The 225,444-nt window shown below is 39.7% G+C and overlaps 7 protein-coding genes across 7 annotated transcripts; 2 read left to right on the top strand and 5 right to left on the bottom strand.

Moving 5' to 3' along the window:
• Nucleotides 1–11,065: 11,065 nt before the first annotated feature.
• On the bottom strand, nt 11,066–115,541 carry LOC134538264 (fatty acid synthase-like). The gene is made up of 28 exons (XM_063379415.1): nt 115,430–115,541; nt 107,179–107,536; nt 105,218–105,370; nt 90,649–90,822; nt 88,022–88,222; nt 85,074–85,312; nt 80,231–80,476; nt 76,477–76,668; nt 74,307–74,435; nt 72,585–72,818; nt 69,779–69,968; nt 66,325–66,554; nt 60,641–60,945; nt 59,364–59,508; nt 55,657–55,773; nt 54,584–54,962; nt 52,157–52,485; nt 50,576–50,749; nt 47,627–47,923; nt 44,299–44,495; nt 40,679–40,844; nt 26,799–26,960; nt 24,744–24,920; nt 21,438–21,816; nt 19,058–19,238; nt 16,955–17,458; nt 15,978–16,269; nt 11,066–11,415 (listed from the first exon to the last, which is right to left on the bottom strand). The coding sequence occupies exons 2-28, from the start codon at nt 107,312–107,314 to the stop codon at nt 11,260–11,262; spliced, it is 6,084 nt and encodes a 2,027-aa protein (XP_063235485.1). The 5' UTR covers nt 107,315–107,536; nt 115,430–115,541; the 3' UTR covers nt 11,066–11,259.
• Nucleotides 115,542–121,704: 6,163 nt separating this feature from the next.
• LOC134538640 (histone H1, gonadal-like) lies at nt 121,705–126,998 on the bottom strand. Its single transcript, XM_063380076.1, has 2 exons — nt 126,837–126,998; nt 121,705–123,281 (listed from the first exon to the last, which is right to left on the bottom strand). Exon 2 carries the CDS (start codon nt 123,270–123,272, stop codon nt 122,550–122,552), a length of 723 nt encoding a protein of 240 aa, XP_063236146.1. The 5' UTR covers nt 123,273–123,281; nt 126,837–126,998; the 3' UTR covers nt 121,705–122,549.
• A 3,223-nt stretch (nt 126,999–130,221) lies between these two features.
• On the bottom strand, nt 130,222–155,382 carry LOC134538599 (uncharacterized). Its single transcript, XM_063380026.1, has 9 exons — nt 155,247–155,382; nt 150,655–150,804; nt 147,202–147,315; nt 143,823–143,988; nt 140,997–141,202; nt 139,326–139,539; nt 137,437–137,530; nt 134,238–134,405; nt 130,222–132,792 (listed from the first exon to the last, which is right to left on the bottom strand). Exons 1-9 carry the CDS (start codon nt 155,335–155,337, stop codon nt 132,637–132,639), a joined length of 1,359 nt encoding a protein of 452 aa, XP_063236096.1. The 5' UTR covers nt 155,338–155,382; the 3' UTR covers nt 130,222–132,636.
• Nucleotides 155,383–164,030: 8,648 nt separating this feature from the next.
• LOC134538598 (uncharacterized) lies at nt 164,031–167,206 on the bottom strand. The gene is made up of 2 exons (XM_063380025.1): nt 166,684–167,206; nt 164,031–166,592 (listed from the first exon to the last, which is right to left on the bottom strand). Exon 2 carries the CDS (start codon nt 165,861–165,863, stop codon nt 164,031–164,033), a length of 1,833 nt encoding a protein of 610 aa, XP_063236095.1. The 5' UTR covers nt 165,864–166,592; nt 166,684–167,206.
• Nucleotides 167,207–173,490: 6,284 nt separating this feature from the next.
• Nucleotides 173,491–200,027, top strand: LOC134538262 (protein disulfide-isomerase TMX3). The gene is given in 11 exon segments (XM_063379413.1): nt 173,491–173,684; nt 176,028–176,116; nt 178,634–178,797; nt 180,263–180,446; nt 184,465–184,609; nt 186,877–186,977; nt 186,979–187,073; nt 188,702–188,755; nt 189,835–190,027; nt 190,812–191,001; nt 193,467–200,027. Coding segments are annotated over 11 exon segments (1,281 nt in total). The 5' UTR covers nt 173,491–173,644; the 3' UTR covers nt 193,493–200,027.
• Nucleotides 200,028–200,622: 595 nt separating this feature from the next.
• LOC134538263 (programmed cell death protein 5) lies at nt 200,623–210,165 on the bottom strand. The gene is made up of 4 exons (XM_063379414.1): nt 210,007–210,165; nt 207,008–207,110; nt 202,599–202,762; nt 200,623–201,194 (listed from the first exon to the last, which is right to left on the bottom strand). The coding sequence occupies exons 1-4, from the start codon at nt 210,070–210,072 to the stop codon at nt 201,150–201,152; spliced, it is 378 nt and encodes a 125-aa protein (XP_063235484.1). The 5' UTR covers nt 210,073–210,165; the 3' UTR covers nt 200,623–201,149.
• Nucleotides 210,166–210,416: 251 nt separating this feature from the next.
• LOC134538260 (SRSF protein kinase 3) lies at nt 210,417–221,765 on the top strand. Its single transcript, XM_063379411.1, has 2 exons — nt 210,417–212,737; nt 220,453–221,765. Exon 1 carries the CDS (start codon nt 210,575–210,577, stop codon nt 212,417–212,419), a length of 1,845 nt encoding a protein of 614 aa, XP_063235481.1. The 5' UTR covers nt 210,417–210,574; the 3' UTR covers nt 212,420–212,737; nt 220,453–221,765.
• Nucleotides 221,766–225,444: the final 3,679 nt, after the last annotated feature.

Here is a 225,444-nt window from a genome sequence, read left to right as displayed (position 1 = left end):
CATACAGTTGTGGTATAATTAACTACATCCTGAAATCACGCACGTTTTCAGTATCAGCGTAAGAATGATAGATAAATGCATAGGCCTACTTGATTTGTAAGACGTAGTACATGCTGTGCAGAACGTACAGCTTGACTCACGGGAAGCATACAGTTCACAGGTATGAGAGTCTAACCCGAACAGTTCCGAAATTGTCCGAAGTTGGTCGATTGCTTGTGAAAAAACTCCATGTTGCAAGGACGTACATATTTTACAGTCATAGAGTACTTTTAAAAACGCTAACCTAACTGAACCAACCTTTCATTTAAGTTACGATAACCTAACGTAATCTAAACTAACCTACACCCCCCCCCCAAAAAAAAACTGTTTCTATGTGGACTTAATTCCTGTGAACTGTAGCAAATATTGTAGAAGACGATTAATTAAACTCAGCCCTGTCAAGGGGGTGCCTCCCATTTCAGGTTCAGATTTTATGTTCACTTATAGACTTGTTCATTTGTTTAACTTTCACGAAATGAAAAATATATACACCGCATACTTTTTGCATAATTAGCTGCCAAAGTTACATTATTAACGTTTTTGGGTTGTACAAATAAGGAAACTAATTTATTTCAGAACTTTTTTTTTTTTTTTTTTTTTTTTTTTATTAAGGTTTCACTGCAATTCCACTGGATACTTCATGATATGGTTTGCATTTCTATCACAAAAACTCATTTCAATGTTTCTTGGCTGTCAAAATCATAACAAATTTTAGAATTCTGAAATGCCAGGTAAAATTAATTATTATTTTCTGAAATATATTCAAACTATTTCTTGAAGTATCCAGTGGGATTGAAGTTAAACCTAAAAAGTTTCAGTTCTGCAATAAATTAAATTCTCCTTATTTGTACAACCCAAAAACGTTAAAAATGTAACTTTGGCAGCTAATTATGCAAAAAGTATGCGCTGTATATATTTTTAATTTCGTGAAATTTAAACAATTGAAAAAGTCTAAAAGTTTATCAGTGATTAATATAAATATAAAATCATGACATGAAATGGGAGACACCCCCTTAGACACTGCTTTTCTCTCAATTCTGGAAAAAAGTATTTTCTCACGTAGAAAATAATGCTAATGTGTATGTTTTTTTTTTTTTTTTGGAAAACTCTAAAGTTATGAAATAATTTATCCATGCTTACAATTTTGCAGTGATGCAAAAAAAATTTTGGTCAAAAACATGAACTTGATATTACATATTCTACCTATGTAACTGATGGATACGGGCAGTCCTCCTTGTGATAATATAGGGCAATTTTTAGAATAAATATGTTGGTAATTTCATAGAGCAGAAGTACTTCTCTAAAATCATAAATATTATTTTCAGATTATGCCTTGTTCTGTCTTGTTGTCTCCACTTGTATACTCCTCGGCCGTCTTTCTGGAAGTGACTGGAGTGTTTGTGACGCGTCGCGTCATCCCGGGCTGACCCGTCGCTCGAAGTATCCAGAACAGTGGCGCCTATTCGCGCCACTCCACGCGGTGGCCTCTGCAAGCCCGCGGAATTCCCAGACCACTAAGGGATAGATAACAGCGCCGAGGAAGGAGGGTGCGGGGGCAGGAAGTGGCGAGGCCGGGTATGCACCCGAAGGTATGCATGTGACGTCAGTGGCCGTGCAAGGCCACAAGGCCGCTCCGTTACCCAATGCGTGTCATGGCCGTGTCTCCCGTGTTCTTAATACTATTGAATACTGCTCCATATCATTAAAAAAAATTATTTATTGTGAACATTATGGATATAAATTTTGTTTATAACCTTTTCAAGTATGTTTTCAAGTTTATTTATTTCAGTGAAGTTAAGTTATACTTCTTTAAGTGCGTTATGTAAAAGTGACCAGAATGAATTTTTACGATTCGCGCGCAACATGCGACAAATGTTTACATACAATTAAATATTTTATATGTGCTTTTAAATCATATACTTTAGATATTTATATCGAATACTGGTCAAAAATATTACACACATTTATTTATTGTGAATATTAGTAATATAAATATTGTTTATTAACTTTTTCAAGTGTATTTATATAAGTGAGGTTACATTCCCGTATGCATAATTTATTTGCATTATAATTTATTATATTTTTATTTAATATATAATTTCAATTAAACAATTTTTATTTATCATTATTAATTAAAATTTAACTTGGTTATTTTACAAATAAAAAAAAATAATTTTGTACATGTGTTATAGTAATATTTAACACTGAGTATTAATTTAGATTTTTTTTTAAATTTGATTGGCTTAGTATTTTACTAACCGTATTTATAATATTACTCCCATCCTTTAATTAATTTCTATTAATTATTTGCATGCAAAATTAAAGTTAGCCTTTTATTATGCGAAGTAAGTATAACTGCAAATGCGCGTACAAAAGTAGGCACACCCATTTTTTTTTTTTTTTTAATGTGGTGTTTGGAAAGTCGTACATCAAGTAATGGGGAGGGGGCCAGACAAAACTGTTACCCTCCGGACTCTTGGTTTATCTCGACGGCCCAGTATATAATACTTAATATGTACCTACGGATATATACATGTTTATAGTATCACTAGCTTACGTACCTGCGTTTCCTAGGCTTTGCGCAGAGTGGAGAGGCTTCACTTATAGTAAAAGACATAATGATTTTTCCAAAATCTCAGTTAGACAGTTATTTTCTCTTATTTTGATCCTAATTAACCCGTGGAAAATTTCACCAAGTGCAAATAAAACTGTAGAGAGGCGTCGATTGTAATTTTCCACTCATTTTGAAAGTCAAGAATGACAGATTTCTTCAAGAAGTACCAAAATTCTGGTATCAGGGGTGGGAACGGAGGATGGGGGTGGTATTTCTTATATATATATATATCTTTATATATATATTTCTTGTGTACGTGTGTATGTCACTGAACTCCTCCTAGACGGCTGGACCGATTTTGATGAAATTTTTTGTGTGAGTTCACGGGGATTCGAGGATGGTTTAGATTCACAATTTGGTCCACTGGAAAATGTTTATTTAATTAATTTTTTATTTATAAATTGTTGATCTTTGAATTGTTTAGGTTTACAGTATATATATGTGTGTGTTGTGTATTTATTTGTGTTGTTGTTAATCTTTGGATGGATTTTATGAATTGCTGTTATTACAGTAAAATTAAAATAGAATTGGTTATTGAGATTATTATATTATTATTTATTGAAATAACATTTTAAAGTGTAATTAAAAATTGTGAGGTGCAGTATTGAAGTGAGTATTTTACATGATTTTTCGTGATTTTAATTATGTATACACGTGAATTCAATACCAATCAACTTAACCTCCAAATTTATATTGTCAGTTCTCATTTTATTCTACATATTAAAATGTAATAAAAAATATACATTGTGCAAAATATGTAAGGTGCAGTATCAAAGTGAGTATTTAACACAATTTTTCATTACTTTTAATTATGTATAGACGTGCATTCAATAACAATCAACTTAACCTACAATTTTAAATTGTTAGTTCTCATTTTATTCTATGCAACTTATGACGTATTGATGTCTCTTTGAAAATAAAAGTATAAGTTTGTAAAATAAATTATAACATTATAACATTTATAGTATCTTATAGTAATTATAGTAATTTCTGTTCAACCTGGCAGATGACGCTGCGATTAGATTAAGGGAAATTTCCTGTAAATTTTCGAATTTAAAACGTTTGAACAGAACAACGTCGGTTGGGTCCGCTAGTATATATATATAATTCTATGGGTATAAAGAATGTTCTAGAGGATTCTGAACTTTTGTTTCCGGTTTCTAGAACCTTCCGTATCAGGAAGTTTTTGACGTGATAACGTCTCATAAATCTATGAACGCCAGCTGCACTCACGAAAAAGTGTCACGTTCCGCTTGAGCCGAGCGTGCAAGAACCGGCCAACCACCGTGCGAGAAAATCTTCTATAATATCAAACTGGTTAAGGCGGGCTTTATAACTAATTGTTCGTGATTATATTTAAACAAATTATTAAAATTAAAATTGCAAAAACTGTAAATAATATTTGAAAATTTAAAAGTATGCAATTTTTCATCAATATTTTCTTATGAAGTTATCACGTAAACTTATCGTCCGTAAACCGACTTTACAGACAACTCCCCCCCCCCCCCTTTTTTTTTGATGGTCCAGAACAGTCAGGAATGTTCTAAAACATTTTCAAACATTCTGGAACAACCAGAAGACCCTTCTAAGGTCCAGAACCTTCTGGGACATTCTCGAACATCCTGGAAAATTATAGCTACCGTACCATACAACCCCCATAGGGTTGCGGAGTGTAACGGCATGCCTGGACAAGCCACGCTTTCATTTATCGTATGTATTGATTTTCTACTCTAGGCATATTTATTTAGGTTTTATGCATATGCATACTACATATACATATAATCGTCTAAATTGGTTACTCCAGAATTCGCTTTTACTAGACTTTGTTGACATTGACATTGTTTTCATCCGTGTTCCTTAATTATTTCTGACTTCGAAATCCTCCATGTAGATTAGATTTTCTATTTTAACTTGAAGTAGACTACTTTGAGAGTTTTGTTTGTTTCGCGAATTTCTTTTACCAAATCAGTAGCACATCATATTTTAACCAGGTGGAAAGCAAAAAATAAAAAAAAAATTGTATTTTATTGTTTAGTGTCTTAGTACAGCTAGAATATGCGATCATTTAAAATGGGACTACACGAGTAGAGTTCTCACTTTATTGAGACCAAGTGAAGCCTTCCTTCTCTTGCGATCTTGAGACAGCATTCTAATACCCACAAACACAGTAACTTCTTTTGAAACAAATAAAACAATAAATATTTGATTCTTGAATTATTATATACATTGTAATTTGGGCCATGTTGAATTCGGATAATTTTTGAGATTTTTTTATAGCTCAATCACTAGCTGCATCATGACATGAAATGAAGTATGTCGGTAAAAAAGCAAAACTACTATTATAATATATCATTTCAAATGGAAAACTAATGTTTGCTGATGAATTATTTAACATCTTATTTAAGGATCTCAAGTCAATTAAAAACTATCAGTATGCATCTGTCATAATTTGCAGAAGCTAATATGGATTCTGTATTTTAAAGATCGCAGGCTTTCGCGGCCATTGTTGAAGTTGCTTGGCTTCTGGTTTGTAGCCGCGTCCAAGGCGAATATATCACCGACGTTTCGGTCAACATTGCAGTCGCCATCATAACGTCGACCGAAACGTCAGTGATATATTCGCCTTGGACGCGGCTACAAACCAGAAGCCAGGCAACTTCTGTATTGTAGTCTGCTGCGGTATCGAAAGGTTATCGAAGTCACTGGAGCAAATGGTTTTCTTTGAAAAAGAATGCTAGACGTCATGAGTAGTACCAGAAATCGTTTGGTTGAAGAAATGCCTTAAAATGAACGACTCATACAACCTGTATGTATAGAATATTAACAAAAAAAAAGATATTTGTATTTCAAAAATGATCGTTTTATTTCTCTTAAAACCAACATAAAACTTAAGGCTGAAGAAAACCGTCCTTAGTGACTGAGAACATGGTTTTTAGTGAGAATAGATTAATTCATTTCAAATAAACATATCAAAATTGAAGTATGAATGTAACTATTTTTATTTTATGAGCGATGTGTTTTCGATTAAGAATAAAATTAATATATTGAAGTGCTAAAACGAATGAGTGTGCGCGTAGTCGAATATGAAACCATGAGTAGTTGTATATGTATGCATTGTTAAAGCCAGTTGATGTCATTTGTAACTAGTTGGAGCCATTTGATGCTGTTGGAGCTACGTGTGTAACCAATTGGAACCATTAGGAAACAGTTGAACAATGTTTGTAGCCAGTTGGAGTCATTTATAGTCGTGTGTGTAACCAGTTGGAGTCAGTTGGATTTAATTGGAAACATGTGTATAGTCTGTTAGAGCCAGTTGGAGTCAGCTGTAACCAGTTGGAGCCATTCGAAGGCATTTACATCAATGTGTGTAACCAGCTGGAACCAATTGGAACCAGTTCTATTTGATAGGAGCCACGTGAATAGTCAGTTAGAGTCGTTTGGAGCTATTGTGTAGCCTGGTGTCGTCAAATGTGTATCAATGTGTAGCTAAGTGTAGCCCAATGTGTACCCAAACGCCTGTATGTGGTCAAATGCTTGTAAGTGTAGCCTCGTGAAGCCAACTTAAACTTATGATGTTAGTTGCTTTGACTTCCAGATTCAAGAGCATATTATATAGTAATGACTGGGCAAGGTGTACTGTCATCAGCTCCAACGCAACTTACAGAAGACTTCAATGGAGGCAGTTTCATCAGCAAAACCGACTTCTATTCCTACAGTGACATCGTCAGCATTGATGTTAGTGAATCAATCTGCATCGACGATGACCACCAGTTAGTTGTTCACTGACATCTTCCGAGCATCGACGCCATCACTGCGGAAAATGTTTTTGACGTGACAATGTCTAATAAATCGATGAACGCCGGCTGCACGCACGAAAAAGTGTCCCGTTACGCACATTTTCCCGTTACGTTGTGTCCCGTTACGCTCATTGTACGCTTGCGCCGCATCTATCTCTCTTCCACTCGATGGAACAACCATCGATTTGACTTTTCCGAGGCACATTAAACTTGAAACACACCCATTAGTTTCCTACTTTTCCTATCATCGTCCTATCCTTAACAGAATAACACAGATTGGAAGAAGTTAAATAGCAAACACGTATAAACGTTATAGTTAAAATAATCTCTTCGTTAAAGTAATAAACATATTTTAATTGATGAGTGCAAATACAAGTAAATTTATCATTTAAATTGTAGATTTCATTTCACTCCTTCTTTGTATTCATATACAAAATAGTGATAATTCAATAAAAATGATTCAATTTTATTCCTAAAAGTATGCAATCATTTCATCAATGTTTTGTTATGACGTTGTCACGTTAAACTATCGTCCGTAAACCGACTTTACGGACAACCAATTTTTTTTTTCGAACAATAGTAACGCCCGGTGTCATGAGATGACAGAATGTGCCAAGAATCTGCATTGTATGAAATTCACCTGAAAGAAATCTTGCAAGCAGTTTTCTAGAAACAACAGCATAAAATCTCAGTACTATCTCATAACGTGACAAGAAAGTGCATCTTCCACCAAGTGACGGGATTTGGCTCAATCATGACTGGAGACATTTGGTAATGCGTCACTAATTGCAAAGAGCTGCGATACGTCGATGAAAACAAGTTCTAGGCATCCTTGTAACTTCTGCGGAAAGACATTTGCATTTTCACGAGATGCATCACAATACACGAGAAGAAATATGCGCTAAGAACTAATTACGCTTGGAATTTCGCTGTGTTAAAAGTCGTATGTGGCTAACACGGGCTGTTAATTTACATGAAGTTAGGAATTGTCAAGAGAGGGCATGCTCTGAAATAGTATGTGTCACTTCTTAACCTCGCCATCGCTATACTGTTCATCTCAAAACATTGCGGAAGTGCTTTTTGATAGCTTCAGATGATGGTTAATAAGTATGAGTCAGAATCTCCGTCGTTAAAAACATTCACTGTTTAAACAATTCATACACTGCACTTCAGCCGATGTTTTGGCGTCCAACCAATACGGCGGAACAATGCTTGTAAGGTTAAATGTGCAAAATTTCATCGAGATCAGAGTAAAACTGTAAAGGTTTTGTATGAGAAACAAACAAACGAAAACTTTTCTTCATGTATAATAAATTCTTGGTTTACATAGGATTATACCCACAACAGTACAGTAAATTAAATTGCCAAAACTATCAGACGTTACTGCTAGAGACCACACATTTTACTGAACAAGCAATATTAAAAGGGACAGGTAGCCATTTAGGTTATGCTAGGTTTTCAGACAGGACGAATCTTATAAGATATCCTGATAGGAAAAATCAATTTGTATCCGGTCTCAATGCATCGAGAACAATTGTATTATGTTTTAAGTTGAGATCATGGAGGTATTAGTCGATGGGGGGGGGGGGGGGGAAACTACTTCACACACTTAGCATGTAATCACACAGACGTGGCCACCTCCTGATAATTTGTGTAGGCATACGGGGAAATGCAAAGGCAAGGTTCGAACGCCTACTACGTACCAGCTAGCGTTTCGTTCCGCTCGGCAAGTTATGCTGAAGACTCGTGCGTGCACTGGCTCGAACAGAGGGTTGGATCCGCAGAAATCAGCCTCTGCACAGGGCCGGACTTAGGGGGAGGGCAACCGGGGCGAAAGCCCCGGGGCCTCCACAAACGGAGGGCCCCCACAAATCCTTTGATATTCTTTTTTCGCTGTTTTACCTTTACCTACAGCACTTTGTACATACATGATTATATTATTGTTAAATATTAACACAAATATTCATTAACACTAAAATTAAATTTCATATAATTCTTGTCTCCGATTATATTTATGTATGTTTTTTTAAATACTAAGAGAATCTACTTGATTTCACAATAAATGATTTATTAGAAAACTCGACTGAAAAAAATTGTTCATTTTATTTGGAAAATAATTTGGGGCCAGGGGGCCTCCGCTCCTCTGTTTCCCCGAGGCCTCAGACTTTTGAAATTGACAACGTTTCCGTAAAATTACTATAGTCAACATTTATATATATATATATAATATTAGTTTACAAATAAGTCACACAATGAATGCTTAGAGTGGAATACTGCTGTATTGATTATATTTTTTTCCGACATTCAATACATCACCACTTCACAAAACATACACAATATTTTTAACTTAATCAGTACAGTTGACAGTGTCTAAATCCGGCCCTACCTCTGCATTATCTCAACCATGGAGATAATAAGTATTGGTGTGCACAATCTTTGCCATGTTAATACCCTCACTCCCCCCTTTTATTTTATCTCTATCTGCATAGCAGAACAATTTGTGGTTATAATGAAGTTTTACGCTAGTTTCTTGCAGATGTGTTGGTATTACGTTTGTTTAGCTATATTCGCTTCATTGTGATATCTTGACGATTCTTCATAGCAAGTTCTTTTCAAGCTATTAACCACATTTATAGCATATTGTTCTTTATACAGCTACGATTTGTTTTGCTATCCATATGCTAACCAGTTGATTTAAAAACTTCAGAACAGACAACCATCGAATAATACCTCCATGATCTCAACTTAAAACATAATACAATTGTTCTCGATGCATTGAGACCGGATACAAATTGATTTTTCCTATCAGGATATCTTATAAGATTCGTCATGATGTCTGAAAACCTAGCATTACCTAAATGGCTACCTGTCCCTTTTAATATTGCTTGTTCAGTAAAATGTGTGGTCTCTAGCAGTAACGTCTGATAGTTTTGGCAACTTAATTTACTGTACTGTTTTGGGTATAATGCTATGTAAACCTAGAAGTTATTATACATGAAGAAAATTTTCATTTGTTTATTTCTCATACAAAACCTTTACAGTTTTACTTTGATCTCGATGAAATTTTGCACATTTAACCTTACAAGCAAGAGGAAGGTCACTTTCAAGAAAACAAACCCTTTAAATAATTATGACATTTCTTGCTGAAATTTTGCTTTTTTGATGATTTATTCGTCTCCTGGTAACAGCTATTGCATTGTGTTTGGTTTTTTTGTATTCGAAATGCAGCATTTACGTACCCACGAACATAAATATTAACGTAAAATTACAGATATTTGTACATTTGTACATTTACATGAAATCAACTGTATCACTACAAAATAGTGTTCGCAGTAATACTGCGTTCGGATTCTTACCCGACATTTATGCTTTATGTTGTCCCAGTACCTCCAATAGTTCAAGTTATATGATAACCGTTCCATGAATAGCTCTGCAGTATTAACTGCGCCCATTATAAGCATGACACAACGAAATAGTCACATTTTTGAATATTCGATTGTCTTTTTCATGGTTTAAAACAAAAATTATGCTTGAATGAAACATCAGTTAAAATATTAAATAATTCACCAACTTTCGTAAGAAATATTCAGTATTATCTGAAAAAAAAAAGTATTTCATATATGCAGAAATAACCATAGCCATGTGTTGTACAAAGCTACAATATCTTTCTTGTAGTATTACAAATTATTTCTGGGCAACTGGAAAGTACAGAATTTTTTTTTTTTCTGTGTAATGAGTTGTGCAAGAGTGTTCTTCCTGTAGACTTCTGTGGCGAAGCAAAGGTACTTCAGACACATAGGCTTGGATTTCACTTGTGATCCGCAGATGTGTCACAAGAGACGGTAAAACAGTGAACCAAACCAGGGATATTGGAGAAGGAATCAGCTATGGCTTCTTGCATTTGTAAAGAAATGTCCCAGCACTTGACTGGAAGTTATTTCTGGGTAAACATGGAAAACAGATATCAAGATGGCGTATCTGGTATCCGAGTCTGAGTCACCTATGACTCGAGTCCTAGTGTCTAATCACTTCGCTACATGCAAACCCACAAATTTAAGAATGGCATTATACATTAGGGATACTGTGGCAAAGAAACATTCGTGAAGTATGATTGATGATGTTCTCACTGAATTTTTAAATGGAGAATGTTTCCGTAAAATTACTATAGTCAACATTTCTTATATATATAATATTAGTTCACAAATAATTCACACAATGAATGCTTAGAGTGGAAGGGACGTCATAACTGCTGTATTAATTAATTATAATTTTTTTCCGACATTCAATATATCACAACTTCAAAAAACATACATATTATTTTTAACTGAATCAGTACAGTTGACAGTGTCTGAGTAGCAAGAACAAAGGGATCAAGAAGGAGCGAATAAATTGGGAATTTATTTAAGAATAAATACATAACAGGATTTTTATAACATTCCATTATTGTATATTTTAAGTTACATGATGAATTAATTTTCTACGAGAGCTAAGAACGAACATGTGATTTGTTGTCAAACCGTTATTGTAAATTAATTCATAATATTTAGTTATGCAAGTTCTTTTCTCATTTTTGTATAGAAAAATAATCAACATTGATTATAGGAAATATGAATGTCTTACCTATGCTTATTTTAACTTCCTATAACAGTATTACAATGTAATTACAATGTTTAATGTGATGTAATTTCTTCTTTTTGCTGTTCACTGCATATTTTTTGTTAATGCTGAGTTAAAACAAACAATTATTGGTTGAGATTGAAATAATATTTATTATAACAGATTATATTGTACCATTTATGTGTAGTTAGTTCATTGTGCACTAAGATTGTTAGAAACCTTATGGCTAACGTCATGAAACGAGTCGTTTAAACTTATAACTGGTGCTGTTTTCTTGAGACAATTTTTTTGAAGAATATCTTTGTGATTTCCATCCAGGGTGTTGACTTCAACTCGTGAATTGCAAACCTATAAAAATAAAAACACAGAACATTAATTTTAGGCTTTGTGTGAAAAAGCTTGTATCGTTATAACATTAAACATTCATCACAATAAGTATTTAATGGAGCCGTCTGGTCGGGGTGTATGTGTGTTAATGAGGCGGGATGATAAGTGCGTCGCTCGCTAGTATTTCTAGCGCGGTATAGCCTCTAATCGCAAGGCTCTTAACTGGCACGCAGTCTTCTCTTCGTCATGGGATAACTATGAAATTTGAGCGGTTACCTTGAACATTATATGGCAGAGAAATGAAAACAAAGGTGTAATGCAAGGTCCTTAAGTGCTTTCGAGGATCTGTACCGGTTGTTTTACGCCTTAAAATTACTCTGAAAACAATCGTTTTAGCCATTTTAACTCGTCTACAATCTTAATCCGAAATAAAATGTACTTTTCGGTCTTCAGCGAATTCTTAAATGCTTTTTGTAAGCAAACCCCACTGGGATATCTTTTTAGTTTTGGAATCGCGTTGCTTCCAAGGGGAGTTGCGGGGACGTTAAAAATCAAAATTTCCCGTTTTTCAAGTACATGTCCTACAGACTTTAAACTAGGCAGTGATTTTCCATGTATTATTACATAGTCAGCAACTGAGAACGTCATTTTTTTTCTTCAGAAAATTGGCTCCCAAGGTTTTTTTTAGATTTAATAAGTAAGTACTCAAAGTATAAATTTATCGTAGGTGTCCAGTGTTTTTTAAAAGTTATATACAAACTAACACATACTGCCCGTAACTGAAGAATTTCTATGCAAGCAATGTTAACAGCTCATTTTTATTTTTATCATGAGAGAACACGAACAGATTTTAATGATTCACACACGAAAGGGCTACATACAGGACTGTCCATGTCACTCAACTGATAGAGAAATAGAGAGTGTGCCGGAAATTAGGGATTTAGGCACGTTTTATTTAAAATTTTGTAATCTTAAATATTTTTGGAAATTTATTCTTTTTTTTCTCTTCTTATTTCTTTACGGCCAGGCCATCAGCCTCTGTTCTCAGAGGCGAGCTGATTTTTTTCCCAGCCTAATGCTAGGTTAGCAGTCTGGCTAATATTTCTCCTGCCTAGAGGCACATCGGAGGCCGGTAACTTAATTTCTCCGCATGACTACTTTTGCCTACAGCAGCTCGTGGAGCAGTGCTGAGCCCTGCTAACTCTGTCACGAATCGGTATAAGGTTCACTAGCGGCAAGACACGATGGGAGGATCCCGTGGGCCTTGCGTCCCACAGACTATGCATTTTTTGAAGCCATCCGCCCCCCCCCCTGCTTCCCCACCCTTTCTTCTCAGAACTGAAGCCAGGAGCGATAACCGCTTGTGAACTCCTGGGGACGGTAACCGAATTCAAGGCCATCTCAAGCTTGACAGCCGCAGATACGATTCTGGACTTTAACGACATCTAGCGACGGCGGTGGTCACTAACGCCACTTGTGGGCGTCGGCAGCGCCGACACTAGCGCTTTCGCGCGGAGGTAACGACAACCTTTCTCCCCCTTATGTCTCGGGCCGCTAGGTGGCAACACTGGTTACTCCATATACTCCTAGCATTGACACTCTCGTCGGCCACAAGTCGATTTATTAGTACTTCTTCTCGCCACCAAAAGATAGCGCCTCAGTCGCGCAGTCACTCCAGTAAGATCTGATATTTTTTTTTATGCCGGACACCTTCGGGTGGGCTTGGTAATTCGGCTCAGAGCCTAACCCCCCTCCCATTCTCTAGAAACCCCGTGCTTATTATATACTGATGATATCCCGCTCTGAAGGGACTTCGGTGCGCGCCTCCTGACTGACTGGTACAGTTTGTATCTGCGATCTTCGGCGAATCATTAGCATCGCATCTCGAATTATGTAGTCTTCTCAGACTATAGGGATGATGTCCCTATTTAAAAATTAAGATTAACCAGTCAGTAGTTTAGTTAAAAGTAGAGAAACTTGGTATTTTTTTTATTAAATCATGAAGACTTCTGTGTCTACCGCGAATCGTGGTTCGGGTTTTCCGAGACGAGACGCCCTCTCCTGAGCGCCAGGACCAACACCCTGTTTTGGTAAGTCTGGACGTCATCCCCCCTTTCATTTCCCTTTATTGGCCTTTTGCACCATTTAAGTATACTGTCTGGAAACAGGTGTACACAAACGTGTACTTGAATAAATTAATATTTTCTTTTAAAAATCCGTTTGAACTCTAATACAGAAATTAATAACAGGGTGCCAGAGGTATACCACATGTGAAAGTAAAAATAATATACTGAATAATTATTTTTATTAAATCAAACATATCAACATGAAGAACCTCGAGTCATTATGTCACAAAAAAAAACAAATATTAAATAGCTAATTTAGTCCAGTCTATGGGATTTCGTAGACAACCTGACTCTTAAATAAAATAAATAACAAGTATTTAAGTTCCTGAAAGTGTTCACAACGTAACAGTTATGTGGTTGCTCCGTCTTGCTCGAGAACTAGATTCCTAGCTTCTGGACCTCTGAACCTGTGTGTGATTAATTTGTAGTTTGCAATTAAATTAATGATTTTTGCCGAAAAGTTAATGTTCACGTAATTTCGTACAAGATTAAAATTTGTCCTGTTAATGTTTACTGGAGTTGACGGTAAAATTACGTTGGCGTCCCTACACAAGGACGATGCAGGCCATACCTTATCTCTGGATGATTATGATCGTCGAGAAAATCCGTCGCAACTCACGTAAATTGAATGCTTGGCATCTACATTCAATATCAGAGCATCTCTGAGAATTGCCCTGGATGTAGGCGCAATTTTCACAGTAATAACGCCGAAAATAACCTCGCCACGTATAAATATTCCCCGAGGGAATAAACTTCACCACGCACTAAATGGCATCATTTTCCACTATTTTTTCTCTTCTCTCTTGCTTGAATGTATTGTTACTTGAAATAGGCCAATCACGGCCGCGACACGTTAGCGTCCTTTTTACCTAGGCCAATAAAACGTCACTTTTACACAAGCATAGGCTTGTCGAAGCTGTTACAAAACCGTGTGCTTTATTTACATCGGCAGTTGTCATGACGACGCAGCACGAGCTGCGCGCGCCGCCATGCGAGAAACAAAACAAAACACTGCCGAAAGTCTGGGAAGCGGTATTAACCTCGAACGTATAACAATAACAAACAGTTTCAGTTAGTCTGATAATACAGTAGTATTACACAGGTCTGATACTTTGGAATTTGGACTTCTGTTTCAGACAGGGTTCCAAGTTTGGGGCAACCAAAATCCTCTGCCAGAACCTCTGGAGTCGGATCCTGGGCAGAATTCAAAATCTTTAGGCCTACTACCTCGATCACCATCTACCTACAGCCCTGGGTGATACCCGCATCATTCTATCATTTTCTTACGAACTCAAGAATAGTCTAACCCAGTTAAGACAGCGGACAGTTAAAGCAGTTTGAAGAGAGGAAACTTATATAATGTTTTGCAAGGACTATATGTACAACCTGTAAAGTTAGCGAGGTTAATTTCATTCATGTTTTTAAATATTGTAATTTTTGTTAAACATTCAGGGCCGGCCCGCTCGTAAATAAGTTCAAAGAATATAATATAATAAGTGTAATGGTGAGGAATTTAAGTAAGATCACTTATCCATGAAAAACAGTTGTTACAAGGAAAAATTTAATCTATAAAAAAGGAAAGAACAATGATTAATAAAATAAGGAAGTATATAGACGTAACTGTTGTTTTTATTTAGTTAATCTATAATAACGATCCTTTTTCTCCCAAGTGTTCGCAGGGAGTAACTAAATTATCTTGTTTACTCCTAGTGTCGCCTCTGATGTGGACTTTTGATAGCTATAAATTGTGGGCCCCAGTATTCAGAGTTTCCAAATCTTTTTACCTACTTATTTAATTATTCTTTAAGACACTTGGGGTATTACAAAATGGTAGCAAAGCGTGGTTTTGATCCACGGACCTCTGAGTTATGGGCCCAGCATGCTTCGATAGAAAGACACACAAAGATAGAAGAAATGGAGAAATATAGGGGGAGAGATGGAGGGATACAGTATAGAGAGATAGTGTTATATAGAGAGATATTGTTAGAGATATGGAGATATATATACAGGGAGAGATAGAGCGATATAAGGAGAGATAGAGAGATGTGTATAGGGAAGTATAGAGAGATAAGAAGATGATTTGTGTATATGTACCTACTTAAAACTAATTTTAAAAAAATTGAATGAGCAGAGACCTGAAAAATTCGCGGATTCATTTCGTGAAATGCTACAATTCAAATAATTATACCTCAGTGATGCTTCTGCCATTTGGTCCACTGTTAATCTGGAGTAATGAGGGCCAATTAGAGACTCTCACTCATGGAAGTGTCGAATCTCAGGCTACCCAGTCGAGACGACTCACAAGTCAGCAGCCAATGAACAGTTGGAATTTGCCCGAGTGTGTAGAGGATAGTGGAGTCTATCCTGGAGGTCACTGAACCCGCAAATTTTTCCGGTCTTTATGAATGGGGCATTGCAATGCATGCCGGGCAGTAGCTGGTAGTATATGAAATGCACCTTTGTGTCTGCGTTGTTCCGCGCGGCGCCCGAGGATTCACTCTCCCCGTCCACAGCGACGCACGAGACGACGGGGTGGGGTTGTCGCAGGAGCAGATCCAGCGCGCGGAGACAGCGCCTCGCCCGCCGAGGGGTCAGCCCCCCTCCGGAGCCGCTCCGCCCCCAGCGGACTGCGAGGGACGGCAGTCCGTCCTGCCGCCGTGCCTCGCACACGCGCGCCAGGACAGCGTCGGCCGTCCCGCGCGACACCGGAGAGATCGCCACAAAGTGGTCCATCCCGGGGCAGAGGATCCTGCACACAGCGCCAGCGGCGTGGGGTGGTGACAACCAGGGGCGCAACAACAGGGGGAGGGGGCAAGGGTATTTTGCCAGCACCCCCCCTTCTGAAACCTTGAAGTGGGTGCAAACGGGGGCAAAGAAAGTTGCTGCGTAATCAATTTTTAGATAATAAAACTGCTTAAATAGCACCATTTTTCCACCTTGAAATACAAATTTTCCCGGGAGAGGACCCCCAGACCCCCCTCCCCCACTTCAATAGGGGGGATAGATGATTCTTTATAAAAAGGTATATTCCCCCCCCTTTTTGGAAATTTAGTTTTTCTGCGACCATGGAGGAATATCAGAACAGAACCTTGGCTGCAATGCTGTTATGTGTATCCGTGCAAGGAACTAGAAATTAAAAAAAAATTATTACATTATTTTAATCTTTACTGTGTGCCGTTGATCAACATCAATTAAAGAAAAAAGAAACAATGAAATTATTGTTTGCCACGATTCACAATATATTTCTCTATACAAGCAAAATGTCTCATGTGGTATTTCAGAAAAATTTGTTCTAGGTCCGAGACCGCGACGTGACCGTGACCGTTTTTGTTTTGTTTTCCCCCGTCGCGGGTCCTTGGCTCGGCCCCGCGACCGCTGCGTCGCGACGCGGCTGTCGCCGCGACAACGTGGATGTTTTTTTTTCTTTCCCCCACCTGGACAATCTGTCGAGGTTCCTCGTCGCACCCGCTGCCGCCCCGTGAGCCGCCGAGAACTCGTTCTCGGTCAGGTCCTTGAACCTTGCGCCTCCGTCGCTCCTGGGGTCCGCCTCCAGGACGAATATCCCGCCGACGTCGCCCAGCTCTTTGGCGTCCTTCAGGAGCCGCGCGGCGCCCTCCACGTCGGAGCAGTCGTCGACGGGCGACGCCAGGACGGTGAGCCCCAGGTCCTTCCAGCGCCTCACGCCCAGCGGGGACTGCTGGCGACAACTCCTCGAGGCCAGAGCCACCCGGGTGGCCCCGCGGAGGAACAGCCAGTCGGCCAGCTGGAACCCCGCTCCCCCTACCCCGCCGTCGACCACCACGTACACCTTCCCCGGGTCCATGTACGTCCTCGGCGCGGCCGGGAAGGGCTCCTCCGACGGCGGGCCGGTTCTCTCCGGGTCCTCGCCCCGGATCTTCAGCAACACCTTGCCGATGTTCTCGCCGGCGGCCAAGTACCTGCGGGATCCGGGAGAAACGAACACGCTTTCAGTTCAGTGACATCGCGACCACACGAATATGCTACACTCAGGGCCGGATTTAGAGATCTGGAGGCCTCGGGGCAACAGAGGAGCGGAGGCCCCCTGGCCCCAAATTATTTTCCAAATAAAACGAACAATTTTTTTTAGTCGAGTTTTCCAATAAATAATTTTTTTGTGAAACCAAGTAGATTCTCTTAGTATTAAAAAAAACATACATAAATATAATCCGAGACAAGAATAATATGAAATTAAATTTTAGTGTTAATGAATATTTCTGTTAGTATTTAACAATAATATAATCATGTATGTACAAAGTACTGTAGGTAAAGGTAAAACAGCGAAAAAAGAATATCAAAGGATTTGAGGGGTGGCCCTCCGTTTGTGGAGGCCCCGGGACTTTCGCCCCGGTTGCCCTCCCCCAAATCCGGCCCTGGCTACACTGTTTGAGACTGCAGTAAATTTACGAACTTTTCAACGGAGAAACAACCTCAAATAACTGAATCTTCGTTCTAAACAAAGATAAACTAACACATGGACAAAAAAAATAGTGTTCTTCATAAGTTTTTGAATGATTTATTAATAAAACAAAAATATTATTTTGGATCTCAGTTTCCGAAAATATACGAAGTTAGCTGTAAATTTGCGAAGATCCCTGAATAATTTGTGACGAATGTTCTTTGTAAATTGAAGGTGCAAATTTTTAACAGGGTGGATCATCGACTAAAGGAAAATATTGAAAAAAAAATAACCAATGAATGTTCAATTATTTTGTATAATTTCTTTACATTTATTCCATTTTATGTAAGATTTATAAACAAATGTACATGCTGGTCATGTGTCTGAAAAAGCATATCGTACTAGTTAAAATTTTAATATTTTTTTGAGGGAGTTTCACCGGAATGCCGGTTTTAATGGGGAGATGGTATTCCATACTCCCGGTGAAAAATCCCCCCTTCCCCCTTTCTTAGTTACAGAAGTCCATCTAGTATCTGCCCTTGGTAAAATCTCATTGTAACTATCTTGATATAAAATAAAATACTTAATTTTTTTGTAAGTTATTACATCGCTCCTCGCCCCCAAAATGTGTGCGTGGAGTCCACGTGTGACAAAAGTGAAACTTCTTGCTTATCTTATATTATTAAGTATAGGAAACATAATTATCTTTGGCCTATGCCACAGATCAAAAAAAATATATATGTGCATGTATACGAGCGCTAAATCATACTATTGCGCAAGTATGCAAAGGTGCAAGTATTCAAGTGTGCAAGTATGCATTGTGCAAGTATGTAGGTGTACAAGTAAGCGAGCAGCAATCATGCAAGTGTTTAAGAGTGCGAGTGTGCGAGTATGAAAGTACTTGCGTCATTTCTAAATCTCCCCTGCCGTCTCCTCCTCTATCGGTACCCGCACCACGTACCTCAACTGTTCCCCTCTCGCGATCGGAATTTTCGTGACAACTCGAAAATTTGGATCCCCCTTCCCCCTCCCCCAAGAAAAGCAGTTTCGCTCGAAGGAAAGAGCCGGCGAACTGAGGGCCGGCTCGAAAGCGCGCGCGCGTGGAAGCAGTCCCGTCCACCTGAAAGCTCTCTCCGCCTCGCCGCGTGGGAAGACGGTCCTCGGGAGGGGACGGACGACCCCGCTCTTCAGCCCCTCGGCGAACAGCCGCGCCACCTCCCGCCTCCCGCGCTCGTCCAGGCCGAACAGCGGGTTCAGGTCGATGCCGTGGAACGTCGTATTCTTCAGGAACACAGACATGCCTGCGAACGAAAATAACATTTAAAAAACAACTTAACACATATCCATTTTTTTCTCTCGAGCGTACAGCAAACCGAAAGAAAGTTTTCTGAGACAAGTATACAACCCAACATAATTTTATATTTCAACATAACACGTTTCTTTGTCTTGTTTTGTTACAGTTGAGCTTTTTGTTTTTCTTTCTTTTCAGACCTACTTTATTGTCCTTTCGCCACATTGGCGAATTAAGTGGTCGTTAATTCAAGAATACCATCTGCTAACATAACATACTTAGACAGGGAATTAATTACAAATTTAAGACACATGTCACTAAAACATGGTTGAGGCATTTTTCATCAGTAATTTGTGTGCCGCCAACTAATATTTTGGCACAATTTTAAATTTGAATTTTTGAAAAAAATGTCACCAGTCATTCTTTTGCTGCAAGAACTTAAACTTGTTCCTCCTCCAGTGCACTTCTATTCAATCTTTGTCAGACCTGTCTCCCCAATGTTTCCCAGCCCTAGTAGATCCGATTTTTGCCGAGTCTTTTGCGAGTCAGACTGAGTATCCTTTTATTCCCGCCTTGGCGCACGAACGTCGTCTGTAATCCACCTCCGATCCGTGACGAGAACTGATATGTCCTGCAAGCTCTCAGGGCAGGCTATTTCTAAGACCTCGCCTGACGTGAGTCATTTTCATCAACGTACAGTCACGCCTCCGGGCTCAGTAGAGCCTCTTTCCCACTGCCACAGCAGTCTTCACACACACCCCTCCCCTAACCAAGTTTTCCTGGGAACACTGCCCAGAGCTTTGACCAGCCACTAACGCCAGACAGGGTCGGCCTGTCCCAAGGCCACGACACTAGTCCTAAAAAGTACATGCTTATGCCACCTAGTGGTTGTTTTGCGAATCACTTCCCCTGGGTGTTTGAACGTCCGCTAAACGCCTGCCCTTTGGCGTCTGTCGCAGTAAACAGTACCCCATAGTTCCTTCCCAGGCCACCAGAGCGCTGGCCCTGCCCGCTCCATAAGCCCCATGCTGCTAGCAGTCGCCTCGTGTGAGTCGACCTCTACTTGGTTCAGACACACCTCAATAGGTCGCGCTGACATCGGCCAGTAATCAACAACTTCGAGATATCGAAGTCAGGATTTCTCGACAAGCCCCTCGGTAATCTTCGGAACCTTTCGGTCTGGAAGACGAAGCCTCCCCCCTTTATTTTCTTTAACTTCGCTACGAGTCGCTGCCGCCCCAAACTTACTGTGCGCCGCGATTCTGGACTGACACTTCGTAGCTCTGTCATCAGGACGCCTCTCCGTTTTTCTTTTAAGATGTAATCAGCTAGACAAGGGATATGATTCCCACAACTGTAGTGATTAGCCTTTAGTCAATCCATGTAGCTCTACCTCGTAGGAGTAGTCATGTGTTATTCATCATAATTTATTAATTTTTTTTATCATGGAAATGTCCGCGACAACCGCGAGTTCGCGGCCTTAACATCCGGGCTGATTCTAGAAGCCATCTTCCTGTTTGGTGAGTTTTGACAACTTTTTCTCCCCGACCATCATCGTGATTAGAAGGCATTTTCTGCCTATTTTGACAACTGTCTGTGAATCAGTCCTGAACATATGTGTTTAGGATCTCTTCACAGACAGGGTACAAGAACCAGACACATTCCAAGGACCAGATCAGTTTCCAAGGGCCGGATGACTAAGGCCCTCTGACGTCCAGTCAGCTGTTCCACTTCGTCCTGCAATCGTCAAACCGCCAGCCCTTCAGTTTTGTTTTAACATTTTCGGGCTAGCATTGAACCACGACGTTGCACAGATCAGACAGCCAAAAATGTTCCTTTAGGACTTAAAAGATTCACCGTATTCTGGGACTGCGACTCCTTAACATGTTTATTGTTACGAATTTTATTTCAATTGTGTTAATGATCCATATAATTGTCTAATAAGGGCCGGCCCATTCTTTTAATAATGTGATTATAAATCCATGTTATATATATTTGTTAATAAACTTACAAAATATCATGTGAAAATAATCAAAAGTAAAATAAAAACAGAGGTAGTTACACTAGTTACCCCCAGTCATCAGGAGAGTGAATTGTAACAAAGTTATAACATAACTTGAGTTTACTCTGTTATGACTGAGGAATGTAACATTTGACATGAATATTTCGGTTCCATTTACATAAAAAAATATTTAAAAAAAGGGTGTACCCAGCGGTGTATTGTTGTCGATGTCCCCCTTGCCGATCTGGAGGAAGCGGCCGTGGTTGGCCAGGCAGCGCACGGACGCCAGCAGCTTGTCCTCGGCCAGCGAGTTGAGCACGAGGTCCACGCCCCTTCCCCGGGTCTCGTGCATGACGTGCTTCTCGAACGACACGTCCCTCGAGTTGAAGATGTGCCGGTCGCTGAGCTGCGGGAACCTGCGCTTGAGGAAGCTCCGCTTCTCCGCGCTGCCCACCGTGGTGTAGACGGTGAGGCCAGCGTCCAGGGCGATGGATATGGCGGCCTGCCCCACGCCGCCCGACCCCGCGTGCACCAGGAGCGACTCCCCGGGCTGCATGCGGCCGCGCACCACGAGGGCGTAGTAGCTCTGCGGGGCAGCGATCGCGACACACGTGCTCTTTCTTCAGCCTTCAGGAGCTGGGTGGGAACATGACATGCATGCTTTTCAAGCTTCAGGAGAGGATGTTCAAGCTAGGTGGGAACATGACATGTATGCTCTTCAAGATTCGGAAGAGTATTTACAAGCTGGGTGGGAACATGACATGTATGCTCTTCAAGCTTCACAAGAGGATGTTCAAGCTAGGTGGGAACATGACATACATGCTCTTCAAGATTCAGAACAGTATTTACAAGCTCTGTGGGAACATGGCACGTATGTTCTTCAAGATTCAGAAGAGTTCTGTGGGAACATAACCCAGACGCACTTGGAGCTATAAAAGAAGATGTAAAAGGTCTGTGGAACATGGCATAGAAGAACTTGTAACTATAGAAGGGGATGTAAAAATCTCTATGGTGACATAACATATACGCTCTTCAAGCTTCAGAATAGGATGTATAAGCTCTGTAAGGACATGAGATAGAAGTACTTGGAACTATAGAAAAGAAAGATATACAAAGGATGTTTCAGCCGTGAGGGAATATAACATATATGGTCTTCAAGCTTCATAATATGACGTATAAGCTCTGAGGGAACATAACATATATGTTCTTTAAGCTGCAGAAGATGACATAAAGAATGTGGAATCTAACATAGAAGAACTTGGAGCTATAGAAGGGGATATAAAAGCTCTATGGCAACATATCATCGCTTTAGAAGATGTTTAAGATCTGTGAAACATGACATACAAGCACTTGCAGTAACAAAAGAGGATGTAGGCAAAAGTTATGTGGGACATGACAAGGAAGAACTTTGAGCTATAGAAGGTAATGTGAAAGCTCTATGATATTTTTTCATCAAAAATTGTCATTGGAAATCTACCCGTGGAATGTTTACTAGCTATAAAACAGGAAATACTGTACTGGAAATGGAAACCGAGTGAAGCTACAAGCTCTGAGCGAAGTATTAACACTGGCAGCACAGTGACGCGACCTGATGGCCCAATTCAACAGAAGTCACGAATTAGGGTCTCCCCCCTTTTCTTTGATAACCCAGCGCTCTTAGCCGTGAGGCCCTGCCGCCCTGGGGCCCCCATGGGCGTGGATGCGGATCACGCCGCATACGCAACCAGGAAGAGCGTTAGAGCTTTTGGCTATGCAAAGTGACTGAGGCTACCCATCTCAGTTTATGCACCACCTCTGGCCCCCTACTCCACTCAGCTAACCAGCAAGTTGGATGCTCCCTTGCCCTCTGGAGTATCACTTCTGGCGCCTACCCCGGTCTCCCGCCTCACACTGGGACTCCTCAATCACCCAGCGAACCCGCGGTCCGGTGGAGGCCTACCCAACCTCTGCCAGCTGTCCAGGTTGGTTACCGGAGCTGTCCTCGTCGCTCACAACGTCAGTACTTCAATGGGCTAGGGAACCCTGATACCTGCCCCTAAAGCACTCGGGGCACCACTCCCAAGTACGAGTCCTACCTCACCAAGAATCCTGGGCCATAAGAAAACCTCAGCGGGGAACCATTCAAACATGATGGATTCTTCCCGTACTACGACCAACTTTTGGTCTCGTCGGCAGACTGTTCGCTGGTAGTTTGACCGGATCATCACGCTTCTGGGACGAACACCGCCAACCCCAGCTGGAAATGGCAATCACGGTGTCCGGGCAGGAAGCACCTGGTGGTTGCCTCAGTACCTCCACCGACTACAAGGCTAAAGGGGGAACCTCGCCGTGCAGTTTACAGCCCGTTTTTAGGCCCGGGCACCCGACACCGCAACCATCATACCCAGTCGAACTCCATTACCATGGGGCCTGATCCATTCACTATGGGGCCCTTTGGGACCGATGCACCGAGGCTCGGCCGTCGAACCCCCCAGAAAGGTTTCTATCGCATCTGCTGTTGCCCGCAGATTCAGCCCTTTCACCATTTCTGGTCTCATACATGCAATTGAGGATGCACTGTGGCAGAGTTTGACCCGACAGCGCCCTCTTTAGTTAGGGAGGTGCTATGACCAGCGGTTGGGGAAACCCCTCCCAACATAGTCACCACGATCCTCCCCCAACAGCGGTGCCAACGTGGAGGCAGAGGGTTGCCACTTGGTGTGGAGAGGCTATGTAATCGCATCACACACCCTTTCCGCGGACTTGGTGGTTCATGTCTCGGATACTAGAACCGGCAACAGTTCCGACACCTCAAACGACAATCACCTTCCTAGCGGTGTGTGGAAACCTTAGAGCAGGCAGAGGAGACCTCGGGGTTGCCTGAATCTCCTCACCGACAGCAAGGCTAAAGGGGAAACCTCGCCGTGCAGTTTACAGCCCGTTTTTAGGCCCGGGTGCCTGCTCTCCAGCGCCACTGCCAGAGAGGCCAAGTCCACTCCCGCCGGCCCAATTCAACAGCCGGATACATGAGGAAAAAAAAAAATATATCGATACACCAACAACTCGATATGTTCCAGTTGACAGAACGCGCCGAGCCATACTCTGCCGGATTATATAAACTTTCACTTTTCCTTACACATTTTGTTAATTAATATCACATACGTTTAATTCGGAAGACTTGTTCAACAATACATATAATGTGAAAGTTAAAAAAATAGATAAAATAAGAAATAAAAACATTAATAAAAATTAATGCATGCACTACTACTGAAATCCATAGCCATATTTTTTAACTGTGCACGAGAAAGCAATACAAGCTGAATACGAACCAAAAAAAAAAAAAAAAAAAGAATTCTTTAAAAGAAGAATCACAACGGACACGCGAACGAACATAATTTTTTTTTTCAGTGTCCATTGATACCAAGTACAGAGAACTGTATTTAATCCGGCATTATTTGGTTGAAGCAATTTCGAAGACGTGTTCGCGTGAAAGAAGGACGACGATGGTTCCGGGCGGGTTCCGGGGGGACGCACCAGGCAGTAGGCCGCAGGCACCGTGGCGGCCTCCTCGAGGCTCCAGTCGGCGGGCACCTCCCACAGCAGGGCCGGGTCCGCTAGCACCGTCGTGGCAAGCGCGCGCCCCGGGGCCAGCCCCATGACGCGGCGGTCGCCGGCGTCTCGGCCGGAGAACTCCAGCCCCAGCGAGCCGGCCTGCGACCACACGGAACAAACAAGGAGGGTAAATAAAATAAGCTGCGACTCTTACACAGTGGAAGCTGAAACCACGTTTCAAGCGACATGTGTCGCTGTCTGTTGGGGCGGGCCCATAACTACCAGCAAATTAAAAAACCAGAATAGAGGTTCTCAAGTTTTTTTTTAATTTCCTCAACTTTGTTTGAGTTAGCAAAGAGAGAAAAAAAAATACATTCCATGGAAGAGAAAAGATGATACATATTTACAAGTTACAAAAATTAAATGATACATTTCATACATTGCACTGGGCCCCTCCCAACAATAGAGTCCTAGGGGGACGGTCGTTTGTTGATGGTGATGGGATATTTACATACATGATACAAGTTAATACGTTTTTTTGGTTGTATTAAGTTATCTCCTTGGCGGCGCAGAACTAATTTAATCGATGCGAAAATACTTAATGCTGTTTTGTAATAAACCGTCATGTAATACATAAAGGAGTAGGAGGTGCAAAAACTCATTGTATTACGCACCACAAAATTAGTGGCTAACTAATTGAGAGTGAATTTTTCACTGGTTTGTTTGCCTGATAATAGCTTATACATTACTTCTCCTCATAAATTAACGTGGTTATGTCAGCAATATATTATGAAAACCGCCATCTAGCGGACGGGCCCATAACTACTTCAAAAAAACTAGGTCTCAGTCTCGGTAATTTTAGAGTTCCCCCCCCCCCCCCCCCCCCCCGCCCCGTGCCAGCAACACACCCTCCGCCGCGCGCGGCCGTAAGCCGGGTTCACGACATGCACCCCTTCCCGTCGAATACACTGTTTACAATCGTGCGCGTTTCAGCCCACGCACGACGGAAAGTGAAACTTCTTGTTTTCCAGGTACACACAGAGATAAACTATTTTAATTTCCCATCAAACTAACCACATTTAAAACTGGACCGATAATTACGAACTCAATTCACAAGATTCAATAACTGTTTTCAACACACAGATAAATAAATGGTAGATTCTTAACGAAAAAATAAAATGGCAGCGTTGATCGTCAGCCGTTACGAAAAAAATGAGGAGTAGACGAACACAAGCAGCGTTACGTGAATTCTGTAGCGTCACTGCTGCGTCATTTTCTACCTCTCCTCTGCCGTCTCGCCATTCCGGCCGTTAGAACTAGCACATAGCATGATACGCTAGGTACCTATCCTCCCTCCTCCTTGACTTAATGCGATCGTAATTTCCGTAACGCTCCAAATATGTTGCCCCCCCCCCCCCCCAGGTTAAAAAGAATCACTTCAAAAACACTTTAATTTAATAATGAAGAACTGTTCCACTTACGTAGCTGTATTTCAAATGTTACTCTATTGTTACAACTTACACTTTCTATTTCATACACGTCTCTATGGAGTAGGCTAATATTTGTGCTCCACGGTACGCTTGTCTCCAAGATTCCTATACATATCCTTTTGGCGTTACAGATTCAGTGAGTCAGTGATGAAAGTAAATATATATAATATATAAGACTAGGAGGTTGCAAGGCACCTGTTAAAAAATGATGAATATAACAAACACTTTAATTTAAAAAAAAAACACGGAATTTTTATTGAAAAATCAATTTTAAATATGAAATAATAAAAAATATTTCACAAAAAAATATATATATAAAGTGCTTCTGTGCTATTTACCAATAATTTTAGCAGTAAGAAATTAAGTAAACACAAAAGAAGAATTATAAGAATTCAAAAGGGCGTAACTACAGAAAAATTAATATTTAAAAACATATTTTGGGCATACAAACATATACCTATAGTACATAAAAGGCAAAAATTTCATATATTCATGTTCGGTTTTTGAACGGGGACATGGAGCGTCCAGTAAATAAAACAAGGCCCACCTGGCGGTCGTCTGCGGACGCCGCGCGCACGTCTTCGAGGCCCACGGGGGCGTAGTGCACGCTGCAGGGCCGCCCGTCTCCCCGCTCCCCCGGGGGGTCCTCCACCCAGCGCAGGCTCGACAGGTCGCCGCGCGCCTGCGCGTCCAGGTGCGCGTGCTCCGGCTGGAGCAGGAGAAGGGGGTGAAAGAAGAAAAACAAAAGAGCGACGATAAAGACTCGTCCCCACCCGCCATCTTGGGTTAGGTACGTGCATTTGGGGAAGCCTACAACTCACGTAGTTTCGGTTCCCTACCACGTTCGTGCAACTTCGGATTTCTCTCAAAAATTGAAATTAAAAAAAAAAAATATCGAAGGGTTATGTTAGGTTAGGTCAGTCACAACATGCGTGTTTTCATTGGAAACTTCTGATTTAGCGGCTGAAGTGGCGTTAATACCAAAACGCAAAAACTTCGGAAATTCTTGCAGGGAACCGAAACTACATGAGTTGTAGGCTTCCCCATGATTTGGGAAGCCTTCGTATCACAGACGAGAGAGCCACACCCGAAGTTCCCCGAAGGTTGCTTGGCAAATAACTTTTTAATATATGTAGCTATCCAGGGCTAAGAAACCGTTTACATGATTTCACAGTATCTTTAATGTAGCTATCCTAACAAAATCAACCGTCCACAAATGTTTTGAAGTATTTATAATGTAGCTAACCTAACCTAATTGACCATTAGTTATCATGAGTTATCCAAAATAAAAAAAAACCCTGAAGCTGCACGATCGAGCGTTTGGCTCTCTCGTCTGTGAAAAGAAGGCTTCCCACGTGATTTCCATGTTGTTATTATTTTCATTTCACTTCAAAGAAATAATTATTGTTTGAATTTTCTCTACTTACCAAAAGATTATTTTGAAAACCAGTTGCCAAGAAAGAGATTCTAACTTAGTACAACACATGGCTAAGGTTATGTTTCGTTATATGAAATACATTTTATCAATAAATAATGCGATTGTTACAAAAATTGGCGCATAATTTAATATTTTAATTGATGTTTTATTCATGCATTATTCTTTAAAAAAAAACTCATGTAAAAGCTAATCGAATCTATACTAATATTATAAAGCTGAAGAGTTTGTTTGTTTGTTTGAACGCTCTAATCTCAGGAACCACTGGTCCGATTTGAAAAATTCTTTCAATGTTGGATAGTACATTTATCAAGGAGGGCTATAGGCTATATTATAAGTAGTATATAATAGTATTTCCGAGATCAGGCCTCAGGCGGTGGTGGTGGTGTCGGAGTCCGCCATCTTGGATTTGTGACGTCACGGCGGCAAAAATTCCTCAAAAGTCCTCAAAAATGACTCAAAATGACTCAAAATTTCCCGTTTTAAGAAAAAAAATTCCCGTTTTCGAGGGAAAAATTCCCGTTTCGAGGGAAAATTTCCCGTTTTATTCCTCAAAAATCCCAGCGGCTAGAAATGTCCTGATAGAGGCTTAAGCATCCTTAACTCAAGCCTCAGTTAAGCCTCTATCAGGATGTGACCTTGACCTTTTACCTTGACCCCAACGGCCATCTTGGATCCACCATCTTAGATCCGCCATTGTGTTCTCGAACATTCCGTCGATGTGTTATCCGCCATTTTGAATTATGACGTCACCGTTGCAATTTTCGTTACGCTCGCCATCTTTAACTTTTTTATTATCCGATTTTAATGAAAATTTTTTTAAAAATTATAAAAAAATTCACTTAATAAAATTTTAAACAAAAATATCGAAAAAACATATATTTACGACACGGAGCTCGGAGTCCTCGGTTCGAACCCGGTGAGGGCAAAAAAAAATAAAAATGGTGACCGATCCTTCCCCTGTGGCGGGGTGCTGGCAGACTGACCCCCACCACTTATGTCAATGCACATATACCATCAGGTAGTATGACGTCATGTCCGCCATCTTGAAATTTGGACGCCATCTGGAAAATCTTTATTTATTATCCGATTTTAATGAAAAAAATTCCAAAATTCATCAAAAAATTAACGTATTTAAATTCTGTTTGATTATATCGATGTACGTCCTTGGTTCGATTCCCGACGAGAGTAAACAGTCGATCCTTCCTCCATGAAAGCTACCTAGACTGATCTATCACCACCAATACCAAGGTATATATCGTCAACTGGTATGACATCATGTCCGCCATCTTGTCTTCATCCACTGGAGACCACCATCTTGTTTTCGTGTGCTAGAGTGTGCCGATATCATGTAGTATAATTATCTGGTCACCACACCTTTGACCTTGACCTTGAACTTTGACCTTGACCTTGAACTTTGACCTTGAACTTGAACTTTGACCTTGAACTTGAACTTTGACCTTGACCTTGAAATTTGACCTTGACCTTGAAATTTGACCTTGACCTTGAAATTTGACCTTGACCTTGAACTTTTACCTTGACCTTGAACTTTGACCTTGACCTTGAAATTTGACCTTGACCTAGAAATTTGACCTTGACATTGAAATTTGATTTTGACCTTGAAATTTTACTTTGTCCTTGAAATTTGACTTTGTCCTTGATGTCCATCACAGATCCGTCATTTTATGTTCAGTACATGCTACCAGGAGCGACCACCTGCTGGAGTACACCATCTTGTGCGTGTACTCGTATTACCATCATGCTAGTTTTATTCTAACATGCTACAGTGTAGTAATCATTTATTACTGAGGTACCCACCACCTTAAAATTTGACCGCCATCTTGAAATCATGTAATTATTTAGCTAGAAATGCGGGAAAAATTCCAATAGTCTCCGAAAAAATCATTTATTAATTTACAAATCGAATCGATGGATCCCTGTCCACGGTTAGATTCTTGACCAGAGACAGTTGTAACTAATTATTAAATACATGTTAGGTTCTGTTTTCCATTACCTTTCGCGGAGTTTATTAATCATTCACTCTACGAAAATCAACTCAAGTCAATATACCGGACCAACGAATTAAATCAGTGCCGATTAGCCTATTATGAAAGTCTAATTTTTCAATAATCTGAATAACATATAAGCCGTTCATGTACAAAGCCACACATATAGATCAATTGCCTTCAGTCCATGAGACCGAGTCATGTCATTATCAGACGTATAGGCTAGTCATTTCAGGACCACATGACCTTCGTAATCCATCGTGACATTTTTATACATTCTAAAGGACCAAGTAACCTTGTAAAATATTTTAGTAACACCAAGAGGTGATAAACTAGTAAATATTCAATCACTACATTTTGTACTACGCGCAGTCAACAAAAAAGGAAGCACCAACAACGAAAAGACAGCAGCACCACCAACGAAAAGGCAGCACATTTGGAAGCACCGACAACGAAAAGGCAGCACATTTGGAAGCACCGTCATCGAAAAGGCAGCACATTTGGAAGCACCGACAACGAAAAGGCAGCACATTTGGAAGCACCGACAACGAAAAGGCAGCACATTTGGAAGCACCGACAACGAAAAGACAGCACATTTGGAAGCACCGACTACGAAAAGGCAGCACATTTGGAAGCACCGGCAACGAAAAGGCAGCACATTTGGAAGCACCGACTACGAAAAGGCAGCACATTTGGAAGCACCGACTACGAAAAGGCAGCACATTTGGAAGCACCGGCAACGAAAAGGCAGCACATTTGGAAGCACCGACAACGAAAAGGCAGCACATTTGGAAGCACCGACAACGAAAAGGCAGCACATTTGGAAGCACCGACAACGAAAAGGCAGCACATTTGGAAGCACCGACAACGAAAAGGCAGCACATTGGAAGCACCGACAACGAAAAGGCAGCACATTTGGAAGCACCGACAACGTAAAGGCAGCACATTTGGAAGCACCGACAACGAAAAGGCAGCACATTTGGAAGCACCGACAACGAAAAGGCAGCACATTTGGAAGCACCGACAACGAAAAGGCAGCACATTTGGAAGCACTGACAACGAAAAGGCAGCACATTTGGAAGCACCGACTACGAAAAGGCAGCACATTTGGAAGCACCGTCATCGAAAAGACAGCACATTTGGAAGCACCGACAACGAAAAGGCAGCACATTTGGAAGCACCGACAACGTAAAGGCAGCACATTTGGAAGCACCGACAACGAAAAGGCAGCACATTTGGAAGCACCGACAACGAAAAGGCAGCACATTTGGAAGCACCGACAACGAAAAGGCAGCACATTTGGAAGCACCGACAACAAAAAGGCAGCACATTTGGAAGCGCCGACAACGAAAAGGCAGCACATTTGGAAGCACCGACAACGAAAAGGCAGCACATTTGGAAGCACCGACAACGAAAAGGCAGCACATTTGGAAGCACCGACTACGAAAAGGCAGCACATTTGGAAGCACCGACAACGAAAAGGCAGCACATTTGGAAGCACCGACAACGAAAAGGCAGCACATTTGGAAGCACCGACAACGAAAAGGCAGCACATTTGGAAGCACCGACAACGAAAAGGCAGCACATTTGGAAGCACCGACAACGAAAAGGCAGCACATTTGGAAGCACTAACAACGAAAAGGCAGCACATTTGGAAGCACCGACAACGAAAAGGCAGCACATTGGAAGCACCGACAACGAAAAGGCAGCACATTTGAAAGCACCGCCAACGAAAAGGCAGCACATTTTGGATGCATCATCGAATAAGGAAGCACATTTGGAAGCTCCATCAACTAAAAAAGGCAAAAAGGAAGCACAAGTTACGAGATCTAAGTCTTAGTAAGAAATCATAATACAAGAAATAAAAACATTACATTCTTATAATTTAAATTATTTATTTTATTGCTTTACATTATACAAATGCAAGTAAAACAAGTCAATATTGTATGTAGCCAGCATTCCTCAGTTCCTTGAGTATGAAGGATATTTCTTTGATGCACGAATAGTTTCCTGCACAAAGCGAACCATGTAGAAGTCTTAGCCGGTCAACCAATATGTTTGGATCTTTCCATGATGTGTAATCATTCTCTTCTACCACCATCTTCCTTGCACCTTTATAATAAATATTATGATCTCTGGTGTCTTCCGTTTTACCACCAACCTCAGGATAACTTTCATGTTTGAGACGGTGATCATCACAAGCTTGATCAGATTTATTTAATATATCACGTCGTTTCCATCGTTTCGGTCTCAGGACACCGCCACATTCTTCGATCTTGGCAGCTTTAGGTGCTTCATCATAGTCTATGTCTTTTTCAACAGCCTCAGAGTCACTGTAACAATCACCGTAGAAGGAATCGTCTTCACCCAATTTACCATAATAATTCGATGTTGATGATGTTGAAGTGTCTTCATCGTCTTCGTGCTTCCTTTTTAGGAGTCCATCATTTTTACAAAGTAGGAAAGATCTACTTAAATTCGGCTGGAATATATTCTAACTTTTCACGTTAAGGATTCTTCCATTGTCTTCATTCTTCCGTAAATCATCAACCTTCTTCAATTTAAGTTCTTTGTCGAGATCGGAAGAGCCAAGAAAATTATTGTCGTAATGCAGATCACTCTTCCTTAGGCTAGTAGATTCATCGTTGTCCTCTAGCTTGTACTCAGGCTTGGCGCTACAAGTTCTGCCATGTCTTTTTAGACTCTCTCTCCGCGTAAACGACTTGCTACATCGAACACAACTTATCATATTGCGCAGTGGATTTTTAACACAGTCATTCTTCTCGTGTTGTCTTTTATTCTTTCTCAAGATAAACTCTTTACTGCAAAACTTACACCTATGTTCTTTCGATACAGCGTCAGATCCCAAGTCGGAATTCATATTAGTTACTGAGACTAATGCCAGATACCAATTGAGTGTTTTAAATTATATTCAATACTTAAATAGAAATTTTTTCATATTTCATCAGCGAGAATTAATATATCTCATGCAAAAGTACTTTATGCATGTAGTTCTGCTTTTCAACAACAGATGTCGCCACATGTTGCTTGCAGGTAAATAATATTTAGTTATTTTATGCGGGATGCGGGATGCTCACTAACGATCGCAAAAGAAGGATGGCTTCGTTAGACTCCAAGGAAAAGGAAGTTCGTCTTGCATGTTAGTGCTCCACAGATGTCTCATGGCGTAATATTAATTTGACTGAGTAATGATATTTGTTAATTCCACCTGATAAAAATATTGCAAGTTTTGATTTAGTAGCATAAATTATCGAATTAAATGTAACTCCAAATAAAATGACATGTCTCATTAGAACAAAAAAAATTCCTTGCAGAGAGCGGTTTCTCAGAATAGTCAGAAACACTTGAAGAAACCACAGGAATGATTGCAAGAACACGGGAAAAACCATCAAAATATTGTCAAGAATAATCAGGAGCACACTGAGAAAACCACTATAATATTAACAATAATAATCGGAAGCACACGGAGAAAACCATCATAATATTAACCAGATTAATCGGAAGCACACAGAGAAAACCACCACATGTTTTCTTTGATATCATAAAATTACAAGAAAAAATATTTAAAAATAAAAATAAATTAATAAAAAATTAAAAAAAATAAAAAAAATGCATAAATTTCTGGTTTGTACAAGAACTCTATCTTTGCTCAACAATGATAAGTTTACAAGCTAGCAGAAACTGTTTATGCATTTTTTTTATTTTTTTTAATTTTTTATTGATTTATTTTTATTTTTAAATATTTTTTCTTGTAATTTTATGATATCAAAGAAAACATGTGGTGGTTTTCTCTGTGTGCTTCCGATTAATCTGGTTAATATTATGATGGTTTTCTCCGTGTGCTTCCGATTATTATTGTTAATATTATAGTGGTTTTCTCAGTGTGCTCCTGATTATTCTTGACAATATTTTGATGGTTTTTCCCGTGTTCTTGCAATTATTCCTGTGGTTTCTTCAAGTGTTTCTGACTATTCTGAGAAACCGCTCTCTGCATGGAATTTTTTTTGTTCTAATGAGACATGTCATTTTATTTGGAGTTACATTTAATTCGATAATTTATGCTACTAAATCAAAACTTGCAATATTTTTATCAGGTGGAATTAACAAATATCATTACTCAGTCAAATTAATATTACGCCATGAGACATCTGTGGAGCACCAACATGCAAGACGAACTTCCTTTTCCTTGGAGTCTAACGAAGCCATCCTTCTTTTGCGATCGTTAGTGAGCATCCCGCATCCCGCATAAAATAACTAAATATTATTTACCTGCAAGCAACATGTGGCGACATCTGTTGTTGAAAAGCAGAACTACATGCATAAAGTACTTTTGCATGAGATATATTAATTCTCGCTGATGAAATATGAAAAAATTTCTATTTAAGTATTGAATATAATTTAAAACACTCAATTGGTATCTGGCATTAGTCTCAGTAACTAATATGAATTCCGACTTGGGATCTGACGCTGTATCGAAAGAACATAGGTGTAAGTTTTGCAGTAAAGAGTTTATCTTGAGAAAGAATAAAAGACAACACGAGAAGAATGACTGTGTTAAAAATCCACTGCGCAATATGATAAGTTGTGTTCGATGTAGCAAGTCGTTTACGCGGAGAGAGAGTCTAAAAAGACATGGCAGAACTTGTAGCGCCAAGCCTGCGTACAAGCTAGAGGACAACGATGAATCTACTAGCCTAAGGAAGAGTGATCTGCATTACGACAATAATTTTCTTGGCTCTTCCGATCTCGACAAAGAACTTAAATTGAAGAAGGTTGATGATTTACGGAAGAATGAAGACAATGGAAGAATCCTTAACGTGAAAAGTTAGAATATATTCCAGCCGAATTCAAGTAGATCTTTCCTACTTTGTAAAAATGATGGACTCCTAAAAAGGAAGCACGAAGACGATGAAGACACTTCAACATCATCAACATCGAATTATTATGGTAAATTGGGTGAAGACGATTCCTTCTACGGTGATTGTTACAGTGACTCTGAGGCTGTTGAAAAAGACATAGACTATGATGAAGCACCTAAAGCTGCCAAGATCGAAGAATGTGGCGGTGTCCTGAGACCGAAACGATGGAAACGACGTGATATATTAAATAAATCTGATCAAGCTTGTGATGATCACCGTCTCAAACATGAAAGTTACCCTGAGGTTGGTGGTAAAACGGAAGACACCAGAGATCATAATATTTATTATAAAGGTGCAAGGAAGATGGTGGTAGAAGAGAATGATTACACATCATGGAAAGATCCAAACATATTGGTTGACCGGCTAAGACTTCTACATGGTTCGCTTTGTGCAGGAAACTATTCGTGCATCAAAGAAATATCCTTCATACTCAAGGAACTGAGGAATGCTGGCTACATACAATATTGACTTGTTTTACTTGCATTTGTATAATGTAAAGCAATAAAATAAATAATTTAAATTATAAGAATGTAATGTTTTTATTTCTTGTATTATGATTTCTTACTAAGACTTAGATCTCGTAACTTGTGCTTCCTTTTTGCCTTTTTTAGTTGATGGAGCTTCCAAATGTGCTTCCTTATTCGATGATGCATCCAAAATGTGCTGCCTTTTCGTTGGCGGTGCTTTCAAATGTGCTGCCTTTTCGTTGTCGGTGCTTCTAATGTGCTGCCTTTTCGTTGTCGGTGCTTCCAAATGTGCTGCCTTTTCGTTGTCAGTGCTTCCAAATGTGCTGCCTTTTCGTTGTCGGTGCTTCCAAATGTGCTGCCTTTTCGTTGTCGGTGCTTCCAAATGTGCTGCCTTTTCGTAGTCGGTGCTTCCAAATGTGCTGCCTTTTCGTAGTCGGTGCTTCCAAATGTGCTGCCTTTTCGTTGTCGGTGCTTCCAAATGTGCTGCCTTTTCGTTGTCGGCGCTTCCAAATGTGCTGCCTTTTTGTTGTCGGTGCTTCCAAATGTGCTGCCTTTTCGTTGTCGGTGCTTCCAAATGTGCTGTCTTTTCGTTGTCGGTGCTTCCAAATGTGCTGCCTTTTCGTTGTCGGTGCTTCCAAATGTGCTGCCTTTACGTTGTCGGTGCTTCCAAATGTGCTGCCTTTTCGTTGTCGGTGCTTCCAAATGTGCTGTCTTTTCGATGACGGTGCTTCCAAATGTGCTGCCTTTTCGTAGTCGGTGCTTCCAAATGTGCTGCCTTTTCGTTGTCGGTGCTTGCAAATGTGCTGCCTTTTCGTTGTCGGTGCTTCCAAATGTGCTGCCTTTTCGTTGTCGGTGCTTCCAAATGTGCTGCCTTTTCGTTGTCGGTGGTTCCAAATGTGCTGCTTTTACGTTGTCGGTGCTTCCAAATGTGCTGCCTTTTCGTTTTCGGTGCTTCCAATGTGCTGCCTTTTCGTTGTCGGTGCTTCCAATGTGCTGCCTTTTCGTTGTCGGTGCTTCCAAATGTGCTGCCTTTTCGTTGTCGGTGCTTCCAAATGTGCTGCCTTTGCGTTGTCGGTGCTTCCAAATGTGCTGCCTTTTCGTTGTTGGTGCTTCCAAATGTGCTGCCTTTTCGTTGCCGGTGCTTCCAAATGTGCTGCCTTTTCGTTGTCGGTGCTTGCAAATGTGCTGCCTTTTCGTTGTCGGTGCTTCCAAATGTGCTGCCTTTTCGTTGTCGGTGCTTCCAAATGTGCTGCCTTTTCGTTGTCGGTGCTTCCAAATGTGCTGCCTTTACGTTGTCGGTGCTTCCAAATGTGCTGCCTTTTCGTTTTCGGTGCTTCCAATGTGCTGCCTTTTCGTTGTCGGTGCTTCCAATGTGCTGCCTTTTCGTTGTCGGTGCTTCCAAATGTGCTGCCTTTTCGTTGTCGGTGCTTCCAAATGTGCTGCCTTTTCGTTGTCGGTGCTTCCAAATGTGCTGCCTTTTCGTTGTCGGTGCTTCCAAATGTGCTGCCTTTTCGTTGCCGGTGCTTCCAAATGTGCTGCCTTTTCGTAGTCGGTGCTTCCAAATGTGCTGTCTTTTCGTTGTCGGTGCTTCCAAATGTGCTGCCTTTTCGTTGTCGGTGCTTCCAAATGTGCTGCCTTTTCGTTGTCGGTGCTTCCAAATGTGCTGCCTTTTCGATGACGGTGCTTCCAAATGTGCTGCCTTTTCGTTGTCGGTGCTTCCAAATGTGCTGCCTTTTCGTTGGTGGTGCTGCTGTCTTTTCGTTGTTGGTGCTTCCTTTTTTGTTGACTGCGCGTAGTACAAAATGTAGTGATTGAATATTTACTAGTTTATCACCTCTTGGTGTTACTAAAATATTTTACAAGGTTACTTGGTCCTTTAGAATGTATAAAAATGTCACGATGGATTACGAAGGTCATGTGGTCCTGAAATGACTAGCCTATACGTCTGATAATGACATGACTCGGTCTCATGGTCTGAAGGCAATTGATCTATATGTGTGGCTTTGTACATGAACGGCTTATATGTTATTCAGATTATTGAAAAATTAGACTTTCATAATAGGCTAATCGGCACTGATTTAATTCGTTGGTCCGGTATATTGACTTGAGTTGATTTTCGTAGAGTGAATGATTAATAAACTCCGCGAAAGGTAATGGAAAACAGAACCTAACATGTATTTAATAATTAGTTACAACTGTCTCTGGTCAAGAATCTAACCGTGGACAGGGATCCATCGATTCGATTTGTAAATTAATAAATGATTTTTTCGGAGACTATTGGAATTTTTCCCGCATTTCTAGCTAAATAATTACATGATTTCAAGATGGCGGTCAAATTTTAAGGTGGTGGGTACCTCAGTAATAAATGATTACTACACTGTAGCATGTTAGAATAAAACTAGCATGATGGTAATACGAGTACACGCACAAGATGGTGTACTCCAGCAGGTGGTCGCTCCTGGTAGCATGTACTGAACATAAAATGACGGATCTGTGATGGACATCAAGGACAAAGTCAAATTTCAAGGACAAAGTAAAATTTCAAGGTCAAAATCAAATTTCAATGTCAAGGTCAAATTTCTAGGTCAAGGTCAAATTTCAAGGTCAAGGTCAAATTTCAAGGTCAAGGTCAAAGTTCAAGGTCAAGGTCAAAGTTCAAGGTCAAGGTAAAAGTTCAAGGTCAAGGTCAAATTTCAAGGTCAAGGTCAAATTTCAAGGTCAAGGTCAAATTTCAAGGTCAAGGTCAAATTTCAAGGTCAAGGTCAAGGTCAAAGTTCAAGTTCAAGGTCAAAGTTCAAGTTCAAGGTCAAAGTTCAAGGTCAAGGTCAAAGTTCAAGGTCAAGGTCAAAGGTGTGGTGACCAGATAATTATACTACATGATATCGGCACACTCTAGCACACGAAAACAAGATGGTGGTCTCCAGTGGATGAAGACAAGATGGCGGACATGATGTCATACCAGTTGACGATATATACCTTGGTATTGGTGGTGATAGATCAGTCTAGGTAGCTTTCATGGAGGAAGGATCGACTGTTTACTCTCGTCGGGAATCGAACCAAGGACGTACATCGATATAATCAAACAGAATTTAAATACGTTAATTTTTTGATGAATTTTGGAATTTTTTTCATTAAAATCGGATAATAAATAAAGATTTTCCAGATGGCGTCCAAATTTCAAGATGGCGGACATGACGTCATACTACCTGATGGTATATGTGCATTGACATAAGTGGTGGGGGTCAGTCTGCCAGCACCCCGCCACAGGGGAAGGATCGGTCACCATTTTTATTTTTTTTTGCCCTCACCGGGTTCGAACCGAGGACTCCGAGCTCCGTGTCGTAAATATATGTTTTTTCGATATTTTTGTTTAAAATTTTATTAAGTGAATTTTTTTATAATTTTTAAAAAAATTTTCATTAAAATCGGATAATAAAAAAGTTAAAGATGGCGAGCGTAACGAAAATTGCAACGGTGACGTCATAATTCAAAATGGCGGATAACACATCGACGGAATGTTCGAGAACACAATGGCGGATCTAAGATGGTGGATCCAAGATGGCCGTTGGGGTCAAGGTAAAAGGTCAAGGTCACATCCTGATAGAGGCTTAACTGAGGCTTGAGTTAAGGATGCTTAAGCCTCTATCAGGACATTTCTAGCCGCTGGGATTTTTGAGAAATAAAACGGGAAATTTTCCCTCGAAACGGGAATTTTTCCCTCGAAAACGGGAATTTTTTTTCTTAAAACGGGAAATTTTGAGTCATTTTGAGTCATTTTTGAGGACTTTAGAGGAATTTTTGCCGCCGTGACGTCACAAATCCAAGATGGCGGACTCCGACACCACCACCACCGCCTGAGGCCTGATCTCGGAAATACTATTATATACTACTATTATATTATCAATAACATTAGGGATCCTTACTAAAAGTCCAATTTAGAATCAAATGCGTTGGAGGGAGTTAGATACAACATGCAGTACACGTACGAAGTGTGTGTTGACAATGCCGCAGGCGCTAGAAGTTATTTCCTATTGCCTATTAACATTGTTGCCACGCACTAGATGTCTTATCATTCTTAATTTTTCCATACAAGTAAAAAACACCCGTGTGATATTAACAACGAAGCAATCAGTACCCTCATAAGAGTTCAATTAGTATTTAAATACTTTTTATCACTTTAAATCGCAAACCTAAACTATTGTTTTTTTTTACTCTCTCTGTGTTTAATTTGTTTTTTATTGCCCTTTTTTTCAAGTATATTTATTTTACAGACTTGAAACTTCACAGTAATGTTCCTTATGTTACGCAGGATGACATTTTCCGAAAATTAGATCCCATGGGTGGTTAAAACCAGGCAACAGTGGGTACTTTGTCTGCATGAGAACAGGATTTTGCATTGTTCATGCCTTCTGCGTCTCCATGGCAACGGGCATCGCGCGGCAGTGGCGTACCCACAAGGAGGGGCATGTATAATGAGCGGCGCAAGAGTGATCTGCCTGTAGACTGCCGTAGCGAAGTACGGGTAGGTACATCAGTTGTACGTTACGTGCACGAGTCGGGAAACCATCGGTGCTATTCATTTTCTCTCCGGTACATTATACAGCATTGTAATAAATGTTCACTGAATTTTTTTTATTTACCAATAGTGTAAATGGGAGATGTGGCTTAATTTTTTTCCATTAGTATAACCGTGCGAAGCCGGGTCGGGCAGCTAGTATTTAATAATCGGACTTTTTTTTATTCAGGGAAAGGTTTACAGATAACTTTAAATATCGGAGGTGCTGGGACAACACAAAGCATAAATTCCCGGGAAGGAATCCGAACACACAATTTTTTTTTTTAGTGATAAAGTTATTTTCAAGTAAATATTCAAAAATTTACAAATACCTGTAATTTTACATGGATATTTCTGTACCACTTATAAAAATAAAGTTACCGTGTATTTTGGCCGGGCCATTCAGGTACACGTTTGCTGCCGCACTGGATGGTTGCGACTGGCATAGTGACAGTAGGAATAGTCATGTACCTACGTGAAATGAACCCAGCCAACCGCGAAACACACACAATGCTACAATGTTGTGGCACACAGATTGTCTGAAAATCTTTTCCGCGGAAAATACATGACCCCGCTGATCCCCCCCAATTATTTTCGTCTGATCCCCTAATTATGTGTCATTTGACCAATAGTCGCTTTTCCTACATTTAGGTCAAATGACTTTCGGTCTGTTGACTGCCGTTCTTATAGTTTTCGTGCAAATATTTATAAAAATTTGTAATTTTGTTAGTCTTAATTTTAAGTTTGAGACATTTAAACACTAAAATAAACTTAAAAAAAACACAGCTTCAACACATTATCGCCTTAATTTGTTATTTCCTTAGCAATGCACTGTGCAGTTTAAAGTGAATTTTTAAAATGTTTGCTAAACTGCCCACAGAAAAATTTAATATTTAGTCCCTTTTTTTTAGCGTATGTCTCATAAAAATAAATAAAATTAGAAAGAAAATGAAGTTGATCCAGTTTTATAATGTAATACCCCACCATAAATACTTAAATTTATAATTACAACGTCAGTAAATACCTGAGCATAACTGATTTCCTCGGAGATCTCCAATGCAATGTTGCGATAGCTACCCCAGCATCCTTTGCTGTAGATATTCATCAACAAATCCTTTTTCAACTGTGATTCGTACAGCGGGTTGGAGAGCGAAAATAATGGTGCTTCATTGTCTTGCACAAATACGCATCTGTAACAGTTTCATTGCATCAAAAGAAAATTATAAACACTAATGGCAGTGATAATGGTATATTATTTTTATGCTAGCAAAACAAAACTCGGAGTGAAAGCACGTAACAAAGTTAATGCTCAGCGCAAGTATCCGCTCTACCTTCTGGATCTGGGGTAGAGCGCCTGCCTTGTGACTTGTAGGACCCGGGTTCGCACCCCGGCTCCTCCAAGGCGGATTGCCCAGACAAAATGGTGGCATTTTCTCTGGTAGGCATACAATCCCTTGTTACAAGTCAGGCTACCAAAGAAACGGTGGGTGGAACAGAAAAAAACCTTCCAGGTGGCTTCCAAATTGAGAGCTCGTTCCTTTTCTTGGGCCATTCCGGGGGTTTCTCCGGGGGAACGGAGTTTTGCAAAAATATTTTTTGTAGTTTTGTAGCGTTTTAGTTTTTAGTAACTGTAGCATTATCATTCTACTATGTTATAAATAAAGCTCAAACAAACATTTAAAAAATATTTTAATTAAGTGTGCATCAGTCAGTGAGTGGTTGTGTGTTCAACCATTTATCAGTATATATTTTCTTGAAGTATTATTGATGGTTAAATTCTAGTCAGAAATCTTTGTTTTGTAGTATTTTAGCAGATTTTGACGAAAAAATATTTATAGGCACATGAATGTTATTCCTAAAAATATTATTTCTGAAAAACCACGTAGTTCTCAACCAGGAAGATCGTCTTTAACACACACATGTTTGTGTGTATATATATTAATTATCTTACAAATAGACGCTTTGCAGTCAAATTTGCAAATGCAATTTCATGGTATTAGATGTTCCGCAAAGTAGTAGTTTACCTCAACTACTCTTTAATATTTAAGAAATGTTATTCCAACTGTAATCGGAATTGATCAAAAAAAGATGCCGAAGAAAAAAAAAGGAAATATGTTTGTGAAACTATTCAGTAAGATATTTCAGATGTCCAGATCTGGTTTTCAAGTTAGCAAACTACGATGACATTTATTGTATAACATTTAAAAAACTAATTCAATTAATTAGAATTATCACATATTAAGAAATGACTTTAAACTTGGTCTCCACTTTTAATACCATTGAGTTATAGTGGATGCCAAGTTTTAATTTTCACCAAAATATAGATAATACTATAAGTTGCACTTATTAAATTTATAACTTTCTCTGCATCAATACCTGATTGTATATTTTGTTCTTCAAATCGATTAGCTATGAAGTTGAATATTGTGTCGTAATTTGGAATTAAATATCTAATTTTTTATTGTAATATAATTAAAAGTATGCTAAAAAATTTAAAATAATATTTTAAAATTTCAGGATTTTAAATTCATTTTAAATATGCTACATTCCTATATAAATTAAATTTGCTTGTTCTGTTTACTTGACGTTAAATCAGTGATACACATTTTATTATATACGTTTTATTACCATTTTTGATGCTTCATACATAATATCTCGGTTTGGATTAAGAATTTCAACTTGCAATTATAGAATTAGTGACATTTTTAAACCCATTAGTTATTTAAAACTTTTATAATCTACATACTATTTATTTTGTACACTCCATTTTAGTTTCTGTTTAAGATTTTTTGAAAACCAAAGTAACCAATTATAACCAATTAGTTAATATGAACTTTATCAATCTTTATTTATCTGTGTGCTTTGTCGTTTCGTGTTTTGTCGTAAAGTTATTGATATGTATCAGTGTATGTTTAGTGTTAATGTGTTTTTGGTTGTTATTCTATGTGCTTATATGGTACATATTTTTTATGTATGTGTCTTATAAGTGTTGTAAGGCACGAAAAACTGAATTTCAATTTGATCTGACAGATTTGAAGAAGCAGAATAATATGTTACGCATAGTAACATTTTTTTTATTTCCTAATTTCATCAAAGTTTATTTTTGAAAGTCTGCAAGCCTGTGCAAAGCCCACCAACATTCGATATACGAGCCTGTGTCTTCCCTAGAGCGCCTGTGCTGCTTTACCAGTGCCAACAAACTACACTACACAATAATATTTCCCTCGAATTTCAGAATCTTAAATATACATTTTGTAGACTTTAAATAATTTAATATGGACATTAAAAATCTTAATATCTGAGTTTTTTGTGTTATGTCACCCTAATAATGAAACCATTACATAAGAAAACCCTTGAATATATGCGTTGGATTTGCACTCATTAAATAATGATCTACAATTACTTCAAGTATTCCAGTGTGCGAAAATGTAAATTCTATGAAGCTAGTTACATTACGATTTTACGTGTAAGGCCGTTTTCCTCATTCCGTAGAATGTATAAGAAATTTTGGCAGAATTCTCCTTCGTGCATGGAAAACTACCATATGTATTTTTTTTTTAATCGTCGTTATAAGACTACAGTTCTGCTCCCTATAACCCATTTTTGGAAACATTTCTTTCTTCTCGTCCACAATCTAGACATTATTTGTAATTGCAACTATCACCGTCAGAAGCACTTTCTGTAGATAGAGGGTTGACAGCGCTACCTACCGAGTATTCTATACACTACTTCGAGGGCTATGCCGCTGTACTCTTTCCATAGTCTCGTCCTTTGAATGTATGGCAGATTTCCTTTATGGTACTTTTCCGCCTTTTTCGAAGAGGCCAGGAGGAATACTGACATTATGGTAGGTTTCCAGTATGGTAGTCTTCCGCGCCCCCCTCGATTGGTGCCGGATTACAGAATGTGTCAAACCAAAGAATGCCAGATTAAAAAATTTACTTAACGAAAATACAGTTGTCCAAAAAAAAGTCCCAGTGTCAATGTTATATTACAACAGAGTAAATTAGACTACTCACAACAAATCATACATCAAATTCAAGGTAAACTAACCTAGTTTTTTTTTTACAAATGTTCAATATGTGCATCTTTAGTTATATGGCTTAAAGTCCAATTCTTCCCACACTTTGGTTAACAAGCCCGGAGTAATGGAAGCAATAGCCTCTCAAATTCTTTGTCTGAACTCTGGCAAATCATTAGGTAGCGGCGGAACGTAGACACGATCTTTTATAAAGCCCCCGAGGAAAAAAAAAATCGCATGGCGTTTTATCAGGAGAACGTTGAGGCCATTGAGAAAAGAGCTCTGTGGTCTCGATCATTAAGAACAATCCAACGGTCAGGGACTACGACGTTCAACCACTCTCGTACAAAGAGATTCCACTGGGGAGGCGTTCCATCCCGTTGTGAAATAAAGTTTACAGGTTCACCCTCTTCTAATTGGGGAAATAGACATTCTTTCGCGCGGCAAGCGAGAAAACTACAAAGCAGTACTCGCACATGCGCTTATCTAAATCTGTTTGAGTTACTCTTTAATTGTGATCTTGAACCAACACACTACATATCTTACGGTTGATACTATTACAATTTTATAACTGGGGCATTCTTTCATGGACACGCTGTGCATACCGCACAAAGCAAACGTACCTGAGATTGTGTCCTCCTGGCTCCTTTGTGATGCAGTTCACGAGACCCACCACGCCACTCAGTCTCTCTCTCTGGCAGAGGAGTATGACCCTAGAGTCTTCGCCGTCGTATTTTTCGAGTCCACATTTCAACCTCTCCACCCAGTCGAAGTTTCTTTCGGTCATGTGTACCACAACAGCTGGTTTCAGATCTCTATGCTGAACATACAAATAAGAAATATATATATATATAATCAGTGTTTTAGGGTTAGAAAGTTTTTCAAACAATTTGAAAAAAAAAAACAAGTTTTTGCACTGCCATGCAGAAAAAAAATTATCTGTTTTTACAAAATACTTCCTTGGAATGTTTGTAATATTACAAGAAAGATGTTGTAACTTTGTAGACACGCGGCTATGGTTATTTTTGCATATAGGAAATACGTTTTTACGAGATAATACTGAGTATTTCTTACAAAAGTTAGCACATGATTTTTATTTTTATTGATGTTTCATTTAAGCATAAATTTTCCATTTTATTTGGTTGTATCATGATAATTATGTGCGCAGTAACACTATAAAGCTATTCAGGGAACAGTTTACAAATAACTTTAACCACTGGATATACTGGGACAAAACAAAGCATAAATGCCCGGGTAAGAATTCTAATACAATATTGCTACGAACAGTATTTGATAGTGATACAGTTTATTTTTCATGAAAATGTACAAATATCTGTGGTTTACAATCATAATATGCTTGTAAACCACAGATATTATATGTGTTCCATTAAAAAAATTTCAGTATGGTAGCAAAAGACTTATTTGAAAATCGTTTAGCGCAGAACTGAATTATTATGGGTAAAGAGCTTCAATTTGAAAGCTAAGCCTACGGCCTAATATAACTAATATAAAATACTATTGTTTTACACTTTGGCATACAAAGTTTTCTACAAGTTATTATTTAGATTGGCTGACTATAACTACGTAGTTTTGAGCTTTTTTCAGAAATATTAAACTCCGTTGATTAAATAACAAAAATAAGATTACGTCTTTATGACAGTATAAACCTAATTAGAGTAATACCGAGAACAAAGTTGAAGATTAAAAGTCTCAAGACTTTTTGAGTACCTATTGCAAGTAAATACTTTCAAAGTACACGTACTGTAAGAAATGGTTATCACATAGAAACAAAAATTACATCACAGAGAAGTTTTTTTAGCGTGGTGTCAGAGAGGGATCAAAAAATATGTTGTGGCCAGAACTAGAGACCAGTGAAGTGTTCCTGACGAAGAATTGTTAACAAATACTGAATGATGCGGACGAATGGATGGAATTTATTGACAACCAAGGATATGGAAGGAACAGAAATCTACCGATGATCTCGTCAATACATAAATATTACAACAAAAAAAAAGCTTAAACTATATTGGCTAAAAAGCCAAATGTCAAACTCGTTTTGTAAGAAACAGCAGACGTGAGTAGTATGGTTCTGGCAGTCCTGATTTTGTGGCCAGTCTGAGGATTGGGATTGTCGACCGCCATCTTGGATGTATAACGTGCCGGGCGCCATCTTGCATGACCTTTAACGTGAAAATTTCCCCTCAAAACGGGAATTCTTCCCCGGAAAAGGAAAATTTTATAAATAATTTAAGTAGTTTTTGGGGAAAATGGTAAATTGGAAGGTAGAGGTCATCCAATATGGCGGCTGTGACTTCACAAACCCAAGATGATGGTTACAATCACAATTCTCGGACCGGAACCGTCGTCAGTAGGTACCTCTAGAACCATACTCCTGACATATTGATTTAGGAATTTTTTTAAATACTTAGCTATGACATTTGCTGGCTACACTGTGAGTCATAGAGAAATCTCGATAATGGGCAAGAAAAAGATGACTATGCAAAACTGAAGAAATTAAGCCATAATTAGCCTATGTCAAAAGTTAAATGCATACCCCGCATAGCGACTCCCGTGGAAGGAATAATACTTAATATTTTCCACGGAATTCTCTTCGGGCGGTCTATGCGTTTAACTTTTGACATCAGCTGATTTTGGCTTATTTTCTGTGTGTTTGTGCATTAATTTTTTTCTCTCAAAGGAATAGCTAACAGTTCACAGGGATGAAAGCTACAACCACAACACGAACAGTTCCGAAGTTTACGAAAGTAAAAGTTTAGGTTAGGTTAGGTTACCTTAGGTTATCGTAACTAAAAAGAAAGTTTTGTTAGTTTAGATTAGGTTAGATCATCGTAACTAAAAAGAAAGTTTTGTTAGTTTAGGTTAGCATTATTTAAAATACTTTATGACAGTATGACAGTTTTTGACGTGACAACGTCTAATAAATTGATAACGCCGGCTGCACGCACGAAAAAGTGTCCCGTAACGCACATTGTCCCACTACGAATGTCCCACTACGGATGTATCCTGTTATGCTCATTGTACGCATGCGTGGTATCTCTCTTCCACTCGATTGGAACAACCATCGATTTGACTTTTCAATCATATTTTCGTCGTTTGAATTATTAATATTATGTAATTTAACGATCGTCCACCGATTTTCAGCACAATAGGTACGATTATTAATTTCCCGCCTTCCACTATAAGAAATAAATATGGCGGACTACATACGTTTTTAAAACTTCCACAACACAAAACAAAATTTTTATATTTATATATACAACATCTGAAACAATAGTTTCTAATATGGCCTCGTGGCCGTACGCTTAGCATCGCTGACTACCAATTAAAAGTTTGACGGATCAAATCCCGGCCACTGCAGTACTTTTGTTTTTGTACTTGTAAAAATAAATACGGCACGCGCGACACTACAAAAGTAATAAATATATTTGAATTAATAAATGCAAATAAAAGTAAATTTATCAATTAAATTGTAGATTTCATTTCACTTCTTCTTTGTATCCATACAAAATAGTGATAATTCAATAAAAATGATTCAATTTTATTCATAAAAGTATGCAGAGGTAGATTTTATAATACAAAACATAGAAAAATTTAAAAAAAAATTTTCCTCAAAGAATATAATATTATTAATGCCTAAATGGTTTGGTTGCAAAAACCTATTACGGCTCAGTCTCAGGCCGAATATATTTCATTTTCTTCTGGATAAATCATTTCATCAATGTTTTGTTATGACGTTGTCACCTTAAACTATCGTCCGTGAACCGACTTTACAGACAAATAATTTTTTTTTTTCCACGAGTGATCGGCAAACCTCGGAGAACTTCGGAACTGTTCGGGTGTGGCTCTCGATCTCTGTGAAACGCAGGCTTTCTCCGTTCGGAGAAGCCCACCTGACGTGTTGCCAGGCGGGACTACCGTCCGGAACCTTACCTTCCTGAGCAGGGAGTACACGTTGGGTCCGTCCCGCTGGACTGACAGGATGTGGAGGCCCGCTGCCTCGGCCAGACCCTCGTCCGGGGCGGACTGCTCCTCCAGCAGGACGAACGCCCCGTCGTCGACGGCTCCCGAGAGGTTCCCGAACCCCTCCGAGAGGAGACGGTACCGGGTTCCCGACGCCAACACGAGGTGGGCGCCTTTGGCGCCGGACCCTTCTTCCGCGGAGGAACCGCGCTTCGCGTCGTGCGCGGATCGTTCCTCCGGGTCGTGGCAGATCACCGTGCACTGCACCTGTCGACCGGACCGCGGGGGTTCACTGGGTGATTGAGGGGTCCCAGCGTGATGCGGGAGACTGGGGCAGGCGCCAGAAGTCATGATGACGACTCCAGAGGGCTAAGGGAGCAACCAACTTTCTGGTCAGCTGAGTCCTGGTTGCGTATGCGGCGTATCCGCATCCATGCCCAATGGGTGGCCCCCAGCCTTAAAATCCTATTAGGCATGAAGGGTGGGTTATCAAATGGGAGGAGAGATCCTCAAAACTTGCACCTGTCGACGCAGTTGAATTACAGCACACTGTCGAAGCCTCTGTGCTTCTATGCCTCTACGCCTCTATGCCGTGGTCCTCCTATGCTAGGAGCACACTCCGAGGGGTCCCCGCCCTGTTGACGAGTGGAAGTGCTGAGGCCTCGTCAGGGGCGTATGTGTGTTAGTGAGGCGGGATGATAAGCGCGACGCTCGCTGGTGCTTCTAGCGCGGTGTCTCCTCTGGACTGGCGCGCAGTCTTCTCGTCGTGCACAGGACAACTGTGAAATTTGAGCGGTGACCATAACATTATATTGCGGGGAAATGAAGATGAAGGTGTAATGCAAGTCCCTTAAGTGCTTTCAAGAATCTGTACCGGTTGTTTTACGCCTAAAAATTACTCTGAAAACATGCGTTTTAGCCATTTTTAACTCTTCTAAAAATGCAGTTTAAAAACTTAATCCGAAATCATGAGTACTTTTCGGCCCTCAGCGAACTCTTAAATGCTTTTCGTAAGTAGGCTCCTTTCTGATATCTCGAGTAGTTTTGAAATCGCGTTGTTTTTCCTGAAGCTCGGCGCACAGTGTGTGTGCCTGGGTAGGTGGAGCCCTTAAGCTCGGGTACTAGCCTGCTGAGCTAGTAGAGGTAGGATAGGCCTTAGCTGGATCACGAGCAACTGGGTGACCGAGGGGTCCCAGGGATGTGAGAAGTGTGGTTCCGTGACGGTTCCACTCAGATTCCACAGAGGGGGCTAGTAGCTCTGTAGGTGGTCTGGGGGTTCACGGCGGAGCTGGGGCCGAAGTTGGGAATGGGTCTCCTCAAACCTCTCGTCCTAGCCGCGCGCTCGCCAGTAACATGCCGCGATTGGAAATGGCGAATCTATTTCCCGGTTCTTGGAACCCATGTTGTTGGGCGCTGGTAACAGTGTCAGGCATGTAAAAGACCCATCTTTCTCCTAACCAGGATAACACCCTAACGGGATCACATGCCTGGGGGAGTATTGATGTATCCTATGAGGTGTGAACTTAAGTTACATGTCAAGCCTCTAATGCACACCGAAACGACACTGCATCACGCCAGTTAGCCTCTCTAACTGGCGGGGAACTTCACTCCCTCCGCCGGATTAGGTACACGTAACATTTTTAGCATTGCACTACCTGCCAGCTCACAACACAGGCCCGTGTGCCAAACTAATCCAAAAAGACACGCGCCCCCGCCTGTCGATTCAAATGATTCTGCACCGGTGTGGGGTGCGCCTGAATTGCAATGCACTGGGCGAGTTGTAGATAATTTGGATTCTGGCCTCGCCCACACTTTACTGCCCCGGATGGCAATATGATGAATCGGCGGGGGTTGACACAATTCAAAACGTAAATGGAAACATGACTGAAGATGCCCCGAATTTCGACGTGTGACATCTTTAGCTTCCGGTAAACGGCATTTGGTGGGAGTGATTTCATGAACGGAACGGAAGTAGAACGAAACGGAAATACGTAACCTAGGTGCTGCGCATCTGCTCACAAAGCAAAAGCAAAACTTTATAGTATTAACTGTTTAATGAATTTTAACAAGAAGGGCGGTATTTTAGTAAGATTCTTAGTTGAAAGTCATGTCCGAAACCGGGGTTTCGTGTTTTTTGAGTTTTTTTTTTTTTCCCCATGGCCGTTTTATTGTATAGTTTAAAATTTAGTCTCCAAGTGTAATGATTCGATAGTCTTCATAGCTGCTCCGTCAGCGAATTCTAGCGGCTTCTTCTTCCTGATAATTCATGACTTTATATTTAAATTGTGTCAACAACAAAAAAGCCTACCAGAGAGTTTTTGACTAAACTACCCTTTTAAAATATCAAAGAGTTTATAATTATAATCCAAAAACAATTTGGAACTGTATTTAGTAATAATTTGTGCTGGTTTAACATGAAGTCACAATTATGCAATTCTAATCCATGTTCACTCTTCATGTTCAAAGCCAGAAAACTGTTGAATGACTTACCAAAAAACTTTAAATTCAAACAAAAAATTATTTTGAGAATGTTTCTGCACTAGTGCGTCAATGAGACATAGATTAACAATTATAGTTAGTGTAAACACATTCTTTTTTAATGATTATTTATATGATAATATTATAAATATTTTTAATTGTTTACTGTGCATGTATGAAATACACGTATTTGTTGAAAATGTCATCTTGCTGATATGTCAATGGGTAGTAAACAAATAAAATAAATAAAATATAACACAAAAACATCTGCTAGGTTTTTAAAGTTTACAGGCAATGTTATTGTTTTAATATTAAAAAGAAAGAGGTTTTATTTTTCTGCAAGAATGCTTGTTAAACTTTCTAGAAAACAAATCCTTTCTATATATATTCGTAATGATACAATATAACGTGACTCAATAACCGTTAAATAAGTATACTTACATTTGACATTGGTTCTTCCTCCAAAATGCGAACCACTCTTTTGAATAAAGGTTTGATTGGTTTTATGTTGTTCATGAACTGCACTAAATTAATTTTGACTTTACTATGAATATTCTCAAGAACAATCTGTAGAAGCACACTCAACGCATGATCTTTCCCTTCACGAAATGTTACCTGAAAAATTAACAAAGGAATGGTTGTCAGATCATTGGTTGAAAAAAAATTATAATATACTGTGTTAACAATGTTGATATTTCAGAAATAGTAAAGGCACATGACGAAAATAAACGTTTTTGCTGCAATTTATTGTTGAATTCTAAGTAAATGAACGAGCATTCGAAGCTGAATTTAGTATATGATTAATTATATTTTTTTCTACGAAAGCATTTTTGAAATAAAATAGCAAAACTAATTACCATTAAATTTAAAGTAAATCTGGAGAAAACGTTTAATTTACAAAAGTCTTATAGTATCAATGATACGGCATAAAGTACAAAAACCCTGGAGATCAGGAAAATAAAAATAAAAGGAAATATGGTCAGAGCTCTAAATGTGAGGGAAAGGTGAAATAAGCCTGTTTGTTATCTTTAATTTAGATAAAATTTAAAAAAAAAAAATTGTATCTATGTTGAAATGTTTTAGGTAAATTTTACAGTGCAAACACATACATTCCTTATAATTTAAAAACCACTACTATAGCCCATTAATGTTTCAACATATATGTTCTACTCGGCATCTACCACTTCAATCTTTTGAAATCCAGATTGTTTTTCGTATGCAATGAAAAAAAAATGTTATATGGCACCTTCAAAATTTCTTTATCATTATAGATCTCCCCAAATATATCGCGTTCACAACAAGAAATATGTTTTATATCCAGTAAGTTACTTACTTTAGACAGAAAAATTTTGTTGCCTCTAAAGAAATATTTTAAAGGCAACAAAATTTATGCGCTTTCAACTCAAAACTTTTGATAGGGTCTATATTTACAAATATGTTTTTCAGAAACTGTATTTTCAGTATGTGATAAGGTACGAACCACCATATATTTCTTAAATAACTATTATTCACATAAATACAGAAATAAAAATTGCCAGTAAGAAAAGTATTTTATACGACTACAAATTACATATTTTGGTTAAGATATTTTTTTACAATGAATAAATAGGTTTATTATATTTTTTTTTCTTTTAGCAAATATATTGCAAGTGCTTATCAATAATTTGGATTTTTTTTCTGTTAGCTGCATTATAATTTTTTATTTCCTTTACTTATCAAAGCATAGCAATTTTTCTTAACTCTATTAGATCGTTTAGATTAAAGTGGATTTAGATTTTTTTTATTGCTCTGTATGCTCCTCAATTGCTGTGCATTGCAAAGTAATAAATAAGAATATTAAAGACAGGATTTCAGCCAAACACATTTCATTAAAATTAAAATTAAAATAAATTAATACAATTAAATATGAACCAACGCTTAATTTAAATATAAATTATAAAATTAAAATAAATATAAAATTAAAATAAATAAAATATAAAATTAGATTTAAATGAACGCTTAAAATAAACAGATTTTTTTTACCTCTTTCTGGCCGTAATTGATGTAGGGTACGAGGCAATATTTTTCCAGTTTAAGTTTTTCGGTACGTCCGTTTAGCATAGGCAGTGTGCTGGCCTCAACACCGTGTACTTCCACGCCACCAGCTTTGGTGACGCCAATGTTTCGGTACACGCGTACCGGAACTGGCGTTGCCTCGTCCGAGACGTTCTGCATGTTCGGGTTGATGACGATTTTCTGTATCGTTTTCGGCAACAGCAACTCTTGGGAATTCTTTTGCAGGACGTGAAATTGCAGCACTGTGTCTATGAAAGCAACCCAGTTGTTCTGCCAAGTCAACTGGCCATTTAAACCTGGAAAAATTGTCGATGTCGCACTGTTACGTGTGCACGAGTACAAACTAAACTACCATATTTTATCGCATATTGAATGGTAAAATGTTCGTGCAATAAACATGAGTATCAAAACAAACACATGGTGATACAGTGCAGTCTCGCATGAAAAAAAAAGTGATGTAACTGTTGAATAACTATTAATAAATACTTAAAGATATCAATAAAACATGCTTATAGAATTAATACGAAATATTTTTGATGTTTGGCATCTTAACTCTCGGTATACGGCATTTGGTAGGAGTAATTTCGTAATTGGAACGGGAATGTGTGACCACGGTGCTGCCATCTATGGTGGATGACGTGAACCAAAGTTCACACAGCCATAAGGGAAACTTTATAGTTTTTACTGTTTAATGGTTTTCTACAAGATGGGCAGTATTTTTTAATTAAAATCCTTGTCGAAAATCATGTCCAAAGCATGGGTTTAGTCTTTAATTTTGATCGTACAACCGACTTTTTTTTTACGTGATAACGTCTTATAAATCGATGAACGCCGGCTGCACGCACGAAAAAGGATGACTCATTCTCACTTTCCGCCTGAGCCGAGCGTGCAAGAACCGGCCAACCACCGTGCGAGAAAATCTTCTATAATATCAAACAGGTTAAGGCGGGTTTTTTTTAACTAATTGTTCGTGATTATATTTACACAAAATTATTTAAATAAAATTTTGCAAAAAAATTTATATAATTTTTGAAAATTAAAAAAATATGCAATTTTTTCTTCAATGTTTTCTTATGACGTTATCGCGTAAAAATATCGTCCGTAAACCGACTTTACAGACAACCCCCTTTTTTTTTAAGGATTAAGGGTTGGGGAGTGAGAGGGGTGATCATAGGACCGCCACTGAACTTACGAGAAGCCTAAGATGTACATCAAGTTCTGTCCCTGCCCGAACACGCCCGAATATTCACCTTCGGCCAACCTCGGGGATTTGTTTAATTTTTTGCGCAGGAAAAAATGAATTCAAATATTAAAAGTGGCCGGTTAGGTTCGCTACATTAAAAAACCCTATGGACGGTTAGTTAGGTTAGTATAGCTGAATTAAAATAAACAGAGAAATATAAATATATAGGTATAAATAAACCCGAGGTTGGCCGAAGGTGAATATTCGGGCGTGTTCGGGCAGGGACAGAACTTGACGTAGGCCTACATCTCAAGGTGGGTTTACGATTGAAAATTAAGAATTAAGACTTAAGACTTAGTCGTGTACTTACCATATGACTCTATGTAAACTAGTGGAATGGTTTATGATTGTCGTGTGTGAATTTTGACGGGTCGTGAGCGAACCATATGATGACTTAAGACTTAACAGAAATGGTTTTATTTTATATTTTTCGTTAAGACTAAAGGGAACCGGCCGATCACAACAAACCGGAACCTTTCAACCGGAAGTTTATGTCTTATTATTGGACCGAGCGAGGCAGTATTTTGGGTTAGAATTCGTACATTGGTCATTTGTAACCATCATCCATTTCGAAAAATAGATACCCCGTTTGTCAATAACCTATTTCAAACCTGCTTCTCCGTTTCGAACAATGGCCGACCGTGTGTTTTGTGCTGTGATTGTTTAGAATTAACGACTTCTGTGTCAATCATGAACTGGGAAAAATGTAGTTTTGACTCAATCGTGTGCTCGATGTTAAGTTATGATTCTTGAGGAAATCAATCGTAAACCCAGCTTTAGTTGTTATTTACGCGTTAGAGCGCAGCTCTGTCGCCCGCTGTCATTCCCCGCACCCCCCACCTATCATTCACTGCAGCTCAAGTTCGTTAAACGGGAGGGGGGAAGGGGTGTTTGAAGAGTTCGACACTTGTCCGCTAGGGGACCACCGCAAGTCGATGGCCCAAGAGATGGTGGCGATTGCGGCGGTGAATTAACCAACTACCTCAAAACCGTATTAGAAATTTTAACCTGGGCTGGCGACTTCTATACAGTATATATATTCAAAGATCAAACTGACAAGCCCCATATTCTGTGAACATACTGTTACAAAAATTGAATCTATTGGGTGCAAATAAATAATTTAAATAAATTAAATAAATAAATAAACTTACACCGGCTGTCGGCAGTCGCGATTCCTCTGAAGAGCCCTCCGTAGTCGTAGCCCCTGAGCCGCAGGTCCTCGTACACGTCTTCTCCGGCGAGGGACGGGCCGTCGCCCTCCTCGGAGACCTCGACGCACGGGAAGGAAGGGTCCAGCATCGCCCTGCACACGTCCTCGGGCGCGTGCACGCGTCCGGAAGCCGCCAGCGAGCCGGAGACGCACACCTCGAAGTTCCCCGAGCCGACGAACACCTTGACGGAGAAGGAGACGGCCCCTTCCTCCGGCAGGACGGTGGGCCGGTGGAAGCGCACCGTGTCGAACACGACGGCGAGGCTCTGGTGCTGGCTCTGCTGGCGTCTCGTCGAGGCGAACGTCTTCCACACCAGGTCCTGCGACACGGGGGGGGGGGGGGGGACTTCGTTGACGTGACGACGTCTAAATAAATCGATGAACGCAAGGGGCTGCACGCTCGAAAAAGTGTCCCGTTACGCTCATTGTCCCGTTACGCTCATTGTCCCGTTACGCTCATTGTCCCGTTACGCTCATTGTCCCGTTACGCTCATTGTCCCGTTACGCTCATTGAAAGCTTGCGCCGGCATCTATCTCTCTTCCTACTCGATTGGAACAAACCGTCGATTTGACTTTTTTTTTCGAGGCGCGTTGAAACTTGAAACACTCCCATTCGTTTCCCCACTTTTTTCCCTATCATCGTTCCATCCTCAACAGAATAACACAGATTGGAAGAAGTTAAAATAGCAAAACATGTATAAAGAGTTATAGTTAAAATAATATGTTCGTCAAAGAAATAAACATATTTGAATTAATGAGTGCAAATAAAAGTAAATTTATCAATTGAATTGTAGATTTCATTTCACTATTTCTTTGTATCCATACATGATTGTGATAATTCAATAAAAATGATTAAATTTTTATTCATGAAAGTATGCAATCATTTCATCAACGTTTTGTTATGACGTTGGTCGCGTTAAACTATCGTCCGTGAAACCGACTTTACAGACAACCAATTTTTTGTGTGTGTGTGTGTGTGTGTGTGTGTGCCTTGGAATACTTGGAATAGCTTACCAGATAAGCAGAAGCCGGGAACACGATGCGGCCGTCGATGCTGTGGCCGGTCAGGAACTGGTACTCCTCCTTCCTGACGTCTACGTCGAACACGCGCTCCCCGATGCAGGTCGTGTCCTGCCGGCAGACGAGAACATCAGTCGTCCTTCGAGTCCCGCGAGGGTCCACCCCCGGCCCTAACACGCGCCGGTCAAGTCCACGTTCCACAAGAAGAGCCTATGATCTTTGAATATATATACTGTATAGAAGTCGCGAGTGGATAGGATTTACTCTACGTTTTTCAGGAGCGTATGATCAGCAGCTTGGGAACTTCACCGCTGCAGTGCGCTGCCGTAACGCCCTGTATCGTCTTAGTTGTTATTTACACGTTAGAGCGCAGCACTGTCGCCCGCTGTCATTCCCCCGCTCCCCCCCACCAATCATTCACTGCAGCTCGAGGTCGTTCAGCGGGAGGGGGAAGGGGTGTTTGAAGAGTTCGACACTTGTCCGCTAAGGACCACCGCAAGTCGATGCCCTAGAGATGGTGGCGATTGCGGCGGTGAATTAACCAACTACCTCAAATCGTATTAGAAATTTTAACCTGGGCTGGCGACTTCTATACAGTATATATATGTATATTCAAAGCTATGATGTACATTCTGTATGGCACAGACCCGAACAAGCCCGAATATCTCTACCTTAGGGCAACTTCGTCAGTTTTTTTTGTTTTTTTGTTTATTACTTTAGAAAAAATTGTGGATGGTTTGGTTTACGTTAGGTTAGTACCTATAGCTACATTAAAAATACTGTCAAAATCATTTTAATGCCGACGTTGGCCGAAGGTAGATATTCGGGCTTGTTCGGGTCCGTGCAATACAGAAATTACATCGTAGACTTCCCAGGCCTCTTCAACGCCTTCGTGTAACTTCGGTGTTTTTGGAAGCTAAACTTCTTTGGGACGTTTTCGTGAAACAATTGATGCGAAACGTTTCTGACGCAAGGAAAGGCCGAGAATAGGTACCCGGCCAAAGACATGGGAAGAGAGCACTATGCTATATATGTTTCTGGGCTCGTTGTCGTGTTCTATTTGTGTAATAATTCAAACCCCACCCCAAAAAAGAAAAGAACCGACATAGAGAGACGAACGAAAGGACAAAACAGAATGTGTGCATGCGCTTATTTCAGAATATATATATTATATATATGTATATATATATCCTATACAGTCAGCTGTGAGTGCCTTGAATTTTGAATTTGCTACGAGCGCGTTCAAAAAAACAGCGTGGTGAGCGCTGTTGAGACCATTTCCCGCGTACATAGCGCTACGTGTTACGAATTTCATATTTTGTTCATAATTTTGGCGTGTTCCAAATGGTAGACTTGTTTCAAGAAACAGTAAAACGCACAGCTTTTCTTCATGGTTTGAGCATTTCAACAGCGAGAAACATATTGTTAATTAATCATCGTTAATAATTATTGATCCCCGGAGAAGTTATTTTAAAGTGAGTAAAAATTTAGTTAATTCATGTTTATTTAAAAAATGTCTTCTTTCTTTCTCTCTCTCTCTCTCTCTCTCTCTCTCTTTCTCTCTCTGACGTTTTACCCCTTACTATATACTTACGAGACGAGGTTTAAATTGCCAAAGAAGTTTCGCTTCTATCACGTGTACTGAGTTACACGCGCTCTATTTTTTTAAGTTGAAAAAAAGCGCGGGTTTAAGATGACCGTCCGGCTAGGTCGCCAATGGATGTTAACGCGCCAATTACTAACATCTCAAAAGTTATTTAAAGTGTCTGATTACAAATAGAATATAAGAACCACTGCCCTTGCCTATATACTTTCGATGGTTTTGTCTAATAAAGTGTATTGTTTTGACAGTGAAAAAGACTAAAACGGGAGTTTTCGTGGCATAAAACATTGTTACAAATGGAATAGGGAGGTGAAAGAAGCCCTTATATTCAATATTTCATCTTAAAGTTCCATACAGACGTTACCAACGCGAAGACTGCACGCCAGTCCGGAGCCTGAAGTGTAAAGGCGAAGTGCGCGTCTGATGCGCGAGCCAGTGTAGCCCTTAAGGTGGGTTTACGATTGAAAATTAAGAATTAAGAATTAAGACTTAGTCATGTACTTACCAGATGACTCTATGTAAACTAGTGGAATGGTTTATGACTGTCGTGTGTGAATTTTGACGGGTCGTGTGCGAACCATATGATGACTTAAGACTTAACAGAAATGGTTATATTTTATATTTTTCGTTAAGACTTAAGGGAAGCGACCAATCACAACAAACCGGAACCTTTCAGCCGGAAGTTTATGTCTTGGTATTGGACCGAGCGAGGCAGTATTTTTTGTTAGAATTCGTATATTTGTAATTACGAATTAATTTAGACATGAGTGAACATTCTTATGCAAGAGAATTTGACATTTCAGTAGAAGATGATGTAATGATAGAAGAAAAATAGATATCCCATTTGTCAATAACCTATTTCAAACCTGCTTCTCCATTTCGAACAATGGCCGACCATGTGTTTTGTGCTGTGATTGGTTGGAATTAACGACTTCTATGTCAATCATAAACTGGAAAATGAAGTTTTGCCTTAATCGTGTGCTCGATGTTAAGTTATAATTCTTAAGGAAATCAATCGTAAACCCAGCTTTAGCGCCCCCAAAGCTTTTAGAGCTCGTGCACGAAGCCAGGCAGCCACCTTAAATGCGCGACATGAAAGTATCAAAATGACGTAACAAATATAGCTAAGCCATTTAAAAAAAACGAGAAATAAAAATAAAGTTTAAAATTGCAGCCAAGTGTATTTTGTTACGTCACTCGATAACCCGTCGCTTCGCGAGCGGTTCTGATTTTCAACGTCCCTTGTCATCGTTGAGGCAAGCTGTTTGCAAGCACAGTAGTGAGTGACTCGCCCATAGTGAACTTTAAACAGTTAATTACATCTTAAGTTCAAAATAAAATTCCCGAAGTTACACGAAGGTAAGTATTCTTGATCGTTGAAAAGACTTTGTGACTCGTACAAAACTCGACGCGTGAAACCAAATCCGAAACCAGAGAAACTAATGGCGTTGCCTACGCGACCACAAAGACCTCCACATCGTCGCAAATTCTGCGTCAAAAAAAAAAAAAAGATGCTTGCTTTTAAGTAGCAGTTCCAAAGCGACAGCTAAGAGCACTCGTCCACGCTGCGGGTTCACATTGTGTTGAATACAAATTACGAAATTAAAAAAAATTTAGATGAAATTGTGATATTAAATGGATTTCGTAACCATTACTTGCTACAAAGGAAAGGTTTGATATAATATGAAAATTAAATAACGTAATTTTTTTTTTGCGCGAGTGGAATCATGTCCGGGAGAGGGTAGCCCAGTTAGTTAATTATTATAGTTTTAGTTATTAACAAATGTTTACACTGTTAGTGTGTCGTAACAATTTAAATGTATGTCCACAAATTAATCACACATTCTTAAGTCCACTTCTTACTCTCCACACTGGAGCTCGGCTCGACAGTAGCTCTATATATACTGCTTGTCCCTTACCGCTCACCAACTTAGCGCGGGCGCATCTGCTAGTACAAAATATAACGTGGCAGGTACCAATCATTGAAAACGAAAGGTTTTTTTTTTTTTTGAAAGGGGAAAAAATAAATATAATAATGATGACGGTAGTAATAATCGGGAAGGTCGCATGCGGAGGTCTGCTCTGCAGTCGCGCGTACGCTGATGTCGAACGTCGCCACTGTCCACTCCTCCGAGTGGTCCCAGTCCACCAGGGGGGCGATCATCGGGGTCCCCCGGGACACGGGGTAGCTGACCGCCGGGTGGAACGGAGCCAGGTCCGGCTGCAGCCCCGCGTTGAACATCCTGCGGACATTAAACAAAAAAAAAAATTCCGATGAATTACAAACAAAACAGTCTCCGTGGCACCTTTGAATATATATATATATATATATATATATATATATATATATATATATACTGTATAGAAGTCGCGAGTGGATAGGATTTACTCTACGTTTTTTCAGGAGCGTATAATGAGCAGCTTGGGAACTTCACCGCTGCAGTGCGCTGCCGTGACGCCCTGTATCGTCTTAGTTGTTATGTATACCTACGTTAGAGCGCAGCACTGTCGCCCGCTGTCATTCCCCCGCACCCCCCACCTATCATTCACTGCAGCTCAAGGTCGTTCAACGGGAGGGGGAAGGGGTGTTTGAAGAGTTCGACACTTGTCCGCTAGGGACCACCACAAGTCGATGCCCTAGAGATGGTGGCGATTGCGGCGGTGAATTGACCAACTACCTCAAACCATATTAGAAATTTTAACCTGGGCTGGCGACTTCTATATAGTATATATATTCAAAGGTGGCACACACTTCTACACCCCGGATGAAAAAGTGACCCCACCTACATATGTACCATGTTAGTGATCTATATTTTGTGTACCATCAGGATGTCCCAAAACTCAAAAGTAAACACGGGAACTGTGGATAGACCAATTAATCACGGTTTTGATTTATTAAAAAAAAAAATTATATTGTAGTTTTCGAGCTATATGCATTTTTTCTTTTTCAAAAGTGTTTTAATCCCCCACATTTAACAAAATTAATTAAATCTGTGACTTTAAACAGACTAAAGAGGATTCATTATGGGGTATGGTAATCTTTTTTTTACAAAAAAATTGTAGACAGTAATATTCCTCTTATTTGAAATTCCAGTAGTATCATAATTCAGCTTTGAGGGGTGGAAAATGTTGACGGTACGATAACTTTCTTCAGAATATCGTACAGGCAGTAACCTCCCTCTTGTCTCGCAGATGAAAGTGTGCAAAATTTCATCAATCTCGGAGTAAAACTGTAGAAGATTTGTATGAAGGGGGAAAAAAACACAGTGTGTGTGTGTGTGTGTGTTTGTAAAACACAGCAGAAACTATTATTAAGGTGTGTGTGTATGTTTTGGGGCACACGCAACTCAAAGAGATCGTCCGTCGTCCACTCACTTGCCGAAGCTGGCGAAGAGGAACTCCACGTTGTCCGGGTGCATCCTCCGCATGAGCCCGATGCTGGTGCAGCCCACGGGCAGCGACCTCCTGAGGATGGCCTGCAGGAGGCAGTGGCCCGCCACCTCGATGACCACCGAGTTGTCCGGGATGCGCGCGACGGCATCGGCGAACAGCACCGGCGACAGCAGGTTGTTCACGTGGTAGGCGGGCGACGAGAACTGCGCCTGGGGCGTGTGCCACAGCGACTCCCTGACGGAGGTGCTGACCCACATGGAGGACCTCTTCACCGGGTGGGGGATCACCTGGGAACGGGAACACCCCGCCACTCTCACAATACAAAGTCTTGAGGTGTTTGCCACAGCGACTCCCTGACGGAGGTGCTGACCCACATGGAGGACCTCTTCACCGGGTGGGGGATCACCTGGGAACGGGAACACCCCGCCACTCTCACAATACAAATTCTTGAGGTGTTTGCCACAGCGACTCCCTGACGGAGGTGCTGACCCACATGGAGGACCTCTTCACCGGGTGGGGGATCACCTGGGAACGGGAACACCCCGCCACTCTCACAATACAAATTCTTGAGGTGTTTGCCACAGCGACTCCCTGACGGAGGTGCTGACCCACATGGAGGACCTCTTCACCGGGTGGGGGATCACCTGGGAACGGGAACACCCCGCCACTCTCACAATACAAATTCTTGAGGTGTTTGCCACAGCGACTCCCTGACGGAGGTGCTGACCCACATGGAGGACCTCTTCACCGGGTGGGGGATCACCTGGGAACGGGAACACCCCGCCACTCTCACAATACAAATTCTTGAGGTGTTTGCCACAGCGACTCCCTGACGGAGGTGCTGACCCACATGGAGGACCTCTTCACCGGGTGGGGGATCACCTGGGAACGGGAACACCCCGCCACTCTCACAATACAAATTCTTGAGGTGTTTGCCACAGCGACTCCCTGACGGAGGTGCTGACCCACATGGAGGACCTCTTCACCGGGTGGGGGATCACCTGGGAACGGGAACACCCCGCCACTCTCACAATACAAATTCTTGAGGTGTTTGCCACAGCGACTCCCTGACGGAGGTGCTGACCCACATGGAGGACCTCTTCACCGGGTGGGGGATCACCTGGGAACGGGAACACCCCGCCACTCTCACAATACAAATTCTTGAGGTGTTTGCCACAGCGACTCCCTGACGGAGGTGCTGACCCACATGGAGGACCTCTTCACCGGGTGGGGGATCACCTGGGAACGGGAACACCCCGCCACTCTCACAATACAAATTCTTGAGGTGTTTGCCACAGCGACTCCCTGACGGAGGTGCTGACCCACATGGAGGACCTCTTCACCGGGTGGGGGATCACCTGGGAACGGGAACACCCCGCCACTCTCACAATACAAATTCTTGAGGTGTTTGCCACAGCGACTCCCTGACGGAGGTGCTGACCCACATGGAGGACCTCTTCACCGGGTGGGGGATCACCTGGGAACGGGAACACCCCGCCACTCTCACAATACAAATTCTTGAGGTGTTTGCCACAGCGACTCCCTGACGGAGGTGCTGACCCACATGGAGGACCTCTTCACCGGGTGGGGGATCACCTGGGAACGGGAACACCCCGCCACTCTCACAATACAAAGTCCTGAGGTGTTTGCCACAGCGACTCTCTGACGGAGGTGCTGACCCACATGGAGGACCTCTTCACCGGGTGGGGGATCACCTGGGAACGGGAACACCCCGCCACTCTCACAATACAAAGTCTTGAGGTGTTTGCCACAGCGACTCCCTGACGGAGGTGCTGACCCACATGGAGGACCTCTTCACCGGGTGGGGGATCACCTGGAACGGGAACACCCCGCCACTCTCACAATACAAAGTCTTGAGGTGTTTGCCACAGCGACTCCCTGACGGAGGTGCTGACCCACATGGAGGACCTCTTCACCGGGTGGGGGATCACCTGGGAACGGGAACAACCCGCCAGTCGCTCAATACAAGGTCCTGAGGTGTTTGCCACAGCGACTCCCTGACGGAGGTGCTGACCCACATGGAGGACCTCTTCACCGGGTGGGGGATCACCTGGGAACGGGAACAACCCGCCACTCGCTCAATACAAGGTCCTGAGGTGTTTGCCACAGCGACTCCCTGACGGAGGTGCTGACCCACATGGAGGACCTCTTCACCGGGTGGGGGATCACCTGGGAACGGGAACAACCCGCCAGTCGCTCAATACAAGATCCTGAGGTGTTTGCCACAGCGACTCTCTGATGAAGGTGCTGACCCACATGGAGGACTTTTTCACCGGGTGGGGGATCACCTGGGAATGGGAACACCCCGCCACTCTCACAATACAAAGTCTTGAGGTGTTTGCCACAGAGACTCTCTGACGGAGGTGCTGACCCACATGGAGGACCTCTTCACCGGGTGGGGGATCACCTGGGAACGGGAACACCCCGCCACTCGCACAATACAAAGTCCTGAGGTGTTTGCCACAGCGACTCTCTGATGAAGGTGCTGACCCACATGGAGGACTTTTTCACCGGGAGGGGGATCACCTGGGAATGGGAACACCCCGCCACTCTCACAATACAAAGTCTTGAGGTGTTTGCCACAGAGACTCTCTGACGGAGGTGCTGACCCACATGGAGGACCTCTTCACCGGGTGGGGGATCACCTGGGAACGGGAACACCCCGCCACTCGCACAATACAAAGTCCTGAGGTGTTTGCCACAGCGACTCTCTGATGAAGGTGCTGACCCACATGGAGGACTTTTTCACCGGGAGGGGGATCACCTGGGAATGGGAACACCCCGCCACTCTCACAATACAAAGTCTTGAGGTGTTTGCCACAGCGACTCCCTGATGGAGGTGCTGACCCACATGGAGGACCTCTTCACCGGGTGGGGGATCACCTGGGAACGGGAACACCCCGCCACTCGCACAATACAAAGTCCTGAGGTGTTTGCCACAGCGACTCTCTGATGAAGGTGCTGACCCACATGGAGGACTTTTTCACCGGGAGGGGGATCACCTGGGAATGGGAACACCCCGCCACTCTCACAATACAAAGTCTTGAGGTGTTTGCCACAGAGACTCTCTGACGGAGGTGCTGACCCACATGGAGGACCTCTTCACCGGGTGGGGGATCACCTGGGAACGGGAACACCCCGCCACTCGCACAATACAAAGTCCTGAGGTGTTTGCCACAGCGACTCTCTGATGAAGGTGCTGACCCACATGGAGGACTTTTTCACCGGGAAGGGGATCACCTGGGAATGGGAACACCCCGCCACTCTCACAATACAAAGTCTTGAGGTGTTTGCCACAGAGACTCTCTGACGGAGGTGCTGACCCACATGGAGGACCTCTTCACCGGGAGGGGGATCACCTGGGAATGGGAACACCCCGCCACTCGCACAATACAAAGTCTTGAGGTGTTTGTCACAGCGACTCTCTGACGAGGTGCTGACCCACATGGAGGACCTCTTCACCGGGAGGGGGATCACCTGGGAATGGGAACAACCCGCCACTCGCACAATACAAAGTCTTGAGGTGTTTGTCACAGCGACTCCCTGATGGAGGTGCTGACCCACATGGAGGACCTCTTCACCGGGAGGGGGATCACCTGGGAACGGGAACACCCCGCCACTCGCACAATACAAATTCCTGAGGTGTTTGCCACAGAGACTCTCTGACGGAGGTGCTGACCCATATGGAGGACCTCTTCACCGGGTGGGGGATCACCTGGGAACGGGAACACCCCGCCACTCGCACAATACAAAGTCCTGAGGTGTTTGCCACAGCGACTCCCTGACGGAGGTGCTGACCCACATGGAGGACCTCTTCACCGGGTGGGGGATCACCTGGAACGGGACAACCCCGCCACTCGCACAATACAAAGTCCTGAGGTGTTTGCCACAGCGACTCCCTGACGGAGGTGCTGACCCACATGGAGGACCTCTTCACCGGGTGGGGGATCACCTGGAACGGGACAACCCCGCCACTCGCACAATACAAAGTCCTGAGGTGTTTGCCACAGCGACTCCCTGACAGAGGTGCTGACCCACATGGAGGACCTCTTCACCAGGTGGGGGATCACCTGGAACGGGACAACCCCGCCACTCGCACAATACAAGGTCCTGAGGTGTTTGCCACAGCGACTCTCTGATGAAGGTGCTGACCCACATGGAGGACTTTTTCACCGGGAGGGGGATCACCTGGGAATGGGAACACCCGCTACTCACACAAAGTAAGGACGGATAAGTCCAAAGGTGTTTGCCACAGTGACTCACAGATACAGGTTCTCCTTGGCGGAGGTGATTATTTATATAAAGGACCTCTTCACCGGGTGGGGGATCACTTGGGAATGAGAGACACAATTCGCACAGCTCATAAAGGACAGAGAATACTCCACTGCTCCATTCCACTGATTCACAACTTTCATTATTTACTGCTGATCTCGTCTGCAAGGTGCTGAATTATGATTTTTCATTCTGACATTAACGAGCTTGAATTTACAACTATGGGTCAATGCAGACGATCCGAGTTGCATGATGAAGTTACATTGATTTTATCAACGTTGGCTTAATGCTTTAATAGATGTTAACAAATTTTAATTATTATGTTCTTTGAATGATTCTTGCAATGGAGAATATTGATTCAAATTGAATTGATGGGCATACGGCGTTACTAAAAGGCTGGAAAAATTTGCGGCTGCAATGACTTTTAGGATGGACTACAAAATACTATAAGAACTCGGACAAATAACACCTGTTCATTTGCTAATTACTTGCGAGTTCTGTTTACTGGGATAATTGTAATACGGTACTGCTTTTGTTCAGTTATTTTAATTGGCTCACAGTCCTTAAGACAAATTATAGCACAATCACAAAAACAGTTAAAAGGTCAACGTTTTTTATTTGTAGCCTTTAAAAAAATTAATCCGTGAATATTTCTGATCCCAAACCATTACTGGTTTACACTGTGTTTGTCTGTGATGTAGCTTTTTTTTCAGACATAATTCATCCCACGGAATTCTCTGTGCTGTCAACCATGTAACATTTGACATCGGCTGATATTGGTTTTTTCAATGTGTTTACGTATTCGTTTTTACTTTCCGTTTTTGTCAGAGTTTTTTTAAATGACAAGCAGTGTAAACCAGCAAGGCATATGCCCATGAAGTTATTTTGAATCATTATCAGTAGGAGTATGTATTTTTTTTTGCGAAAACGTTTTCTACACTAACTGAGAATTAAAACACTGTAGCACCATCTGTGTTTCATTGTTATTTGAGTTTCTTTCAGGTACGTGTCTACTGTTGGTATACGAATCACAGACATTCAGAGCGGAAGCAAACGCGTGCTAAATGGCCCGATCAATTAAAGGCAAGCAGATGGTTACTATTTACAATAAAGAAACCGCTGGCGTACGCATCTTGTTGCAGTATCATGAAGGTTCAGAAAAAAAAATACGTGGCCTTAATTATCAGTCTTTATAAATTTTCCTCTACCTTGGGGATGGACTATTATTCAGTACACCCAAATTCTAGTGATTGGTCTTGGGCTGAAATTGTTCGTTGGGCGAGGGTGTTTCACAAAGTTATTTTACAAACGGTCCCATCACTTAGGTCACTAGCACAACTGCCCGAATATACTCGAACCATGTCCAAACATACCTTGTCCAGATACTCCTTCAGCGACGGGGCTACTTTGGTGATGTAACGACTGTGGAACGATATTCCTGAACATTTGACCTCCTTGGCGAATATTCCTTCCTCCTCGAGTGATTGGACGAATTTTCTGACGTCATTGGCAGGACCCGATATCGTCACGTTGTCATTACTGTTGTGACAAGCAATGTCTATTTCTGGAGGTAATCTTGCCTTCACGCCTTCAATGGACAGTCCTAAAAATGGTTAAAAATGCATTTTCAATTATACACGTAGAGTAAGAAAGACTTCCTTCCTATATAATAACTATTTAATTTCAGGAATAATTATGATTGGTAACCAAAAAATATCACACCCAGAATTCGTAAATATAGATCAGTAGTATAATGCAGACTGTCCGAGTACAAGATTAAATTATGTTAATTTTTATTAACATTGGCTTAATGTATGATTATACATTTTATGTCATGATATAATTCTGCCATTTGGGGGCCGGTACTAGTAGTTCAGCGTTCAGTAAACCCCACTTTTGGTATTGGGTCTTGGGTTGAAATTCATCCTTGGACATGAGTGTGTTGGAATTAGTTTATAATCTGAAGCTGTGACATTTTTTGTAAATAAATTTTTATTTTGGTTTCTCTTGTCACAACTAATCTCATTTTATTTTGCAAACTATAAAAATGTACCGGTATTCTAAAGAATGACCACATTGGCAAAAATAATCAATAAAAGTATAATTCGATTAGGTGAATTGATCGAAGTTATTGTTATTTTTAAATCAATATTATTTTAGCTAAAAACAAAACAGCATACGTTTTAAAATGATACACTAATTAGGACGTTAATATTTTCGATTCGAAGGAAAATTACTGTTTCATAAATTTACTTTTAACTTTTCTTTATTTAAGCTTACATGTCCTGATAGTTATAGACACTTAATTTACACTTATTGTTTTATGAATAGTACAAATAAAAATTACTGAATAAAATCAAACATGCTATACGTTTGGAGATAATTATCTTTGCACGACTTATATATATTCATTGTCATTATCCATCATTTTACAAAATATTGTTTTTTTTTTTTAAGAAGTTGTCTGTGTTGCACCAATTTGAAATCTTACGTAAATTAAACATCTTTACAAATAACTTGCTAAGTTAACACAGTAATTTGTTTTACAGTGTGAGTAATCAAAGTTACCTGATTAAATATTTTTTCCCCATAAATCAATATATTTTTATGCTTAAGACTGAATTTATTTGTAATTGTTATTCACAGTAGGGTTATTTCGGATTGCATAACAAAAATTTGTAGTTACAGTATCTAATAGATTGTAGTTACAGTATATGATAGTTTGTTGTCACAGTATCTAATAGTTTGGTGCAAGGTAGGGAGTTTTAAATTTATGATAAGAATGAATTTATCTAAAAAAAAAAAAAAAAAAAAAAAACTACGACCTTTTTTAGTATTATTGTTTTTAAAATTCAGAATTGTAATTAATTTATCTATAACCTGGTTTTGGCTTGACGTTGAGTTCTGGGACATTCCGTATGTAATCTGTGTGTCCTCGAAGAAGACGGAATGAGTGCAGAGTACACACTTGAGAGGAAACTCCTCCCAGAGTAATTTAAGAAAACGTGACCAGTAACGACATCAGTTACAAAAAGACTTAAAATCAAGCTTATCTCTTCGGGATTCACTCCGAACCTCTCTCTCTCTTTCTCTCTCTCTCTCTCTCGCTCTCTCTCTCGCTCTCTCTCCAAACCCTCTCATTTAAGGGCCAGTTCTGTAAATTTAACACTATACCACGTTTTTAGTGTTTTGTTTTTGTCACAAATGTTTTCAAACAGAAATTCCCTAGTTGTTTGTTATGTCGCACAAGTGTGTGAAATTATAATCACTGCGCGACTTATGCAGCGGTTGTTTCACATTCTGTGAATATCTCTAAAAATATTTGCGACAGAACGACGCATGCAAGAGAGGTATAGTGTTAAATTTACAGAAATAGCACTTAGCTAAAAATAATGACGGTAAAATGAAGAAAAAAACATGGTGCATGTTACCCCATCCTAAGACCACAGTAGTGCATAATAGTAGATCCTGGGCCAGGGCTTAAGGTAAGGTGCCTGAGATGCCGACTACCTTGGATTGTGACATCATAGTAGCCATCTTGGATGATCTTGACCGTTGATCTTGACCATCCGCCATCTTGGAATTCACATTTTGAATTATGACGTTATCGTTGCACTTTTCGTTACGGCTGCCATTTAGAATGTGTATGACATCATCGTTGCAATTTTCATTACAGCCGCCACCATGAAAATCAGTAAATTTTAAGCCAGAGAATTGAAAAAAAAATAAAAATTACTCAATTGAAATTTTTTTAAGCTTTAATTACTCTTATGATTGACCAAAAATCGAACCAAGAATGAGAATCTATCGATTGAATCATTATAATTTTTGATGATTTAAAATTTTTTTTCCAAATTTCCAGGTCAAAAATTACAGTTTTTAAAAATGGTGGCAAAGATGGATGATAGCAGCTTGCTGGTGGTTGATAGACTATGAATTTAAGCAACTTTTGGGTTTTTTCACCGTATCTGATGAAATAAGTGTTTGTTTAAATTGAAATTATATTTTTTCTTCGAGAAAGGATCGAAACAAGCACCGTAATCAATCAAACCAATCCGTACGTTAATGACGGATTTTTGATGATTTTTGGAATTTTTTCCCGAATTTCTAGCTTAATAATTGCGGTTTTCCAATATGGCCGCCAAGATGGCAGACAAGAGGGTGGATGTCAAAGGAACTAGCCTAAATAACTCCGCGCTCTAGAGGGTAAACATTAAACTAATATGACAGCAGCGCTCTCTAGCAGACTAACAAGATGTCTAATCCAAGATGGTGGCCTCCAGGAAACGTAAACAATATGGCCGCCATTATATACTGGCTGACATAATATTTGTATTGAGGAAGGTAGTGGAGGGTCTGTCTGTCATATGTCACCATAGGGGGAGGATTAAATTTGATTTTAGGTCTCGCCATGTTCGAACACTGTGCCTTTTTTTATAAATTTTATCATTAAAATTTAATTATGTAATTTTTTGTATATTTAAAAAATTCTGATTTTTAGATTTAAAATTATGAATTTAAAGCTGGTGGTTGTAACGAAAATTGTAAGGATTACATCATAATGGCATATTCCAAGATGGCGGAAAATTCTAGAAAACAAAATGGAGGGAAAACAAAATAGCGGGCGTTATTTCATCCAAAATGGCCACCCGGGCCAAGGTCAAGGTCAACTATCAAGGACATTCATAATGGCCACCGTGACGTCACAATCCAAGATCGTGGTCGGCACCTCAGGCACCTTACCTCAAACCCTGGCGCAGGACCTACTATCATATACTACTGACCCCCCCAAAACATGAAGCACGTCTCGGGATACGTCACACCTACCGACAGCAGCCATCGCTCCCCGGGGCAAATTCGTTTCGAAAACACTTTTCCCTCGGAAGTAGGCGGCGAGCATGGTCTGCTCTAACGTCAGGGATCCGTCGGCGTATGCGCAGGCTATCTCTCCGGTAGAGTGGCCCACGATGCCGTCTGGCACGATGTCTAGCGTTCGCAAAACATCTACAAGCGCGATCTAAAAAAAACAAAAAAAAACAATGTGCGCTAGTCTTTCAGTTCTTGCCAGAGTTGTGTAACATCTAACCTCTGGAACGAGCAAAGTCACGTGTTCTCGTGTTGCAAATACATATGTAATACTAAACTCGGACATAAAATTTAACGATGATTTCTTTTAAAATATGCCTATTAATAAATACAATTAACGTGTTTTCAAACACTTGTCAAGTACCAGAGACGTCCCAAAATTTACCCTAAAAACATGGCTTCTTAATTCCTACTGGTTCGTGAAAAATAATAGTTTAAAGCTTACATTAAAATATCTGTGTTTTCAACAGTCATTGTTTACCTGCGATCGTGTATCTCTTTGTTTAGCACAACTGTAGTCAACTATGGAGAATTAAAAATACGCTAATTCTTCCGTTTCATATATTGAAGTTTATTCCTGGATCCTGATGGCCTGATCCTGTGGTACATTATGCTTGCTGTTTTAATTCATTCACTACATAGAAAGTTCATGATGACAAGATCCTGTTAGCTTGATCCTGTGGTTTATGACGCTTTCTTTTTAATTCAGTTAGTTGGAAGATTCTGTACATCAAAATATTGTAATATAAAAATTAATTATCATAATTTGAATAATTTTTTTTTCAACCTACATTCATATTTCGCAATTTCTTTTATGTGCAGGATCTTCCGACGTACTAAACTAAAACAGCAAGCATTATGTATCACAGTATCATCAAGTCAACAGGATCATGCCATCAGGATCAAGCCTTCAGGATCCAGGAATAAACTTGGATACATAAAACACCAGCCATATCAAACACAGAATATACGATGACTGTGATCAAAGAATTCCCTGGAAAGACTGCAAAATTCCATGTGTCTACTACTTCAGTGCACAGCACGTAGCCTATTCCTCACAGAAAAATAGACGTTAACAATTGCATTCAAATTTTTGGCTCCCATTAGACTCGTTTGTTACAACTTGACTCAAATAAATATTACATACCTACTTTAAATACAATTACTTATTCTAATAAAACATGACATATAAGCATTAAAAATTTCTTAAAATTGAAATACAGTCGTTATTTAAACGAATTTATTATTACCACAACACCTACACTGACTAAATTACTCCAAAAAAAAATTAAAAATCAAACGGGTGAACAATGAATATCGGTTAATTCGTGAATACATAAGTATTGTAATGTAAGCTGGAAACTATTATTTTTTCACAAACCAGTAGGAATTAAGAAACATTCCTTTGATTGTTAATTCAGGAACGTCTGTAGTATATGGAAAAAAATATATATTCCTATTTATCACGGGTAAACAATGAATAGCAGTGGCAGCGTAAAACCACATGATTTGTTATGTAAGACATAGAATTTTAATTTTTTCACAAACTAGTTTTAATTACGAAACCATTTCGTCGGAGTAAATTTAGGGACGTGTGTAGGTGTGAAAACCATGTTTTAACGATTTTTTTTCTTTCCGTTCCAAAAAGCCGCGACTTCCGATAATTACTCCAGATGTAAAGTTTACCCTTGGCATTGTGAACTTTAGTTCGCGCCATCAAAACAGATGACAGCACCATGGTTAACACATACGCCTTCTTTCCCATTCAAGAAATTACTGAGACCTAGTTTTTTGAAGAAGTATTGGGCCCATCCCCTAGATAGTAGTAGTAGCTATCATGATATATTACTAATATAACTGTATTGATCGTGAGAAGTAATGCATAAGCTATATTCAGGAAAACAAACCATTCAAAAATTATTTCACTTCATTTTGATAGCCACGTGTTTTGTGGCGTGGCATACCGGATATTTTGCATCTGCTACAAATTTATATAGAATATGCTTTTTTTTAATATTATTACAAAACAGCACTAACTGTTTCTCGCACAGGTGAAAGCTTTTCACCCGTCAAGTAGTTAAATTGACTTTACAAACTCAACACTTCCCATCCGAGTAATTTTTTGTTAGTAGTTATGGTACCACCCAACAGATAGCGCCACATGTCGCGCGCTTCAAACAGCGGTGATCAGTTTCGGGGTGCTGTCACAACTTAGAAACACGCAACTTAGAAACACATAACTTAAAAACACATACCTAAGATAGATTCTTCTAAGTTATGCCTGTTCTATGTTGTGTGTTTCTAAGTTATGGTAGTTCTAAGTTACGTGGTTCGGCTTTGTGTGTTTCTAAGTTACGTGTTTCTAAATTATGACAGATCAAAGTTGCGATAGTTCTAAGTAGTGATTTTCTACGTTACGACGTTTCTAAGTTGTGTGGTTCTGCGTTGCGTGTTCCTAAGTAACGTGTTTCTAAGTTATGACAGTTCTAAATTGTGAAAGTTATAAGTTATGACTTTCTACTTTACGACGTTTCTAAGTCACATGATTCTGCGTTGCGTGTTTCAAAGTTATGACATTTCTAAGTTGTGTGTTTCTAATTTGTGATAGTTCTACGTTGTGACTTTCTACGTTACAGCGTTTCTAAGTTGTGAGATCCTGCGTTGCGTGTTTCTAAGTTATGATCGTTCTAAGTTGTGTGTGGTTCCCATCAGTTTCCACTGCGACGGCAGTCACGCTTCCCTTCCGTTCCGTTCTCCGGGAACCGACCTGCATGGCTGCGTTCGCGACGAACGGGTTGACGATGTTGCCGTCGAAGGTCTCCTCGGAGCCGTTGACCACCACGTCCAGCAGGTCGACGCCTTCCGGCCGCAGCACGCCGGCGCACTTGCGCATGCTCTCGGCGAACACGGGCAGCCGCATCATGTCCTTGGCCATCCGCGGCCACTGCGAGCCCATGCCGGAGAACACGAACCACACGGGCCGCTTCTCCCCGGCGCAGGCCTGCGGGAAGCAGCGGGGGGGCAGACGTCACTGCGCGTGCGTCGCTTGCGGGCCACACGCTGTTTTATGCTTCTTTTCAGTTGAGTCAATGGTTTTAAGAGGCCACTCCAGTGTTTCAGGGGCACTACGCAACCCGCGTTAACCTCATAAGATTCAATGCTATTTTCATTTTGCTTATAACTTATTAACTAATATAGATTTCGAAATGATGCTTGCTTGATATGTAAGACAAACGATGCTCTTATCAAAGCCCCTTTCTTCAAAAACGTGCATAAATTATGGTTCAAACCTAGACAATACACTTATACTTATTAGTAAAGATTAGTATAAAACCATAATTTATGCACGTTTTTGAAGAAAGGGGCTTTGATAAGAGCATCGTTGTCTTACATATCAAGCAAGCATCATTTCAAAATCTATATTAGTTAATTAGTTACAAGAAAAATGAAAATAGCATTGCAACTTATGAGGTTAACGCGGGTTGCGTAGTGCCCCTGAAACACTGGAGTGGCCTCTTAAGAATGCGTTCTAACAAGTTATATATATATATATATGTATCTCTCGTTCTTCGCCCCTCTACCGTGCACCTCAGAGAGGCCGCTCCCCTCCCACCCATATATACATATATAATTATATACAGGGGCGCAACAACAGGGGGGGAGGGGGCAAGGTTATTTTGCCCCCCCCCCCTCCTCTGAAACCTTGAAGTGGGGGCAAACGGGGACAAAGAAAGTGCTGTGTAATCAATTTTTAGATAATAAAACTGCTTAAATAGCACCATTTTCCACCTTGAAATACAAATTTCCCCGGGGGAGGACCCCCGGACCCCCCGCTTCAATACGGGGGATCGATGATTCTTTATAAAATGGTAAATTGCCCCCCCTTTGGAAATTTAGTTGTTGCGCCCCTGATTATATATATATATGTATATATATATATATATATATATGTGTGTGTGTGTGTGTGTGTGTGTGTTATAAAAAACACGGAACATACATAACCAATTGGGTATGAAATACGTGATTTTGGTATCTAACACGTGTGCAAAAACCATCATTTAAAATACAGACTACTACGAAACAAAATTCCTGCCCGCTTTCATGCATGAGGCATATCGGTCTATAATTAGAAGGAAATGCACATTATTGTAGCGCTCTTAAGGGTTACAATGACCCTTCTCTTCTAGCCTTAAGTAGCTGAGTTGCTGTAATATTCTTATTCTCTCTTCACTTGGATATATATATGTATATATGAAATCCTGAACGAGAGGATACCGGAACCCAAGGACCTCCTCCCTAACTACGTCTTCTACCCTGAAGATATGGTGACTGCAATTTCGACCGAAACGTTTGGTGAAATATTCGCTTTCGATCGGTTAAAAACCCTACAAGGCAAGCAACTTCATTCATCATGTGTTCTTTTGTTGTTTTTTTTTTACTATATATTTCAGTACATGGCCATGAGCTCTATCGGAAAGGTAGACGTTACCGATATTTCTCTGGTGACCGTGTCGGCTCCGAGCAGGGTGAAGCCTCTGTAGAGATGACCTTGAATGTTGCGTCGGTGCAGGTCGTGGACGAGGCTGATGAACTCGTCGTCCACGGGCATCTGCTCCATCTGCGAAGGGCAAAAAAAAAAATAAAACTGATTTAAGTGCGGTTACGTACCAGCCAATTCGAAACTCTCCTCGAGTGACTACAAACGGTTCGTCCCAAGATTTAACTGGCCAGCTCTATTATCTCCACCTAGATGTGAACCCTGTACTGGGTATCCTGTGTATCATCGCTACGGAAGAGTGTTCGCAGTAATCCAGGGTTTAGATTCTTACCCAGGTATGTATCTATGCTTTGTGCTGTTCCAGTATCTACAATGGTTAGTTATTTGTAAACCGTTCCCTAAATATCTTTCAAGCATTAACTGCACATATTAATACGCATGATAAAAACAAAAATAAAAGTCAAACTGTCGAATATTCGATTATCATTAACATGGTTTGAACAATATTTATGGTTGAATTTAAAAAAAATAATTAAAATATAAAATAATGAACCGATTTCGGTAGAAAATATTCATGTTTTTATCTCGACAAACGTATTTTATATACGCAAAAGTAATCATAATACCATGTGTTGGGACAAATTTTACTATGTCTTTCATTGTAGTATTTGAACTATTTCTTGGCAAATGGTTTCTAAAGGATTCTGTTGTAAGAGTAGAGAAAAATTTGTTTTTATACAATAGGGGCAGGCATTTTTCGCGAAAAAAAAATCTGAACGCCTATTAGACTGCAACAAGTTATACCAGCAGTAGCGGTTTCTTCCTTGTGATTGGCGGCCGTCTGCGAGAGAAGTCGTTGCCTTTTTTTGACGGAACCACCCCGGGACGTGTTTGCTTCCGTATTGAAGTACTGTGATTGGTTGTACTGACAGTAGACATGTACCTGAAAGGAACTCACCCACACAGACAATGCTACAATGTTTTAACTTTCAGCCAGTCTCGGAATATTTTCGCGAAAAGTACATGCCCATATCTATATATATACTAGCTGCCCGACCCGGCTTCGCACGGCTATACTAATGGAAAAAAATAAAGCCACATCTCCCATTTACAGTAATGGTAAATAAAAAAAATTCAGTGAAAATTTATTACAATGCTGTATAATGTACCGATGGTTTCCCGACTCGTGCACGCAACGTACAACTGATGTACCCGTACTTCGCTACGGCAGTCTACATGCAGATCACTCTTGCGCCGCTCATTATACATGCCCCTCCTTGAGGGTACGCCACTGCCGCGCGATGCCCGTTGCCATGGAGACGCAGAAGGCATGAACATGCAAAATCCTGTTCTCATGCAGACAAAGTACCCACTGTTGCCTGGTTTTAACCACCCATGGGATCTAATTTTCGGAAAATGTCATCCTGCGTAACATAAGGAACATTACTGTGAAGTTTCAAGTCTGTAAAATATATATATACTTGAAAAAAAAAGGGCAATTTTTGATATTTAAAGTACTTGCAAAATTTCAACGATGATGAGGACTGCACTAACAATGAAATAGCCGTTGCCATAGAGACGAATGAAGCATCAACAAAGCAACAGCCGTTGCCATGGTGATTTCCTACCAAAAACTGGAAATAAAAAAAAAATTTAGGGGTGGACTACCCCTAACATTTAGGGGGATGAAAAATAGATGTTGGCCGATTCTCATAGATACCGGATAAGCACAAAAAATTTCATCAAAATCGGTCAAGCCGTTTCGGAGGAGTATGGCAACGAAAACTGTGACACGAGAATTTTATATATTATATATATATATATATATATATATATATATATAGGGACCGGAAAAATTCGCGGGTTCAATGACCTGCAAGATGAACTCCATAGTTCTACGTACACTCGGTCAAATGTCACTCACTCATTGGCTGCTGTATTGTGAGACATCCCAACATAGCAGCCTGTGATTCGATAAAGCCTTTGGTTGGGTGTTTCTCATTGGCCCAGAGTCATGCAAGTGAGTTGTGAGCCAATAGCAGAGGCAGCACTGAGGTATAACTATTTGTACTTTAGCCTATCGTGAAATGAATTCGCGAATTTTTCCGGTCTATATATATAAATGTGTGTGTGTGTGTGTGTGTGTGTGTCTATGTCTCACTTTTTCCAAGCTTCTTTTGACTCCTTGTTCAGTTCGCCCGGAAAACACAGCGATGCGCGTGGCGCCGACAGCTGGTTCCTTGTCCTTGGACTTTTCGTTCCTCTCGAGCAAGACGTGCACGTTGGATCCGCCGTAGCCGAAAGAATTGATGCCGGCCAGTCTCCCGCTCCAGCTCGTCACTTCTTCGACGACCTGCGAACAGACAGCGAGCTTCACTCGTGCCCAGGGACGTAGCCGGGGGGGGGGGGGGTTCAGGGGTTCAACCCCCCCCTCTCCCCCCTTCTTCCCCCTTTAGCACCAAATCTTTAATTAATTTCTTATTCATCACTAGACAGACGGAATTTTCGCGCATTCATTTAGTCCAGGGGCGTAGTCAAGGGGGAGGGGGGGTTTAGGGGTTCAAACCCCCCCCCCCCTTAGCACCAAATCTTTAATTAATTTCTTATTCATCACTTAAACAAATTTCATATTAAAATTAATAAAAAAAATTACCATTACAATATTTAAATTTAAGTACCGAAAACTGCTAAAATAGCACTATTTTACACCTTAAAATCCAAATTTTCCCACCCCCCGCTTTAATACGGGGGGGGGGGGGGGGCATGCTTCTTAACACCCCCCATACACAAATCCTCGCTACGCCACTGCTCGTGCCGCACAGCAGTCCGTAAGTGGTCCGTTGAATACGCACGGTTCCAGTGCCGATGCACGTCCCGAAAGATAGAGCGAAAATAATTGTGCTCGTGGAGACCCACGCACGACAGAAATTAAAAAATTCTTGCTTTGCAGGTATAGCTACAGATGAAATTGTTTTCATTTTTCGATCAAACTATCCACGTAAAAAAATTAATGATTATCAATAAAATCAAATGCACAAATCTGTAACTCTTTTTTCTTCCACGCGAATAAATAAAATTGCAGATTCTTTGAATCACATAAAAGAAATATGGTGGCGTCAATCGTCAGCCGGTATGAAAACTGAGGAGCAAGACGAACACAAGCAGCGTTACGAGAATTCCGTAGCATCTCTGCTGCGTCATTTCCATCTCTCCCCTTCCGACCGTTACAACTGGCATGTAGCATGCTCCGCTACGTACCTACCCCACCTTTTTATTTTTGTCTTCCCATTCGACCGCTAGCGCATGAGTTGGAGTGGCGTCGCCGCTGACGCACTCTCCTCCTCTACCGGTTCCAACCACCGCGCACCTAACTATTCACTTCATACGATCTGAATTTTCGTAATGGTCGAAAATTGTTGTCCCCTAAGTATATAAGTTTCACTTCAATATAGTATAGTAGCAAAGTGTAGTAACAAAAAGATCCACTGTTAAAATTTTTCAACTTAAATTTGAACTAGTTCACTTTGCGTCGTTTTGAATTGGCGCGGTGCGGACGTCCTCCTTCCCCTCCCCCTCATTTCCCCCCTCATTCCTCTTCCCCCTCATTCCCATCCACCCTCCTTCTCCTCACCCTCCTTCCCCTCACCCTCCTTCCCCTCACCCTCCTTCCCCTCACCCTCCTTCCCCTCACCTTCCTTCCTCTCCTCCCTCCTTCCCCTCAATCCTCCTTCCCTCCACCAACCTTCCCCTCCCCCTCATTTCCCTCCTTCCCTCCACCCTCCTTCCCCTCCCCCTCATTTCCCTCCCCCCTCCTTCCCCTACCCTCTCTTTCACTCCCCCTCATTCCCCTCTACCCTCCTTCCTCTCCTCCCTCCTTCCTCTCCTCCCTCCTTCCCCTCCACCCTCCTTCCCTCCACCCTCCTTCCCCTCCCCCTCATTACCCTCCACCCTCCTTCCCCTACCCTCTCTTTCACTCCCCCTCATTCCCCTCCACCCTCCTTCCTCTCCACCCTCCTTCCTCTCCTCCCTCCTTCCCCTCCACCATCCTTCCCCTACCCTCTCTTTCACTCCCCTTTATTCCATCCCTTTAGCGTCTGGTCCATATGACTATTGGCCCGAGATTTTTGGGCGTGGCTTTGAACCGACACAAATCATCTCTAGATTGGGTGCTCTTGTGTTGTACACTGTCCGTATTTTGGCCTACATGCGCCCATTTACTTCCATATGCTGCAATATAAGAGTGGAACGCTCTATATCATTACACTCACTCCCACCCCGTCTTCGACAGGAATACTTGCTTCTCTCTTCCCGTTTGTCACCACTCCCTCTGGATCTTCCACTCATGATCCCCTCCTCCCTCTATAATCCCTTACACCCTGGTTCCTCAAAAACCCCCACCTCCAGCCCCGGTCACCCTCGCAACCACCTTAAACAGTTTCACTAGTCTTTCTACTTTCCTCCTCCTTTTTCAGTGTGTCTCACCCTAGCTCCTTCATCATCACCGATGGCTATTCCAAGGGGGAGAAACTCTAATTGCCGAGACAGACCTAGTTTTCTGAAATAGTTTTGGGCCCATCCGCTAGATGGTAGCTTCCATAATATATTACTAACATAGCTATGCTGTTTGGAAGAAGTAAATGTATCAGCTATTATCAGGCAAGCGAACCAGCCAAACAATTAATTCACTTTGTTTCGGTTGCAACATATTTTTGTAGCGTGGCATAGCCTACCAGAAATTATCTCACCTCCAACCTTTTTCGCACGGTTTAAATATTAGCCGTTATGTAGTTAAGTTAACATTATAAACTTGACACTTTTTTTATTTTAACCTCACATCCGGGTGAATTTTTGCTGGTAGCTATGGGCCCACCCGACAGGTAGCGTCACATGTCGCGCTGGAGACTGCAAGTTGTCTCATTTCTGTGTGTCTCCCTCCTTGTTCTACGGTCTAAGCATCTCCCCCTCTCCGCCTCACTCGCTGCCCCCCCCCCCCCCCTCAAGTGCGGGTCCGTCGACGGCGTCGCCGGGGTACTGTCACAACTTAGAAACACACAACTTAGAAACACACAACTTAGAAACACACAACTTAGAAACACACAACTTAGAAACAAACAATATATAGTATTTAAGTTATCCATGTTCTAAATTGTGTGTTTCTAAGTTATATGGTTCGGCATTGTGTGTGTCTATGTTACGTATTTCTAAGGTATGGCAATTCTAAGTCGTGAGTTTCTAAGGTGTGATAGTTCTAAGTTATGAATTTCTAAGTTACGACATTTCTAAGTTGTGTGTTTCTAAGTTACGTGTTTATAAGTTGTGATCGTTCTAACTTATGACATTTCTAAGTTCCGTGGATTTTTTTCCAAGTTTTTTCTAAGTTATGACTGTTCTAAGTAGCGTGTTTCTAAGTTACGTGTTTCTAAGTTGTAATCATTCTAACTTATGGCAGTTCTAAGTTACGTGTTTCTAAGTTGTGATCGTTCTAACTTATGACGGTTCTAAGTTACGTGGAATTTTTTTCCCGAGTTTTTTCTAAGTTATGACTGTTCTAAGTTGCGTGTTTCTAAGTTACGTGTCGGTTATGTGGCGTCGCCGACGAGAAGCGCCTGGCTTCTTCACAAGGGGCGCAACAACTAAATTTCCAAAGGAGGGGGGGGGGCAATATACCTTTTTATAAAGAATCATCGATTCCCCCTACTGAAGCGGGGGGGGGGGGGGGAAATTAGTATTTCAAAGTGGAAAATTGTGGTATTTAAGCAGTTTTATTATCTAAAAATTGATTACACAGCACTTTTTTTTTGACCCCGTTTGCCCCTACTTCAAGGTTTCAGAAGGGGGGGGGGAAGGGCAAAATACCCTTGCCCCCCCCTCCCAATGTTGTTGCGCCCCTGGCCATCTCCCCTCCTCCTCCTCGCCTTGAGTCGGCCGTCGAGCAGCGCCGGCACGCCGCGGTCGGCGCGGCGGAAGTGCAGGTTGGGCGGCAGCGAGGACCGCTCCATGGACAGCAGCACCTTGACCACGGAGGCGAGGCCCGCTACGGTCTCGGCGTGGCCCATGTTGGACTTGACCGAGCTCACGAGCAAGGGAGGGGCGGGCGAGCCGCCGCCGCAACGCGGGCGGAACACGTCGGCTATCGTCGTCGCCTCGTCGCCGTCCTCGGCCTGCGGGGGGAACAAACACACGAGCTGGCAGGCGGTCCCGCCTGTACGTCTCGTGAGTAGGCACCCGTGAAATTCGCCGGGTTCAATGACCACCAGGAGAGACTCCAATATCCTCTACACACTCGGACAAATGCCAACTGTTCATTAGCTCCTGACTTGTGAGTCGTCAACAATGTGTGGCCCGTGATTCGACACTTCTATGAGTGAGGGTCTCTAATTGGCCCTCAGTCCTCCAGATTAACAGTGGACCAATGACAGAAGCAGCACTGAGGTATAATTATTTGAATTTTTAGCATAACACGAAATGAACCCGCGAATTTAACGGGTCTCTACTCATGATTAGGGACCGGAAAAATTCGCGAGTTCATTACGTGCCGTGCTAAAAATTCAAATAATTATACCTCAGTGCTGCTTCTGCCATTGGTCCACTGTTAATCTGGAGGACTGAGAGGGCCAATTAGAGACCCTCACTCATAGAAGTGTCGAATCACGGGCCACACATTGTTGACGACTCACAAGTCAGCAGCATATGAACAGTTGGCATTTGCCCGAGTGTGTAAAGGATATTGGAGTCTATCCTAAAGGCCATTGAACCCGCGAATTTTTCCTGTCTCTACTTATGAGTAGGGGCATTTATTTTTCGCGAAAAGATCTGAACACCTGTTAGACTGCAACGAGGTATACCCGCACCAGCGGTTTCTTCCTTGTGATTGGCGGCCGTCTGTGGGAGAAGTCGTCGCCTTGTTTGACCGGGCCACTCAGGACGCGTTCGCTTCCGCACTGAATCGCTGTGATCGGTGTTGTTACAATCGACACGTACCTGGGAGGAGAAACTCGCCCAATCACGAAACGCAGACGGTGCTGTAGTGTTTTAACTCTTTCATCTAGTCTCGAAATCTTTTCGCGAAATCTACATGCCCCTAACTATACGTCTTAAGAGTAGGGCCATGTGATTTTCGCGAAAAGATTTTCCGACCAGCTGTCTGCTAAAACTCTATAGCATTTTCTGTGTCCCGTGGTTGGCTGGGTTTATTTCAGGTGCATGTCTATTGTCGGCGCACCAATCACAGTCATCCAGTGCGGAAGCAAACTCGTCCTGAATGGCCCGGCCAGACGCAGACGGCCACCAATCACAAGGGAACAATGGCACACCTTGTTGCAGTCTAACGAGCGAGCAGATTATTTTGCGAAAAACGCATGCCCCTACTTATGAGTAGAGACCGGAAAAATTCGCGGATTCCTTTCGAGACAGACTGGAATCCAAACTCGTTTAGCTTAATGCTGCGTCAGTGATTGGACCGCAAATTTACCTGAAGGACCCTGAGCCAATGGCAAACACTCAACAAAAGAAGTATCGAATCATAAGAATCGCAGTAAACAGGTGTCCCGAGTCGGTAGCCAATTACCAGGTGATAGTTGCCCGAGTACATAGAGAATCGTGGAGTCTATCCTAGTGGTCATTGAAACCGCGAATTTTTTCCAGTCCCTACTTACGAGTAGAGACCGGAAAAATTCGCGTTTTCGATGACCTTTAGGATAGACTCTAATATCCTTTACACACTCGGGCAAATGCCAACTGTTCATTGGCTGCTGACTTGTGAGTCGCCACGACTGGGTGGCCTGTGATTCGACATTTCTATGAGTGTGGGTCTCTAATTGGCCCCCAGTCCTCCAGATTAAAAGTGGACCAATGGCAGAAGCAGCACTAAGGTATAATTATTTGAATTTTAGCATAGCACGTAATGAACCCGCGAATTTTTCAGGTCTCTACTTATGAGTGAATCTTTACGATGCGCACACAACATGCAACAAAAATCACATACATTAGTGATTGACTTTTAATATTGCTCCATATCATTAAAAACGTTTATTTATTGTGAAAATTAGTGATAGAAATTATGGTTTTGTTCCCTTATGTACATTTTGTTTGCATTGTAAATTATAAATTATAATAATTATTTAGCATATTTATTTATTTGTATTATTAATTCATATTTATTTTTAATTAAATAATTATTTTATACACGGTTTAATATTAATATTTAATACTGAGTGTTTATTTAAATATACATATATTTTAATTTGATTGAATTTATACTCTTCCAAACATATTTATAGTATCACTCCAGTCATTTTATTATTGTATTTCTATTAATTACTAATATTGCGCTTAAGTAAACGCACCTTTTTTTGTGAATGGAACAGAAATATTCATGTAAAATTGCAGGTGTTTGTATATTTGTACATTTACGTGAAAACAACTACAAAACAGTTTTTGGATTCTTAACCCGGGCCTTTTCAATTTTCTATTTTTAATCCTACTCATTTGCATTTGCAGTTTTGTCTCGCGCTTACACTTCTTGTATTCTCGCACGTACACGGCTCTTATTTACCCAGCCCTGTAAATTAAAAAAAAAATGTTGAACAAAATTTTATTGATTCAGAATATTATTATTAATAAAATTATCTGTTTTATAATTCATTCGTTAATTACTTATGTACCAATTTTAAAAGGAAAAAAAAACTTACACGGTGTGAAAAGGTACGAACCTCAATTTTTAAAACAATATTATAATATAAATTATAGAACTTGTCTATTAATACTTACGTTATAAAAATAACTACCAGACATGAATTCGTATCACAATCTATGTACCAACACAAAACGTATTTTAATACACTTTTTAAAATTATTTAATGCATATTACACAATATGCATTATTTCACATCGTGTTTATAAAGTATTAGAAAAGCCACGTGGTCAATGCGTCGTGCTGTTCAAGACTACTGTTACCGGAACTAACAATAAACAGCTGAGTTTTCTCTCTATCTCTCTATCTCTCTAGCTCTCTAGCTCTCTATATCTCTACATCTCTCTCGCCCCCGCCCCTTTCTCTCTCTCTCTCTCTCTCTCTCAAACGCCACGGAAATGTTTGCGCTCGCTGACTCTTTGCAGCAGGCCGCACCGAAAAATTGAATGGCTCGCTCTTCTCCCTACTTCCTGTTACACATTTCCGTCGCATTCGCGAAATTACTCCCACCAAATGCCGTACACCGACAGCTAAGAGGTTACACATCAAAGCGACAAGGAAGCATATAAAGAATTAAACAGATTTCAAAAAAAAAACTTCTAAAATTTGACAAGAAAAACACTTGCAGGCATTTGGAGGTTATGAGTTCATCCGTCCTTCCGTCAAAAGTATGAAGTTAACAAGCTTCTGACGGACGGATGGAATTTTTCGGGCCATATGCTCGGCTGTAGGTCACGTGATTGACTAACGGATGACGGACGGATGGACGGACGAAGGCGAAGAACTATTCTGGCTTTAGACGCCCAAAAAATTGGTTAAAGTGTAATGTTTGCACTATATAAACTGTTTTAAATGGCATTCTTAAAGTGAATTGTTTTTTAACGATGGAGACACTATTTAATACTTACTAGCCATCATCAGACTTTATCTATAGGTACGCACATTGTTTTTTTTTTCAAGTACATTTCTTAAAACCAATCGCAAGTAGTTTCCGCAACCACCGCTAGAATCCTTTGACGGAACAGCTACGTCCACCATCGAATTATTCGAATTGCAGAGCGATATTTTAGACTACATAATGAGAAGCTCCTATAAAAGCGAAAAAGACATGAAAAAATACTGAACCCCGGCTTTGGACCTGAGTTTCGACGAGGAATGTTATTAAATTACTACCCATCTTGTTACAATTCACCAAACAGTTAATACTATAAAGTTTTCCTTTGGCTTTGTGAACTTTAGATCCCGCCATCCGCCACAGATGGCGACACCGTGTTTACACGTTTCCGAAATTACTTTTCCTGTGTACCGAGAGCTAAGATGTTGTTACACATAAAAAAAAACTTAACTATGAAACAAGTAAAATTCGCTTGTACAGAGTGGGGCGGTTTTTAAGGGCTATTAAAAAAAACGGAGCAACGTAGCAGAAATTAGGTTTGTTTTATTGTAATCAGAATACATCTTCATTTTTTTTTATCAAGTTCTGAAGATCACATCAGGAAGATGGTGAACCTCAGCATCAGTGCATTGGTGAAGGTGATTTCAGAACTCTTCGACCGCTTTTCGGCACGTTTCGAGGGTTTATAGTGGCGATTTCCTCCCGAGTTCGAATTCTTCCAGTGTGTGGGGACGATGTTTAAAAACATTTTCCTTGCGGTGACCCAACAGAAAGAAGTCGCAAACGCTCCAATCCGGCGAGTGCAGGCCTCCCCACGTGACCCTCAGAGAGACGCGGCGCGCAGGGAACATACCTATGTCTAAGTTTCGCCAATGAAACTCGAGCCGTGTCGGCTGCAGCACCGTCAAAAGGCCAAAATGTGTGTGAAAATGTGCCGAAAAGCTGTCGAACAGTTCCGAAATCACCCTTCATCAACGCATCGTTGCTGTTGACCACTATCTTCCTGACGTGATCTTCCAAACGTGATAGAAAATAAATGGGGATGTACACTAAGTCCAATAAAATAAAACTCATTTCTGTAAAATTGCTCCGCTTTTTTTTTTAATGACTCTTCAAAACCGATACACACCATGATGTGTTTAGAAGTACACGAGAGAATATATATATATACCTTTATCCCAGTTCCGTGTGCTTCAACATACGAAACCTGGGCCGGATCAACAGCTATTTCGGAATACACTTCCTGTATGAGCTCCTTCTGCACGTCTGCTGAACGATGCAAGATGCCTTCGGCGTTGTGTCCGTCTGAATTGGTCCTGGCGTTCAGCACGGTCGCGTACATGCGCTTCGCGGCAGACCTTCTCTGAATCAAGATGGCGACTACAGCTTCGCTCCGAACAAACCCATCACCTGTAAAGTGTAAACAATGCCCATTGTTTCTCAGTATTCATTTTCACTGAGTCGTAAATATTATATTCCCTACACGCCACAGAAATTAGCTTCAAGATTAATCTTAGTACTAGCTAATGCCCGACATGCGTTGCAAAGCCTCTTCGTAATTATTTTTTTTGTAATTGTTTTAAGTGTGTACACACATACAAAGCATCTCTATATCTCTCTTTATCTCTTTGTGCCTCTATACATCTCTTAATAGCTCTTTATATTCATCTGTCCATATCACTCAATAACTCCCAATCTCCCTATCTCTATCTATATATCTCTATATCTCACTACATGTATCCATATCTGTCTGTATCTCTATATATTTCAATATATCTCTATATTTGTATACATCTGTCTATATCTATATAATTATAACTATATATCTCTAAATCTCTATCCATTTATTTTTTTACTTTATAAATCTATCTCTCCTATGTATATATTTATATTTTTCTTATTCTATATTTTTATCTATCACTCTCTATACATCTCTCTAGCCCTATACCTCTCAGTATATCTATATATCTTTATCACTCTGTATTTCTCTATCACACTCTCTCATTCCGTCACTCTCTGCCTCTCCTTCTTTCTCTCGATTTCTCTATATCTATATATTTTTATCTCTCTATCTCTCTAACTCTATTGACTTGAACGCCACCATTATTATTCGGACCATAGAAAATTACTCACTGGTAACTATCCGATACTACTCGCGTGCCACCACAATTTTTGCTTTAAGGGTTGGTATTATCGATATATCACCTGAACAGTGAGTGACCTTCCTCGTGTTTTAAACATGGAGGTAAGAAATAAGAGAGTTGGTGTATACAATCTATGCCGTTTTAAAAATTGAAGTCAAAATGACATCTACCCTCCCCCCCCCCCCCCCCCCCATTTTTTTCTCTTCTGCATAGTAAAACTATTTTTGGTTATAATTAAGTTTAACCCTAATTTCTTGCAGATGTGTTGGTATTAGGTTTCTTTGGCAATATTCACTACATAATGGCGTATTTACGATTCTTCCTTGTGAGTTCTTTTCAATCTATTAATCAAATTTATAGAATATTAGCCTTTACAGAGCTACGATTTGTTTTGCTACCCAATTGCTAACCAGTTGACTTCAACTTCAGAACAGCGTGCAAAATTTCCTAGAGATTGGACGAACGATGAGTTATCAATGCAATGACCAAATGTTATCAAGAATAATTAATAATTGCTTTAAGGATTGGTTTTATCAGAATATCACCTAGACAGTACGGTATTTACCTTTACAACGATTTCCCGTACAGTACAATGCGGTCAAATGTTTCGATTTGAATAAATTAAAAGGACAAGAAAAACACTCCAATCGAATATAAATTTTACTTTTAAAGTCTATCTCACAAGTCTGTAAGTTCTTTTGACATTCAAATCACAGTGTTCTCATATATCAAAAATAAATCACGCTTATAAAGCTAACCTCTTAAATTATATGTGTCTCTCCTACATTCTCAATCCACATGCATAAATAAATTGTTGATACCTTAAATATAAATAAAATAAATATGGTAGCGTCAATCGTTGACCGTTACGAAAACTGAGGATCAGAAAAACACAAGCATCATTACGAGAATTCCGTAGCATCACTGCTGCGACATTTATACCTCTCCCCTGCCGTCTCCCCATTCCGGCCTTTACAACTAGCATGTAGCATGCTACGCTACGTACCTATCTCTCCTCTCTCCTTTTCTGGCATGGCTCCAGAAGGATGGCTCAGGGGTCGATAGCCCGTTCCGAGCCAAAATTTTATTTTTTAATTTAATTTTATAAGAAAAATTTATAACTTAAAACTTTAATTCATGTGTTAAACTTTGTTCTTCAAAAGTTATTTTAAACTATTAAATAATGTATTTGATACCATACATTTGTAAATATTGCAAGCCTATCTCCGACTTATTTAGAAGGGGGCAACTGAGCCCCTCTTTATACGATATCCCCTCCCAATAAGTCTTCCTGGAGCCGCCTCTGCTCCTTTTGGGTCATCTTCCCATCCGACCGCTAGTGCATGCGTTGGAGTTAGTCATGGCATCAATTTCTACCATGGCTGGCCAATCACCGAACACAGCACACGATGCATGCTACCCTTCCTGCATGGCTGAGACCCAGTATGATTAGGCGTATAGGCTTCAGCCTGGGGCCTAACGCAGACCCCCTACCAAACAAATACACTTAGTTTAAGTTACGTTAGAAAAAAAAATTTGGGTGGCGTCGCAACTAACGCACTCTCCTCCTCTACCTGTTCCCCCACCACGTGCCTAAACTATTCCCCCTCATGCGATCGGAGATTTACGTAACGCTCGGAAAAAATTGTTTTGCCCCCCCCCCCCCCTCAAATAATTATAAGTTATACTTAGAGACCTGAAAATTTCGCGGGTTCATTACGTGCTATGCTAAAATTCAAATAATTATACCTTAGTGCTGCTTTTGCCATTGGTCCACTGTTAATCTGGAGGACTGAGGGCCAATTAGAGACCCTCACTCATAGAAGTGTCGAATCACAGGCCACCCAGTCGTGACGACTCACAAGTCAGCAGCCAGTGAACAGTTGGTATTTGCCCGAGTGTGTAAAGGATATTGGAGTCTATCCTAAAGGTCATTGAACCCGCGAATTTTTCCTGTCTCTCCAGTCGTACTCACCGGATTCGTCGAAGACTTTGCAGCAGCCGCTCGGGCTGAGCATGTCTGACTTCTGGAAGGCTATAGAGTTGGCGGGGTTCAAGCACAGGTTGACACCGGCCACGATGGCGGCGTCGCACTGGTCCGTCTGCAGGGCGTTGAAGGCTTGCTGCAGCGCGATGGTGCTGGACGAGCAGGCGCAGGCAACTGAGTAGCTGGGACCTGCGGTGGGCGAACACACACGCGAGCGCGCGTTTTGAGACGTGAAGACAGCGGCCGGCGACGAAGGGGTGGAGGGGGTGAAGACAGCGGCCGGCGACGAAGGGGAGGAGGGGGTGAAGACAGCGACCGGCGACGAAGGAGTAGAGGGGCTGAAGTAAGCGGCCGGCGACGAAGGTGAGGAGGGGGTGAAGACAGCGGCCGTGACGAAGGGGAGGAGGGGGTGAAGACAGTGCCCGGCGACGAAGGGGAGGAGGGGGTGAAGACAGCGGCCGGCGACGAAGGGGTGGAGGGGGTGAAGACAGCGGCCGGCGACGAAGGGGTGGAGGGGGTGAAGACAGCGTCCGGCGACGAAGGGGAGGAGGGGGTGAAGACAGCGGCCGGCGACGAAGGGGAGGAGGGGGTGAAGACAGCGGCCGGCGACGAAGGGGAGGAGGGGTTGAAGACAGCGGCCGGCGACGAAGGAGAGGAGGGGGTGAAGACAGCGGCCGGTGATGAAGGGGTGTAGGGGGTGAAGACAGGGCGACGAAGGGGAGGAGGGGGTGAAGACAGCGACCGGCGACGAAGGGGTGGAGGGGGTGAAGACAGCGGCCGGCGACGAAGGGGAGGAGGGGGTGAAGACAGCGGCCGGCGACGAAGGGGTGGAGGGGGTGAAGACAGCGGCCGGCGACGAAGGGGTAGAGGGGGTGAAGACAGCGGCCGGCGATGAAGGAGAGGAGGGGGTGAAGACAGCGGCCGGCGACGAGGGGTGGAGGGGGTGAAGACAGCGGCCGGCGACGAATGGGAAGAGGGGGTGAAGACAGCGGCCGGCGACGAGGGGTGGAGGGGGTGAAGACAGCGGCCGGCGACGAATGGGAAGAGGGGGTGAAGACAGCGGCCGGCGACGAAGGGGTGGAGGGGGTGAAGACAGCGGCCGGCGACGAAGGGGAAGAGGGGGTGAAGACAGCGGCCGGCGACGAGGGGTGGAGGGGGTGAAGACAGCGGCCGGCGACGAATGGGAAGAGGGGGTGAAGACAGCGGCCGGCGACGAAGGGGTGGAGGGGGTGAAGACAGCGGCCGGCGACGAAGGGGAAGAGGGGGTGAAGACAGCGGCCGGCGACGAAGGGGAAGAGGGGGTGAAGACAGCGGCCGGCGACGAAGGGGTCCGCGGAGATCCTGCGCTATTCCTTCAACTCCGACTATTAAAGGGGTGCCTCCCATTTCAGGTCACGATTTTATATTTATATTAATCACTGATCAACTTGTAGACCTTTTTCAATTGTTTAACTTTCACGAAATGAAAAATATACACAGAACATACTTTTTCGCATAATTAGCTGCCAGTGTTTATTCACTAACTTACCCGATCGTCTTGGAATACCGCACTAAGGTTTATTTATTTATTTATTTTTAAATCTTTGAGTTTTCTTCACTGTCCAGATATTTACCTATTTGCAGGGGCGCAACAACTAGATTTCCTAAAAGAGGGGGGGGGGGGCAATATACCTTTTTATAAAGGTGGAAAATGGTGCTATTTAAGCAGTTATATTATCTAAAAATTGATTACACAGCACTTTCTTTGCCCCCGTTTGCCCCTACTTCCATATTTAAGGGGGGGGGCAAAATACCCTTGCCCCCGCCCCCTGTTTTTGCGCCCCTGCCTATTTGTGTGAATCCTGCATGTAACTTAACATTCACCGCCTTTCACAATACCGATCAGTAATCGGCAAGCATTTAAAGAACAGTTAATAGGGAGGGATAGGACCCAAAAGGCCATCTCGATTTCAAAATTTTTTAAGCCCAAAACATTTTCTATCTTTAACTTACAAAATTTGTCTTTGTCAAAGCATATAACATAATTTAATGGCGTTCCTAAAATAAATAATGATTCGCTACTACCAATATTTTACCCTGTGAAGAAGTCATTGGCGTTTAGTATTAAATTCATTTTCGGAAATGACTACAACAGTTAGGGTTTTTTTTTGTAAATCCAAATGTGTGCCAATTCTGATTTAATGAAGGCAATTTTTTAATATTAAAATATTAAATAACATAACTGTTGAAACCAATATGACGTCTTTCTGTTCTTATCCCTGTTCTGTTCTTATCCCTGTTCTGTTCTTATCAACAGGGGCGTAGCCAGGGGGGGGAGGTTAGAGGTATTACCACCACCCCCCCCCCTTAGCACCAAATCTTTAATTAATTTCTTATTCATCACTCAAACAAATTTCATATTAAAATTAATAAAAATTTTACCATTACAATATTTAAATTTAAGTACCGAAAACTGCTAAAATAGCACTATTTTACACCTTAAAATCCACATTTTCCCGGGGGAGGACCCCAGGACTCCCCGCTTTAAAACGGAGGGGGGGGGGGGGGGCGCATGCTTCTTAACACCCACCATACACAAATCCTGGCTACGCCACTGCTTATCAACATGTCCTTACCTGTAAGGTCGAATGAGTAAGAAACTCTATTGGAGACCATTGATCTGGCGCATCCAATCAGTCCATAGCCGTTCACCTTGTCTGGTGAGGAGCACCAGTGGTCTATCGATTCGGACTTGCAGATGCCTACAAACACGCCAGTCCGACTGCCTCGGAGGCTTTGAGGGTTAATTCCTGTAAAAAAACAATAAATAACTGACATACGGAGCTTATTTTTATTCGCAACCCATATTATAAGTATAGACTCTTTCCAAACAAATAAACAGGACAATGTAGATACGACTTAACACCTAAGGAAAGGTCTAGAGTTGACAGGGATGAAAGCCACACCCGAACAGTTACGAAGTTCTCCGAAGTTTGACGATCGCTCGTGGAAAAACAACAACATCATATTGAATGGATTTATATATTTACGGTCAAAGATCATTTTAATAACGCTAACCTAACATAACCAACCTTTCAGTTTAGATACGATAAAATAAACCTAACCTCACGAAGAAAAAAAAAGAGCTATTATTTATTGCTCTGACCGAACCTAACCTAACATTTACTTCGCTAAACTTCGGAACTGTTCGGGTTGTGGTTTTGGTTTTCATCCATGTGAACTGTAGGCTATCCATGACCTAAAGTGATTATCAAAAGAGGAGGCTTTGCGAACTTAAAGATCAAATTATAATTACGATTTTTTTTAAAAAAAAATCAGAAACTATAGCAGATGAAACCAAAAATTCATGGAAAGTACTTTGATTAAGGCAGATCGTAAATCTAATGAAACTGTAGTTGGTAAAATAATCCCCCAACAGTACGAAAATAAAGGTTTTCAAATTATTATGGCATACAGTTAAAAGTCCCTACCTTCGCACTGCATATGTAGCAATTAAGTTTATCTGTTATATTTAAAGTGTTATATTATGTTTTGTTTATTTATTTATTTGAATTTATGAAATGCCTACCATAACTGAAAAGTTTTAAGTGTTAGGCATCATTCGAAAACACTAATAAACAGACATAATAAAAATCATACAGAAAAGAATACAAAACAAGGACATACTACTAAACAATAAAACAACGCTAAACACTAGACATTATCAGATAACTAAAAGTAGATCTATTAGATAACATTTTAACAAAATAATAACATTTTAACAAAAAAATGTGATGCATTAAACTTAATAGGAATTTTTTTTGCGCTTATCTGTTTCCCTAATAATAAATAATTTATATTATTTATTGAAATAAGTGATAAGTCAGTATAAAATCAAAGCCATTATTATTGTTTAGATTACAGCGTAATTGTTGTTGTCGACTACTACATGTTTGAAACTTCATGCGAGTGTTTTCAAGTAAAAAATTAATTTTAAATTATATTTTTAACAATTACTTACGAACAATGCATGTAAATTAATTTTCTTATTGACAGAGAACCTAGAAGGGAGTGGTAATATACATTGTAATTATTTTTTTTGCTTAAAATTTAAATTAATTTGTTTTTAAGTTTAGCTTATATATCACTATCAAGTTTGTTATAATAGAATATAGTATATATAATAGATCCGTATCCTAGTTTATATCTAACATAAGCTATGTAAGGATTGATTACGGTAGTTGTCTATATCAGATAATACATTATCGGTAATATAATTATGAAATGCGGGGATTATTTTGGCATTTACCATGATGGATTCAATGCAATGAAGAAAAAATATTTTTTTTTATTGTTTTGGGGAGTTTTATAAGCTATAGAGCGTCCCACTCTTAGATTGCAGTGTGGAAGTAAATGGGCTCGCTCTCTCTCTCTCTCTCTCTCTCTCTCTCTCTCTCTTTCTAACACACGCCGACCGCCGTTAGCGCTGTCCTTGTTTCTGCGCGCGCTGTTGCCAAATATTATAAGTAATTGAAATTGAGGTTTAGGGTATAAATTAATGGGTGAAAATTATTTCTTGTTTTAAGTTTTTTTTTAAAAAAAGAAGTGCTTTATTACAGATTTATGAGTGTGATAGTATGATAGACGTAACAAAAAATAATATTCGGATTCTTAAAATAATTCCCGTCCACTCTCCCTGAACACGCTCGAAATACATGCAAGAGATCTGGCTACAGTGCGCTCCATGATTCCCGTCCACTCTCCCTGAACTCGCTCAAAAAACGTGCAAGAGATCTGGCTACAGTGCGCTCCATGCTTCTCGGGCACTCTCCCTGAACTCGATCAAAACACGTGCGAGAGATCTGGCTACAGTGCGCTCCATGATTCCCGTCCACTCTCCCTGAACTCGCTCGAAAAACGTGCAAGAGATCTGGCTACAGTGCGCTCCATGCTTCTCGGGCACTCTCCCTGAACTCGATCAAAACACGTGCGAGAGATCTGGCTACAGTGCGCTCCATTATTCCAGGCCACTCTCCCTGGACTCGCTCGAAAAACGTGCAAGAGATCTGGCTACAGTGCGCTCCATGCTTCTCGGGCACTCTCCCTGAACTCGATCAAAATACGTGCAAGAGATCTGGCTACAGTGCGCTCCATGATTCCCGTCCACTCTCCCTGAACTCGCTCGAAAAACGTGCAAGAGATCTGGCTACAGTGCGCTCCATGCTTCTCGGGCACTCTCCCTGAACTCGATCAAAACACGTGCGAGAGATCTGGCTACAGTGCGCTCCATTATTCCAGGCCACTCTCCCTGGACTCTCTCGAAACACGTGCAAGAGATCTGGCTAAAGTGCGCTCCATTATACCAGGCCACTCTCCCTAAACTCGCTCGAAACACGTGCAAGAGATCTGGCTACAGTGCGCTCCATGCTCTCAGGCACTCTCCCTGAACTCGCTCGAAACACGTGCGAGAGATCTGGCTACAGTGCGCTCCATGATTCTCGGGCACTCTCCCTGAACTCGCTAGAAACACGTGCGAGAGAACTGGCTACAGTGCGCTCCATGATTCTCGGGCACTCTCCCTGAACTCGATCGAAACACGTTCAAGAGATCTGGCTACAGTGCGCTCCACAATTCCCGTCCATCTCCCTGAACTCGCTCGAAACACGTGCGAATGGTCTGGCTACAGTGCGCTCCATGCTTCTTGGGCACTCTCCCTGAACTCGCTCGAAAAACGTGCAAGAGATCTGGCTACAGTGCGCTCCATGCTTCGCGGGCACTCTCCCTGAATCCGCTCGAAACACGTGCAAGAGATCTGGCTACAGTGCGCTCCATGATTCCCGTCCTCTCTCCCCCAACTCGCTCGAAACACGTGCAAGAGATCTGGCTACAGTGCGCTCCAGGATTCCCGTCCACTCTCCCTGAACACGCTCGAAACACGTGCAAGAGATCTGGCTACAGTGCGCTCCATGCTTCTCGGGCACTCTCCCTGAACTCGATCAAAACACGTGCGAGAGATCTGGCTACAGTCCGCTCCATGATTCCAGGCCACTCTCCCTGAACTCGCTCGAAACACGTGCAAGAGATCTGGCTACAGTTCGCTCCATGATTCCCGTCCACTCTCCCTGAACTCGTTCGAAACACGTGCAAGAGATCTGGCTACAGTCCGCTCCATGATTCCCGTCCACTCTCCCTGAACTCGCTCGAAACACGTGCAAGAGATCTGGCTACAGTGCGCTCAATGATTCCCGTCCACTCTCCCTGAACTCGCTCGAAACACGTGCAAGAGATCTGGCTACAGTGCGCTCCATGCTTCTCGGGCACTCTCCCTGAACTCGATCAAAACACGTGCGAGAGATCTGGCTACAGTTCGCTCCATGATTCCCGTCCACTCTCCCTGAACTCGCTCGAAACACGTGCAAGAGATCTGGCTACAGTTCGCTCCATGATTCCCGTCCACTCTCCCTGAACTCGCTCGAAACACGTGCAAGAGATCTGGCTACAGTGCGCTCCATGATTCCCGTCCACTCTCCCTGAACACGCTCGAAACACGTGCGAGAGATCTGGCTACAGTGCGCTCCTTAATTCCCGTCCACTCTCCCTGAACTCGATCAAAACACGTGCAAGAGATCTGGCTACAGTCCGCTCCATGATTCCAGGCCACTCTCCCTGAACTCGCTCGAAACACGTGCAAGAGATCTGGCTACAGTTCGCTCCATGATTCCTGTCCACTCTCCCTGAACTCGTTCGAAACACGTGCAAGAGATCTGGCTAAAGTGCGCTCCATTATTCCAGGCCACTCTCCCTGAACTCGCTCGAAACACGTGCAAGAGATCTGGCTACAGTGCGCTCCATGCTTCTCAGGCACTCTCCCTGAACTCACTCGAAACACGTGCGAGAGATCTGGCTACAGTGCGCTCCTTAATTCCCGTCCACTCTCCCTGAACTCGATCAAAACACGTGCGAGAGATCTGGCTACAGTGCGCTCCATGATTCCAGGCCACTCTCCCTGAACTCGCTCGAAACACGTGCAAGAGATCTGGCTACAGTGCGCTCCATGATTCCCGTCCTCTTTACCCCAACTCGCTCGAAACACGTGCAAGAGATCTGGCTACAGTGCGCTCCATGATTCCCGTCCACTCTCCCTGAACACGCTCGAAACACGTGCAAGAGATCTGGCTACAGTGCGCTCCATGCTTCTCGGGCACTCTCCCTGAACTCGATCAAAACACGTGCGAGAGATCTGGCTACAGTCCGCTCCATGATTCCAGGCCACTCTCCCTGAACTCGCTCGAAACACGTGCAAGAGATCTGGCTACAGTTCGCTCCATGATTCCCGTCCACTCTCCCTGAACTCGCTCGAAACACGTGCAAGAGATCTGGCTACAGTGCGCTCCATGATTCCCGTCCACTCTCCCTGAACACGCTCGAAACACGTGCGAGAGATCTGGCTACAGTGCGCTCCTTAATTCCCGTCCACTCTCCCTGAACTCGTTCGAAACACGTGCAAGAGATCTGGCTAAAGTGCGCTCCATTATTCCAGGCCACTCTCCCTGAACTCGCTCGAAACACGTGCAAGAGATCTGGCAACAGTGCGCTCCATGCTTCTCAGGCACTCTCCCTGAACTCACTCGAAACACGTGCGATAGATCTGGCTACAGTGCGCTCCTTAATTCCCGTCCACTCTCCCTGAACTCGATCAAAACACGTGCGAGAGATCTGGCTACAGTGCGCTCCATGATTCCAGGCCACTCTCCCTGAACTCGCTCGAAACACGTGCAAGAGATCTGGCTACAGTGCGCTCCATTTTTCCCGTCCACTCTCCCTGAACTCGCTCGAAAAACGTGCAAGAGATCTGGCTACAGTGCGCTCCATGCTTCTCGGGCACTCTCCCTGAACCCGCTCGAAACACGTGGAAGAGATTTGGCTACAGTGCGCTCCATTATTCCAGGCCACTCTCCCTGAACTCGCTCGAAACACGTGCAAGAGATCTGGCTACAGTTCGCTCCATGATTCCCGTCCACTCTCCCTGAACTCGTTCGAAACACGTACAAGAGATCTGGCTAAAGTGCGCTCCATTATTCCAGGCCACTCTCCCTGAACTCGCTCGAAACACGTGCAAGAGATCTGGCTACAGTGCGCTCCATGATTCCCGTCCACTCTCCCTGAACTCGTTCGAAACACGTGCAAGAGATCTGGCTACAGTTCGCTCCATGATTCCCGTCCACTCTCCCTGAACTCGTTCGAAACACGTACAAGAGATCTGGCTAAAGTGCGCTCCATTATTCCAGGCCACTCTCCCTGAACTCGCTCGAAACACGTGCAAGAGATCTGGCTACAGAGCGCTCCATGCTTCTCAGGCACTCTCCCTGAACTCGCTCGAAACACGTGCGAGAGATCTGGCTACAGTGCGCTCCTTAATTCACGTCCACTCTCCCTGAACTCGCTCAAAACACGTGCAAGAGATCTGGCTACAGTGCGCTCCATGATTCCCGTCCACTCTCCCTGAACTCGCTCGAAACACGTGCAAGAGATCTGGCTACAGTGCGCTCAATGATTCCCGTCCACTCTCCCTGAACTCGCTCAAAACACGTGCAAGAGATCTGGCTACAGTGCGCTCCATGATTCCCGTCCACTCTCCCTGAACTCGCTCGAAACACGTGCAAGAGATCTGGCTGCAGTGCGCTCAATGATTCCCGTCCACTCTCCCTGAACTCGCTCAAAACACGTGCAAGAGATCTGGCTACAGTGCGCTCCATGCTTCTCGGACACTCTCACTGAACTCACTCGAAACACGTGCAAGAGATCTGGCTACAGTGCGCTCCATGCTTCTCGGGCACTCTCCCTGAACTCGCTCAAAACACGTGCGAGAGATCTGGCTACAGTGCGCTCCATGCTTCTCGGGCACTCTCCCTGAACTCGCTCGAAACACGTGCGAGAAATCTGGCTACAGTGCGCTCCATGATTCCCGTTCTCTCTCACTGAACTCGCTCGAAACACGTGCAAGAGATCTGTCTACAGTGCGCTCCATGATTCCCGTCCACTCTCCTTGAACTCGCTCGAAAAACGTGCAAGATATCTGGCTACAACTCGCTCCATGTATCCCGTCCACTCTCCCTGAACCCGCTCGAAACACGTGCAAGAGATCTGGCTACAGTGCGCTCCATGCTTCTCGGGCACTCTCCCTGAACCCGCTCGAAACACGTGCAAGAGATCTGGCTACAGTGCGCTCCATCTTTCCCGTCCACTCTCCCTGAACTCGCTCGAAAAACGTGCAAGAGATCTGGCTACAGTGCGCTCCATGCTTCTCGGGCACTCTCCCTGAACCCGCTCGAAACACGTGGAAGAGATTTGGCTACAGTGCGCTCCATTATTCCAGGCCACTCTCCCTGAACTCGCTCGAAACACGTGCAAGAGATCTGGCTACAGTTCGCTCCATGATTCCCGTCCACTCTCCCTGAACTCGTTCGAAACACGTACAAGAGATCTGGCTAAAGTGCGCTCCATTATTCCAGGCCACTCTCCCTGAACTCGCTCGAAACACGTGCAAGAGATCTGGCTACAGTTCGCTCCATGATTCCCGTCCACTCTCCCTGAACTCGTTCGAAACACGTACAAGAGATCTGGCTAAAGTGCGCTCCATTATTCCAGGCCACTCTCCCTGAACTCGCTCGAAACACGTGCAAGAGATCTGGCTACAGTGCGCTCCATGCTTCTCAGGCACTCTCCCTGAACTCACTCGAAACACGTGCGAGAGATCTGGCTACAGTGCGCTCCTTAATTCCCGTCCACTCTCCCTGAACTCGATCAAAACACGTGCGAGAGATCTGGCTACAGTGCGCTCCATGATTCCAGGCCACTCTCCCTGAACTCGCTCGAAACACGTGCAAGAGATCTGGCTACAGTGCGCTCCATGATTCCCGTCCTCTCTCCCCCAACTCGCTCGAAACACGTGCAAGAGATCTGGCTACAGTGCGCTCCATGATTCCCGTCCACTCTCCCTGAACACGCTCGAAACACGTGCGAGAGATCTGGCTACAGTGCGCTCCTTAATTCCCGTCCACTCTCCCTGAACTCGAATAAAACACGTGCGAGAGATCTGGCTAGAGTCCGCTCCATGATTCCCGTCCACTCTCCCTGAACTCGTTCGAAACACGTGCAAGAGATCTGGCTACAGTTCGCTCCATGATTCCCGTCCACTCTCCCTGAACTCGTTCGAAACACGTGCAAGAGATCTGGCTAAAGTGCGCTCCATTATTCCAGGCCACTCTCCCTGAACTCGATCAAAACACGTGCGAGAGATCTGGCTACAGTCCGCTCCATGATTCCCGTCCACTCTCCCTGAACTCGCTCGAAACACGTGCAAGAGATCTGGCTACAGTGCGCTCCATGATTCCAGGCCACTCTCCCTGAACTCGTTCGAAACACGTGCAAGAGATCTGGCTACAGTGCGCTCCATGATTCCCGTCCACTCTCCCTGAACTCGTTCGAAACACGTGCAAGAGATCTGGCTAAAGTGCGCTCCATTATTCCAGGCCACTCTCCCTGAACTCGCTCGAAACACGTGCAAGAGATCTGGCTACAGTGCGCTCCATGCTTCTCAGGCACTCTCCCTGAACTCAATTGAAACACGTGCGAGAGATCTGGCTACAGTGCGCTCCTTAATTCCCGTCCACTCTCCCTGAACTCGATCAAAACACGTGCGAGAGATCTGGCTACAGTGCGCTCCATGATTCCAGGCCACTCTCCCTGAACTCGCTCGAAACACGTGCAAGAGATCTGGCTAAAGTGCGCTCCATTATTCCAGGCCACTCTCCCTGAACTCGATCAAAACACGTGCGAGAGATCTGGCTACAGTCCGCTCCATGATTCCCGTCCACTCTCCCTGAACTCGCTCGAAACACGTGCAAGAGATCTGGCTACAGTCCGCTCCATGATTCCAGGCCACTCTCCCTGAACTCGTTCGAAACACGTGCAAGAGATCTGGCTAAAGTGCGCTCCATTATTCCAGGCCACTCTCCCTGAACTCGATCAAAACACGTGCGAGAGATCTGGCTACAGTCCGCTCCATGATTCCCGTCCACTCTCCCTGAACTCGCTCGAAACACGTGCGAGAGATCTGGCTACAGTGCGCTCCTTAATTCCCGTCCACTCTCCCTGAACTCGATCAAAACACGTGCGAGAGATCTGGCTACAGTCCGCTCCATGATTCCCGTCCACTCTCCCTGAACTCGTTCGAAACACGTGCAAGAGATCTGGCTACAGTGCGCTCCATGATTCCCGTCCACTCTCCCTGAACACGCTCGAAACACGTGCGAGAGATCTGGCTACAGTGCGCTCCTTAATTCCCGTCCACTCTCCCTGAACTCGATCAAAACACGTGCGAGAGATCTGGCTACAGTCCGCTCCATGATTCCCGTCCACTCTCCCTGAACTCGTTCGAAACACGTGCAAGAGATCTGGCTACAGTTCGCTCCATGATTCCCGTCCACTCTCCCTGAACTCGTTCGAAACACGTGCAAGAGATCTGGCTAAAGTGCGCTCCATTATTCCAGGCCACTCTCCCTGAACTCGATCAAAACACGTGCGAGAGATCTGGCTACAGTCCGCTCCATGATTCCCGTCCACTCTCCCTGAACTCGCTTGAAACACGTGCAAGAGATCTGGCTACAGTGCGCTCCATGATTCCAGGCCACTCTCCCTGAACTCGCTCGAAACACGTGCAAGAGATCTGGCTACAGTGCGCTCCATGATTCCCGTCCACTCTCCCTGAACTCGTTCGAAACACGTGCAAGAGATCTGGCTAAAGTGCGCTCCATTATTCCAGGCCACTCTCCCTGAACTCGCTCGAAACACGTGCAAGAGATCTGGCTACAGTGCGCTCCATGCTTCTCAGGCACTCTCCCTGAACTCAATTGAAACACGTGCGAGAGATCTGGCTACAGTGCGCTCCTTAATTCCCGTCCACTCTCCCTGAACTCGATCAAAACACGTGCGAGAGATCTGGCTACAGTGCGCTCCATGATTCCAGGCCACTCTCCCTGAACTCGCTCGAAACACGTGCAAGAGATCTGGCTACAGTGCGCTCCATGATTCCCGTCCACTCTCCCTGAACTCGTTCGAAACACGTGCAAGAGATCTGGCTAAAGTGCGCTCCATGATTCCCGTCCACTCTCCCTGAACTCGTTCGAAACACGTGCAAGAGATCTGGCTAAAGTGCGCTCCATGATTCCAGGCCACTCTCCCTGAACTCGTTCGAAACACGTGCGAGAGATCTGGCTACAGTGCGCTCCATGATTCCCGTCCACTCTCCCTGAACTCGTTCGAAACACGTGCAAGAGATCTGGCTAAAGTGCGCTCCATGATTCCAGGCCACTCTCCCTGAACTCGATCAAAACACGTGCGAGAGATCTGGCTACAGTCCGCTCCATGATTCCCGTCCACTCTCCCTGAACTCGTTCGAAACACGTGCAAGAGATCTGGCTACAGTTCGCTCCATGATTCCCGTCCACTCTCCCTGAACTCGTTCGAAACACGTGCAAGAGATCTGGCTAAAGTGCGCTCCATTATTCCAGGCCACTCTCCCTGAACTCGCTCGAAACACGTGCAAGAGATCTGGCTACAGTGCGCTCCATGCTTCTCAGGCACTCTCCCTGAACTCAATTGAAACACGTGCGAGAGATCTGGCTACAGTGCGCTCCTTAATTCCCGTCCACTCTCCCTGAACTCGATCAAAACACGTGCGAGAGATCTGGCTACAGTGCGCTCCATGATTCCAGGCCACTCTCCCTGAACTCGCTCGAAACACGTGCAAGAGATCTGGCTACAGTGCGCTCCATCTTTCCCGTCCACTCTCCCTGAACTCGCTCGAAAAACGTGCAAGAGATCTGGCTACAGTGCGCTCCATGCTTCTCGGGCACTCTCCCTCAACCCGCTCGAAACACGTGGAAGAGATCTGGCTACAGTGCGCTCCATTATTCCAGGCCACTCTCCCTGAACTCGCTCGAAACACGTGCAAGAGATCTGGCTATAGTTCGCTCCATGATTTCCGTCCACTCTCCCTGAACTCGTTCGAAACACGTACAAGAGATCTGGCTAAAGTGCGCTCCATTATTCCAGGCCACTCTCCCTGAACTCGCTCGAAACACGTGCAAGAGATCTGGCTACAGTGCGCTCCATGATTCCCGTCCACTCTCCCTGAACTCGTTCGAAACACGTGCAAGAGATCTGGCTACAGTTCGCTCCATGATTCCCGTCCACTCTCCCTGAACTCGTTCGAAACACGTACAAGAGATCTGGCTAAAGTGCGCTCCATTATTCCAGGCCACTCTCCCTGAACTCGCTCGAAACACGTGCAAGAGATCTGGCTACAGTGCGCTCAATGCTTCTCAGGCACTCTCCCTGAACTCGCTCGAAACACGTGCGAGAGATCTGGCTACAGTGCGCTCCTTAATTCGCGTCCACTCTCCCTGAACTCGCTCAAAACACGTGCAAGAGATCTGGCTACAGTGCGCTCCATGATTCCCGTCCACTCTCCCTGAACTCGCTCGAAACACGTGCAAGAGATCTGGCTACAGTGCGCTCAATGATTCCCGTCCACTCTCCCTGAACTCGCTCAAAACACGTGCAAGAGATCTGGCAACAGTGAGCTCCATGATTCCCGTCCACTCTCCCTGAACTCGCTCGAAACACGTGCAAGAGATCTGGCTACAGTGCACTCAATGATTCCCGTCCACTCTCCCTGAACTCGCTCAAAACACGTGCAAGAGATCTGGCTACAGTGCGCTCCATGCTTCTCGGACACTCTCACTGAACTCACTCGAAACACGTGCAAGAGATCTGGCTACAGTGCGCTCCATGCTTCTCGGGCACTCTCCCTGAACTCGCTCAAAACACGTGCGAGAGATCTGGCTACAGTGCGCTCCATGCTTCTCGGGCACTCTCCCTGAACTCGCTCGAAACACGTGCGAGAAATCTGGCTACAGTGCGCTCCATGATTCCCGTTCTCTCTCACTGAACTCGCTCTAAACACGTGCAAGAGATCTGTCTACAGTGCGCTCCATGATTCCCGTCCACTCTCCTTGAACTCGCTCGAAAAACGTGCAAGATATCTGGCTACAACTCGCTCCATGTATCCCGTCCACTCTCCCTGAACTCGCTCGAAACACGTGCAAGAGTTCTGGCTACAGTGCGCTCCATGCTTCTCGGGCACTCTCCCTGAACCCGCTCGAAACACGTGGAAGAGATCTGGCTACAGTGCGCTCCATGATTCACGTCCACTCTCCCTGAACTCGCTCAAAACACGTGCAAGAAATATGGCTACAGTATGCTCCATGATTCCCATCCACTCTCCCTGAACTCGCTCGAAACACGTTCAAGTGATCTGGGTACAGTGCGCTCCATGATTCCCGTCCACTCTCCTTGAACTCGTTTGAAACACGTGCAAGAGATCTGGCTACAGTGCGCTCCATGATTCACGTCCACTCTACCTAAACTCGCGGAAAACACGTGCAAGGAATATGGCTACAGTGCGCTCCATGATTCCCATCCACTCTCCCTGAACTTGCTCGAAACACGTTCAAGAGATCTGGCTACAGTGCGCTCCATGTATCCCGTCCACTCTCCCTGAACTCGCTCGAAACACGTTCAAGAGATCTGGCTACAGTGCGCTCCATGTATCCCGTCCACTCTCCCTGAACTAGCTGAAACACGTGCAAGAGATCTGGCTACAGTGCGCTCCATGATTCCCGTCCACTCTCTTGAACTCGCTCGAAACACGTGCAAGAGATCTGGCTACAGTGCGGTCCAAGCTTCTCGGGCACTCTCCCTGATCTCGCTCGAAACACATGCGAGAGATCTGGCTACAGTGCGCTCCATGCTTCTCGGGCACTCTCCCTGAACTCGCTCGAAACACGTGCGAATGATCTGGCTACAGTGTGCTCCATGCTTCTTGGGCACTCTCCCTGAATCTGCTCGAAACACGTGCAAGAGATCTTGCTGCAGTGCGCACCATGCTTCTTGGGCACTCTCCCTGAATCCGCTCGAAACACCTGCAAGAGATCTGGCTACAGTGCGCTCCATGATTCCCGTCCTCTCTCCCCGAACACGCTCGAAACACGTGCAAAAGGTCTGGCTACAGTGCGCTCCATGATTCCCGTCCTCTCTCCCCGAACTCGCTCGAAACACGTGCAAGAGATCTGGCTACAGTGCGCTCCATGCTTCTCGGGCACTCTCCCTGAATCCGCTCGAAACACGTGCGAGAGATCTGGCTACAGTGCGCTCCATGATTCCCGTGTACTCTCCCTGAACTCGCTCGAAACACGTGCGAGAGACCTGGCTACAGTGCGCTCCATGCTTCTCGGACACTCTCCCTGAACTCGCTCGAAACACGTGTGAGAGTTCTGGCTACAGTGCGCTCCATGATTCCCGTCCTCTCTCCCCGAACTCGCTCGAAACACGTGCAAGAGATCTGGCTACAGTGCGCTCCATGCTACTCGGGCACTCTCCCTGAATCCGCTCGAAACACGTGCGAGAGATCTGGCTACAGTGCGCTCCATGATTCCCGTGTACTCTCCCTGAACTCGCTCGAAACACGTGCGAGAGACCTAGCTACAGTGCGCTCCATGCTTCTCGGACACTCTCCCTGAACTCGCTCGAAACACGTGCAAGAGATCTGGCTACAGTGCGCTCCATGCTTCTCAGGCACTCTCCCTGAACTCGCTCAAAACACGTGCGAGAGATCTGGCTACAGTGCGCTCCATGCTTCTCGGGCACTCTCCCTGAACTCGCTCGAAACACGTGCGAGAAATCTGGCTACAGTGCGCTCCATGATTCCCGTTCTCTCTCACTGAACTCGCTCGAAACACGTGCAAGAGATCTGTCTACAGTGCGCTCCATGATTCCCGTCCACTCTCCTTGAACTCGCTCGAAAAACGTGCAAGATATCTGGCTACAACTGGCTCCATGTATCCCGTCCATTCTCCCTGAACTCGCTCGAAACACGTGCAAGAGATCTGGCTACAGTGCGCTCCATGCTTCTCGGGCACTCTCCCTGAACCCGCTCGAAACACGTGGAAGTGATCTGGCTACAGTGCGCTCCATGATTCACGTCCACTCTCCCTGAACTCGCTCAAAACACGTGCAAGAAATATGGCTACAGTATGCTCCATGATTCCCATCCACTCTCCCTGAACTCGCTCGAAACACGTTCAAGTGATCTGGGTACAGTGCGCTCCATGATTCCCGTCCACTCTCCTTGAACTCGCTCGAAACACGTGCAAGAGATCTGGCTACAGTGCGCTCCATGATTCACGTCCACTCTACCTGAACTCGCTGAAAACACGTGCAAGGAATATGGCTACAGTGCGCTCCATGATTCCCATCCACTCTCCCTGAACTCGCTCGAAACACGTTCAAGAGATCTGGCTACAGTGCGCTCCATGTATCCTGTCCACTCTCCCTGAACTCGCTCGAAACAAGTTCAAGAGATCTGGCTACAGTGCGCTCCATGTATCCCGTCCACTCTCCCTGAACTCGCTGAAACACGTGCAAGAGATCTGGCTACAGTGCGCTCCATGATTCCCGTCCACTCTCTCTGAACTCGCTCGAAACACGTGCAAGATATCTGGCTACAGTGCGGTCCATGCTTCTCGGGCACTCTCCCTGATCTCGCTCGAAACACATGCGAGAGATCTGGCTACAGTGCGCTCCATGCTTCTCGGGCACTCTCCCTGAACTCGCTCGAAACACGTGCGAATGATCTGGCTACAGTGTGCTCCATGCTTCTTGGGCACTCTCCCTGAATCTGCTCGAAACACGTGCAAGAGATCTTGCTGCAGTGCGCACCATGCTTCTTGGGCACTCTCCCTGAATCCGCTCGAAACACCTGCAAGAGATCTGGCTACAGTGCGCTCCATGATTCCCGTCCTCTCTCCCCGAACTCGCTCGAAACACGTGCAAGAGATCTGGCTACAGTGCGCTCCATGCTTCTCGGGCACTCTCCCTGAATCCGCTCGAAACACATGCGAGAGATCTGGCTACAGTGCGCTCCATGATTCCCGTGTACTCTCCCTGAACTCGCTCGAAACACGTGCGAGAGGTCTGGCTACAGTGAGTTCCATGATTCCCGTCCACCCTCCCTGAACTTGCTCGAAACACGTGCAAGGATATCCGGCAACAGCGCGCCGCATTCCGAGTGCAGGTTCTGACCGGCATCCACGATGGTCTCGTACGAGACCTCCAGCAGCATGCGCAGCTGCGGGTCCATCACGTGCGCTTGCTTCGAATGGACGCCGAAGAACGAGGCGTCGAAGTGCTTGAGGTTCTTCAGCTTGCCGGTCCGCGAGGGCACCCCGCACGAACCTGTGTGCACACCGAAAACGTTCCCGTTGCTGGCGTCGGTCCGTGCATGTGCGCGCATTCTCCGAGGGGAAGCCTTTCATTTCACAGAAGACGAGAGAGCCACACCCGAAGTTCCCTTAAGTTCATGCTGCTCGCTTTCCGTATCTTTAACGTAGCTATCCTAACCAAATCAACCGTCCACAATTTTTTAAAGTATTTATAATGTAGCTAACCTAACCTAATTGACCATTAGTTATAATGAGTTACAATGAACCAAAAAAAACCGAAGATGTACGATCGGGCGTTTGGTTCTCTCGTCTGTGAAAAAAAGGCTTCCCATTCTCCGGATCCACCCCCCCCCCTCCTATACAAGCTATCCGGCACATCCATGTTCGGTCGTGCTGTAAGGGAAGCCTTCATTTAACAGACGAGAGAGCCACACTCGAAGTTCCCCGAAGTTCATGCTCGCTTTCCGTTTCTTTAACGTAGCTATCCTAACCAAATCAACCGTCCACAATGTTTTAAAGTATTTATAATGTAGCTAACCTAACCTAATTGACCATTAGTATCCTTTCATCAACACCGCCATATTTATTTACAACGAACCAAAAAAAACTTCCAGATGCACGATCGGGCGTTTTGGCTCTCTCGTCTGTGAAAAGAATGCTTCCCCGTGCTGCAACGGCTGGCCAGGATTCACCGAAGCCCAGGATTCCGATTGGGTAGGAATCGTACTTGGTGATGGTGCTGCGATCGCTTGGAGCAAGCTCAAAGGGTTCCCTAGCCCGATGCGGAGTCGACGTGGTGAGCGACGACACAGCTCCGGTACTAGCCTGGACAGCTGGCAGAGGTTTGGATAGGACCTCCACCAGACCACTGGTTCACTGGGTGTTTTGAGGGGTCCCAGTGTGATGTGGGAGATCGGGGAAGGCGCCAGCAGTGCTGATACAGTCTTAAGTTGGACCACACCTGTTATTTTAATTTTTGTTCCAATTTTTGGGTACGTAATTTTTTCATTTCAAAATAACTCAACGGGAAACAAATACAAGGAAATTGTGCCCAAAACGAAAAAATAATAAAATCGTAACATCAGAACTTTTGTTGGGGGCTAATTATTATTTTCACGTTATCTTACAGTTTGTAATCACGCCTCTTATTGGCGAATAGTGTTAATGACTTCAGGTGCTGGTGGTGCTGTCTGACCTGCGTGACCTCGGAGGTTCAAAGTTCGCCAGCTCTGTTCAGATAGATTCGCCCCGCGCGACTAAGAGCCCGTCTACAATAGTCCGAACCTATGCGTGGTCCGTGTCCTTATCCGAATGTGAGTGACGTCACATTGTCTCACCGAAAACTTCCCTCTCCACAATTGCGATGTCCTATGTCCGAATGTATTTATTTCTAAAGTTGTCACCAGAGCGCAGTAAATTTGCCAAACCAAATGTTTTTGTTTATTGTTTTGATGCTTTGTAGTTTGAGATTGAACTTATGAAAGTTATGTAAGTTATAAGTGACTTACAACACCTTCAGTAACAAAAACAAACACCACGTTTTCAAACGGGAACTGGAAATTCAAATATCGTGAGTGTTCTGTTCTTTTTCTGTGTCCGAAGTACACAGGTTGGGACAAAAAGTTCAAATTGACGAATGTCTTCGGACCAGGTAGGTTCGGACCTTCCACTTGACGCATGACGTCAGAGGGTCACGTGGACCAATAAGCCACGAGTGTCCTTCGGACACAGTTTAGGACATTGCTATTGTAGACGGGCCTTAACACCATCGACACCCGACGCCGTAGGTCACGTGAACCACGTCCGCATCTGCAGCTTTACCCGGCGTCCAGCGCTGGCCCCCGTCGGTGACGAGGTCGACGCCGGCGAACAGCTGCTCGCCGAACTCCTCCACGTTGCTCGACTCCGGCAGGCGCGCGGACATCCCCGACACGACGACCCCGTCGTGCCCGTCCATGGCGTGGGCTGTCGGGCGGTGCTCTCGGCAGATCTCGGCAGTTCTGGGCGGTTATCGGCGGTTCTCGGCGGCTCTCGGTAGTCCTCGGCGGCTCTCGGCAGTTCTCGGTGGCTCTCGGCAGTTCTCGGCGACTCTCGGCAGTTCTCGGGGGCTCTCGGCAGTTCTCGGCGGCTCTCGGTAGTCCTCGGCGGCTCTCGGCAGTTCTCGGCGCGGGCTGGCCACCTGGACGAACAAACATTCGACAACACTTCCACTATAGGCTGGCTGGCAGCCTGGTTGAGAAACGAGACGAAAGTCGCCCCCGAAACAACCAGTGCCACCAAAAGGAAATGCGGACAGCAATGTTCGAGTGTCCAACCCCCCGCATGGTAGTAGACTCTTTTCTACTCTGTCCAACTCTTCTTCCAGAACCATCCTCCTGTTTCCCCTGACCAACCTGCTTGATATTAATGCATGAAATTTTGCATCCCGCATGTAAGTGCCCCGGGTTTTCCCCTGTGTCTATGCAGGTTTTACCTGGGCCCCAACTTATCTAGTTTTAGTCTAGTATATTCAGTGAGGGGAGTTAGTCATGGCGCCAATCGCTGCAATGGCTGGATAATCCCCCTCTTAGCACATGATGCATGCTACCCCTCCTGCATGGCTTAACCCCTGCATGTTTAGAGCGTATGGGCTTCGGCCTGAGACGCACTTAGTCTCCCTCCCTAACCCGGAATCCTCCCAGACACACTTAGTTTTAGTTAGGTTAGGAAAAAAAACACTTCCACCGGTCTCGGCTGGCTGGGTCTTCAAACAGCGCGCAGAGCTCTGGTTGTTAACGCACCATTTACAAACCTCTCAGCATTTATTAAAATTGTCTGATTGGAATAGCATTTAAGAGCCAGTGCATGTTTCTGTACAATTTTCCTATGTAACGTGTTATTTTTTGGACAGTAAGACCCTTTAAAGACGAGGCGACAAGTTTAATTCTCTAGTCGAACAGGCGGGTGTCAAGGATTGGCGGCCGTGCTGTGATTGGCTGTCAAGGAGGAGGCAGGGCGGAGCAAGATCGAGCGGGTGGGAGACACCATCCGCCCCTCAGATCTCGGAGAGTTGGCCGCTCGGGCAAGTGGTCACCCGGACAAGTGGTCCTTCGAACAAAAGGTGCTCGGACAAGTGGTCATTCGGAGAAGTGGGCACTCGGACAAATGGTATACACCCTAGGGATGTAGCGGACCCCTTCACACGCAGTCAACTTGTCCACTCTGGCGGGTGGCCAATAGGCGCCTGTGTTGCTCAGACTCTCATTCCCACCAGTAGACTCGACACAAGACACACTCCTTGGTTTCAAACTGTTTTTAGGCCACAACAATTTACTGTTGCTGATTTTTTTTTTAATTTCGCTTCTTAAAAGTCAGAAGTTAACAGTGAATGGCTGCCCTGTGAAGTTATCAGCGATTTGTATCAAGACAATTTTCGGGAATAACTACGACTCTAATCATACTGTCAATATACATTCCAAGCTGAATTACCCGGCTAAGCCCGTGCTAAACACACCGTCATATAAGGAACATCACAGCCGAGTTTCAAATCTGTAGGACATCCACTTGAAAAGGCGCCAATCTTCAGCTTGAATCAGTGGGAAGGCAGGTAACCCCTAGGCAACAAGTGACGAACGCACCAAACGATAGCGCGTTACAAATTCAAGGCAACGCTATCTATTGACGAAGTTCTAAACTAAACTATTATTAGCGCCTTTAGTTCACTAGGGGTAGCAGCCGCGAGCTTCACTAAGCGAAGTAAGTTGCCAGACCTTACCGATATGACCTTGTGGCGAACTAAGGATACAAACTCTCTGTTTGTGTGTCTATTACCTACCTCTATGATTTTTCTGTTATGAAACTGAATTAAACACCTTTTCACTCCGTTATGGATGTAGTCTCTGTCACTCTCCGGCCCATAAACTCTTTATATGCAAACAATCATGTCAATCCGTTGCTCCGTTGCTGTGTGAAAGAAGGACAAACAGACACACTTTCACATTTATAATATTATTAGGGATTTCCATCGTGCAACGGGTGGGGCTTTATTGAAATGCGTGTCAGTATTTATTTTTCGAAAGATGGTTAAACATGTGCAATGTTATTATTTTATTATTTTTTTTAAAGTTGTTTTTTTTTTTAAAGTTCACAGGCTTTCGCAGCCTTTGTCTGGAGTTGCTTGATTTCTAGGTTGTATCCATGCGAAGATATCACCGACGTTTAGGTCTACGTTGATGTCACCATCATCAGGGAGAAGTTATCTACTGATGATGGCGACTGCAACGTCGACCGAAACGTCGGTGATATCTTCGCTGACGACGCGGCTACAACCCCGAAGTCAAGAAACTCCTATTTTAAGGTGTTGTTTACGAAATTTATCTGTGAAGTCATTAAAGTGTGTGATTTTCACAATTGAATGTTAAGTTTTAACTAAACAAATTTCTGTCTCAGATATAGATATTTAAAAAAAAAACCTGCTAACATTTATGGCCGTCGTTTTTGATGTTTATGAAACAGCAAAAAAATATTTTGTAAAATAATATACAATCGTTTATTTTTGGTTGTCGCCCGAGTATAACCTGTATGTTTACAATAACGCTATATATTATCGTCGCATCGGCACCTTCGCAGCGTGCTGTCGCGATATTACGATTCCAGGATTAATCGATTAAAAAAAATATTATTATCGCATAGATTTAAACCAATATAGATAGCATCTTGTTGATATCCTAATTAATTTGTCTGATCCCTAAATTATGTCTATCGGCATCCCTAATTATCTGGACCAGTGTGGTTTATTTACTTCTAATATTCATAAGGACTATACAATCCTATCTCATTAATACTGTTACGAACGCAGACAGGACCGCGACTCGCGCCAGGTTCGTAGCTGGCTGGCGGCCCCGCACGGCCACTGACGTCACGCGCCGTCCACTGACGTAAGGCATGCCACGCGTGCCTGGCCGGATTACAAGGGTCCTCGCTACCCCTCTCTCCTCTCCATACCCCTCCCATCGTCCCACCTCGGGCTATTGTCACCTTTTAGCGGCCTGGGGAACCCGGGCTTACGGAAGCCACCACGCAGAGCGGCTTGAACAAACGCCGCCTTTCTCGATGTTTCGGGTCGGCCCGGGACGACGCGACTCGTCGCGGCCGCTCTCGTCGGTTCGAGAAGGGCGCCCCAGGTACTTAAGCAGCGACGCCGTCCCGCGACGAGTTCGGCGACAGTTCCGCGAGTTCCGAGAGTTCGGAGAGTTCCGCGAGTGAAGGGAAGTGCGACCTCGGCGAATAGAGTGGCGCGACGCGGAGCAACGGGACAGAGAGAGTGCGACTGAGTGGCGCGAGACTGTGTGTGTGGACAGGCGCGAGGTGAGGGGCGAACCACTGTCGAGCCTAGCTCAACGAGTGTGGAATTTTGACGGACATTGAGTGACTTGAGAATAAACAATTTTTAAGTGCCAGAGACTGGTAATCGGCCGTTTTTTTTAAGTACAATTATTTATTAGTAATGTAATATTAGGAATTAATAAAACTGTAATAAAACTTAATTGAGCTAACCCTTACGAGCCCAGTTATCCTCACATAGGTCGTAAAAATATATACATGTGAAAGTTTGGATTATTGTTAGTCATTCGCAACTTCGATATTAAATACATTATTACTTTTTGAATAGAAGTTTACTATAGTATGTTAAAATAAATCATAGGGTATTTTTCTTACTTTAAAAAAAATTAAGTTCCTGAGGGAAAATAGTCATATACACAGATAACCCATTGTATTGTGGCATGTGCCACCAAAACGATAGCTATATTTAATAATCTTTCGGTTTTTATCTCTCTCCCTTACGGGGCCCGCCTCGTCAGGGGTGGATGTGTGTCAGCGAGGCGGGATGATAAGCGCGACGCTCGCTGGTACTTCTAGCGCGGTGTCTCCTCTGGACTGGCGCGCAGTCTTCTCGTCGTGCATAGGACCACTGTGAAACTTGAGCGGTGACCGTAACATTATATAGCCGAGAAATGAAGATAAAGTTGTAATGCAAGTCCCTTAAGTGCTTTCAAGAATGTGTACTGGTTGTTTTACGTCTAAACATTACTCTCAAAACATGCATTTTATCCATTTTAACTCTTCTAAAAATACTGTTTAAAAACTTAATCCGAAATCAAAAAGTACTTTTCGGCCCTCGGCGAACTCTTAAATGCTTTTCGTAAGCAGACCCCAACTCGGATATCTCGAGTAGTTTAGAAATCGCGTTGTTTTTCCTGAAGCTCTGCGCACCGCGTGTGTGCCCGGGCGTTTAGGGCTTACGCTTCAAGGACACGGCAGCGTCAGTCATGACTACGAAATGACTTCTTTACGTCAGCGGCCAAGTCCACGGTCACACGTGCGTTAGCATATTCAAATCAACCAGCCCCGAACAGACTTGCAACTTAGCGGCGCAAAATAATTATTGAATAGCTGGTAGAATGGATTGCTAGACAAGATTTTTATGGTTTACTTCATTGAATATAATATTCAAAATATTTCATATTTGTCATTAGAGTTAAGGTTTAATTGAAAATGCTGATTTGTTTCATGATTTTGTAAAATTCAGCCAATATTTCGGGGGTCTAACTAACTTAACGCATACCCTCAGCTGTTGGAAGAAAAAAAGACACTTTACCCAGTTACCATGTACCTAATTATTCAGACGTTGCCACCCTCTAAGATTACCCCAGGAATGCCACTGGTGTATATTTTTTAATTAATTTTTAGAAATGTCGGAAGGAACGCCAAATCACACATGATAATCTGCCAGACATTGATTATTTTATGGTTAGATGAAACGAAGCACAAGACGAGCAATTTAAAATTATTGCTTACTGAAAAATTACCTAGGATAAAGGAGAATTTGAGAAAAAAACTAATAAAATAAACTTGGAATTTTTTTTTACTTCCTGGTATATTTTCTAATCATTCCGGGAAATGGCATTTTGATATTTCAAGTATTTTACTGGTAATTTAAGTGATTAAAAATTTGTTATACACTGCATTGTAAGTCATAAGTAATCGCAATAGCGGACTATATAATATATATATATATATCATAATATATATAAATCCAGTGTCCTGATGTTTGTTTCCAGTGAACTCTTCACCAAGTCAACCGATTTGGATGAAAATTGGCATTCATGTGTAATGTTTTCCAACTTGAGAGATAGGATAGTTTTTTTTTATTATTGGTCTTGATAATTTATAATAAAAAATAAATAATAAATAACCGATCGCCATGGATAAACAAAAAATCATAGATCATAAACATACAAACAGTAATTGTGTGTCATTTCTTTATGTCCAACACACTGTCATATAGCGCTATCCAGTTTGCTTTAACTCGCAGACAATAAAGCTCCATCTGTTTAGCCCGGGCAACGCCGGGTACTGCAGCTAATGTGTGTGTTTGTATATATATATATATATATATATATATATATATATATATATATATTCAAACACTTGAAAACAAGCCAAACTAATTCAATGGCAAAAGTTGAATAAAAATAAGAGAGCACAAAATATTCCGTGGAAGAAATATTCATAAAAATAATACAGCACAGATGGATACAGTGAGCTCTATACTACGAAGCAGTTGCAACAAGAACAATAATTACAGACAAAAATGACCATGGCCAACACAGCGACGAACGGATGAACTCAACTGTGATAACTAGAGACCTTAAAAATTCGCGGGTTCATTACGTGCTATGCTAAAATTCAAATAATTATACCTTAGTGCTGCTTCTGCCATTGGTCCACTGTTAATCTGGAGGACTGAGGACCAATAAGAGACCCTCACTCATAGAAGTGTCGAATCACAGGCCACCCAGTCGTGACGACTCACAAGTCAGCAGCCAATGAACAGTTGGCATTTGCCCGAGTGTGTAAAGGATATTGGAGTCCATCCTAAAGGTCATTGAACACGCGAATTTTTCCGGTCTCTAGTGATAACTAGGGACACCTGTATATCGCGATTTCATTTCATGTCAAGGTATTTCACAAAACACTGTAGCTTTTTCTAAGAGTCATGGCATATTGTGAGGGTGCAGCAGTACGGTGACCACATTCTCAATGGCCCCGTCAAGAGCGGGACGACACCTCTCACCGACCTCAGCCAATAACCACAGGAGAAAAGCTACACAGTATCTTGTGAAATACCTTGACACGAAATGTATTCGCGAAATACAGGTGTCTCTAGTGATAACTAAACAGGGAATGTGGACAGCACAATGACAACACAGAGAAGCACGGGCAAGCCCAGAAATGTGACGAAACATCTCTTCTGGACACCACAACGACAGACAGCACAGACGAACAAAGTATAGGTACTTCCCCAAGACAAAACAGTTACGATGTTTCGGAAACAGATCTCTTTTCCCGTCCTCAGGCACAGACAGGCCGGTTTTCCGTTTCATTTGTTGGTTAGGTTAGGTTAACTGCATCTGAAATACTGTAAAAATATGGGGGCGACTGAAATGCTGCCCCTTGGAAGGGCAGTCCTTCAGGATTTTTCTGGCAATGGTTTGTTTGTAAAGTGACCTAACCTAACCTAACCTAACCTAAACTAACCACTGTCAGAAAAATCCTGAAGGGCTGCCCATCCAACGGGCAAGAATTCAGACAACCTTTCAAAAACACTACTGTCAGAAAAATCCTGAAGTACTGCCCTTCCAAGGGGCAACAATTCAGACAACCTTTCAAAAACACCACTGTCAGAAAAATCCTGAAGTACTGCCCTTCCAAGGGGCAACATTTCAGACAACCTTTCAAAAACACCACTGTTAAAGATATCCTGATGGGCTGCCCTTCCAAGGGGAAAGTTTTCGGGATTATTTAAACACTTAAAGAAACATGTTTTCAGAAATTGGATAGGCTGCCCTTCCAGTCGCTGTACAAACAAACCATTGCCAGAAAAATCCTGAAGGGCTGCCCTTCCAAGGGGCAACAATTCAGCTCCCCCAAAATATGTGAACGGTTGGTGAAGTTAAGTCAGCTACAATAATTACGTTTTATGTGTTCATTATGTATTAAAAAGGTTTTTTTTTTTCAATGTAATGATCTAGCCGTACAATTTTTTTTTTGCAAGAATCTGTAACACGCGCGAAAATCTAAGCTCGTAAACACGTATTACTGAAATCAAAAAATTACAAATACTATTTAATACAAATAAACATTAAATAACTCACAGCGACGAATTATAACTGCTCACACCATTCGAACATTTTGATTGAATTGGTGAAATAATATCCTTCCAAGAACATGCTACTGGAAAATAATTCTCTCTCAGGTAATGAAAATATACAATTACTTATAGCTTGGACGTTTTAAAAGATGATTATCAAAATGTTAGGAAGTAATATAAATGTTTTCCGATATTTTTTTTTGAATACGCACTCCTACTAGATTATTATCTTTTTTGAAAATTTATTTTAACTAAATAATAAAATGTTTACTTCAACAATTACTTAAATGCACTTTTATCTAAGGTAACTGGCTGTTTTATTGTAATGTCTTTTAATTAGCAATTTTCAACCTTGTCTAGTAACTAAATAAAATAATTGTTTTCATTAAAATTGCTCTATGTACTTTTTCTATGCTATTAAAATTCATGTTTAAAATGATTTCTTAATTTTTAATTTTGGGTTGCATTTTTTATCAGTTGTTCTTTCAAAACTATTTACTTACAAAAAAAACTAATTAAAAGAATTAAAAATTTTTGTATCGTTTAATAAACTATGTAGAATTTTTATTAAAATTTTAGTTAGCAAACTCAGGCATTTTATCTTTTTAAGACTATCGGTTTTTCCAAATTCCTTAGTAAGAAAATAAAATGAGCAATAAAAATATCAATTTTTAATTCATTAACAAGTAAACCAGGTTTGTAGTTCACATATCAAACTTGAAAGATTACATTAAATATGTGGCTTTTCTAATTGACTTCGAAATAAACTTCATCATGCGGGATATTCGTCAGAATAGCTTAAAATTTAAAAAAAATATATAGTTTGGATCAGATTGCCAAAAACTCCAAGTGCTCAGAAAATAGCACATCCGTACTCACCTGATATATGTACACGATATATAGAAATTGCTGCCACCAACACGAAAGTGAAAGCTGACAAATGAACGTACGTTTCTACACTTCCACACTCCGAAACAGCTTTAATGACAATAGCCTATTGTTAAAACTGCCTTCTCGTCGAACCTCTGGAAATAATGAATAATTCAGTGCCGTACTCGTGCGTAGCTACTGGTAAGCCAATGAGAATTCCCTACAATATAAACTTGTATCTACTTCAGTCAACGCTCGCTAGGTTATTCAAGTTCATAATTTTGGGCCGGGCCAATGTGCTGAAGAAAAAGAAAGAAATCGTTAACTTACAAACTTTTGTATACATATTTAAGTTTCCATTCCGCCTGAAATTTTGGTATCTGTGACAAAATTTCTTAAAATTATTTGCCTTGTTCGCACACAAAATATTTTATGTATTAGTCTGTGCGTAGTATTGAAGTTTGCGAATATCTCGCGAATATGTTCAGTAATTTCCCAAATAATTATAATAAAATTAATAATAATATTTTGCCGGCAAATTATAATACCATTACCACAAAACAATTTTTTTTTTTGCAATTTATTTTGTAATAATCTATCGCCAAGCACAATTATTTTGAATAGTGTTTTTCGACATCAGTCTATATATTTGAAAAAAAAAAAAAAACGTTGAAAAGTAAATTTAGTTGGCCCAATTTTTCCCATGAACTCTCATTGTGATATGCTGAAATCCGTCTTCGGAGACTCTTCAAATAAAAAAAAATAATATATGTACTGTGTTATAAAAATTTAAAAATTTTAAGAATTAAAAAAAAGTAAAATTGTAAAAATATTTCGTAATGTATTAACAGCATAAAATCTGTATTCAAAAATACTTAGTATACCTTTTCGAAATTGGTTTTGTGTAGCATTACAACATTTTTTGTCTGGGAGATTTAGAGTCTAATTTTGTGAGCAGAGATGATATTGAAAGCTGGTGATAGTTAAATTTTGCTTGAACTGTCTTCTTGACCAACTTTGTTGAAAATTTGTCTACTGAGGAGTTGAGGATGTAAATGTTCGCCAAGTATGGTATGTAAATGTTTGGTTGCTATGCTTTCAATGAAAAAAAAAATTAATGTTAACGTGATGATCTAAGTAGAATAATGCATGCCAAGTATGGTCCCTGTTGCCAGGCATTTTGGATCTAAAATGAAGACTAACTATGCCAGTAAACGACGTTTGGGTAAATGATTGGCTTACCCTAATGTGAATTACATATTTTCGCACGGAAAACAGTCCTGCTTACAATATTGTGATGTCCGATGTCCGAATCAACTGATTTATAAAGTGGTCACCAGAGCGCAGTAAATATACAACGCCAAAATAAGTGTTTTTCGATTTTTTTTGTTTATTGTTTTCATGCATTGTAAATGATAATGCTGCTTAGTTTTGAATATTAATTTGAATTGTGAAAGTTGTAAGATTTCTATCATATTTAGTTATTCGGCAAGGTAATTAAATACTAATAAATGAATTATAATCACCCAACCAAAAAAAAATGAATTTGTATGTTTGGTCATTGAAAAACTCCTGTCGCAAACGTACGTCACTATTTAATATTTCGTCTCGGTTTTCTTTGATTATTTATTGTTCCTACCACATCGTCAGTTATTTTCTGTTTACAAACCGACACATATTGGGACAAAAAGTTAAAGTTGGCCAAATGTATCTGGACCAGGGAGTTACGGGCAGTAACCCGCACCACCCATGACGTCAGAGGGTCACGCGGACCAATCAGCGATCAGTGTCCGTCGGACACAATTTAGGACATTGCATCAACTAATCTGTACACACTTCTTTGTCTTTCAGTTTTGACCTCGTGGTATCAGTGGTGGATCCAGACTTAAACCTTCAGGGTGTGGGGGTTGGGGGGGAGGGGTAGAGGCACTCGTCTATTGTAGAGCTGTAAGTTTTGTGATTGGTAATATAACTGATATTTCATGTTATTCGCACTTAACCATATTTTTTTTCCTATACTAATGAGAATGCTGTATTACGTTGTTGAACTAGAAATGGTTTTTAGTTGTTTGTTTTTTTTAACACAAGTCGCTGTGTCTTTTTTTTTAACGGAGCCAATTACAAGCGGACTCAGAAAAAATCTTTCTGTGCTTTTATAAATTATTACTTTGGAAAACAGTTGCCGGTAAATAGTTTGTAATAATCTAATTGGGATGTTGTAAATTTGTACAACACATGGCTATGATTTTTTTTTCATAAATTAAATACGTTTTTCGAGATAACATTCAGTAATTCTTACGGTAAATGGCGCATAATTTTGTATTATAAATATGTTTCATTCAAGCATTCAAACCAACTCTTTACTCTTTAATTGTGACCTTGAACCAACTCACTAAAACGCTTACAGTTGATACTATTAAAGTTTACAACTGGGATATGTTTTCATGGATATATTGAATTTAATTAACCAGTGCTACTATATTATAATCCCAAAAAAAACTAAAACTGCCGTAGTGTGTAGCGGTCATTCCAATTCAAAACAAACGCTGATGTGTAAATTACACTTAAATCTCACAAAGAAATTCGTGACTTTGTAAACTACGCTTTTTCGTTCCCGAGGAAAACAAAGTGAAAACCTAAGACTGGCCTTGCAAACACATTACAGAGTGCCATTAACTATTCATTAGGTATTTGATTTGGAAATCAGCGAGGATGCATAACGAGCTGTTTAATCACACCACGTGCATTAAATACCTACGTAGTTTATGACCTTGTTTTATAGTGTGATAAATTATACACATTATAGGACTTATTTCCATTAAACGTATCAATTTCGTCAAATGTACATTTATTTTCTTTCCTACGTGTTACGCAATAATTTATTTTGTAGGATAGTGTGAGTACGGGTTTTTAAATGTAACTCCTAGAAGACTATTTTAAGCAGCCATCAGCCTTTGTAATGTTACGTTTCCACCATTCACCTGTTCCTCAGATTCAAACCTATAAAATTCAAAGTAAAACTAAAAAAAACTGTAATCATAAAAAATGTATACGTGATACATTTGGAAGCTCTCAACTAGAAACTGATATATGTTCTAACCTTATATTTGATTAGTTATTTCTAAATTGCATAAAGATGACCATTATAATCCGTCTACAAAGAAAGGACATCAGTCAATAATCTAACAATAATTAGTTTGGCCTTCAAAAATATATATTTGTATTTTCTTTTTTAATCGCTATGATAATTGCTCATATCATTTTCCGCCAAATTTTTAGGGAAAATATGCTGTAGATATCACCCTTCCCCAGACTGAACATTTAGTTAACTATAACCCTTTATTGGTTAGCAAATTTATTTGTCAGACAACGCATTATAAGTGCAGCCAATCAGCAGTAAACTCAACTCAAGGGGTAACGTGATAAATCTACGCAAATTGTGGTTTCTAAACCATTTCTGGACGCAAATCACACGTAGTAACTGCCATAGCAGCTATGTCGACTATAGAATCATTCAATTTGCAAAGTGAAAATTTAATGTGTTTACATAATTATACATACACACATAAACAAATACATGTATATACACATTTATATGAATATGCACATTATGCCGCTTCGCTCGGATGGATAAATATTTTTAACAAAAAAAAAACTACTCTTTTGAAGAATCATACAAAAGAAACGACATTTAAGTTATTGCTAATTTCCGAACAAATGGAACATTTATGTTATAGAAAAGAGCAAGGATAGGTACTAAAGATGTGCAAGAGGAGATAAATAAATGATGTTTTAAATTTTACGGAGACTGATTTATTTCAATATTTCTGAGTATACTATTTTTTTTGTACGATTTCCGAGCGGAATAAAAATATACTGATTCTCCGCACTGTCTGATATAGATAGACTAACGTACAGTTGTACATTAAAAAATCATTCTGTTCTTCGGATCGACACCAACATACTTGCGTGTTTGACCCTGAGATTTGTCGACGGTAAGTGCCAATTAAATTTCAACTGGAAATTGTGGTCGCTCAAATTGGAAATCGGTCTGGCAATTGAGTAAACAACCGAATTAATGTCTGGCAAATTAAATTTGTACTTATTTATGTATAAATAAAATAATATTAAAATTATAGCCGTCCTAAAATGGTTTGAAATTAATTATTTTTGTTTATAAAAAATAGCATCTGCCACATTATTGTCAATAACAAAAATGCAATAATAAATTCATGTTTTTAATAGCGTTTAAAAGTTTGTGAAAAGGAAAAAAATGTTTATAAAAATTATTTTAAAATTAATATCTTTACCTGTACACGTGTTATGCACATTAATAAACGCAACGTTTACCGGCAGCCAGATAGCGGGAAGCCTTTTTTTCACAGACGAGAGAGCCAAACGCCCGATCGTGCATCTTCGTTTTTTATTTGTTCATTGTAACTCATGATAACTAATGGTCAATTAGATTAGGTTAGCTACATTATAAATACTTTAAAACATTGTGGACGGTTGATTTGGTTAGGAAAGCTACATTAAAGATACTGTGAAATCATGTAAACGGTTTCCTAGCGCTGGATAGCTACATATTAAAAAGTTATTTGCTAAGCAACCATAAAATGATTTTACAGTATATTTTTAATGTAGCTATACTTACCTAATTTAACCAACCATCCACAATGTTTTAAAGTATTTATAATGTAGCTAACCTATTCTAATCGACCGCAAAATTTAATGCCGCACCGGTTTATACAATGAGATAGAACCGGGGGGGGGGGGGGGGGGGGGAAAGCGAGCATGAACTTCGGGGAACTTCGGGTGTGGCTCTCTCGTCTGTGAAAAATGAAGGCTTCCTCCAGGTAGCCCGCACGCCTTTCGGAAGAGAATAGAGAAAGATATATTAAAGAACCAGCTTTTCTAAAATTCCTGTTTATTCCAACGTTGCTAGCTTTCGCACTACAAGTCGGTTGGGATCACGGGAAAGCGAGGATTGCGCGCCGTCTGCCCAGCCGCCCGGCCTGTGAGGATGGTGGTTTCCAGTTCTGTTGTTCCTGAGTGCTTTGCCTTGCAGTCTCTTTTACCGTTGCGCAGGTTCGGAGCGTGTAGGTTACGTGTCCAAATAATTAGAATCCCAAACCGTTTATTTTTTAGGCGGTGGAATGGAAGGCCTAATGGGCTGACGGGAATTGAGAAGTGCTAGTTTGTTGTAAAAAGAACACACTTAACTTACGCCCGAATCACAATAGCCCGTAGCGTCCGTCCGTCGTACGTTCATCCGACAGCCTCCGAGCGATTCACAACACTCCGCTGGTCCGTCAAAATATCATTCCATTTCAATGCTGACAACTGTTTAGAAAACTTAAATTCTGGGGGGAAAAAAATTCTCTTAAGTTACATTATTAGTTAAACAATCTCGTAAACTAAGCACTTATAACTCACTAAACTCCTTTTTTTTTCACTCTGGTAAATTTTTCTTCTAATTTTCATAGTTGCCATGCGTAATCACTTCTGTGACTCAGGCCATTTTTATTAAAAAAAAAAATTGAAATGTGTTCAAACGTACGTTAAGAAACAATATTAGAAACAGCTTAACAATTAAACACACTTTAATACTTTCTAATGAAATAAGATTTGACACGCAAACACCTAGATGATATTTGGAGGTTATAATTTCACCCGTCCGTCCAACCGTTAGAAGTATGAAGTTAACAAGGTTTTGACTGATGGACGGATGACATTTTTCGAGCCGTCCTATTGGCTGTGTCACGTGATTGACGGACGGACGGGAGACGGGCTATTTTATTCCGGCCTTAGTGATTGGCTATTAAATTCCATTAACAATGACTACACTCGGCTATACTGGCCACAATAGCGATCGCAATAGGGAGAAAGAAGCATACTGCTAACTTTAAAAGTTTCAATAAAATTTTCGTTTGCATTATTGCCGCACATATTTGTAACTTTTTACTCAGTGTAAGCTTGAAGAGCTCTGGTTTTAGTTACAAACATTGCTATATCTTACGGAACTTGAATTTTTTATACCTAAAATGAAACATAGCCTATGTCCGTTTTCTGTCCTCCGTGGAAAATAATAGTGAAAATAAAAATAGGTAACGAATGTTGAGTTTAATACACTCTCAATTTATATTCGCACTTCCGTGTCTGTTTGGTGTAACTTTATTTCTTCCTAATATGCATGTCTTCAAGATATACATATTTCCATGGTGTATTTTTTTTTTTTTTTTTTTAAAGTATTTTGTTATCTTTTTTAAATAAAACGTAACCCATTTTCATTTGAAATCATGTAGCTTTATAACAGTGAATGAATTCTTGAAACAGTCTAGTTTTTGAGTTTACGTCGAAAAACAACAAACACTCTTTCTCTTTATAATATTAGTTTAGAAGTATAAACTAAGCATGCATTAAAAATAAAATACATTACAACACTCATCTTAAACTAGAGCATCTTTGGTTTATTATAATATGTTTGGGGCACCCGTCATTGAATAGTTAGGTTTACTTTTTGTAGCAAAACGTTTTCATTATCTCAGCCACGCAGTGTTTAATGTTTTAGTATTTGTGTCACTTTAAAAGTTACTGATACTCTAATTATATGATATTTTCATCACCTACATATTAACAACAATATTTTTTTTCCTCGTGTGTTTTGTTTGTTTAGCTCTAAGTCTTATGTCTGTGGAAATAAATTTCAGAAATCCAACATTCCGCAATTGTGTTTTTGAAAAAATAACATTTACTAACGTTTTTATATAAGTTAATCATATCTTGGTTTTCCTTCACGCAAACACATCAATTAAATTAATTGTCAACTCAGACATAATTTACGGTTGGTCAAAAATTGTTTTGACATGGCATTAGATGATTCAGCTGCTGATAAGATATATTAAAAAGTAATTTTGTGACTACTTTTTTTCAGTCTAAATGCAGTTATTCATACTTCATAATCTAATTCTTCGTGGTCGCACATCGTGGCCTAATACATTTTAATGCTAGCTTCAACTGTCTGATAAAACAACGGTGCTTTATTGGGAAGTACTGTTTTAGTACCTATTGACGATTAAGTTGAAAAATGGGATGACGAGACGTTTAACTCCGTATTTGTTTCTGCGCGTCACGTGGCCGTTTTCTTCACGCGAACAATAAGCTTGCAGCAGCATCTTGGACACGTCGTGGCCAGTGTCAACGCGTCGCGCGTTTCTTGCGGAGTTCTGTCTGGAAACTTTTGTTTCTCTGGAGGCACGTCTTCCTTCTGGGTTGTTTCGGGGCAGTCTCTGACGTCCGAGTCTTGGGTTCCTTGCAACAGCTTCTCCAGAACATTTGCTTCTTCGCAGTCGCATTCCTCTGATTGCCGACGGCGGCGTTCTTCTTTTTGCTGTCCCTCCTCGACTTCCGCGGTCTTTTTCGGTCGTCCGCGTGTTTCTTTCCGGGTTGGAGATCTCTTCCTGGGCTTCCTGTTCCTCTTGGCTGTTCTTCTCGGGCTGGACTCGGACCTCCGGGTCGGCGGCCTTCCTCGCGGGGACTTCGGGCAGGTCCTGCCCCCGCGCGGGGACGAACTCTTGGTCGCCGACAACCTCCTCCTCCTCCTCCTCCTCGGGCTCCTCGACCGCCGCCGTCGTCGCACGCCGCTGACCGCAGCGTACCTCCTGCTCACGCGGCGCACCAGCCCCCGGGCGGCTAACCGCTCCAGCGCCCCCAGCACGTGGCTCCTCACGGCGCTGAGCGCGGACTGCCAGTGTTGCCGCACGTACTTGACCACCTCCGCCATCGTGCACCCCCTGGGCTCGCCCAGGGTCCTCACCGCCTCCAGCACCTTCCTGCCGCACCGGCTCGCCATGGCGTCCGACTGCAACAAGGGGACCAGTCGCGCCAACACGTGGTTTGTATACAGGCGTACCCAGGATTTTTTTTTCGGGGGGGAAGGGGGGTGGGGTGATTCCAGAAATTTTTTTCGGGTGGGGGGGGGGGGGTTGGGGGGGAGGGGGCTTCCGGTTTATTTTTAAAGAAAAAACTCCCATAAACACCAAAAAAAATTATTGTTTATAATAAACTTTTTTTTAAGCTTACAAAATTTTTTACAGAAGAATTCTTCTATTTTTTTTTTTGGCAAATTCAGTAACCACATTCTCCGGGTGTCGATGTGGACGTTGTAGTGGACATTCAGTAAGGCCAGTCCATTCATTTCTGTCCTGAGATATGGTGTTCTCCTCAGATAGGATTTTAATCTTCTTAAGCAAGAAAATGTCCTCTCCGGAGTTGCCGTTGAGACGGGAAGGGTCGCCAAGACTTTTCGGGGGGGGGGGGGGGTTGAAACCCCAAAACAACCCCCCCCCCCCCTGGGTACGCCTATGGTTTTTAATACCGCAAGAAAGATATTGGAACTTCGAACAATTTCCTGACGTACGTCGAACTGCAACATGAAGTCAGTATCCACGGAACCAGTTGCCAAGAAATGGTTTGTAATACTACAAGAAAGATATTGGAACTTTGTGCAATTTCCTGACGTACGTCGAACTGCAAGATGACGTTAGTATCCATGGGACCAGTCGCCAAGAAATGGTTTGTAATACTAGAAGAAAGATATTGGAACTTCGAACAATTTCCTGACGAAAATTGGCCCATAATTTTTTTGTAACCACGGAAAATATAATCGAATATGGATACTAATGTGCGCAGTTAATACTGTAAAGCTATTCAAAGAACGGTTTAAAAACGCAGCTTTAACTATTGGAGGTACTGGGACAACACGATGCATAAATGTCTCGGGTAAGAATCCGCATCCAATATAGATAGGAGCACTATTTTGTAGTTGTTTTCGTGTAAATTTACATAATTTACAAACATCTGTAATTTTTCCCGAATATTTCTGTTCCATTTGCGAAATAAAAAAAAATACAGTGAACTGTAACTGGTCTCACGCACTTTAAATGTACATGCATTGTGTACAGAAAAGTAGCGACACTCCACGCCGCCAGGTTCGCTGACATCACTTGTCACGTGTTTTTATTACCAGATTTCTACATTGTCCCTGTTATCAGCTTTTCACGAGCAAAACATAGTTTTATGCATAACAGTCTATCTCCACGTAATTCAAACTGACTAGCTACAACAGTACAGTTGCGATAAGCATTTGCAAAATCTCGGTATAAGCATCAAGTAGGGTTCACTCTAGGTTTAGTTTTGCTCAATATTGTGTCATTTCTTAAATTTTTATGCCAGCCATAAGCTCTGAACGTTCTACTACGTCATCGTTTAAGAACTTTATTTAATAACTAATAACATGCGTGTGTTGACTGATTGTGTCGAATATTATTTTCTTTGTTTTTTATGTCCGCAGGGTGGTGTTATGCTATAAACATCATGGTACCTACTATTTCCGAAGAGAAGAAAAATAATATTTCTGCATTTAATTTTGCAATTCCTGTGCTATTGTTGATTTTATTGTGTTAATATTATGTCTTTTTTTTTTCAGGGAGTGGTCACGTCAGCATGATTACATGCTAACTGCGTGAAGCCGTTTATTAACTTCAGCTAATTGTTGCGTCATATTGGTTAGACGCCCAAAACATTGGCTGAAGTGTAGTGTTTGCAGTGTGAAAACAGATTTAAATGACTTGTTTTTTTTTTATGTAAGTGACTGTTTTTTAACGTCGGAGATTCTAATTCGTACTTAACTAACCATCATCAGACGTGGTGAAGCACCATTTCCGCAATGTTTTTGGTGGAACAATATGGCAATGGCGAGGTTAAAAAGTTACTTCGGCTACGTCACACCATGCCGTCTTCTGGCTATTCCTAACTCCATGATTTTTTTTTCCTTTTAATTACACACAACATTAATTTTTTCAAGGCTAAAACAACCAGTATAAACAAAGTCGTTTAAGTTTGTATTTGTTGTAGCCAGGTTGTGTGTTAGTTTTGTGTTGTGTAAGAGCTTAATCTTGGTGCATAATTAGAAAAAAATAACAATATCAGAATCAGTAGGTAACAATATTTGACCACCATGTTTTCGAACCTGCTGATTCACAACAGCGCACAGGACTGTCGTGCCACACGACATAGAAGGGAAACGAATATATTTTATTTTTGTTACGGATGCATGGCGCAACAATTAATGAGATTAGACTATGAAGCCATTTCGTCGGGACCAGAGAACTGTTTATCTTTATCGATCATATTTTGGCAAATAAATTGTCGAGATTTACAATGCTCAGGTGTAATTTATTGATTTTAAAATTAATTAATTATAAGTTACTAGCAAAATTTTAAAATAAAAACTGAATCGTGGTTAGAATGATTAAATAAAAAAATGTATACGACACTAATTTATTTATATGTTTTGAAAAATTTTATTTACAAATTGCTGGTCAGATGTCGCGGGATAATCATTTGGTAGTTAATATAGTTTATTACAAAAGCTGCAAACAGATTTTGGATACATCGCGACATTTCATTGGCTGGAATTAACAGTAAAATTTCAAATGTGATCCGATTGCGCACAGGTCGTGCGCTTGGCCTGATGTGTGCTCGCTTGTGTTTTTTAAATTAAAAACCCAGCCTTCTCGCTATAACCATCCATGTGTTATTACTAACTATGTTGATTGTTTTCAGGGCCTCAACTTTTGGGAAGTCTTCTTTTCACAGACGAGAGAGCCAAACGCCCGATCATGCATCTTCGGTTTTTTTTTTTTTTTTTTGGTTCATTGTAACTCAAGATAACTAATGGTCAATTAGGTTAGGTTGGCTACATTATAAATACTTTAAAACATTGTGGACGGTTGATTTGGTTAGGATAGCTACATTAAAGATACTGAGATAGAACGGGAAAAAAAAGCGAGCATGAACTTCGGGGAACTTCGGGTGTGGCTCTCTCGTCTGTGAAATGAAGGCATCCCTCAACTTTTATCTCCAACCGCACCAACCGAACTTGTATCAACCAAACTGTTCGAGTAAACAAAACACGACTGCATGAAAGTTCCCGCCATTTCGTAAGCAGTTTATGTTTTCAGAATTGTGTTTTGGAATTTAACTAAGCCAAGTAACAGTCTAGGATTTGAAAAATATATTTTCTTTTCAAGACATTTACGGTGTCTTTAAATTGGCATAAATGAATACAGGTCGTTTACAAAACTAATAAGACCAACCAGTTACTGTTTTGCAACGTCAACCGTCTATTGTATGACACAATTCTCACGCCAACCATTCAATATCTGCCACCGCTAGCACCAACTCCAAAAAAAATATCAACCATTCTACTTTGTGATAAGCATCTGAGTAGTAGTATCTCGAAATTATTAAATTTTGTAGGTTCGTGTGGTCATTATTAATTATGTCAGAGGCAGCTATGAACTTATTTACAAACTTAATCTTCATAGACATATCGCATCATAAACGTACTTACATGACTTGTGAATTTAGATTAGCTGAACGTCCGAAATCTTGGTTGATTATACTTCAAAACATTATTGTTTATTTTTAATTTCAATGATAATCAAGCACAAGAGTTATGTTCTAAGAGTAAATAAACAGCTATACCTCTTTTGTGTGTGGCTGCTACGTTTGTAAAAGCTAAAGACAGCAATATATTGGTATATGACCATAGAAGTGCCAAAATAATTGTAACGCAGGAGAAAAATATAGGCTTTCGTAACAACAAAGGAATATTGTAACAGGCAAAGAGGCTAATTTAGGGCGTAGCCATACTGAATGCGACGAGACACTGCGAGACTATCTCCAACAGCCTGGCCACAACGAACTATCGCAGTATCGTACGAGACACGTGCTGAAGATGTTGAAGATGAAGTTGATGCTATAAGAATCTCATATATTAATCGAAAATGGTCTTCCACACAGTAATAAAATCGGATGTGGCTAACTGATATTAATAGGGAGCGATAAAGATTTCGGGGATTCCATGTACTTATATCCATATATACATTTGTAAAGCATTTTAACCCTTTATCTATCTATAATAATAAAACTGTTCGAGGTAAAAAGTAAGTTTATTTGATTGAAGTGGTGGAAAAACTATTGTAAATGGCTTTTGACATTATTTAAAATCCAATAATTTCGTTTTAAAATTTTATGTCTGTTTTTTCTAGCGTATTTTGATGAACTTGTTTTTTTGTAGGATCTTTGGACAACTTAAACACCAGGATATATATATATATATATAAAATTATAAATTTCCATCCCTAAGGGGGAGGGGAGATAGAGTTAGTATGATTTAAGATAGTTAATTGTGTCTGTGAAGATAATCAAGCTTAATAAAATATATCGGGTATCAATTATAAACATAACAAAACAAACTACCAACCGCAATTTTACTATTTTGTGAAATTCAACCTCTAAGGGGTGTCGAAGGGGTTGGTATGTTTTAAAAGGAAAAATCAATACTTCCGAATATATTAAAATTATAAGTAAGAAACCAAAGAACAACGGGCGTGTAGAGTAGCGTTTTGTATATATATATATATATATATATATATAATTTCCATTTATCGAAATTCATCCTCTATGGGGTGTAAACGGGGATAGGTTTTGATTTATCTTTCTCTTTGTCTTTTTTTTCCCCCTCTTGTTACGATAACATTAACAACTTAGCTCATGTCTCATAAGCATTTTTTTTCCGCTTAAAATGCACTCATCAAAATTTTCTGCATCCATGTTTGAGGCAAGCGACGAAACCGTCTCCTGGGCAAACTCAGACACGTTCGCGCTCATATTCGCGTCTCGCCTCGCTCGGTGCGGCTACCTACATAAAAATGATTTTCTTTTCATCCCTTACGAGCCCAGTTCTCCCCACATAAGTTCGTAACATGTTTGGTGTCAGAAGTGGTATAGCCCTAATTAATAGATTAAGAGTAATTACAGTTTTTTTTAACTAAAATTTAAAAAAAAAAAAACATTTTTATTGAGTTAGTTTAGGAACTGTAGTTAGTTTTTAGTGTAGTAATAGTAGTAAAGGTTGTGTTGGTTTTTAGTAGGGGTTTAAGTTAGCTCGTAGGGGAGTTTATATTAGCTCGTGGCTACATAAAAAGGAATTGTTTTTTTACTCCCAAGTCTCGTCTCGTCGCATCCGGTGTGCCCAAGCCTTTGAAGACACAAATACAAATAGAAGCATAGCGGGCAATGAGTATGAGCTGTGAACCGTTTGGCCGTTATGTCGAGCGAGCACAGGTGTGACAAGCTGGCAGTGAGATGATTCACTCAGGGCACAACTATCTTGACTTGACGTTCATGGCTGTCCTGCTCCCAGTCAGTGTATTCTCATTCCCGACGAGTGACGATTACAGATACAGCAGCAAACCAGAGTGACAAGTACAGATACAGTGGCTACCAGAGTGACAAGTACAGATACAGTAGCTACCAGAGTGACAAGTAAAGATACGGTGGCTACCAGAGTGACAAGTACAGATACAGTAGCTACCAGAGTGACAAGTACAGATACAGTGGCTACCAGAGTGACAAAGGCACTGTGTAGAAACTTTCTTCTGCTCCCCAGCAGTACAGTGGATGGTTTTCAGGTACTGCTTGTTCACAATTATGTTCACATTGTAACCGACGATCTGAGCAATGTTGATCACTGGGTCATCAGGTGATACCCTTTGGAGAGGGGAGTGTTTCTTCGAAGGGCTGTAGCCCTGTCCTTACAGACCACCACTGGATAAAATTGTGTTTTGGGGGAAAAAGATTTCGGGGGGGGGGGGGATCACTAATTAAAAAACAAAGCTCAGTGTGCTTTTTGGATCCCAAACTAATGTTTTCAGTTCGTCCGTATGGACTGCTATGATGGCAGAAACTATTTTTCATATTGGTGCTGACGTGTTTTCTATATAGTTTATTGAACAAATCTATTGTTTTCCGCTTGGTTTTAATAATTTCCGTCAATATGAGCTTTGCAGGAGTCGGAGTAAGCAACTATCCAATCTGAATTTTTTTAATTTTAATTCTATAAAAGGATGAACATGATTTCTTCTTTGATATTTATTGCATATTAGCATGTTAATTTTGGTTTTGACGTGACAAAGTCTAATAAATCGATGAACGCCGGCTGCACGCACAAAAAGTGTCCCGTAACGCACATTTTCCCGTTACACTGTGTCCCGTTACGTTCATTGTACGCTTGCGCCGCATCTATATCTCTTCCACTCGATTGGAAAAACCATCGATTTGACTTTTTCGAGGCACATTAAACTTGAAACACTCCCATTCGTTTCCTATACTTTTCCTATCATCGTCCTATCCTTAACAGAATAACACAGATTGGAAGAAGTTAAATAGCAAACATGTATAAAAGTTATAGTTAAAATAATCTCTTCGTTAAAGTAATAAACATATTTGAATTAATGAGTGCAAATAAAAGTAAATTTATGAATTAAATTGTACATTTCATTTCACTCCTTTGTATCCATACAAAATAGTGATAATTAAATAAAAATGATTCAATTTTAATCATAAAAGTATGCAATAATTTAATCAATGTTATGTTATGACGTTGTCACGTTAAACTATCGTCCGTAAACCGACTTTACAGAAAATCAATTTTTTTATATAAGTATCATTAATGTTATTTGATTGTTATAAATTGAGAATATCAGGATGAAGTTTTAGTCTTGTTCAAGTTGACAGAATACACAAAAAAATTTTTTTCAAGAAGTATATCGTCATTCTGGTTCATAATCCTACAATGCAATCAATGGTTTGCAGATCAAATTATATTTCTTCTGTTGCCGATCACTTCAAGAATTTTTCATACAAACGGAAAATAAATCAATTCACGCAAGTCCATACACCATGTTTATTGACATCAACTTTATCTGTCTGCTTACATTTCACCAACTATAACTAACAAAAAATATTCTTCTGAATATAAATGTAAGAACCACTACGTATAAGTAACCAAGAAAACCAATAAATAGTAGGTAGTTTATATCATAAGCATCTTAATAATATAATCTCGAATTGTATACAATTATCACTACAGTAAAAATTATTTCAATTTCAAAATACAATAACCCATATATATAATATAACACACTTAAAGCTTTTAGCTGAAAAAAAATATCGGGATAGCTATAACTAAACACATGTATTGCACTAATATTAAATCAACAGACCTCCATAAAAGTTAGTCCACTTTATCATTAGTAATTTTTATATTGGCTTTTTACTTTCAGATTATATTTCTAAGAAATATGATTACATAAACCTTTTGAATGACTCATTTTAAGATACCTTAACTAACAAGCAAATGGAATAACGGCTTACAGCATTGCCAAATTGTGATATTTTATTGATTTGGTATTCATTGTTTTTAAAGTCATTATTTGGTCCAAACTTTCTGTAACCACGCCGTAAGAAAATTTTTATTAGTATTCCTCAAATCGTTACATAAGTTATTAGCATATATGTTTTATGGGAAACTTTCAATGCAAATGTGATAAATTGACTATAAATTTAACGTTTTAACGTTTATGATTTATTCGTAGGAAATATCTTTAACATTTGTACTTTATGATTACTCCTTTGCGTTAGTATAGCAACTCTGTGAAAAATTTTACAGAAAATAATTTATAATTAATAGCTGTTTCTTTTAGTGTCTGAGATTCAGACAGTGGTGTGTGCTGTATTACATTCTGTACTCAGTACTAACAGTCAGTTGTAAATAGGTGTCATCGAGTTGGAGATGTAAGCGTGCTCAACTTGTTTAAAACGGCTATTATCAACACGCTTTTATCAGCTTCAGTTGTAACTAACTAACAAACTGTGTAAACAAATATTGTAAATAGGTTTTAAACTACTTCTAATAGTCGTATCGATTTGAAACTTTGCAATTATATGTAATTCGGATGACAATACAATCGTATAAACTATAATATATATAGGCAATATAATTTATACAAATTTAGTGAATATAATTTAGTACGTTAATTATGTTTATTATTAATTGTAAATAATTTTATTTAAAAGCGCGTTTTTTGTTTCATTTTTCAAACAAGAATATTTTTATTTTAAACATTTGAGACAGACTTCGTGGGCGTTTCGTACAACATTTGCGTAAGATGTGAGTGTTTCTAGCGTGGCGCTTTTATGTACATTTTAAGGATAGAGTGGCTGACCACGCCGTGTGTTAATTAGGGATAAAAGCATTGGGCAGCATGAATGTTTAACTGGTCCGCCGAAATTCGTACTGTCGAGAATTTTCAGCTTGTATTTACGATGAACGCTGGTTACGAATTGCCCAGGAATCTTCGTGAATTTGGCGTTATCTTCGTAAATTTAAGGGTGCGACGTTTACTTTCATTTGAACATGAATCCACGCTGGTTATCTTAATGCATAAAAAGCCTTACAAAACTGGCTAAAATTCATGCAAATAAAACACACGCTTATCTCTTCCACGTGTGCTTTTGCCCGGTTTGTACCGAAAAAACAGAATTCGAAAGTTAAAGTAAGGCGTAGATTCTACGAAGATACAGTTATCTTAAATTACAATGAACTCTTTGTTTATTTCAGGTGCATTCTTCGTTGAAAAGTCCGTAAATTTACTGTAATTTCTAATAGTGCGAATTCTAACAGCGGGATTTGCGAGTATGACTACCTTTGGCCAGGACATAGCTTAATTAAAATTTAATTTGGAAACCAAGGGGAAAAAATTAACCGTTCACACTATTAAGAGTAACCCTAACTACTACCCTTTACCTTTGATAAGTTTTCGTGATATTATTGTTTAAACAATGATATCTAACATAGGATGAGGAATGTTATTCAATTTTAAAAAAAAAGGCCAATTGGCTGAGATCACGAGTATTAACTAACCTCAAAAACCTCAATCTTAAACATTTCTTTAGCTGTTTTTTTATTTTATTTTGTGACATTTCTATATGAATTTTGGCTTCTTTTTTTGCTGTTCGTATCAATTTCACATGCCGAAAACAGTGGCGACCGAGATAACTCAAGAAACGTTTCTGTAACTCCAGTGTCTTGACTAGGTGATTCTTGTTTTGCCATTTTTTTTACATGCCTGGGATTTGATTGGTACAAAAGTTATTTTTTTTTTTTTTCATTCGTCAGAATTACAGAGAATTTCGTTTCCGGAACGTAGAAGTTTCCAGAAGCCAGTGAAAGGATCTGTGGTTCGTCGCCACGAATGCCTACATCCAGGCGGTCGCTTGGCGGGGAAGAGGATGGAAGTGCCGAGCTACACGTATCTGCTGAACACGGCCTCCCAGTGCTCGGTGCGTCGCGACGCGGGCTCGTCTCGCTGCTTCGTCGCGTGCTCCTCGCAGTCCTCCAGGGTCGCCTCCCCGTTGCTCACGCGGGCGCCGAACCCGGCGTGGAAGCTGGCGTACTGTTGCTGCAACAATGGAAACATATACAGGATACCGCTGCCGCAACAATGGAAACGGTACAGGATACTGCTGCCTCAACAATGAAAAAAACCATGCTGTATTTCCACTGATGCCAAATAACAATTACTGCATACTGTTGCTGCAACAATGGTACCAACACAGGATACTGTTGCTGCAAAAATGGAAATATACAGAGTACTGCTGTTGTAACAATGGAAATAACATGATGTATTACCACTGCCCCCAAATAACCATTACTGCATACTGTTGCTGCAACAATGGTACCAACACAGGATACTGCTGCCGCAACAATGGAAACTATACAGAGTACTGCTGACGCACCAATGAAAAAAAACATGCTGTGTTTCCACTGATGCCAAATAACAATTACTACATACTGTTGCTGCAACAATGGTAACAACACAGGATACTGCTGCCGCAACAATGGAAACTATACAGAATACTGCTGATGCACCAATGAAAAAAAACATGCTGTGTTTCCACTGATGCCAAATAACAATTACTACATACTGTTGCTGCAACAATGGTAACAACACAGGATACTGTTGCCGCAATAATGGAAACTATACAGATTACTGCAGCTGCAACAATGAAAAAACAATGCTGTATTTCCACTGATGCCAAATAACAATTATTACATACTGTTGCTGCAACAATGGTAACAACACAGGATACTGTTGCTGCAACAATGGAAACTATACAGAATACTGCTGCCGCAACAATGAAAAACCCATGTTGTATTTCCACTTATGCCAAATAACAATTACTGCATTCTGTTGCTGCAACAATGGAAGCAATAAAGGATACTGTTGCTGCAACATTGGAAACAATACAGAATACTTTTGCTACAACAATGGAAACGATACTGCTGCGGAAACAATTACGTGTATTGCCACTGCTGCCAAGTAACCATTACTGCATTATACAGATGCAATAATGAAAACAAGAACACAGGATGATGCTGCTGCAATGATAGATACAATATAGTGTAAAACTAAGTAATTTCGTGAATGTAACGGAATTCGCATAGAACGAAAATGTGTAACCACAGTGCTGCCATCTGTGGCGAAAGGTGCGAACAATAGTTCACAAAGCCAAAGGGAGACGTTATAGTAATGACTGTTTAATGAGTTTTAACAAGCTGGACAGTATATTTATAAAATTTACTGTCGAGAATCAGTTGCAAAGCCGGGGTTTAGTACTTTTTTCAACTCTTTTTTCACTTTTATCGGAGCCGTTTCATTATATGGTTTAAAATTTATGTCTGCCAATCAAATGCCGCACCGGAAAACGAATTCTAGTGGCGGGTGTGGAAACTACTTGTGATTCGCGTCACGAAATGCAGTTGAAAACACAATTTGCGTGTATTCATCACGCTCGGCTTCATTTGAAATTTCTGTATATTTCAGGGCCTCGAAAGCCAGCTCACCTGCAAGTTCTTCGTGAACAGACCGTCTGTGACAATCTTCACTGCGTTTCGAAGTCCCCTGGCGTACTTGTCGATGCAGCTGACGTAAGCCTCGAATAAGTCCTTCACGTCCGTCGAGGAGCGATGCAGGAGAACTCCAATGTTCAGGCCTCCTGGCTGTATTCCACCCTGACATTGCAACAGAAGGTAATATTTATATCACGTATATTAACACAATAAGAACTGGAATGTGTCCACCCCTTTTTTCAGTACTTAATTCATATAAATTTGGTATCATTATACAGATATAATATTGTATTATTGAGTTTAAAATAAGTTGAATTAAAATAGTGTATTTTTGAATATTATTATTAATGCATATTTGTCTGTTTGTTTGTTCGAGTATCACGCAAAAACAACTGGACAGATTTTGATGAAACATTTTATGTTTAAAAGCTTGTGATAAAAAATTAAAAAAAAACTAGTTATCTTATCTCACTATGATGGCGGGAGCTAGATTGATATAACAATAAAACCACAACTTTTTTCACAACAAAGTACAACCATTTCTACTAACACCCACTTCTATCAATACTATTGTGTACTGCTTGCACAGTATTATTTATTTATTCTATTACAAAAATAACTTTTTCACTATTGATAACTTCTTAATAATATTGTGCGATAAATAAAGAAAAATTCAACGTGCGTTCATTCGCACAAGGACACACACTAGTGTATATATGTATGTATTTATATATAATAAACACCTCAGAGACATAAAATACTACGTCACATAAACTATATTTTTCATGAGATCATTTTAAATAATTGTAAATAATACCTCACTTATTTAGTCAACTATTCTCTACTCAAAATATGTCAATTTTTTAAATATCGTAGATCTTGGTGTTGTGTGCCACTTGAAAGAACGTCAAACGGTGGTAAAGTTTAGGGTTAAAAGTGCATTTTACCCAAAATTGGACAGAATGTTTTATGCCTCCAAGGTACATATTGTTACGATTTACAGGGTTCGTAAAGGGATAGCCCAATTAAAGATTTATTACACACACAGTTTTATTTATTGCCACTATTTACATTACTAGCAAATAATCTAAAAATGACAATTAATCAATTGTACTTAAAAATGTAGCTTCCCCAGTCACTAGTTTCTACACACCGCACACCTCGCTGGGCTGCACCTCTGGCGTAACTATCGCCGCAGCACCCCTCGTGGTCCTCCGTCGCAGGACTCCGTCGCCGCACTCCGCCGCCGTCGCACTTCCACTTCGCCGAGATCCCACTCGACGCCTCGCTCGGAACTTCGCTCGGAACTCCGCCGCGTCCGCGACACTATCGCCCGGATCTGAACTCTTCGCCCTGAGAGCTTCGTCCAGGGACTTCGCCGCTCTATCACCCGTAAACTCCGCCGCGGGAGAACTCCCGACTCCACTGAACTGAACCCTGAGGCCGGCGATCCTCGTCTTATGTATCACAGACGCCACTTCTAGAACTCACGAGCGCGCCCGGGGCCAGTCGCGTCATTCCGCGCCGACCCGACGGCAGAAATCTCTCGAAACACGTGTGGGCGGCTCGCGTAACTCCGCAGCTGTCAGGTTTCGGATGTCAAACTATCAGCGCCGCGCGGGGAGCGGAGGGAAGGAGGGGGGAAACGGCGACCCAGGTGCGCGCAGCATGTCTCATGTTGCAGTGGCCACCTATCAGCCAGCTAGCGCTGAACCTGCGCGCCGCAGCCCTGCTAACGTTCGTAACAATATATATAGTAGGCAGGGGCGTAGCCAGGGGGGGGTATAGGGGTTCAACCCCCCCCCCCCTTATTACCAAATCTTTAATTAATTTCTTATTCGTCACTCAAACAAATTTCATATCAAAATTAATAAAATTTTTACCATTACAATATTTAAATTTAAGTACCGAAAACTGCTAAAATAGCACTATTTTACACCTTAAAATCCAAATTTTTCCCGGGGTAGGACCCCCGGACCCCCCCACTTTAATAGGGGGGGGGGGCATGCTTCTTAACACCCCCCATACACAAATCCTGGGTACGCCACTGAGAGTAAAACTCTTTTTAATCCGGAAATTTCTTGGCCACAGAAGTGCTGGATCGGCGAATTTTGCCTTACTAACGAATGTCAATATAGTTTCAACGAGGAATATAAAAATAATTCATTTAAATTTCAAACAAGTTTTAATAGGATGTACATAGTTAAAATATTGTGCAAAAGTGAAAAGTAACTTGCTATAAAAAAGGAATCCAGCAAAAAAATCTTAACTCGAGCGGCTGGGTCAGTCCCGAATTACAAAACGTGCTGAATATTAGAATACTAGACCAAAGATATTCCACTTTACATAGTAGTGCCTATTATAATTTAATTGGTTCTTTTGGTAATTGATAATTACCAATTATAATTGAAGCGCCTGATATAACATTCCCATGTATAAATAATGTAATATTTTGGCTGCTAGCTGAAATAAATTTATAACATTGACACCCTATTTAATTCACAATGCAAGCTTTCTTTAACTGTAAATACCCATGACTTAAATGTTTTTTATAGTACGTATATAAGGTAAATTGTTACACAATCATTTTTTCACAAATGAGGTCAACTAGCACGTGTTAGTGATTTCATTTAAGCCTCAGGTATATGAGTACTACTGGAAACCAGTATTTTTTTAATTATGAAGAAATATCGGCATCTTCAAGGATGTGGATGACTAATGTAGAGTTTATTTGCATTCTACATATATAATTATATCAATTAGAAGGTAATTTTGTTCCATTAATAAAGTAAATAGAAACATAGAGACAGAGATAAAAATAGTTAAATTCTGAAGATAATACAGAACTGTTTGGCAGGATACCTTATAAATAGAGACCGGAAAAATTTGCGGGTTCAATGACCTTTAGGATAGACTTCAATATCCTTTACACACTCGGGCAAATGCCAACTGTTCATTGGCTGCTGACTTGTGAGTCGTCAGGACTGGGTGGCCTGTGATTCGACACTTCTATGAGTGAGGGTCTCTAATTGGCCCTCAGTCCTCCAGATTAACAGTGAACCAATGGCAGAAGCAGCACTAAGGTATAATTATTTGAATTTTAGCATAGCAAGTAATGAACCCGCGAATTTTTCAGGTCTCTACTTATAAATGCTTCAAAGTGTAAATCTAAAACAATTGAAAAAAAAGTTACCTGCTCAATAATGGTCTTCATAACGTAAGTTGCTTCGTCCATAGTCCCGTAGAAAGAAGGACCAGTAGCTTCCACGGACCCCAAGGCGCCATATCTATAGGTAATAACTAAAATAATGTATTTTACAAAAAAAAAAAAATCTGTGACATATTAGCTCTCGGTATACGGCATTTGGTAGGAGTAATTTCGTGAATGAAATGGAACTCGCATGGGACGGAAATGTGTAACTATGGTGCTGCCATCTGTGGCGTATGGCGCTAACCATAGTTCATTAAGCCAAAATGTAAGTTTATAGTATCATCTGTTTGATGTATTTTAACAAGATTGACAGTATCTTGATAAAAATACTTGTCTAAAATCAGGTTCAAAGCCAGAGTTTAGTACGTTTTCAAGTCTTTTTCGCTGTTATTGGAGCCGTTTCAGCCCAGATAAAAGGGAAAAGACTTGAAAAAAATACTAAATAAAACTTGGGCTTCCGTTCCATGCGATATCCGTAGCATTCACGTAATTACTCCTACCAAATGCCGTTTATCGAAAGCTAAGATTTTACACGTTATGTCACAGCATGCAATCTCCTTATAATTCCGAACGCTATGCAAATATCCATGAAGTTTGGAATAGTCACGAGACGGCATAGTAAGATGCCGCTGAAGTCATTTTTTTTTACCTCGCCATCGCCTTACTGTCATGCCAAAAAATTGCAGAAATGGTGTTTTGATCACGTCTGACTATGGTTAGTAAGTATCAACTAAAATCCGTGTAGTGAAAACAGTCACTTAAATAATATATATTCTTTTAAAACTGTTTTGGGCGACATGAGTTGCTAATAAATACATGTTTTTAAAAAACAAGCTTTTATTTAAATGAACTAAAAGGTAATAATTCAATATGTAGAAACAAGTTTTTTATAGAAATTTTATGAAAATGAAATTTTTTTTCTATAAATTTTAAAAAATTTCTCGGTTTTTTGGGCAACAATAACGGATTTTCAAGATGGCAACCAAAATTCAAAATGGCGGAATCTGTGTACATCAAATAAATTTATTGTCATCAGAACTGAGCAATTATGTAAAATTGCAGCTCTTTAGTTCAAGCAGAAGTGGTTGCAAGATTTGAACTAAACAGTTACCGTGTAGGCGTTCAAATCGTGATACCCTATGCATATATCCAATATTTAATTGTTATAAAAAATAAGTTTTGGCCTGGATGCTGCTGAATGCAAGATGGCGTCATTTCGTTCCCACGCCGATTCCCAATTCTGTGCGTGTAACAAAGTAATAAAACTGGCAACTCTGGTGAATTTCTTTTTTTATTATTTTGACGTGTTTCTAATAAATCGATGAACGCCGGCTGTACGCACGAAAAAGTGTCCCGTAACGCACATGGTCCCGTTACGCTGTGTCCCGTTACGCTCATTGTACGCTTGCGCCGCATCTATCTCCATTCCACTCGATTGGAACAACCATCGATTTGACTTTTTCGAGGCACGTTAAACTTGAAACACTCCCATTCGTTTCCTACTTTTCCTATCATCGTCATATCCTTAACAGAATAACACAGATTGGAAGAAGTTAAATAGCAAACATGTATAAAAGTTATAGTTAAAATAATCTCTTCGTTAAAGTAATAAACATATTTGAATTAATGAGTGCAAATAAAAGTAAATTTATCAATTAAATTGTAGATTTCATTTCAATCCTTCTTTGTATCCATACAAAAATAGTGATGAATTCAATAAAAAATTATTCAATTTTATTCATAAAAGTATGCAATAATTTCATCAATGTTTTGTTATAACGTTGTCACGTTAAACTATCGTCTGTAAACCGAATTTACGGACAACCATTTTTTTTTTTTCTTTTTTTTTTCCCCGCCTCTGTCGAACTCACGCGGATGCCCAGCCTATCTGGAACTGGCGCGGGGCCGCCACGCTCAGCTTGTAGTGGCGCTCCAGGTTGTGGTGCTTGAGGAAGCACAGGGCCTTCGCCGCGTCGCCCGTGTAGTGGTGGCGCGCGCGGTACTTCTCCCCCTGCAGCCCCTCCTGCCCCCAGCCGGAGCAGTCGAGCAGCAGCTGCCCTCTGTACCCCAGCCGCTCCTTGTAGTCTGCGAACACCCGGGCCCGAGAACTGCGAAGTCTCTCCCTCACAAGCATCTTAGCTCTCGGTGTTCGGCGTTCCGGTAGGAGTAGATGCCGTGAATGGAACGGAAAATAAAAACGTGTAAACACGGTGCTGCCATCTGTGGAAGTTTCGAAAATCTCGTTAAGATGGCGGACCAGCGTGATTCATCTGCATATATTGCTTTCGTGAACTTCGTAGACTAGTATAAAGTGAATATATATATATATATATATATATATATAAAGAAGACTTACGCGGCAAAAAAATAATCATTTAAATTTTCACTGTTATTGCTGTTAAAAAAAAAATAAAATTATTTGAAAATTTGGTTGAATATAGCGAATACATTGCTAACCTATAAAAGTAATCTTTGCAGTGTCAATAGTCAAAGTTACTCGATTAAAATTTGTTGACGCATAAGATTCGGGATAATATCACCTTCCCCCCCCCCCTCCCAGAAGTATAAAATGTTTAATTAATTATGAATTGCTATCAATACCGCGGTTATTTATGATTGCGTAGCAACAATTTTTGGTTACATTATTTAATAATTTCATTAAGCTTGGGGGTTAAATAGCGTTTCAAAAAAAAAAACTACTACACTTTTTATTTTGGTTTGTATTTATTCTAGACAGTGATTAAATGGACTATCAAATGTTTTCGGCTTGACTTTAAGTTATGGAAATTCTGTATAATTTTTATTTATTTCGACATATGTGGTGAGAACTGCATGTTCGCAATAACGCAATATTTTGCTGCCGCCTCCGTCGTGCTGTTGTGATGGATACCAGCACGTTTTTTCCACGCACAACTTAGAACACATACAACTTAGAACTATAACTTAGAAACACGCAGCTTAGAACTATCATAACTTAGAAACACACAACCTATAAACACATGTGTTCTCATGTTGCAAACACACTTATAACACGAAACTCGGACACGAAACTTAAAGCAGAATTATTTTTTTTTAAAAATGCCGAGAATGATAAATATACACGCAAGTCGTGTTTTCGACTACATTTTTGTAACGTGAATCATTTAATCAAAAGACATATATTTTAAAATTGGAAGAAAAAAAACTAAACCCCTGGCTTTAGACCTGATTTACCGACAAGTAATATTATTAAAATACTGCCCGTGTTGTTTAAAATTCATTAAACCGTTAATAAGTTGTCCTTTTCAGCTTTCGTGAGCTTCGGTTCGCGCCGTCCTACACAGATGGCGAAACCTCAGTTCGCGCCGTCCTACACAGCTGGCAGCACCGCGGTTCGCGCCGTCCTACACAGCTGGCAGCACCGCGGTTCGCGCCGTCCTACACAGCTGGCAGCACCGCGGTTCGCGCCGTCATACACAGCTGGCAGCACCGCGGTTCGCGCCGTCCTACACAGCTGGCAGCACCGCGGTTCGCGCCGTCCTACACAGATGGCGGCGCCTCACCTGCCGTCATCTTGAGCAGCCTCGAGTAGATGCGCAGCTCCCGCGCCACGTCGGCGCCCAGCAGCGAGGGGCACGCCTCGCGGAGGTTCAGGAACACGACGCACTCGGCGCCGAGTTTGTGCGCCGCCTCCAGCGTCCTCTTGAGCTGGGCGCCCGCGCGCGCGACCACAGCGGCGTCGCTGCTGGTGGCGGCGCCGCCGGCGTACCTGCGCGAGACACCGGCGTCCCCCACCGTCGATGCCATATCACAACAATTCCAACTTAGACATCAAACATAAGGTAACCTAACCCAGTTTTTTTTTCCCCCTTACAAATGTTCGGTACGTGCAACCTCAAGTTTACACGGCACACATCCGAACCTAAAGTCCGATTCTTTCCAATTACTTCGGTTAACACGTCCGGAGTAACGGTGTCTCAACTCTGGAAAATCATTAGGGTAGCCGCGGAATGTAGACACGATCGCGTGGCATTGCGTCAGGTGAACGTGGAGGCCAGTGGAAAATGAGCTCTCTGTCGTCTCGACTGTTGCGGCCAAACCAACGGTTATGTACGTCGACGTTCGATCACTCTCGAGCAAAGAGATTCCAATTGGGAGAGGGGGGCTCCACCCCGTTGTCAAATAAAGTTTTGAAGGTTCGCCCTCTACTGATTGGGGAAGGGGGGGGGGGGGGGGGAAGATTCATTCTTTCGCGCGGCAAGCGAGAAAACGACAAAGCAGTAATCGCGTGCGCTTATCTAAAACTGCTTGAGTTACTCTTTAAATGTACCTTGCGCAAACACTCTACTACACTTATTTGGTACTGTTAAAATTTGTAACTGGGACATTATTTTATGAACGTAATGTTCTTTGTTACGATCTGGTGTTAAGTGATAGGCTTCGGCTGTTAACGTCTGGAGGAAATTACTGAAGATTAATTTAATATGACCAATTACAAATCATATTAATAAATCCAATCGAAAAATGTTGACTTCGGAAAGTGGCCAGAGCTAGGTGCTATGCCAAGTCGAGCCAAGCAGTTAAATAAGGCTTAAAGACTTTTTGACTGGTCTGCCACATTTGCGCTGTCGCATCTGTCCGATGGTGCAGATGCGGAAATGGAATTTGATTGGTTCGCATGACCAATGACGTCTTCAGGTGCATGTGGTACAGTCTCGTGTATCGGATCTCTCTGACCAGAGCACCATCTCTACATCTGACGTAATGAACATTATTCGCCAGCGAGAAGCATGATGAGTTCAAGCAAACAGGAAAAAAAATCGTACGAAAATCGTTGTTCTCAAACAAACGTTTTATTTGTAGGTTTTTATCATTTCATCTTGGGCATCAGTAAGTTGAATTTTGTTTTGTGCTAAGTTTCTTTCAAGGGTGTATGTCCCAATCAAGGTCATTATTTTATTTTTACGTTTAACCCGGTTAAACGTGTAGAATTTTTGAGTGGTCGAACTTAAAAAAAAATGGTAAAATAAATACAATGCATACTTTTTGCATAGTGAGCTGGCAAAGTGGATTTTTTAAACATTATTTGTGCAGTGTGGATACTAAGAACTAAATCGAATAAATAACCGAAATATTTTGGAACGTCCTCCTGGCCACCCACACCTCCCTACCACTCACACATTTTTCACCTGATGCGATCGTCAGCTGTCGCCGGTCGTGTTCTATGACGTCTCGGCCGCTGGCGGATCCAGAATACGATAGAAGGGGGGGGGGGGGGGACAATGACATGCGGCTTCCCCCTCCTTTCTGAACCTTGATTTTTTTTTAAATATTCTCCTAATTCCTTATCGTGGTTCACCAAACTTACTTAAGTATTGTTTTACTGCAGTGCCATATATAACAGGACGTTATTGAACCACAAAGTATTTCAATATACTGAAATTGTATTTTGAAAAAAAAAATTTTGACCCTCCTCTGACCATTCTGGATCTGCCCTTGGTCACGGAATGTTATTGTGACGCTTGCTGCCAGGCAGTGCTAGTGTCGACTGTAGGCGTGCGGACCATGATGGACGACGTCACAGGTAGTTCGAGGTTCCGCCGCCGGGAGGCACTGGCGTGGCGGTAGTGTGTCCGCACCTGGAAGCCTTCATTTCACAGACGAGAGAGCCACACCCGAAGTTCCCCGAAGTTCATGCTCGCTTTTTCTTTCCGTTCTATCTCATTGTATAAACTGGTGTGACATTAAATTTTGCGGTCGATTAGGATAGGTTAGCCACATTATAAATACTTTAAAACATTGTGGATGGTTGGTTATATTAGGTAAGTATAGCTACATTAAAAATTCTGTAAAATCGTTTTATGGTTGCTTAGAAAATAACTTTTTAATATGTAGCCATCCAGGGCTAGGAAACCGTTTAGGTACGTGATTTCGCAGTATCTTTAATGTAGCTATCCCAACCAAATAAACCGTCCACCATGTTTTAAAGTATTTACAATGTAGCTAACCTAACCTAATTGACCATTAGTTATCATGAGTTGTCCAAAATAAACATTCACGGAATGTGGGGGGTCCCGAGAATATTTGTGGATGACAAAGACTTCCCAGATTTTATACGGTATGAAAAAAATATATACAAATCCACGAAATACGTTTCTTCAATTCGGTATTTTCCTCTAAAAAAAAAAAAAAAAATTACAAATAAATATCGTTGCATTGTTTGTGGTCTTTCATTTTATCAACATCGCCATATTTATTTACGATGAACCAAAAAAAGAACCGAAGATGCACGATCGGGGAAGGGGGGGATGTTTGGCTCTCTCGTCTGTTTAAAGGAAGGCTTCCCACAATGACGGACGGCGTCACAGGTAGTTGGAGGTTCCGCGCACCTGGGGCTGCGGTGCAGGTCGGCGGCCATCCACAGGGGCTTGACCCCCGCGCGCTGCTGGAGCTCCTGGACCAAGGGCACCACCTCGTCCAGGCCGCCGCGAGACTCCTCCGCGGACTCCTCCTCGGGCGCGACGTCCAGGTCCGTCAGCGTCCAGAACTTCACTCCTGCGGGCACGGGAGGACCCCGGGCTCCGTCGACCGTTCCGGACACACGCGAAGCAACCCTCCAAGAACTCGAACCAACGACCCCGTTCACAAAGACTCACTCAAAACAGGGCCGGTGCAAGGTAAATTGGCGCCCTAGGCTAAAAACCTTAACGCACAACCCCCACCCCTCCCCCCCCCCCCCCACCACCGGGCCGGACACCCCAAAAAAAAATATTTTCCTTGCCTCAAAATACATCACGTAAGCCTAAGATTTTGTCAACAATCAAATGTAAGCAGGCTTGTGTTTGTTTGTTTTTTTTTTTTACTTTTTTTTTTACTTATTACAAATCATAAACATGTCACCGTGGACTTTAAATAACCACTTATATCAATATAAACATTCCAAACTGTTAAAAAAATCCATTTTCATCTAGTTTCAATAATCGTTAAACATATTATATCAGCTTTTGTGTGTCGTGCTGCACCGCCCCCGCCCTATATGGTCGCGCCGGCCCTGCACTCAAATAATGTTATAGGCCTATTTGTAATTCAGATTATCTGGAAAAAATTTTTTATCACTATTTGTTTTACTTCAAAGTTATATGCATGTAAAACTAAATATTGTATGTGCATTTAAAACTGTGTACATGTGAAACTGTATGTATATGTATAACTGTAAATATGTAAATGACATGTTCCATAGACTTATGGTTTCTACCAAAAGAATGCTCAATGGAATACAAATAAATAAAGACGTAAATAAACCCCGATGCGAAGCACCCGGCCGACTACCGACTTGCAGTTTCCATCTCCCACACTTGAAGCGACGTGTTACGAAAACGTTTAAAAGACACTGGCTGACCTTATGTGTGTGAAAGGCTACGATTTTTTTTCTTCTTTTTACGTGTGCATCACAGTGAAAGTAAATTTCACTTTCAGGTATAGTTTCACATGTTTGTATGATAAAGATGAATTATCAACCAAAATATCCTAGGGAAGAAATTTTGGTTTCTACTTTTTTTTATTTTTAAGATTTCAAGTTTTAGGTTGGTGATGTCGAGCGACTTTCTTGATTTAATTGCGTTGGTCACATCACTGTGTTCCTTGCGCAGTTCAGAAACCCATGCCTACAACTGGGTGTATAAACTTTGCAAGAAATTAAACAATGGAACAGCGCAACATATACAACCAACGCAAACAAATCACACTCGTTGATAAACACATGCAGGTTGCAAGATGTCACCAACCCTACATCTTAAAAATTTTAAACATTAGAAAACAAATTTCTACTACGGGAATTTTTTATATAATTCATGTTTTTTGTATCATGAAACTAAAATAAACTGTTAATAATTTGATTATAAAAAGTAATATTCTATCTCTGTGCAAAAGTTTAACAAGTGTAACCATTATGTATCAAATGAAAAGATAATCATGCTCTTCTATGCACATAACGTGCGTGTCTTTAAAAGTTTTAGAAACACCTCTCTTGAAATATGACAGTCAAAAATGCAAGCTAAAATGAAAGAAAACTGTAAGTTGAACAATACTTTCGTTGTGTTAAAGCACTTTGTTTAGTTATAAATGGGTACTCTTAGATGTGATTGTCGATCATTTTGTATTTTGAATTCTTACATTCTCGCTAGTTTATAACTAGGTCTGAACGACAAAGTCGTCTCATTGGAGGCAAAAACGTATTATGGCTGTTTTTATGTGTTTCCGTAAAATGATACAGTCGCTAGAACTTTGAATGCAAACGTTTGCATCTGGAAATTTAGTGTAGTGATAATGTTGAGGGCTGCACCAACCTAGGCACACAAACGGTGTTGGAAAAAAGAAAACATGCAATAAATTTTTTTTCAAGATATCTGAGTGGTGTCTGTTTACAAAAAGCATTTTTAAAAATGCTTTGAGAACGGATGAGTGGTTCCATTTCCGTATCTTGTTTTTAAACTGTATTTTCAGAACAGTGAAAATTTGTAATATTCGTGTTTCCCGAACAATTATTTAAGGCATTTAACACCCGGTACAGATTCTTGAAAGCCTTGCATTACACCTTTAACTTATTCTCTTCCCCTATAATGTTATGGTTGCCACTCATATATATGATATGATATTGTATGACGAAAAGACTGCTCACTTATCATCCTGCATCACCAAAAATACATGCAGACATCCATACACACATACATATGTAAATACGCACATACGTAAAGAAAAAAGGTCTTTAATCTGGCAAATTTGGATCACGGTCATTCCAGATTATAGTACGTTAATTTTTTTTTTTAACCGGAATACCGAATGAGAATATGTTAAATGTAACCCACTATTAGACAGGAAACACAGCACTGTAACGAAAACCGACAATAACGCCAAACTCTTAGAGAACTAACAACGCAGGAAGCGTAGTAATGCAACATGGCGGCCAAAGGTAAACAGCCAGAGTCCACGCGAAAGAAATAATACCTGAACGCGAGCGGCCAGATTGTTGCACGGATCACAGAATACACCGAACGTTTTAGAGGTCGGATTAAAGACCGTTTCACTGCAGTTACGAATGACTCGGAGAGAGCGAACTGAACATAGTTTGGACTATGCCCCGGTAGTTCTCAACCATCAGGGGCTGTCAAGAGAAACTAAAAAGCCTGAGGGCAAAGTAATTTTGTCTGGCCCTCACCCCATTACTCATTGCTAGAGACCTGCAAAATTCGCGGATTCATTTCGTGATATGCTACAATTCAAATAATTATACCTTAGCGCTGCTTCTGCAATTGGTTCACTGTTAATCTGGAGTAATGAGGGCCAATTAGAGACCCTCACTCATAGAAGTGTCGAATCACAGACACTCGGTCGAGACGACTCACAAGTCAGCAGCCAATGAACAGGTGGCATTTACCCGAGTGTGTAGAGTTTAGTAGAGTCTATCCTGGAGGTCATTGAATACGCGAATTTTGCCGGTCTCTACTCATTCCATGACTTATTCAACCCCAACCCGTCCAAAATAAAATAAAATCTAAAGATTTCAAACATTGTTACTATAACTGTAAATTTAATCTGAGTGTTACCACACAGCCTGTAAGGTTTCCAATGAATTCTTCCGGCAGCAAGCCTTGGATTGTTGCCCCGCTATAAGGGTCGATTCTCACATGAAAAATAAATATCGATACTCGACAGGACTCCTGATGCAGCTCGACCTTTTCTCCTTATCGACGGCCCTGACGTCAGACCTACCCAGCTTGGAGTACAGCTCGAAAGCTGCTCGGATGCGCCTCTTGCAGACCTCCAGAGGACTGCCGCCGTCGTCCCAGCAGCGGTGGAAGGTGGGCTGGCCGTGCTGGTCACCGCCTGCGACCCATAAGTCACGTGATATCCTCTGACCAAATTCCCCTCCCCTCCTCTTTCTCCTCAAAAGCTTAGGGGGGGGGGTGGTTTGTCTCAGGATTATGGAATCACCCCCTCCTCCTCCTCCTTTACCAACAGGGGAGCGAGGGATCAATCTGGTGATTATCAACGGATATTTTTTTTCTCAAAGATAGGTCTTAAAAACTCTCTTTTTTTTTTGACGTGATAACGTCTTATAAATCGATGAACGCCGGCTGCACGCACGAAAATTTGTCACGTTCCGCCTGAGCCGAGTGTGCAAAACCGGCCAACCACCGTGCGAGAAAATCTTCTATAATACGAAATGTCCATAAAGGAATGTCCCCGGATTCAACGGTATATTATAATATTTTTATTCAGACTATTTGCAACAAATCATACATAAAATTTAAGGTAAACTAACCAAGTAATTTTTTTACCAGATGTTCAATATGTGCACCTTTTGTTATAATGCACACATCCAAACTAAAATGATGTCCCAGTTTCAATGGTATATTATAATACTTTAATTTAGGCTATTTGCAACAAATCATACATCAAATTTAAGGTAAACTAACCTATATATATATAATTCGCGAATTCATTTCGCGATAGGCTAAAATACAAATCGTTATACCTCAGTGCTGCCTCTGCTATTGGTTCACACACACACACACACACACACACATATATATATATATATATATGTATATAATTTTTACATATTTCCAATATGTGCACCTTTTAGTTATACGACACACATCCAACCTAAAGTCCAATTCTTCCCATACTGTGGTTAATACAACCGGAGTAATGGAAAAAATGGCCTCTTCAATTCTTCATCTTTTTTCTCTCTGGAAAATCAATTAGGTAGCGGCAAAATGATGACACTATATTTTATAAAGCCCCAAAGAGGAAAAAAAAAATTGCATGGCGTTACGTCAGGTGAACGTGGAGGCCGGCGAAAAAAAAAAAAAAAAGAGCTCTGTCGTCTCGACCATCACGACCAAGCCAACGGTCATGGACTTCGACGTTCAACCACTCTCGTACAAAGATATTCCCATGGGAAGGGGCTCCATCCTGTTGTGAAATAAAGTTACCATGTTCACCCTCTACCAGTTGGGGAAACAACCATTCGTTCGCGCTGCAAGCGAGAAACCAAAAAAACAGTATTCGTGCATGCGCTTAGCTAAAACTGTTTGAGTTACTCTTTGATTGTGACCTTTAACCAACGCTCTACGATGCTTGCAGTTGATACTGTCAAATTTTATAACTGGTATATTCTTTTATGGACATACTGTACTATCTTAAAATTAGTCTTATACTTTAAATGTGACTGTATATTCGAGCGTAGATAGTAGTTAGGGAATTTTTTTTCGCGAAAAGATCTGAATGCTCGTTGGACTAATTAATGCCCACGTCAACAGTTACTTCATTTTGATTGGCGACCGTCTGGAAGTAAAAAGCCGTTGTACTGTCGGAACAGGTCAATCAGAAAAGCGTTAGCTTCCGCACGGAATTGCATGATTCGTGTGGCTGCGGTAGACATGTGTCTGATAGAAACGTAACCAAACACGAAAACACAGACAATGGAAAAAATTTACCACACTACTAGCTTTGAAGTCCTACTCCTTTATTTATTGCATGGCGGTTTATTACAAAACATCATTAAGTATTTTCGCATCGATTAAATTAGTTCTGCGCCGCCAAGGAGATAACTTAATATAACCAAAAAAAAACGTATGAACTAAAAAAACTTTGTATGAGAACCTCTATTCCGATTTTTTATTTGCTGGTAGTTATATGGGCCCGCCCAACAGATAGCGACACATGTCGCGTGAAACGTGGTTCCAGTTTCCACTGTAAGAGTCGCACTTCTTTATTTCCCTCCTTGTTCTATGGTTCGGACCGAACGTCTCCAGCGATCGGAAAGCCTTCATTTCACAGACGAGAGAGCCACACCCGAAGTTCCCCGAAGTTCATGCTCGCTTTTTTTTTTCCGTACCACAACAGGTGTGTTTGTTTGGGGGGAAACCGTTTACATGATTTCACAGTATCTATAATGTAGCTATCCTAACAAAATCAACCGTCCACAATGTTTTAAAGTAAATAGGGACTGGAAAATTTCGCAGTTTCAATGACCACTAGGATAGACTCCACGATTCTCTATGTACTCGGGCAACTATCACCTGGTCATTGGCTACCGACTCGGGACACCTGTTTACTTGCGATTCTTATGATCCGATACTTCTTTTGTTGAGTGTTTGCCATTGGCTCAGAGTCCTTCAGGTAAATTTGCGGTCCAATCACTGACGCAGCATCGAGCTAAACGAGTTTTGGATTCCAGCCTGTCTCGAAAGAAATCCGCGAATTTTTTCCGGTCTCTAAGTATTTATGATGTAGCTAACCTAACCTAATTGACCATTAGTTATCATGAGTTCAGGGACGTCGGAACAGGGGGGGGGGGGGCAGCAGGGGCGAGAGTAGCATTTCACCCCCCTCCTTTTCCCAGAATAAATGTTTGGTCCTAGTAGTATTTTTCTCAACCATTAGTTACAAACATTGCATTGGTGATCACATTGATTAGAAAATCAAATTTATGATTGTTAATATACTGTAAAATAATTGCAAATTCCTAGATGGTATTTTATTTAAATTGTACTACGTCTACTGTCAGAGTAGTATTTAATACATACTATGTCATCAAATTCTTGGAATGGTATATTTAATATTTTTGTTCGGAAACTCATTAAACAGCACAATTTTGCATCTGAAATTCCAAATTTTTCCGGGGGTGGGCCCGGACCCCCCCGCTCTAGGACTGAGGTAAGTGTGATACATATTTTCGCCCCCCCCCCCCCCCCGCACTCATGAAAACGTTCCGACGTCCCTGCGATGAGTTGTATATTTATTTACAATGAACCAAAAAAAAAAAACCCGAAGATGCACGATCGGGCGTTTGGCTCTCTCTCTCGTCTGCGAAAAGAAGGCTTCCCTCCGGCGATCACTAGGGTGGTAGGTAGGGAGGGTGGTAGGGAGGGTGGTAAGGAGGAAGGGAGGGTGGGAGGGAGGGTGGGAGGGGGTAGGGAGGGAGGGTGGTAGAGAGGGAGGGAGGGGGTAGGGAGGGAGGGGGTAGGAAGGGAGGGGGTAGGGAGGGAGGGAGGGGGTAGGGAGGGAGGGAGGGGGTAGGGAGGGATGGAGGGGGTAGGGAGGGATGGAGGGGGGTAGGTAGGGAGGGTGGTAGGGAGGGAGGGGGAGGGAGGGAGGGGGGAGGTTGGTAGGGAGGGAGGGGGGAGGGAGGGGGGGGAGGGAGGGTTCACCCACCCGTGTGGCAGAAGGCGTGCCAGAAGGACACTGCCGGGCGCAGCCAATCCTCCATGGTGCGACCGTGCAGCCTCTCTCCGGGGTTGTAGTGGCGGTAGCAGAGGGTGTCATCGGGGCCCGCTTCGGGCCGGTACTCCACTCTGCCGAGCCCTGCGAGCACACACACACACACACACACAGCAAGCGCTTGGATGCGAGTACTCATGCACGCGCGGTACTTGAAGCACTCGGAGAAAACCATCAGATGTCTAGTCAGGAATAATCAGAAGCACTCGGAGAAAACCATCAAAATAGTGTCAAGAATAATCAGGAGCACACGGAGAAAAACCACCATAGTATTGACAAGAATAATCGGAAGCTAACTACACTTTTAACTAACTAACTAACTTTTAATCCAGCATATTATCTCTGAAAGATTTGTGCAAATTTGAGTGCATGACTTGATGTACTACTGGCTCGCTGTAGGAAAGGTTTTTGATGGAGATGAAAAAACTGACGAAAACTAGCTTCTACTGCGCAGATTAGGGTTCCCCCCCCCCCCTTTTCCTTTTTGCAACAGAGAAGAAGGGAGGGGGGAGGGGGGAACCTAAGCTGCGCAGTAGAAGCTAGTTTTCGTCAGTTTTTCATCTCCATCAAAACCTTTCCTACAGCGAGCTAGTAGTAAGCTTTTGGACATACGCCATTGCTAAGCACTTATTTTCTGTAGAAGAAAACAAAAAAAATACCCAAAAGACAAAAAAAAATTAAGCAAAAAAAATTGCAGTTGTCAGCAGGATATAAAACACTACATAATATTCCATATTCTTTGTTTGTTTACCATATTACTGTATGCTCACCCACACATCATTGATGAAGAGCAGATTGCATACCCTATCAGGGGCTGCCACGAGACACTGTCCAAAGTCTCTCATCCTTAGATTGGAGTGTGCATTTAAATGGGCATTTACTCTCTCTCTCTCTCTCTCTCTCTCTCTCTCTCTCTCTCTTTCCAGTGCTCCACTGCCATTAGCAATATCATTGTTTCGGTTGCTTTGTTGCCAGATATATATAGATACTAATAATATATATGTATATATATCTGTAGCGTCTGACTGTACATTTGAGTAATTTTACCAATTTTGCGTTAAATGACTCGCTGATCTCAATTCTGCAGTTATTTTAATTTTTGTCTGACCGCCTGTTTTTATGAATGTCTGTCTGTATGTGCACTTATAACTCAAAAATGGCTTTACCGGTAGGTAGTCCTGAAGTTTTGTAAAACAGTAAAATTATGTGGTTGCGCAAATGATACGCTATATATAATTACAGGTTAAAAATACTCCAGTTTATGCGTTATCACTAATTTTAAGTTCAAATATAATGGAACCGTTTAAATTTACATTAGTATGTTTTACCAGTGAAGATTTTTATTTTATTTATTCTTACATTTAATTTAATGATTTTCGCTTGAAACTTAAATTTGATGAAATTGACTAAGTTGTTGTACTTATCGAATTCTTGGTTGGTCACTGACACTTTTTTAGGGGTCCGGTGAAATTGTACGATAATTGTATGGTAATTTTTTTAACATAGACCACACAGTCTTTCCCAAAAACGTTGGCAACGCTCGCTTTCACTAGGAGTCAAAGAGCAGGTCACTTTGTGTAATACAGTAAAAACATGTTGTTGGAAAAAAATATGTTGCACATTTTATTTTATTATTTATATAGTTTCACATAATCAGTGTTATGATTCTATTTTGAGTATTATTTAATTTCATATTTTGAGCTTTGAATATATATACTGTATAGAAGTCGCGAGTGGATAGGATTTACTCTACGTTTTTCAGAAGCGCATGATGAGCAGCTTGGGAACTTCACCGCTGCAGTGCGCTGCCGTAACGCCCTGTGTCGTCTTAGTTGTTATTTACACGTTAGAGCTCAGCACTGTCGCCCGCTGTCATTCCCCGCACCCCCCATCAATCATTTACTGCAGCTCTAGGTCGTTCAACGGGAGGGGGAAGGGGTGTTTGAAGAGTTCGACACTAGTCCGCCAGGGACCACCACAAGTCGATGCCCTAGAGATGGTGGCGATTGCGGCGGTGAATTAACCAACTACCTCAAAACCGTATTAGAAATTTTAACCTGGGCTGGCGACTTCTATACAGTATATATATTCAAAGTTTTGAGTGACATATAATGTGTGTGTGTGTCTGTATATATATAGGTATATATAGACGTGTTACATACCCCAGAAACGACCAAACGATATGTAAAATAAAATAAAATAAATAAATAGTTTCCCTGCTCACCGCACAACGGCGCCACCAGCTTGACGAGACGATTGCAATGCCATCTCGCGTCGTGCAGCCCTACTAGGATTCTAAAATGTAATAAAAATCCCAATGGCTTGGCGACTTCTATTGTTAATATTTATATTTAGTGGTTTTACTGGGTCTTGATTCTTTCCCAGGCATTTTATTTTTGTGTTGTCCCAGTATCTACATTAGTTAAATTTATTTGTAAACTGTAAACTGAATAGCTTTCTAGCTTCAACTACACATATTAGGAAGTACAAATAAACAAATACTGGCCAATTGTTGAATTTTGAATTATGTTTTTTTTTTCTATGGTTCAAAACACGTATGTTTGAATAGAGTATCAATCAAAATTTACAATTATGAGCCAACTATCTTAAACGCGACAAGAAATATTCGGAATTGTTTCCAAAAAAAACAACGTATTTCACGTATGCAAAAAATAACGACAGCAATGCATTTTACAAATTTTCAATATAGTTCTTGTTGCATTGCAAAATATTTCTTGGCAACAGGTTTTCAAAGGAATCTTTGGTAAAAGTAAAAAAAAAAAAAAAGTTAGAAAGCCTTTCAGTACTCGCCAGAAATGTGTAAGATCTTAACCTCGGTAACGAGCCAATTCGCGTGTTCTCACGTTGCGAATACATTTTGACGTGACAACGTCTAATAAATTGATGAACGCCGGCTGCACGCACGAAAAAGTGTCCCGTTACGCACATTGTTCCTTTACGCTGTGTCCCGTTACGCTCATTGTTCCGTTACGCTGTCGGCGAGTGCAGTAATAATAGGTTATGTTACAATTGACTAAAAAATTATGGTGATTCATATAATTGATGTTAGATATTTGATTACAGTTTATTTATATGAAAACTTGTTCATAATTATATTTAAACTTTATAGCTAAACGCCAGTTTTTAAAATTAATTTCAAGTCATCTACACGTGAACTGTTTCGTCGACTGTTTATAAAGTGAAGTGAAAAGTTAATGTGGTTTTCATTGCTTATTACAACAACAATTTCGGAAATATGGTTAATTATTCTTGCATTTTAAAAATCTGATTACTAGTATAATTTCAAGTATTTATTCTTTTATTATTAAAATAAAAATTATTCAATTTTATTCATAAAAGTATGCAATCATTTCATCAATGTTTTGTTATGACGTCACGTTAAACTATCGTCTGTAAACCGACTTTACAGACAACCAATGTTTTTTTTAATACAAAACTTTAACGTAGAATTCTTTAAAATAATCCCGAGCGTGACGCAAGTTAAGTTTTCAACTAAATTTCCGGACGCGAATTGTACGTAGTTTCCGCACCCTCCGCCGCCGCCGGAACAGCTACGGCGATTACCAGGCCGCAATTTTAAACCATATAACGAAACGGCTACGATGAAAGCGAAAAAGGCTTGGCAAAAAAAAAAAACTAAACTCCGGCCTCAGACCTGATTTTCGTCAATTAATTTTATTAAAATACTTCCAATTATACAGTTAGTACTATGAAGTTTCACTTTTGTGTTTGTGGACTTTGGTTCGCGCCATCCAAGCGCGGCTCCAGAGGAAGGGCGCAGGGGGGGCGATAGCCCCTTCCGAGCCCAAATTTCACTTCTTGTTTCTTTGTAGGGAATATTAATGTTAACTTAAATACTTTCGCTAATGTGCTAAATAAACTCTTCTTTCAATCGAAATTTGTACGAAAATACTAAATTTCAGTATTTGAGACCGTATATTTTGTGAATATCCCAAAGGGCAATGTCATGATTATTAACTGCACATCCTCCTGTGTGTGAGAGTCCTGACCGAGAGGTCTTCCTGGAGCCGCTATTGACGCCATCTGCGACAAATGGACGCTCCGTGGATGCGTTCCACGAAACTGCCCCCCCCCCCCCCCCACCCTAAACACCGTACACCGAGCAGGGTCTCCACAGTTAGTACTTTCGTACTAGATCTAGTACTTTTATAAGACTTTTTAGTGGTCAAGTACAGATCTAGTACTTTTTTCTTTAATATAATATTATTACAGTAACTCCAATATGTTTTATTATTAGGCGTAATTATTTTTAAAAACCTATGGAATGCATGTGTGTTTGGTGTGATTATATTTAAGTTAGAGCATTGCAATGTCATAATAACTTCCTAAATTGTTAAAACCATAACAAATTATAGTTTAGTACTTTTTTTTTCAAATCTAGTACTTTTTTCTCGCCTAAGTTGGTACGAAATATTTTTTTTCCTTGTGGACACCCTGACACCGAGAGCTTTTTGTGCCAGGAGTGGGTGGGGAGGGAAACTCACCGGGGAAGAAATCGCTGGGTTCGGCGGCGCCCCGAGCGAGGTCGCGAGCGGTCTTCTGCCGCTTGTTCGTCACTTGGCCGTACTGCGCCATCTTGGTGGCCCCCTCTCTCTCGTTGCCTTGCGCGGGAAGAGACACGAGTCGCCTGCTCCCCCTGGCTCCCTCCTCTTAAGTACGCCGACAGCGCGCTTGTTCGAAGGCGGCAGACCGCGGCGTCTCTCGTCTTCTCCCCCGGGTGCGGGTAACCCTAGGAGCTCTTCCGCGCTCGCTGCTCGCGGCGTCTGCTTACGTCGCGCCGATCGCGTTGCACGCCCCCGCCTACACGCAACCCCGGTGCTTGGGGGAGGGCGGGGGGTGAGAGACAACCCTTTCTGTCCTTTGGAAGAAAAAAGAAAACCAGTCGCCAAGAACACAGTTCGTAACACACCAGAACACCTAGGTTATGGCTATTTGCGCGCGCATTAAAATACGTTTTCAACGAGATATATAACACTGGGTATTTCTTACCAAAATTTGGACGCATAGTTTTATAATTTTTTAATTGGAGTTTCGTTCGAGTATATATATTTTTTGAGGTTATACTTATTTAGGCGCGTTATGAAAAAAAAATTTATGAGAGTGGATTTTTACAATGTAAACGAAAAGAAAAAGGCTACATACAAATAAAAAATTATTAGTGTGCTTTTAAATCTGATACTTAATTGATTGCTATTGAATACCGGTCCATATCATTAAAAACATTTATTTATTGTGAATGATAGTGGTCGAAATAGTGTGCATAAACTTTTTCAAGTGTATTTTCCAAAATTTAATTATTAACTTTTGAGACGTGTCCATATTGATATTGAATACTGAATTATTTTTTTAATTATTTTATTGAATTTATACTTTGCCAACCTAATTTATATCACTCCATTCCTTTTATTATTTTATTTTTATTAATTATTTGGATGCAAAATTAAAGTTTAGTTTTTTTTTCTCTACGCCAAGTGAATATAACTGCTAACGCGCATACATACTGTTACGAACGCAGACAGGACCGCGACACGCGCCAGGTACACAGCTGGCTGGCGGCCCTGCCAGGCCACTGCTAGAGGGCACTGCCATCGTATTAGTTTAATTTGTATCCGCTAGAGGGTCTTTTTAAGCTCTAAATTCTTGTAAACAACCTGCTACGCTGATCACAGTTTAACATTTTGCGTAGTGGGTTTTTAACACAATCATTCTTCTCGTGATGTCTAGCATTCTTTCTCATATTATCTTTGAAAGATTTGTGCAATGGGAGTGCATGACTTGATGTAATAAATCGATGAACGCCGGCTGCACGCACGAAAAAGTGTCCCGTTACGCACATTGTCCCGTTACGCTGTGTCCCGTTACGCTGTGTCCCGTTACGCTCATTGTACGCTTGCGCCGCATCTATCTCTCTTCCACTCGATTGGAACAACCATCGATTTGACTTTTTCGAGGCACATTAAACTTGAAACATTCCCATTCGTTTCCTACTTTTCCTATCATCGTCCTATCCTTAACAGAATAACACAGATTGGAAGAAGTTAAATAGCAAACATGCATAAAAGTTATAGTTAAAATAATCTCTTCGTTAAAGTAATAAACATATTTGAATTAATGAGTGCAAATAAAAGTAAATTTATCAATTAAATTGTGGATTTCATTTCACTCCTTCTTTGTATCCATATAAGATAGTGATAATTCAATAAATATGATTCAATTTTATTCATAAAAGTATGCAATCATTTCATCAATGTTTTGTTATGACGTTGTCACGTTAAACTATTGTCCGTAAACCGACTTTACAGACAACCAATTTTTTTTTTGGTGAACGTACAATCTGTATTGCCCAGTGTTGTCGGTTCTCTATACACAAACACACGAATCACCGCACTAACACGTCTGAGTCGTGATCTACACTGAACAGAATTTTTTTCCTAACCTAAATTAAAACAAAGTGTATCTATTTGGGAGGTCTAGGTAGGGAAGACTCTTAAATGTGTCTCAGGTCGAAGCCTATATAGTTAGGAAAATGTGAAAGAATGATGATACAGACCTTTTCTCATGTTCTGGTACCCATATGTTTCTCTGTTAATTTAAAAACTTTAAGAGGATATGACAATGGCCAGCCGGGAGTTGAACCAGTGTTCTCTGGGATACTAATCTAGTGTCTTACCACTCGGTCCATAAACTTCGATAATGTATCCTTTCTCATCTTCTGATTGGCTTGTATAGTGTACGATCATTGCATAACATTACAAATACATAGTTTCAGACTATAGTACTCCATGTAGGCTATCATCACATGTATTGAAAAATTACTGACATCTAATATTATAAGTACAACTATCAAAAATTACAGCCTTTTGGGTACCTATATCGCCTTGTAGTGCGTGTAACCATGTGATATTGTTTACACATTTACCATGGGTTTAAACAGTATTTGTGGAAGGGGAGGACAGAAGCCAGTCACTCCTCCGGAAACTCTTTTACAAAGATAATGCTTGAAAATACATTTTTAGGCTATTTGACGATCCCTTAAGTGCTTTTTAAACTCCTGCCATTGTAATTTTTGTAAAATAATTTTTTTTTGTCTAAACAAATGAGGCCACCCTAACCCCCAACCCTCTTTTTTACTACGTTTTTTACCCTTATTGTTACAGAAACAGGTTCCTCTTTTGAGTATTCTTCTCTGCACTTATACCTGTGCCTTTTTAATAGAAGTGTAAACAAATATACACATAAAACAAACAAAAAAATACAAATCTGTTTAAAGGAAGTCAGTATCTCAGTGAATTTCAAAAACTGTGTAATTAATTAATTAAAATTTTTAACCGACAAACAACATTTTAAATAATAGGTAAATAAATTACAGATGTAGTTTCGGACATACACCATTACTCGTTAAACTATATGTCATGAGAAACCTCAGTCTGTTTGTGCCTTAAGAAGGGAATAGATCTCTCTCCCGAAACGTCGCAACTGTTGTCTTGGGAAAAACATACTCCATTATTCTGTGCTACCATCGTTGTTGTTTTCAAAATATCTGTTTTGTCGCTTAACTGTTGCTTACGGTGTTCGTCTTTGCTGTTGTCGCTGTTTTGTAACATCGCTGGGTTCTCCTGTGTGTGTCTGTGTAGCCGCTGTTTTTTTTTTTTTATTTCAATATTTATCAGTTAAGTTTCATCGTTGTATTATTCTGTTTGATGTTCTGCACCGTAAATTTTCTTTGGACATGGAACAGACCTATTCATGTACCTAAAGTTACATATTTGTGTAATTTTTACATTTACATGAAAATAGCTGTATCACTACAAAATAGTGTTACCATTTATGTTTTGTGTTGCCCCAGTAACTCCAATATTTAAAAGTTATTTGTAAACCCTTGTTTGAATAGCTTTCCAGTATTAACTGCGCATATTAAGCACGGTAAAAGAAAACCAAATTGTTGAATATTTGATCGATTATCTTTTACATGGTTAAAAAATAAAATTTCCGAATGTACACATCAATTGAAGTAGGATACAATTTTTAGCTAATTTTTTTAGAAATAAACCGTATTTCAGATGTGCAAAAATAACCAAAGCTATGTGGTGTACAAAGTTATAATATCTTTCTTTTAGCATTGCAAACTATTTCTTGTGAACAGTTTACCAATAGAATATTTTGTAAAAGTTATGAAAAATCAATTCTGTGAGTTGTCCAAAGTATTTTTCGTCTTTGTTAGCCCACTGTGTCCATCTTTTTTTTTTTTACTTATTCTTTCTACATAATTTTCTGTCTATGTTTTAAATGTTTTGATGTTCCCTGTGTTGCGCTTGTTTTCTGCATATTTGCACATTTATCTTTCTTGTCTGTTATTGAGGTTTCTTATGACATACATTATCATCAGCAATGGTGTATATCCTAGATTATATATATACATATATATACATACATACATACATATAATGATATAATCAATCTCTCCAATTGCAAGAAACATTTTTTTTTTAAATTAAGTATTTATTTGGTATTTGAAACCCGTACGTTTATAAAAAATGTATTTAAAATAAAATTATACATTATATCGTAATAATCTCAAAATATCAAGTGAAGTATGTAAAGAGAACATAATTTCATAACGAAATTATTATATCTACTTAATTTGTTGAACTGAAGGAAAGGTTCTAATAATAATAATAATTTAAAACAACAAAAATAAAATATAAGTGAAATCTCTTGTAGGATAATGTTTTGAACAAAATATAATTTTTGGACGGAAATAAACATACACAACTATTACATGAACTTTTTATTATGTAACAGTTAAAACATTATAGGCCTACATGTTTTATACTATTACACGTAAAAATATTACACATCTGAAAAAAAAATCACAAAAATCCAATTTTTGTTACAATTAAAATTACAAATAATAAATAGTGATGTCACTGCGATCTACACTAATATTAAATTAAAACTTTCTGTATTCGTGTACTCAAAGAACTTCATGTTTAATAATCCCGATGATTTAATAAAGTTTCTGATGGTTTCATTGTATAAAATAAAACATTTATGCTCTTGCTTAACCCTGAATTATGTAGTCAGGAGTACTGCAAGTTCCAATAAAATATAGTTGTATTCAAATAATGTGAATATTTCAAAATAAGTAAGCAAATCTCACAAAACTAGTGTCATCCAAATTTTTAGTCTTCAAAAACTGATAGATTTAAGGTCGGTACTATCATTACCTGTATCTAAAATTCCGGCGATGTCAGTATGAAATGTATTTTTTAGTTTGACATCTCCTACACTATCATTGATTTAGTACTTAATTTAAGATTTTGTAAATGCCTTTTTTTTTAAAACAGTTGTTTGAATAGCTTTCCAGTATTAGCTGCGCATATTAAGCACGGTAAAAAAAAGCTAGAAGTTATATAACAAGTTAACTTTTCTGTGACTTTAAAACCAAGTAAATAAAATGTTATACAATAACTTCATGCTTGTAAGCACACACATATTTTAACGAAAAACACTATTTTAATATCTAATATTTATTTCAAAATAACTTTACCATCGACAGTGCAAGCTCTTTACATATTTTTTTTACTAGTCTATAGGTAGTCTACTATATAAAAATAAGTCGGGTTTTCCTTCCTGACGCTATAACTCCAGAACGCACGAACCGATTTCCACGGTTTTGCAGTCGTTGGAAAGGTCTCGGGCTCCGTGAGGTTTATAGCAAAGAAAATTCAGGAAAAATTCAGGACAAACCAACATTTTAAGTAGATGGCGCCGGTGCGTGATACATTGTTTGACAGCTACTCATTGTTCTCTGCTCAGTTAATTTCATGTGACAAACCGGTATTGTGTTCACTGTGAATTTGTGAAAAAAAAAGAAAAAAAATAAGTTATTCTTTTCCTAACATTTCAATTGGAAACCATCAAATCAACTACTGGTCCCTACTACTGCTTTATTCGTCTCCATGACAACTGGTTTTTGCTTTTGATGCCTTCTGCGTATCCATGGAAATTTAATATGGCGCTTGAGTATTTTTTTTCGATTCCAGCCATTTTCTTCAACACATCCTTGAATACAATAACTGCTTTCGCATGACTTCCTTTGAAGCTAATATCATTCGAGAAGGCGGCTTCATGCCGACTTGCAAGGTAAAGTATCACTCACACCAACACAATGAATTGCAATACATAACAACTACATATACACCACACACTACACCATCACACGATCAGAAGTTACACCGTATTCTTAAACAAATGAATGCCGCGCGATCAAAGGATAGAGCAGTCCATACCAGGTGCTTGCTGCTGGGTGCGCGGCGCGAGAATGCAACGCGAGCCACGGTTGGAACAGCCCATATATAGATATGCTGATTCCCGACTCACTGACCCTTTAGATATAGAGAGAAATAAAGAGAGAAATAGAGAGGGACAGAGATGGAGAGAGATAGGAAGATAAAGAGAGATTAATAGACACACATGAAAAGGAAGAGAGATAAAGTGATATAGAGAAATATAGATTGAGAGGGACAAAATTATATGGAGAGAGACACAAAGAAGTAGGGAGATAAAGAGATATAGAGAAATATAGAGGTATGGAGAGACATATAGTGAGATAGAAAAATTGAGAGATAAAGAGATAGATGTAGAGATGCAGAGATAAAGGGATAGAGAGAAAGAGATAGTGATATGGATATATATAGATGGATAAAGAGAGATATAGATATTGTTATACAAAGGAAGAGATATATAGGAAGAGTTAGAGATACGTAGGGAGATATATGGGAAGGTATAGAGAGATATAGAGATGCTTTGTATATGTGTATCTATTTAAAATTAATTACAAAAAAATTGAAAGAGGCATTGCAACGCATGCCGGGCATGAGCTAGTTCTATATAATTATTGTACAGCGAGACTGTAGGTTTGTTTGCAGAAATACAACAAAAAAATTGTCAGACTAGTTATACAAATTATATTTCACTGTTATGGAATTATATAATTCATGCTGAACGAAGAACACAAGAATACATAAATTTGTTCGTTACCGAGGTTAGATGTTACTGCACGTGTTAATGACACACGAAACTACAGTAAACTCGTGGAATATCATGTCAGTGTTAAGAAGACTGCCGCTTGTCGCTCTACCGCTCTGGTTCTGGGGTAGAGCGCCTGCCTTGTGACATGTAGGACCCGGGTTCGCGCCCCGGCTCATCCAAGGCGGATTGCCCAGATACAATGGTGGTATTTTCTCTGGTAGGAATACAATCCCTTGTAACAAGTCAAGCTACCAAATAAACGGTGGGTGGAACAGAAAAAAAAAACCTTGCAGGTGGCTTCCAAATGGGGAGCCCGTTTCTTTTCTTGGGCTCCCCATGCGGTGGCCATTCCGGGGGTTTCTCCGGGGGAACGGAGTTTTGCGAAAATATTTTTTGTAGTTTTTAGCGTTTTAGTTTTTAGTAACTGTAGAATTATCGTTCCACTATGTTATAAATAAAACTAAAAAAAAAAAAAAAAAAAAAAAAAAAACATAAAATATTTTGAGTGTTTGTATACCGATGTTGTGTGCAACCATTTATCGGTATATATTTTCTTGAAGTATTATTGACAGTTAAATGTTAGTCAACAAACTATTGACCAATATCTTTGTCAGTAGTAAACATTTTTGACGAAAAAAAATATTTATAGGCACATGAATTTTATTCCTAAAAATATTATTTCTGTAAAACCGCATAGTTTTTAATTAGGAAGATCGTCTTTACACACACAGTATTATGTGTATGTGTGTATATTTATTTTTAATTTATCTTACAAATAGACGCTTTGCAGTCAAATTGCAATTTCAATTTCATGATATTAGGTGTTCCGCAAAGTAGTAGTTTATCTCAACTAAGTATTCTTTAATATTTAATGAATGATGTTCCAACTGTAACAGAATTGATCAAGATGAGATGTTTGTGAAACTATTCAGCAAGATATTTCAGCTGTCCAGATCTGGTTTTCAAATTAACAAATGTCTCTGAATTACAATAGCATATATTGTATAACATTTAGTAAAAAAAAACTACTTCAATTAATTAGAATTTCACATAGTAAGAAATGAAATTAAACGTGGTGTCCACTTTTAATACCTTCGAGTTATAGTGGATGCTAAGTTTTTATTTTTCACCAACATGTAGATAATACTATTAGTTGCACTTCAAGATCTTAGGTCTTATTAAATTTATAACATCCTCTGCATCAATACCTGATTGTATACTTTGTTCTTCAAATTGATTAGCTATGAAGTAAAATATTGTTTCATTATTTTGGAATTAAATAACTAATTTTGATTGTAATAGAATTGAAAGTTTGCAGAAAAAATATTCTTAAATTAATATTTTAAAATTTCAGGCTTTTAAATATGCTACATTCCTATATACATTTAATTTGCAGTTTCTATTTACTAGACGTCCAGACGTCAGTTATAGGCTACATATTTTATTATATAAGTTTTATTACCATTTTTGATGCTTCAGACACAATATCTCGGTTTGGATTAAGAATTTCAACTTGCAATTGGACCACTTTTTGCAGAATGGAACCAACACACACAACATAAGAACTGAGATAATGATAGTCAAAGTGTATCTTCAATAAACAATTCAGAAGGATGTGAAGAATGTCAATATTCACTACTACAGCTCTTTTATTACTCCTGCAGCATCCCTCCAAATTTCAGTAAATAAAGTTTATTATTTAACACTTAAAATAGTTTTTTTGTTTATTGGTTCCTTTATGCAGAATAGAATAATATTGTTATTTAATTTGTTGGATGATCCAAGCTGCACTATTAGTGTTTCTGATTTTATAAATTAATAGTTTTTAATACACTTGATTAACAAAAATAAATACGACAGAAACTTTAAGTAAATACATTAGTAAACATTTTGTAGTTTTTTTAATACAAAATATATTTACATACAACTACTAATAAAATAAAAGTTTTTCCTTGATAAACCTGTTTTATAGTAACATTTTTTATTAAAATACTTACTACTAGATACTTCAAAACTATAAGTAGGTAGTTTGTTAGTAGTTTAAAACCCACAGCTATTTGCTACACTTCGTCAAAATGTGGTACTCCTTAGATGCCAGCGACATCATCTTTTACATGTACAGCTCCGAACAACGCTTTGTATAGAACTGTTTGTCATCACCAAGTATTACAATCATCACTGATTCTATTTAAAAATTTGGTTTTGTAGTCTGAAAAACAGTAACATCTGCTACACTATTCCACATCAAAATCTGGTGCTCCTGAGAAGCCATCAACATCATCTTCTACTTGTGCAGCTCCAAACAAGGCTTTGTAGAACTCTTTGGCATCACCAGGTATTAAATCCATTACCGATTCTATGTCACGAAGCTTTGGGATGGCTATTGGTTTACCATTTTCCCACAGAGGTATTAGTTTATCACGGAAACCGGTTAAAGGTCGGCCACTTTGACGTTTTTTGATATCAATTTCTGAATATTCACTTACAAAGTCTTTTCTCAGAAAAATAGAAAAAGGCTTGTTCTTCTCTAGCATTATTTCTCTGGTTTGTAACCAAGAAACCTTTTCTTTGTTCACATCTATCTTCCTATTGCTAACCATCTGTTCCAGCTGGGATGTTCCGATGAATTTTTTCATTTCAACCACTTCAAGAGGATTTCTTTTTCTGCATGTCTTCATTACTTCTTTGTAGTCCTCGGGAAGGTAAAGACGCTGCTGATGTTTGAGAGCAGTTTCAATATCAGAAAAGTCAGCATCGTTTGGTAAGAAACTGTGTCCTGATACAAGAAACCGTAAGTGAATTTTTGTCAACGAGGGATGAGATTCCAAAGCAGCTTTCAAAATGAGCGTCAATTTTATGTTTCGGTTTTGGCCACCACAGCTATCAGACCATAAAATAAGTGTCTTTGTGTCTTTCTCAATCTTATTTTCAATATGGTGGAGTAAACATGATCCAACTTCTTGTGCACCACGACCTGCCTGACCTTCAACCCAAACGTAGCACAAACCTTTGCTGTATTTTCCATAATGAATGCCACAGTTATACAACCACAACTGTCTCTTGTAAAACATGACATTGGTAGGAATCCTGGGTAGTGGTAACGTTTTTTCCATGTCGAATGTCAAACATTCCATTGCAGGTTGGTCTTTTGCATCCTTCATGTTAGTCCTCATAAGTTTTTGAGCCTCTTCTGCAATATCAATGTGTTTGTCGTGATCCTGCTTTATTTTCAATGTCTCTTCTTCAGAATACGGAGTCTGCAATTTTGCTGCGTAGGTATCACACGAATTGCATGTGTCTTTTTTCAATGCTTTAAATCTCAGATTGAAGTCATTTAGAAAGATGCGCCTATAAGTGGAATAACTAACAGGCTCAGAAACTTCAGTTTTGTAGGCTCCATACATATCTTGTAAGGTCATGCCTGGGGGAAGAAATTTAGCACCAGTTTGTTCCCGTCTGTAATGAGATTTATATTTTGGTATTTTGGAAATCTGTCTCACTACTTCTTGTTTCTTGCCATCCGATATCTTGTTCTTCCCACCTTGTGTGTGGCCTCTTTTGTCAGTAATGGAAGAAGTCCTTAACTTTTTTAGTGCGGTATTAACTCTTTTAGTTGAAATTCCAAGAGTAATGACAAATATATCCCTACATACATTTTCACTGCCAAATCTGTAACGTCTTGAAAAACATCTCTTTGCTTCATTTTTTCCTTGGCTTCTTTTCTTTGTATTTTCAGACACATGAGCAGCAATGAAATTGGTTTGTGCATCATAAGAACCAAGCTCCCAGTATTTTATATACTGTTCTTTTCGCACTTCTACTGAAAGTCTCTCGTGACACATTTGTGAGCAATTGCATCGGTAATCTTTGAAAGATTTTACAACTTTTACACCTTTGTTGTTGTAATGTTCTTCATTTCTATTTCGTTTTGCTTTGTTTTCTTCTCTTGAAGTTTCATGCTTCCTCTTTCGCCCTCGCTTTGGCCGCGGATCACATCCTTTCTGCGGAGAGTCGGGTGGTTTAGGTGCGAAGTCTGAATCGGTATCAGCATTTTGGTGAACTAACATTTCCTCCTGGAACAAAAAATTTATTTATAAGAACTTAAGTTTCCAAGCACTTTTTGAGTTTGTTGCATGAATAAAATTGTATTTACACTAACCTCACTAATATTTTCTTCTCCCTGAAGAATATCATGGCTTGTAGATGCTACAATGTTTGCATTTTTTCTGGTTACTTCTAAACTAGTTTCATCAGCAGGCAAAAGTTGTACACTCTCGATGGGATCAGTATCCTAAAATAGTTAAATTGTTATTATTAAAATGTGTACTTATATTATTTTTAAACAAATAGGCCAAGAATAATATTAATAATAAATTTAAGGTACTAACGTGTATTTCAAAGCCAGTCCCATTTATCTCTGTAGTTAGGTTTCCAGCCAGGGATGTGTTTGTGAAGTTAGCAGTAATGAACTCTATTTCAACTCCTGGTTCTGGCAACAGTACTGAATCAAAGTCATTTTGCCAGAGAGTTACTACTGGAAGTCCAGTACATTCAGGGTCCTGAAATAATAACATATAATTGAATTTAAAAATCTTTATTTCCAACCAATAACTTATATCAATATTAAATATAATATATGTTGCACACACCTGTACATTATTCTCTCTTCTATTTCCCTCTTCTTCTTGGAGTATTATATCAATGTTGCTTTCAGTTGTTGGATTGCTAACAGGATTATCCAACAACATTTTATTTCCAGGCCAAACATCACATGTTTTATTATCCTTGGAAGCATCCTAAAATAAAATAACACATTTATATCATGATAATTACTTACATCGACCAAATAACTAGATTATTATTTTTGTTATTAAAGTCTGCACTTACCTCAATACTCTGAACTTGCCTCAAACTCTCTCCTGCTTCACAATCACTATTGTTAGCTGGGTTTTGTAATATACAAAGCTCTACCAATTTTTTACCCCTGCTAAAAATGTCCATATTTTTTAGACACTAACCACATTAAGAATCTGTAATAGCTATTTGAAATCTATAACTAGCATTATTGTCTGTATCTGCACTCTGTAAACATCAATGTTTACTTTAAACAGATCATAGAACAATAGGTATACATTTCTACAAAAGGAACCAACTCACATGGTTCTGTTCTGCTGAAAAAAATTTCCATTATATGTTTTCTGCAAAGAAGAACCAAACAACATGGTTCCTTTTTGCAGAATGTAATACATCCCAAGTAACTTTCAGTCCTTCTTTAAAAATCACATAGATAGGTGCACAAAATAGTTAGAGGTTGGTTTCTTTCTGCAGAATGTAGAATGAGATATAATTTTTCAAGTAACGAGGTTGGCTCATTTTTCCCATTTTTGTGGGTTGGTTCCTTTCTGCAGAAAGTGGTCCAATTATAGAATTAGTGACACTATTAAAACCATTAATAACTATAAAATTTGTAAAAAAAAATTATAACTCTTTTTGAATAATCTGGAAACATTCATTGGTAAAAAATATAAGCCAAAAGTTATTTTAAAATGTTTATTTTACATACTTAGTTATTTTGTAAACCCAATTTTAGTTTCTGTTTAAGATTTTTGTGGAAACCAAAGTTACCAATTAGTTACTATAAACTTTATCTATCTGTATGTTGTGTTGTTTCGTGTTTTGTCGTAAAGTTATTGATATGTATAATTGTATGTCTTGTGTTAATGTGTTTTTGGTTGTTATTCAATGTGCTTATATGGTACCTATTTTTTAATATATGTGTCATATTTCGTTTATAAATGTCGTAAGGCACAAAAAACCGAATTTCAATTTGATCTGGCAGTTTTAAAGAAGCAGAATAATATGCTACGCAGAGTAATATTTTTTTTTATTTCGTAATAGAAAAAATACTTAAATTTGAGCAGAGTTTATTTTTGATAGACTGCAAGCCTGTGCAAAGCCCACCAACATTCCATGTACGAGCCTATGTCTCCCCTAGAGCGCCTGTGCTGCTTGACCTATGCCAACAAACTACACTACACAAAAATATTTCTTAAATATACATTTTGTAGACTTTAACTAATTTTAGATGGACTTTAAAAATCTTAAAATCTGAGATTTTTGTGTTCTATCACCCTAATAATGAAAACATTACATAAGAAAACCCTTGAATATTTGTGTTGGATTTGCACTCATTAAATAATGATCTACAATTACTTCAAGTATTCCAGTGTGCAAAAATGTAAATTCTATGAAGCTATAGTTACATTACGATTTTATGAGTAAGGCTGTTTTCCTCATTCCGTGGAATGTATAAGAAATTTTGGCAGAATTCCCCTTGAGCCATTTTTATTATGGCTGTCTTCCATTATGATACTTTTCTATCGCCTTCGTCAAGACAGGAGGTAAAGTACCATAATGGAAAACTACCATATGTTTTTTTTTAATCGTCGTAATAATAATACAGTGCTGCTCCCAATAATACATTTTTGGGAACATTTCTTTCTTCTCGTCCACGATCTGGACGTTATTTGTAGTTGCAACTATCACCGTCCGAAGTACAATCATTAAGCTTTAAAGTTAACCTGATAAACAGCTAGAGTGTTGACAGTGCTATCTACCGAGTATTCTATACACAGAGGTGCCCACCCCCCCAAACACTATGACTCCCCCCCCCCCCTAACCTAATGATGCCCCCCCCCCCCCCCAGCAATTTTTTATGCCATTTTCTCAATGATTTACTCAATTATTTTATAATATTATACTTTTTTAGTATTATATTTCATCACATTTTGCATTAATTAAAACTGATTTTCTAATAATAATTTTGGTCATATCAGGTAATATTTCCATCCTGGACCGACAAATGCCAAACTGCTTTTGTTGAGGAAAGTGCGGGGTTGCCAATTTGATTTACAAGATCCCTTTCAATTATCAAAGCACCAGAAACGTATTTTCACATTAGACGCTATAATTATGTAAATAATATATACATTTTTCTCGTCTTTTAACCACCATCCCCCCCCCCCCTGAAATTTTAATCACGCAGTCTGCGTCGTTACCCCCCCCCCCCCCCTTGTGGGCACCCCTGCTATACACTACTTCTAGAGCAATGCCGCTGTACTCTTTCCATGGAGTGTATAAGAAAGTATGGCAGAACTCCATCTTATCCTTTGAAAGTATGGCAGTTTTCCATTATGGTACTTTTCCGCCTTTTTCGAAAAGGCCAGGCGGAATACTGTTATTATGGTAGTCTTACGTGCTCTCGTAAATAATATTTATTTTTCATGTGGGATGTGAGATGTTCACTCGCAATCGTAAAAGAAGGAAGGCCCGGATCAAACACGGAGTAGATACGCAAGTACTCCCAGTGTATAAATTTTGTCACGGAACTGCACCTGATGCAAACAACCGATAATAATCCACGGAGTAAGCTCATCAAGCCATCTCCTTAAACTAACACGTTATAAGAAATGTGCGTAGTAGAGCACGAGTGTTAGCCCCCTCGGGGCACAGTGTTTAATGAACACCCTTAAATCTCATCGCAGCCTAGAACCTTAATTTAAGTAAGAAACAAGGTGCTGAAGGTCCAGAACAAACCCACAAACATAAACATAACCAGTGGCTTTTACCAACTAGTCAGTAGTTGTTAAGTTGACTCATCTTTTTAAAACAATATTTGTTCAATTTCTTATACTAAAGCTTTAATCAATATTTCATAATACATCTAATGTCAGCATTAATATTCAAACAAGGGTTATGTACAATTAACAAGTAAGTTTTCAATTAAAAACTGAATAACGATAATTTCTTTTCTTCACTTGTGGTTTGGCGCGCGGAGGGAACGTTCCCCCCCCCCCCCCCCCCCCCCCCACCCACGCGCGACAGCCCCCTCCGGCAGTCCAGATCAGCTCGCGGCCCGGGGTGAATGTGTTCGTTCCGTGGGGAACCTTCAATTTAGTAACTCACCGATTCTTCACTCTGGTAAATGAATCGGTCCATGCAAAAAGGGCTTCAGTCCTAAATAAGTGTTTTGAGAAAAACACAAAAAACTGTCTGTGCCTTAAGATTTTAATACTACAATAACACGTTTTTTTATATGGTACCTAATACTGTCACCACTCATATGAATTATCTATATTACTGTTCTTGTACATAGTTTGTCGGGAGAGAAAAAATAATATTTGTTGGGCTGAAGTCCTTTTTGCATGGAAAAGTTTTTTTATCACACATATTTTTTAAAAAAAATTTATTGTTATTTTAGTATTTATATTATTTTCAATTGTTTATCAGATAAAATGGTAGTAAAAAAGTTATAACGTGTCATATGTTACTATAAAATAGTTTATTTACTCAAGTACAAACTGGAATTATGAGGGGGAAAATGGACTGAAGCCCGTTTTGCATGGACCAATTCAAATATAGTCATGAACTAAATTCTATGTAATGTCAATTCCCCACACGACCCCGGTTTGGTTTTTACGGTGCAGGGCTTAACCCAGCTGTCGTAATTCCTGCCTTAAGGCCACGGGCCACAGGGCCGCCTTAAGGTCAGTCACTTTACGGACCTGGCCAACTCCAGGACAACCAACGAACTCCCCCCTCTAATGGACTGCCTTAGGGAGAGACAATCATAATTAATCAAGAGTAGTGTCGTGTAATATTGTGTATCAATTATGTCCAAATTATCAATAAATAGTAGTGTCATGCAATATTGTGTACCCAAATATGTCCGTTAATAAATACCTGTACCACACGTTTTTCAGTTCCAGTGCATGTATTACATCTGTAGTTAGGAACCAGCCACCTTATGCTGAACAGGGAGTGTCACGATTGTCTACTAGCAGTTAATACCACCCTTAAGATACAACCACCGAGTCTAGGGAAGCACACTGGGGCCGATCGACCCACCCCATTGGTTGGACGTACAAGCTAACCTGGCACCCTCCCGGAAAAACACACCATAAAGCACTACCAGCCCCTTAGACTCGCGGCGGGACTCGAACCCGAGACCCCAGCCAACGGCACAACTCAGTAATGAATTATTTATTCGATGATCTGTACAGACAATCACTGTTTTTATGTGGGGTGCGGGATGCTCTCTCACAATACACAAGGAGACTTAACCAAACGTGACCTTTGACGTCGGAGGGGTCTGGACATCGTACTACCCACTTGTTACCCTCTAGGCCATTGTGCCCATGTATAATGTAATGTGTTCCTGTGTACTTGTATATAATAAAGATGTTTTTTGTAGGGGCGCCCGCACGGGCACCTCGCCTTAAAAAAAACGAAACTGCACGTCATTACATACAATCCCAATCTGCACCTTGCACCCTGTCTCAGGAGTCTCTTTACTATACTACTAATAAAGTTGAGCATAGTGATCACCATAGCTGTAATTCGAGGGTGGCAAGGGGTGACAGTTGACGTCGTACCGACCATGGCCTTTAAGCCCGTGCTCCGCACCGCCAGTACCGTATCCCGTTTTCGGAGCGCGCCCCTTGCCCAGCCGGATTGAGTCAGGCGAGCGTCCCGGGCGTGACCCCAATAGACAAAAAACCTTATTAAAAGTCACCGCGGCCACTGGCCTTAATTAAAATGTCCGTGACTAGGATCGTGTCAGATTAGAAGAAATCCAACTATTACAGCTCACAGTGAGACAATATGTTGATAAATACAGTCGCCAACTTGATGTCACATTTTAAATAATTAAATACATTAAAACTATTGTTAAGCCTTAAGCACCCAATTACCAGGTGCTACATTTTAATTGGGCACCTGGAACATGTTTTAACTGGTAATATAGTAAATTAAATTAATATATGTTTTTTGACGCCGACTCACAAAGAAGAGAAAGTTTCTCTTCCTTGCGAGGCGACCATGTCCGGCAGTCTCGAACCACTCCGCGCCGGGAACAGACGTGTGTCCGTGGGCAGCATCCAAGTTTCTTTCAGTTTATTAATTTTTATTCTATACTAAATCTTTAAATTTAAACCTCATTAATTCATAGCTGCCCACGTCGACTCGGCGCGTATTTTACGGAACCGGGCCTATCCCGACCGTCTTCATCGTGATACCGTGCGGCAGATCGTATCACTCACGTAAGTGTTTCGCCTAATTTAGGAGCCCGCTCATAGAGCCCCCCCTGCACCCGTTAATGTTCGGCGCTGGCCGTCTCCAGCGAGCATCGACCCGCGTCCCGCGAGACTGCCGCGGTAACCATCAGTGTCGCGTAGTGGTATGTTTTTTCTATGTTAATTGTGTAACGGCTAGACGTCGCCAAGTGTTGGTGAGAGTGTTTTGTAGCGGGACTAGATTAAAGGTAGTTCTCACCAACTCGTGTATACTAATTTTCCGGAGTCTCCCGTCCTCCACACGGCCGAGCGGCCTTCACAGTCAAGGAAGAGCCATTCAGGGTAGATTCAAGCCGTGTACCTGGCGGGGCACGCGGGGGCAGAGTACCCACGACCCAACACCAACGGCCTAGCAGCCCGCTAGCCTGGCGCCCCTCCGGACAACAAGAGCACCGCGACGCCCGTAGCGCCCGTCAGGTACCCCCCGGGCCTTTCACATAGGTCGGGTGACGGCACAGTTGCCACTCCAGAATGATCCAGCCCAATATTTAGTCACCCCATTTTGAAGTAAATATATTAAATATTTACAAAGAATTGTAAAATAAAATTTTACACACATGGCACTTTCTTGATTCAATATTAATCAAGCCCTATTTAGCACAGAACAATAAAATGTTTAGTGGAACTTGTATATTATAATCTTAATAGTGAAACTAGTCTGAAAAAGCTAAAAGAACTAAAAATTTAATGCTAGTTTTTATTAATAATCCTGGGGGAGGACTCCCAGTACACCTTGCCAACCCAGTTAAAAGGTTGAAATTAAGCCTCTGCTGATCATGTAATGCCGTAACTCTGTGTGGGTGAAACAGCAACCTCTTTCAACTAAATGTCCATTGCCTGAGGCCTGGATCACACTTTACATTCAGGAAAATATTATAATATTTGTGCCCTCGGGTGGGCACAAATGATTTAGTTACACGGCTGGTGAGTTCAAATTAGTCTTGGTGCAGTGTGGCACACGCGTTTAGCCTCGGTGGTGATGGATGATGACCTGACCGAGCTCCAAGTGACCATGCTCCACTAGCAACCAGTTCCTGCGAAACATGTAGTGAACTGTGGAATAAATCAGGACATGTTTCAAGCGTAATTGTGCTAAGTCAAAGATTACTTGTACTTTAATAGTTATTGTTGCTGTAAAAATAGTGTTTTATACTCACTCCTTTATTAATATTGAACAATTTATCATAAAGACTTTGCCCTGGTCACTCGGGTGACCAACGATACACCGGCGGTGCCGTTCGTTCCTAGTGTAACACTGGGTTACACTGTGTTGCACTTGGGACGCGTTCTGGTCACGCACACTGACACGCATGACTTGTTTGAAATGTATGCGCCTTCCAGTTTGATAACAACTTAAAAACCGTAACCATTCAATTCAAACATCCTGACGCGAATAAATTAATTCTTTCGTGTATTTAGATATAGGTAACTCTGTGAAGCTAAGTTTAATCTGGACTAGTGTTCATCTCCTCTTTTAAAGTTCTATGAATAAAGAAAGCATCTTTTTATATCGATTCAGCTCTATATCGATATATTTTGTAAACATTTCTGATTATGACACTGTGAGTTCGTGCTTTGTGACTGTTTGACACTTTGAATATAGATGAATTGAATACCTGTTGAGTTTGTATATTTGACGGTAAAGGTGTGTTGAAGTGACATTGTTATCGTCAGTATGTCATGATTACTTTCTTTAGAATGAACTAGTTCAATCCATGACCATTATGAGCTTCTGGACTCTTCTAATTATAAGCGGTAAGACTATTCGTTTTGCAATGTGTGTGATGATTTCTGAGCTTACATAGTTTTGACTCTATCAAATGTTAACATTATTGTGAATTTGGCTTTATTTTAACGTACCTTGATGTCAAATAAAACAATAAAACCTTAAAATTTTTAGTTGTGGGCTATGAATTATTGTTAATTATCTCCCGAGATTATAAAATTTTAGTGTTAGGATGTAGTAACAGAAATCTTGTTTATGATTATCATTCAGTTAGGTTTTATCATAGTGCTGTATTTTTGCACAAACGAAGACACAAATAATTTAACTCCTTGTCACAAGTACCCAAGTTTATCCCTTGATCCTGATGGCGTGATCTTGTTAATATTGATCCTGTGGTACATGATGCTTGCTGTTTTAATTTAGTATGTTGATAGATCCTGGCCAAACAAATTTATCACAATACAGACAAATTACGTCAAGTCTTGTGGAAATGTTTTATTTCGTATTTAACTTATGATTATGGTGTATTGTTATACCACAATTTTTTTGTTATATCGAGGATATTTCAACGTACTAAATTAAAACAAGCAGCATGTATCACAGGATCAATGTGTACAAGTTCATACAATCAGGATCAAGGGATAAACGTGATATGGAACTTTTACCAACAATGATTAAATTTTATATGAACTAAACTGAAAACATTAAACACACTCCTTTTTAGTGACTTGAGTTTTTCACATGCACTAAGTATTGGGGCTGTGTTCCAAATAATCAACACTCACACTTGTAAACGCTCCTCAATCCCTTGCACACTCTTCAAGTGGAATCTATTTACACTCTGGGACTCATCCTCACCCAAAAATGTGTAAATTTTCTGAAAGATTTACAGTGTAATCTCGTTTATTCAACCTTCGATTATACTAAATTCATTATGATAGGACATCCCAGGAAAGCAGACTGCGATCAAAAAAAAAATGTTTTTTAAATCATCACAGGACTGAATTTTTGTAGTACTGTATTTAACTTCAAACAATTCTTTAACTGTAAATTTATTTTTTTTTTTAGTTAATTTTCTCTGTTGTTTTGTTGCAAAACATGTTTATTAGGTTTGATTGTGTAATTTTATAACATGTTGTGATGTTTGATAGTAATTTTTTTAAACATTTTGATGTTAGCTGACATTTTTGCTTACCAGACATTCTGTGAGATAAATAAGGCTCTGCTGTATGCTATTTTATTTCTTTAATTTATACAAATGATATGATACTTAAACATCTTCAGGGTAACAAAAATTGTAACTCAAGCAAAGTGATCTAAAAAAAAAATATGTTTAGCTAATTTAAAACTGTATTTATACTTATAATGATTAATAAAGTTTAAAATAGTATTAGATTTCCTGGGTATTTTATTTATTAATAATTTTTTATTTAAAATTGTTTGATTATTTTTCAGTGTTAATTGCCATTACTATTTTAAACATAAAAAAAATCAACTAACTCGCAACACACACATAAAATTGCACTGTGCAGTAGGTACTGTTGATTATTATGGATTTTCCGTAATTATTGCTGATTTAGACGTCCAGTTGCAGAACTGTGGAGCGTCTGTATTCATTACGAAAGCAGTAAATGATTAGCGGAAATGATGGAGCTGTGGTGGGTAGCATTACAAGGGAGGAGAAGGGTGGAAAGGTTGGTCAGACTGTATGAGGTTATACGGGGAGAGGGGGCCTGGGGGCACACAGAGGTGGGTATAGAGGGCGGAGAGATCACGGGTGGAAGCTCCAGAGAGTCTGGAGTCGAACGGAAAGGGGTAGGAACGCTTTCCTCGGCAGGAAATGGGTTGAAGGAAGGAATGCTATGGGTGAGAGATGCAAGGGACCTAAGGAGAAGACTAATAGATTGAGGGGGGGGGGGGGGGGGAAGTGAGAGAAAGGAGAGGACTCCTTACCATTTGGTGAAAGCCCAATTGTGGGTGTAACATGAGGACATTTAAAAATCATAGTTTTGTATGATAAATATATCTCTTGTAATAAGAAGGTTAATCTTTTGTACAGTACTTAATCCTGACTTATTAATTATTAAATAATTTGAAAACATATGTGTAATTTTTAAATTACAATGATGGCTGGATTATCTCGTTACCGTGTAGAATTGCTGTTAATAATTTTGTAGAGCCCAGTATCTGGCGTAAACTTCATAGCGTTTGCTGACTGCCTGTTGAATCGTGTGCTTAAATGCGTGCCTGTGCGTCACTTTCGAGAGTGGGCGCACCAGTTTGAACATCGTGCTGTTTGGCACACAGCCTTGGAGGCTTGTGGGTCGCAGTACCTGCCTGCTGAAATGGACGACGACTTGTTTTTGCTCCAGCTGCCATCTCTGCCGGCAGTTCGTCTCGAGTGCTCGAGTTGAGCGACAGGTTCCTGGACGTCAGGAAGGATGGTCAGTGGCTGGTCATGGTGAGTTTTTTTCCTAATTCTCCATGGTCCATAGGCCTCCTTAAGGTAAATATGTAGTTGGGCGGTATTTGCGAAAAAAATGTTAAAAATCCGAAAATACCTTTATTTTATGCTCTTCAACGTCCTCTTTTCATTAAAAGTGGCGGAGGTAAGAAATTCCAAATACTTTAGGAGATATATAATTTTTAAATTTCATAATATGTAGTTGAGCGGTATTTGCGAAAAAAAAATGTTAAAAATCCGAAAATACCTTTATTATATGCTCTTCAACTTCCTCTTTTCATTAAAAGCGGCAGAGATAAGAAATTTAGTTCATTTATTGTTTAAAACGGTGTTTAATTAACGCCTCCAATTTAGGTGAGTTTTTAATGTTTCTAATTTTAAAGTCTTATTTGTTATTTTGATATTGTTGCGCAAGTAATAAGTAACAAAAAAAAATTACGTGAGTTGTTACTGTGCATCCTTTGTTACGGGTTTGTTATGTAAGGTCAGTTACATTATAAATAATTTAAAACTAAAGAATAATTAAAATTAATTCACATTATTTTTAATGTCGGCTTAGTTTGAAAGTATTAATAATGTAACCGACCTGACCTAATCAACCATTTTATTAAGTACGCATTGACGGTTCACGTATTCACGAACACACGGCAAAATAACAAAAATGGTGTCGCTCGAATGGTTCCACAGGTCTTGTATTGCAAAATTAAAAAATTTGATATCTCCTAAAGTATTTGGAATTTCTTATCTCCGCCACTTTTAATGAAAAGAGGAAGTTAAAGAGCATATAATAAAGGTATTTTCGGATTTTTAACATTTTTTTCGCAAATACCGCTCAACTACATATGATGAAATTTAAAAATTCGATATCTCCTAAAGTATTAGGAATTTCTTACCTCCGCCACTTTAAATGAAAAGAGGACGTTGAAGAGCATAAAATAAAGGTATTTTCAGATTTTTAACATTTTTTTTCGCAAATACTGCCCAACTACATATTTACCCTCCTTAATATCCTTAGAAAGCTCTACATTTGTCTTTAATTGAATAATGGCCCTTAAAAGTCCTTAATTCCACTAAAAACACCTTGATAAAGACTGATGGCAAGTAATGGAATTATTTGAGGCATTTTAATGTTATTTTGTTTCAGACTCGGCGGCAAACAAAGTTTGCACATAGACAGTACAATTAGGAATACAATTGGAGAATTTTAGGCCATGTGATTAGAAGTTATTTATAAAAAATAATTTGATTCATTTTTGTGTATTTTGTATCTCACCTTTAAACTAAATATGATTGTTTTTTTACTGCCTTACTTTGAACTTATAAAGTAAATAATGTGATTAGTGATCAAATTAAATTATAGGGCTGCATATTTCAGAGATTTCTAGAGATAAATTCTGGACAAAAGGGGTTTTATCTGTAAGAATTAAATGAACAAACAAATTATTTTTGTGCATGGACTATTCAACATTGTTGTTTTCTTGACTGATTTTGTGATGTACAAATAGTTTTCTACCTTTTGATAGTAACAAAGGCGGTGAAGTAAAGGTGTTTGTAAGAACTCCTTAATTTTTGATTGCACAAGAGGGTACAAACAATTTTCTCCAAGGTTACCGGCTGCTCTTACCTATCATTAACCTTAAGAAAGAGTTATGATTTGTTTCGAGTCATTATTTTGTATTTACATTAAACACTGTATTGACAATATTGCTAATATTTTGAGCAGTTTTTGTAGTTTTTTTTTGTGTGTTGTGTCATTTAATGTACATACTCATTTCACAGAATATGCTCTTTATCAGAAACATATTTTTAGGAGTTAATCCTTAGATTTTGAGTAAGATACGAGTTCTCCCTTGTGAATCAGTTCGATAAAACATGAATCAAATCATGCCAAATTTACCTTTCGCAAGTTTTTTTGACGTGGCGTCTAATAAATTGATGAACGCCGGCTGCACGCACGAGAAAGTGTCCCGTTACGCACATTGTCCCATTATGCTGTGTCCCGTTGCGCTCATTGTACGCTTACGCCGCATCAATCTCTCTTCCACTTGATTGGAACAACCATCGATTTGACTTTTTCGAGGCACATTAAACTTGAAACACTCCCATTCGTTTCCTACTTTTCCTATCATCGTCCTATCCTTAACAAAATTACACAGATTGGAAGAAGTTAAATAGCAAAAATGTATAAAAGTTATAGTTAAAATATAATCTCTTCGTTAAAGTAATAAACATATTTGAATTAATGAGTGCAAATAAAAGTAAGTTTATCAATTAAATTGTAGATTTCATTTCACTCCATCTTTGTATGCATACAAAATAGTGATAATTCAATAAGAATGATTCCTTTTTATTCATAAAAGTATGCAATCATTTCATAAATGTTTTGTCATGACGTCGTCACTTTAAACTATCGTCCGTAAACCGACTTTACAGACTTTACTTTTTTTTTTTTTTTTCCAAACATTGAGACAGCTTGTGAGGGGGGGCTGAGACCAGGGCGTGATGTGTGCGCAGTTCTACGCGCCGTGGTGCGGCCACTGCAAGCGCCTGGAGCCAGTGTGGGCCCAGGCCGCCCAGACGCTGCACAACACCAACATCCGTGTGGGGCGCGTCGACTGTACCCGCTTCACCAGCGTCGCGGCGGAGTTCGGCATCTCCGGCTTCCCCACCGTGCTGTTGTGAGTGCCCGGCTCCGTCCCGGCGCCGGTTGGGGCCCTGGGACAGGGTTCCCACGCTCCTTGAAAGTCCTTGAAAAGTGCTTGAAATGGTTTGAAGTAATCAAGGGCCCTTAAAAGTGCCTGAAAAAAACATTTAGGTGCTTAAAAGTGCTTGATAAAATTTACACTGTTTGTAAGAGTAATAATTACGTTGTGTTTATTTAGAACAAGTTAAAAGTGGGGCACAGCAATTTAATTTTACGATATTTATGGTATGTTCAAATAAATTTTACGTTGATTAACGCCCCGTTTTTCGACGGCATACGATAAGATATCTTCTATGTACTATATTTATTGGCAGTTATGGTGTCATCAATGTTTTTGTTCTGATAAAAGTTCGGTATAATGTTAAACTCAGCCAGTTTGCAATGTTTCTGTTCCTCCGATAAGCTGTTATCTTTCTGTTTGTAAGTAAAAGACAAAAAAAAATTCTGCACGTGTTCAAAATATACGTACTAAAATTATTTCATAATATTTGGGTCCTTGAAATTTTTGAAAAAGTCCTTGAATGTGCTTGAAAAGTGCTTGAATTTTTTTTAGATAAAAGGCGTGGGAACCATGTGGGATATTTCCCTCCCCTAGATCTAATTCAAAAAATGTAAAGAATTTAATGGTAAAACTTTCGTAGGTAAATCTTCAAATGCGATAGATTAGATTAAAAAACCACAATTGTATATATAATCATTACTAATTTAGTGTATGTGAGATTTTAATTTTAGCTGTTCCAAAAAATGTGATATTCATTTGCAGTTTTTTAAGCATTTCACGTTTCAATTATATATTTAAAATCCTTTCGTTCTGTCAATTGAAGGATTGACTTCTTTTTAGCTCTTAGTTTATTGTAATAGGACCTCGGGTACAATGGTAGTGACCGGAGTTTAGGCGACGTGTAATATTGGTGACAATATGACAAACCTAGAGCTTTTATTTTTGACTATGGTTTTGCTAATTTATCTTAGTTTATTATGATGTTCTTTTCCTGATAAATTATCCTCAAGTCAGTTGTATAAATTCTTAAGATAAAAATTTTCACATCATTATGACATGGCAATAAAATCTTTTTGAATTTTTTTTTTCTAATACAAAAATCATGAAATGAAACAGGTACAGACCAGCACATTGAGTTACAAGATAATGAAAATTTTAATTTTTCTTCATCCCATTAATTTGCATACTTTTTTTTAACAGAACATTAGACAAAACCAAAATTAATAAAAATTAAAAGCACCGACGCGGGGCCTGGGGCGATTGCCCGGCGTGTTCCTGTCCTGGGGCCGTCCCTATGCATGACCCAGCGCTCACAAGCAGACCAGCTCTGTCTGTTCACCATGCATAGTTTATAACCATGGTGATTGTAATGCACGGTTGATTTTCTATTAATCTGTGCATACGTAATGACTGCTGCTTTTTTTTCTCCCCCCTCCAGCTTGAAGGGCGATGAAAGTTACGTGTTCAAAGGCGATCGTACAAAGGAAGATATTGTCGACTTTGCCCTGAGGTTGTCTGGCCCACCTGTGCAGCAGTTGACAAAAGAAGAAAGCATGAAGAGCATCATCTCATCCAACCCGCTCTTCTTTGTTTACGTTGGCGAGCAAGAAGGACCAGTTTGGGTAATAGTTGACAAAGTACAGTAGAACATATTTTAGAGAGATAAATATCGGTGTCTCTACAGGTCACCAAAGTTACAAAAGTCATTGAAAAGTATTGAAACTATCATGAAAGTCACAAAAATTATAAAATAAACAGCAACTGTTCTGGGATTTCTTCAAACTTTAATTTCAAGCAGTCTTTTGCTTAACTTCTTTTGTTTGTTTTTTTATGCTTCACTTCAGTTTGTAGGGGCCCATGAAATACACCCACCTTTCAAAGTAATGCCTTAATTCATTCCAAGAAAATAGAGCGCTAATCAAATATGTTTTTATCCATAAGTGTGTATGTTAATAAAAATTTGTTTTCCAATTAGATACGTGCGCTAGCTGATCAACATTTTAATAAAGACACTATTCCTGTTAAAATCAATTTACAGTAGGGTTGGAAAAAAAAACAGGTTGTTTTGGTTCAAACCAGGTTTTTTTATTACATTAGTTATTTTGGTTCTCAGCATGTTAAAATGAAAGCCATACTAAATCCCACATTTTGCCACTCATTTTGAACCAGTAAAGTTATAAAATTAAAGAAGTGAAGCCCAGAAAATGTGCACATCTGATTGGAACTTAACCACAGAAAGGGTATTTCCTCGCAGGAAGAGGATTCTCCATAGAATGGGTGTTTCCCACAGAAAGGGGATTTACAGTAGTTGGGGTTTTCCCACAAAGTAGGTTTTATTGAATAATAAATTTATTTATTTCCTCTTTTTACACTTTTGACTACAATTTACTAATTTATTTATTTTTGAGGAGTATTTAGCTGGGAATAATTTACAACTTATAAAGATAATTTAAATGATACGATCATGATTAGTGTATAAATATTTGTTTCTGTATCAGGAGAAACATTAATGAGCAAACTATTGTTGTTATTAGAGTGGAATTAAAACTTTCATAAAAATTGATTAAGATATTCTATTTAAAAATACATTTTTTTTTTTAAACTATTCGATTTAAACCATGTTTTAATCCGTGGTTTAAACCATTGTTGTTTAAATCAGCCAACCCTGATTTACAGTACTAACATTTGTCTAAATCTAAATACATTTGCAGTATATTAAAAAAAATGTCGAGTAACATTTTGAGATTAAACAACCTTAATTTATAAAATTCACAGATCACATTCTTTAAATAGGACTTGGACATAACATTACTGACAGGCTCTTAACAACATTTCTGAAATATAAAATAATAATGTTATTCATATTGGAGATATCTTTAAACTCTAATAAGATTTAAAAAATCATATCTAAATTTTTTTCTGTTAGTGAGAATATTTAACCTGGTAATATAATTGCCGACTCTGTTGTTTACTTAATGTGTCTGTTAGTAGGGGCGAGGTAAACTAGCCCTCAATACCTAAACACTGCGTAAGAAATGCAAGGATGCCAGAAATGCTAAATCACTAAATCTTGTATTTTTAAAGGTCTAACAATTGCTTGAAATAAATATATTATGTTGTAAAATGTTGAGTTTTTTCCAGTCATAGAAACATTTCTAATAAGTGTGGGACAGTGTGCAGTGTGTTGCACAGTTTGAGTTTCATGATGACTGTGGTTGCACTTGAACACGGTCGGTGTGTTGGGAGGGGGGAAGGTCCGTGCTAGCTGGGACGGACACACCTGGGGCTTCCGTGCAGCGCTCGTGGGTCTTCTTCACACACACATTGCAACCTGCACAGACTTCCTTCTACATATTCACTTGGCGAACGTGTCTACTGGGTCACGGAAGTCACTTCCGTTTCAAGTCGCTAACATGGTATGCTTTCATTGTATGGTTTGGGAAAACCAATTTTTTTTTATTGATTTATGAATGATGTACTAAAAATAAAATGTTTAAAAAACGGGGCTTCATACAAACGGTTACTGCAAAACTATATATCACACAATCCCGCTAGGACTGACATAAAAGTTTGCCTTCCAAGTTAATAAAAATCAATAAATAAATACTATTTAATTAAAAAAAAGCCTTTTATAAGCATAGTTAGTCACATATGCATTTATTTAAAATGATTTGCAAAAACAATTAGAAATAAAATAATTTATGCTACTACCCCCTTAAAAAAAGAACATAAAGAACAGTGACATGCTACATTTGACATTGTTTGTGCTTACAAAAAAGTCACAAGGTCAAGAAAAAGATTTTTTAAGTCACAGACTTCAAACCTGCGAATTTTGCAACATAAGCATGCCATGTTAGCACTGACAGCGACTAATGACACTTTCACTATGTTCGTTTTGATTTCTGATTACTGTGTTTAATTTTTCCATGCACCAGAAGTCATAAATGATCAACATACTGGGTATAATTTTGAATTGTTACCGTAATAAAACTAACATGATTATTTGGTCTCACCGATTTTACCATCCAAAGAAAAATTTTCTCCATGTACACGAATGAGAAGAATGTTTTGTTCTTAGTTTGTTCTCATGATGGGGGAGAAATTTGAGAATGTACTCTATCTTCCCTATTAGCATCAAGCATCAAGTACACCCGCCCCTCGGAGTAACTTTTAGATTTGTGTAATTATGAAGTAACCACGCCAAAAAATTACAGCATGATTTGAAGTAGCTCTCTTTTCAATCTATTTGAATTTTTAATTTTCAAATGCACACAAATCTTAGAATCATAGTCAGGGTTGCTACAGGTGTAGAAAACTGGAAAAATGGGGACAATTCAGGGAAATTAAAATGGTCAGGAAATTCCCGGTAAAGTTAACAAAATCATTAAATATTTCTGTAATACCAATTCCGCCAACGTTCAGGTGCCTCACAAACTGCTCAAATGTTTATTAATCACAAAATTTCTGTGATTTTCCTTTTCCTGAAACCCTGTTCTTTTTACTGTCAACAAAAAGGGAGTAAACTAATTTCCGGATGCTTACATACAAGTTCGATGGCCTACATTCGATAGCTTTAGTTGAATCTATAGCAATTGTATACAAACACGTGTGTGTATAAAAAATAGTGTTAATTGTGCTAATGTGGCACGTTCAAAAGCACAAACGTCATTTTTCCTGAAAAGCAAAACCAAGTGATCCGCGGGATGATTTGTGTCTGGAAGGTCATGGAAAATTTGTAAACTTTGGGGAATTTTGGAACTTCAAGCTGTTGGCAACCCTGATAGTTTAAACATTTGGTAATAGTTTTTTCTTCTTTCATTGTCTATTTTTCAAGCCCAGTTTAAATGGTAAAATTATTTATATATCATAGAAATATCTCAGACTCCCGTTATGTTTGTTCAGCCATCTCGCAAGTCAGTAGCAGCTATGGTGAGAAATTATAGAAACTTTCAGGGTTAGTTCAACTTGCACATACCATGATGCACTAGTAGCAACAGAATTTATGCTTATATATTCATATTAGACATTCAATAGAGCTTCTGTATTAATAACATAAATATTTTTGTAGTTTATAAATGTTGTTATTCCCAAGGTCTTATGCGTGAACAATGACGCCCTTGATTTTTACGCAGTAATTTTATTTTGGAATTTTATTCTCTAAATGTAATTCAAATGCTAGTTTAAATGTATTAATGTACTATTTAGGCATGTTATTAATATGTACTGTAAATTGATTTTAATGGGAGCAGTCTCTTGATTAAAATTGTAGTCAACAAATACACCTCATTTTTTTGAAAGTTGATTAACAGGCTTTCTTATGGAAAAAAGTATTTGATAAGTGCTATTTTAATTGGAACTCGATTTTCCCGCAACTATGAAGGGTGATATTTTGAATCAGGAATACACTTCTTTTTATCTATATACCATTAAGGGCTTTATTTTTTTGTTATTGTAGTAAGTTTCCGTGAATAGAAGGTATTCAACAGTAGGTATTTCTAGGCCCTATTGATAAGGTGATAACTATTTCAACTTACAACACGACCACTACTGAAATAGTGGAAGATAGCTTTGTGTCAGACATTTAACTATAATGATATAAACATGTTTTTTAAATCTCATTTTACTTTTTTTTTTTTACAGGCCGTTTATTCTGATGTGGCAGAGAATTTCCAGGCACAGGGATTTTTCTATGCTGTCTCACCAGAAATAGCAAAAAATTATGTGAATCTCAAGAACACGCCATCCGTGTTTGTTTTCAAGGAAAACTCTTTCCACTTCATAAATGGTTTGTAATCACTAAATTTATTATGTTTTTGAATTTTATGATTTTTTTAAGTACCAAACAGAAATTTTGTGGAAGTATAATTTGGTGTTTTTTTAAAATACAGTGGATTCCTGCTAAATGGAATTGGACCCTGATCTGATCACGAAAAGCCCGGATTAAGCTTAATTTGCCTTAAAATGCACGCTATACAAGTTTTAGATGGGTAAAATTATTCTTTTTCATTTACATAGACCTCATTTTTTACCATTTTAACTTAATTTTTTTTTTTTAAATCTGGATTTATTAAATGTCTGTACGAGTGAGGTCCAGATTAGCGGGACTCTACTGTAGTTCAGTTGTATTGAAACATTTTCTGAAGGGAATGGTGAATAACTAAACAATTTTAGGCTTACATTACTGTTTAAAATGTTGAATAGTTTAGACTTTAAAAGTTGCTCATGTCTGTGGGTGGGTTTTCTGTTGACATGCCTGTCTGTACCCACTGACCACCTCCAGAAACTTGCTTTGTCTTTCATCCACCTTTGCATACTTTTTTTATAATCATAAAAAAACCTGCTATTTTATTTCTGCCTTGCTTCAGTGCTAAAAAGTGACAGTGTTGAATACAGAAGTCAAGTTGTCCATTGTTTTGCTTTATTTATTTACATGATAAATGTGACACTTGTGTGACTCTTTAGTAAGGAGATGTAATGCAATGTCATTTCCTGGGTGTGGGGGGGGGGAAGCAAAAGGGGTAGTCTCCCCCTTCCGTCCCACCTGACCCATCCTTTCCGAAGTGGGGGAAAAAAAATTAAACAAGGAAAGAAAATTAAATAAAAATATTCTGAAAAAAATTATTAACAGGTTGGTTGTTGGTATTTCAAAACTGAAAAAAATTTTACTAGAAAATAGAGTCGCTGCATTATCCGTGAGAAGCCATAAGAACTACAACCTTAGTATTTCTTCCTTTTTTATTGTTTATTATTGCATGACACTATTGATAATTCTCCTCCATGAAAAAAAATTTGAATTCCAAAAAATGCTCCTCTTTTGTTTTGATGTAGAAATGACCATGAACAGCTCTTTTTGTTACTGGACAAATATAATACCATAGTACATAAAAAATAATGGAGCATCTTAAATCGCTTTTGAACTTGCAGTCATAAACTTTGTTTAATGTAAAACAAATTAATTAAAAAAGTATTAATTTTTTTGTTAGAAGTTCTATTTTGTATTTTGATGAGGACTGCTCAGTCATTAGTACATATGTATATGGACTACATATGTACTTAAATCTTACCTTAACTACAGACATAGACACAATTTTATGGTTTTATTTGTTTAGACCAATTTAATTTTTAAAATATGAGATTCCTGTGTTATTGTTTTTTTTATTAATTCTGTTTATTCATAATGATACCATATTATTGAACATATTATTGACACTTAAATGTTTCATTATACGTAGTTACTTCACCAAAAGTGCCATTTTGAATAGTGCATGGTTCACTTTTACAATATAATAATTTGTAATAAGCATGTCTAGGACAGAACTACTTACAGCAATAAAAATAAATTCAAAAGTATTTGTGTTTTTGAAAAATGTACCAATGACATAATTTAAAAACGCAATGGCAGTTGAAGTGCTCGTCGAAGTTTAGGGTGCCACCACATGTATAGCGGGTTTGTGGATCCGGCTACTCTGTTCTCAGGGCCGAGAGACATAGCCCGTGTGTGGCGAGGCCCGTTTCCCCCCTGTATCACTAACAAGCTCCGAAAACGATGACAGGTGCATGAAGCTCCTTCCTCTCGCAGCGCTCGCGACTCACTGCCTGTTCGTCTTCGCTCGGCAACTTTTGGGGGGCGGAGCACTGACGTCACATCGGTGGGCGCGGGCCAATACACGCACGCACACACACACACCTCGGTGGTCGGTTAAAATTCCGCGGTCGTTAACGGGTGGTGGTGGAAGGAGGGGGCTCACAGTGTGTAAGGGGGGAGGTGGTGGCACATCGCGCTCAGAAGGGCGCAGCCCGGGACGATGTCAACTCTTAACAAATGCAAGATCAAAAAAAAAAAAAAGTGTAAAATTTATTTTTCCCAAACTCTTTTGTACATAGGCTAAATTTTGGCACAAAATTCTTGCTCAATAAATTACGTTCATTGAATTTACTATGTATACTAAACAATTTACATTTTTGTGATTCGAGTTAAGTTTTCATCGTGCTGTTTAATTTTTATGACGGAATCCTTACGTAGGGGAGTTACTATTTATCTATGTCCGACAGATGGTGCCAGCTTGGACGACGTTGCATACGAAGACTTGAACGACACGATGCACAGCTGGGTGAACGAGGAGAGGTTCACGACGTTCCCCAAAGTCACGCGGGGGAAACATCCACCAGCTGCTCCAGACGAAGAAGTACCTGGTGTTGGTGGTCTTGCAGGAGAACAAGTTGCACGAGATACCTGCGGAGATGCTAGAGTGAGTATTACCTGGGGTGACTGTTGCTGGGTTGGTTGGTTTAAATCACAATGGTTTAAACCAAGTGGTTTTTATAAAAAAAAAAAGTTGTTTTTTCCTTCTAAATAATGTATTTTTAAATATATCATAACTTTTTTTATGAAAGGTCTCAACTCTAATAGCAACAAGTTAGCTCATCAGTTTTCATTGTGATTTACAGAAACAGAAAAATTATATACTAATCAAATTCTTATCATCTAAACTTTCCGAAAAAAAGTTGTAAATTATACCCAGCTAAAAATTCCTGTAAATAAATGCATGTTGTGGAGTGTTTCTTTTTTTTCTTCTTCTATCTTACTTTTTCTTTTTTGTCAATAACTGCCACTTGATGTTTAGCACGCTCAGCAGTATATTTAGAAATAAGCTTGCAAGTGAACAACTAAACAGCAGTGGATCGTTAATTTTTGCTGGTTTGTAATTCAATCTTCTTAAAAAAAATTTCAATGGAAGTTACAGATGAAATTTGCCTTTGATCTTTGAAACTTGGTGGGTGAAAATTGAGATAAGATTTACTAATGAATTATGTTAAATGATTCACATTTGACAATGAATTATAACTATATTGCAATCAAGAGGGACAGAAAAAAATTACAAATAAATTTTTTTGGCATTCTTTTCGAAAAGCTTAAGTGTAAACGAAGGAGTAGCAACATAATGTTTGCTATTCGCCTTGTACCAGTTTGTTGGAGACACAGTTTGCTGATTGGTTGAGATTATGCATGTAGATCGGCCATTTCTCTTGTTAATCTATATATACTTTCTGTATCGTTAAGATCATAATACCTATTTATAATGTTTATTTAGACTAAGCAAGTCATTGATATTATAAACATCTTTTTGGAAGAACTCAATTGTACCACCTTTAATGTAATTCTTTCTAATTTTCCCCTCCATCCATTTGACTGTATAAAATTTTTTTAGGCAATGGTATGGGATACCTCAAAATCAAAATAGAAGTTAAATGTTAATTGTACAAAAGTACAGACATTAAAATAAAAAAAGTAATACAGGTACAAATATAGTCTCTAGAGATATAAGTAAACACAGACAGTTGTAAAACAGTATTACAGGTACAAATATAGCCTATAAAGCCAACTAATAGATACTAAAAGTATATACAGCTGAAATCAGAACAGTTATGCAGTTACAAATAAACTCTTTATAGTCAAAAATAGATCTAAATATACACATATAAGAATAAAACAGTAATGTCAATGCTAATTACTTAATCTTTGAAACATTGAAATAGTATTCAGGAAGTCAAAGAAAGAAAAATTTGGTTTTTATAAACAAGTTTTGAAGGTGAGAAATTAAGTTTGCTTATTTAAATATTTTTCTGTGGAGTAATAACATTTTTGCACTAGAAAGTTCAAAACACATTTAAACTGTTGAAAAGTTTTTTTTTTCTTTTAGACTCTGCGGTATGTTAATGAATACATAGTTTTTCTCCTTTAACATGTACTGTATTAGATGTAGACACATTCATGCAAACATTATTCCTACAGTTAAAATCATGAAAATTTCATCAAAATTAAACACAGATGTTCATTCTTTTATTTTTAGATAAATAGTGTGGTTTGTGGTTGCAGATTCAGAGACATGGTTGAATCCGTCATCAGAATGAAAAGAGATAAGTTCCACAAGTAAGTATTTAATATACAAGAAGACTTCTGATGTTCTGGCATCCCACTGTCCGAATGCCCGATGGTCGGGCACCGTCAGTACGGACCGAAGCCAACTAAGCAAACTTAAGATTAAAAAAACTATAATTTTTTGGTTAAGGTTGAAAATGCTTTTACAGTAGGCATGTAAGTGGTAGTTGGAATCGCTCTGAATGGCCTGAGATTAGTTGGCGAGTTCGCTCGTAAATGATTCATGCACTTTGTGTTTCTTCAGCAGAACTCTGCAGTCGTTGACGGCAAATTTAGTTTTTGGCATGTGTTTGCGTTGAAATGTTAATCAGTATGTTCTTGCTAAACAGTATTTGCTGCCAAACACTATCTTACGGATGTAATTATTTGCTGTACATCTTAAGTGTTTAGCAGTCACGGGAAATATCACCTGATGATCCCGTATTTTGTTGATGAAGCACCTGCAAAGTTTTGAATGTGCCAGATCATCGGTATTGTATGTATTTACGTTTCTCCAACACACGTTTTGAGAAAATTATTTTTTGAAAGCAATTCCAGTAAGTACAGTTTTTTGCATCACATTTCTACAGAAAGGAAAAAAAAAGGTGTCTTTTCAACCCAGTGCATTTAAATTGAATCTGTGAGAATGAAACATTTCTACAACTCTGTACTTATTCAGTAATAAAGGCCGTAGCTGGAATAAGAGCATATGAGTGTACATGCCTTTTTTGGGTGAATATTTTTAAAAGGCCAACCGTATGGAAAATGATAATTTGTTTGAAAATTTACAGAGATGGATTATTTTATTTAAACCTCTCTGCTTGTTTAACATGATTAACATAAATAGATTTTCTAGGTGATTTTTTTTTTGTTATTGTAGTTAAGCGTTTCCTAAAATTTTAACAATGTCCGGGGCAATGCATGTATTTATTATATTTAAAATTTATGTTATCACTCTCATGAAAATGTTTAAATTTGAAGCTGGTATGCTCAAAAAGCCATTTTTGTGTCTGTCTGTGCCCTTATTCCACTACTTCGACCAGTAACAAAGTATTTCAGTGACGTCACGATGGTTGGGGATTTCATTGAAGGTGGTTTCAATTCGGGTGGGTCGGCAACCCTGAGCTCGCCAACTCCATAGCGATGACCCACCTGTCCCTCCCATACCTGCTGGTGGTCAACTCGACGACGAACCACCACCACGTCCCGGACGACGATCCGGGCCGGATGACCTCGGAGGCGGTCGTCCTGTTCCTGGAGCGGATCCACAACCAGTCTGCCCCGGTGAGGAAGCTGCCGTGCCCGGCCACAACCGTCTACTGTATACTGAATGCATTGAATACTATAAGTCCGTTAGCGTTAACATCTAACATGACGGGTTTCATGTTCGCCTTGCCGTTCGATTGCCCGTGGAGTTTCTGAAATGCTTGAAACACTTTTCACACACTTCGCTTTGTTTTTTTATTGTGCAGTCACAGTACACCTTCAAGTCTACGACAACAGTTGAAATCAATGTTATTTAAGAGTGAATGTCCTGTTCCAGGTCGTGATTTTATGCCAACTTGTACACTTTTTTTAAATGGTTTAACTTTCACAAACTGAAAAAAAATATATATATATACATCGCACAATTTTTTTTTGCATAATTAGCTGCCAAAGTTTCATTTTTAATGTTTTTTTTTGTTTTACCAACAAGGCCTTCTTGCAGAAAAAAATTAAGAGTTTATTACAATTTATAAGATTTTACTGTGTTTTGATGGTGCAGCTGGAAATATAATACCGGTACCGGCTTTTTTTTTTTTTTTTTTACTTTACTTTATAAAAAATTAGCCAAATATTCATTGTGATCAATGGAAAAAACAATGTTATCCTCTGTGCGATAAAAAGTGTTTTAAAAACCATAGATTCAAAACTATGTATTTCACACCCCCCAACAAGTTAAGTTTTGTTGGCATAAAGAGGTATTTCGATGTGATTTGGAGACGAGGGTGGTCGCATCTGCGTCTGTGCGACTGAAAAAATGTCGGAGTAGGACCCTTCCCGGGAGCCACGAAAGCATGTTTTGCAGGCGTACGGAGGCAACTCGTGGCCGGTGCGGCTGTACCGAACGTACTTCGAGATGCGGACGTCCCTCGCGGACATGTGGCACGGCAACCCTGTGCTGACTGCCGTGCTGTTCGGCCTGCCGCTGGGCTTCCTCAGCCTCATCTGCTACTCCATCTGCTGCGCGGACATCATGGACGCGGACGAGGAGGAAGGTGAGGCGCTTTGGCCCGGGTCCGTGGTCCTAGTTTCCGTCCACCGAAATTGCCCTGGCCGATTTCCCTCCCAGAATATCCTGGAGTTTGTTTTGTATGTAGAGCTGTTTTGATAACGATTCCGATTCCACCTTTTTTGATACGGATTCCACCTTTCCCAATACCGATACTACATTTTCAGATACCGATGCCACCTTTTCTGATACCGATGCCACCTTTTCTGTTACCGATGCCACCTTTTCTGTTACCGATACCACCTTTTCTGTTACTGATACCCTGATGCCACTTTTTCTGATACCGATACTCCAATACCACCTTTTCTGGTACCGATACCACCTGTTCTGATACCAATGCCACCTTTTCCGATACCGATACCACGTTTTCCGATACCGATAACCCCAGTGCCACCTTTTCCGATACCGATAACCCCAGTGCCACCTTTTCCGATACCGATAACCCCAGTGCAACCTTTTCCGATACCGATAACCCGAGTGTCACCTTTTCCGATACCACCTTTTCTGATATTGACATCACCTTACCACCACTGACACCTGGTACTACCACCCACTTTTTTATTTACTGGTTACACTTTATATATAAGTACAGTCAAACCTCTATCTATCGAACTCGCATGTATCGATTGTCCGTGTTTATCGTATACTTTCTACGGTCCCGGCAAAATTGCCATACAACGAAGGTTAAAAAAGTCCGCTTGTACCGATGTTCGAATTATCGTTTTGTCCGCATTGATCGTACAAAATATGTGGTTCCATCACTATAAATTATAATAGATGATCGTTTAACCATAAAGATTTTGCAGAAATAACCATATCTTAGAAAGAAACCGTCATAAAAACAGTAACGATAGTATACAGTAGTAAAAATCACCTTAAATCTGCAGCCAAGTAATGGAGCACGTAAATATGAAGAAATGACAAATGAACAACAACCTGCGAAGAATTATGGATGATGTGCCATAACTACAGTACAAACCCAATTGTTATCCTAAGATAATTACCATAAAAAGAACTAAAGATTCTTTGTCGATACCATAATTACTGCAGAAGCAGGATAGCTACCACATTTGCACTACAGTTACCGTAACAACCGAGATGTATATTTACCGTGATGGTAATGTATTTATTTATGACATTAAAATTAAAGAACATTATTGAAAAAAAGGATGTTAAATTTTTATATGTACGTTTGGCACATGTTGCGAAGAAATAATGCGATCTGAAAGAATGCAGTAATACTACGAAAAGTGAAATGGGTAATCGTGGATTTTTAGGTTATGGCAGTCTCTCGTTTTTCAGTAATATCGGCCGAAAATTAACAAGCGTATCGGAAGTCGGCAGAAATGCCGATTCAACTAAATATTGGCAAAATCGGCTTCTTCAGTACAGCTCTACATTTGATGGCATGAGTAAACATATTTCAGACTTCAGGATATTGAAAAAGACTTTAATTTCCATGTAGATTTATTGTGCGTATGTTTTTTTTTGCAAGTGTAAATTGAATTAAGTAAAATACTTCCATTTTTATTTATTTTTCAACTGATTAACTTTAATGGTAAATGATAAGTTACATATATTTCTGACACTAATTTTGAGGTTGTAATATTTTTAAAAAATTCTTAGAGTGAAGTCCACATCTATTGAATGTCCGCATCTACTGAATTTTTTTGTTAGTCCCCTGAAAAACGATAGATAGAGGTTTGACTGTATTTGAAACAAAACATTTTTATATATTTTTGGATGAATTCCAGAATTTAATTATTAAATCTAAAACGAAGCAAGCAGATTGAAGTACTGTACTTCACCAACAAACAAATAATGTCCGTTTAAAAAAAAAAAAAATAATGTTTGTGATTGGCCGATATCTGATACAACTGTCAGGTATTGGAACAACCCTAGTTGTGTGTGATCATATCTAATTACCTTGCTGTTAGTGATATTTAAAGCTGAATCAGGGCAACAAATACGGTTTGAATGAATTAGCCTAGCATGTGCTTGTTTGAGTGATTTCTTAGTGTCTCCATTTCACGTAGTCACATAAAAAAATTCTTAAAGAAATAAAAAACTAAGTTGCAGGGGGCTGGAGTTGTCTCTTGATAGCTTTAACCAACATTTTGCCAAACTTTAAGTGACCATTCTGTAGCTCTCGTACAGCACATATTAATTTTTTTCCTTTCCCCAAGTCCCTAGGGAAAGTGTTAGAAAAAATATTTCACTGCCTGGAAGAAAATCATTTTGTACCAAAGCAGAATACTGCAAAAATTTTTTCTAAATATTACTGTCTCAATCGACATTCATTCTGCCGAAACCTTTAAACCTGCTTTAGGATATCCTTCACTTATTGCCCCCCCCCCCCCCCCCCCCCCCCCAAAAAAAAAAAAAAAAAACAACAACATTCCAAGAATATAGTTGTTGTGATTGTCCCGTCGTCCTGAATGTTTGTTTCAGAATTGGGCCACGAAAAGAAGGAGTAAGTGCGCGTGTACACCAACCAGGTGTGCCGTCTGTCATTCAGTGCCATACGTGACGTTAACTGTTTCACGGGTGTGGTATGATAAAATCCTCGTGGGATTGCGATGTCCAAGTGAGCGACACAGACACAATCCGAGTTACCGTTTTGTCTGCTGAGAGAGGAAAACCTAAAGGTGAAGTGAGCTCTGTTTGTGGGGCCAAAAGACTAATTCTCGTTTTTTTTTTTTTTTTGCTACATGTTGTGAGGATAGATTTTAGCATCCTTACCCTTCCATTTTTTATTTATTTATTTATTAAAAACAAAATTTTTAAAATAAAAGCCATATTTTAACACGTAAGGCTCAGTCTCAACGCCATGAAATTTTTGAAATGTAACTTCTTTGGGCGTGATAGAAGTATAAAATTTCAAGGCCGAAATTTAATGCAACATTTTCATAAAACATTGTGTATTTGGGCAGAGGGCAACACAACGGGGTTTGAGCTTATTTTGAAGTGAATAATAATTCTTTAAATTCATATTTATTTAGAAAATGTCTTATTTCTCTCTTTCTCTCTCTCTACCGTTTTACCCCTTACAATATACTTATGAGTCGAGGTTTTAATTGCCAAAAATGTTTCACTAAAATAGCATATACTGAGTTACACATGCTCTTTCTTTTTTTGACCCTACTTTTATTTAAGGGTTATTTCTAAAATTTTAACTCTATATCTCCCTTGCATTGATTATGCCACAAATATTTTAAAGGGATATTCCAGTGGTGTATTATCATGGGTGTAAAATTTCACAAAATTGATTATAATTATGAAGACTTGCACACCTTTTCACACCCATGATATTGCATTAAGTGAATATTTGTTGAAAATACACGAGAGTCCCGTTATAGCGAGGTGTCACGGTTCCGGGTTTGATCCTCGCTATAACCGAATTGGACAAATTTTGGCCCCCAAAAAATAAAAATTAACCGAAAATAGCATAAAAATTGTGTTTAAACCTGTATAATTGGAAAATAACAGGTTATATTAACGAAATCTTAATTTCTGTGAGCAGATGTGTGAATTTTCTTTAAAACGATACCCCAGAAGTACGGATGCGATCACCGATTGCATCAAAATAACCAGAATACCCTATCAAGCCACGTAAGTATAGCATCTCAGCCCGCGGCCGACGCAGCATTGCCCTGCTATCTATTGCCGACGCGGGCTGTCTGCTGGCGGCCATGTTGGTTCGGGATGTTGCTAACAGGTGGTGCTAGTGTAGCGCGACGATTTAATTCCTTACAAAAAAGCAGGAGTGCGGCTGCGGCAACGCACGTACGCCTCAAACGAAATAGTCGCTGGAAAACTATACTTTTTTCATTTAAAAAAACCTGTCAACTTTTTTAGAAAATAAATTTGGGATTAAACTCAAACCATCACCACCCCTTTCTCGGACAGATACCCCAACAACTGACCGAAACAAAAGTTACAAGAAAACTGACCTAGCGATTCGGAAATAAATACGGTAGTGCCGACTAGAGGTGTAAAAGTAACGAAAAAATGCGTAACCGTATGTATTTGTTACTATAACAATTAGTACTCGTTACTATCGTTACGTTACTCGTTACTTCTGATACCGCATAACATGCTATGTTATGTTGCAGCAACGAATCCAGTCGTATTGCGTACGCGTGCAGTATGATGTCGCGTAAATAATAATAAATAGAGTATAAACAATTAACAATATTTGATAATTAATAGTTTTTGTTAACCAAGAAACAATTAAATTTCATTAGAGTGGCTTTTTGATATTATCTCTTTTAAGATAACCAAAAAAAACGTGAAAATACGCGATTATAAAAACAAAAACATACATATTTCAAATTTGTAAAAAATACTTTCTTACGTTGTTTCTGTTCCAATCTCAAACTTTGTCTACACACGGCACAGATAACTAACGGAAGTTTGATAAAAGAAAGAAAGGATGGGATTCTATTTTTAAGCCACGCACTTAGGTGGCGACTGCACGGCTGAAGAATGTGACGCGTCAACGGCAAGATGTCTAGTGGCGAGCAAGAGGGGTGGAGATAAAGCAGGCAAATAACAAAAGCGCGCTACAAGCGATCACGCCGTAAATTCCTCAAAAATACCTCGTTATAGCCGTGTTCTCGCTATTACTGTGCTCGCTATAACGAGATTCTACTGTATTTGTGGCAGAACAGCAAATCCATGGGAGGTATTTACTTAATACATTGTATTGAAAAAAAATTAAACATGGCATGAGAGACCCAGCCTTAAAAAAAAAAAAAAAAATTGATGATTGATTTATTTATGTTTTGTAAGTCAGAATTTATCATCAGATGCCATAAGTGTGACATGCCCTTCAGTCTGGCGTGTGTTTCACGTGGGCCTTTATTCGTCTCTGATCAGGGACAGATAACTAAACAAATATATGTACATGCTTCCAAGTCTGGATTTTAAACCTTTTTATATGGTGTAAGTACAGAAAATAAACAAAGTTCAGTGATTTGCAACTCCTGGAAATTCAGTTAAAGATTGAGTAAAATTTTCAGTGACGTGCTGATCCAAGCATGAGCGCCTAGCCCATCAGCATGCGTGTTCACTGGTCATCTTGTCTCACCCAGTCTGCAGAGTAACACACGTTAAAGTTTGTTACTGAATATTCCCCTTTACGACCCCATTTATTACAACAGCTCTCTTTTCAAGGGACTCTGAAAAACATTTTTGTGTTGGGCGTGTCAAAATTTTGATGGTAATCGGCAACAAATGTATTTGATTTGAAGTGCACTAAACTGCATTTCTCTTGGCGAGTGCTGTACTGCACATAGTGCTGTAGACAGTTTCTCCTCCTGACTAACCCCCTTCACCCTCCTACCACAAATAACAGTTTCATGGCACCAGGCTTGTCTTCCTGCTGGCCGCAATCTTCCTTGCCCAAACCCCTCTCAAATACACTTAAATTTAGTTAGGTTGGGGGAAAAAAAAACATTCTGAGATATGTATCTTGCTCTTGATCACACTACCCTCTCTGTTACAGTCCGTAATTATGAATTTTGCACGATTTTGAAACACACTTTATTTTGATTACTGTTTGTTGACAACTTACTGATCTTTTATTTTTCTACTCCAATTTAGTTGCTCTTACATATTTTTTTTTTTACATAATTTACAAACTTTTAATTCATGTAAAATGAGTATGAAGTGGGAATTAGCAAGATCCCGAAATTCAAGATAAGTTTCAGGATCACTTAAGGATTTTCCCCCCCTAAAATTTCACATTAAATAAATACGCTTTTTACCTGTCTGTAAAACATCATACAATGCTGTGCCCGCCCAGTGGTTAGTTTCATTCAAAACACTGCTAAGGAAATTTGTACAGGATCTAGTAGAAAAACTGCGGCTCTAAACATATGGAATGATTAAGTTATCCTGACATGCTTTTCGAGTAGATATAGAGCGACCATCCAAATGCACACCCACCCCCTACTCCTCTTGTCGTTCTAACTGCAGATGATGATTATTTTGACAGCTCAGGCAATTATCTTTTCCCAGGGGTACACAAAAAAAAAGTCCCTTCACAGAATAAAAAATTTACCCTTTTATCACGAGCACAACACACACTGTAAAATTGGCTGCCGTCAGTATGTCTGTAAGAAAAGAGGGATTCGAAGCTTATATTACCACTTCATCAGAAAAATAAAAAATGACAAGAGATAAATATTCCTGCCAGGAACAAGTAAGTCCCCCTTATTTAAACTTTAAGGTTTTTACTGAAGCCCAGCTTTGGTATAGTCATACTTTACTATAAAAACCAAATGCCTTTATATTAAAAAAAAACTTAATGCAACTTTGAACTTTGATGGTGTATTCAACACCCCACACATCTGTAAGAGCCTTGGTTATCAATAGGCAAGAGTATATTCTAGTACTCCAGATGTGCTCCATATGAACTCCACAGTAAAAAAATGTCCCAAGGCCAAAAACAAATGTGAAGATTTACAGTTAAATAAAAGTGACCTAGTTGCTAAAGTGACCAGTTTTGAGCCCTGTAAATGTAAAATGCCTTAGAGTGATCTGATAATATGCAATTTAAAGTGAGGTAAGTTTCACTGTATAAGTGTGTTAGGTTAGATATTAGCAACCAAAAGGTTTGATTCAAGTACTTAAGCCAAAAATTATTTGAGCAAATAATTCAGGTTTCTATGCCATACATAAAGGTTTCCTCTTGCAAACTGTTTTTAGATGGAAGTAGTATTTGTTCTGTATTGGGTGAGAATTTTATATTTATTAATTATTACCAATCACTGTTTTCCTATAAAGCCAATCTTTACAGTAAGGTAACTTCAAATGTTAATAATAAAAAGACAATCATATTCTAATTACATGCCAACTTGAGAAAAAACTTTTCTTCAACATTTTTTTCACATCTAGGTACTTATGTAAATGAACCATTTGTACATTTGTTGTTTCATAACAGTAAACTAAATCTGTGCAAAGAACTTGAAATGATTTAATTCTTAGTCATTGTGAAAAGTAACTCTTCGTGTGTTTTATTTTTCTACTTATTGGTTTTACTAGAATTTTATTCTGACCCACTTAACATTCCCTACACTGGTGCAGTATGTCGTAGCGGTTCCATAGTAATTATAAATGATTTCGCTTTAAATGGGGTAATGGTGTCCATAAAAACAAAAATTGTTTAGCTTTAGAACTTAGGAAATGGCTGATTTGTATTAAGTTTGATTGTAGAGATTAAGTTTGGGAAATTTCTTTTTTCTATACAATCAAAAATTATTACAGGATCATTAACTTTTGAAACTTTAAGCTAATTTCAACTTTCAGTTTCTCTTTTAAAAATTATATTTATAAATTCTAAACACTGTTGTAACAAAATAAAAGGTAAAGCAACATATCATTTTAGTCTCCTTGATACAGAACTTTTTACAAAAACAGCCATAGATTTAAAATAAAATTGGTTATCGAAGTAGTAACATTATTTTCTATATTAATTTTTTCTTAGCTCAGGTCTTCTTTTTTTTTTTTATTATTTATTGTCTATGCTTAAAAATAATTGGACAGCTAAGAACAAAATACAAAATATCCCTTTCAGCACAGCATACAGGCGTAGGTATATTTAGAAGTACCTATTTTTCTTTTTGAAATGTTTTGTAACTCCTGGAAAATATTAAGAACTTAATGTACATAACAACCTGTATGTTTACAGATATTCCAACAGATATTCCAAAAAATATCCAATTTCATTTTCTCATATTCCATGAAGCAAAAATATTTTGAATGATTTAACTTAATGCATCCAGCATTGAATGTCTTAACGAAATTCATATTATGCAACAATATTTAAAATTTTAAAACATAAATAAACTTAAATTCATAAGAGTACATGGTAGGGAAGTTTTATTTTTAGTCCCTGTTTTTCCAACCCCTTGTAGTAATGGCTTGTATTATTAAAAATTGATTGAGACAAAAGTTTTGGATAAAAATTGTAATATTTACAAACAAATGAAACAGATTTTATAATTTACCTACCAAGGGAGTAATGAATTTTTTAAAAATATTCTAACTTATATTTTCAACTCCTTGGAGCAATGATTCATCTAACCAAAAATCATTTCAGACAAAAGTTTTAGATAAAAATTATAAGATTTACAAACAATTTGAATGAATTTGATGATGTGCCTACAAAGGGAGTTATATATTTTTTTTTGTTCTCCGAACCTTGGTTTTTCAACCACTTGCAATAATAATTGGTCGTAACAAAAACATTTTCAGTGAAAAGATTTTGGTATTTCTCCTGAGTTATAAATATAATACGTTCAAACAGATGTGATATTTTCCCTATTATGGAAGTTTAAGAATTTAAAAAAAAAAATCCTATTTTCAACCCTTTGGTCAGATATTGCCTGTTAACAAACTCAACCGAGATTTTCCACTATGTAACAACTCGTACAATCCAGTAAGACTAATTTGTTATAAATAAATGTTTTTGTCAAATTTCAGGTTAGATGTAAAAAATTTTTCCTTTTGAAGTTATTGTGAACGTAATTCTCCAGGTTTATTGTTTTTATTTTCAAAATTCATAAGTTTATTTTTTGAAGTATTTTTTTTTTTTTCTGTCTTCTTTGTGTGGGAAGGCGTGCTGACGTGATTATCCTTCGTTTTTTTCCACGACCAAGGCTTTGTTTCACACACTAGGCGTGAGAGTCACGGGAGTGTGAGAAAGATACGAAATCGCTGCGTCGTGGGAACAGAAGTAAGCATTTCGTGGAAGCTTGTGTTGCTATGCACCGTGATTGGCTGAGAATTATGGCAGCGAGCCCAGAACACTGCCCGCACAAAGGAAAGGAAGGCTGTAAAATTCAGTCATTGTCTGAGCACCGGGCCGAACGGTCGTTGTTCAAGCGATGGCTCCGTGTATAATTTTTTTTACGTACAGTTTAGTTAATTTTTTTGTGTGTGCTCTGTTGTACGAAATATAGTGTGATTTTTCCATGAATTAAAAAAAACGGGTAATACGTCTAACATACTGTATAAATTTCTTCTTTCTTCGTGACCTGCAACCTGTATGTTCCACTCATCACCTAATTTGAGCTAGCTGGAGGTGGAGAGTGGTAACAACTAGATTTTATGTGCCAGTTCGAATGATCTGTGAAAAATTATGTCCATAAAATTGTGATTATATATGTGTGTGTGTTTAAACTTTTCAGTTGAAGATAGTTTTGGAATGAAAAACTAATTTTCTAAAAGTGGCACCATGGTAATGGCCACAATAGGTAGTATTTCTTTGAAATCTACCTAAAATAGTAGTGTGAAGTCTTTGGAATATACTTCACTAGTGATTTTTGAGTAATATTTATGGATGTTGGTGTTGGCAGCTATAATCTATAATTACCAGTTCATGCTCATCATATCACAAATATATTGAATACTTTTTAAAATTTACTCTTTCTTAATAAATCAAGCACATAAAATTAGTACCCCCGTAACCTAACATATTGAACATTGTATTGACTGTTAAAATTTTGTGTGTGTTTCAAGACAATCATCGATAACTACTGAATTATGCACCATAAGGATGGGGTAAATAAATAAAGATCGTGTGAGTGAAAGTAACATATTTCACCAGCTAAAACACCCACAGGGTGAATAAACTTGATTTATTAGCGGTTTATTTTAATAACAAAAGTAGCATAAAATGCTTTACAGTTGCTTATGAAACATAAGTTAATAATACAGTAATGATGTTACACAGATTTTACCAATTTTTATAAATAAGAATATAAGCATATAAGCAGATAAAACTAGAGTTCAGCAATGCAATAATCTTAATCATATACAAAAAATATATATATAAAAATGATTCATAGATGTGTACAGCAATTGTACTCAAGCAATATTCACATGATTAATTAATATTACACATTTTTTAGTATAAACAATGATGATGTTTCAATCTCAAATGGGTGAATTATTCTATTGTGTTTGTTATCTAAGTTTACAATAGCACACATTAAATTTTTAATTGTTTAAAATACTTAAAAATATTTTCTTAACTCTGGATTCCAAGCAAACAATGTTAATATGTGCAGTCCATCGTACAGTCTCATTTGACAAAGCAAAGTTTCTGCAATTTCTCCTGAAGTGCTATAATTCATCATCCGAGTCAAGTGCTGCCCGCCTGCGATCAAACTAGAAACAAAAATCCACAACACAAGTTTTAGCAAATGTGTGTTCATGATGTGTTCACAGTAGTGAAAACTAGAGCTGTACCGATTCACAAAATTTTGCTGATTCAATCACCAATTCCAATCCGATGCAGGAGCAAACACATTTTGGTTAAAATATTTTTAAAAAATTTACTAAATTACCCATTCTAAGAAAAGCATGCAATGCACATGTATTGAAGTTTATAAAAGGAACATAGCCTCTCTTTTTTAACTCATTTTTTTTTAGCTTGTTTTCATTTGTTCGTTGCTTATTGAAACATGAATTTACTAATGGAGGATGGAAAATTCCAATTATTTAAAATGTGCAAAATTGCGAGACTTTGTACATGTTTACAATTCACGAACATAAATTCCAATATATTAATGCATGTGGCTGCGAAAATTTAGGGTACCACACATTTATGTGGAAATGCATTTCATCTGGTCGCTTTGCATGGGGAAACAGCAATAATAGTATATGTTATGTTAAGTCCTATATTATTTGTTTTTTTTTTTCCCAAATCAATTTTGAAGACTTTACGTAAGTTAATTAAAAAATGTCGAGACATTTGCAATCCACCATAAAATATTGTCCCTAAAAAGACACCTCAGACCAGCAAAATTAAACTTGATTTTTTTTTTTTTTCCCCACAGGATTTTAAAATGGCGATACTACATTTCACACTAGGTGATCTACTTAATATCTGAATGTCAAATCCTGAATGTGTAAATGTTAAGACATGGGCTGAACCATAAATTAAAAAAAAATATATTTGTGTGTGTGTGTATATTAGAACTTAAATGAGACCTGCACATTTTTAGTCTAAATTTTTTCTGAAAGTTCTATTTTGAATCATACATCCAAACTATTGTCATGTAGTCTGTTTATTAATTAAAAAGTCCTAGCCTGCAATTCCCAAGAATAAATAATTTACCAATTCACAAGGGGAGGGGTCATCATCTGCCCCCCCCCCCCCCCCCCCCAGGATACTTTCCATAAACCCTTTAAGAACTATAAAAATGAACTGGAGTGAAAACAAAACATTATCTACTCTAGTCAGCAATTTACATGAGAAGTCAATTTTTTTTGTAACATTTATTATTTTACATGTTTTAATTAACTGTAATGTGTTTTTTTAAACTTTATTACATTTAAAAATAGGATAAAACCATAGTTTTATTAATAAATTTTTCACATGATGGAAAAAAAAAATCAAAATTTTGGGCTCCCCATTCTACGCCACCAGTCCTACGGTCATTTACTCCTCCCCAAATTTCAAATGTGGGCCCGCCACCAGTCCTACGGTCATTTACTCCTCCCCAAATTTCAAATCCGGGCCCGCCACCGCTCGTGGGCACAAGTGTGAAGTGTGAGACGGAGACCCACCTTCACTGTGGTGGTCCTCTGCAGCTGCTGGCTGACCTTCTCCAAGATGTCTATGAGCTGGGGCTCGTCCAGCTTGCCCCTGATCTGCCCCGTCCTGGCCATCTGCACCAGCATGTTCTCAACCATCTTGCCCTTCTCCGGCTTGCCTATCATCAGCGTGTTCACTGCAACAGCCGGGACACACCATCCATCCGACTAGCAATACCCAACCTTGGTAATGAGCAGATTCACGCGTTCTCTTATTTAAAATAATGCAGGGCATGATAAAGATAAGAAAATTGAGTTTTCAGCAACATTCATGGACGCGAATCACCCCATAGTTTTCGCACCCGCTGCTATAATTTGTTGCCCGAGGACTACGTCGACTATCGAATTATTCGATTTGCACAGCTCCGATAAAAGAAGTAGGCTTGAAAAAAAATACTAAACCTCGGCTTTGGACCTGATCTTCGACAAGTAATTTTACTAAAATACTGCCCATCTTGTAAAAAATCTACTGAACAGTTAGTACTTTAAAGTTTCCCACAGATGGCAACAATATAGTTACACATGTCCAGTCCACACGACTTCCATTCCATTCACGAAATTACTCCTACCAATGCAGTATACCGAGAGCTAAGATGTTACACATCAAAAAGCTACAATGGGCAAAATAAGTGTAGTAAAAATGCAAAGTTATATATCAGGCAGACCATTTAAAGATTGTAGCTACTTATAAATTCAGGGAATAGTCTATTAAGTAGTCTGATAAGTAAGTCAGGGGTGAAGCTGGATAAGTATGACTCTTACTTATGCTTTTAGATAAAGGTGTAATGTAAGTTCTTTGAGTGCTTTTAAGAATGTGTACCTACCGGATGTTTCATGCCTAAAAATTATTCTGAAAATACAAGTTTCTAAAAATACAGTTTAAAAACATACTGCAGAACAGAACTACACACTCGGATTTCTTGAGCAATTTAATGCATAGTTTTTTCCTGAAGATCTGCACACCTGTGTACATGTGTAAGTGGCTTTAAGTACATAAATGAAATGCAAAGAATAATTAATAATCTAGGAATCACCACGTGACCAATTTATGGATCTTGCTGCCCAGTTTTCACTAGTGGTTTTGGTCCATTATCAAATTTTTGGGACTTACGCTGCACAGTTATACAAGCTTCACCATTTCAATACTGAATCTTTTTTTTTTTAATATAACTTTAGCATTAGGATTAAATCCACCACTCTTGCCCATTAGCATGATGCTGAAGAGATTAAAAATAAATTTTCCCTCTAAAATGTTTTAAAATATTTTGGCTATTTTGCATCAGTGCTTGTCAAAAAAACTAGAAAAAAAGGAATGCAAGAAAGAAAAAGATAAGGAAGAAAAAAGAGAGTGAGAATATGCCCATTACACTGTGCACTAAAATCAAAGGTGAGATGCTCTATCAGGTGTCTGCAACTTATAAAAATGTCTGAAAATAAACAGTAAGAAGTGCTGAAAATTGAAGACTGCCTACTTAAATCTCGTGTAAATTATCTGGGGGAAAGGTTTTAGTTTTGCAACATAAAAATTGGCACATTCCTGCCTATAGTAAATCTATTTTGTGTTGTATTATCCTTATTATACATGAAACGTTAACGTTTGATACTAAAAAAAAATGTTAAGATAACCCCTTAGCGAGAAAAAAGGGGTGACAAGCGATAGGCTTCGGTGAAGATCTGAGTCCTGTCATGGTGTCACGATGAAGCAGTTTGTTGGGATCGAGGTGCAAGGTAAGAGATGTGCAGTAAAGCCGAGCTCCAATAGAGAATAATAAAATGGTCTTACAAAAGTGTGATAAATTTGTGGACAGACATAATTGTAATTTAACTAACAGTGTAAATATCAGCTAATAAATAAACCTGCAACTAATTAATTTGGCTATCATTTCCAAACCTCTTTTCCCCACTCATTACCTCACATCATATGGTAGATAATATATAATACTCTCTTTTTAAGTACAGTGCTGTAGCATTTGAGCTGGCATTTTAAGTGAAAAAATGTAACACTACATTAGCACGTTCAGAATTGCCAACTGCCAAAATAAAAAACGAGTACACAATGGCCAATGGGTTTGACCAGTGGCATGTATTTTTGGCTGGCCAAGGTGTGGGTAATGGCCCACCACACTAATAGGAAATTAAAACTTGATTACTAAGCGAATAAAAAGAAAAAAAATATAAAACATTCTTGCCATATTTCAATTAGTTTATTATACTCTTCAACTGTTGTAGATGAGCGAGTGATCTTAGAGTTATGGCAATTTTCTATCACAAATTGAAACAGAGTCTCCACACAAATACCTTAGAATTTCCCTGACCAAAATTTTTTTTAAATATTCCTCACTAGTTTTTTATATATATATATATATATATATATATATATATATATATATATATATATATATATATATATATATATATATATATATATATATATATTGACGTCCCTCGGCTTCTGGTCCCTATTTCCCTGCTTGCTAGAAATGTCCGTTATGCCCGTACTGCTCTCGTCGGAGAGGTGTGGGTCCAGGCCGACGTGGCCGGGACCTGGAAATGTGGGACCTGGAGGGATGGTGAGGTAGTGTGACAGGTAGAACGAAAGGACCACTCGCTGTTAATCGGTTCACGAGCTCTTTTATTGCGTTCAGAGAGCTTGCCGCGGCCTGGCGGATCCGTCGCGGGTTGCGCGCCTCTCCCACGATGACCCGGACTCCCGGTGACCGTCTCGTACGTCTCACTCGTCCCGACGCGTACCGGCTTTTATCCACGTAACAAAGTTCCTGATGGTCAACTATGTTGTAATGGCACGTGACGCGTGCGCGGTCCCTACGTACTGACTCGTAACGTCTGCGAAAGTTCTGCAAAGGGTAACTACGCCCCACACTAAGACACGTGATGTGTGCGCGGTCCTTACGTACTGACTCGTAACGTCTGCGAAAGTTCTGCAACGCGTAACGAAGCTTACGCGTCCCGTAATGCGTGATGCGTGACGTAACTTACGTACTCGCAACTCAGGCACCCCCTCGCGTGGGCGGCTCGTCGTGGGCAGCACGGCTGCTGCGAAAGATGCTCGTCCTACGGCTGAGTCGCCGGACCGTGAGCTCGACACCCGTCTCGCGATCAGCGCGGAGCGGAGCGCACGTCCGCCGCTGCTCGAGTCCTGAGTTCAACTACTGCTCTCCCCCGCTCGTCCGCGGACCGTCGCGCGCGGGCGGCGGGGGAGTGGAGGGGAAATCGGCCGGCGTGGGAGAGCGCCAGGCCGCGCTTACATACAGACACTGCGATACGTTTACAAGAATTACACGATAGTTGCCGATAGTTAATACATACATAACAGTTACACTATTTACACACTTAAACAAAGTCACTGTCATTTAGAAAGAAACATATATACACGGAAATATTTACATAAAAATACTGGCGTGCTAGGGCGCACGCGGGTGCGTCCCTAGCCGATGCACACGCTGGGGTTCACTGGGGTTCACTGGGGGGAAAACAGCCCCCCCCAGGCCCGCGTCGGTGGCCAGGTACGGCCTCTGTATCTGGGAGGGTACGACGACTGTCGTGAATATATATATATATATATATATATATATATATATATATATATATATATATATATATATATATATATATATATATATATATATATATATATATATATATAAATTTAACTATTTTGTATTTTTATAAAAGATACATAGTCCAGCATCCAACATCCTCATGTACAGCTTAGTTACCTTTCCTCTTTCTTTATTCAAACTGAACTTTGTATATGTCATTTTATGGTGTGTAGGACTACGTACTAAAAACAATCTGGGGAAAAAAATTCTTTAAAAGTCTGGGTGATGGCAGTTTGGTGCACTACATTTTCCCCTCAACCTACTTTCACTGGGGAATTTCCATGACTTTCCCAGGATTTCAAGTAAATTACCAGACATTCCACGATCAATTTTAATTTCCGCGACCTTTTACTGACTTTCCTGAACGTCATTAAACAAATCTCATAAAAATTAAAGATGTTCAATCAAAAATAAAAGTTATTACTAATTGAGACCCATTAAATAATAAACAATTCATATTCAATAAAATTAATATTAAAAAAAAACCAAATAAAATATCATATAATGAATAACTTAAAGTAATAAATACATATTCAGACCCACAAGCTGATATTTTAAATTAAGTTAATCAAGTTAAATCAATATAATTTAAAAAAAAAACACACACACAAAAGCAGGGACCAATAAGAAGAAAATACCTATACATACTATATACAATCTTGCCAGTGAAATTTTGAAATTTTCGTAACTGGCCTCAACTATGCGAAGGCCGCACCAAGCTCGAACACGGGGTTCTCGTGCCGAGCATCGGCTGGGACTTACAGCGGGCCCTGGCAGCCTGCGTCAGAACCTGACTGAGGATGCCGTTCTTGAGGTCTTCCTGCTGCTGCTGCCGTTCCTCCGCGGCTTTGTCGTCCTGCCCACCCTGCGGTCACACACAAGCAACAGGCATGGGCACCAACTTGTTGAGTCCCGTCAATGAAAACTACATGGGACCAGATCTTGTCTGGATGATCAAAAGTCCGGTTTAAACGGAATTTGTAAAACTATAAAAATCAATAATGTTTTTCACATAAATACAACTTTATCCTACAGCTTAGTTTTAGTTTTAATACTACTAACTGTATATGTAGACCTACGTGTTTTACCTACAACTATTGTAGGATAAACAAAACATTTTTTTTCAAAATCCCATTTGGATTAACCGGATGATTGGTATCCACATCTAGAAGAGGTGCGCATGCAAAATAAAGTAAATAATAATCAGAAATTGCTATTTTCTTTCTGCCTAACATTTTTATAATTTCATAGACATATTTTATTTCACTTTACCAAATTGTTTGGCCCCTTTTTTTTTTTAATGTGCTCTTCTAAATAAATTAACACTTTAATTGATGTTTTTAATTTACTTTTCAAACCAACTTTTAACTAACCTAAACTAATTTTTTAAGGAAAAAACTTATTCAAGTTGAAAGTTTCTCAAATTTTCATTTTAAAAATATAATGCTTTCTGAACAAACATCTTTGTTTCAACTACATATTTTTAACTGACCATTTTTAAGCCATGAAGTTTCATGCTGAAATGTAAATTCTTTAAACCAATTGAAAGTTTTTTGACATTAGTACTGCCGAGAAAGAAGTACGGAATATATTATTGGTATTATGTTCTATTCAAGAATAGGTAGAACTTAAGTTTACTTTACAATACCTACCTGAGAAGTTTATATCATAGTAAAAATAATTAAAATATGCAAATGAGGTATATATTATACGAATGGTATAGCAGAATAGGTAGGGAAAACGAACACAGTTAATTTATGAAAAATGGTATCGCAAAATATACTAAATCGGGCGGGATTGTACTATAAAATATGATACTGTGGGAAATCCTGTTCTAAACTTGAATAAGTAGGGCTGTAGTATAGAATATGATACACAAAAGTTAGTTCATTAAAGAAACGTATTTTGTGCCAAACAAACATGTGAATGCTCCCTGCCCAAAACTATGATATTCCCACACTCATCCCGTAAAAATGTAGGTGTCGTAATGGCATCAGCGTCGCCATGTTGGTGATGCCATCAATATTGTTATGGTATTGAGAGCTAGACTAATCACAATTTTTTTTAAATTTAGAATGTGTCAGGTGGAGTTATGGTAATACTTGGATATCACTGATTTTTGGAACTGAAAAAAAAATAATCAGAAAGCATGTCCCTAATTGACTCTGAGGGATAATTCCTACTAGTTTGTGAAAATATTAAATTTTTATTTCTTACATTACAATACTAGTGCTTTTACGCTGCTGCCGCCATCCACTGTTTAGCCAAGAAAAATGGGAACACATGTTTTCCATATACTTGGGACATTCCTGAATTAACCCTGAAAGGAAGTGTTCTTAATTCCTAATGGTTTGTTAAAAAAAAAAATAACAGTTTGCAGCTTACATTACAATACCTGCGCATTTACGTTACTGCCGACATTCATCATATACCCATTATGGATTTTAAAAAAATTTTTTTTTGGAGAACTTTAGCCCATGTAGATGTTGTAATAATGAAATTCGTTTAAATAACGACTGTATTGGAACTGAAAGGAATTTTTAATGCTTATATTTCATGTTTGTTGTTTTATTAGAATAAGTAATTGTATTACGAAATGTTTGTTTTGTTATATTGCATTTAAAGTACTTACTATTTGAGTCATGTAACAGACAAGTCTAATGGATGAATATTTGATAGAATAGAATAGAATTGTCAACGTCGTTCATTTTTTGTGAGGATTACGTGCTGTGCACTGAAGTAGCTGACACATTGAATTTTGCAGTATTTATAAGGAATTCTTTGATTAAAGACGTCATATATTCTGTGTTTGATATGGCTGGTGTTTCATGTAGGTATCCAAGTTTATCCCTGGATCCTGATGGCATGATCCTGTGGTTCAGTACATCGGAATATCCTGCACATTAAAGAATTTGCGAAATAAAAAAGAATTATGATTGTAATGTAAAAAATTCCTTTTATATTTTACTTACAATAATTAATTTTTATATGGCAATATAAGGATCCAGGGATAAACTACAATATATGAAATGGACAAATTAGCGTATTTTTAATTCGCCATATTCGGCCACAGTTGTGCTAAACAAGGAGATATACTATCGCGGGTCACAAACAAATGGCGGCAGCAGTGTGAAAACACAAGTATTGTAATGTAAGCTTCAAACTGTTATGTTTCACGAACCTGTAGGAATTAAGAAACCATTCCTTCAGGGTAAATTTAGGGATGTGTGTAGTGTGTGAAAACCATGTTTTACTATTTTTCTTTCAGTTCTAAAAAGCCCCCATATCCGAGTAGTACCGCAATTTCTTTATATTTTAATTTATCTTCATTTAACTTTATTTTTAATATTCTATGTAAAAAGGTATAATTGGGTAAAAGACTGGGGTTTTTACTGTGCACCTTCAGTCATACCAAATCAAGAAAATTATCTAAAAATAGAATATATTTACACTAGTTCATTATCTGCAGGATAGTGAGCAGCCATTAATAAATGTAGTAAATAAAATATAGTTCAAGTACAAAAAAGTCAACTCCTTTAGCAGGGCCCTCTAAAATCTGTTCCAAACTATAGTAAACCCTCTAAATATTATCCAAAACTTTTGTCTAAGTTAATTTTTAATACGACCAACCCTTACTGCAATGAGGACCAAGATTAGGTTAAAAAAAAAGTTCCCAAAGTAGACATGATATTGCATTAAGCAACACACATAAAAATGCAAATTACCTTAACTTGGTGCAATATTTCACTCACACGACTCACCTTATAATTAGACTGCAATTGAGCCAAACGTCGATTTCTGATTTCTTCTAATTCTGAATCACCCATGCTTTAATCACTATAACAGAACTCCCAGGCAGCCGACACGCCACTCTTGGACCAACCCTGGACCAACCACAACTAGAAAACAATTTTTTTTTTGTTTTACAATTTTACCAATATACCTACATTTCTGCCAACTGCTGCCATATCTTATCACGTTTTGTTTTTAAAGTTCCAAGAATAGGTGCCATTTGCCTTATTAAATAACTTTTATTTAATCATTTCTGAAAATGTATACTCTAATTGTCATAAGTAAAACTATACTTTTATATCCCATATAATTATAAATCAATTATTTTGTGCATAAATTTGAAACTAATATATCTGTATCTGGCTGTTACATGTAAACCATAGGTACATTTTCCAAATAACTATATTTGATTTGTCGTCAGGGATGGAAGAAAAATAAATTAACAGTGGAAGGCCGCCATACTCAAAACAAGACTGATTATTGAAAATGGAGTTTTAAATTGTTTCGTGTTGTGATAATTTTTTGTGTACTTCTAAAATGAACTCAAAACTAGACGTAAATAGGCGAGTTTTGGCTATTAAAGCTAAGAAAAGGCGTCATAAACCTGGCAAACGAAAAGGGAAAAACGAAGAACATGGCATGGCAGTTAGGCCTAATTCCAACAAAGGGGAACCGTGTAATTCATCGTCGAATGAAACTATTGAGGACGATAACGACTTCTTCAGTTCAGAGGAAGAAGAACAAGAGGATCCAACTGATTACAGGAAAGGGGGTTATCATCCCGTAAAAATAGGGGACTTCTTTCAGGGGAGGTATCACGTCACTAGAAAGTTAGGTTGGGGCCACTTCTCGACGGTGTGGCTATGTTGGGATCATGTCGACAAGAGATATGTGGCTTTGAAGGTTGTGAAGAGCGCATCGCATTTCACGGAAACAGCTTTGGATGAGATTAAGTTGTTGAAGGCAGTTCGTGACAGTGATCCCAACGACCCCAAAAGGAACAAAACTGTACAGTTGTTGAATGATTTCAAGATTTGTGGTGTCAATGGTGTTCACGTGTGTATGGTGTTTGAAGTGTTGGGTGATACAATGCTGAAACTTATAATGAGAAGCAACTACCATGGTATTCCACATGAAAATGTCAAGTCAATAATCAGACAGGTTCTAGAAGGTTTGGACTATTTGCATGCCAAGTGCAATATTATTCACACTGATATCAAACCAGAAAATGTGTTGATGTGCGTAGATGAAACTTGCATTAAGAAGCTGGCATTGGAGGCTACAGAACTCCATACTATGGGTGTTAAATTGCCAGTTTCACATGTCAGCACTGCCCCTAAGGAATTCCAGGAGCCCATCATCAATGCCAAGATGTCAAGAAGCAAGAAAAAGAAACTGAAGAAGAAAGCAAAACGTCAGTCAGAGTTGTTGAAGCTACAAATGGAGCAAATAGAAGAATTGGAAGAACAGAAGAGTAAGGAGAGTAAATCTGGCGGTGATGTAAAAATGGACACGGAAATAGAGGCTGTTGAATTACAGCTGGAAGAAAATTCGGGGGACGAAGAGGTGGAAAAAGAAATTGCAAGTTGTAGTTCCAGTAGTGTGCTGTACCAAAATGGATGTGAAAATACGGATGATCACAAAGGTGCAGGGGATGAGTGCAGGACCTTGGATGTTCCTAATGAAACAGTGGAAAATCTCCAAGCAAGAGTGAACGAAAACAATCACCAGACAACAGGTGACGCCCAAGAAGTCGTGCCAGTCCCAGCCGGCGAAGTGGACGAGAAGGTCAATCATTGTGATCCAACGGATCCATTTCCCACAAACATCACAGATGTGAAACCAGACGTCCCGAGACTCGATCCGGCCGCAGAGGTGTGCGACATCGAGGTGAAGATAGCGGACCTGGGCAACGCCTGCTGGGTGCACCGCCACTTCACGGAGGACATCCAGACGAGGCAGTATCGCTCCCTGGAGGTGCTCCTGGGGGCCGGGTACGGGACGTCCGCGGACATCTGGAGCACGGCCTGCATGGCCTTCGAGCTGGCCACGGGGGACTACCTGTTTGAGCCGCACTCGGGGGAGGACTACAGTCGCGACGAGGACCACCTGGCACACATCATCGAGCTTCTGGGCGACATCCCGCGCAAGATCGCCATGTCGGGCAAGCACTCGCGCCAGTTCTTCAACAGGAAGTGCGAGCTCAAGCACATAACCACGCTGAAGCCGTGGAATCTGTACGACGTCCTCACCGAGAAGTACGAGTGGAGCAGCAAGGAGGCCAGGGAGTTCACCGACTTCCTCGTCCCCATGCTGGAGTACGACCCCAGTCGGCGTGCGACGGCTGCGGATTGTTTGAAGCACCCGTGGCTAAATAATTAGTGGCAACCTCCAAACTCTGTGCTCCCCGCAAAAAATTCAAAAGTTCCAGTTTTATTGCATTGTTGCATGTCCTACTGTGGGTGAGTTTATTTTGGAAAACTGAAAATTAACAATGGCAAAACAGCATTTTAAACATTTTATGTATTGCCTTTGGAATGTTCCATTGCTCGAAGATCAAAATGTTAATGTCAAGGCTGCTTCTGCAGTGCAACATTCCCGATGAAGCTTTTGTTTTTTGGCAAACAGTTCAACCTGGAAATGCTTGAAGGCGTTCATCCTGTGGCAAAAGTTTTACCCCGTTACTGCATGATATGTGAGGTAAGTACTGTTTCAGATACCAATATAGATTTAGGTTGAAGTTTTTGTAAACTAGCAGTTTCATAACTTACTGAATTTGTGATTGTATAGAATAGTGATTCATTAAAATGGCACTGTCTGTATTTAATTGTAGATAGTTTCTATTCTGTGTTTTCATATTTCTACTGTAACTTGCTTGTGGGAAAGCCCATGAAGGCAATGAAAATTATGGGATAAAGGCATTAAAAATGGGGGGGGGGGGGGGGTGGAAAATTATTAAAATTGTATGTACAAAGATGTTAGTACAAACATAATAATTTTTATTCAATATTTATTTGTTTTCAACTTGCTTGAAAAAAATTCCAGACGTAACACTATTTTCCACTACCAAGTTTCCTTCAAAATCATGCCATGACGATCATTTGGTAATACTCGAATATCGCAGCTTTTTGTACCGGAAAGAAAAAAATATTGGAAAACGTGTTTTTCATACACTATACGCGTCCCTAACTTTACCCTGAAGAATGCTCTGTTAATTACTATTGGTTCGTGAAAAATAACAGTTTAAAGCTTACATTATAATATCTGTGTTTCCACACTACCGCCGCCATTAATTGTTTACCCGTGATGATTATCTCTTTGTTTCACAACTGTAGCCAACAATGGAGAATTAAAAGTACTCAAATTCTGCCATTTCATATATTGAAGTTTATCCTTGGATCCTGTAGACTTGATCCTGTGGTACATGATGCTTGCTGTTTTAGTTCAGTACGTCGAAAGATCGCGATGGCTTGGTCCTGGGTACATGATGCTTGCTGTTTTAATTCAGTACGTCGGAAGATGTACATTAGAAAAAATGTTGTCTTTTAATAATGAATTATGATTGTAAGTCGAGTAAAAAGGATTTTTTTTTTCAACCTACAATCATAATTCTTTATTATTTTGCAATTTCTTTAATGTGAAGGATCTTCCGACATAGGCCTACCGAATTAAAATGACAAGCATCGAGTACCACTAGATCATGCCATCAGGATTAACCCTTCAGGATCCAATGTTAAACTGGGATACATGAAACATCAGCTATATATAAAACACACAATATATGATGGCTGTACACCTATCCCTCACTTAGCACGTCCTCAGATTTCTGGGATTAATTTAGTGCAAAGTGAATTTTATTGCCCCAGTCTTGAATAGCACGTCAGTAAATTTCAGTTAGCACAAAATCTTTGCAGGCAAACAAAAAAAAGTCGGGCACGACACCATGAAGTCTGTTTCTACTTCTGTAAACAACAGATGTGCCGTGGGGGATACAGTAAGGGAAGAGATGCGCGCGCAGGTCTGACTACACTATCGGCTGTTGTATAAACATCAAGTATGGCAAGTTAAATTTCGGCTATGAAGTGTAAAGGACCAAATGTTTTTTACGTCCGTGCGTATGCCGCCGTTGTCGTCGTTGCCGCCTGGCCACAAACCGGGCCGTGAACTCAGTCAAGCCAGCGGCAGGGAATTCACTCAAACAAAAGCGACGTCTTCTCATTCAGCTGCCGGTAACTGTACGTGCTTGATCACTCATAATGCGTCGTGTTCAAGTATTTGAGACAAAACTAGAGGTATTACAACACGCAGATTGTCATGAAGGCCATGCTTATGTTGGTCACACAAGTATGATGCTGTTGGTTGTACTAGAAGGAATATATTTGACATTAGATACCAGAACTGAAATGAACAGATGATTCACATGGAAAAGGTAGTTAAATGAATGTTGCAATGAAAATAATAATCATTGGCCTGACAGGGTTGGTGTGAACCAGGTGGTGATACACGAATAAGCACTTTAATTTTTGAAAAATTAAAATGTATCTATCCGAACAGTAATATCGGTTTCACTGTCAGTAAAGGATGGTTTAGAAAGGTACACAATGTGAGTTGAAGGTCACGCCCGGGCGGGCAAGTCAGCCAGCCGACTGATGATAAAGTACATAACCACGTATCTCCCGTTACGCCGTGACGTATTTGTCATACAAAGTGCGATGAGAGGCATATAAAGATAAATGGAGTGACATATTTATAGTTGAGTGTTATTCAACGCATTTATATTACGGAAAGTATTTTTTCCTACACAATTTTGGAACACATTAAATAAATAAGCCTTGCTATTTATGGAAACTAATACTTCAGTATACGCAAATTAGAATAACACGAGCATTTTTAGAAACGAATTAGTCGTGCTAAGTGTCTCATATAAATACATACACAGACAAGAAGATAATTCTTAATATTTCTGATCTTCCTGATGAAGAAAAAGAAATTCTGCTTTGGAGGATAGATGGATTCACACTGCATTCAAATTCATGTTAACACCACTATGCATCACTCATTAAATATTACGGGAAAGCTTTTAAAAAATGTTGTCTCAGCAAAGAAACATGAAAGGTCTATAAAAAGTGACACAAGTCCTATAGGTAACTCTTCAAATGGCCAAAAAAGTGAATAGGAAAGCTGGTATTTTGTTATAGTTCCTGGACAGAAGTTTTGTTCCAACTGTAGGACGAAGTTATTTCATGAACAAGAGTTTGAATATTCAGAGAGTAATTCTAACAGAGAGGAAGGCCTAGACCCTCACAGGCTTACACCTATGAAGGAAGTCCTTAGTGACAATACACCATTTGAAAAGGAAGATTTTAATTTAAGCATGAATACTCGCGATGTATCACCCTTAAAACTATAAGGACTTTCAGAGTGTTTATAATTAGTGTATGGTAAAAGAAAAATAGCTGAATTCAAAAGTAAAATGAAATCAAAAGTAGCAGCAGTTTTGAAGCTACCAGAAGATGAATTACAGTCTGAATGAAGTACTAATGAAGACTTACCTGAATAGTCAGTTATTAAGAGAAATGCAAATGACTTTAATTTTCTAAGCAGTCAGATGAAAAAAAAATTGAAATATGCAACATCCATAAGGGAGAAGTTACACATTTTATCAGTTGCACCTAATTCCTTGTCACGAAAGAAAATTTTAACAGAATTAAATGTTTTTGAGTACACAGCAAGAAAATCACGCCAGTTGGTGAAAGAAAAAGGAATTCTTTCATATCCTAAGTCGTTGCAAGGTCAAAAAATGTCTGCTGAAGTTGTTGAAAAAGTTACCAATTTTTATCAAGCAAGTGAAAACAGCAGACTAATGCCAGGTACCAAAGATAAGATTAGTGTACAAAAAATGTTTATGAACAAAAGCTGGTAAATATGTAGTTGGGCGGTATTTGCGAAAAAAATGTTAAAAATCCGAAAATACTTTTATTCTATGCTCTTTAACTTCCTCTTTTCATTAAAAGCGGCAGAGGTAAGAAATTCCAAATACTTTAGGAGATATCAAATTTTTAAATTTCATCATATGTAGTTGAGCGGTATTTGCGAAAAAAAAATGTTAAAATTCCGAAAATACCTTTAGTAGATGCATTTCAACTTCCTCTTTTCATTAAAAGCGGCGGAGATAAGAAATTCCAAATACTTTAGGAGATATCGAATTTTTAAATTTCATCACAATTATACCAGTGCATTCCGCATTGTTTCTTGTTTACGATTATCTATTTTTTTATTGGATAATGATGTCACGTGATTGATCGTGATAGGCCAGAATTCAAATGAACCAATACGTGATTATTTAGTTCATTTATTGTTTTAAAACGGTGTTTTATTACCGCCTCCAACTTAGGCAAGTTTTTAACGTTTCTAATTTTAAAGTCTTATTTTTTATTGTTGCGCAAGTAATAAGTAACAAAAAAATGTTACGTGAGTTGTTACTGTTCATCCTTTGTCCCGGTTTGTTAGGTCAGGTCAGTTACATTATAAATACTTTAAAACTATAGAACCATTGAAATAATTTCATATTATTTTTAAAGTACGTTTAGTTTCAAAGTATTTATAACGTAACTGACTTGACCTAATCGACCATTTTCATTAATTAGGCATTCACAAACACACAGCAAAATAAAAAAATGGTGGCGGTCGAATTATAAACACAGGTCTTGTATGCAAAATAAGAACGGCGATATCTCCTAAAGTATTTGGAATTTCTTATCTCCGCCGCTTTTAATGAAAAGAGTAAGTTGAAGAGCATCTAATAAAGGTATTTTCGGACTTTTAACATTTTTTTCGCAAATACCGCTCAACTACATATGATGAAATTTAAAAATTTTATATCTCCTAAAGTATTTGGAATTTCTTACCTCCGCTGCTTTTAATGAAAAGAGGAAGTTGAAGACCGTCTAATAAAGGTATTTTCGAATTTTTAACATTTTTTTTTCGCAAATACTGCTCAACTACATATTTACCCAAAAGCTCCAAATACTCTGCAATCTTAAGGAACTGCATACAGCATACAGGGAGAAATTTCCTTGTGATAAAGTAGTATTTTCTTCATTCTTTGAGCTGCAGCCGAAATGGTTCGTCTCTAAACAACAGTCAAACTATGTGAAACAGAGGAAAGAAAACATTTAGTTAAATGAAATACTAGTTTTCATGGGCAGAAAAAAACTATTCTTTTGTTATCCAAGATTAAATTCAGTCATATCATTGGGTGTGTTCAGGATGGAGAAACATGTAATATGTCTTTGATCTTTATCTCAGAATACCTAAACCATGATGTTTTCTTTGTATGTGAGGTTCAAAGAAGATTGAGCTTACTAATTCATGAAGAATTCCTTAACATTAATCAAGTAGAGTATATTACAGATGTTAATGCAGCACAATTCAAGAATTTAAAAGTTTGGTCAACCTCTGCTATCACTTGGAAGATTTAGATTTAAAAGCTTCTTGGACTTTTCATGCAAAAAGTCATGGCGTCTCCAATCCTGGGTCCAGGGCCCGTAATCGAATGTGGGGGCCATGCCACATACACAGTCTTGCGCCACTCAGTCAGTCTGGTGCCACTCAGTTACCGCAGTCTCACAATCCAGTCAAACTCCGCTTCGCGCCGCTCTCAGGGGCTTTCTCACCCTCTTTGCCGATGTCACACTGCTTTTCACTCGCGAAACTCTCGGAACTCCGGAACTGTTGCGGGACTCGCTCGGAACTCGCGCATAGGCCGGCATCCCTGCTTAATTACCTGAGGTACCCTTCTCGAACCGGCATAAGTGCTGTGACGAATCTCGTCATCCTGGGCCAATCCGATGCTTGAAACATCGAGAAAGGCGTTGCTCATTCACGCCCCTCCGTGCTGCGGCTCGCGGAATTCCTAAGGCCGCTCACCAGTAGGTAACAGCGCCGAGGGAGAACGATGCAAGGGGAGCGGAGGTTAGCGACGACCCTTGTAATCCGGTCAGGCACACGTGGCATGCCTTACGTCAGTGTACTGCACATGGCAAGACCGCCAGCCAGCTCCGACCCTGGTGCGTGTTGCAGTCCTTTCTGCGTTCGTAACAATAGGATTAGGTGCTGAACTGAAGTTTACAATTTTTTTGGTAATTCATTTTTTCCCCTTCTAACATAAATTGCACGTACTTCTGGACATTTAATTACATTTTACGAGTGATATTTGAAATCTACGCAAGATTTTGAATAAATGTGGTGAATTTCACGATTCTACATTAATACCTGTTATTACGAATGCAAGTTTAAGCAAGATGTGTAACTCAACTTTGGTTGGTTGAGGATTAAAAAAAATTCCACCAAACAAAGGGAAATTTTGAAGGGCTTTGAATTCCAAACTAGAGCCAATATTCCAAAAATGAAAAATACGGGTTCTTATATTTGTGTGAAGATACCATGTACCAAATTTCATCCAAATCTGAGATGGTGGGTGGACAATGTGTATCTTGGCTAAATGATCTGGCATGGAATAATGACCCTTGTGGAACAGTTATGGGAATCCCCAGTAATAGTAATTTGAGGGGTGAACGTCACAATTCAGTTTACCATCGCCCAGCATATGAAACATTTTTTTTTTAAATCACAGATAGTGTTTTAGTCCATAGGTAAAAACAGTAAATAAAGTGGAGAGAGAATTTACACCAGCTGTGGGGATGGTGGAGGCTGCATTTTCTTTATTCCTCAGAAAATTAAAAAATTAGTAAATTATTATTAAAAAAAGGCCAATGAATTTTGAAATTTTGGTCTGAGTAAGTCAGGGGAAAATTATGAAAATTTGACTACAGAATTGTGTGGACACCCTTTCAAAATATGATCCAATTGTCAACTATGCATTTGAAAATTTTGCCGAAGCTATTGTTGGAAATGTAGTTTCAAAAGAGACTATTATATTTTTTTTTTTTTCATAAAAAATTTTAATTGTGTTTTTTAAATTTGTTTACTTTAATGAAGAATTAGTTTTCACCTTCAAATGTTTGTGTGGCATGACATTATCTTCCATTAAATGAGCTTCAGTACAAGCCGGATCAGCTCTTTAACAGAACAAAGGAATATTTATGCATGTACAATAATAATTTTGGGAGGTTTATACTTTTTTGATGTTTGCAAGTTAATGATAAAAAATGGGTGGCTTAAAAAATACCATGATCTTGGTTTTTTGTTACATTAATGTATAAAGAGATGTACAAATCTGAGGCATTATTGCAGGGCTCTACAAATCCAGGTCGCCATGATACTTAACTTTTTTTTTTGCTGGCGACTATAGAGTGATTTTGAAAAGATCAGCAAATTTTATTGTTACGAAATCTTGTTGTACAGAAGTGATCGGGGTCCAAGAAACGGGGACGATATTTAAAATACTGTGCGTGTATTTTATCTGGGGTGCGTAGCACATAAGCTCGTAGATAAATAATTGGTTGTCAGTATGCTCCATGCCGAACCCCACTCACCGCAAATGCAGCACCCCTGTACTCCAAACGCTTGTCAGGATTGCATGTTCAGAACAAGACAACTCGACAACTCTGCGACCTGAGAACAAACGAGTGTGGCATAGCACTAACGCTGTACCGGGGTTCGTACGCCTCCTTAATATCCTCTAAAAAAATCTCCTTTATTTGTCTTGAACTGTCTTTAAAAAAAACCTAAATTTCACTAAAAATCCTTAAAAGTACTCCTTCACAAAGACAGATCTAGTGTGCAAGCAATTGATAAACTTGGGTATTTTAGTGTTATTTTGTTCACTACTTTCACTACTTTCAGGCCATGTGTTTAGATTTTATATACAAAATAGTTTTGAATTGGTTTTTCAAAATAGCATTTCACATTTAAACTAAAAAGGTGTGTTTTACTGTCTTACTTTGAGCTTGTAAAGTAAAAGTAATTGGTGATCAAATTAAGTGTTAGGACTATAAATTTTTGATAGTCACTATGCTTGGGTTAGATAATTTGTTCCAGAGATAATTATGGAAAATATGGGCTTATCTGTAAGAATTGACTAAGCAACAAAATTATTTGAGTCGTAACTATCTACTTTTACGTTATTTTCTTAGGTATTTTATGATATTAAAACTGGTTTTCTACATTTTTATAGTGGTAAATGTCTCCTTAAAAACACCTTTAATTTTTGATTTCACAATAGGGTACGAACCATATGTACTGTTGTTTACTTGTCCGCTGGGCAAGATGTGATAAATAATCAAAATTAATGTAAGGCTGTAATACTGACTCCTAGATTTTGTGTCTGAATCGTAAACTTTTAGAGATTTTGTAGAGGCCTGCATTATTGTGCTGACCTCTAGTTGTTTATGTAATTATGCAGGTGTGAACCCTAAGTATGCATTTTAATTGTTTGAATTTTTTCTTTTCAGATTGTAGCAAATACTGTGTGCCAGTGAAGGTATTATGTGACTTTGGAACTGATACTAAAAGCAACAAAAAAAATTTGTTTAAAGATGTTGAAAATTACAGGAAGTTTTATTATCGTTTATAATAAATTGTTAATGACTTGTAAATCATCAGTAAATGTACATTGATGAAATTTTGTTCTCCAGTAAACACTAAAAAAGTCACGGAATTCTTGAAATGTGAAAATGTGACTGTTCTGGAAATCTGTTTCGCAAAGTAAGGGTACTGAGTGTTTACAGTTATTTTTAATGTCTCTTTTAATTCAAACCAGTTGATAGAATTATTTTAATAGTGAAAATATTTGTAAAAAGATTGAGCTCTATTAAATTTGTTTTGATTTATTTTAAAATTCTTTGGGTATACTAGGTTTATGAAAATTCAAGCATTGGTACAAATTAAGTATAAATATATTCTACGATGAAGCAATCTGATAGACAAATTAGATTGTGATGTAAGATATGTTATTCTAATTTACTGATGTAGCCCTGTGAAATTATAGCATTTTATCCCTGCAATATTAATAACAGCTTTTCAGCTGAATTTGATTTACGTACTGATATGCCAGGAATACCTTGGTAGTTATGGCATGCTTCATAGTTAATGTTAATTGTTATACTTTCCCCCATAACATTGTAACTTGTCAGGAATAAGTGTTTGTGCATACATGTTTAGCCCACTCAGATATGATTCAGATTTGGCCCAAAGACACAAAGTTCATGTTGTAAAATTAGTTATTATTAAGTAGTACTAAACTTGTGTAACAATTGTGCTGTATTATCCAAAGTCAAGTTTACACAATTTTTGGAAGCACATAAGTACTAGATAATTTATAGCACCAATCAATATAGGTTTCTTTCCTTCAAGCGTAAAATATGTATCACAACTTATTTATATTTTTAATTTTTTTCTATTCCAATTGCTTTTTTTAATTGTAAAATTTAAAGTGTGAGTGATTTCTTCACTGCATGTAAATGTTAATTACTTAATATTTTGAGTAGAGGCACATTTTTGAGACACAATTCATTGTTTTCTTGCGTGCTTCGGCTCTCAAGGGGGAGACATTCATGTTTGCTACTTATTGACGGAAACATGTTAGTAAAGTAGTGTTCATTGGCTGTGATGGAATTCTTATTCCAACTGGTGGTAACCACCTCACTTCATTTTAATCCTACTACTTTGCATGCATCTTGGTTTAGTATTGTGCTATAGCATTTCCAGTGTCGTATTTTTTGTATAAAAAAAATTGTTTCCCATGAATAAAGCTGAGAAATCTGTATTTCAGAGATCTGGAGTTTTGTATTGACATTAACTTCTTATGATTTCAGAAACTTGCTATGTTTTAGAGCAACTTCATCTTGCAACATTAGCTATACTGGAAAACATTTTGTGCCAGAACATTGTTAATAGGTGTTTTGACTTAATTTTTTTTATGTCTTCTGGATATATACTTTAACATTTTACATCTTTTTTTCCCTGTATATGTAATGCTCATAGAGGCATTAATCCAGTTTCCGCTGGTCAGCACTAAGAAACTTAAGTTGAACTGGGGTTGCTCACCTGTACAGTCTGAGACAAAAGTAACTGCACAGAACTTTTTTTTTTTTTTAAAAAAAAAGAGAGAACATAAAATAATATTAAGGGGGTTTTAGCCAGAATTATGTTTTCTAATGTTTTGTGTTTTTGCACCTGATTTGAAACAAATTTATGATTTAACCATATTTTATTGTTTATAAAAGGTTTATTATTCTAAACAGATTTTTAATTTTTTTATGAACTTAATGGCATATTTTTATGTCAGTCCTAGTGTGTACTTAAAGCATTAAATCAAGTGGTATGCAGTTTGGATTAAACATTCGTATATAGCTTTCGTCTTCAAATACTATTTTTTTTTATTATAGCATTCAGAAATAAGTTTAAAAATAAATTAGGTGTTTTAAACCTTGAAAAACACTGGTTTCTATGGTTCTGGGAAAAACTAATTTTTATTGATTTTGATGACTGATATATGAAAAATAATGTTTGAAGATGAATGCTACATACAAACAGTTAATCCAAAACTGTATATTACATGATTTAATGCTTTCAATATATGCTGGAATTGACATAGAAATATGCTTTTAAAGTAATAAAAACCATAAAAAGGGGACATTTTTGTAAAAAAAAAAAAAAAAAAAAAACTTTTATTAACAATTAAATATAGTTATATTATTTATTTATTTAAAATAATGTGCAAAACCACAAATATTAGAACCAAATTAATTTTGTACACTACCTAATATTGTAATAGGGACAATATGGGAAACTGGTAAGAAATGTGCGAGATAAGCGATTGCAGTGAATCTGCCGGAGTTGAGTGTGCCTACGTTCTAAGTACGTGAAACTAATTTACAGTAGTGCCATCTAGCAGCATGAAAGCAATGCAGTAAATTGTCTCACGGTTCGCCAAAGCTAATTGGATTGTTTCCCCACTACCCCTTTAAGGAAGGAATTGTCATTTTCTGTTGTGAGTAACCATCCCAGTATTTGGAGTGATTTACGAAAACCTTTGGAAATCCAAAATCAGGATGGACGGACTGGAATGTGTGTCCAGTGTCTTACCACTGCGCCTTTTCGTTCCATGGCTCAGGAACTGAATATACACTTAAAGATAGCAGCCACCACATTCGGAAATAAAAACACAAACACAGAATGTTTACAATTTTTTTTTCCATTATTGCATATTATGGCAACAGGGTTTCATAATAGGTGGACCAGATAACAGAGAGTACATTTCTCAATAATACTATTTATTATAATTACCACAACAAAATATATAAAGCGTGGGCTTCCTTTACATTAGCCGTTACACACATCTTGCCATATCCACCATGACAACTTCCCTAGGCGATGCAGTGGGCCCAACTTTAGTTGCCTAGGAAACAGAAAATAAAAATATGATTAAGGATTCCATATCATGTATCATGGATACCTACTCTATCCACTCCTTAACTCTTTGGTTCTTGGTTGAACCGAGTGTCAAACTTTCTTAAAAATCGTAAGCATCCCAAGGATAAAATTTTTTGTATTTAAAATGTCCAGAACTCGTCTTGTTATTCAAGATAAAATCACAAAGTTTGTACTGATGTTTTATAACTAGTCTTTTTCTTTTGCTTAAGAGGCACAGTACATGAACACTTCTCCAGAATCAATTTAAGTATTTTCATACAAGTGCCTTTGTCATGAAAAATTTATTCGTGAATCAAGTTGTCCTATTCGCAGCCGGAATGTGCAACTCAACATTAATAATTCAGTCACCTTTAGTACCGGGGTTTTACGTCCCAGCTCAGGGTTGGCAGCTGGCTGCTCCTACTTGCTGAGTGGACACACCTACCGCCCGCGCCGAGTTGTCCTCAGGAGAAGTTCGGCGAGTGGTCGCTCGCAGAGCCGTGCCGACTCTCTCCACTCGCTCTCTGCTGGTGGCCTGACCGCAGATCGTTCCTCGCCGATCCCACCTCCCACCACGTCTTGACGACCCCCTGGTGAAGCTTGCCGAGTGGTCACCCTTTCCGTTAGTTCCTTCTCCTGTTACTCAGGACGGTGATCCACAACGCTCCGCGAGCAGATTCTCTGCCGCGTCTCGGCTCTCTTCCTTTAGGGAGCACCACTGCTTGCCACCTCCGCTGGGAGTTTCGTTTCCTCCTGCTCTGGAAAACTCACCGAACGAGTGGAAAGACGTTCTGTGTCCCTTCGCTCGGGCAGCTAGTGTCGTAGTGTTCATAGATTTCTTTCAGTTATGACTGAAAATTTGTGTACAACTTTATTGTAGGTACCTTGCCAAAAGGTGATGATGATAACATGCCACGCAGCCAATTGGGTTCAACTTTATAGATAAAAACTTGCTTTAGCTGGTTGGGGGCTTCATCCCCGAACCTTTACATGGGGTCTGTAGCTGTATATATTTACTGTAAAAATGCATGTTTCCTGTGTTTTGCGTAATTATTAAAATAAGTTTAAATATCTTACTTACATGTTCATAGGACATGTGGTGTCATTATATTATTTGGTAGAAATACATGCACTTTCAAATGCCTAAAATATTCTAATTTTGATGATTGTAAAGGGAGGAAATAATTTAAACTGGGTAAAAAAACACTAAATCCATATTTATAACAAAATTTTTACTTTAAGCCAATAATGCTACAATAAATTGCAATGAGACGGAATTATGGATATCATTAATTTTGATAGGGCAAGTATAAGTTAAACATAGATATTTGAAACATTTATAAAAAAATAAGAAAATTTACCTTGGATTCAAGAAGTGACTGTAACGAAGGTATTGTAGACACAGATAAAATAAGTCAGGAGACCAAAATTTTAGACAACCATTTGTCCACAATGTACCTATGAAGAAAGGTCTGTATTGACTTCAAAAGAGGCATTAGCTCGTCTCTCGTTCTTTGTAAGCTTAGCCTCCCAGACAACCACATGAATTTTGATCCTTTTTTAAACTTCTATACTGTCCTTTGCTATTTATTCATCCTCATAAGCAAATTTTTTAAAATTATAGCAGTGGGAATTTCAACAGTGGTTAGAGATGGCAAATAACATTTAACATTGTGCTTTGAAAGTGTTAAAAATTTCTACTGGGTTATTAGCATTTATAAATTTTCAAGCATTTCAGGATGCTTTGCTGTACTTATATGTTTATGTGATTTACTTTTCCCTTGTTAGTTATTTGAAACAGGTTTACAGTATTTTAAATGTAGCTGACATAATTTTTACAACAAATTATGCATTTACTTAAATGGAAATGTCACTAATTTTGTTCAGCACATTATGTTATGTGTAGAGTTTAAAGCATTAACCTAGATTCATGTTTATTCTACTAGAGATAAGGAATTAAATATATTTTGGCAAAGGGAACATTTTAAGCTCTAGGTGCACGGTTCTATGTGTATGTGTGGCATGAAAAA

This window comes from Bacillus rossius, chromosome 13 (assembly GCF_032445375.1).
Source record: "Bacillus rossius redtenbacheri isolate Brsri chromosome 13, Brsri_v3, whole genome shotgun sequence".
NCBI lineage: Eukaryota > Metazoa > Arthropoda > Insecta > Phasmatodea > Bacillidae > Bacillus > Bacillus rossius.
The sequence above is the reverse complement of the archived record's forward strand: the minus strand, read 5'-3'. Positions and strand labels throughout refer to the sequence as shown.

What these genes read in the sequence shown, in the direction of transcription:
- LOC134538640 (XM_063380076.1), bottom strand. Translation starts at nt 123,272, where the DNA reads ATGGCGAGCCGGTGCGGCAGGAAGGTGCTGGAGGCGGTGAGGACCCTG.
- LOC134538598 (XM_063380025.1), bottom strand. Translation starts at nt 165,863, where the DNA reads ATGTTAGTTCACCAAAATGCTGATACCGATTCAGACTTCGCACCTAAA.
- LOC134538263 (XM_063379414.1), bottom strand. Translation starts at nt 210,072, where the DNA reads ATGGGTGATTCAGAATTAGAAGAAATCAGAAATCGACGTTTGGCTCAA. An exon ending in AATTGCAGTCTAATTATAAG is followed by an intron (nt 207,111 to 210,006) that starts GTGAGTCGTGTG and finishes GTGTGACCGCAG; the next exon opens with GGTGGGCAGGACGACAAAGC. An exon ending in GCAGGCTGCCAGGGCCCGCT is followed by an intron (nt 202,763 to 207,007) that starts GTAAGTCCCAGC and finishes CGGCTGTTGCAG; the next exon opens with TGAACACGCTGATGATAGGC.
- LOC134538264 (XM_063379415.1), bottom strand. Translation starts at nt 107,314, where the DNA reads ATGGACGGGCACGACGGGGTCGTCGTGTCGGGGATGTCCGCGCGCCTG. An exon ending in CGAGACCATCGTGGATGCCG is followed by an intron (nt 90,823 to 105,217) that starts GTCAGAACCTGC and finishes GTTTTTTTACAG; the next exon opens with GAATTAACCCTCAAAGCCTC. An exon ending in GGAACAACGCAGACACAAAG is followed by an intron (nt 11,416 to 15,977) that starts GTGCATTTCATA and finishes TTATTTTTATAG; the next exon opens with GTTTGCAATTCACGAGTTGA.
- LOC134538260 (XM_063379411.1), top strand. Translation starts at nt 210,575, where the DNA reads ATGAACTCAAAACTAGACGTAAATAGGCGAGTTTTGGCTATTAAAGCT.
- LOC134538599 (XM_063380026.1), bottom strand. Translation starts at nt 155,337, where the DNA reads ATGGCGCAGTACGGCCAAGTGACGAACAAGCGGCAGAAGACCGCTCGC. An exon ending in ACCCAGCGATTTCTTCCCCG is followed by an intron (nt 150,805 to 155,246) that starts GTGAGTTTCCCT and finishes GTGTGCTCGCAG; the next exon opens with GGCTCGGCAGAGTGGAGTAC. An exon ending in CGAGCTGTACTCCAAGCTGG is followed by an intron (nt 143,989 to 147,201) that starts GTAGGTCTGACG and finishes CCGTGCCCGCAG; the next exon opens with GAGTGAAGTTCTGGACGCTG.